Raw genomic sequence first — 265,661 nt, 5'->3', positions numbered from 1 at the left:
GCTGGAGAGATGGCTCAGTGGTTAAGAGCATTGCCTGCTCTTCCAGAGTTTAATTCCCACCAACCACATGGTGGCTCACAACCATCTGTAATGGCATCTGATGCCCTCTTCTGGTGTGTCAGAAGACAGTAGCAGTGTACTCATCTATACATAAAATAAATTAATAAATCTTAAAAAAAAAGAATAGGTTTTTAGGAGGGTGGGATTGGAGAAAAAAATTCTTCATCATACATTGACTAAATTAAACCAGTTGTATCACATATATTTTATCCTGTTAAATTAAAAAAATATAAGTAGCAACTGACCTTGTTCTAACCCATGAGGTACAAGTATCTGTCACTTTTAAGATGAAACTAACAACAATCGCATTTCAGTTAACTTCTCTGGACACTGAACTTCTCTGATGTTTCTTGAGATAAGATGGATATCTACACTTCCTCACCCCACACACATCTCAAACTAACCATCCACAAATTCAAAGCTGGGTTTTCTTTTCATCATCATACTAACTTGTTTACCAAGAGTCAGATCAGATCAAAGGGACTGAGAAAAAGTGTATGGTGGTGTGGGCCAGGAAAGACCTGTCTTATACCCAGCTATGCTGACTTCAAAGCCAAAGAAATTAAAACATAATCTCCTTTCCATCTCCTTTTATTATTTTCATATGCCTTTTGGGGGGATCTCTCTTAAAATATTTTCATTAGACTTTAGATTCAGAGGCGGTTTTGTAGGATCATAAATATTTTAGTGTTATGGCTAAAGTTAGAAATGACTTATGACAACTCCTCTTATTATAACAATAAAGATAAAATTCAGAATTATCAGATAACTCTTTTATCCAGGCCACAGAGATGGTTGGTTGTCACAGTACAAGGATTATTCAGGTGTTCTTTTCATCATAGAAAGCTTTCTACCTATCAATGTCAGAACTAAACATGATCTTCAAAACATCAACCACAAACACAAGTTTCAGCTAACGTCTTAAATACTTTTAAGCCCTATAGAATTTAAACCAACCTTATAAAGAAATTTCTACTGTGACTGCAGCTTTGTTTATAATGTGTTTAGCTAAGTGCATTCTCCCAAATCATAGCTAGTCAGTTCCAAAAAAAAAGATGTTGCTCCCAAGTAGTCTGGCTCAGAAATCCACATTCTCATCTATTCTGCTTATTAAGGCTTACATGTATTTTGGAAGTTATTAGACATTTTCGCACTTCTATTAAACATTGTTTTAATGAGCCAAAATATTAATTTGCTAAATGAATATACCGATATAGTTCTTTACTTTTTCAGGGTCTGAGGCTAACTCAAACTTTGGGGTATAAATGATGAAGAAACCAAGCTAGTGGAAGGAGACTACTCTCTTAAATAGGTCAGTTGTAAACCTATGATGAGGAAAGGCTGGGTCAGAAAAACTGGTTAGGTATAAGAATGAAATAAAATAGGAAAATAGTTATAAATCTGGATATGGATATTTCTAGGTTTGGGGACAATGGATAAGGTCGTAAGCTAATTCTTTTAGTAAGAGGTCCTAGCAACACATAAATGACTCAGACTACACTCTAACCAGCCTTCCCTTCTCCCCCCCCAAGATAAGGTTTCTAGATCAGTCTCATTATTATTGATCAACCAAACCAACCAATGGAATGTGTCCAATATACTTTCTTGTAAAGGTAACTTCCCTGCCCAGTTGGGCTTAATGAAAAACTGTTTGGACTTAAGGTGCTTGTCTTGTTGATATGAAGGAGCTATGCACTTCTGTGACCCATCCACAGTTAATTTACCTTTTAATGTGGTTAGGTATATTATTAAAAAGAACTAATGCTGCATGGGTGAACTGTACTTATTCAAAACCCTCATAATCAACAGTATATTGCAATGGAAAGAATTTTCAGAGCAAATTGGTAGATACAAAGAATATTCTGTATTCTATCTCCATAAACAGTGACAGTCTCTGACCCTCTGTCTTCTTAGTGTCTTGTCAACACTTTTGATTACAGTATGTACAGTGAATGCTATTTTTTGGTGACCTCAGCCTTCCTCTCAATGAACCATGTACCCAGAACGTATATTAAGTGATGTATGATAGTTGGAATAGAACACTTAGATGGGTGTATTGCTCAAGGGAGGACAATTCATAGTCCTAGTCTCATGATAAAAAGGGAAAGGGGCTTGTGTAATCCTGATATCTGGATGAATGTCTAGAACAGTACTCACTTTACCAGTGTGAAAAAACATTTTCATGTTGTTAATTAGTAATAATGTAATAATTGTCACAGATCTCTAGATTATAGATTTAACTGTTAACAAATCACCTGAAGGGATGCTATTAATTTATACTACATGTATTATATTTATCACAATTTATACTGACATATTTAACAATATAGCACAGATAATATAACCATAAGAAAAAAATACCAGCAAGTGCCCAGGGCACAGCAGTGGTTATGCTATGTAGCTTGAACTTCAGCAATCTCATTTTCTCCCTTCCTTATGTTCTCCAGTCTCACCTGATAAGACTCAGAGAAGATCCCTGGCTTGTTTTGCTCCATGCAAATGTATAAATACAAGATTGGAGGGCCAACAGATTTTTACTTGCAAATATAACCTACATGCACTACTGGAGTGCTTAGCTATAAGGTGTGATGTCTGGATATAAGATGAAGAGAAATGAAACAAGAGAAAGACATCTCAGGAAAATACCTTGCTTTTTGGAAAAGGGAAGCAAGGACTCCTAGATGGGGTATTTCCTCTTCTCCCATTTATGAACTCATTCTAAAAATGTACATTTATATTCTATGTTTTGTGCTTGGATATGTCAGAAGGACAAAATACAGTGTGTATTGTCAAAGATATTTTTTATTGGTTATTTCCTTTATTTACATTTCAAATGTTATACTCCTTCTAGGTTTCTGCTCCAACCTCCCTGCTTTCCATGCCCCTCCCCCTGCCTCCACAGGGGTGCACTCCTAACCACCCACCCACTCCCACTCCACCACCCAAGATCTTTTAAAGATAGGTTTATATAATAGATATATGTACATACAAATAACTGCACATACTGATTAGCTGCATGTTTCAGGCTCAATTAAGAGGAATAAAAATATGATCTGGAGAACATTCTAGAGAAGGAAAATGACATACAGTCAATAGGCTGAGTAATAGAACAAATATGAAGTCAAAAAGGGAGCCAAGGTTCTGTTCTGAAGGTTAGAGAAAGACACTGAGATTTAATTTTAAGCAGAGAACTAAAGTGCACTGATTTAATTTTTGGAGACATCTCTCCAAGGGCTGAGCAATGAATGGATGGGTGACTGCAGGGTGAATGAGCCACATGGGGGCTACAGAAGCTTTGAAAAAAAAACCTGTGCTATCTTGGAGTGGAGCAATAGAATTTAAGATAGCATAAAGGGATGCAATTTTGACAGTGTTTGAGGTAGATCTGAAAAGACTTTCTGGTGAATCCCATGTATGATGGAAGAGGAAAGAATAAAGGTGATTTTAGTAGCTTTTCTTTTTTTTCCCTTCTAAGCTTCTGCACAGGTATTGAATTGCCTAGATGGAAGCCAACAGAACACTGATTTACAGCCTTCAAAATTAATTTGTTTCCTCCTGGCCTTGAGATGCCCCAAATTTATGCCTCTTTCATCCTTACTAGCATGTTAAAAACACTTTAAGCTATGTCCAATACCAACTTCTTGCAACTATTCTGCTATATGCGGGTCATCACTCCAGAATGAATATCTTATTAGTGTTCAACAGTTATCATTTGTCTTCAGGACAACAGTGAAGGTCTTTATAGCTCATACCAGGCTCTACCTGGTCTGCTTCCTGTACCTCTCCCAGGCTTTCTCATCTCTCATTGTGTGGTCTCCCTTCTACAGCCTCACAATTAACTTAGGCCATGTGGCAAACCCTTGCCAGTTCTCAGAACAAACCATGCTGTCTTTACATCCCTTTCTTACATATCCAGGTTTCTCTGCTCTACAACCAACTGATCTTTCCAATATCCTGCCCCCTTTTTCAGTCTAATTTAAGAATGCAATTCCTGTGCATACTATTCTGAAGTATAGTTGTGACACATGATTGTACTGCACTATTTTTTTCCACATAGGATTTCTCCTATATACATGATATAATCCTTACAGATTTTTTTCTTTTTTTTTCTTTTTTTGCCTGTCTGTAGCCCATGTATTTTTCATAGTGACTGATACATGGTGAATGATAAACATTAATTGAATAATTAAATAAAAAGCTTCTTTTCTGTTTAGTGAACATTGAGCATCTGCATAGATGTAGTGATTGTATATAATATCCCTCAATATCTTCCATTTATTCTGACAATTCTTCTCCATTCACTAGTCATAGGATGTCTGTTCTATTCTAGTTTTAAATAGTGGGTTAAATTTCACAATCAAACTAGCCAGAGAACTAGTTGGAAACTCTGGATTCATGTTATTATATTTTAAGGTGAATGAGAAATAAGAAAATAATAAATAAAGAATCTGGGTGTAGAACATTCTCTAAAAATGTATACAGGTTGAGTTGATAGAGACTAGTATTAAATTGGAGAAGCATATGCCACTTAGAGGAGAGATGACATTTAAATTGACATTTACATGATGAAAGAAGAAAGGAAAAAAATCAATATTGGAGAAATTCAGGAAAGAGGGCTCCAGGCTGAAGGGCTAGCTACTTCAAAGTTTCTAAGTTGGGGATGCACACCATGGTGAATAAGGGGTAGAAACACAGTGGGACGAACAATCATGGGTCCCTGGAGTGATTGTGTAAATGTGGGTGGGTGTACATTGGAGGTCAGAACTAAGGAAAACAGTGTAAAAGGTAGAAGTCTAGAGTTCAGATTTCAGGACAATAGAATGAAATTGGAGAAATGTAATATGGTTAGTGGCTACAAGTTTTAAAAGGGCACTTAGGCTGCCACAAGGAGCCTGAATTAATAGAAAATAAGTAGCAACAGCAAAGCCAAGAGTGTGAATGTGTTACAATGTCTTCCAAAAGCAGAGAGGTGGGAGTCTTTCACACTGAGATTGGGGAGTCTGAGGGAAGCTTTATATACAGTAGTAATCATCCTACCGAGAAGACAAATACAGAGCTCTTACCTGATCACCCTACTAGCAAAGACAAATACAAAACTCTTGTCTGATCATTATCCTGGACCCAGGTCACCAGTATGAAATATTTTTTTTTCTTTTCTTTCACAGTTGCAGAAGTATATCAACTTTTCTGGAACCCAGAAGACTCAGGAAATAGCTTTTTCTGAGTAGTCCACAATAAGAAAGAAAACTCACACTTTAGGCTGTTGACATACGAAATCTATGAGCAGTATTCATATGATTATTCTCATCAAAGTCACTCCATTTTCCTGTTCTCACCACCGTTTATTCCTCCTCCTCCTTCTTCTTCACCCCTCCTGCTCCCCCCCCCCGTCTTCTTCCTCCTCCTACGGGTGAACTAGAACATTTCTGTGCAGTCCCAAAGCCTTATGAATATCAAAGACTCTTCATCCATCTTGGGGTTATGTTAAAGAAATAATGTATGTGCTAACGTGAAACACAGTAAGTCCAGAAGATGAAGATATGATCCAAAGCAATATTTAGAACTGACTATAACTATACCCCAGTTTAATTATTTAGCTTTGTTATGATCCTTGGAGGAGCACAGCTCTGTTACCTGAATTTGGGGGCTATCTTTTGGCATCCCCACATGTTGCCTGGCTTTAGCTACTTCCTTTTTAGACCCTGTCTCCACAGAAGGGCCCTTAATGCCACCATTCTTTAATATTTCTCCAGTAGATCTTTCTCTTCAACTCTATACTCCACCCCAACTATCATCTTTCCAATTAAAAAGAGTCAGGGTAAATTTAAAAACTTTTCTCTATTATACAGTTCTGCCATTTTATACAATGTGCTTAAACACAAACAACTTTTTTAAATGAGAAAATAATTGTGAACTTTTCTTAAATTAACAGAAATTCAACCACATTAACTTATCAGATTACTTCAGTTTTTCTTTTAAAGCCAAGCTTCTTTATAGTTACAGGGTAGTGAGTGTTTGCTATGAGACCACTTTATAGAGCTAATTGCAAACACTGTCAAACATCTTTCACCAGGTGAATGAACAGATTTCACTTAAATTATTTTTAAAGTTCATTTTAGAAGATAAAGGGGTATAAGGATATGTGTAGGTGATATTCTTAAAGGGGAGTGAAAAGCTGTTTTCATGAAAGGCTAAGTCTACATGTTATATTAAATATAGAATACACATATAAGCTAAAAAAAGCTTACATGTTTCAGGATTGCTCTTTTTTAAAAAAATAAAATAAAATATGTACTGTGATAATGTCTTTGAGAGAACTAACTTACACACAGACATCACTTCAGTTCAGCCACATGGCTCTATGAATCAGGGTTTAGAGAAGAGATTGGAAGACATATTGGGGTGTAGTCTAAGTGCATCTGTCTGATACCACTTTTAAAGAAATGAAAACCATTTTTCATTTTAGATAAGCTTAAAGCTGTTCCCTATAATCTCATGAGCCATACATAAGTCTGTACCTACAGAGGATGAAGGTAATGCTCTTTGAAAAAAAATTCCATTCATGTGCAAACATTTAAAGGTCTCTTATAATACACTGACTTATTTAAAAATATGAAGAGCAGAAAGAAGCTGATATTTTCTATCTTTCTATGTTTTATATTGAGATTGGCCCTCACTTAAATAATCTATAGCAAAATATTATAATAGATTTTATGATTTAATTACTTTCCAGAAATATGTTTAAAAACTAACAACATAACATAACATATTTTTGTCAGTGAGTCTCTAAATAAAAGGATTATAAGTTTATTCAGTAAAAATATTTTAGCTATCAAGTTTCTCTTACTGAACATTTAGCCCTTTCTAAATGATCATATTGATGAAATATACATGGCACAAAATTGTTGATTAAATAAAGGTCCTTAAAGCATAAAGCAAAAAGACATTAATTAGTTGCAAAGTAAGTACTTGGTAACTTTTTAACAAACATTTCAACAGTTTTATACAACAATGAAAATTTTTATTAAAAATAATTGTTAAGTTGTCATGATCTGTATAGTGAATGCCAATTGCATAAAACAAAGTAGAAATGGAACAGTTATGATGGAAAAGGTAAAAATTAAAACAGATTTCTTCTTTTTAAAGCATCATTTCTAAGCATTCCCAACAAATGAGGATAAAATAAGGTAGCGTTGTCAGCGCTTATTTCTGGGACCTTTAACTTGGCAGTCCTGGTTTGTCTCACTCTGCTTCTGCTGTGTGCCTGAGCAGTTAGTCTTTCCCCTCACAGCTTCTCTTATATCTGCCATGCGTTCCCACGGGGTAAGCTTCTCTCCTCTGGGTTTACAAATGTTACCTATTTTCTTATTGAGGAATTAAAAGCCCAAGGCAATTATTGAGGTCCTTTGCCTCAGCATGGGGCTTGGGTTTGGTTGAGAGAAAACAAATTCCTTTTCTTTATGAGCAAAAGAATTTTAAAAAGCCCCATGTCGACTTCTGTCAATGTACAGAAAGGCTATTCTTGAAGGTTGACACCCAGACAGAAGCAGAGCTCTTTGGGGTGAAAGCTTTTCTATTCAGCCAAGGGGAAGGCAGTGCTTTCAGAAGAGATGTGAGTGACAGAGAAGCTGCCTGTTGAAGAGATGGGATGGGTCAGGGAAATGTCAGCCATGCTGACAGCACAGGACATCACTTCTATTTCTTCTGTATAGTAGGCATTCTCGCATGTCACGTTCTCTCTCTCTCTCTCTCTCTCTCTCTCTCTCTCTCTCTCTCTCTCTCTCCCTCTTCCTGTGTTCCTCTTTCTTTATTCCTCCCTTTCTTTCTAATCACACCATGAAACCATCAAAATTTCCAAAATATGTCATTCTGGCTCTATGTATGTTTAGTGGCCCCATCTTAGGAAGCTTATTGTGTATAAATGCTTGATTTTTAATATTTATTTCTGTTTTTTGATAATCAAAAAAATCATAGGATAGGTCCCAGTGTGGTGAGACATGCTTGCAATTACCTCAGGGGACGTAGAGGTGAAAGGATCATGTGATCAAAGTCAACTTTGAGTGTGTAAGGAGTTCAAAGTATGTCTGAGCTACGTGAGACAGATGCTCAGTGAGAACAAGTCCTGTTCTATTTCACCTTTCTCCCTATAGGGAGATTCATAAGTCCCCCACTGAGCCCTCCTTGTTACTTAGATTCTCTTGGTCTGTGAATTGTAGCATAACTATTTTTTACTTTGCAGCTTATGTCCACTTATAAGTGAGTAGGAGGCCTGTCCTTTTTTGAAGGGAAATGGAGAAGAGGGGAGTAAAATGGGGAAACTGGGAGTAATAATTAAATCCTCAATTAAGATCTTCAAATAATATGAAAAGGTAAAATCTCAGTTCTCCATTACCTTTCCTCGTCATCATTAGTGACTCTCATGTGATAATATTTGAGACTTAGAAAGAAAACAGTGAGGCAATAAATACTGAGATACTTTTCTTACTCTGTGGGATGTAGCAGGCATTTCCTTCCTTACAATATTGTATTGTCTTATTTTTATGCTGCTTGCCTATGATAAGCCAACTTACAAACAATAAGAGTTAATGAGATAAATAATATTAGAGGTATTTTAATATGTAAGAAGCTGAAAATGGTTAAAAGCACAACAATTTTATAATAGCATCTCTTAAGTTACATATAACAAAAATGTCAAAAGAAATTTATACTTTCTGGGAGGAAAAACAAAGGAAATGGTTAAACATAGTAAAATTGTGAGAAAATACAAAATAGGGAAGGTGCTAGAGACAGAGCTCAGTTGCTAAGAGCCAGTATTGCTCTTCCAGAGGACCCAAAATCCATTTCTATCTCCAGGATGCTTATGACTGCCTGTAACCCTACCTACAGGGGATCTGACACTCTCTTCTGGCCTCTGTTCATACTCCAGTCATGTGTGCATACCCTCACAAAGAGCACACACATATCACACACACACAATAATAATAATAATAATTTAAATACAAAATATAAAAATATGAGAGAAATGGTGAACTTTAACACATCTACTGCAGTTTTTAATATTACAAATTTACTGAGTATTATCAAAGAAAAGACTAGATGAATTAGTTTGTTCTGCAGTTAAGGAATAACCACCAATAATTATAATGATTATCATTTATTTAATCTTGCATCACCAAGTATCATTTTTTATATTTTCTTGAAAGCTTAGAAAAACTCTGCATGGTAGGTATTCCTTCAATATCACTTCAGGTACTATATTCTCATAAATAACATAGCTAAATTAACTCCAAACTCTATTTAGTAAACCTCTGAGTATTGTGTAGCCATTTCATCCTCAATGAAACATCCTTTCATGGAGGGAGGAAAGCTCACAAATCTTAGGAAGCTCACAAAACTAAATAGGATGAAACTCACAAGAAAGTCCAAGATGTACAAGGTCAATTGTTGGAAGTGGGAGAAGACTCTTAGAGTGTCCTACAAGTTGTGTAGGTAATTCTGAGAATGCAGCTCACATATGCTGCTGTCAGCTTTTTGGTGATGCAGTTGCTTGTGAGCAACCATTGCTTCAGTTCATAACCCCAATGAGGTAGACATGGATGCAGTGTCTTTGACCTACTGTCAATAATCTTTTTAACATTGCTCACATCGCTTCAAAAAAAAAAAGACACAAAAAAATCTTTCAAGAAGTGGATGATTTTCATTAGCCTACATCAACCACTTAGAAAAATTAATCAGACAATGAAAATGGCCAAAGGTGACTACCTATCATAGTAAATGGCACAATAGAAAGTACTGAAGAAAGACTTTTGAAAAGCTAGAGGACAACTGTTATTTATAGGTGCTTTCAATTATCTGGAGAATCTAGACATCACAATTTTTAAGGAAGTCATTCAGTTCTAGAGTAATGTTTAAAAAGTATCTTGCCCATGAACTATATGAGCATTTTGTGCACCAACTGCCCTCAATGCGCCCCTAAAAAGTATTAACTGGCTTAATTACTACAATAGGAACTGACCATGTACTCAACACCATAAATGGGCAGTGAATGGTTTCTAGGAATCTGGAGAGAAATATTAAACTTTTTTCATGTAGTACCAAATTCAGACATAAGACTTGATAACAGCCAGAATAGTGTGATTTTTGGTGTGGTGTAAAATACACAAAGGCATGGATTATTTCACAGACTCTTACCTGCATTTCTTCAGGGGCCATAGATTTCATTATACCATTGATAAAACCCAATTACTAGCTGTCTCCTGTATGCCATTTTCATCAAACTCACTGAGACATGCCCTGTGCACTCTACCTTTTCATATTATCAGCTGACATTTCCATCCCAGTGCTTGAAATGCCTATAATTGTGTTCTGACACATAAAAGCAAATGCAGCAGGCTTTCATTTCTACAACTCTGGATTCACAGAACTTTAAAAATTAGCTCAACACTAGGCAAGAGCTCTTTCTGCTCCTCAGTAAAATGAACGGGCACCTTTCATTCATCTAAAACGAATAAGAACAAGCATTCTCAATCTGTGGGTCATGACTTCTTTGGTGGTCGAATGCCCCTTTCACAGGGGTCACATATAAGATATCCTTCATATTAGATATTTACATTATGATTAATAACAGAAAATTATAGTTATGAAATAGCAATGAAATAATTTTATGGTTGGGTCACCCATGAAGAAATGTATTAAAGAGGCATAGCATTGGAAAGTTGAGAACCACTGGTATAATGGGAAGAAAGCAGAGATTCAAGGTCTCATTGGCTTGGTTGCTTCAATTCTCCTAAACTTCAATTCTCTTTTTATATAATGTAAAAAGTATTTATCAGACTAACATATAAAGTAATGGATTTAACCATGTTATTTTAAAACATTATTGTCATTATAGGTTGTTCTAACTTCACACCTACATTGTTGGCCCCCAGGTTACTTTCCTTATTTAAGAGAAATGACATCATTCTCCTGTCTTCTTCCCCGCATTTAAGATCTCTCCCTCCAATCTCCCAATCTACTTTTTAATTTCATGACACATAGATCATTCTATGTAAGTGTACATGTATATATTTATATGGAGAAATAAGAATATATAACTATATATATGCCTATTATACACATAAAAGCAAATAATGACATTTGTTCTTCTGTATCTAGTTTATTTTACTGACTATCTTAGTCAGGGTTTCTATTCCTGCACAAACATCATCATGACCAAGAAGCAAGTTGGGGAGGAAAGGGTTTATTCAGCTTACAATTCCATACTGCTGTTTATCACCAAGGAAGTCAGGACTGGAACTCAAACAGGTCAAGAAGCAGGAGCTGATGCAGAGGCCATGGAAGAATGTTCTTTACTGGCTTGCTTCCCCTGGCTTGCTCAGCCTGCTCTCTTATAGAACCCAAGACTACCAGCCCAGAGATGGTCCCACCCACAAGGAGCCTTTCCCTCTTGATCACTAATTGAGAAAATGCCTTACAGTTGGATCTCATGGAGGTATTTCCTCAACTGAAGCTCCTTTCTCTGTGATAACTCCAGCTGTGTCAAGTTAACACACAACTAAGCAGTACAGTTGACTCCTTATCAACTTGACACACAAACACATCACTAGTATGCCTCAACCCTTACATTCTTATTTATCCCCAAGGTGTAAATAACTTTAAATGCCCCGTCCCACAGTCTTTCAGTCTTTACATGTTCTTAAAATTTCAATCTCTTTAAAATATCCATCTCTTAAAATCCAAAGTCTTTTTAAAATTAAAAGTCTCTTAACTGTGGGCTCCACTAAAATAGTTTCTTCCTTCAAGAGGGAACATATCAGGGCACAGTCACAATCAAAAGCAAAAATCAATCTCCAACCATCCAATGTCTGGGATCCAACACATGATCTTCTGGGCTCCTCCAAGGGCTTGGGTGACTTCTCCAGCCATGCCCTTTGTAGCACATGCATCATCCTCTAGGCTCCAGATGCCTGTACTCCACTGCTGCTGCTCTTAGTAGTCATCTCATGCTACTAACATCTCCAAAACACTGCATGACCCCTTCAGTCCTGGGCCGTCAATTGCAACTGAGGCTGCACCTTCACCAATGGCCTTCCATGGCCTCTCACAGTGCAGAGCCTCAGCTGCTCTGTGTGACTCCTTCATGCCTTCAAAACCAGTACCACCTGGGTGACTCTTACACATTACCAAGTCCAGCCACAGCACAAGGTACAACGTTGGCTATCTCTGGAACACAACCTCTGTGCTCTCAAAAAAACACTTCCCAGAAAATGTCAAAACAATGATGCTGGTCTCTTCTTTTTTTTTTTTTTTTTTTTTTTTTTTTTTTGGTTTTTTGAGACAAGGTTTCTCTGTGTAGCCCTGGCTGTCTTGGCACTCACTTTGTAGACCAGGCTGGCCTCAAACTCAGAAATCCGCCTGCCTCTGCCTCCCGAGTGCTAGGATTAAAGGCATGCGCCACCACGCCCAGCTTAATTTCCTTTTTCTTTTGGTCTCTTCTTAATCACTGCTAATTTCTTAGCTCCAGCTAACCAGCATCAATAGTCCCAATAATGCAAAAGTTTCACTTTAGTAGTTCTGGTATCTTGTTAATCACAGCTGATTCTTCAGCCCCAGCTAACCAGAACCACAGAATCTTAATATTCAAAATAGCAGTGGCCCTGAAAAGAGTCTTTAATTTTCCCTCTGAAATTTCCCAAGCCAGACCTCCATCTTCAGCACTGTTCTCGATATCATCTTCCAAGCTCCTACACAACATCTGACAGAACTCTTAGCAACAAATGGATCTTAAAGCCCAAAGTTCCAAAGTCCTTCCATATTTCTCCCCAAAATATGGTCAGGTTGTCACAGGAATACCAGACTTTGCTGGTACCAATTTGTCTTAGTCAGGATTTCTATTCCTGCACAAACATCATGACCAAGAAGCAAGTTGGGGAGGATAGGGTTTATTCAGCTTACAATTCCATACTGTTATTTATCACCAAGGAAGTCAGGACTGGAACTCAAACAGGTCAAGAAGCAGGAGCTGATGCAGAGGCCATGGAGGGATGTTCCTTACTGGCTTGCTTCCCCTGGCTTGCTCAGCCTGCCCTCTTATAGAACCCAGGACTATCAGCCCAGAGATGGTTCTACCCACAAGGGGCCTTTCCCCCTTGATCACTAATTGAGAAAATGCCTTACAGTTAGATCTCATGGAGGCATTTCCTCAACTGAAGCTCCTTTCTCTGTGATAACTCCAGCTGTGTCAACTTGACACAAAACCAGCCAGTATACTGACTATAATGATTTTCAATTTTTATTAGATATTTTCTGTATATACATTGCAAATTTTATCCCCCTTCCTCATTTCCCCTCTGAAATCCCCCCTACTGCATCACCCCCTGCTCTTGCTCACTAAGCCACGCACTTGTGCTTCCCTGTCCTGGCATTTCCATACATAGGGGCTTGAAGCCTTCACAAGAACAAGGGCGTCTCCTCTCATTGCTGTCCCACAAGGCCATCCTATGCTACATATGTGGCTGGTCACATGGGTCCCTCCATGTGTACCCTTTGGTTTGTGGTTTAGTCCCTGGGAACTCCGGGGTACTGGTTGGCTGATATTGTTCTTCCTATGGGGCTGCAAACCCCTTTAGCTCCCATGTCCTTTCTCAAGCTCCTCCATGGTGAAGCATGTGCTCAGTCCAATGGATGGGTGTGAGCATCACTTCTGTAAGGCACTGGCACTGGAAGAGCCTCTCAGGAGAGAGCTGTACCAGGCTCCTGTCAGTAAGCACTTAATTGGCATCCACAAAAGTGTCTGGGTTTCTAACTGTGTATGGGATGGAACAGTCACTGGATGGCCTTTCCTTCAGTTTTGGCACAAACTTGGTCTCTGTATTTCCCCCAATGGATATTCTGTTTCCCCTTCTAAGAAGGACTGAAGTATCCACACTGTGGTCTTCCTTCTTCTTGAGCTTCATATGGTCTGTGAATTGTATCTTGGGTATTCTGAACTTCTAGGCTAATAGCCACTTATCAGTGAGTGCATAGCATGTGTGTTCTTTTGTGATTGGATTACCTCACTCAGGATGATATTTTCTAGTTCAATCCATTTGCCTAAGAACTTCATGAATTCATCATTTTTAATAGCTCAGTAGTACTTCATTGTGTAAATGTACAATTTCTGTATCCATTCCTCTGTTGATGGACATCTGGGTTCTTTCCAGGTTCTGGCTATTATAAATAAGGCTGCTATGAACATAGTGGTGGATGTGTCCTTATTACATGTTGGAGCATCTTCTGGCTATATTCCCAGCAGTGGTATAGCTGGGTCCACAGGTAGTACTATGTCCAATTTTCTGAGGAACCACCAGACTGATTTCCAGAGTGGTTGTACAAGCTTGCAATCCCACCAACAATGAAGGAGTGTTCCTCTCTCTCCACATCCTTGCCAGCATCTGCTGTCACCTGAGTTTTTGATCTTAGCCATTCTGACTGATGTGAGGTGGAATCTCAATGTTTTGATTTGCCTTTCTCTGGTGACTAAGAATGTTGAACATTTCTTTAGTTGCTTCTCAGCCATTTCATATTCCTCTGTTGAGAATTCTTTGTTTCGCTCTCTACCTCATTTTTAATAGGGTTATTTGATTCGCTGGAGTCTAACTTCTTGAGTTCTTTGTATATATTGGATATTAGCACTCTACAGGATATAGGACTGGTAAAGATCTTTTCCCCATTTGTTTGTTGTGCTTCATCTACTGACAGTGTCCTTTGTCTTACAGAAGCTTTGCAATTTTATGAGGTCCCATTTGTCATTTTTTGATCTTAGATCATAAGCTGTTCAGGAATTTTTCCCCTGTGCCCGTGTGTTCGAGGCTTTTCTCCACTTTCTTTTCTATTAGTTCAGTGTATCTGGTTTTACGTGAAAATCCGTGATCCATTTGGACTTTAACTTTGTACTAGGAGATAAGAATGGATCGTTTTCCATTCTTCTACATGCTGCCTGCCAGTGGAACTAGCACCATTTGTTGAAAATGCTGTCTTTTTTCCACTGGATGGTTTTAGCTCCTTTGTCAAAGATCAAGTGACCATAGGTGTGTGGGTTCATTTCTGGATCTTTAATTCTACTCCATTCATCTCCCTACCTGTCACTGTACCAATACCATGAAGTTTTTATTAAAATTTCTCTGTAATACAGTTTGAGATTAGGGATTGTGAATCCCCTAGAAGTTCTCTTATTGTTGAGAATACTTTTCACTATCCTGTAGTTTGTTTGTTTGTTTTTTTTTTTTTTTGTTATTCCAGATGAATTTGGAAATTGCTCTTTCTAACTCTGTGAAGAATTGATTTGGAATTTTGATGGGGATTGCATTGAATCTGTAGATTACTTTCAGCAGGGTGATCATTTTTACTCTGTTAATCCTACCAATCCATGAGCATGGGAGATCTTTCCATCTTCTGAGATCTTCGATTTCTTTCTTCAGAGACTTGAAGTTCTTGTCATACAGATCTTTCACTTGCTTAGTTCGAGTCACACTAAGGTATTTTATATTACTTGTGACTACTATGACAGGTATTGTTTCCCTAATTTCTTTCTCAACCTGTTTATCCTTTGGGTAGAGGAAAGAAAGCCACTGATTTGTTTGAGTTAATTTTATATCCAGCCACTTTGTTGAAGTTGTTTATCAGATTTAGGAGTTCTCTGGTGGAATTTTGGGGTCACTTAAGAATACTATCATGTCATCTGCAAATACTGATATTTTGACTTCTTCCTTTTCAATTTGACCTCCTTTTCTTGTCTAATTGCTCTGACTAGAACTTCAAGTATTATATTGAACAGGAAGGGAGAGAGTGGATAGCCTTGTCTAGTCCCTGATTTTAGTGGGATTGCTTCAAGTTTGTCTCCATTTAGTTTGATGTTGGCTACTGGTTTGCTGTAGATTGCTTTTATCATGATTATGTATGGGTCTTGAGTTCCTGGTCTTTCCAAGGCTTTTACCATGAACGGGTGTTTGATTTTGTCAAATGCTTTCTCAGCATCTAATGAGATGATCATGTAGTTTTTGTCTCTGAGTTTGTTTATATAGTGGATTACATTGATGTTCCATATATTAAGCCATTCCTGCACCCCTAGGATGAAGCCTACTTGATCATGATGGATGATTGTTTTGATGTGTTCTTGAATTCAGTTTGTGAGAATTTTATTGAGTGTTTTTGCATCGATATTCATAAGGGAAATTGGTCTGAAGTTCTCTTTCTCTGTTGGATCTTTATGTGGTTTAGGTATAAGAGTAATTGTGACTTTATAGAATGAGTTAGGTAGTGTTTCTTCTGTTTCTATTTTATGGAATAGTTTGAAGAGTATTGGTATTATATTTTCTTTGAAGGTCTGATAGAACTCTGTTCTAAACCCATCTGGTCCTGGGCTCTTTTTGGTTGGGAGACTATTAATGACTCCTTCTATTTTTTTAGGGGATATGGGACTGTTTAGATCATTAATCTAATCCTGATTTAACTTTGGTACCTGGTATCTGTCTAGAAAATTGTCCATTTCATCCAGGTTTTCCAGTTTTGTTGAGTATAGGCTTTTGTAGTAGGATCTGATGATTTTTTTGGATTTCCTCAGTTTCTGTTGTTATGTCTCTCTTTTCATTTCTGATTTTGTTGATTTGGACACTGTCTCTGTGCCCTCCAGTTAGTCTGGCTAAGGGTTTACTTATTTTGTTGATTTTCTCAAAGAACCAGCTCATGGTTTGATTGATTATTTGTATAGATCTTCTTGTTTCTACTTGGTTGATTTCAGCCATGAGTTTGATAATTTCCTGCCTTCTACTCCTCTTGGGTCTATTTGCTTCTTTTTGTTCTAGAGCTTTCAGTTGTACTTTCAAGCTGCTAGTATATGCTCTCTCCAGTTTTTTATTGGAGGCACTCAGAGCTATGAGTTTTCCTCTTAGGACTGCTTTCATTGTGTCCCATGAGTTTGGGTATGTTATAGCTTCATTTTCATTAAACTCTAAAAAGTCTTTAATTTCTTTCTTTATTTCTTCCTTGACCATGTTATCATTGAGTAGTGTGTTGTTCAACTTTCATGTGTATGTGGGCTTTCTATTATTTATACTGGTATTGAAGATCAGCCATGATGATCTGATAGTATGCATGGGATTATTTCAATATTTCTGTATCTGTTGAGGCCTGTTTTGTAACCGAGTATATGGTCAATTTTGGAGAAGGTACCGTGAGATGCTGAAAAGGAGGTATATCCTTTTGTTTTAGGTTAAAAAGTTGTATAGATATCTGTAAAATCCTTTTGTTTTATAACTTCTGTTAGTTTCATTGTGTCTCTGTTTAGTTTCTGTTTCCATGATCTGTCCATTCATTTGAGTAGGGTGTTGAAGTCTCACACTATTAATTTGTGAGGTGCAGTGTGTGCTATGAGCCTTAGCACAGTTTCTTTTATGAATGTGGTGCCCTTGCATTTGGAGCATAGATGTTCAGAATTGAGAGTTCATCCTGGTAGATTTTACATTTGATGTACATGAAGTGTCCCTGCTTATCTTTTTTGATAACTAGGTTGAAAGTCCATATAATTCGATATTAGAATGGCTACTCCTGCTTGTTTCTTGACACCATTTGCTTGGAAATTTGTTTTCCAGCCTTTTACTCTGAGGTATCGTCTATCTTTGTCACTGAGGTGGGTTTCCTGTGTGTAGCAAAACGTTGGGTCCTGTTTACATATCATATCATATGCAAGATTATTTGTAGTTTCTAGAGAAATCTATTTACTTATTTCCATAGTATTTGTATAGGTTATTTTCCTCAAGGATTTTATCTCATTATCTTTCTTTAGTCTGTTATTTGATTGTGTGATTCAAATTTTTATCTTGTTCAATTTTCAGTAACATGTAATATATAACAAATAATTCTATAACATATAAAGTTGTTCTAAATATTAATACATTAATTCTCTATCTGATATGCAATTTCCTTCAAACTAAATCCTTCCCTACTGGAAGGATGAGAGAGGTTCCTGAGGCTTAGGAAGTAAAGAAATCTCAGAAGTCCCAGAATGTGAAACCAGCAAGATTTACAAGGCACATCCCCAAAATTATAGAAACAATCAACCATGGCTGGAGAGAGGCAAATCTCTGAGTAGTCTCACTTCCTGAAAAAGACTGACTTATGGAGCTGCCACTTAGTTGTTTAGGAAGCTCTATGAGGTTTTGCTGTTTTTTCCATGGTGAGGCAGTCTTTGAGGCTTAACACTTATTTAATTAAGCTCCACCCATAGTAAGTTACTGCTATGAGCTCTTCAGTTCACTTAGTTTTTCTTTGGGCTGTTGTTAGCTTCCCATATGAGGTAAGTGGATGCCCCTTCACTTCTCCATTTAAAAAAATTTCTCCAGGAATATATTCAGTTGACAAAGAATCTGTCTTCCTTTGCATGTTCTTTAGTAATTGTTTTGCTTACTGTGTTTTTCAATTTCATACAACCCAATTTGTCAAAGTCAGGGATGGTTTATTCTGCTATCAGAGTTCTTTGCAGAAAGTCCTTGCCTATTAATAAATATCAGTGTTTTACTTGTGTTTTTTTCTCTAGTAATTTCAGTTAAGATCTTTGATCAGTGCTGAAGTGATCTTTGCACAGGGTAAGCAGCATGAGTCTAGTTTTATTCTGCTATATATGGAAATGCAGTTTTCTCAGAAGCATTTCTTGAAGAGGTTGTCTTGTATCCATGGTATGCTTTGAATATCTTTGCAAAAAAAAAAAAAGGTATCTGTCACTATGAATTAGTTTTTCTGGGTCCTCTTTAACATCCCATTGCTTTACTGTATGCATCATGCCATTTTTGTTACTAAACCTGTTTGAGATCATGTATGGTGATGCCTCCAGCCATTGGGCTTTCTACTTCAGATCACTTTAAATTATAGTTCTATAAACAATTGATATTTTGATGGGATTTTTTTGATAAAAATGTCATGGCTTTCAGCTACATGACCATTTTCACAACATCAATTCTGCCAATCAATGGTCATGGGGCAGGTTTTCACAGTAGAGGTTCTTTACCTCCTTCATAAAGTTTTTTTTCCCCCCTTAGGTATTGTTTTTTAAAGTACTGTTAATGGGAATTTTCCAAGATTTCTTTCTCAGTAAGTTCATCTCCATAAGTTCATTTTGGTGTTTAAAATCGTAGTTGTATGTTCTATGCTGATTTTATGTATGGTTACTGTTATATAATAAAAGTGTTTACCAGTTCTAAGAAGTTATATTGTGCGTCAGTTGGGATTTGATATTTTCCTTTCCTACTTGTATCCCTTTTAGTGCTCATTCTTGTCTTATTACACTAATTATAATCGAAAGGATGCTGAATAAGAGTGAAGTTATCCTTATTTCTTTCCAGAGTTTAGAAAAAATGCTCTGTTTTTTCCCACTTAATATGTTATTATAGGTTTATTAAGTACATTTATATTCTTATATATGTTGATATATACTGATATATATCCTTATTCATGTATATTCTTTCTTATATTTTGGTATTTTCCTTTTAATCGGTAATTATTTTCAGGGCTTTTACTATAAAGGAATGTTGAGCTTTGTTACATGCCTTTTCTGAAATGATTTGAAATGACCATGTGACTTCTCTCAAGACTATTTATGTGCTGTTCTGCTACTAATTTTTAAACTTTGGACAAACCTTGCATCCTTGGGATAACACTCCTTGGTCCTACTGCACTATCTCTTCACTGTGTTCTTGCACTTTCTCTGCAAGAATTGCGGCATCTGTGTTCCTAGGAGCAACTGGTCCATGAATTTATTTTGCTGTTGTGTCCCTATCTAGTCATGATATCTGAGTACTGGTTTGTTGTGTTTTTGCACTTTCAATTTTATAGACCAGCACATGGAGCACTGGTGATAACTCTACTTGAAATTCTGTAGAATTCAGGCAAGGGTTTATTTAGTCCTGAGATTTTCATTTTATGCTATTGATTGCTAAGGGCCTGTTCAAGTTGTCTTTTATGCTTGATTTATCTGATGTTTGGAATAATGGTCTGCAGAGGCTCATATACTTGAATACTTGGAGGAACTATTTTGAAAGAATTAGCAGGGGTAGCTTCATTGGAAGAGATACAACACTGGATGCAGGCTTTGAGGTTTCAAAAGCCTGTGCCATGTCTAGTTAGCTCCTTCTGACTCCAACTTGCAGATCAAAATGGAAGCTCTAAGCTCTTGCTTCAGCATCATACCTGTCTGCCTGCTGCCATGCTCCCTGTCAGGAAGTTCATGATTTCTAACTCTCTGGAACCATGATTCACAGATTAAAGTCTTCATTTTATACATTGTCTTAGTCACTATCTTAGCATAGCAATAGAAAACTAACTGTGGATTTAATTTTTCTCATAGACCTCTGAGAAGTTACACATTTCTTTTAGATTTTCCAGTTTGGTTTTTTTTTTTTTTTGAATATACATTTTAAAGAATTTTCTAATGACTTCTTGGATTTCATTGGAAATTGTTGTAAACTCCTTTCAGTTTTAATTGTATTGGTTTGATTCATCTCTCATTTCTTTGGTTGTTTTGGGCTTGTTATCACTTCTGCTTACTTGTTTGCAAATAGCAAGCTGTTTGATTTTATATATTGATTTTTTAGTTGCTATTTCATTAATTTTTGTACTGATCTTTTTTTTTTCAGCCTACAGCTTTTGGATTTGGATTGTCCTTCTTTTATGAGACCTGGCGGTTCACCATTATGGTTCTCTAATGCAAGCACAGAGCTATAAACTTTGCTCTGAGACGTGCCTTAGGTCTATTCTCAGTTTCCTCCCTAGTTTTCTGAATCACCCATTTATCACAGAATATATCATGCAGTCTCCATGCATTTCTGTGGTTTCCCAGGTCCTTTGTCTATAAAGCTTAGATTTACTACACTATGACCTGAAAATTTTCAATAAATTATTGATATATATTGGTATATGGAAATATTTCATTGGTAACCCAGAATATGGTCTTTTCAGACCAGTTTCTAGGGCCTGCTCAGAAAACGATATAGTCTGTATGTTTTGGAAGGGATACTTTATGGACATATGTAAGTACAGTTGTTCTATGGTATAGTTTAGCTATAATGTATAATTGCTGATTTTCCTTTGAAGAATTTGAAGTTAAAATCATTTGTTATCATCATATCAGTATCTATCTAAATTTTTATGCCCATTAATTCTTGTTTTATGACATTTTGGTGCACATATATTTACCAATATAATATCTTCTTGATGAATTATTTACTTTATTAGAACAAATTATTATTCTGTAGTAGCCTTTGTCACTATTATCTATTTTGACCAATTTTGATTTGATGTCCACCGTTTCAGATATCAGAAGTGCTGCACCACCTTGTTTTCCTCAAAACTAGCGTAAAATGTGCTGGGAAGTTGAATTGTTTGTTTGCAGTTGAGAGAGAGAAAGAGAGAGAGAGAGAGAGAGAGAGAGAGAGAGAGAGAGAAATTATGAAGTTGGATAAGTAGGAAGTGAAAAGAAAAGGAGAAGGAGTTAGGGGAGAGGAAGAATATGATCAAAATATATTGAAGGAAAATTCTCAATAAAAATAAACTAACACTTAGAAGAAGAGTGTGGAAATAGTAAATGAACATGATAAGGCAAGATGGCAGAGATGGGGACATAGAGGATAAGTGATATCAAATATAGGAAAGGAAAAAGAAAAGGCATAGAGGAGGTCATTGTTATAGAGAAGATAAGAGAAAGTGGTTATAATTTTTTTTAAAAGAAAGAAATTATGTTAGTAGGAATCTTTTTAGTTGTGTATAGGTTACCTGGAGAGCCATAGCTTAGATGCTCTACATTCTCACATCAAAATCCGGGGCAAAATGTTTGCACTGAACATATAGGGACTTTTTCTTATCATTTTCCTAGAATTATACTGAAGTGGAAATTTCCGGGTATGATAGGTAATGATGCAGACTTATTTGGTATTTTACTAATACAGACTCTCATGCTGTTTTGCTGAGGCAAGACCCATGGGAGGACATGTGATGTTTGGAGAGTGTATAAATAGGACACAAGGGGCAGTGATGGGGTGCTTGCACTGTTAGTTTTGAAACATTACTTTGGTCCCATGTCTTTGCTGATCTTAGCATCATTGAGAGTCATGGTATAGAACTTTCTCTAGACATCCCTGGATGGTCCTGGTTGCTCCCCTGACATCTCTGGATGGTCCTGGTTGCTCCCCTGACTTGTGTTGATTCGGCAGAGACCTGGTGGTTTCTGCTAGATCATTCCACCGCTAGTGATTCGTGTTTTGTATTCAGACACTACTGAACTGTACTGCTGGAATTCTGACCACAGAGATTGGAATTGCCCCAAAGAACTACCTCTAAACAGGTTCACATCCCCTTGTCCTATTTATCATCTTTTCTTCTGTATATATGGAGGATGGGCTAGAAGGGGAGTTGAAGTGTTTGAAAACCCTTAGTAAAAGCAGGTTTTCAAAAAAAAAATCTAAGCCTATATAATACTGTACTACAACTGGGTACGTAGCATCCACATTGAGTAAGGTAATTTAAATGATTTCAAAACAATTTAAAATATAAAGGAATATGTTTATAGGGTATTGTATATAAGGGAATTGAGTACTCTAGGATTTTGGTATCTACAAAGTATTAAAACTTGTAATCAATAGATTCTAAAGAACTATTACAGCAAATGAAACAACAGGCACAGGTAATCTCCATGACACTAAATGAGCTATGGTAAAAGCCCACAGGAGAGGACATGGTATAAAATTTACCAAGTAACTAAGCCATTCCTGTAATATTGAAGATGGGACACTACATTTCAGGCCTTTTCTTACTTGTGTATCCTCTATATATTAAAATCAATTACATTTTTATAGGAATTCTACATTGCATATTTCTTGGTGAAAAACAAAATAAAATCCTTCAGGTCTTTTCAAGGTTAGAATAAGTAGAGGAGGGAGGGGAGGAGGAAAAGGAGGAAGAGGAGGAGGAGGAGGAAATTATTGTTTTAGGTTTTATATTTAATCTAGTTCTAACTCATTTCTAATTTCAATATCATCACTTCATCGGGGAAAAGTTCCTTTTGGAAGTCATGAATGAATGTTCAAGGTACTATATTTTACATCAAAGGATGATATCCATGAAAGATTGCATAATATCTTCTTATAAAAAAAGGCTCTCCTTGCTTAGAAATCATTGGAACAGAATATCTTGCTACCTAGATTTTGATTGTCTGCACTTTCTCTGCATTTTATTTAATGCACAACTTTATTTCTATAGAACCAAGCTTCGGAGAAGTCTCTACCAACTTAACTCTGAAAGCCATGTGACATCCTGTGTCTGGGTCCCCTTGCATTGCAGTTTTTTCTAGGACTGCTTTGGCCTTCACCTGCTGTTTTGGCATCATGTCTTAAGTGAATGCTCCTTTTCAGATGGTTCCAGACTGAACTGTCCCCTGAATGGTTACTGTACACTATCTCAACCCATGGTGAATAGTGCAATCTATAATGTGGTGTGAACAAATACATTTTTATATTATTATCAATATAATTACAGTGAGCCAGGAAAATTATATTGGGCAATATTCATCTGTCTCCTTAAGGCCATAATCAACATTATAAGAAATTGTTTGAGTTTAATTTTAATGATATGCTCTATTCTCTGTAAATAAATATATCTTTCTCTGTTCTCTAAATAAGACCAGAAAAAGTATGCATTTTTTTTACATTGGCTGACAGGATATAGCCAAATTTATTGCAAAACCAATGTAATCCTTAACATTCTACCTTGACTATGTATTTCTTCTCCACATTTCATTGTTCTTTGTTCTATAAGTGTATTGCCTATGATTGTCATCTACTTCACGAGAATTTATTTTATATGAAGTAGAATTTTTCCCATGTGACAAAATCTCTCATTAGCTTTCTCAAAGCTCATTGAGATAAAGGAAGAGATATTATATGCTTCTGGTCTGCACCTCTGCTGGAGCAGATCTGCATGTCTGCTCCTCTCCCCACCCCACAGTGTGCAGGACTCCTAGGAGATCTGCTATAACCATAGACACAGATGAGAACCCCCCTCAGAATAACCATCTAGGCTGGGACCCCCACAGAGTCTAGTGTACATGGGAACCGCCCAGCCCCACGCACAAACCCACCTCCCTTCAGGTTTGTATCTTCCACAGGGCACATCGGCCTGTCTGCCCCTCTCCCCAACCCACAGCCTACAGGTCTCTCAGGAGATGTACTAAAATCAGGGACACAGAGGAGACCCCTGCCCAAATAAACACCCTAGCTGGGACCCAAATGGAACCCAGTGGAAACAGGACCACTCCCCTCTGTGCTACCTTCATATTTCTTCATGTCTGCACCTCCACAGAGGTCTAATTGGCATGCCTGCTCCTCCCCCCCCCCAAATTCCACAGCCTGCCTGTCTCACAGGAGATCTTCTGTAAGCAGGGACACAAGAGTCCTAGACTAACCAGGGACACAGACTACCTCTTCTAACCAGGGACACAGACTACCTCTTCTAACCAGGGACACAGGAGTCTTCCCCTCTCCCAACCACAACAGCACTGCCTGCCTCCCAGGTCTGCTTTAAGCCAGGTCACAGAGTTCTACTTGCCTCCAAGGAGGCAGGCTCCAGACAGAGAACTCAAGCCAGTAAACACCAGAGAAAACCAGATGGTGAGAAGCAAACACAAAAACATAATAAACAGAACCTAATGCAAGTCAGCACCATCAGAACTCAGTTCTCCCATCACAGGAAGCCCTGGATACCCTAACATACCTGAAAAGTATGATATTGACCTAAAAAAATCCCATTTTATGAAGATAATAGATGTCTTTAAGGAGGATATAAATAACTCACTAAAGCTCAAAATATACTGTGACCCCCACATAATAATAGTACAAAACTTCAACACTCCACTTTCATTAATGGATAGGTCATTAAAACAGAAACTAAACAGAGACACAGTGAAACTGACAGAAGTTATGAACCAAACAAATTTAACATATATATACAGAACATTTCACCCTGAAACAAAAGAATGTACTTTTTTCTCAGCACTTCATGGTACTTTCTCCAAAACTGACCATATAAGCAGTCACAAAACAAAATTCAACAAATGCAAGAAGATTGAAATAACCCCATACATCCTTTCAGATCACAATGGACCAAGGCTAGACTTTAATAACAACAAAAACAACAGAAAGCCCACATACTTATGGAAGGTGAACAACTTTCTACTCAATGATAGCTTGGTCAGCTTGGGAATAAATAAAGGAAAAGAATTAAAGACTTTTTAGAATTCAATCAATATGAAGACACAGCATACCCAAACAGATGGGACACAATGAAAGCAGTGTAAGAGGAAAATTCATAGTACTACGTGCCCCCATAAATAAATTAGAGAAATCCTATACTACCAACTTAATAGAACTCCTGAAAGCTCTAGAACAAAAAGAATCAAACACACATAAGAGGAGTAAATGGTAGAAAATAATCAAATTCATGGTAGAAATCAGCCAATTGGAAACAAGGAGAATTATAAAAGAATCAATAAAACCAAGAACTGGTTCTTTGAGAAAATCAACAAGATAAATAAACCTGTTGCCAGACTAACCAGGGGGCATAGAGACAGTATCACAATTAACAAAATCAGAAATGAAAAGGGAGACAAAACAACATAAACTAAAGAAATTCAAAATATCAGATCCTACTACAAATGCCTATACTAAACAAAACTGGAAAATATAGATTACAATGAATGAAATAGAAGAAATCATTAAAAACATCCCAACCAAAAAATTCAGGGCCAGATATTTTTAGTGCAGAATTTTATCAAACTGTCAAAGAAGACCTAAGACCAATACTCCTCAACCTATTCCATAAGCTAGAAACAGAAGGAACACTACCTAATTCATACTATAAAGTCATAGTTATTCTGATACATAAACTACACAAAGACCCAAAAAGGAGAGAACTTCAAAACAATGTCATTTATGAACATCAATGCAAAAATACTCAATAAAAATCCTGCAAACTGAATCCAAGAACACTTCAAAATGATCATTCACCACGATCAATTAGGCTTTATCCCAGGGTTGCAGGGATGGTTCAATATAAAAAAAAATCTATCAACATAATCCACTACATAAATAAACTCAAAGTCTAAGAGATATCAAGAATTCAGGGCATAATAAAAACCATATACAGCAAACCAACAGCCAATATTAAATTAAATGGATAAAAACATGAAGCAATCCTACCAAAATTAGGGACAAGATAAGGATGCCCATTCTCTCCCTATCTATTCAATATAGAGTATTGAATATTGAAATTCTAGCTAATGCAATAAGACAACAAAAAGAGATCAAGGCAAAACAAATTGTAATGGAAAGAGTCAAAATATCACTACTTGCAGAAGATATGATAGTATATCTAAGGGGCCCCAAAAATTCTACCAGAGAACTTCTATATCTGATAAACCACTTCAGTGAATCAACTAACTCAAACAAATCAGTAGCCTTCCTTTATACAGAGGATAAATGGGCTGAGGAAGAAAACAGGGAAATAACACCCTTCATAATAATCACAAATAATATAAAATATTTCACTGTAACTCTAACCAAGCAAATTAAATATCTGTATGACAAGAACTTCAAGTCTCTGAAGAAAGAAATCGAGGGAGACCTCAAAAGATGGAAAGATCTCCCATGCTCATGGATTGGTAGGATTAACATAGTAAAAATGGCTATCCTGCCAAAAGAAATCTACAGATTCAATGAAATCCCCATCAAAATTCCATCACAATTCTTCATGGACATGGAAAGAGCAATTTTCAACTTCATATGGAAAACCAAAAAACCCTGGATAGCCAAAACCATTCTCAACAATAAAAGAACTTCTGGGGGAATCAACATGCCTGACCTCAAGCTGTACTACAGAGCAATGGTGTTAAAAAATCACACGGTATTGATACAGAGACAGATTGGATGATTAATGGAATAGAATTGAAGACCCAGAAATAAACCTACATATCTATGGACACTTGATCTTTGACAAAGAATCCAAAACCATACAGTGGATAAAAGAAAGTATAAATGGTGCTGTTCTCACTGGAGGTCTATATGTAGAAGAATGCAAATTGTCCATATTTATGTCCTTATACAAAGCTCAAGGGTAAGTGGATCAAGGACATCCACATTAAATCAGATACACTTAATATAATAGAAGAGAAACTGAGAAATAGCCTTCTGAACACATGTTACTTTATTGTGCCAGCACTTACTGTTACTTTATTGTGCCAGCACTTACTTGCAAAGTAGGTTTTCTCTGCCATCTTTGTAGGCAAATCTACCCCATGGAACACAGGTTTACAACCTTACTGGGCTTCCCTACTGTAAATGCCAAATACTATGCTTTCTAATTATGAAATTGTCACTGTGTGGCCAGAAGAACTACCAAAACCAAGTGATGAAAGAAGTCAGGTTTTTATAATTATTGGAACCACAAAGGTGATATCAGATAGCACAGAAATTTGGCTAGGCCCTGCCTTGTATTCACATAGGGTGGGGACTATATCATCTTTCCATGGTGTACAGAACCAAGAGTTATCCTGGAATTAGCCAGGAAGGAGAGTGAGGTGACAGTCCAAAAGTGTACTGCTACAGAGAATCTGTCTGAGTGTATGTGCTAGCTGGAATTTTCCAACTCCAAGATGAATTATTGCCATTATGTACTGGGGCAATGAAATTCCCTGACAGAAGTCTTACTGGGAATGGTTTGCACAAAGGGACAGAACTAAGCCACCCTGGCAGCTGGCATCAGCATTGTGTTTCCTCTTGAACACTAGTACTTTGGCCCTTCCACAGCATCCTCCCACTCAGTCAGCTGCCACTACCCAAGGGAAAGAGGCTGGCCTCATCTGTTCACATCACCAGACTCTGAGCTCCTGCTGCCTGAGAAAGGAAGGAGTGTTGCTCCTGTGTTGTTTGTCTTTCTTGTTTTGGCTGACCACAGCATAACAGGACCAACGTAATCAGTATCTATTCTTTGTCAAAGGGAAGATATCTACCCAGGATGGAACTTTATCCAAGTTTTTGGGTGTGGAAAAGTTTCAAAAAATGCACTTTGGAATTATTAAAAGGGCACCAGAGTTGTATAAACCTTTTTTTGCAAAAGTTAAATGGTAAAAGACATCACAGAAAATTGTCCATCTCTCTTCTCCAAACCAGATAAAATCCATTCTAATTACACTTCATGAGCAACTCATCAAGATATACTACCACATTGAGGAGTATCACAGTCCTGAGCACAGCTGCAGCAGAGGCAGACAGGACCTACACACCTTTAAACTAAACTTTCATATTTGTGAGTAGCACATTACTTGCAGACTAGACTTTCCTCAAGACCTTTTTGGGCCACTTAAATTCTCTTGCTCTTGAAAAGAATCTCAATCAGGAGGAAAAACCCTCTTAAAAGCTTTCCAAAGACACCACCCAAGATGCTTTCAGTATGATATTTCAATTCCTGACTAGGTCTCTTTATCATTTCTAAAGCAAGAAATCATGTAATTGCATTTCTTACATGACCCCAGCAAAGCCACAAATTGGGGCTATAGTTCAGGAAAGTAATTTTCTGCGTTATTCTCAGGTGCCATTTTAAAATCCTATCATCAGATACAGCTTTGTGGTGTGTGTGTGTGTGTGTGTGTGTGTGTGTGTGTGTGTGTGTGACTGTGTTGTTTATGAAGGTCAAAAGTCAAATTTGGATGTCGTTTTTCAGCCATTGCCCACTTTATTTTTATCCACACAGTCAGAAGGTTAGCCGGATTAGCCAGCAAGGCATGTGTCTCTACATTACCTATTACCACACATTGGCCTTTTATATGGTTTTCCTTAGTCCCAGACTCATCTTTAGGTGATATGCACATACACTAGTTGAGGGTGTTCTTAGTTGGATATGGTTACAAGTACACTTGTAATCTCATCATCACGTTGAAGGCTGGGATGAGAGAATGACTCCGAGTGTGAGAAGCTACAGAAACTATGTTTCAGGGATGCCTCTCCAAAGTGATGCTCTCGGGAAGTATTTCAGACCTCACATAAACACTGCTCTCTCGGGTAGTATTTGCAGCATATGAGTTTCTTTGGGTCTTCTTTGATTCCTTTAGATGGTACTTATGCTGAGACAAACACCGAAAAGCATCCACTAAAAAGTAAACTTCAGAAGCCTTTCTACTACTTAGCCATAGGCAGTCTGTGTGCTGCACACACTCCTACAGGGTCACCCTCTTCCTCAGCTTCTTCCAGTCAAAAGTGATAATTTGTAACGGGAAATGATCAACTTAGATACAGTTACAACCAAGCAATAGAACATGGTAATGCTGGAAACCAATGTGAATGTGAAAATAAATGGAGTTAGACAAGAAACAGCCAACTGTTAGACAAGGATAACAGCCATGTCTGTGTCCCAGAGACTCTGATTTACATCCTGAAGAACTCAGCGAAGGTGAATTTACAGATGAAGGATTGACTTCCCAGAGTGATGGCAGTAAACACTGCATTGAAGGAGCTCTCAGAGCAATTTTATGACACTAGAAGAGCAAAGAGTAGCACAAAAGATGATCCACGCTCAGAGATTAGAGTGCCCTGTGGAGGCATTGAAAGATGCTTGCTTCATATATTAAAGCACACGGTGAGAAGGGCAGCATACGTCAGACTATTCTAATACACTTCTTAGAAAAAAAATTACAGGTTCTAAATATTCATAATATTTCAACTTACAGAATACTGAATAAATATATGCACATAGACATATAGGTGTATGTGTATATATATATGTATATGGATGTATATGATGTATGTGTATAGGTGTATATGTATATAGGTATACTATACAGGTGTATTGTGAATATATACATATGTGTATATGTGTATAAATGTATATAGGTATATGTGATACATACATGTGTAAGTATATAGGTGTATATATGTATATGTCTCTCTCTATCTCTTTCTATCTCTCTGTCTCTTTCTGTCTCTCTGTCTCTGTCTCTTTCTGTCTCTCTGTCTCTGTCTCTGTCTCTCTGTCTGTCTCTGTCTGTCTCTGTCTGTTTGTCTGTCTGTCTCTCTCTCTCTCTCTCTCTCTCTCTCTCTATATATATATATATATATATATATATATATATATATATGAAATTAAATTACCTAGACAGCAGAGGTTAACAAACAGAAATCCCAGTGCTAGAAGCCCAGTACTGGAGTTGACCAGTAAGGTAACAGACCCACAAACATTACAGGATATTACCAATGCTCTTTGTTATCCTCCAGAAATTGATGGTAAGACTCTATGTATTGAAGATACTACACATTGAATATAGAACACTGAGGCTGGTACTGACTACTTTTCATAATGCTGTAAGTTGGAGAAAAGTCATTATCTCATGAAAGACCACTTCATAAGATGAAACCCATACCTGGCCACAGTTGTCAGGGGAAAACACCTGAGATTAACAGGCCCTAGGCCCTAGGCCCTAGGCCCTAGGAGAGAATATACTACTGTTAATCCATTAAATAATTACAATATCAAACTGACTCTCAATGACTTTTTATAGCCACAGATTAGTGCATCTCTCAATCCTCATTAGAGAAGCTCCGTTTTGCAGTAGATAGTCATTAACAGAGATTCAACAACTCATCCAAGTGCAGAGAATAAGAGACTGTACAATCCTCATCCCTAAATGAGACATTTATATCACATGATCTCCTTCAAGGAGGTCATGATGGAAAGGGGGAACAAAGCAAACAAGAGAGGAGTAGATCTGTGAGGAGATGGGGGAAGATTATCATAATGCATTGAATGAACTTTTTAAGGAACCAAAAATATTTTTAAAAAGAGAATATAATGATTTTCTTACTATGTATTGTGATGACTTTTTAAGTTTCCACTGTCATTGTTATTGTCCTGTAGTAGTGCACAAAGTAAAGACAGGTTGTATCATTTTATGATTTTATTTATAGTTCCTTCTTGATTAAAGTAGGGATGGCTTATATGAGAAATACAGCACCCTCCTTTGCTCTACTCTTGCCCCAAACCTAAAGCTTTTAATTTAGCTCATATCTGATCAATTCCTTATGAAACCTGGGTCTCATGAGTTTATTTCACAACTGCACTGTCTTAGGATTTCTATCACTGCAACAAAACATCATGACCAAAAAGCAAGTTGGGTAGGAAAAGGTTTATTTGGCTTAAACATCTATATTGATGTTCTGAAGTGAAAGAAGTAATAACAGGAACTCAAACAAAGGAAAATTCTGGAGGCAGAAGTTAATGCAAAAGCTATGGATAGGTGCTGCTCACTGGCTTGCTCCCAATGACTTGTTCAGCCTGCTTTCTTATAGAAGCCAGGATCATCTACCCAGGTATGGCACCACCCACAATGCTCCAAGCCCTCCCCATTGATCACTAATTGAGAAAATGCTGGACCTTATGGAGTCTTTTTCTCAACTGAGGTTGCTTTCTCTCTGTTGACTATATCTGGGATGAACTATAATCCAGAATTGGAAGGTTCACCTGTGATCCTAATTTGGAAGCTGAGAGATACAAGTTTCTGACCTGGGTCTTGTCATGGAGACCTTGAGGCATAGTGGCTATGAATTCCAGAAGATTAAGACAGGGAGATCTCTGGATTCAAGGTCATCTAGGCTTAAGGGTGTGGTGGCACACAGCTTTAATCTGGGCCACACCTTCTGATGGAGACCTACATAAGGACATTGGAAGTAGGAAGATTTACTCTCTCTCTTCTTTGCCTGCTTGCCTTGTGGGACTGAGAAACTGCTAGATCCTTGGACTTCCATTCACAGCTGTTGTTGACCATTGTTGGGAGTTGGACTACAGACTGTAAGTCATCAACAAATTCCATTACTATAAAGATACTACCTATACATTCTGTGACTCTACAGAACTCTGACTAATACAGTGGCCTAGAGACTGTACTTAAAATATTTTGGCTAAGACTGTGGCTGTTTTTTTGCCCTCTGGAAAATTTTGCTCAGTTTAAAGTGATGAATTTGGATTAATTGCATTGACAAAGGAAATCTCAAAACCGCCTAGTCCAGACTCTGTCATGTGGTTATTAGTGTTCACTCTAATGAAGATTTATAAATGAAAAGGAACAAGCTCAGCAAGTAAAACTACAAAGCATACAGATGAGGAGAAAAGGGGTACCAGAAAGTGGAATGAAGATACATCCTATATTCAAGGAGATAAACAAACTAAAAGAAGAGCCCTATGTTAAATGGAATAAAGGGAGTGATGACTTCAGAGCAAGACCCTGCCCAGCTAAGCTTCCAAGGAGTTAAGGAAAAGCTTAGAACCAGGTATGGTGATGATTCTTTAAGCCCAGCACTCAGAAGGCATAGTCTGGGGTACCTAAATTCAAAAGCAGCCTGTTCTACAGGACAGTTAAGCTTAGGCAGTGAAGGAAAACATTGGAAACAGAAAACTAATGAAGATGTACTTGAATAAGGGGACACTGTTCCAGTTCCAGCAAGCAGTAGAACTTGGCATCTTTGACCATGTGATTCTGGCTTTAGAGTCAAGGATAGAAGAAGGGAGTTATGGAATCTCCCTTTGTGACTAACAAAAGTCACTGAAGCATGTGTTGCAGGTGTCTTTGTATGGAGGCCCAGGAAGGCCAGTGGATGAAGCTCTTAAGGTGAAGCCTGGATCATATTAGAAACCTGAAAATGTTGGAGATGACAGAGCCTTGGGATACCTCCCGAGGAAGGTTGAAAACAGAGTGGAACCAGCCCAAAGAAAAAGACGTATGCTGCAGTCAACAGAGCTGAAAAGAGTTGGAGAGCTGAAGAACACTTTGACATTACACATAGAGATGCAGAGTTTGGAGTTTTGCCAGCTGGTTTTAAGTCTTGCTTTGGTCCAGGACTTCTTCACTATGCTTACTTTCCTACCTTGTTAGAAGTATGTGATCTGATTTTTGCTTTTGATTTTTCAGGAGATTACAGTTTATGAGATGGCATGAATCTCTGTAGAGACTTTGAACTTTTGACTTTTAAGCAGTGCTGAGACTGAAATAGACTCTGGAGGCCTTTGAAGTTGAACTGAAAGCATGTTTTGCATTATATTTTGGCTACAAGTCTATGGGAATCACGGAGTGGAATGTGGTGGTTTGAATAGGAATGCTCCTCATAGACTCATGAGTTTGAATTCTTGGTCACAGGGAGTAGCACTCTTAGGAGGTGTGGCTTTGGTGGAGTAGGTGAGGTCTTGTTGGAGGAATTGTTTCACTGTGGAAGTAGGCTTTGAGGCCTCATATGCTCAACTGACACCTGGTATAGTACAGTCTCATTCTGCTGCCTCTGTATCAAGATGTAGAATTCTCTGTTCCATACATCATATCTGCCTGCATGCTGCCATGCATCATGATGAAAATAGACTGAACTTCTGAAACTGTACGCCAGCACTAATTACATGGTTTCCTTTATAAGAGTTTCTGTGACCATGGCGTGGCCTCACAGTGATCAAAACCTTAACTAAAACTTGATCTTTACACTCACCAACTCACTTTCCACACACACACACAAAGACAGAGAGAGAGAGAGAGAGAGAGAGAGAGAGAGAGAGAGAGAGAGAGAGAGAGAGAAATACACACATACATACACAGAGCGATACATACAAATTCACACACACACATACACACACACACACACACACACACACACACACACACTGGTATAGGGAGGTAGACATCAAATCATTTTCCAAAGGGAATAAGATAAAAGCTATATACAAGCAAATGAACAGCATGTTCTGAGAAAGTTTAGACTACTGAAAAATGTTAGCAACATTACTTTTTCAGTCAGCCATTTGATACCTAACTAAAAGCGGAGCTAAAATTTACTTTGAACAGAACTCACATTAAAAGTGTCTTCAGAAATTATTAAACATATTACTTGTGTTATACTTCAGTTTCAGTATTGATCACATCAGGGTGCTGCCAATAATGGAACAAAGGTGCAAAATCTAATTGATAAAAATGAATAGTACCTTGTTGAAAATTTGTAATGTAATTAGTCTTTCTGGAGCGTTTGTGGGCAGGCAGTGTCTAAAGTCTAGTTATGTATGTGTAGCAAGAAGTATTTCAAGAGTAGTAAGCTTATCTTTAGCGAATGGGCACAGACATTCCACTATTATGGAGGTTGGGCCATCCCTGTCCTGTTCATCCTACCATGTACACAGTGGGAATATTATAGAAAGTATATTCTAACTAAAGTTTGTTTTCCTGAACTTCTCAGTGAAAACCCTTCTAATTTATCACTTTAGATCTTAGAAATTACTAAAGTTGACAACAAAGGTATTTTGTGGAGGCTTATGAATGAAGGAAGTAACACTTGAAAGTTTAAAGCCAATCAGCTTTGAAAATATCCCAGAGATGATGTGTATCATAAATACTTAATGAGCTTTCAAATAAATGTAAAAGTTAGACTCAATGATATGATATAAAATATTAAGTTCTTTATGTTTTGTGATGATATTTATTCAACTTGGCATAATAATGGATCATTATAAGTCTCCTCTGAGTCAATTTTGTTCATAGATCCCCAAACATTATTATAATATCCATGTATATACGTGAAAAATGCCTTTGGCACTATATTTCATTTCTTTAGAAATGCAATGATTTGGGAGAGGGAGTGCCTAGCCTGAGCATCGGCAGCAGACATTCTGGTTCCAGGACCCCACCTAGTGTATTCTGCACAGAGGTTAGGGATCCCACCGACCCGAGAACGCTTTGCCTGAGCATGGGCAGCAGACATCTTTGTTCCGGGACCCCGCTGGGTGTATTCTGCACAGGCCCCTGACATCCGACCACCTTCCGGCCAGTGGAAAGGGGTCTGAGTGGAGAGGGAGCGCTTTGCCTGAGCATCAGCAACAGACATCTTGGTTCCAGGTCCCTGCCGAATGTATTGTGCACAGAGGTTAGGGATCCAACTGGCCGGAGAAAGCTTTGCCTGAGCATCGCCAGCAGACATCTTTGTTCCGGGACCTTGCCGGGTGTATTCTGCACAAGCCCCAGACTTCCAGCCACCTTCCTGCCGGAGGAAAGGGGTCTGAGCGGAGAGGGAGCGACTAGCCTGAGCATCAGCAGCAGACATCCTGGTTCCGGGACCCCACCAAGTGTATTCTGCACAGGTGAGAATACGGAATACAGAAGCTAAAAGCTTCTGGAATGGGGGGAGCCACAGAGCTTCTGGCAGCCCCCTTTTCGGGCCCCAGACAGCTGGCCACTTTTCTGGCCAGAGGTTAGGGATCCGACCTGCCCAGGAACGCTTTGCCTGAGCATCAGCAGCAGACATCTTGGTTCCGGGACCCCGCCAAGTGTATTCTGCACAGGCCCCAGACATCTGGCCACCTAACAGCGGAGAGGGAGCACTTTGCCTGAGCATCAGCAACAGACATCTTGGTTCCAGGACCCCGCCCAGTGTATTCTGCACAGCCACAGAGATTACCAGATGGCAAAAGGCAAACGCAAGAATCCTACTAACAGAAATCAAGACCACTCACCATCATCAGAACATAGCACTCCCACCCCACCTAGTCCTGGGCACCCCAACACAACCGAAAAGCTAGACCCGGATTTAAAAGCATATCTCATGATGATGGTAGAGGACATGAAGAAGGACTTTAATAACTCACTTAAAAAAATACAGGAGAACATTGCTAAAGAGTTACAAGTCCTTAAAGAAAAACAGGAAAACACAACCAAACAGGTAGAAGTCCTCAAAGAAAAACAGGAAAACACATCCAAACAGGTGATGGAAATGAACAAAACTATACTAGACCTAAAAAGGGAAGTAGACACAATAAAGAAAACACAAAGTAAGGCAACGCTGGAGATAGAAACCCTAGGAAAGAAATCTGGAACCGAAACCCTAGGAAAGAAATCTGGAACCATAGAAGCGAGCATCAGCAACAGAATACAAGAGATGGAAGAGAGAATCTCAGGTGCAGAAGATTCCATAGAGAACTTCGGCACAACAATCAAAGAAAATACAAAATGCAAAAGGATCCTAACTCAAAACATCCAGGAAAACCAGGACAAAATGAGAAGACCAAACCTACTGATAATAGGAGTTGATGAGACAGAAGATTTTCAACTTAAAGGGCCAGCAAATATCTTCAACAAAATTTTAGAAGAAAACTTCCCAAACCTAAAGAAAGAGATGCCCATGATCATACAAGAAGCCTACAGAACTCCAAATAGACTGGACCAGAAAAGAAATTCCTCCCGAAACATAATAATCAGAACAACAAATGCAGTAAATAAAGATAGAATATTAAAAGCAGCAAGGGAGAAAGGACAAGTAACATATAAAGGCAGGCCTATCAGAATTACACCAGACTTCACCAGAGACTATGAAAGCCAGAAGAGCCTGGACAGATGTTCTACAGACACTAAGAGAACACAAATGCCAGCCCAGGCTACTATACCCAGCCAAACTCTCAATTACCATAGATGGAGAAACCAAAGTATTCCACCACAAAACCAAATTCACACATTATCTTTCCACAAATCCAGCCCTTCAAAGGATAATAACAGAAAAAAACCAATACAAGGAAGGAAATCACGCCCTAGAAAAAGCAAGAAAGTAATCCCTCAACAAACCAAAAAGAAGACAGCCACAAGAACAGAATGCCAACTCTAACAACAAAAATAAAAGGAAGCAACAATTACTTTTCTTTAACATCTCTTAATATCAATGGACTCAATTCCCCAATAAAAAGACATAGACTAACAGACTGGCTACACAAACAGGACCCAACATTCTGCTGCTTACAGGAAACCCATCTCAGGGAAAAAGACAGACACTACCTCAGAGTAAAAGGCTGGAAAAAAATTTTCCAAGCAAATGGCCTGAAGAAACAAGCTGGGGTAACCATTCTAATATCGAATAAAATCGACTTCCAACCCAAAGTTATCAAAAAAGACAAGGAGGGACACTTCATACTCATCAAAAGTAAATTCCTCCAAGAGGAACTCTCAATTCTGAATATCTATGCTCCAAATGCAAGGGCAGCCACATTCATTAAAGACACTTTAGTAAAGCTCAAAGCACACATTGCACCTCACACAATAATAGTGGGAGACTTCAACACACCACTTTCATCAATGGACAGATCGTGGAAACAGAAAATAAACAGGGACACAGTGAAACTAAAAGAAGTTATGAGACAAATGGACTTAACAGATATCTACAGAACATTTTATCCTAAAACAAAAGGATATACCTTCTTCTCAGCACCTCACGGGACCTTCTCCAAAACAGACCATATAATTGGTCACAAAACATGCCTCAACAGATACAAAAATATTGAAATTATCCCATGCATCCTATCAGACCACCATGGACTAAGAATGATCTTCCATAACAACATAAATAATGGAAAGCCAACATTCGCATGGAAACTGAACAACACTCTTCTCAATGATACCTTGGTCAAGGAAGGAATAAAGAAAGAAATTAAAGACTTTTTAGAGTTTAATGAAAATGAAGCCACAACATACCCAAACCTATGGGACACAATGAAAGCATTTCTAAGAGGGAAACTCAGAGCTCTGAGTGCCTACAAAAAGAAACTGGAAAAAGCACACACTAGCAGCTTGACAACACATCTAAAAGCTCTAGAAAAAAAAGAAGAAAATTCACCCAAGAGGAGTAGACGGCAGGAAATAATCAAACTCATGGGTGAAATCAACCAAGTGGAAACAAGAAGAACTATTCAAAGAATTAACCAAAGGCGGAGTTGGTTCTTTGAGAAAATCAACAAGATAGATAAAACCTTAGCTAGACTCACTAGAGGGCACAGGGACAACATCCTAATTAACAAAATCAGAAATGAAAAGGGAGACATAACAACAGTTCCTGAAGAAATACAAAACACCATCAGATCCTTCTACAAAAGGCTATACTCAACAAAACTGGAAAACCTGGACGAAATGGACAAATTTCTAGAGAGATACCAGGTACCAAAGTTAAATCAGGATCAAGTTAACCATCTAAACAGTCCCATATCCCCTAAAGAAATAGAAGCAGTCATTAATAGTCTCCCAGTCAAAAAAAGCCCAGGACCAGATGGGTTTACTGCAGAGTTTTACCAGACCTTCAAAGAAGATCTAATTCCAGTTCTGCACAAACTATTCCACAAAATTGAAGTAAAAGGAACTCTACCCAACTCATTCTATGAAGCCACAATTACTCTGATACCGAAACCACAGAAAGATCCAACAAAGATAGAAAACTTCAGACCAATAACCCTTATGAATATAGATAGAAAAATCCTCAATAAAATTCTTGCTAACGGAATCCAAGAACACATTAAAGCAATCATCCATCCTGACCAAGTAGGTTTTATTCCAGGGATGCAGGGATGGTTTAATATACGGAAATCCATCAACATAATCCAGTATATAAACAAACTCAAAGACAAAAAACACATGATCATCTCGTTAGATGCGGAAAAAGCATTCGACAAGATCCAACACCCATTCATGATAAAAGTCTTGGAAAGATCAGGAATCCAAGGCCCATACCTAACCATGATAAAAGCAATCTACAACAAACCAGTAGCCAACAACAAAGTAAATGGTGAGAAGCTTGAAGCAATCCCTCTAAAATCAGGGACTAGACAAGGCTGTCCACTTTCTCCATACCTATTCAACATTGTACTTGAAGTCCTAGCCAGAGCAATTCGACAACAAAAGGAGATCAAGGGGATACAAATTGGAAAAGATGAAGTCAAAATATCACTTTTTGCAGATGATATGATAGTATATATAAGTGACCCTAAACATTCCACCAGAGAACTCCTAAACCTGATAAACAGCTTAGGTGAAGTAGCTGGATATAAAATTAACTCAAACAAGTCAATGGCATTTCTCTACACAAAGAATAAACAGGCTGAGAAAGAAATTAGGGAAACAACACCCTTCTCAATAGTCACAAATAATATAAAATATCTTGGCGTGACTCTAATTAAGGAAGTGAAAGATCTGTATGATAAGAACTTCAAGTCTCTGAAGAAAGAAATTAAAGAAGATCTCAGAAGATGGAAAGATCTCCCATGCTCATGGATTGGTAGGATCAACATTGTAATGATGGCTATCTTGCCAAAAGCAATCTACAGATTCAATGCAATCCCCATCAAAATTTCAACTCAATTCTTCAACGAATTAGAAAGAGCAATCTGCAAATTCATCTGGAATAACAAAAAACCTAGGATAGCAAAAAAATCTTCTCAAGGATAAAAGAACCTCTGGTGGAATCACCATGCCTGACCTAAACCTTTACTACAGAGCAATTGTGATAAAAACTGGGTACTGTTACAGTGACAGACAAGTAGACCAATGGAATAGAATTGAAGACCCAGAAATGAACCCACACACCTATGGTCACTTGATCTTTGACAAGGGAGATAAAACCATCCAGTAGAAGAAAGACAGCATTTTCAACAAATGGTGCTGGCACAACTGGTTGTCATCATGTAGAAGAATGCGAATTGATCCATTCCTATCTCCTTGTACTAAGGTCAAATCTAATTGGATCAAGGAACTTCACATAAAACCAGAGACACTGAAACTTATAGAGGAGAAAGTGGGGAAAAGCCTTGAAGATATGGGCACAGGGGACAAATTCCTGAACAGAACAGCAATGGCTTGCATGGTAAGATCAAGAATTGATAAATGGGACCTCATGAAACTGCAAAGCTTCTGCAAGGCAAAAGACACCATCAATAAGACAAAAAGACCACCAACAGATTGGGAAAGGATCTTTACCTATCCTAAATCAGATAGGGGACTAATATCCAATATATATAAAGAAGTTAAGAAGGTGGACTCCAGAAAATCAAATAACCCCATTAAAAAATGGGGCTCAGAACTGAACAAAGAATTCTCACCTGAGGAATACCGAATGGCTGAGAAGCACCTGGAAAAATGTTCAACATCCTTAATCATTAGGGAAATGCAAATCAAAACAACCCTGAGATTCCATCTCACACCAGTCAGAATGGCTAAGATCAAAAATTCAGGTGACAGCAGATGCTGGCGAGGATGTGGAGAAAGAGGAACACTCCTCCATTGTTGGTGGGATTGCAAGCTTGTACAACCACTCTGGAAATCAGTCTGGAGTTTCCTTAGAAAATTGGACATAGAACTACCAGAGGATCCAGCAATACCTCTCCTGGGCATATATCCAGAAGTTGTTCCAACGGTAAGAAGGACACATGCTCCACTATGTTCATAGCAGCCTTATTTATAATAGCCAGAAGCTGGATAGAACCCAGATGCCCCTCAATAGAGGAATGGGTACAGAAAATGTGGTATATTTACACAATGGAGTACTACTTGGCTATTAAAAAGAATGAATTTATGAAATTCTTAGGCAAATGGATGGACCTGGAGGGCATCATCCTGAGTGAGGTAACACTATCACAAAGGAACTCACACAATATGTACTCACTGATAAGTGGATATTAGCCTAAAACTTAGGATACCCAAGATATATAATACAATCTGCTAAACACATGAAACTCAAGAAGAATGAAGACCAAAGTGGGGTCACTGTACCCCTTCTTAGAATTGGGAACAAAACATCCATGGAAGGAGTTACAGAAACAAAGATTGGAGCCATGACGAAAGGATGGACCATCTAGAGACTGCCATACCCAGGGATCCATCCCATAATTTGCTTCCAAAAGCTGACACCATTGCATACACTAGAACGATTTTCTTGAAAGGACCCTGATATACCTGTCTCTTGTGAGACTATCCCGGGGCCTAGCAAACACAGAAGTGGATGCTCACAGTCAGCTAGTGGATGGATCACAGGGCTCCCAATGGAGGAGCTGGAGAAAGTACCCAAGGAGCTAAAGGGACCTGCAACCCTATAGGTGGTACAACATTATGAACTAACCAGTACCCCGGAGCTCTTGACTCTAGCTGCATATGTATCAAAAGATGGCCTAGTCAGTCATCACTGGAAAGAGAGGCCCATTGGACACACAAACTTTATATGCCCCAGTACAGGGGAACGCCAGGGCCAAAAAAAAAAAAAAAAATGGGAATGGGTGGGTAGGGAAATGGGGGAGAGGGGGGAGTGTATGGGGGACTTTTGGGATAGCATTGGAAATGTAATTGAGGAAAATACGTAATAAAATATATTAAAAAAAAAAAGAAAAAAAAAAAAGAAATGCAATGATTTCCCTACCTAATAGCTGACAGTATTCTTGCTGCTCCATATAATCTGAATGAAATAGTGTCTTCAAAACACAGGAGGGCTGACAAACATGGATCACAGAGACTGTGTGAGCATGAACAGATCTAAGGCAGATGAATTCCCAGAACCAAGAAAATAAAGTGGACATGAGCTCCCATCCCAAACCAAGAAGCTATCTCCAGTTGACAACTGCTTATGAAAGAAAATTTAGCTTTTACCATTGGAATCTGACTGGGTATATAACTGCACTTGAGGGTAAGACCGTGTGTGATGGTAGAAGGCCACTAAAATATGTTATTTTGGGATATTTTCTATCTCTTATTTCTTTGGGGGGTCATTTTTTTAAAAAGTCGTTGCTTGTGTATTAGGATTTCTGATTCTGGGTTTTGATGGGTTTTACTTTTATGTATACATGTTTATCTTTCTGTGTGTGTGTTTCTTGTGCCTTTTCTGTTTTGTTTTTTGATTTTTTTTTGTTCTTTCACAAAATTGCTTGTTTGTTTTGTAAAGAGAGAGAAAAGAGTGCTGTTGGGTGAATAGGAAGGTGGTCTGGATCTTCAAGGAGATGGATTAGTGAAATGGAGGTCAAGTTGTGATGAGAATTGATTGTGTGAGAAAAAAATACTTTCAATATAAAGGAAAAACATCTAGCAAAAGAAGCAGACACACACACACACACACACACACACAGAGAGAGAGAGAGAGAGAGAGAGAGAGAGAGAGAGAGAGAATCTCAAAGCCATTTCTTTGACATGCCTTATGAATATCATAAAATGAAATGCAAACAAGCCCTTCCTAGCATCTTAACTATTATGTATATCTTTAGATCAAGGAAATACCCAAGCATTTACTGGGGTTTCCCCCCCCCAACTTGAGATCCCCCACTTCTGAAGCCACAAGTCTAAATGAGACAGAATAGTTTGCCGTTTTTACTATGTATGGAATGTTGGTTCCAGTTATCTTGGAGACCTAACCTTCTTTCATTGTTTGAAGGATTTAAATAGGTTCCTCAGTGTCTACTTTTGCCTGGTGAATTTGTTCAGAAACGACTGAGTAATTTAACTGACACTTCGATTTTAACAGCTAAGGCTTTATGAGCCCCACTATGTCTTCGCTTTTTAACTGAGTAATTTGATAGTCATTAACGTTTTTGCTTTATTTCAAGGAACAGTTAACACCTGTGTAGTTACCATTAAGTTACAGAATCAATCAAGAGTTTGCAGAAATCCTAAATAAAAGCAAAGTTTCCAATGAAAAGCAAACCCACCAAGGAAACCAAATTCTGGTTATCATTTAGAGCCCCATACCCTCAAAATTAAGCTCAATGAGTAAAGCTTCAAATTTCACCATTAGTTGAAGACATAAATATGAAGCCAGGAGACTGTAAGCTGTGGCTGCCTACTGAGATATCAGTGAGGAAACACAGCTGCCTTCCTGTTTGGAAAGCTGTTTCTTTACCCCCCACCCCCCACCCCCCACCCCCACCCCCACCCCCGCTCCTCCTCCTCTCTCTCTCTCTCTCAAGTTGAAAATCTTTCTTGTTGATTACCATCAACAGTTCAACTTCTAGGAGTCCTAGGAGTCCATTTCTGCAGTCCACCATCTCCTCTCCTTTTCAGGGGATCCTGGAATTTGAAGTCAGCACAAACACTGGTGAAGGCATGAAGCTCATTTCCAGGTGGCCTTCATTTCTGGACGTAGGGTCAAGTCATTCAGGAGCGTTCTTCCTGCCTTTGAGTTCAGGTGGCCAACCTTAAAGGGCAGGTTTGGCTTCTCAGAAGGACTCTGACTCTCCTCAGCTTTCAGTCACCCCCATGGAACTCTTTCCTCAGGGATCTGCAGAACTTGATGACAGGAATGTAAATGTCTTTGTAGTGATAGAGCTATCTGTGTAAAAGCTGGATCACCTTGTGTTCTCTGCTTCCCAGAGCAAAACCTGCTTTTGTTGCTTGTAATATCAAGTAAACATACCCTGAAGCTGGTATACTATGTGGTTTAGCTGAGATCAAATTGTAAGTTTTGTTTCCCTTTTACTTTCTCCTTCAGGATTTAAAACATCTTTCCTCTAATTCACAATTCAATTGACTTAGATTTAGAAGACAATTGTCTAGCATAAGATATGTTCCAAGAAATGTTTAAATTTGTATGTTCTGACACCCCTCACTAAAGCAGAAGTTCCATAAGGGCAGAGACTATTATTCACTAATGTATAGTCAAGTAGCTAAGTTGATTTTGATGCAAAAGAATATATATGGTTGATCAGATATATCTAATAAAATTATATATATGTATATATATCATATATATTAAAAAGTAGGAAAAGAAATGTTTTAAAATAAAACATATCAAGACTAATTTTTGCCAGCTTTTGTAAAGCTTATGTTTCTTCTCCTGAGATTAGTTGAAACAGAAGAAAGTACACAATGAATAATGTTTTCAAAAGTTAATAATCAACACTCATTATGTTGCAGTCTCCCCAAGGGATCCAGTCGCTATTGCTTTTTTCCTTCTATTCTCTACATTCACAAAATACATTCATAAACTAACTTTCCTTTTTTTTTTGCCTTTTTCTCTCCATTTTTCCTCCTTCTCCATTTAACCTATAGGCATAATGTTATTCTGCCCTGTGTAAAGATTATCTTTAAATTATTCAAATGCTGAATTCTGTGTCCTTTTATCTGGTTGCAATTATTCTGAGAATCTCCTGGCTCAATGTTTAACATTCTAATTATTCCCTGATTGGTCAATAGAGCTATCTGGATGATCAGCCAATGTCAGGGGCAGAGGGGAAGAGGAAGAAAATAGGGCTGGACTTTTTCCTAGCCAGGGGAGGAGGGAGTCAGAGAGAGCAAGAGGTGATTCTCCACCCAGAGTCCACAAGGCTTCATGAGAAAACCCCTGGATCACCAAGAGTCAGATGAATACCAAAAATGCAAGTATCACTGGAATTTTGGTTGGCAGGTAGCCAGAGTAGCTTAAAGGTTTAAAATAGAGTAATATTGCTCAGTTGTTGTCCTCTTAAAGCTTGATAAATGAATATAATAGGCCAGTCTATTATTTGGGAGCTAGCTAGGTAAGAGGAAAACTGTACACAAATCATTTAAATTAACACTAACACTAACCCTGCTCCCTGACCTTTACTCAGAAGTTACTTTTCTTTTTCACATATATACTTTCAAATTTTCAGACTACAATAGTGTCTGTTTGTCTACTTATTTGTATTCTCACAAGTCTTGATATAGTAGCTTTGCATCTATTTATATTTTTATTAAGACATGCTCATCTTTCTTTTTATATTCAAGAAACTTTGGCTGTCCTTGAATAGTCACCTTATTATATGAACCATTTAGAATAATTCTTACTTATACCAAAAGAAATCCATTGAAATGCTGAGTAGAATTACATTAAATTATGCAATACTTTTGGAATGACTGATGTTTTGTGGCAACAAACCCTACCTTGATGCTTACATTTAATTTGAAGTCAATTACATTTGTTGTTGTTGTTGTTTTGGGGATGTTTTTTGGAATTTTTTTATTGGGTATTTTCTTTATTTAAATTTCAAATGTTATCCCCTTTCCCAGTTTTCCCTCTGGAAACCCCCTATCCCATCCCCATTCCCTCAGCTTGTATGAGGGTATTCTCCCACCCACTCACCCACTCCCACCTCCCACCCTGGCATTCCCTACATTGGGGAATTGAGCCTTCATAGGAATAACAGCCTCTCCTCCCATTGATGCCTGGCAAGGTCATCCTCTGCTACATATGCAGCTGGAGGCATGGGTCCCTCCATGTGTACTCTTTGGTTGGTGATTTAGTCCCTGGAAGCTCTGGAGATTGAAGGGGAGTCTGGTTGATATTGTTCTTCCTATGGGGTTACAAACCTTTCTCTAACTCCTCCATAAGAGTGTGCTATAGGTGTCTCCTGAGAGGCTCTACCAGAGCCTGACAAATACAGAGGTAGATGCTCTCAGCCAACTATTGGACTGAACACAGGGTTCTCAGGTACGTTTTTAATACTGCATATTTTCCACATATCTTTATATGTTTGTTTTATGGTTTGTTTCTCTTTGGATCAGAATAAATATAAATGTGCAAGCATGCCTTTTCACTCCCAAATAACATGTAATAATTGAAGTGTATGAAAATTACATCAAACACTTTTGTGCTTTCACAAGACTCTAAGTACACTGCCACAATCCAAATTACTCAAAAATTGATTCAAGTAGTTAGGAGAAGTTATGTAGTAAGAATGAAGTTTAACTCAATAGGTAAAAAGCTTTTTTGTTTTTAGATTCTGCTGGAATTTACAAAAGCTATTAATTTGTATTTTTATCCATTCATTTGAGAAATTATATTACTCAGTATATAAGCTCTTAATTAAGTCTTAGAGGTTACAGTTATAATTATGTTATCAGTAAATAATTTTTATTCTTTTCAAATATATACGCTTACTAATTTTAATATTTTTGAGAATTTTATACCTGAGAACTATATTATAGTATTTTCCTTTCTCATCCAGCTGTTCCTGCATCCACCTTGCTCTTTCTCAAATTTATGACCTCTTCTTAAATTTTATGTGTGTGTGTGTGTGTATACATATACATGTAGACATATACACATACACAACATACTGAGTCCATTTAGTGTTACTTGTATGTACCTATGTCTAAGGCTGACCTCTGGAGATCAGATAACCCATCAGGGACATTGGAGTACACTCATTCTCCCTCTCTGAGCAGACAGTAATTGCCTGTACCTCTTCTGAGGGTTATACCTTGTGAAGTTTCCTTCATCCACGTTATTTTTGTACTATTACACTAGCTAGAAATTCTCCAAAATTAGTATAACAGTTGTCATAAGCATATATTTCTATATTAGCATTACCATTTAGTGGTTTTGAAAGTACTTTTCTTTTCTGAAGCCTAAAATATTTATTGTTTATATTATTTTTATTTATATCACATATTATATTATTATAAATGCTTACATAATCAATCTTATCATAGTTAGGCAATTTCTACCTCTTATTATTTTGTAAAGATTTATTTGGAACTTTGTCAGTGCTTCTCATCTTACAATATAATTAAATAATTTTAATATATACATTTCTATGAAATACATTTTGAATGGCTTACTTGAACTATGTTTACTTTTCTAAGATTGCTTACTCATAGGTTATTATTCTTTATAGTAATCCATGGCTATATTAGAATATTCATTTCATATATATTATGACCCCCCACATTTTATTTTCAAAATTTCCATGAATATTTAGAAATTAAAGCAAACTTTCTTAGACTTAGGGAGTATTAGCTCCATGATGTTTTGGTATTAAAGTTACAATGTTTTCATCAATAGATTACAAAAATGTTGATTCTTTTCTCTATCCCATGGATAATTTAAATAATGCACTCATTGTAGTTAGGGTTTCTATTGTTAAGAAAAGATACCATGAACATTGTAACTCTTAAAATGGCAAACATTTTATTAAGGCTGGCTTACAGTTTCAGGGACTCCATCCATTACCATCATGGTGGAAAGCATGGCAGACGTGGTGCTGGAAGAGCTGAGAGTTCTACATCTTGATCTGAAGGCAGCTAGAAAGAGACTCTTTTGCAGGCAACTAGGAGGAGGCTATCCTGTGCAGTAGACAGAGCTTGAGCATAAAGACCTCCAAGTCCATCACCCACAGTGATATACTTCCTCTAACAAAGCCATACTTACTCACTCTTAGTACCACTTCCTATGGACCAAGCATATTTAAACCACCACAGGCTGGATTATAGTTCAGAGATTTAGTCCATTGTTTTCATGATGGGAAGCATGGCAGCATGCAAGCAGACATGGTGCTGTAGAGATAACTGAGAGTTCTACATCTGTATCAGCAGGCAGCAGGAAGGGAGAGAGAGAGGAGATACTGAGGCTGGTTTGTCTGTTTGAAGCCTCAAAGCCTAACTCCACAGTGACATACTTCTTCTGACAAGGCCATATCTCCTTATAGTGCCACTCTCTATGAGACCAATGGAAGCCATTTTTATTCAACCATCATCATGAACTTGAATTTACCTATATAGTCATTGCAGTCAAATGTTTTGACAGCTTTGGACTCTAATTACCTTCCAAATATCTCCTATGCATACTATTGTCTGCTGTTTAAAGCTGATAGTTCAAAGCTTAACGTCTGTGGCATTAAATAAAGATCTCCTAAGGTTTCCTTAGAAAACACTGAAAGCATAAAAGAGAGAAAAGTTCAAAGATCCACAAGAAAACCTTCTGAGAGTTGCTCAGCTAGCTAACACTCCGAGAACCTTCCTCAGCAGGTGCAGGTGAGGAGCCATCAGAAGCAGCAGGGCAAAGAAGGCGGCAAATGAGTAGACAAAAGAGAACTTTTATTGTGTTACCTTCTAGGAAAATACAGAAAGAGTGGAGATAGTAACCCCCACCACCCATTTTTTGAAGTTTTGGCTTTGGTTATGACTCAATTAGACTTCATTTAAAAATAACACTAAGAATTAAAGCCAGCCTTTCCTTTGCAGAGTAGTATTTTCAAAACAACTCACACAGGGGTTAGGCCTTAAATATATCCTTCCCAATTTTCAAAAAGCAGCTCCTCTTTGGCTTTATCCTCCTTCATCCTTTGTTGGATGTTTTTGTGGAAGGGTATCTCTAGGGACTGAATTCATGCTTTACCATTAAACTATACCCCAGCCCCTCTTGATGGCTTTTTAATGTGATTGATAATGTTACTCATGTCCCACATCACTGGGTTTATAATCTAATCTGTGCTTTGGTAGCTGAAACATCTTCCCCACTCTCCTTCCAGGCATGAGTTTTTCTCCATCGCCTCTTCTTGTTATTTTGAGTCACCAAAATCCCACCCCCCCAGAGAGCCAACTAGCTCAGCAGTGGCCTCTTGCTAAAATGTTCCAATCATTTCTTATGCAGTCTTCAGACATTGCCCTATCATCATCAACATAAAAATTAAATCTACTGTTGTTTCTGAAAATGAAGCACATTGAGTGTGCTGTACCGCCAGCAGATGAGAGAGAGAGAGAGAGCCGTAACAAGATGAGAAGGACATTATCATCAAGCTCAAAAATAAATTAAGTCGCAACAAAGATTGTCAGGAACAGGGCTTGTATGTGTACATGGTGTTCTCCTTTGTCAGCCCAGCGCAGGGGAACGGGCGACTGGTTCCTAAGCAAAGGCCTCTGCGTCCTCAGCCATGAAGCATGAAGCTGACTGCTCTTGATGGTAAGTTCTTTGGTTAGACGATTTACATTCTTCTTTTTTTTTATTACATATTTTCCTCAATTACATTTCCAATGCTATCCCAAAAGTCCCCCACACCCTACCCCCACTTCCCTACCCACCCATTCCCATTGTTTTTTTTTTTTTTTTTTGGCCCTGGCGTTCCTTTGTACTGGGGCATATAAAGTTTGCATGTCCAATGGGCCTGCCTCTCTTTCCAGTGATGGCCAACTAGGCCATCTTTTGATACATATGCAGCTAGAGTCAAGAGCTCCGGGGTACTTGTTAGTTCATAATGTTGTTGCACCTACAGGGTTGCAGGTCTCTTTAGCTCCTTGGATACTTTCTCTAGCTTCTCCATTGGGGGCCCTGTGATCCATCCAATAGCTGACTGTGAGCATCCACTTATGTGTTTGCTAGACCCCAGCCTAGTCTCACAAGAGACAGATATATCAGGGTCCTTGCAGCAAACGCTTGCTAAAGTGGATATTAGCCCAGAAACATAGTATAGCTAGATCTAAGATACAATTTGCAAAACACATGAAACTGAAGAAGAACGAAGACCAAAGTGTGGACACTTTGCCCCTTCTTAGAATTGGAAACAATCACCCATGGAAGGATTACAGAGACAAAGCTTGGAGCGGAGACAAAAGAATGGACCATCTAGAGACTGCCATATCCAGGGATCCATCCCATAATTAGATGATTTACATTCTAAACTGACACAACTACACCTATTCCTTTTGGTAGGATGTGAGCAATTATATTTCAGGCTTCAATTGTAATACAATAAAGACCAATAATGAAAGTTTAACATCTTATCTTTCTTTCCTAAAAGAAGAGAGTTAGTAGTAGTCCTTATAGAGATGCCACATATTTTCCAGAAAGCAAACAAACAGAACACACTGGGAAGATTTTTTGTAAAGTGGTAATTTTCATGAAGGCAGTAAAATTATGCTATTTAGTTGTAAATGTAGTTACTGGGATCATTTTGCCTTCTCACATTTAAAAAAACAAACGTTTCTTGCACTCGGTATATATGCCAGAGAGACTTACATTTGAAAATAATCAATATGGTTCTCACAAACCCTAGCCTATCTTGCACTTGATACCATGTGACTCAATTTGATAAATGGGTTAAGAGCTCATTTAAGCTTAATTGGCTAAAGATTAAAATATACACTCCACCCATCTCTTTCTATAATGATACAACCTCAGGTATTATAGGATCAGAACTGCAAGACTGAAGTCTCTGTTTCCCTTAAGGGAAGTGAGTCCTCTGATTACACCATAGTAAAGCATTGTCAGACCAACTACTAGATTTGGGCTTCATAGATTAGAGTTGATGGCAAGTTGTGTTCACAAATCTAAATAATACAATGCATAATCCAAGACATCTGCACAGAAAACAACCTCTTCCTTCCCCCAGCAGATACATTGGAATGGAGGGGGTGTGCTAAACAGCAACAAACCTCCCATAACCCACTCCAATGAGTGGCTCTCCAAGAGAAACACTTGCTCATGTCTACATACCTAAGGATATTCATAGCAACTCTATACAAAAATACTTACTTGGAATAGTGCTTTTTAATGGGAGATCTGATGACTAAGAGGTTTATATACACACACACACACACACACACACACACACACACACACACACACATATATATGATGAACTAGCAAAATGTCCTTAAAAAATTACTTCTAAACTATTCTGTGTAGCACAATAAAGTTCTTCATAAATTTAAACAAGCATGTGTACATTTATGTTAATATACAAAGATATGTACAAAAGATAGAAAAAATTAAATGAGTTAATGATAATCCTGTGTTTCAGAATGATATTGAGGCTGACTTAAAGGAGGCTGGGGTGGGATAAATGGTATATAGGTAAATTTTGGTCTTTACTCTTTTTCTTAATTAATTAATTAACTAATTAATTAATTACAGTACATTTGGATGTCAGCTTCCTCTCCATCCTTTCCTCCCAGTCTCTCCATCTCACTTCACTCCCCCCATCCTTCCCTCCTCCTCTTCTCAGAAAAGCAGAGGCCTCCCATGAATATCAATATCTCTGAGCAAACCAAGTTGCATTAAGACTAGGCACGTCTTCTATTGAGGCTGAACAAGGCACCCCAGTTAGGGAAAATGGGAGGCAATGTATCAGAGTTAGCCCCTGCTCCTGATTTAGAAGTCCCACATGAAGACCCAACAGTTACATATGTGCAGTGGGCCTAGGTCCAGCCCATGCATTCTCTCTGGTTGGCAGTTCAGTCTCTACAAGTGCTTATGAGCTCAGGTTAGTCGATTTTCTTGTTGTGTCCTTGACCCATCTGGCTCCTTAAATCCTTCCTCCTCATCTTCCCAGTCTTTCCTTTTAAGAACTTAGCTTTTACTTTAGTTTCTGGGTTTATGAATGAGTTATTACTTTTAGGTAATGAATGGATAGATAGATAGATAGATAGATAGATAGATAGATAGATAGATAAGTAGATAGGTAGATAACATACATACATAATACATACATTCATGCATAACATACATATGTACATTCATATATACATACATAGACAGATAAATGAATAGATAACAAAACAAAACATGTGTGAACTGAATACTGAATGGAATTAATTCAGTTCTGGACCTGAAGTTTAATGGAAAATATCATAGTGATCCTAAACAGATCTTAAAACAATAAGAACAATGGAGCAAAACACTAAACATTGTCATTTTCTTTGTAACTACTCGGCTATACTTGTGTACATAGCCACTACCTAGAGCCATTAGTAGCTTTTAAGGCAACACCAAGGAATAAAAAAGATGAGTAGCAAATGATGATAGTTCAAGAATAACTAGATACCACCACAATACAAGGAAAAATATGTGCTAATTAAGGTCAAAGACTTTCATTGGAGGGATAGCCTTCTGGGGCTATATGGAGGACTCCCTTTATTGGCAGGGCTTCTCCTTCTCTGACCTTGTGTGGGGAAATCAAAAAACCCCACACCTCTATCTGCAGAATGTCAGGTACCTGAAGTTAAGATAACAGGTTCAAGTCCCTTCCAGTCCACACCAGCACCGGGGTTCCTTGCCCAAGGAGTCTCCAGATACCCGCAAGGTCCCGCACAGGACCCTCCATGGGATCTTAAGAACTCTGGTGAGTGGAACACAGCATCTGCTCCAATCCAATCACGAGGGACCTGAGACTGCATTAATTAGGGAAGCAGAAAACCCAAATGCAAGGGCAGCCACATTCATTAAAGACACTTTAGTAAAGCTCAAAGCACACATTGCACCTCACACAATAATAGTGAGAGACTTCAACACACCACTTTCATCAATGGACAGATCATGGAAACAGAAACTAAACAGGGACACAGTGAAACTAACAGAAGTGATGAAACAAATGGACTTAACTGATATCTACAGAACATTTTATTCTAAAACGAAAGGATATAACTTTTTCTCAGCACCTCACGGACCTTCTCCAAAATTGACCATATAATTGGTCACAAAACAGGTGTCAACAGATACAAAAATATTGAAATTGTCCCATGCATCCTATCAGACCACCACAGATTAAGGCTGATCTTCAATAACAACATAAATAATGGAAAGCCAACATTCACGTGGAAACAGAACAACACTATTCTCAATGATACCTTGGTCAAGGAAGGAATAAAGAAAAAAATTAAAGACTTTTTAGAGTTTAATGAAAATGAAGCCACAAAATACCCAAACCTATGGGACACAATGAAAGCATTTCTAAGAGGGAAACTCATAGCTCTGAGTGCCTCCAAAAAGAAACTAGAGAGAGTACACACTAGCAGCTTGACAACACACCTAAAGGCTCTACGAAAAAAAGGAAGAAAATTCACCTAAGAGGAGTAGATGGCAGGAAATAATAAAACTCAGGGGCGAAATCAACCAAGTGGAAACAAGAATAACTATTCAAAGAATCAACCAAACAATGAGCTGATTCTTTGAGAAAATCAACAAGAGAGATAAACCCTTAGCTAGACTCACTAGAGGGCACAGGAACAGCATCCTAATTAACAAAATCAGTAATGAAAAGGGAGACATACCAACAGATCCTGAAGAAATCCAAAACACCAACAGATCCTTCTACGAAAGGCTATACTCAACAAAACTGGAAAACCTGGACGAAATGGACAAATTTCTAGACAGATACCAGGTACCAAAGTTAAATCAGGATCAAGTTAATGATCTAAACATTCCCATATCCCCTAAAAAAAATAGAAGCAGTCATTAATAATCTCCCAGCCAAAAAAAAGCCCAGGACCAGATGGGTTTAATGCAGAGTTTTATCAGACCTTCAAAGAAGATCTATTTCCAGTTCACTATTCCACAAAATAGAAGTAGAAGGTACTCTATCCAATTCATTGTATGAAGCCAAAATTACTCTGATACCTAAACCACAGAAAGATCCAACAAAGATAGAGTACTTCAGACCAATTTCCCTGATGAATATCGATGCAAAAATACTCAATAAAATTCTCACTACCGAATCCAAGAACACATCAAAACAACTATCCATCCTGACCAAGTAGGTTTTATTCCAGGGATGCAGAGATGGTTTAATATATGGAAATCCATCAACATAATCCATTATATAATCAAGCTCAAACACAAAAACCACATGATCATCTCCTTAGATTCCGAAAAAGCATTCGACAAGATCCAACACCCATTCATGATAAAAGTTTTGGAAAGATCAGGAATTCAAGGCCCATACCTAAACATGATAAAAGGAATCTACAGCAAACCAGTAGCCAACATCAAAGTAAATGGTGAGAAGCTGGAAGCAATCCCACTAAAATCAGGGACTAGACAAGGCTGCCCACTTTCTTCCTACTTATTCAACATAGTATTTGAAGTCCTAGCCAGAGCAATTCGGCAACAAAAGGAGATCAAGGGGATACAAATTGGAAAAGATGAAGTCAAAATATCACTTTTTGCAGATGATATGATAGTATATATAAGTGACCCTAAAATTCTACCAGAGAACTCCTAAACCTGATAAACAGCTTAGGTGAAGTAGCTGGATATAAAATTAACTCAAACAAGTCAATGGCATTTCTCTATACAAAGAATAAACAGGCTGAGAAAGAAATTAGGGAAACAACACCTTTCTCAATAGTCACAAACAATATAAAATATCTTGGTGTGACTCTCACTAAGGAGGTAAAAGATCTGTTTGATAAGAACTTCAAGTCTCTGAAGAAAGAAATTAAAGAAGATCTCAAAAGATGGAAAGATCTCCCATGCTCATGGATTGGCAGGATCAACATTTTAAAAATGGCTATCTGGCCAAAAGCAATCTACAGATTCAATGCAATCCCCATCAAAATTCCAACTCAATTCATCAATGAATTAGAAAGAACAATCTGCAAATTCATATGGAATAACAAAAAATCTAGGATAGCAAAAACTCTTCTCAATGATAAAAGAACCTCTGGTGGAATCACCATGCCTGACCTAAAGCTTTACTACAGAGCAATTGTGGTAAAAACTGCATGGTACTGGTATAGCAACAGACAAGTAGACCAATGGAATAGAATTGAAGACCCAGAGATGAACCCACACACCTATGGTCATTTGATCTTTGACAAGGGAGCTAAAACCATCCAGTGGAAGAAAGACAGCATTTTCAACAAATGGTGCTGGCACAACTGGTGGTTATCATATAGAAGAATGTGAATCGATCCATTCCTATCTCCTTGTATTAAGATCAAATCTAAGTGGATCAAGGAACTTCACATAAAACCAGAGACCCTGAAACTTATAGAGGAGAAAGTGGGGAAAAGCCTTGAAGATATGGGCACAGGGGAAAAATTCCTGAATAGAACAGCAATGGCTTGTGCTGTAAGATCGAGAATTGATAAATGGGACCTCATAAAGTTGTAATGCTTTTGCAAGGCAAAAGACACCGTCAATAAGACAAAAAGACCACCAACAGATTGGGAAAGGATCTTTACCTATCCTAAATCAGATAGGGGACTAATATCCAATATATATAAAGAACTCAAGAAGGTGGACTCCAGAAAATCAAATAACCCCATTAAAAATGGAGCTCAGAGCTGAACAAAGAATTCTCACCTGAGGAATACTGAATGGCTGAGAAACACATGAAAAAAATATTCAGCATCCTTAATCATCAGAGAAATGCATATCAAAACAACCCTGAGATTCCACCTCACACCAGTCAGAATGGCTAAGATAAAAAATTCAGGTGACAGTAGATACTGGCGAGGATGTGGAGAAAGAGGAACACTCCTCCATTGTTGGTGGGATTGCAAGCTTGTACAACCACTCTGGAAATCAGTCTGGTGGTTCCTCAGAAAATTGGACACAGTACTACTGGATGATCCTGCATTACCTCTTCTGGGCATATATCCAGAAGATGTTTCAACTGGTAGGAAGGACATATGCTCCACTATGTTCATAGCAGCCTTATTTATACTAGCCAGACGCTGGAAAGAACCCAGATGCTCCTCAACAGAGGAATGGATACACAAAATGTGGTACATTTACACAATGGAGTACTACTCAGCTATTAAAAGGAATGAATTTATGAATTTCCTAGGCAAATGTTTGGACCTGGAGGGCATCATCCTGAGTGAGGTAACACAATCACAAAAGAACTCAAATGATATGTACTCACTGATAATTGGATATTAGCCCAGAAACTTAGTATACCCGAGATATAAGATACAATTTGCAAAACACATGAAACTGAAGAAGAATGAAGACCAAAGTGTGGACACTTTGCCCCTTCTTAGAATTGGAAACAATCACCCATGGAAGGAGTTACAGAGACAAAGTTTGGAGCTGAGACAAAAGGATGGACTATCTATAGACTGCCATATCCAGGGATCCATCCCATAATCAGCTTCCAAACGATGACACCATTGTATACACTAGCAAGAGATTTCTGAAAGGACCCTGATATAGCTGTCTCTTGTGAGACTAGGCCGGGGCCTAGCAAACACATTAGTGGATGCTCACAGTCAGCTATTGGATGGATCACAGGGCCCCCAATGTAGGAGCTAGAGAAAGTATCCAAGGAGCTAAAGAGATCTGCAACCCTGTAGGTGCAACAACATTATGAACTAACCAGTATCCCAGAGCTCTTGACTCTAGCTGCATATATATCAAAAGATGGCCTAGTTGGCCATCACTGGAAAGAGAGGCAGGCCCATTGGACATGCAAACTTTATATGCCCCAGTACAGGGGAATGCCAGGGCAAAAAAATGGGAATGGGTGGGTAGCGGAGTGGGGAGGGGGTATGGGGGGCTTTTGGGATAGCATTGGAAAAGTAATTGAGGAAAATACGTAATAAAAAATATTTTTAAAAAAGATATATATGAATATATCTCTAAAGTAGGCTGTGCTGATTTAAGTATGCTTGGCTTATAAGAATTGACACTATTAGTAGGTGTGTCATTAATGGAGAAGGTGTGGCCTTGCTAAAGGAAGTGTGTCACTGTGTAGGTAGCATTTGAAGTCCTATGCTCATGCTCTTCTCAGTTGGGACAGCTTCCCCTGTCTGCCTGCAGAAGAGAATCTTCTTAGGATCAAGATATATAACTCTCAGCTCCTTCTCAGCACCATGCCTGCCTGGGTGCTGGCGTGTTTCCTGCCATGATAATAATGGACTGAACCTCTGAAACTATAAGCTAGCTCCAGTTAAATGTTATCATTTATAAATTTTTTTTGGTCAGCTTTTATGGAGTCTCATCATAGCAAATAAACTCTTGTCTGGGGCAAACAGTCTGATTCTCTTGTCTGTGGAACAAGATGTAGAACTATGGACTCTTCCAGCACCATGTCCACCTTTATACTGCCATACTTTAAGTCATGATAATAATGGATTAAACCTCTGACCTTCTAAATCAACCCCACTTAAATGTTGTCCTTTATAAGAATTGCCTTGGTCATGGCATCTCTTCATAGCAACAAAATCCTAGCAGAGGCAGAAGCCAATTGAATAACCGTCTGTATCTCAGGCTCATTATCTCAGAATTTCTAATGAACATAACCTAACATAAATGCTTTTGTTTCTTGCATCCTAATTATTTTACATGGTATGCATATATATCAGAAACTCAAATTTAAAATAAATGGTGTATTTTTCTAAAAAAAAAAAAAAAGATAACAGGTTCAACTTCCTTTCTCCCAATAATAACTCATTCAGCTAACACAAGAAATTTCTTAAATGCTTCCACATGCTAATGAGGCATTTTAGTACCCTAAAACTTCAGCCAATGACCTTCCCTTCCTGAATATTCTCACTCCCTTCCCCCAAGAGGTATATATGCCCTGAATAAAGTGTATGTGCCCACATCCACCCCAATAAATCAGTATGAACAAGCAAGGATCATCTCAGATCTTTCATTAAAGATCGCCATTGAAAAGGCTGTCCTCTTAAAGACCCATGCCTAAGATTCCCCAAGAACACTTTCTCCAGCCCCTCCAGTACTTGGCCCTCATTCCCAATCAGACCAGATCTGGACCTGCTAGTCCAAGGCTAGTCTTCCCTTTCAGCCTGGCATGCAGATTCCCTGAGGGAAAAGGTGGGCTTCAGACTGTTCCTGAATACACCCACAGCACCTAGGTAGCCAGAGAGGATACTGGCAATCATAGCATTCGTCCCAGTCCCTGATGTTTCCCCTCAGATCCAAAATGTGGCCACTTCTGACTCCCCCAGTGAGAAACAGTGGCTGTGGATTCTCCTTTTCAGCCTTTGCTCTGCCTCTTCCCTGCCCATGTGCTGGAGGTGTCTGGACACCCAGAAAGAATAAAGTAAGACAGAAGAAAACCAGACCTACACACTTACAAGGATTCACTTATATGTACCATTATAACTCTCATGCAATCAGGGGCTAGAACTGACTCAAAACAACTCAATTTTAGGCAACCTCTCTTGCATCCTGTTCCTCAAGTCATCACTCCTCTGCATACTTTAGTAACTAGTTTTCTGAGTGGGTGGGGCATCTTCAGCAAACTATGCAGCCTGTTTGTATTCACTTCTTTCATGGTTCTTAGGAGTATTAGAAAAAAAAAAGAAGAAAAAGAATGCTGGGTCTGAAATATATCACTTTTCCAGAACATGTTAACTGAATTACAATCTTAGTAGATAAGAAGGAGTAAGAAGTTGCTCTGATGCACATTCATTGATGCTGACCCTTCACAGTATAAACTTAAATCTTTAAGAAGTGAACAGTTCAGACTGTGGTGAGACATGTTTATAATCCCAGTGCTTGAGAGGCTAAATCAGTGAAGCTATGAGCTTGAGGTCAACCCAGGCCTCACAGGTCAACACAGAGCTTCCAGAAAAAACAAGAATCACAAGAATAAAATGTTCTCCTTTGCTTTCTTTCTATTGCTGTGATACAAACCACATACAAAAGCAACCTGGGGAAGGAAGGGTTTATTTCACCTTATAGTTTTCCATTAATTATCTAGGGAAGACAGGTCAAGAACTCAAGACAGAACCATAAAGTAGAAGCATGGAAGAACGCTGTTTACTGGCTTGCTGCCCTTGACTTGTCCAGTCTGCTCATCTGTATAACCCAGGACAACATGTTCAGGGTACGTACCACCCACAGTGGGCTGGGCCCTCCCACATCAATCATTAATCAAGAAAATGCCCCAGAGACATGACCTCATTTGAATTTGATGAAGGCAGTTTCTCAATTGAGGTTCCTTCTTCCCAGAGGACTCCAGTTTGTGAAAAGTTGTGTCTAGTTTGTGTCAAACTACACAGTACAGCCTCACTTCCATTCTTCCCATAAATATGACCTCCTAGAAATGTAGAAAAATGTGTGTGCATATTAATTGAGATACAATAAATATACATATATATAAATATAGATACACACATATACACAAATATATAGTTTACAATGGAGACTAAACATATAGATTAACAATGGGCATGACTTCTATGAAATAATCAAGGCTCATTTATATAATATTTTGGGTTTTCAGAGTAATTATTTTGTTCTATTTGTCATTTATAATGAAGACAATAATGTTTTTCTTCAGTTATCTGGCTAGAGTTCCATTAAAACATTTACTAAAATTAGGGAATTTTTAAACCATGGAAGCTTAATTGCATTAATTATCCTTTTCACCCTCAACTGTTTTATAGTGAAACTAAATAATGGATGCAATAATGAAGCAAAGGACATGTTGGATTTGCATATTTTATAAACATGCTCAGGACAGCAACTATGCTACTTTGCTTGGAGCGGTCGTTAGGTTAATCATACGTTTATGAAAGGGAGAACCCAATTTCCAGGGGTCAGGTGAGGGCTAAGTGGGGTGACTTTGAAACCAGGTTCTGGGTATGCTCCTCTGCTTTTATGTGATGGATGAGAAAACAAAGGTTTTGAAAGAATATTCCTGTGGACAGAAAAGAGACCTATGAAGTTGTTAGAGCAGCCCCTGGAATAAGGGCAATAGCTTAGACCGCTGAGTGCCCATAGAGATAATTGAAAAAAGTCTTTTCTAAGAGTCAGCTAATGAAATGAAAATGGACTTTTTAAACAGAGTGAAAAATACCATTTCCCTTGACCATACTGAGCTTCCTAACCCAATCCCGGGAAGGGGACTTCTCACCAGGCAGGCAGTCCTGCACGCCATCCCTCGGGAGTGCAGAAACAGACTGTGTTTCGTCCTCACCTCCTTCCAAACCTTCACTCTCACAGCTACACACACGCACCAAATCCATAAGACCTTGACAATTTTCAGGGTAGAAACAGCACGGTGCACTCTTGGAACCTTATTCCTGCAGACAGTGTGAGAAATCCACAAGCAATATGTACCCCGATGTATTAGCATGCTTCATTTCAGTATAACGTGTGAAATAGATAGAAAAGTCCTAGAGATTAATTTAAAAATGACTTCTGATCAGAGCAGAACATACGATATAAAATTCTAAAGATTTGGAAGTTAAATAGAAGCCATGAGCACTTGTCTCTCAATCCAGTCTGTGGCACTGGGAGGACTTTCTAGTACTTATGAGTACAAAGAGCAGGCCAAGGTCAGCCTTCCCTCTTGATTGGAAATGCCGGTGTTTCATTTTTCAATGAGAAGAAAGAGAAGGACTGTGATCTAGGTAAAGGCTTGTCTCCTAAGAGAGTCAAGAGAAATTAAACACTGGACGATGATAACCCAGAGTAGGATTCAGAACAAACTTCCCAGGATTGTTTTCCATTCTCTGGAAAGTACAAGAGACATGGTCTCTGTGGGGGAAAAACAGTTGACTGCCATAGATAATGTCAAACAGTGAAGCAAGAAAAATAGGTTTCCCCAAATGAAAACTTCTAGCCAAGTTACAATTCATACTGTGGTCTGCTGCAAAGAAACTTATTTTGTTGAAGTCAGTGAGCCATGCGGAACTCTCAAGAGATTGTAACAGAATAGGGAAGAATGTGATAAAAATCAAAATAAACGCCAGCAAATGATAAAATTATCCATTATTATTATATTATATTTATTATTATTATTATCATTATTATTATTGTATCTAGTAAAGAAACAACTAAAAGTAAATAACACTTCTGAGAATTGGCAATAGGTTCTACCTGTCTGGGAGGGGCTTGTGCCCAAAGCCCTAGGGTACCCACATGTTGAGGAGATAGATAAGGATGGGCTTCCTCTTATGGGGTCAGGCATAACCAAGGTGCCAGATATTCAATGGAAAAGAACCGTGGCATTTCTAAGCCAGTTGTCACATGCACTGTGCAGTTTTCTCGACAAGTTTTCCACAGTTTGTGAGGAGAACCTGGCATACCTTTCTCTTTGTGTTCAAGAACTTAAAACACACTCTCAATATTTTAGACTCTCAATGTGAAGCTGTCATCTACCCCAGGCCTAGAGGAGGTCACAGTTGAAGTGTTTCCTTTAAATGTCACTGCTGTCACAAATGGATCATCATTCTGAAACCACTTCAGATCAACCACATCACAACAGTACACAAGACTCTCCACCACAGGAAAATGAGGCATCATCAGAAAGTATCTTGAATGTAGTCAAGGATTCAAGATCTACCAGGTATCCCAAGATGGTCCCAATGACAGCAATCAAAGACAAAATGATATCAGGGCTGGGTCCCAGAGCTCCCTGAGAAGCCTGAGAAACTCCAGTGCCTAACAATGAAGGTGAAAAAAAAAGCCAGATAAAGTTCAGAAATTTTCAGTGACCAAGTTGGACTGTGATGAGAATTAGATACATGTGTGGGAGGATGTTTTTACATTCTGTGAGAGAGACTTCACTCGAATTCTTAGAATAAAATCATAAAATAGCCACATAACTACTGGAAGCTTCCTCTGTTAAAAAAAGTCATTTTTAACATCCCAAAACATTGGTAATAAACATTTTGTTCTTCAAAATCATCTTGCTTTATGGTGCACACCGTTAATCAACCATAGAAGTATTTCCTGATGAGGTTTTATGAAGACTTTGAATCTTTCGGCACACAGTGTTCTAAGCCATCATTATAAATTGATCTGAATTGGTCTTCATGATTAAACAATCTAACATTGGAAGGCTAAATAAGAATTTTTGAACATAAGTAGATTGTTCATCAGGCACTCTTTAAAGGTTTAAAGAGTGAGTCCATCGGAAGAGGTCAATCAAGGCAATTTGGGAAACTTTTGGCTAATTCAGATTTATTGTGAAGTATTAATGATGCCAATATAGAATTACCATTCAGAATATGTCTTCTAAACCATGAAGTCTCAAGACAGACTGTAGGACATGTGGAAATACTGGGTAGCTATATGCAAAATCTCAGAGATTATTGTAGGAGACAAGTAACTTTAGTTTAATCAACTTAAGGTTAGTTTTAGAATTCAAAAATAGAATCAACTTGTATAATCATCCCTATTTATTCAGCAAGTTATTATAATATATTTAGTTGTAAATTACTATTACAAACTTTACAAAGATAAATGATCCAACTATGGACCATGAATATACAACATGATCTATGTGTGGACCATGCATATTCAAGACTTCTATTTCCACTTCAGAAAAGAACTAAGTCTCTACTCAAGGAGCCCTAAACTTTTCAAAGCCAGTCCTGCATGACATACTCTGCCCCGACTTAAAATACTAAAAAGAGTCGTCAAACCACAGCTCTTTGGGTTCCCCCAAAGTAGGGTATTATGATACCAAAATGACTATAATCTTGTATAATTATTTGTCATTAGAATATAGTATAAATTATAGGCATTTAACTACTAAAACAGTACATTAGATATATTTTTATGAATGACATGGAAATGTACATATTATGGGGATGCCTTATGTTTTCAATGCACTTAATGTTTAAATCAGAATAAACATTTCTATCTTATAAGGCATTTAGCATGTATTTGAGTTAAAACTGATTCATATATTTCCTCCTAGCTCTTATAAAATATATAATTGATATTTATAGTCACCCTACAATGGATAAGACACCAGAGCCAATGTCTCTTATCCAACAGCACTTAGTATTCACTAATGAAGGTTTAAGCTTCTCTCTCTTTCTCTTTCTTCTTCTGGATTCCCAGCTTCTGGAAACTGCTACTTTTTTCTTAACCTCTGTATAGAAAATCAACTGTTATACATTTCACATGCACGAGTTCACGCTGCTTTTGTCTTCATAGGACTGGCTATTGTACCTTCACATGAGACTTACAGTTCCATCAACCTTGTCATCGATGGCAGGATGCCATAATTCTGAATGACTGAAGAGTATCCCATTATGCACGAGTGCTACATTTTATTTATCCATTTATCAGTTCATGGATAACTAGGATTAGGAAAATTCTATTTCGTGGCCATTGAGAATAGTGTTGCAATACATAGAGGCATACAGGCATAATCTTCTTTATATATGCAATCCAGTTCTAGGAATGCTGATAGGTGTAGTACCTCTAGTCTTCGTTTTTCAAAAATCTCTATACTGCTTTACATTGTGGCTATAAAAACTGAAATCCTACTAATTGGATAAAGGCTCTCCTTTCCTTTTACCCTTGTCTGCACTAATTAGCATAAAAACATTCTAACTAGAGTGAGAGGATGATACATGGTCACTTTGCTTTGCATTTTCTGATGATAAGTGATGCCTCCCACCCCCCCAATCATGTTCCTTTGGTAAGTTTTGACTTTCCCCATTGCTGGATGAATATATATAATATATATAATATATATATATATATATATATATATATATATAACCTAATCAGACATATAACTTTAAAAATATTTTAATAGAATTTAATACTTTCAACTCAATACATTTCAATTATTTTTGCCAAGTCAAATTTTCTAATTTTTTAACCCTGTCTACATTTAATAATCTACTAGAAAAACAAAGCATTTCCGGGGAATATATGTGTAGAAGAAGAAATGTTTAAGGCATCTAACACTGCCTGTCTCTGGAGGAATTGCTTGTCCTAATTACACAAAAATTCAGCCAACCAGCTCACCCTAATTTTTTTTTTCTTAATTGGCTGTCACAGTTTTTAAACTGTGGCTGGAAAACTTAATTTACATTGACTTAGAAAAATTTTAGAAGTAAAAGCCTACAAGCTATGTTCACAGTGGTCACCAACAACATAACTTATAACCGTACCATGTCCCTGAGAAGGAACACTCCAGGGCCTATCAATGGGACTATCTCAGGTCACATTACTCCTGACCCTGTCACTAGGACTATCTAGAAATGATGAATCCTGCTTTAGCTTCAAAGTTACCATTTATAATTCCATTTCCTAAACAAGTACATTTAAAAGGTACAACTAAAAAAAAAATGAAATCTCAAAGTTGGGTGGACAGTAGTGGGAGTCTAGAGAGGGTAGTTATGAGAGGAGTTCAGTGGGTGAATTGTGTTCAAAGTACATTTTTAAATTCACAAAGAATTAAATATTGTTTAAGGAAGACACAATTCATTAGATGGAACTCTGGCAGTCTTGTAGAAGAGTTGGGGGAAGGATTGAAAGACCCAGAGGGGATAGGGACTCCACAAGAAGACCAACAGAGTCAACTATCTGAGCCCTTGGGGGCTCCCAGGGACTGAACCACCAACTAAAGAGCACATGTGGGCTGGACCTAGCCCCTCTCCCCCAACATATGTAGCAGATGTATAGCTTGGTCTTCCAACAATAACTGGAGGGGGGTTGTTGCGGGAGAGGGCTGTTTCTGACTCTGTTGCCTACCTGTGGATCCTGTTCCCCTAATAGGGGCTGTCTTGTCTGGCCTCAGTGAGAGAGGATATATCTAGTCCCTTGTGACTTGAGGTGCCAGGATAGGTTGGTAGCCAGTGGTACCTCCCATTTTTACAGAAGAAGAGGATAGGGGAGAAGCTGTGTGAGAGAGGGACTGTGAGTGTGAGGAGGGTTCTGTGATCAGAATGTAAAGAGGATAAATTAATTAATGAAAAAAAGACAGGCACAATTCTTTGTGTAAATGTGAGTGATAATGCCATCTCTTGACTATAAGTCAAACTCTCAATTCAATTGTGTATTTCAGCCCTGTTTATACTTTTAAGTCTACCTGCTGTGTCAGGCTAGTGCACATGACTATGTGCTTAGCACTCAATCCAAACCTAATGAAAGAATTTCTTAGGGGTTTTCTAACTTGAAGGTTTCCCCAGGCTCAAGTCTGTTCCCACAGTGCAATCCTCTCCCGGAGGTTTCCTACCTGGCTCTAAAATGTGTGGCCATTTCATTCAGTCTCAGTTTCTACTATCAGTTTCAAAGAACCTATTTGTTTCCCCCTTTCTCATTAATGCAATAATTTAGAGTTTTTATATAGCCAAATATACATAAAACATGAATGTAGCTTTGCTTATAAAATAAATACATATGTATATGTACACATATGCATTCACATATAAACACATATCGGGCCCAGTTGCTATTATTTCTTTATCTCCTAAACAACTGAAAGACAAACCTAAGAAGATGTTCTTCATGATGTTAAAATGTGGAGTTGAACATGAAACTCAAGAAGAACGAAGACCAAAGTGTGGCCACTTTGCCCCTTCTTAGAATTGGGAACAAAACACCCATGGAAGGAGTTACAGAAACAAAGCTTGGAGCTGAGACGAAAGAATGGACCATCTAGAGACTACCGCACCTGGGAATCCATCCCATAATCAGCCTCCAAACGCAGACACAATTGCATACGCCAGCAAGATTTTGCTGAAAGGACCCTGATATAGCTGTCTCTTGTGAGGCTATGCTATTGCCTGGCACACACAGAAGTGGATGTTCACAGTCCCCTATTGGATGGAACACAGTGCCTCCAATGGAGGAGCTAGAGAAAGTACCCAAGGAGTTAAAGGGGTCTGCAACCCTATTGGTGGAACAACAATATGAACTAAGCGGTACCCCCAGAGCTTGTGTCTCTAGCTGCATATGTATCAGAAGATGGCCTAGTAGGCCATCATTGGGAAGAGAGGCCCCTTGGTTTTGCCAACTTTATATGCCCCAGTACAGGGGAACACCAGGGCCAAGAAGTGGGAGTGGGGGGGGGATATGGGGGACTTTTGGGATAGCATTGGAAATGTAAAATAAGAAAATACCTAATTAAAAAAAAACATGGAGTTGAGCTTCAAACTCTTTGCATTAGAAACACAAGAGCACATATAATAGTTAATATAAAGAGAAAACCAAGAATCCTTTAGGGAAGAATCCATGGCTATATAGTGGTGATACAATGGCAATGGCTCCATTTGGATAACATATTTAGTTGAGAGCACTGTGATGGCTCATCTTGGCTGTCAACTTGAATACACATGGAATCAAGGCAAACCCAAGCAGCTTGGAACACTTGTAAAAAAGTCTCCTGGTTGGAGCATTTGAGGTGAAGAGACCCATTCAAAAACAGGGCAGTAGCTACAGGGCAGCCCATATAAAAGGACTTTGAAGAAGAAAACTGTTTTATGCCTTCTTGCCTGACTCTTGCTTGCAAGTTCATCTATCCTGATATTTAGGCATTCCATCACTGGTATTAGAACCTACCTCTTCAGGATTCCAACATGGACTGAAGACCAGCTAAGACATCCAGCCTCTTGGACTAAAGAACTCTTAAATTATTGACCTTTCTGTTCAAAGCAACCATTGTTGAATGAGCAGGACCACACAGCCTGTAACTCTTTCCAATAAGTCTCTTTTAAATACATACCCTCAAATCTGTTCCTCTAAGGAATCCTAACGGATACAAGTACATAAATAGAAACAAAAGAGGAAACATAAAGAGCTTGCAAAGGTTGTATGGGGTGCCAAAAGAGGGAAAATGTAATCAATTTCCAGAAATGGAAATTTTAGAATTAATCAGTATCTCATGCAAGTATTGTCAACAGAAACTCTGAAAAAGTATAAATTCTTTTCATTTTAGAACAAACACAAATTTAATCTATATTAGTTAGTTAATCAATATGACCTTAAAATTAAGAAAATCACATTCTTTTTTAACTAATTTCTTTTACTTTTACATTGAAAACATTCATTCTGTTGCTTTTATAACATCTGAGACCCTACATAATATGCCACATTACAATTTATTGACATTTATTATCTTGAAAATAAAAAAATACTTATAAAGAGAAAATATAAGTGACAGATGTTATTGGGTTAAAAAGAAAGCAACAGAATAAAGGTTAATTGACAAGAACCCAGAAAGCATTTTTCAAAATATGATTGGCAGCATTTTGCATTTTTTGAACTCTTAACAAAATAATGATGTAAAAGTTAAGAATTTTAAGTAGTCACGCTTCAAGCAAGGGGTTAAATGAGAAAATCTCATTTCCATATTAGAAATGGTGCAATACTAATGAACTTGTTGATGCTTCAATTTCATGCATCATTCTGCTATTTAGTCTGTGTTCTCATTAAAAAATGTCAACTATTTCCAATTATTGATAGTTCCTGCACTTTTCCTATAAGCAAAATGCATCACAATTTATTTCATAAGATTATAAAGATAAAGGAATTGCATTTTAAGCTGACTGCTTTCTAAATTTGTTTAGTTAAGGACATTTTTTTTAAAATTTGAAATGAAGTCACTAAACTTAGCTTCATTTTATTAACTTGACAAATATAATATTCAATATTTTCTCTTGTATTCCACATGTTAATAAATTTTGCATATATTTATTTTGCTTATGCTATCTGAAATAACTTTGAAAGTAATTGAGACATTTATCATTTTACAGAGGCTTATAGTAAGATGAGGACTTACGTTTGCTTATTTTTAATTGAAACAGAACTTGATTTAATAAGTCAAAAGAGTCTCTCTTACAACTAGTCCTTTCTAATGGTTAGAGAAATGGATTAGATCTTCAGATCACGTACCTGTTGAAGAGGGCCCACATTCAGTTCCTAGTACCCACATCAGGAAGCCAGCAACCTCCTGCAACTTTAGCTTCAGGGACACCCAACACTTGTGGTCTTCATGGGCACCTACACTCATAGGTATATAAATACTCACATAAATCTTTGATAAATAAATCTTCTAAAAAGACTATATTTCTCATACTACAACAACACAATATGAATCTGAACCCCCGAATCCTTAAATCCACTGTTTTAGTTAAATTAAAATGTTTGTCTTTCGGTTTGCTTGTTTTTATTTTCACTTCTGTCCTAAGTTATAAGCCCCCATGAGAATACCAACACTTGTGACTTTATCATTAGTAGTAGCAGCAGCAGCAGTTGGTACCCCCATATGTTTACTGAATAAATGAATCACCAAAAATTTTACCTCCAAAGCCCTAAGATTTATATGGATATATCTATACCTAGTGTCTTAGTTAGGTTTTGTTTTTTGTTTTATTTGTTTGTTTGTTTTTGTATTTATTTATTTATTTATTTATTTATTTATTTATTTATTTATTGCTGTGAAGAGACATCAAGACCAAGGCAACACTTATAAAGGCAAATATTTAATTGGGTTGTTTCAGAGGTTTAATCCATTATCCTCATGGTGGGAAGTACGGCAGCTTGTAGACAGACATGCTGCTGGAGGAGGAGATAAGAGTTCAATCCAAAGGCAGCCAGGAGGAGTCTGAATACATTTCATCCTGGGCATAGCTTGAGCATTTAAGACTTCAAAGCCCCATTTTCATAGTGGCACACTTACTCTAACAATAACGCCTTGACTGCTTTAAGTACTACAATCCTCCTCCAACAAGGCAACACCTCCTAATAGGCCCCTACCTATGGCCAAGCTTTCAAACGCATGAGTCTATGGGGCCATGCCTATTTACACCACCACACCTGGCTAGTCTATGTCTCAAGCTTATGCCATAATCTTACACATTTTGATTGCTTATTGTCCATTAAAGGCAGAGAAAATAGTATATAGAAATTAATTTAAGAACATTGTTACTTTTTCTAAGAGTGAAAAAAATATCACATGTTTTTATGTTTTTGTTTTTATACAAATCCCTATCCCTCCTCAAGTCTACTACTAAAAGAATTAATAGTACTTATAATTATTTGATTAGATAAAAATAGCTGTCAAGTGAAAGGCATAGTTATAGGTGTATACTCAGGAGGACAGACAGAATCAAGACTGAATATAGGCTCACTTCACCCCACAAGGAGTTTGTCATTTTTTGAGAAGACACATGCATGATACTATTATGTTGGAGGTCAGCATAACCCAAATGAATGAGTGTCATAGTATAGGCTATTGTAGATATGTGGATAAAGGAGACAAACCCTCCTGAGGACAAGGCAATAGCCGAACACTTCATCCGTAAAAAGGAACTGAAACTAAAAGTTTGCAGAGAACATTGTTAGCAGAGGGAATAGTAGAATATGACTGGCCCATGGGAAATGGCATTATTAGGAGGTGAGAACGTGTTGGAATGGGTGTAACTTTATTAGAGGAAATGTGTCACTGTGTAGGTAGCTCCTCCTTTGGATGCAGATGTAGAACTCTTAATTCCTACAACACCATGTCTGCCTATATGCTGCCACACTTCCTGCAATGATGATAATGGAATGAACCTCTGAAACTGGAAGCCAGCCTCAATTAAATGTTATCCTCTTTAAGAGTTGCCTTGGTCATGGTGTCTCTTCACAGTAATGAAACCCTAAGACAGAAGACATTCACGTTCATTACTCATACGTTCACTTAATTAATAACTGTTGATTATTTTAAGAATTACACATCAAGCAAGCTGGGTAAGATTTCTGCATAGAAATATTTGCATTACAAAGCTGAACAGTGGTACAATAACAGAAGAGAATAAGTGGTTAACAAGTTTTTTCAGATTAAAATTTGTAATAGAATCTAAACAGTGTTTTGGGTTTACAGATCAGAAAACCAAATAAGTTAAAGAGGAAAAAAAAATCCAGCAATGTCATAAGAAATTGATGCTTGCGTAGAATTTATATATCAATCTTCTTACATAATGGTGGTTGTTTAAAACCTAATTATTAACAACAGAAATCACGATGAAATAGGTATAATTTGAATAAAAATCAGCTACTATTCAGAATTATGACATTTAAAGGAAGGATGATTTAGATTTCTTCCAGACATCAAAGGATTCACATGATTCATGCTTAAGAATTACCTTGCTAACTTAAATGCATAATGTGATTACACTGAGGGAAAAAACAATTATATACATGTTGTGAAGATAAGGAGTGGCTATTTTTAACAGCAGCCTTTAGAAAACACAAATTGGTCAATTTTGCTGCCAGTATTGATCAATGTCAAAACTGCTCATGATATTTAATCCAGAGGGTTTTTTTTTTTAATAAACCAGAGATCCTAGAAGAACCATATATATATCTGATTTGTAAGTGTTCCTGTTTGAAAGAATTACATGGATGGAAATGGAGAGGAGCCTGAGGAAAAGAAGGTACAGCAACAGGCCCAAAGAGGGATCCAGCTCAAGGGGAGGTCCCAAGGCCTGACACTATTACTGAGGCTATGGAGTGCTCACAAAAAAGGACCTAGCATGATTACACTCTGGAAGACCCAACAAGCAACTGAGAGAGTCAGAGGCAGATAGTTGCACCCAACCAATGGACAGAAGCAGCTGACCCCTGTTGTTGAATTAGGGAAAGACTGAAAGAAGCTGAGGAGGAAGGCAACTCTGTAGGAGGACCAGCAGTCTCAATTAATATGGACCCCTGAGATCTCTCAAACACTGGACCACCAAACAGGCAGGATACACCAGCTGTTATGAGGCCACCAACACATACAGCAGAGGACTGCTGGGTCTGTGTTCATTCAGAGATGATGCACCCAACCCTCAAGAGACTGGAGGCCCCATGGATTTTAGAAGTCAGGTGGTGTGTGTGTGGGGTGGGAACATCCACGTGGAGACACGGGGGTGGGGTGGGGAGGAGGTATGGGATGTGGAGCAGTAGGAGGGTAGACGGGGGGTAATAAAATATGAAGTGTAAAATAAAGAAATTAACTAATTTTAAAAAGAACCATATATATCAATGTTTTTAAAGAACATTTTATCTCTCATTTCCTTTATGTTAAGACATCTATTTTTAATTAATTTGTTCTCTTCTATATTACATCCCAGCCACAGTTTTCCCCTCTCTCATCTCCTCCCACCCCCCTTCTACCTTTCTCTTCCAATACACTCCTCCTTTCTCTTCAGAAAAGAGTGACCTTCCAGTGATATAAACCAAACGTGATATAGCAAGTTGCAATAAGACTAGGTAACTCCCCACATATACAGGCAACCCAGTAGGAGGAAAAGAATCCTGAAAGCAGGGAAAAGCATCAGAAACAACCCCTGATCCTTCTTTTAGGAATTGGACAAAAACACTAAGCTACACAACTATAATGTATATACAGAGGGCCTAGGTTAGACCCATGCGTACTCCCTGATTATTGGTTCAATCTCAGTCCCTATGAGTCCAGTTTTGTTGACTCAGTAGACTCTCTTGTGGTGTCCTTGACTCCTCTAGCTTCTACAATTCTTTTGCCTCTCCTTCAAGGAGATTCCCTGAGCTATGCCTAATGTTTGGCTCTGGATCTCTGCATCTCTTTCCATCAGTTGCTATATGAAGCCATTCTGATGACAACTGGGTTAGGCACTATCATGTAAGTCACTCTGGGTCTGATTTATCTCATTCAAGATGTTTTTTTTTCTAGTTCCATCCATTTTCCTGAAAATTCCATGATGTCACTATATTTAAAAGCTGAGTAATATTCCATTCTGTAAATGTATCACAATTTTTACATCCATTTTTCTGTGGAAGGGCATATAGGTTGTTTCTAATTTCTCATTATTATGAATAAAGCTGCTATGAACATAGCTGAGTATGTGTCTTTGGTAAGATGGAGCATCATTTGGGTATATGTCCAGAAGTAGGATTTGAGGTATATAAATTCTCAATCTTCTGAGAAATTTCCATATTGATTTCCAAAATTTGGGCTCCTACCAGCAATGGAGAAGTGTTCCCCTTGCTCTACATCCTTGCCACCATGAGCTGTGGCTAGTGTTTTTGAGCTTAGCAATTCTGATAGGTCACCTCAAAGTCATTTTGATTTGCACTTCCCTGATAGCTAAGGATGTTTGACATTTCTTCATGTGTTTCTCAGACATTTGGGATTCCGCTGTTTGCACATGTTTAGATCTGTACCCTTAAAATTGGATCATTTGATTTGTTGATGTCTAGTTCCCTGTGTTTTTTTATGTAATTTGGAAATTAGCCTTCTGTCAGATATAGAGATGATGAAAATCTTTCCCTACTCTGTAGACTACTGTTTTGTCTCATTTGTGCTGTTCATAATAGCCACAATTAATATATAATGTATTGGGATAATTCTAACCAACCAATGAAAATTAAAAGTATAACAAGAACTTCAAGATTTTACAGAAATTGAAGAAGATATCAGAAAATACAAAGATATCCAATACTCATGGATTGGTAGAATTGACATAGTAAAAATGGCCATCTTACCAAAAGAAATATATAGATTCAATGTAAGCCCCATCAAAATGCCAGCACAATTCTTTACAGACCTTGAAAGAACAATACTCAGCTTCATATGGAAAAACAAAAATCCAGGATAGCTAAAACAATCCTATACAATAAAGACTATTAGGGGTATCATCATCTCTGATTTCAATCTGTACTACAGAGCTATGGTAATAAAAACCACATGGTATTGGGATGAATAACAGACCGGTTGATTAGTGCCATCAACTTGAAGACCCAGACATACATCCACACACCTATAGACACCTAGGTTTTATATATGTATATATGGAAGCCAATAATATTCAATGGTAAAAAGAAAGCATCTGCAACAAATTGTGCTGTTCTAACTGTATTTTGTCATGTAGAAGAATACAAAAATATCCATACCTATCATCCCCCACAAAACTCAAATACAAATACATCAAAGACCTCAACATAAAAATAGATACACTGAACCTGATAGAAGAGAAAGTAGGGACTAGGCATTAACACATTGGCACAGGAGAAAACTTCCTGAACAGAACACCAACAGTGTAGGCACTAAGAGCAACAATTAATAAATGGGACCTCATGAAACCAAAAAGCTTCTGCAAGGCTCAACATCTATTCTAAGGCAAACATATTTGTATGTTCATCCACTGGATAAAACAACAAAGAGTCCCTCCTCTTCCTAAGTGCTTCTGATGTTAATGCACTGTTGCATCTAGTGATATCTTCATGTGCTTTAGCTCCAGGCTGTCGCTTTTTTAAAAGAGTGAATAAGTGTATGTTTTGACAGCTAACTTGTCACTGGTCCCTGTCCCTCTTTAATTATGTTTTCATTTCTTTGTTTTGCCAAAGCATGGTCTTAAAAACTTATTTTACAACTTCTGTAGACAATTGTATTTCTGAATTGCACATATTTATTAATGTCTTATTTTAACCATTGCTTAAATGTTTGTTTTGTTGTTCGTAATAATTTTCATTCAAATGCAGAACTCATTTTGTTCCATTTAATATCTTTCTTTGCTGTCTTACCAAACCTGATTCTTCTTGATCCATTCATTTAAAGAAAGTGTTTCAGATTTTTTTCTTCACAGTTGATCTTCTCAAAGTTTCCCTTTTTTGTTTTGATCCATCAGCTAAGTATTTTTAAAGATCTATTTGGTTTTTATTTTATGTGAATGACTGCATGTATACTTGTGTACAATACATTGGTATATAGTGTACCAATGAAGGGCAGAAGAACGCACTGAATTCCCATGGAAATGGAGTTACAGACAGTTGTGAGTCTCCGTCTGTGTGTTGGGAACCAAACCTAGGTTCTTTGCAAGAACAGCAAGTACTCTTAACCACTGGAGCTATCTGTACAGGCACATATTTGCTAACTATTAACAAATATTTACTTGTGCCTAACATTGTCTTACTGGCAGGCAATAGAGCAGTCAAGAGTGTCCTTTCAACAAATGTATCAATTTTATAGCCAGTGTTGCATTTCATAATATATGTAATTTCTGTGATAATTTCTCTAGCCATCTTTTCTTTTCAATATGGTTGGAATGTGTAAATGACAAATATACAGCACATTCTCAAACCATCTTCTGTGAAACATAAATTTCTAGTTGCTTTTAATGGCTTCTGTTCTCCAAACTTGAGAGCCATGGCTTGCTACTTATCAACTGTGTCTAATCTGCCATTAAACTAAGTAATGATATCTTCAAATTTCTGCCATCACATTTTAATTACAAAGATACCATTTATCTTCCCCAAATGGCTTGCTTTTTTTTTTTGTAGCTACTACATTCCCTCTGCAATATCAATTCTTTTCTTTAGCATATCTTTAATTTTTTAAATACAGAAATTTCACATATGGGGTCTGTTTGTTGAATTTGATTACACATTCTCATTCCTCACCCCTCAGCAGGGATGTGGAATTTGTGTGTTCCCGAGTTGCTAGGCATTTTTGTATCCTTGAATTGTTTTGCTGTTTAATTGCTGTTGTTTATTTTTTGGGGGTTGGGCTAGGCTCCTTGCATACACCACAGTGCATGTGTAGCAATCAGAGAACAAATTTTTGGAGCAGATCTGCAAAAATTCTAATCTGTGCATTCCAGGGCTTGAACTCAGGAGACCATTCCTCACCTGCCAAGGGACCTCTTCCAGCCTCAGTCAGACCTTAGTATTTGACCTTGACAGTAAGTATTTCTAGGGAGAAAAGTGGAGACTAATGGGTCCTTATGCTCAGAAAAAAGCAGGTTTCTGCTCTTCACCCAAATGCTCCAGAAGCTTTACCCACTTCCTGCTTCACCAGGAGGTTTCACTGTGGGGTTTGGGAACCATTTTGCACATACACAGTGCTGGTCTCTTGCTGTTTTGCTCCGTGTATTTCCTATAGTACCATTCCACACGAAACAAGCCCACCCCCTTGCCTCATATGTTTCTTTTCATCATGAGTTATTTTGTTAGTACAATAAGATATAACATTTTAATAATATTTAAGCTAACTAAAGAGATTTATTAAAAGCACATGGATGTGTGCAGTCAATCGTCTTTATCCAACTACTTTCTTTTTATTCACTTTCAAACTAATTTAGTGGCAGTTTTATTTAAAAATAGTTACTGTAACTTAGAATATTGGATTCCAGCTATAAATCTTGAACATACCCTTCAAGAAATACTGTTACTGAAGGCTGGTAGAACAGTGGGCTTGGTTTTCTGTTTGTTTTACCTAAGCTGCTTGCAATGCTATCATGATTTAGCTTCACACCTACTCTTCCATTGTCATTTTCAGTCGGGACTCTGAAACCCAGTTTGTTTGTTTGTTTGTTTGTTTGTTTGTTTGTTTTAAGATATGTTCTTTATTTACATTTCAAATGCTATCCCAAAGGTTCGCTGTAAGCCCCCCCTCCCCCCCCGCCCTGCTCCCCTACCCATCCACTCATCCACTCCCACTTCTTGGCCCCAGCTTTCCCCTGTACTGGGGCATATAAAGTTTGCAAGACCTAGTTCTTTTCCAGCTGAAACACTAGGCTCTGCCAGCAGGGGCTCCTGAGAGGGATATGAGGCTAGTGGCGAGAGAAGGGTTCTGTTTTGCTTCCTGCTCTTAGCATTTCTAGCTTGTGCTTCAGCAGAATGGCTGCTGGCTGTTCCAATGGTGCACATGATTTCGTTTGGACTTCTAGACTTCCCAAACCATCACGATTGTGCCCTCTAATGGACCCCAGATAAGATCTCTGGTTCTTCCTTACCAAAGGAGTGCTGCAAGACCATGTGGTGTCTCTGTGTCCTTGCAGGGGCTTTAATGACTCTGCAACAGCCAGTTCTCAGAGGTTTAAATCCTGCATTTCTAAGCACCCCATCTATGTCACAAGCTAATTAAAGAAGGTTGATCTGTCTCTTTTGAACCCAAAGTTTTACAGCTGATTAATGTTTTTTGTATCATCTTTTTCAAGTTTCCAGTTCTCAACTGTTTTAATAAACTTCCTCCTGCTAAGACATTTGCTGTGGTTTCTACTCGTAAAAGGGCACTGAATAATATGCATTTCTGTCTATAATAGCTATCTTTTGAGTGGCCATTGGTATCCTGCCAAAATGATACCACTAATTTTACTGCCTGTGAATATTATAATGTTATTTATATATTTTACTGAAATGTTTAAAAATGTGATAAAAGAAAAATAAGTGTAAGCCTCCCATTTGCCTTCTGCTTTGTCAAAGTCGTGCAAGGTAGCTCAATAACTACTCGATGATCACTTGGTTAGGGAAGAACGAACGAACGAACGAACGAACGAACGAACGAAAGAAAGAAAGAAAGAAAGAAAGAAAGAAAGAAAGAAAGAAAGAGAGAAATTAAAGACTTTCTAGAATTCAATGAAAATGAAGGCACAACATACCCATACTTATGGGACACAATGAAAGCAGTACTAAGAGGAAATTCATAGCACTAAGTGCATTCATAAAGAAGTTGGAGAGATCCCATACTGGCAACTGAACAGCATACTTGAAATCTCCAGAACAAAAAGAAGCAAACACACCTGAGAGGAGCAGATAGCAGGAAGTAGTCAGACTCAGAGAAGAAATCAATCAATTAGAAACAAAGAGAATCATACAAACAATCAACAAAACCAAGAGCTAGTTCCTTGAGAAAATCAAGGTAGACAAACCGTTAGCTAAATTAACTAAAAGGAATAAAGTCTCCAAAGTAACAAAATCAGAAATGAAAAGTGAGACAAAACAACAGAAACTGAGGAAATTCAAATAATCATTAGGTCTTTCTTCAAAAGTCTATAATCCACAAAACTGGAAAATCTAATCAGAATGGATGAATTTCTAGACAGATACCACATATCAAAGTTAAGCCAAGATCAAGTAAATTACCTAAACTGTCCCATAACACCTGAGGAAATAGAAGTAGTCATTAAAAGTCTCCCAACCAAAAAAAAAAATAATAATAATAATAAAGTCCAGGGCCAAATGATTTTAGTGTAGAATTCTATCAGACTTTCAAAGAAGACCCAATACCAATATTCCTCAAACTATTCCTCAAAATAGAAGCAGAATGAATACTACCTAATTCATTCTATGAGGCCTCAGCCATCCTGATACCTAAACCACACAAAGACTCAGCAAAGAAAGAGAACTTCAGACCAATTTCACTTATGAACATCAACCTGTCTTTGACAAAGTAAATAATATATTTCTGTCAGGAGCCATCTAGAAGAGGCTAAAGGCTAGCAGGTGATCTTCTAGAGATGGTTCACTGTGGAACTGCAACAAATGAGTCCTTGGTGTCTAGGCCCAGGGGACAATGTCTCAGTCTTGATTCTTGCCATTGATATGCCTTTTCTGTTATTATTAAATCAATATAACAATTCCTAAGCATTTGCTCACCCTATTAAACAGATTTTCTGCAGATCATTGGAGATGTACTCTCTTGTAGTGATGCTATGTAGACAAATAGACGATTTCTTAATTCTTAATGATGATTCTATAAGAATTCCTAAATTTATACTAGTAATTATTGAGACTTTATAATAAGGGCTGTAAATACAGCTCTCTGTAATAAGAAAACTGCAACTAGAATTCCGCTGGTCTTTTGCTGTCATGAGTTAATTGTACTGATAGTAAGCAGGCATTGATACAAATTAACAATTTAGGAATATACTCCTATAGTCTGTAAAACAGCTAAAGGCCATAAACTAGGAATGAATGATTTATTGAACTGTCCAAGGACAAAAGATAAAATATTGACTCAATTTATCTATACAAAACTTCAATGTTAACTTATACATAAGAATTGTAATTTAGATTCCCAATGAACCTGTGGAGCTAGTGACAGATAATGAATGTCTAGTTAGACAACTAACGTTATTGGAAGCACATGTAAACATCTCTGTTGTATTTCTCATCCAGTTTCTGATTTAAGTCTATCTTTGAACTTGCATAAACTCTCCAAAAATAAGATATTTGGAATACCATGTGATCATGAATCCTGAGATAAGTATAAGAAGTAATGAGAACAAAGAATAGAACACACATACACACATACACACACACACACACTCACAGATTTTTTTCTTAGAGATAAGTTTTCCCCTTTCTTCTTCTCTTAGAAATAAAGATTAGAATCTCTTTTTAAAGTGTTTTGTTACTTCCAGAGAGTGATTTTTTTCTAGCTGACAAGGGGTTAAATAAACACCCAGCCTTAGGGCCAGGGGCATTGTGGAGAAAAGAACCAAAGGCCTCTCTTAATCCCTACCTTGTCTTGTTTTACAGTAGTGTTAATTCCTCTGAGCCATTGGGTTCTGGGCTCAGAGTAACTTAGAGACAAGACTGGTAAAATATAGAAAGCAATATTTACTCTCACAAAATAAAGATTAGCCCCCATACCAATGCTCTTCCCCTCAACTGCCTTCAAGAGGGAACCATCGGTGTCTGGGGCAGGTCTCCCACATATATCCATGAGATTTTCCCCACAAACCTTGTTTTGGTAGCATCAAAAGGTTGGCATGCTCACTAAAGTCTTCAGAAGTTCCTGTCCAAGGAACTAATTAGTCACAGGATAGCTACAGAACAGCTGATTTCAAACAATCAATGCTACTAACTAAAGTGGAATCATGTATTTAAGCTAAATCAAATTGAATTATACTCAATTATACTCATTTAAAAATACAGAGCAAAAGAGAACAAATGAAATGATAGGATACTTTTGGGGCTTATGTTTAACTTTTGCAGGAAATTGAAGAGTGATACTAATGGTCTACGGCCATCAAGGTGAGGGTCATGGAAGCAGAAAGCAGCTCTGTGTTGTTTATGAGAACTACCACCTATCCTGCTGCCCTCAGTAACTGAATGCTTAAATCTAAGTATGTTCTCTCTATGACAACTTGCTTTCACTAAGTGACCACAACCACTAGCTTTAATTGAAGGGGTTCCAGATGGACTCATAATACAAAGAACTTTGGGTTTTTTCATTGTGGATTTTTCAGGAACTACCAGATTAAAAAAAATTTTTTTTGAAGACCCAAAGTCTGGCTTTTACCCCGGTATCTCATTCAGAACTAACAGTTACCGTGTAACTGTAACTCCAGATCTTGGCAAAACTAACTCCATGATGGATGTGCCATTCAGGCTGTAAAACTTAGCACATAGGCAGCACCACCAGCCAAACTAAAACAAAAGTTTAATCCATCACAGTCCACAGAGTTCTGGGAAAGTCTCTAAACATACTAACTTTGCTTTTTAGCTTCAGTAGGTCTGATTCTAGCTAAGTGTTCTTGTCAACTGGTGTACAGCAACCCAGAATATGATCTGTGTTTAAATACTCATCCTGAGCAAGGTTCAGGGCAACACTGGGATCCTGAGCACCCAGTGTATCACCCAGTGCATTAGCTGGCCAATAAAGACTTTCTATGAGTTTAGACCCATGTCTGACCCGTCTTTTCTGGTGGATACCCCACATCAACAGGAAGAGTAAGAAGCTGCTTCTCCTCAAGAAAATCATACAACTACCACCTGATGAAACTTAAGCATTACTGCCCAATGCAATAGAATCTTTATATGGACCAATATCATAAAAGAACCACTCTGCCAAAACAAGGATCTTACCACCCTTTGGCTTGGTCAAAGAAATCAAAGAAATCTTGCAAACTGCTTTGTGTTTTGCCTTGTTTGTACTTTCACTGTAGAGTTAAATGATCATCTCGTAACCACATGATGAAAATTATATGTGGGAGAAGCTAGTCAACGTCTCAAATACAATATACAAATATTCATGTGACCTCTGCTTTGACCTCAGTGAGTCTCAGATCATCACAGCAGATTCACGTGAAAAAACTGAGGCTGAAGAAATACATAGATCACAAGCTGTTTCAACACAGAATTGGGTTGAGACATAACATGTTTCCCAGCATTTAATCCTATCAAAAATGCTCTCTTTCACTAGAAACCACTCTTAATATTTAAACATGAGCACATCTATTCAGTCAAGAAATATTTTTAAGTATTAATTGGTGTGTGTGTGTGTGTGTGTGTGTGTGTGTGTGTGTGTGTGTGTGTGTGAGAAAGAGAGAGAGAGACTTGGAGACTTGAGAAGAACAAGCTGTTATTCACTGGGAAAAGATATATCAAGCTAGTAGGCTGAAAACAGTTGCGATCACATAGAAGGAGAGTCCAGCTAGCAGGCAATTCAGTCAATTAAACTTTAACACAGTTTGCTTAAAATACCCACATTATAATTAGATGCAAACACTCACCACTACTGCTTATAGCCCGCTCCATTCCTTGGGCTCCCTTGGCCTCTTGCTGGATCCCATCCTTTTGTAATTCTCTCTACAAGAGTCTGTAAGAGATAGAATCTGTTAGCATTTCTCCAATCTTTGTGAATTTTACTTTAATTCTTAAATGATTTACTTTTGTGCAGAGACACAAGTTGAGTTTTTATTTTCCAGAATTTCCTAACATACCTTCTAGTAGGCATCTTACTAGTGTAGAAACACTATAGCCCACTTCATTGACATATACTAGGGAATATTTAGAATGAATCCCAGTTAAATTATCTAATTTTAACCTAGAGCCACTCTACACACAATTGTGAATTCTTGTCTTGTACAAGGAGATGTGCCTAAGCATGGAACCGGGAGCTCAAAGTCAGGCCACTGCATTCAGCCTACTCTTGGAATTAAAAGAGAGTTATCAGAGGGCATTACTCATAGCTTTCAGTTTCATATGAAAGTGCTAAACAGGGCAGGGAAGACACTACCATGTGTTCTTCATTCATTTTTTTCTTATTTCTTTTATTTACCATCTGGATCACTGTCTGATTCAAATAAACCAAGCATCCTTGGTTGTCAGCAATTTCGAACCCCTATACTAACCTCCACTATCTTCAATAATATTTCAACTCAAATGTCAATACACATGCAATCTTCTTTTGAGGACTATAGATGAAAAAAATCAGTGCTGTTGTCTATGTGCCTCAAAAAAAATTTAAAGTCTCAACTTTGAAAATTACTTTACACAAAGTCTATTTGGTGAGAACAATTAAAAAATATATACTGATTGAGGAAAGTTTTTCACTAAATTGAACATTTTGAAAACCATAAAAGAATCTCTTTTGGGTTCATCAGACTAAATATAACATTTTAATAAAATAGGTGAGCTTATGTTAGGTTTGGGGCTGGTATTAAAAAAAAAAGTCTGCATTTTATTCCCAGGGTAGTTTGGATAACAGATCATTAATTTAAGAAAATGCTTCAAATTCTAGGTGATAGAGACCTAGAAATTACATGTTTCCTAATCCTATTCTGAGTATCAAGAATTCTTGATTGAAGAATGCAGGAACGTTCAAGGACAAATTCGCACATCTACTTTCTAACAGAACACTGGGAAAACTGCTTCTGAGAATATTTACAAAGCTAGCCTCCAAATGATGTGAAGGCCACAGGTGACCTTCAGTTGACTATGAGGAAAAAAAATCAATTCTTGCCATCTTGTCTGTTTACAGAGGCAAGGGTTCTGGAAGCAATAGATGCAGAAATGCACGGTGAAAATGTTAATTAGAAGAATATTCAGTGTGCCGGGAGGCCTGACTGGTAACAGGGTCTTGGGTTCTAAGTTGATTTCATAATGAGACTAGACTGATTTGCCATCCCTGGAGGGAAGCACGCTCCCCTGCCTTAGTCAAGTATTTACTCAGAACCACGCTGAAAGGTCTACTACCGAGCATAGGAATTGTTTCACAGGGGAAAAAAATGTAACTCCACGTTTCCCATTATTTATTTAGTAATTAGTTTCTTTCTCCCAAATGAGTATAATGTTCATTTTTCACTTCAAAAATCACCCTTTAGGAATTTTGGTCTCACTCATGGTGGTACTGAGGGTAAAAGATCTACAGCTCCTGTCTTGGGTCTTGGTTCCTTGTGTCTTGTCCTCTGATCGTGGTTCCAAATGAGTAACACGTACTATATTATTCACTTGGAACCAAATACACAGTCTGTTTCTTTTTTCCCAAAACCATGCATCTGTAACAGCAAAGCTTGCGGCCTTTGCTGAATTTCTCTTTTTGATTAACACGGAGGCTAACTTTTAAAATTTTTCCTCTCAAAGAAGTCTTTATTATTCTTAGTTGACTAAGAGATTAGAGGATTGAAAAATGCTGAGGTTGGAGTGTCACCATATCAAAGGTATAGATATTGAATCTGGTGCCATTAACCTGGTCCTCATTATTTCAGCTTCTTAAAGCCTCATTCCTGCATGTGGTGGAGCCAGAAAGAATGGAAGGCCCAGGAGTAAGCATCCTCCCACTCCTCTCAGATCACCACCCCAACCTGTGCACATGTCCCTTACCTCCACCAACTTCCTCTTTTCTGTCATCAGCTTCCTGTACCAATCTCACTTGAAATGCCTAAATGTCTGGGAAGGGCTTACCTAATGCCACAGACATAAAATCTTTCCATATGATTTAGCCTCATTACCAGGCTATCATTATCTGTTTGTTTGTTTTAAAAATTAACATTACTATCTTAAGCAGGGTTGCTCACAAGGCAAACACATCTATTTTTATAATAAAATTTTAGGGGGACATAGCCACATTTATTTTTCATACTGGGTGTCTGTGGCTGTACTCATGCTACAGTGGCTGATTTGAATCATTGCAACATTATATGGCATGCAAAGTTTAAAACATTTAGTAATTATCCCTACTAGGACATATCAATGATCCCAACTCTAGGTGCTTGCTTTTTTTTTTTTTTTCATTGTCTATGCAACCTTTCAACTGTTCTGCTTTCTTGTCTGTAAATTGAGGATGCTCTTGTAAGGGCGATGGGAAGAAATGCACAAGAAGCACTTGGCATTGAGTCTGTGCAAACACTCAATAGACACTGATGTCAGAGCCCCATGTCTCGTTTGACACTTGGCATTAACTCTAAGAAAGCAGTTTATGACAAAGGACAAGAAAATGTGGAGGCTAAGTTATTACTGGGATTCTAATGGGTTTCTCTGCTCTGGTTTTCTTCTTCCCATATGGGAATGATGGGGGAAAAAAAAGTTAAGAAGCTTACAAATGAAGACCAATGGCAAGAAGAAAGAATGGAAAGCAATAGGTTCAGAATCAGAAGAGGAGGCTTCCCAATTGCTAGGGGTATAAAGAAATAAAATCCTCTCTGTTAGTACCAGGACACTCCAAGCCCAGGCCTAACAATGTAACCCTTGACCTGCGTTGCTTGGCCAAAGACCCTCAATCCCACAACCCACTTGGCTCACTTCCCACCCTCACTTGTGTGATGTCATTTTCTGTATAAATTAGGAGAACACCCCTCCTCTTTCCCTTTTCTTCTCTGCCCTTCTACCTGCCTCACTGCCCCTTTGCTTCTGCACAATAAACCTCTCTTAGGTGGAACCACTTTGGCCTGTTTTTCTGTTTGGTTTATCATTCATATATATATATATATATATATATATATATATATATATATATATATATATCACATCACTCTCTATTTTAATATTTTAAAATGCATAAAATTTTAAAACAGAATCCCCTCAACTAAATGTGAGGTTAAATAAAAATGTTTAGGGAATGAAAATTCTTAATTGCAAAAAAAACAAAAAAAACCTCCAAATCCTAAGATTTCAGCCTCCCTTGGCATGTGCTGAATAAGGAAACTGGAAGTAAACCACGAACCAAGAGAACATTACGGTATCTGGAGGGATTCTGAGATGTGCGTTTGAGAGGGGGAGTCTTCACTCTTTAGGGATTCCCTTATTAGTGCAAGAACCAATGGGATAAATTTAACCAAATGTAAAGACAACTTTTATGAGCCTCAGTAAAAAATATGATGAATGATGGAAAAAGTCCATATATTTCAGGATATTTTCAAAAGGGGCCTAGAACCAATGCTTTTGCAAAGAGATGCACAGTTGAACAAAAAGCCAATTGGGAAAACTGTGAAGTGGATAGAGGAGGGAGCCCAATTAGCAATGACCCCAGAACAGGCCAGTGTTAAACAGGAACTCTGTATTGAGTGGAAAAGAAGGTTAAGAAAGATAAAGCTGACAGAGGTCTCAGATTGACCTAGGCAAGTGTAGACACAAGAGAGCAGAAAGACTGGAAATGATGTTGAGAATGTTGTGTTTGTCGCACAGCTCCAGACAGACCACACCAGGCCAAACAGTTCCACGTGAGGTTTATTATAGGAGAGAAGGACGAAGATGGTGGCAAAGGAGTAGGGGGGAGGGAGGGGGGAAGGAAGGGAGGGAGAGAGAGAGAGAGAGAGAGAGAGAGAGAGAGAGAGAGAGAGAGAGAGAGAGAGAGAGAGAGAGAGAGAGAGAATGTACTTTCTCTTGAGAGCGAAAAGCCAGTAGAGAATGCAGGATGCCATCCAGGTACTCAGGGATCAGGAGAGGCATTCAAAATCAGGCATTTGCTGAGAGTTGGAACTGAACACGTGAGAGCATATAGGAGAGTATTTCCTTTGTGGAAGTTTAAGTCTGGCTTCTAACAGAAAAGATAATGATGGCTGAACATCCCTCTTAAAAGATGATTTCATTGATCAAAGGAGGCTCTGAATTGGGTTTTATTGTTTGTCTCAGTATATTTTTATCTAAAATTCAACACAGTAGGGATCCCTACCATCCCACCTTTCCACCTCCTGGCTCCCATTCCCAGCTTGTAACAGTCTAAGAGCACATCAAGCCCTTCAGATGCACAGCCAAAGCTAAAATGTCACTGCTCTAGAATATGGGTGGTCTGGTCTATACAGTTCAGAGCTTTAAAGCACACATGGCCTTTAATACCATCTCAGTTTATTGGAGAAAGAATGGGAGATGCTGGCACCAGCAATGATGGGTAGTTGCAATAAAAGGATATTAATGAACAGTAGTAGCTTCTTTTCATTCTGTGAAGTAAAGGCACAAATCATCACTGGGAATAAATGGAAGGAGATTTAAGTAAAAGATCCAGAGCCTGGACTGACTAGCATGATGTTCCAAGCTGGGTTAGATACTGAAGATACTTCTAAGTGAATCAGCTTAGAAGTCTCACATGAAGCCAGAAGCCTGGAAACTACTGTAGCAGCGCTGATTTGTGTGTAGTGTATTTTTGGCTTTATCATAGTATAAAAAGAAATGTACAGATCTTATCTAGGAAATTGTGGATTTACTTCGTTTTGAGTGTTAATTCCCCAAGTCTATGGTATGATATTGTTAACACCCACCTGCAGAAATCCAATCAGTAGCATAAAAGACCTAGAACCTAGACATTCGTTAGGCCTACTAGTTTCCAGTAGCGATATGGAGTTCTTATATCTACTTCCTACAGGGCTGATTCTTCTGGGCTTTGCATAAATTTAAGTCACTTTTGATTGAAATGGGTTTTTTAGTTCCTAGACTGAATTTGCTATCGTTTGAGTCTCTGTGATAAACAACTCCATTCTGTTTCCATGTACCTTTTATCCCATAAAGGGCCAGGGCTGTAGAAAATTTAGCAGATTGGATATAATGGAGAGATGAAGATCATTTAAAAAAAAAGCATCTAACATTTTCTTTGTAAAAACTGCCCTCAAGGGGTACACGCAGACAGATTTAATGTGCTTGAAAGTCATTCTGGGACAAACGGAGGGTGTTAGGATGTTTCTGATTCTCTGTCTTTCAAGGACATGAAAAACTTATAATGATTTTAGAACAGAGAGTGGAGGACGATGCCCACAAGCAAGACCTGTGATGAAAATAATTAGGAAGCTGCCAGCAAGCAACTCTCCACTGAGAATATAGAGGCTTCCCTGTGATGATCATATAAGATAATAGGTTGGGAAAGAAAGTTAGCCGATAATACACAACAGAAGAAAACATACAGGCCATGAGCTGAATAGTGGAGCTGCCTCAGTGGCTAAGTGTTTTCTGCTCTTTTCTCCACAAATGAGGAGGCAGGGTTCCAGGGGTCAGGTAAGATCCTGTCTGAGGCACTAGATACTTTTTTATTTTATTTGTGAGATTATACTATAATTACAACACTCTCCCTCCCCTTTCCTCCCTCTAAATCATTGCTGTACCCTTCCTAGCTCTCTTTCCATTTCACAGCCTCCTCATTATCCGTCGGTTCTGTATAGAGCACAGTTATCAGGAAGGGACTTCCCAGTCCAGGCTTCACTCTAAGATAGAGCAGAAACATCAGTGACAAGGAGGGTTAGACACCATGCTTAGAATGTTCCCATTTGGGAATGAATCCAGTTAAACTTCCAGCAAGTTTTCATTTAGTACAAATAAATAATAAAAATAGGAAGTTTAAAAAAAAAGGACTATATTCCAAGAAGAATAAAGCAAGAAGCCATGCTGCTAACGTTCTCAAAGTGTTATCAAGTCGTAGGGAAGTCAGACTTGATTGGAACCATGAAGAAGTTACTGGAAATAGCTATGTTGTGCATCTCAACACCTCAAATATTTCACTTTCATAAGTGTAACAAGTAATGAGTTTACTTCATACCCTCTACAATCTGATTATAATAGGATGCAGATGTTTTCAGAAAGGAATCACTGAGATAATTTTTAAGGACTACCAGCATTAGTATTTATGATTTCTAATGTGTCACTGGGAGTGTATAGGGCATGGATATTTTAAATAGAGTATAAAGGGTTGGAAAAAATGATGCTGTTGCCTAACAAGAGACTGGGTTATGCTTAAGTGAAATTCAATATCTATTTACCCCATTTAAATTTAACTAATCCCCATTTGCATATTTTGGGATTTCCCTCTCTGAAAGAACTCTCTGCTGGTGATGTGCTTGCTCAATAGCGTTTCATTTCCATTTACTCCCATCCTCCTTTTTTTCATTCCACCTATGGTGACCAAATAACAAATAAATAAATAATAAATAAGTTCAGACTTCTCTATAGGTTATTTAAGACTATAATAAATAGGCAATTAGATCACCACCTAATGTACTGGCAGCAGCACTGGAATACTACAAAAACATACAAGAAGAAGTAAACTTGATGTAACATATAAATGACTGCAGCTATTAATCAGTTTACTTATTAGTAATTTGGGGTCACTGCAATCTGTTGTCAGACAGTGTAGCAAATCTAAAATCTCAGTGTCGTTCTAAAGCACATGATTTAAATTTATTTGCAAATTAAATTTATTTGCATTGGATACATTTTTAAAATGTTCAAAGTCGGAATACTGAGCTTAAGTGTATCTCCAGGTGTCACACAACTACCAGAATTAGTTATTTTAATTAAACAAAAATAGACCATAGTTGACCAATACAAAGGCATGAGTAGCTGAATTGAAGTAACAGTTACTAAAAAAAAATCCTCCCAATTTTTTTTTCTTAATTTGTTCTTCTATCCTGGTATCTTTCAGCTCACAGAGCGGATGCTATGTCCTTAGTTCTCCTCATTAACCAAACAGTGAGAATGTTGTTTGTGAACTGAGTCTTTGATGTTAGATTGGCTTCATATGACCTCTTCTCCTACTGAGTTTTAGAAATCATATTAAGAAGGACATGGTACATTATATTGTGGTAATGAATTGACCCCAAATCTCAGTGGATTAATGCAACAAATATGTTTTCCTCACTGTGTCTAAAATTAGCCATCCTGTGGCTTGGCTTCACAAAGCCATGAGGTTTCTGTGGTTTGTAGCCTAATGTAGCAGTATCACTCAAAACAAAATCACTACAGGATACACTATGAACATATCAGGAATATAGGCTGAAAGCCTTTCCCTGACTCTTGTGCTTCAGTGTGTTTGATGAGGAAATCCAGGAGAACAGGAAGAGGGAAAGGCAGGTAAAGGAGTAAGCACATCTTCATGTCAGGGTAGGGAGTAGAAGCTGAGAAAATCCTTAGATGTCCAGGCAGAAGATGTGTCTGAGCTTGGAAAAACCACTTAGCTTTTTCAGGGTCACCATCTGCAATCTAAATACTGTATGTGAGTTTATGTAGAGAAGCACTTTGGGACCCTTGAGTCTTAGACTGTCACAGAAGGGAGGCCGGCTTTAACTGGTGAGCTTCACCACATCGCATGAATTATGTTATATTGGGAACAAAAGGGATCTAATATTAAAACAGATTTAGATATCAAATGCAAAAACAAAAAACTAAAGTCCAAAACAAAGCATCACCACCACCAACCTTCCAGCCTTTCCTATTTCTCTACTCACTGCCCTGAAGCACCCAGCACCCATAAAATAGCCTTAAAGGCAAGAAAGTATGCCGTGATCTTCTATCCTGTAGAAGTGAAATTCTGCTAAAAAAATTATGATTCCAAACTTGAGAGCCAATAAGAGTCCTTGAAAATAACCATGAAAGGCAAATAATGTCTTTTTTTTATTGGATACATGACATCAGATATTTAATTTTAGGGCTAGACATAAATTACTGTAATGGTTGTAGACTCGAGATCCTCCTGTTTTTGAGGTTGAGGCTGCATATCATAAGAAACCAAAACCAAAAAGATGAGCGTATAGAAGTCCCAGGAAGAAGGAAGGGGTGTTCATTTTTCTCTTGGTTTGGTGTCTCCCCTAGCAACCATGCCTGCTGCTTTTGAACGAATATAGGGACAATGCTGTATTTTTTTTTATTTATTTATTTATTTTTAATATTTTTATTACATATTTTCCTCAATTACGTTTCCAATGCTATCCAAAAAGTCCCCCATAGCGCCCCCCCACTTCCCTATCCACCCATTCCCATTTTTTTGGCCCTGGCATTCCCCTATATTGGGGCATATAAAGTTTGCAAGTCCAATGGGCCTCTCTTTCCATTGATGGCTGACTAGGCCATCTTTCGATACATATGCAGCTAGAGACAAGAGCTCCGGGGTTCTAGTTAGTACATCATGTTGTTCCAACAATAGGGTTGCAGATCCCTTTAGCTCCTTGGGTACTTACTCTAGCTTCTCCATTGGGAGCCCTGTGATACATCCAATAGCTGACTGTGAACATCCACTCCTGTGTTTGCTAGGCCCCAGCATCGTCTCACAAGAGACAGCTATATTTGGGTCCTTTCAGCAAAATCTTGCTAGTGTATGCAATGGTGTCAGCGTTTAGAAGTTGATTATGGGATGGATCCCTGGGTACGGCAGTCTCTAAATGGTCCATCCTTTCATCACCGCTACGAACTTTGTCTCTGTAACTCCTTCCCTGGGTGTTTTGTTCCCAATTCTGAGAAGGTGCACAGTGTCCACACTTTGGTCTTCATTCTTCTTGAGTTTCATGCGTTTAGCAAATTGTATCTTAAATCTTGGGTATCCTAAGTTTTGGGCTAATATCCACTTATCAGTGAATACATATTGTGTGAGTTCTTTTGTGATTGTGTTACTTCACTCAAGATGATGCCCTCCAGGTCCATCCATTTGGCTAGGAATTTCATAAATTCATTCTTTTTAATAGCTGAGTAGTACTCCATTGTGTAAATGTACCATAATTTCTGTATCCATTCCTCTGTTGAGGGACATCTGGGTTCTTTCCAGCTTCTGGCTATTATAAATAGGGCTGCTATGAACATAGTGGAACATGTGTCCTTTTTACTGGTTGGGACATCTTCTGGATATATGCCCAGGAGAGGTATTGCTGGATCCTCCGGTAGTACTATGTCCAATTTTCTGAGGAACCGCCAGACTGATTTCCAGAGTGGTTGTACAAGCTTGCAATCCCACCAACAATGGAGGAGTGTTCCTCTTTCTCCACATCCTCGCCAGCAACTGCTGTCACCTGAATTTTTGATCTTAGCCATTCTGACTTGTGTGAGGTGGAATCTCAGGGTTGTTTTGATTTGCATTTCCCTGATGATTAAGGATGTTGAACATTTTTTCAGGTGTTTCTCTGCCATTCGGTATTCCTCAGGTGCAATGCTGTATTAAAACACATTGGAGAAGGAACTACCTAGAAAGCTGTTTTAATTTAGCTTATTAAATATATTTGAGAATCTCTCTCTGTCTTCAAGGCTTAATTAGCCTGGCCATTGACTGACTCTCATGGAAAATCCCTGTGTCTACTGAAATCAATTACATCATGCAAATGATTTTTCTCTATAACATGAATTATATGAGGATCATAAAGGTCATGGGTACTAGAGGGAAATATAATTGGTTAATTACAATAAAAAGTTATACACTTTATCTAATTTAGTAGTGATTCCTTAGCTATAGCCCTTTAAGATAAGAAGCAGAGACAAAAATTAAGCCACATACTTGGTCTTAGTACTTTGGAAATAACATACGTTACATGCACACCAAAGGGAGCGTTGGCAGAGGTAGGAAGATCAGAAGTTCAAAGCCATCCTAGGTTACATAAGACTGATTCTTTAAAATATCTAAAACTATGATTTATACCTTTAAAAACTAGGAAAAAATAAGCAAGCACAAGCAGAATAGAGGTGAAAATAGGACTAGAACAGTGGAGAATGAAATAAAGGACAACGATGTATCAATAAGAACTGGATATATCAGAACTTGGCTCTGTGAGAAAATCAACAAACTCAACAAATCTTTGGATACAATGACAAAATGAGAGGGGAGAGAAGATTCAAGATACTAAAGATCAGGATGAAAGCAGGGCATTGCTTCCCACTTTGCAGGAATTGAAAGAATTCTAAGGGAATGCTGTGAAAACTGTGCGTCATCAAAGAACATAGTAGTCCAAAATGGATAAATTGAGTGATAAGATTTCCAAATGTCCTCAAGAAAATTTGGAAAATATTAATAAGCCAATAATGAATACAAAGGCAGAGTTAATAATCTTGAAACTTCCTTCAATGAAAATGTAAGTCCAGTTGGTCCAATGATCAATTCCACCAAATGCTCAAAATCGAGTTCATGTCAATCCTTTGCAAATCTTTTAAATTATGGAAAATGGTAAGTTACTTACGGAGCCTTGGCCAAAATAGACCACATATTAGAACATAAAGCATCTCTACAGACACAGGAAAGTTGAAATAATTTCTTGTTCCTAATTGAGGCACCAGGAATAAAACTAGATATGAGCAATAATAGAATCCATAGAAAACACACAGATCATGGAGATTGAAGAATGAATACATTACAAAATAATGAAGGGAAGAGATTAAAATAAGATTAAAATTTCCTAAGTTGAATGAAGATAAAAAAGTAACATATTAAAATGTATAGATACAATGAAAATGGTCTTAAGAGAAAAGTTTATAGCTCCAAGGCTAAACATCAAAAAATCTGAGAGAACGCAATAGAGAAACTTCATAACCAACCCTAAAGCCTTGAAAGAAAAAGGACAAACAATACCCAAAAGCAGCAGGCAGGAAGCACTGAGCAAGATCAGGGTAGAAACTGATGAAATAGAAATTAAAACTAAATACCAACAATCACTGAAGTGAAGTTAGTTCTTTGAAAAGAATAAGATGGACACATTCTTATTCAAGTTAAAGAAAAGAAAGAGAAGACTCTAACTCACAAATGCACGAGAAAACATTACAAAGGAAATCAATGGAATCCAGAAGATCATAAGGACATACTTCTAAAGCCCTTATTCCAAAGACTGGGGAAATAATTCCATAATTAAGAGTAAGAACAGCAACAACCAAAACACCTGGTTCAATGTAGTACTGGAGTCTTAAGCAAAACAAACAGACAAGACAAAGAGACCAAGAAGATACAAGAAGAAAAGGAAGAAGTCAAATTACTCTCATTTGCAGATAGGATTCTATATCATGGGTTCTCAACATGTGGGTTGTGACCCCTTTGGAGCCAAATGACTCTTTTATAAGGGTTGCATATCAGATATCCTTCATGTCAGACATTATCTTACAATTTATAACAGTAGCAAAATTTCAGTTATGAAGTAGCAACAAAAAAACCTTATGGCTGAGGAACTGTATTGGAGCATTGGAGTATTAGGAAGTTGAGAACCTTAGAGCATTTGAACTGTATAAAAAATGTGAAGAATAAAATATTTAGATTAGTTGTCCTCGTACTTCTTAATGTTGTAATCCTTTAATACAGTTCCTTATGTTGGATTGATGCCCAATTATAAAATTGCTTTCATTGTTCAGCATGCTTTTTTATTGGTCTTAGGACCACCAGCCCAGAAATACCACTACTCACAATGGGCTAGGCCCTCCCACACCAATCACTAGTTAAGAACACACCCTATAGCCCAATCTTATCGAGTCATTTCTTCAATTGAGGTTCCTTCTTTTCAGATGACTCTAGCTTGAATGAAATTAACATAGAACTATCCAGCATACTATTCCTGGATATATACTCAAAGGACTCTTTATCATAACATGGAGATATTTGTTTATCAATGTTCACTGCTGATGTATTCACACTAGCCAATAAATGGAAAGAGCCTAGATGTCAATCAATTGAAGTATGGATAAGTGAAAATGTGATTCATTTATACAATAGAATATTATTCAGTTGTAAAGAGAATTAATGAAATTTGCAAGTAAATGAATGGAGCTGAAAATAATCATTCTGAGTGAGATAACCCAGGCACAGAAAGGCAAAGGCAAATTGTTTTCTTCTATAATTGGATGCTAGCTCTGACCTTTTTTGATATATGTGTTTATATTGGGGTACCATAGAAACCAGGACACTAGTGAGTCATTTGGCAGGGAACTTTACAGAAGGAAGATAGAACAAAGGGGTTATGAAAAAGATAAAGGGACCAGAAGGGCTAAGTGAGGTAGGACAAGACTGCCACTAACACGTGGAAAAACCTCAGGGAAACCTATTACTGTTGAAGCTTCTGAAGATGGATAGAGGAGGATCTGATCAAAACACATTTGATAAATGTATGGAGTTCTCAAACAATACAAATTTATGGAACAGAACACTTATCAAGACATTGTATGGAGTTATATATCTTTACAGTCCCATGGAACTCAAACACTACAAGATAGAAATTGTCCAATGTTCTTGGTTATATACAAAATTAGATGGTAAGATCCTATTCTTGAAGTCACCACAGAACCATCACAGAACACAGAAAAATACCAAGGTGATAGTCATCTGGAAGCGTCATCCTTACTGACTAGCTTTTGATAGTGCTAGAAGTTGCTAGGCTTAGTACCTGGGAAATAAAAATTAAGTAACGTGGTTACCCATCTGTGAATCCTGTGAATGACAAAATGTGCTCACCGGTGCTATAATAATATGAATGTTAATGTAACCACCTACTTTTAAATTAGATTTAAATTCTGTTTAATAAGGTAGAGACTTGGCATGTCTTTCACCATTAATAGAGCTAAGAACCCATGGATGACTGCAGGTAATAGGACCCAGAAGAGAACATACTACCATTATATCGCTAAATACACATAGTATTAAACTGTCCCAGGTTTTATTCATATATCTGTGGTGTAATACATTTCTCAGGCCTTATCAGAGAAAGTTCTTTGTGTAGTAGAAAGTTATTAATGCAGAGACCCACAACTGATCAACTTGCAGATTACAAGAGGCTAGGGAGTGCTCGGCTCTAAACAGTACATCTATATCACAACTCTGACTCCCTAGAGTTGCGTTCATTGCAGAAGAGGAGAAAGGAAGATTCTAAGAGCCAGAGTTAGTGAATGACTACAGCAAAATAATGATGTCAGCATACAACAGGGTGGTTGTACATGTGAACTAACCATGACTGTGAATGCATGCACAACACTCAGAAATGATCAAGGCAGACAAAATATGCCAGGGTGGATAGGAAGGGGAACCCTGAAGTGCCATCTTTAGCTGAGGAACTATTGGAAATTGATGGCTACTGGGTAAAAGATAGTCAGTTTTCATCAGGCACCTGTGAAGCCATCTATGCTCCTGCAGAAAAACCCACGACCATGTACCTCATGGCAGTACTAAGTGGTCTCAGAAGTCTTTTAACAACAACAACAGCAACAAGCATACGAAACGGAAAAGAAATGAATGATGGGAGGTGATAGGTAATGAATTGGATTGTGTGTGTGAATTTTATCAAAACATATCATATCAACGTATAAAATTCTCAAACACAAAAACATTATGGGGATAAGATATCCGTCAAGAAATCGTATGATTCTATGTACATAAAAATGAGACATGATGAACAACTAAAACGGTAAAACAGCATACAAATATGGTTGTAAGAACCTTATTTAAAATACTAACAACGTGACTCTAGCCACTTATAAAAATAATAGCCCATAATGCCAGGTAGGAAGTCAACCAAGGCAAACCACTATATTAATAGTCTCTGAGACAAAACTTCATATGGTTATCATTAATAGAGACACACACGAAATCTGACAGTCCTGAGACCTGCATTCATAATAAAGCTTTCAATAAACTTGGATTGGAAGCAAATTTAACCATATTTTAAAAACATCTCCAAGCATACTAAAAAGCTGTAGCAAACCCTATTATGTAATGATAAAAAAAAAAAGAATGCAACTTTCCTCCTAAAATGGAAACAAGATAATAACTGCTCACATGATTCCTGTTCATTAGCCCTAGAGATTCTAGTTCTTGTTATCAGGCAAAAAATGAAATAAAATAAAATAAAATAAATAATAAAAAGGCATGTCATATCAAAAAAGGGAAAAGTAAAACCATAACTCTTCACAGATGCTATAATTCTGCACAGAGAAAATCCTGAGCTCTCCAAAAATACTACTTAAACAGAAGTTCAGAAATGCTCTATACTAAAACAAATATACAAAATACGAACGATATGAAAATGATGGAAATTCCATCTACACTAATACAAAACAATGACAGTGTATATATTTAACAAAAGAAATTCCAGACATGCCCCCATAAAACTACAAAGCCCTGGAGGTTAGGGAGATGGCTAAGAGGTTTAAAACAGATTGTTGCTCTTACAGGGGATAAGGGTTTGATTCCCAGCACATACATGGTGGCTCAGTTCCAGGGGATATGATGCAATCTTCTGACATCTGCCAAAACCAGACATGCACACGGAACAGATTTATACATCCAGGCTAAACATTCATGCACATGAAATGAAATAAATCTGAAAGGAGGGTATAAAACTTTGGTAAAAGGAAGTGAAGACGATCTGAATGAATAGAGATTTTATACACGTGGATCAGAAAATGAAATACTGTTACATTAGCTATGATCTTCAAATTGACTTATAAGATTAATCCTATTAAAATTCTAGTTCTTTTCATAAATGAATCATAAAATTTGTATGTCAATACAGAAATTCAAGGAATCTAGAACATTCTTCAGAAAGAAGATCCAGTATGGAAAAATCATATTCGCCCCCTCCCCTCAAAAAGAAAGTCTGTGCATATACCAGGAGTAACTAGAACAACTTGGCATACAGATTTATAGCTCAACGAAATATAATTTATTATCAAATATAAGCCATTTGTGATTTCATGTATATCAAGTACGGTTTGCACTAGGATGCCAATGCAGCTGAATGAAGATCAAAACGCCTTGGTTGTGATGCTAAGATAATCCGAGAGCCATGTACAAAAGAATTAAAATAAAATGGACAATAGTTCAGTCGCTTCACATAAAATTATTTTAAAACATGTCAAGTGAAATGTAAGAGGTAAAATTCTTAAACTCTTGGAATAAAAAGTGGGGGTTGAACCTGTGTCACCATAGCTAGATAATGGATTCATAGACAGTCAACCAGAACATGTGACAGAACCACGGGAATAGGTAAGCTAGCCTTAGCCTTTACACATCAACAGAGGAAATCCTTTGTGTTGCAAATTGTAACATGAAAAGGAAAAGCTAATACACTGAGAAAAATCTCTTCAAAAGAACATCTAATAAAGAACTTGTGTTCAGAAAATATAAAAACCACTTATAGTTCACTAATGAAAATGCAAATAATCCTATAAAAAGAGACAGGTTATTTAGACATTTCTCCAAAAATAACATACAGTAATAACCATTAAGTGTTTGAAAAGATATTAAACATCATTAGTCAACAGAGAACTGTAAATCAGACATGCAGACTTTACTACATAACTTTTAAGACAATGTTAAGGGCTGGTTTAAAAAAAAATGTTGGATTATCATACCTTGCTGGTGGCAAGGTAAATAGATGTAGCTACTTTGTAAATCACTTGGCCTTCCTCAGATGGTAAGGCTCAGACATTCTTTGAGAGAACATGCTCCTTCACAAAAGTTAACATGAATCCCTCTAACATGAGCTAAAAAAAAAAAAAAAAAAAAAAAGGAAAGATTCCAAATGCCTTTCAACAAATGCATGCATGCATAGGTGAAGGGTGGCCATTTCACACAATGCAGCAGAATTTGGTCACAAGAAGGGATAAAGTGCAGATACATACTGTAATATAAGCAAAGGTTCCAAGTATTTTCAGGGAAAAGAATTAGATCCCTAGCATAAAGTCTATTCTAACAATACAAACTATCCAGAAGATAATTGTATAGAAACACCAAGTAAATTAATGCTTACTGACAAAAGAACTGAAGAGAGAAATGAGAAAGAGATTGACTTTTAAAAAATAAATAATAATAACTTAAAACAGCTAGGTTTCTCCTCTTCAGTGGGGGCGAATTGAAAATTAGATTGTAATGATGGTCCTAAAACACAATGGACTTGTTAAAATTTAATTATATATTCTAACTTTAAGGCTATGTAAGTATTTTATTTCAATAGAGCTGAAAAAAAATTTAAGGCAGTGGATATACACACATGCTGCACTCATCTTTAAAATCATGTCTTATCTCATTTCTGTGTCTCTAGAACTTCCATTATAAGATGGGACAGATTTACAACACAAACGCCAGTGGGTGAAGAAGGAATTGGGTTTGCAACATTCATGGACTGATGCAGCTGATGGAATAAGCAATTTTCTTTTACAAAAGATAAAAACAAACATAAAAATCAATGAGGACACCACATATTTTCACAGCACACTTATGGCCACTATTTCCTTATTATTATGAGATCTCATCATACTATATATACTCTGTGTGTGTGTGTATGATTATTACATATTACTTGTGCAAATCCGTGGCTTTCCCGGTGACACTTGAGATAATGGGTATTTCAAATGTGTTGTTAATATCTATCCTCCCCACCACCCTCTTTTGCCTTCCTCAGATACTTCTCCCTCATCTCTTTGATTTATATATATGTGTGTATATGATGTATATGTGTGTGCATATGTATATAATCAAGCATCTGTGTATATGCATGCATGTTATGTATTTATGTATGTATGTATGTATGTATGTATGTATGTATGTATGTATAAAATCACACAAGACCAAGGAAAGAAGTCTGAACAGTACTAACGAAAAAATCCCCTTGGTACTCTAGACTCGAAATGTGGTTCCTGATATGTGGATTCTGAGTGTGGGAACAGGTGAGCTGAGAGCCCAGGATTGAGAGGAAACAGTCACGTGCATGGAATGTCCATCTCCATATCTAAGGCACTCTTCAAAACTTGTTTCTCTCCTAAAAGACAATTTATGTCAATTCAATCCAGAACATAATTCTTTCTCCAGGGAATATGAGCCCAGACACTGGGCTGAGACAAGCATAAAATATTGGGAAAATATGGTTATAGATATGGAAGAAGCATATGTGAAGCTGGATGAAGGAAGAATGATCCAAATTATGATTGCTAAATGAAAGCGAGATCACCCCGGTAAGGGTAAGAAGCCTTATTCAGAAAAACCTTCTCTTAAAGGTATAAAGTAAAAGTTTTAAATTCGATTACAAAGAAAAGAGGACATAAAAGTCGAAAAGGGATGATGAAGCAAGAAGGGAGACTCAGGGAAAACAGAAAGAGGTTGGAAGGCAATACAGGCTAATGAAGAGAGCAGACCCCTCATTATATATTATATCAACACCATATAATATATCCATTCCCTAAAGTGTTACAGTAAAATCTATGGGTTTGCACAACTAATATGCACTAATAATTATTATGAATATAAATTTGAAGTAAGCAAACATTTTATAAATCATACTGTTATTTGCTCCATTCTGTTCTGGTTTTATTTTTGTAGCATCTACACAGGGAAAACTCTATCTTCGTGGGCTATCAGTTAATGGAAAATCAGTTGTCAATGAGAAGAGCTGGACAGAAAAGGAGACTCTCTGATAGATGAGATTGGCCCAAGAGAAAGAAAGGTAGGAGCCAAGGTCAGTTACCATACATGGCAGTGGCTTTTTAGAGGATTTTGGTTGCTCAGGTAAAGAAATTATTAATGACATGTATCCACCATAAGAAAGATGTGAGATGATTTAGTTTATTTAAATTTTAATATAATGTTAAAAATATTGAACTCAATTACTTACATGAAGATTATTGAAGATTATTCCCAGGCTAACACAATATACATGGATGCTGTAAGAACCCATTCCTCTCAGGAACTTCTGAACCTAAACATTTTGCAGGGAGAGATCTCAAAAATCATTAGGTCTTATATTTGTACTTCTTATATTTCTAATGACTCTGGAACATCTGTGACCTAGCTGTGCTACAAGAGCTTGCCTGAAGAGATAGAAGATAAATAATATTTCCATTGCCAGTTGAAGCTTCCCCAAATAGGGGAATATCAACAACAAAAAGCCAATGCATTCTTTCAATACTGGACACTGAGTAATATTAATGACTTAGAAGCATGGGTGGGTATATTCAGTGTCTAAATAGTAGAATTTATCCTATAGCACTACAACTTGTTCTTTGGGAGAATAAAACAAGAGATGGTTTATAATGTGGTGTTGAAGCATTTGTAGGCAGCCAACAAATTTAATCCAAGTGATGTGTGTAGGACCTCAAGAATGCAGACATGGAATATGACTACAATTTATTAATGCAAAATAAAATAGAATTTCTGAAACATGGAGTGTGAGCAAATACATTTAGAGGGAAGCAAGGCACACTACCTCATGGCTATCATCCCCATACCTGGAGGCCAAGGCAAGGGGAAAAATTGTGAATAGGCTAGCTCAGATAAAAAATGAGATTCTGTCTCAAAAACACAAAAATGGGAAATAGGTAAATCAAATGATCAATCAGTCAATTAATAAGAAATGACTGGATAGTAGACAACACCCTCAAAGTGCACATTTAGGCTCTGCAGACAGAAATACTTTCATTTATTTGACTAGTATCTCTTCAAGAGTCTTGCCAATAGGTCACAAATGTCCTGTGTGACCCATTCTCCATAGTCTGGTCTTTGGAGATAAGAGTCCAGAATGCTAAAGGTTAGTTTCTGAGCTGTACAGAATGACTCAAAGGATACTTCTCATGACCTGTGTTGATAGCCTTTCCAGGGAAACACACAGAGTCCATGCCTTACACTCTTAAATCCACAGAGCTCAATGACCAAAGTGATTTCCTAAATTCAGAAAGTCTTAATATCCCATTGCCTAGTTCCTGACCCCAACATACACTCCTGATTACATAGTTTGTAGAGTTGGATTTCCTTATAGATCTACAGCCAACATCTTCCCTGTGTTCTGACTACATAACATGCTCAGAAATGAAATCAGACTACCCCAAGTCCCTTCGTTATTTTATTTGTAGATACTCAGAACTACAGTGACAGCAGCATTTTTATTATTGATCAAGAAAACTTCTTTGCATGCATCTCATAAATAGTGCCAAGCAGACATCTTACTTGTAAGTGACTCTTGTCAAACACTAGAGTTAGATGTGGCCATCAGAGTGAAGTTAATGTGTCATTAATTCTCCGTGTCTACACTCTTCTTTTAATGGCAGACATTTTGAGGCATAAATATGGTAGGAAATGAGTGGAAGAACAGATGCCAGTGAATAGTGGACTGCTGTTATGTAGAGGTTGAGCTTCCCCAATAGCAGTTTCTCAATTCTTCTTGTCTCTCCAACCTTTACTTAAGTTTCCATGGGTATGGAACTTTAGAACCTACCGATCACTGAAAATCAAGTCTAGTTTATTAATAACTCCTATAAGGTAGTGGTTAATGACACTTAATGAGTATCTGCAGTGTGCTAGATCATCTGCTGAATTATTTTAATCACTGGTTTGGATAGTCTCCTACTCAAAGTGTCAAGAAAGTTTACCATTGACCTATAGGGAATAATTCAGCTCCTCTCTGTAATCTCCAAAAGAACCATACTCTTGTTCTTTGTTTTATAATCTCATCAGTAGTCCAATCATCTACTAATGACAATAACATTAATTCTACCAGCACAGAAGGAGCCATGAAGAGTCGTGGCATCCATGTCAGATTCCTTTAATCACTGTGCATCAAAGTCACTCTAAGCACATAACTGTTCCATTCTGTCCTTGGCCCACTTTTTTTTTCTCTAAATTGCTATTAAATGCTTTGAAAAAAATAAGTTACTAAAGATAGTAACATCTTTACAAATCCACGCACATACAACCCAGAAGTAATAAATATTAACATTTGAAAAAAGACACTGAGAGCATGGTGAGGACTCTGTATTGAAGATTCACAGTACAGAGGATTCTTTGCTGACAGAATAGATTAGATGTTATTTTTATCAAGTCAATGTTTATCCTCTCAAATTTTTGTACAAAAAGTATAATACGTTTTATTTTTACAAATGTAAGTGAGTGATGATACACCATATTTGACTCTAATATTTGGTTTATTTCACTGGACTTGACTTTCACACTGTCACATTATTATAAACATAACCAAACATATCATAGTTTGGTTGCTATTGGCATGTTGAGGTTGTTTTTAATTTGGGTTATTACATATGAAATAGAAATGAATGAAGCTGCATGAGTCATGACCCATCCCTTGTGGTATGTTGGTCTAAATGGCTGTTGCCTTAGGATGTGACCAAGTTTTGAGACAGTAGTGTCCATAGGCAAAACACTTTGTCAGGATGGTTCCTCTGTGATTCCCAGAGTGAGGCAGAATTCTACAGTGCCTGTTCACAAGGTGGTAGCAATTCACACAGTATCTGGGCCTACCCTTATCTCAATAAGCTTCAGGAACCAAGTGCTCTTCTGAGCATGTAGAACTTCTGGGTTTGGACATATTTGGGCTTGGACCACTCTAGTGCAAAATCAGTGACTACACCAAAGAGTAGGTAGACTCAGAGAACACCCAAACTTAGGGCACCATCTAGTGCTAAAAGAGTGGAAGTGACTATGTACTCCAAGAAAATAGGTAGCTAAGAATTTCAGCAAAGTATAGCCCAGACAAAGGTAGACAACAAAGACAGATAGAAATTTATCCCTTTATTGCAGAGGCAGTGTCTGAGAATAAGTGTCAAGAGGCATGTTTAAGACAATGCACTGCAAGCAGTCGACGTAGTATACTACCATAAGGAAAACTCCAGGAGATTTAAAACATCTGTTTTAAGGAAACGTAAAAGGCTTCAAACAAAGACAGTGCATGACTCTGTGCTTTTACAAAATACGTCCAAAGGAGATGGAAACAATTCTAAAATCAAACAGGAATCCCTGAGCTGTAAGGTACACTACATCACACCAAGGAAAACAGTTATAGCAGGAGAACTCTAACAGGAGAAAGAACTAAGGGGTGAGAAGATGAGAAGGTGAGCTTATCGACAATGCACACCCAGAGAAGACAAATGGAGGGAGCTTATGGAAACGTGGGACGGCACTGAAAGAGTAAAACTTTAGGATACTGAAATCTGAGAGGTCCACAGAAGGGATACCTTTTAGTTTTCAGTTTTAATTACTATGGCAAATTCTTTAGAACATCAACTTCTGAACAGGGTTTACTGTGGGTTTATAGTTTTGGAGGGTCCAGTCTATGGTTGGTTGGGTCCATAGATTTCAAGCTGGTAATTCAGCAGTATTTTATATAACAGAATGTGAGGCAGAATGAATCTTCAGACTTGTTGGCCAGGAATAACTCTGAAGAAAACCTCCTGAATGGTTTTATACTGTAGATATGTCAGTTATATCTTTTTGTAAGGACAAAGCCCAAGGAACTGCATTTGGATGTTAAGAGAAAAGCTGTCTCCTGAGAGACTAGGCTAGGGTCTAGCAAACACATAAATGGATGCTCACAGTCAGCTATTGGATGGATCACAGGGCCCCCAATGGAGGAGCTAGAGAAAGTATCCAAGGAGCTAAAGAGATCTGCAACCCTGTAAGTGCAACAACATTATGAACTAACCAGTACCCCAGAGCTCTTGACTCTAGCTGCATATGTATCAAAAGATGGCCTAGTAGGCCATCACTGGAAAGAGAGGCCCATTGGACACGAAAACTTTATATGCCCCAGTACAGGGGAACGCCAGGGCCAAAAAGTGGGAATGGGTGGGGAGGGGAGGGGAGGGTATCGGGGACTTTTGGGATAGCATTGGAAATGTAATTGAGGAAAATACGTAATAAAAATATTTAAAAAAAGAAAAAAAAGAGAAAACAATACAGAATGATACAAAATGGGCAGTCAAAAATTTACAACTTTTTTTAAGTCACAAGGAGTAAAAGTTTAGAGGTTATTTGACCAACTAATATCCCTTTTTATCTTTATAGTCATGTTTAGCTACTGCACTTTCAAAACAGCTTGTTAAAAACTAAGATATTTGTAAAGATCTTGTGGTAACCATGAAGGCAGAATCTATAATAGCTAGATGAAAACAATAAGCAAGGCATCAAAACATTCTATTGGTGTAACCCCTTAACTAAAAAGATAGACTCTAAAACAGGGAGAGAAAACATGTTATAATATAACGAGAAGTCAAGTTACAATATGTCTACAGTAAGACAATTCCTATCCATAGTTATCTTAATTATTAACCCATCCTTTTCAACAGCAAAGCTGACTGAATGGATTACACAAAATATGATCCAACTATATATTACTTACAGGAGACTTACTTCATGTCTAAGAATGCATATATGCTGAAAGAGAAGAGATGAAATAAGACATTGCATGCAAATATAGGAAAAAGGAGGACTAGAGTAATGGTCTGAATGAGATTGGCGTATATTTGCATGTCTAGTTCCCAGTTGCTGATGTGTTGGGAAAGATTAGGAGTAGATATGGTATTGTTGGAGGAGGTGTCTGCCTACCATAATAATCATGGACTTAACCCCAACTAAATGCTTTCTTTTCTAAAAGCCACTTTGGCCATGGTGTCTCTTCACAGCAATAGAACAGTAACCAAGATGAGTGGCCATGCTTATATGAGATAATATAAATTTTAAATAGTAAATAGGGACAAAGGTCATTACACAGGGAAGGGGGTCATTTTTCAAGAGAATATGGCCATTTATCATGCATATACCATATAGTGAAGCAAACTTACTTCAATAGAAGGATCGTAAAAGAACTATATGACAAACTGTCTTCATTTTAAGCTTTTAAATGTTCTGTTTTAAATGTTTAAATGTTTTAAATTTGTGGGTAGTATTGCTGCTGAAATGATTATGTCTGTGGAAGTAGAAATAAAACAAGAGATGCTTTAGTAAATAAAAGGTAAGATTTTTGTGTCTCAGATTTACACATATCCCAAAGCAGACACAGTCTGTTACTAAGGTAACAGGATTTATGTTACCTTATTTATGAAAGTAGCCTGGGCTGATTAACTTCTGTGATTGCTATTCCTAGTTGTCAACTTGATGACATCTGGAAAGAACTATAACCAAGGAATGGAGGGCACCACTGTGATCCAGATCATGAAGTTGGACGACAAGTTACTGACCTGGATCTTGACATGGAGATCTTGGCGCATAGTGGTCATGAAAATCTTAGGTCCAGGCAAGGTAGTACATGTATTTAATACCAAGAGACTGAGGCAGGCAAATCTCTGAGTTCAAGATCAGCCTGGGACAAAACAAGTTTTAAATCCAGGTGTGGTGGTACACACCTTCAATATGAGCCACACCTTCTGCTGGAAGCCTACATAAGGACATTGGAAGAAGGAAGATACACTCTGCCTCAACTGTTTACACCTACTTGCCAACACTTCTGTAGGAGCCTACCTCTATAGAAGACTAGCTTAAATGACTAACCTCATGGAACTAAGCAAGTACTAGACTCTTGGACTTCCCAATCACAGCTGCCTATTGTTTAGTTAGTTGGGCTACAGATTGTAAGTCATTACAATACATCCCCTTAATATATATAGAGAGACATTCCATAAGTTCTGTGACTCTAGAGAACCTTAAGAAACCTTTGGATTGCCTAAGGACTATGGGCAGGTATGGAGACTCTTTCAGTCTCTATTTTCTAAATGGACATAGTAATACATACTTAAAAGCACCAAGGGGAAGGAGGAGTGAGACACATTCATCAAACCATGTAGCAAAGTTATAAAATAGATGAAAGATAGCCTTTCTTTCCAGGTGCCAAGTAAAAGAGCCCTTGGAATGTTACTGTCTATACTACACAGGTGTTAGTTAATTGACTGAAGAGGTTGTGTGTCACTTTTCTTATTAGCTAACCAAAGACCATGACTGCTATATTTGACATTCACCAGGGGAAAACAAGCTCTCAAATTGTGATTAATCCTAGGATAAAGACGCATGCATGAAAAGTAACAGAAGTCTCTCTCTGTCTCTCTCTGTCTCTCTCTGTCTCTCTCTCTCTCTCTCTCTCTCCCTCCATCCCTTCCTCCCCCCCCCTCTCTCTCTCACACACACACACTGCAGACTAGAGAATGACTCAGTGGTTAAGAGATCTTAACTCTTCCAAGGCCCTGAGTTTGGTGTTCATCATTCACAGGCACCTCACATACACATAATTAATCATAAATATTTAAAAATGCCTCAAATGACAGCTTGCATAGAGGCATTCCAATAACTAAAGTGAGTTTACAAATAGATTCTGTAACTCCAGTTAAGCTTTGAAGCAGCTGTAGTTTCAGCCAATAGCTTAGCTAAAGCCTTGAGAGAGAATTCAATCCCAAATCACATAGCTAAACCCATGCCAATTGCTGACCCTCAACAGCAGTGAATTAATAAGTTCATCTTGTTATCAACTGCTGAGTTTTGTGCCAATTTGTTACATAGCAGTGAGTGTCTAATGCAGTTAATAAAATCCATATTCCATTATATTCTTGTATGAATACTTACTACATGAAAAATATTGTGTATTACATGATCATTTGCTTCTATGATACAACACAGAATATCAATAGTATTATCATTATTGTCTAGCATTTGATTGATTGTATTGAATAATTAAAGGACATTGAGTACCCAAATTTTCAGGGAAAAATGTGTTCCTTTGTGAATGATTTAGAGAAGTTCTACAATTTGGCAAAAGAGAATGAAGATAAAGAGCTAAGAATATTTTCTTTAAAAGGAATATCCCGAGACTGCCTCACCCGGGGATCCATCCCATATATAACCACCAAACCCAGACACTATTGCATATGCCAGCAAAATTTTGATGACAGGATCCTGATATAGCTTCCTCTTGTGAGACTATGCCCATCCCTGGCAAATACATAAGTAGAATCTCATAGTCATCTATTGGATGGGACACAGGACCCCTAATGAAGAAGCTAGAGAAATTATGCAAGGAGCTCAAGGGGTCTGCAACCTTATAGGAGGAACAACAATATCAACTAACCAGTACCCTCCAGAGCTTGTGTCTCTAGTTGAATATGTAGCAGAATTTGGCCTGGTAGGCCATCAATGGGAGGAGAGGCCCTTGGTCTTACCAAGATCTTATGCCCCAGTGCAGGGGAATGCCAGGGCCAGGAAGCAGGAGTGGGTGGGTTTGGGATCAGGATGGGCAGAGGGTATAGAGGACTTTGGGAATAGCATTTGAAATGTAAATGAAGAAAATATCTAATAAAAATAAAAATAAAAACAGACGCTACAGAAAGTAGAGTTAACCATGAAAAAAATAAAAAAAATTAAAAATTAAAAAAAAAAAGAATAGGGACCCCCAGAAGTTGAAGAGGCTTTAACTGTGGAATGAATATCAATTACTATCCAAGACTTAAGACATTTCTCTCAAGGTACAGATTCATATCTTGTACAGATGAAAATAATTTACTCAGTAATAAAACAACTCATCAAAGTTATTATTTATTGTCTTCATGAAACACTATCTAGTTCTGGATCAACTATTCCTTTACTAAGTTGCCAATGAACACCTAGCTTATAAAGGATTTTTGGATGGATAGAACATCTTGCTGCTTTCCCCATTTATTAACCGCAATACACAATCTTTGACATGTATTCATTTTATATTTGCAGGCAGAAGTGTCATAACTAAAGACTTCTAGCTATAAATGTATACTCCTTAGTGATGAATCATTAAAGCAGTTCCTTCTTGTACCTGGAATGGAGGCACACACCTGTAATAGGAGGAATAGAGCAAGACAAGTGTGAATTTGTGGTCAGCATGGGAGGTGAGGAGACATCCTATGTCATAAACCAAGCTAAAGCAAAGAAACCATACTTGATTCTGCACTGCTGTCACATTGTTACCTTAAGCCTTATGGAAATTAGGCAAATGCCCTTCTGCTAAGCTACATCTCCAGCCCTGGTTTCTAAATTAAACCAAGAATGTAATAGAATTGAGGAATTCCACTTCACCTTGTAAATCTTTTAAAAATTAGATATTCAGTCTTACAAAGGGAAAGTCTTGAGGACAGGAGAATATAGCTTTAATGCACATAATTTCCATTTTCTTCTTATTTATTTATTTATTTATTTATTTATTTATTTATTTATTTACCTAACTTATCTATCTATCTATTTGTTTGTTTGTTTAACTTGTAGGTTAGCATACAAGCTAAGGGGTTTTTATTATGCCATCTTCTTACATATGTATCATTATTCTTTTTTCCATTTGTCCCCACCTGGCCAACTGCTCTCAGTTGTACCCTTCTTCTCTGCCAACTGGATTTTCACTTTGCCCTGACTTTTCTTTTCTTGCTACATGTATCCTATTCTCCCCTCTCAAATCTAATCTCCTGCTATCCTTAAGATCTTTTCCTCTTTGCTCATGACCTCTTTTCTAGTACTATCTCTAGCTCTATCTCTGTCTCTCTCTGTCTCTCTGTCTCTGTCTCTCTTTCTCACTCACGTATACACATACACACACACAAACACACACAGAGATACATATATACATATATGTGTATGTAATATATATACATACAAACAAAAATAAATAAATCTGGGTTCCTTACATGTGAAAACATCAGTGCTTATAACGTTCTTTGACATGAGTGAATGGAAGAAAAATTCTAAATGAACAAGCAATAAAAGGTAAAGTAGAGGGGTTGAGGATTGAGCTCAGTGGTAGAGCACTTGCCTAGCAAGTGCAAGGACCTGGGTTCAGTCCTCAGCTCTTGGACAAAAAAAAAAAAAGTAAATTAGAAAAATACTAGAATCTGAACTTGTGATTGAGCTTTCCCACAGTGCTTATCAACCAGCCAGTTCCCTCCAGAGGTCATCTAGTTGACACAACCAGAGGATAGTGTGAATGGCATCTTATGGTTAGAGCTCACAAATGACATGAAAATCCTTCACTGTCAAGGACAGCCCTCTAAACAAGACCTGCACGGGAACTCAGAATGTCAGTTGTGCGCAGTGAGAAAAAAAAAACTGCTCGCCTACGGCAGTAAGGGAAAAGATCACAGGAATTATCAGACTGAGACAAGGAGAAGACAATTACATGTGAAAATTCTCCCCAATAAAAAATACATATATTGAAGTACTATATTAGCCTAAGAAATAACAGTAAAGCAATTACCTTAGAAACTTCCTCTGCTTTCGGGCCATGTAACTTGTGATTCATTTCGGAATTGATAGAGGACATTAAGGATATCAAGCTTTCATTCGTCAAAATAAGTTGGAAGAAATGGCAAATTACTTAGCAATTCAACTAAAGAGAAATTGCTGCATTTTATGGGCTGTTGTTAGCTTGCAAAAGATATGAAATATTTCCTAGATTTAATTTCATTTTTTGGTCATTTATTACCTGACTATTGATGCAAAATACCTCTTTCCTGCTGCAGAATATGTGTCCTTGAATATCTCTATGTATTATGAATCCCTTTAGCAATTACATTTGAATTTCAGAAATTGTTTTATCTACAGGTCTGCAACTATTTATTTTAGTGCCCTCTTTTAGAAACAATTCCTCCTAGCCTTTATTTATGTTATACCAACAAAGTTCCTACCCTTGAAGAGATAGAGACACACACCCCCATTCAAACTTTCAATTGTGACATCTTCAATTTGAACATCCAGTGAGCCTGAATACATTTAAAGACTTATGTGCACATAATTTTAAGGAGAAAAGAAAAGGTCACTATATACAGAAAAATACAACTTATAGAGAGTAAAACGGTGAAAGCAGCTATTAGAGGGAAGAGACCTTGAACTTTTACAAATAAACTTTTCACTGCATTTACATGGCAGATTATTGGAGGGGCCTTATGAGCTAGAAGAATTCTGGATGTAGAAATTCCTCATAATTCTAGACTAAAGAAATAACTATCATTAATACTACATTAATGATACTATCATTAATTATTCTGGCCGTAGAAAGCCTATATGTGAAACCACAGATTCCTTCAGAGCATTTGCAAGGGAGCATAATATACAAGAAAAAAGGAGGAAGGGATCAGCAGCTAAATGGTATTAGATGTAAACAGTGAAAGCTATGGCACAGAGAACCAAGGCTTAAATGATTTCCCGAAGTGAGGATTCAGCAAGGCTCTCAAAGCTCTTGGGCAGCTTTGAGTTCACAAACACTATGGGCTCAAATGGTAAGTTTCCACTCCCTGCTTTGATTTGGGCTGAGAATTCAATTTGTTTAATTAGAGTCTAGCAGCTGCCAGGGCATTCACATTCATCCTAAGAATAGGTTATTAATACTGCATTTCAATCTACAACCCAAGGAAGCAGGCCTTTTGGAATTAATCAGAAGTTACATTTTATGAAATACTGGTCCATTGTTATACAAACAAACCCCCATGTACAGGCATTCCAGGCAGAGATTTTTCACTACTCCTGAGCACACACGTCATTGGCAACTGTATCTGGCATCTTTAAAATATATACCAGAGTACATGTGACACAGAGGCCTTCTTCCACTCTTCTGGAAAAGGACATCTTCCATTTTCGATGAAGGTCAATTTAGAAATTGACCTTTCAGACTGCCAATTTAGAAGTGACCAATTTACAGGTTCTGTGATATACTCTAAGTTATAACTAAGTCTAAACTCTACAGGAGTGGCAAGGTTGTTTGTGTCACTGTTTAAGCAAATATCAAATTTATTGCAAATGGCATTTCTTCAGAAGTGTTTTCTGTGCTATCTAAACAGAGTGCACAATTTGCGAAAAATGAAGAATAATTTAATAAAAATATAGTATGACATTTTGAGCATTCATCAGTCCACAAGGTGACTTTTCAATATTAGAAAGCAATGAAAATAAAAAAGGTTGAAAAACATTATTCTGGGGAATAGAATATTTTTCATGGAATTTTTTTAAGTCTGAAACATGACATGCTATAATTCCAGATTCTAATAAGTACAAAATCTAAAGAGCTTCATATAAAATATGATATATATATATACACATATATATGTCATATATATATCATAAACATAGGTGTATGTGTGTTTAATTTTCTGTTCTATTTGAAAATCATAGATGCATTCGAACACAACCTCTTAAAGAGATTCACAGGAAGAAAAATTGAATACAATCTAATGGCAACCAATAGAAAACTATTTAAGTAGATAATGCTGAAAGCTGGAATGGTAATGTAATTACCTATATAAACAAGTGAAGTAATGTTGCTTATTTTATCACGGAGAAGCCTTACTGTGTACTGAAATGAAATAAGTAAGGAAAGAATAGTATCTGTCTATGTAGTACCTTATACATGCTCTTACATGTATCTGAACATATGTATAAGCCTTCCATCCACCTCTTCTAAGATGAAAGTTTCCATGCTACAGCTTGACATTACAAACACTAGGTTATTCTGTGAATAAGATCTTGTAAATATCTCTGTGGATCTACAAGAGGAACAAAGAAGTAGAAGCCTATTATTCCTTTTGCATAAAAATCAATATACCATATGGACTTTGATAAGTTGCTTATTGGTTTCTGAAGGAATTTAGAAATAAAATCTGGAGTTCACCTTCTTGAGTTGTTTATCTATATTGGATATTAGTCCCTTATCTGATTTAAGATAGGTAAAGATCCTTTCCCAATCTGTTGGTAGTCTTTTTGTCTTATTGATGGTGTCTTTTGCCTTGCAGAAGCATTGCAGTTTCATGAGGTCCAACTTGTCAATTCTCGATCTTACAGCACAAGCCATTGCTGTTCTATTCAAGAATTTTTCCCCTGTGCCCATATCTTCAAGGCTTTTCCCCACTTTATCCTCTATAAGTTTCAGTGTCTCTGGTTTTATGTGAAGTTCCTTGATCCACTTAGATTTGACCTTAGTACAAGGAGATAGGAATCCAGAAAATCAAATAACCCCATTAAAAATGGGGCTCAGAACTGAACAAAGAATTCTCATCTGAGGAATACCGAATGGCAGAGAAGCACCTGAAAAAATGTTCAACATCCTTAATCATCAGGGAAATGCAAATCAAAACAACCCTGAGATTCTACCTCACACCAGTCAGAATGGCTAAGATCAAAAATTCAGGTGACAGCAGATGCTGGCGAGGATGTGGAGAAAGAGGAACACTCCACCATTGTTGGTGGGATTGCAAGCTTGTACAACCACTCTGGAAATCAGTCTGGCGGTTCCTCAGAAAATTGGACATAGTACTACCGGAGGATCCAGCAATAACTCTCCTGGGCATATATCCAGAAGATGTCCCAACCGGTAAGAAGGACACATGCTCCACTATGTTCATAGCAGCCTTATTTATAATAGCCAGAAGCTAGAAAGAACCCAGATACCCCTCAACAGAGGAATGGATACAGAAAATATGGTACATTTACACAATGGAGTACTACTCAGCTATTAAAAAGAATGAATTTATGAAATTCCTAGCCAAATGGATGGACCTGGAGGGCATCATCTTGAGTGAGGTAACACAATCACAAAGGAACTCACACAATATGTATTCACTGATAAGTGGATATTAGCCCAAAACTTAGGATACCCAAGATATAAGATACAATTTGCTAAACACATGAAACTCAAGAAGAATGAAGACCAAAGTGTGGACACTGTGCCCCTTCTTAGAATTGGGAACAAAACACCCATGGAAGGAGTTACAGAGACAAAGTTTGGAACTGTGATGAAAGGATGGACCATCTAGAGACTGCCATGTCCAGGGATCCACCCCATAATCAGCTTCCAAATGCTGACACCATTGCATACACTATCACGATTTTGTTGAAAGGACCCAGATATAGCTCTCTCTTGTGAAACTATGCTGGGGCCAAACAAACACAGAAGTGGATGCTCACTGTCAGCTATTGGATGGATCACAGGGCTCCCAATGGAGAAGCTAGAGAAAGTACCCAAGGAGCTAAAGGGATCTGCAACCCTATAGTTGGAACAACATGATGAACTAACCAGTACCCCGGAGCTCTTGTCTCTAGCTGCATATGTATCAAAAGATGGCCTAGTCGGCCATCACTGGAAAGAGAGGCCCATTGGACTTGCAAACTTTATATGCCCCAATACAGGGGAATGCCAGGGCCAAAAGAATGGGTATGGGTGGGTAGGGAAGTGGGGGGGGGTATGGGGGACTTTTGGGATAGCATTGGAAATGTAATTGAGAAAAATACGTAATAAAAAAATAAATAATAAAAAAAAGGAAATAAAATCTGTTGGTGAGGGATGACAGACTGGGACAGAAGGTGATGCAAGCTGAATAGGTAACATCAGAAGTGTTGGAATGCCTAAAATAACAACCATAGCTAGAGAAAAGGGTTAAAATATTATGTACTTTATATGATGCCTCCAGCTGCAAGGCCAGGCAACACGTGGCAGTGTCCTAATCCCTGAAAGAAGGCCCTAAGAGTCTATTGCATGGAACTAAAAAAGTCATGCCTGGGACACAGTAGAAACCCCAAGATGTTGCCGAGGTCTGTGACATCCTTCAAGGACTAGTGCATTTGGGGAATGAAACTGGCTAGAGAGAGATATATGCTGCAGCTTAAAAGCTGGAGGGGCAGAGGTATTTAAGCTCTTTAAATACTAAAGCCTGAAAGTAGACACGAAACTACAGGATTTGGTGTTTGCTGTGCTGCATTTTCACCTTGCTTTGGTCCAGTCTTTTTCCCTATGCCAATGCATCACCTTTTGGAATAGGGTTAAAATGCACTGTAACCATAGTATGTTGGAGGTATGCCATTTGGTTTTGTTTTGTTCTTCAGGGGCTATGGATAAGAGATTATCTTTAGTCGCAGAAGAAACTTTGAAACTTTGAACAGTGTTGAGACTCTTAAATCTATGTTGAATTTTGAAGTTGACTAAATGCATTTGCATCATGAGATGGCCATGAGCCAGGGGTAGAATGTAGTCACTCAGCTTCATAAGGAGGTATGACATATAGGCATGTTCAGGTAGGGCAAGTTTACTCTACAAAGTTGGAAAAGATGAGTAAGGTTTACACACCAGTTATTGTCTCATGGGAAGAAACTCTACTCAGTTTGTTCCAAGCAAGTGGCAGTATAACATACTAGGTAGGACAAAATAATTATCTTTCTATTGACAATGGCAAGAAGGGATGCATACAACTGATCAGAAATATTTAAGTTATCCACGTAGCTGATGATTAATAAGAAGGAGGCCTACACTATAGCCCCGTTTCACACTAATCAAAACTACAATCTCTCATCTAAAATTGATCAGTTCTTACCCTCTGTGGCATATTAATATATCAAAGGAATATCCACAATCTGAGATCGTATTAACTTCTATTTCGTGTCACCTGATCCCCGGAGAGAAAAAAGGAAAACATCTATTCTCGTATTCAGTGACTTTTTCTATGCTAGAGAGGTGAACTTGAAACTGACTGATTAGATTCTAAGACTCCTTGGACCACACTGTAAGCAAGAGATAACGAAGAGTGTATCAAAGTGGGGTATATGGAATAGCATCTGATAGTCATCCTATCTATGACTAAGGTTTAGAGGGAAATAGGGACCAAATGTAATTCCCTGAGGATGTTTAATCATTTCTCCCACTTGCTTCTATGTAATCCATTGTAATCAGGAAGTCTTTCCCTGTAAGGGAAATTCACTATTCGCTTACATATCCCTTTACTCTCTCCTACTCAGTCTCACATCCTTCCTTGCTGATTTAGGGTTTTGTAGGAAAGAAAGTTCCCACCCTTACACTGAAGATAGTTTCATTCCAATCTAAGACCTAAGCGCTAATGAATTCCCTTTTCAATGTTAATGTAGGAGGTGTTTCTGTTTGCTTTGTGTGTGTATCTTAGTTACTTTTCTATTGCTGTGAAGAGACAGCACGAACAAGGCAATTTAGAGAAGAAAGCATTAGTTGGTGATTGTCTACAGTTTCAGAGGTTGAGTCCATGATCAACATAGAAATGAACATAGTGACAGGCCAGCATACATGGCACTGAGCAGTAACTAAGAGCTTACATCCAACCCACAATTGTGTGTAGCAGCAAAAGAAACTGGGCCCCATGTGGACTTTTGAAACCCCAACACAGATCTCCTCCAACAAGCCATGTCTCCTAATTTGTCACAAAACAGTCCAACTAGAGACAAAGAAAATACAAAGGACTACAGGAGCCATCCTCATTTGAACCACCACAGTACAGGGAGTGTGAGTGAGTGAGTGAGTGAGTGAGTGAGTGAGTGAGTGAGTGAGTGAGTGAGTGATTCTGTCTGTCGATCTTTCTGTGTCTGTGTATCTGCATATACCTATTCTCTTTGTGTCTCTCTCACTCTCTCTGTACATGTGAGTATGTATTAATGTCTGTCTATCTGTGTCTATGTGTCTGGATGTGTCTGTTTCTCTCTCTCTCTCTCTCTCTCTCTCTCTCTCTCTCTCTCTCTCTCTCTCTCTCTCTCTCTCTCATGTGTGTGTTTATAAATCTTCCTAGAGACAAAGAAGAGATAATTTTAACATAGAAAGCTAAAATTCTTCAGTATATTGACCATTAAACTACCAAATTAGGAAAAATTGGCAGGAAATTTTCAAGTATGGGTAAAAGATAACTAGTTCTTACTGTGACTGCTGGTAGTCCTCTGCTTGTCTGCCTTATAAACCTTCAAGTTCAAGTTAACTAGAAGTTAGACAGGTTGCAGCTGGTAGGGTATGTGGGAAAATCTTTCTAGGAAGAAACAGCAAAACAGCAAGTTTCTTTGTTAACAACTTTACCACACTATTCATAGGAGAAAGCTTCTGGAAAGCTCTTACAAAGCCATTTAACTGCAGGCAGGTGTGATCTGAAGCCTCAGACAGAAGCTGTCTTTGGGGTTTCCTTGTCATTGAAGGATGCAGTGAGAAGATGTGGGCCCAGCCACCTCAGTCTGTGTCTACTTTTCCTACTTGCTTGGAGGTATCTCCTAAGTTATCCAGGCAATGCTCTCTTTTCTGACATTCTCAAAGAGGAAACTAATCTGTAAATACACCTTGATTCGAGGTTTAAGGAAAGTCTGAATCTCTTGCTCTGGACCATTACCACCAGACCACCAAGTCCTAAGATAAAATGGCAAAGATAAGTCTAGGCTATTTATGGTCATGACAAAAATAAATGGTTATAATCCAGTTAGAGCATCCATTAGTTTTTCTCTAATGGTCCAGATACTTAATTTCTGGATCACCCTGGTCTAGTGATGCACACTAAAAACCCTATTTTCTGAGAGAGGGTTATTTTGACTCGACTTATATATCTAAATATTGCAAGTATGACTTATTATTATGTTGCACATCATTGTGGAGAAATGCCTATGTATCTTGTATACTTTTATATATATTCTTGTATGATATAGAACAACTCATTGAAAATTTACTCAGTATGTGAATCAGGTTCAGTGTATACATTTATTGAAAATGCACTCCCTACCTTGAGTGATGTAAATGTCTTCAACTGGCCTTAATGTTCTGTCATGAGTGATGGGAAGAATACTGAGTTGGGCATTGCTGGCGCACGCCTTTAATCCCAGCACTAAGGAGGCAGAGGCAGGCAGATTTCTGAGTTCCAGGACAGCCAGGGCTACACAGAGAAACCCTGTCTTGAAAAACCAAAAAAAAAGAAAAAAGAATATTGAATAAGAAGCAGGCATTTACCATGAAAGCTTAGTAAACAGCTAACAGTAAGATTGTGCTGCATCATATAATCATTTCATTAACAAAATAATTGCAATATTTATCTATGCTAAATGCTTATTAACATATGTCATGGGGGGTCTTCACCTTTAACCCTTACATAGATTGTCTCTTAGCTATGTTACATTTTATGTGTGAGAGAACACACATCCTGCCTCCAATATTACTGAAAAGATCAGAATAACCAGATAAAGCAAAAGGAAATGAAATCCCTAATGCCTACATATAATGGAATCCAAACAAAATGGACACACAAGTCTTCCCAAACACAAAATGTAACTTCTGTCACATAGAAGAAAAGAACAAAGAGAACTATAACCTGGGACACCTCAGCATTGCCTTTAAAGAAACCCTGTGACAATCCAAAGTAGAAATATCACATTGAATATAAGTCAAGGGAGTAGAGATGAGTAGCTTAGAAATATCTTATTTAACAAGCAATCACATTTAGCACCGTTAGGGATCTAAAAACATGCTTGAAAGTAGAGTTATGTATGTAGATTTATATATTCTACTTGGAAGACAGTAATATTTCTCTTGAAAAATAATAAACTGATATTTCTAGCATTTCTTGAAACACAGGCACTTGCTGTATGGCATAAAAGTTAGACTTCTGAGACTTTAGCATGAATAACAAAATCAGCCCAGATCTCAAGTTTTTAACCCATTGATTGTCCTCTAGAGCCACCCACACAAAACTGCATATATCTCTGTCTTATGCAGAGCACTGCAGTAGCTTCAGAGTTGAAATACTTAAGAGGAGCATTTTATTTCAAAAGCCAAATGCAAAATTTTTATGGCAACCAAAAGCTCTTATGCAATAACACCAGTGGACTGGGGGTTTCCCATTGCTTTTTTTCTCAGTCTGCAGAGGACCCTACCACTATCTCAAGTCTCAAAGCTAAGAGGTCTGACTCATTCAAGATCCCAGGAGCAAACAGATGGCACAGACTGTTAAGATGAACAGGTCTTTAAAGATTTAGCTAAAAAAAAAAAGCTGTCCACAACAAAGCAGGCAGGCTATGAGAGTCCTTCATGTGTTAGTATGACTTCAGACTGGAGCAAAGGAGGAGCATTCTCTATTCTTACTGTAATGGGAGAAAGTAATGAGTGTAACGTAAGACAGGAATGTGTACTGAGCCCTCGTGATGGAAATAAGTGATTTCCTGAAAGACACAATCAGAGCCACTAACTTCCAAAGGAGAGAAATAAATAATGAATAGTAATAACTAAGTCATATGATCTCTTCATTTTTACTGATAATGTTCTGAGGATTGTTCGGAAATTTTATACATGGGATTTTTTTATTTTTGCCCATCTTACATGTAGTGAGAATTTTGGTTTCTTAAAAAGCACAGTTACATTATTTGTGTATGTTTTTATTTTAATCTCAGGTATGAGGTAAGAGGCTGCTTCACAATGGGTGATTATGATTTGCCTCATACACTAGCAGGAGTGTGTTTTTGCGTACTCTGGAGAGTGTTTAAATGTGAGAGCTCTGAGAGACCCGGTAGTGGATGCTGCTTGTCTCTGTTGTTGCTGGTTTTCTGCTGCTGCCTTTGCTATGGCTGGATTGCTGAATATTCTGATGATGAAGATTGGACTTGCCCATAAGAACCTGATGCCCCTAATCAGCAAGTAGTCTAAAGAGATCTATGCTCCCTTTCCCTCTAACCTGTCTTTCCTACCTAGTGTTGGAGGATTGGAAGGGATTAGGGTGGCATAAATGAAGAGTAGAAGATATAAAAATCAAAAAAAGAGCTAAACAAGAACAGTGACACTTAAAAGTAGGGACAAAGCTGCCTTTGTTTCTTCCTTTCAAAGATGCTAATATAGCTAGCAGTTTTAGATGATAGGATTTGCCTGAGCAATGCCCATGTATATTGGCATTTAACATTACATTGAGGTTTTCTAAGGCAAAGTGTCTTCTAGTATAGCTATCAGTGGGAAATCTTCACAGTGTTCCATGAACATCTGAACTTGAGACCAGACCCAAGAAATTCTCATATTATTCTAGCCATCCCTTTCACTGGGATACAATTTTTCTTGTCTCTAAATACAGGTCCTACACTTTCTATAGCATACTTGATACTGCAGTGAGTTGACTCATTTGCTCATAAGAAAGGTAAATTCTTTGGATCTTCATAGTTCTTTACAGGATTCCCTACTGGCAATACATAATTTGAAGATAAAGAACAGGAAATCTAATGATTAGCCCATAGAGGTTACCTCCAAGTGAGAACAGGGATGCTAGAGTGATGTTCATCTAAAAGGGATAATAGTAATTTACATACCTTATCAGAATGCCACATGCTCCACTATGTTGATAGCAGCCTTATTTATAATAAACAGAAGCTGGAAAGAACCCAGATGCCCCTCAACAGAGGAATGGATACAGAAAATGTGGAACATTTACACAATGGAGTACTACTCAGCTATTAAAAAGAATGAATTTATGAAATTCCTAGGCAGATAGATGGACCTGGAGGGCATCATCCTGAGTGAGGTAACCCAGTCTCAAAGGAACTCTCACAATATGTACTCACTGATAAGTGGATATTAGCCCAGAAACTTAGGATACCCAAGATATAAGATACAATTTGCTAAACACATTAAACTCAGGAGAACGAAGACCAAAGTGTGGACACTTTGCCCCTTCTTAGAATAGGGAACAAAACACCCATGGAAGGGGTTACAGAGACAAAATTTGGAAGTGTGACGAAAGGATGGACCATCTAGTGATTGCCATATCCAGAGATCCATCCCATGATCAGCTTCCAAACGCTGGCACCATTGCATACACTAGCAAGATTTTGCTGAAAGGATCCAGATATAGCTGTCTCTTGTGAGACTATGCCAGGGCCTAGCAAACACAGAAGTGGATGATCACAGTCAGCTATTGAATGGATCACAGGGCCCCCAATGGAGGAGCTATAGAAAGCACCCAAGGGACTAAAGGGAACTGCAACCCTATAGGTGGAACAACAATATGAACTAACCAGTACCCCAGAGCTCTTGTCTCTAGCTGCATATGTATCAAAAGATGGCCTAATAGGCCATCACTTGAAAGAGAGGCCCATTGGAGTTGCAAACTTTATGTGCCCCAGTACAGGGGAAAGCCAGGACCAAAAAGGGGGAGTGGGTGGGTAGGGAAGTGGGGGGGGGGGCGTTGGGGGATTTTGGTATAGCATTGGAAATGTAAATGAGCTAAATACCTAATAAAAAATGGAAAAAAATGACTATAAAAAAAAAGAAATGAAAGGGTTGGGAGAACTTGGAGCCTAGGGGGAAGGAAGTGTTGGAACGATAGAAATGCAGTACTTATGTATGAAATTCTAAAAAAACAAAAAAACAAAAAAAAACCCTTAAAATTTAAAGTGCCCATTCAAATATGCAAATAGTACAACTCAACATAATATTATATTTAATGATTATTTCTTAGGTGTTTATGAATTTTTCAAAAGGATGAAAAAATGACTAAACAAACACATTACCATATCACAAACTTATATAGACATGTCTTTTAAATGCACATGACATTGAGATGACATTTTTCCAGGTCCTAAAATATAACTTAAAAATGAATGGCATTTTTTCCTACAGCAGTTTGAATTTAAACTAATGTAGAAGAACCACAATGTTACCTAGAACCATGAGTGAGATATTCATGCCTATTCTAAAGTTTTATTCCAGTGTTTCCCAAACTTCCCAATGCTATAACCCTTTGATATAGTTCCTCATGTTGTGATGACCCCCAACGATAAAATTACTTCATTGGAACTTCATAACTGTAATTTTGCTGGTGTTATGAATTATAATATAAATTTGTGATATGTTGGATATTTGATATATGTCCAACCAAAGGGGCTGCAACCCACAGGTTAATAATCACTAGTTTATTCTGAGGCATCACATTAGAGCTTTAACTTCTCTGCTCCAATACCTTTTCAATATTTAGCAAAAAGTACATAAACTGAAATTATTATATCCATAAGTCAAGACAATATAATATCTTAAAACATTAAGAACAGAAACAGATTAATTTCCTATTTTTTAAATAAATGAATTTAAAATGCACACTGCATGAAAAACTAGTACTTCCTAGTTTAACTGAGAAAGAGAGCAGAAAGAATACTCCCTATAGTTCCATCCCAAGGAGTTATAGCACAAGTAAATCTCTCCAATTATAGTTCAAACACCTTGAGAGTGCACTGATGGTGTATGTTTCAGAATTCCAGCTCTGAGCTGGTGCCAGTGGTGGCTAAGTCTAGGGAAAACTTCCTACTATTGGAGTACTGAAAATATTTCCTTAAGCCTTTACTTAGAGGACAGCCTGTCCACTTATCAGCAATTGCTCGATTTGAGTGAGCTGCTTATTGCATTTTCTTCTCTTTGACATCTGTCTTCCTCTGTTATAACTGAAAAAGTTGGAGAAAGGTTAGCAAACACTCTGACTTTCTCAGCTCTTCTGATGATGGTGCCCTGTTCTCACAGGCAGATGAAGGGGTGTGGAGGGAACAAGGTAGAGCTGAAAACACATTAGATGAAAGTGACAGAGTGTGTGGACCCACAGACTGTTTCTGCCCTGCTGCCATTTAATCTCTGTTTAACTCAATTTCTAGAGAAAAAATTTAAAAGCCCAAGAATGATAAGATTAACTCCAAGGTCATTTGGAGCTCTGTGTTTCCTACCAGCAGTAAGACAGAGCCAAATAAATTGTCCTTTTTTTCACTCTACCAAAGTCTACCTCACTTTAAACTTTCTCATCGATTTATTGTATTAAAATGTAATGATTATAAACTTAAGGCCCAGAATACAAAGTTTTCACTGACATGTTCTTCATTTTGTTTGTGTTCTTGGAGGGTTCCATGGTCTACCTGACCTAGAGCATACAATTGCCTGACCTTGGTGTTGTATCATTTGAACTGTGTGTCACAGGGTAGGGTGGATGGGTCTTATAGCACTCAATTTGTAATGGTTGTACACAGGGTCCCTGTCTAGTGGGACGAAGACTTTAGATAAGGTGGCAAGGGGCAGTTCAGGGGATGAGGGATATGACAAGGGCACTTTGTCTTCCTGTTGCTGTTTAAGTCTCTAATGTTCTCTGAGTAAAGAGGACATTTATCCTTTTTAACACAACATTCATTTTGCCTGCTTTTCTCCAATGACAAAAGAATGGAAATAAAATTTTACTAGCTTATGAGATACTGAATATTCATATATAATAATAATAAGAATGAATTTCCATTATTTCCAAATAACAATTTTCATTATTTCCAAATAATTTTCAGATTCATTTTATGAGGAATAAAATAATTTAAGCATGAAGAAAACCAAAACAAATTCTAATTTGAAATGCTCCCCAGTCACCGTTGATGTATAAAGTATTAATTACTCACATAAATGGTTGTTTTCCTGGCTTCTTTTATATTTAAGTACAAACTTTTACTGAAATTTAGAAAGTATGTTGCTCAGTACATTTATACAGGTGACACCTAACTACATTAAGCAAATGATTCCCTGAAACTTGGACTGTTGGGACTGGATTACAAAACATCTCTGAGCTGAGTGCTCGGGTGCAGCCATAGACTCAGGCTGTGGAAGGCAATACAACTGCACCTGGGCTTTGGTAAGTCCCAGAGGAGACTTACCTGCACTGCGTGAAGATGCTTTGCTCCTTCAATAAGTCTCATACTGTATGCAGGTATGCCTCAACCTGTTTTTCATATCAAGACTTTTAGTCTCAGAATCCCCTTACAATTTTGAAAATCATTGATGGTAGCATGAAACCTTTTGTTTTATAAACTATATTTATTGTGTATCAAGTAGGATCCTGAAACTCAAATCTTTAAATATGCACTTATTAATTTAGGGTAGAAACATATCTTATATAAAGACAAGTTCCAAACTTGTATGAGAAATAATTGCTCTGGGGCTTGGGGTAGAGCTCTGTGGTAAAGGACCTGCCAAACCTGGATAAAGCTCTGGGTTTAAATTATTCTATTGTAGGAGGAGGCACGCGCACGTGTGTGTGTGTGTGTGTGTGTGTGTGTGTGTGTGTGTGGTGGTGGTGGCTCCTGCAAGTTCTCCTCTGATCTGAATACACACACACACACACACACACACACACACACACACTGTGGTGCACATTTGTATGCACACATGTGTACATGAGCACACAAATGCAGTATAATTTTTTTTTTAAAAAATGAAGTAACTTTGTTTCTGCTTTCAATCTGTTGAAATATTTTGCTTTGAGGTATATTTTTGAAATCACCCAGGTACTATATTTGAAAAAGCAAGATTATGTAATTATCTTTTAATTTAATTGTGAATATCCCATAAGAATACCTGTAGGAAATGATATAAAACAAATTTACAGAGCATAGTCACATTACAAAAGCAATGAGTAATCTTACAAGCCTCTGGTCTCTGAAAAGTACCATAAATGAATATTAATGAATCTACAAGTGTGCCAACAAAACATGCTTGCTGCTATGAAAGGCAAGAACAGGGTTAGATACCCTCTGTTTAGTCATCTATTATACATGATAGAAACACAGCATTTACTATACCATCAGAACAATGCCTGCCTAACCTCTGTAGTAACAACTACTGTGTATTTCATGAGAAGCAGCATGTGAATTACAGGCACTTTTTTCTTGTGATGTATGTATTTGTTTGCATGATATAGAGTTGTTGCTCTGATTTACATTTTGACCTCTTTAATCAGTTTTTATTTTGAAATTAAAATCCCCAAATCACTTTTAGTTCTCCTCTTTTTAAAATAAATTAGATCATTTATTTATTTTTTTAATTAAAAAAATTTAATTGATTCTTTTTGAGTTTCTCATCAGGCACCCCAGTTCCACTCATCATCCCATCCTATCCACACTTCCCACTTGTAAAATGATTCTCATCAAAGATGCACAACCATCTACCTTGAGATTCTATATGTTCCAAGCAATGACAAATTAGCCCAATACTTAAGCCAGACATATAAATCATACCAAGACATGCTTAATCTCTCAGAAAATATATTGTTTATTTTCTTTTTTCTCAGAATTTATGTCAGATATATTGTTGGTTATGACAAAGATCATATAAACAACTCCTCTAACAAATCGACATTCATCAAGGAATATCCAAAAAATTTGCAGTTTCTAAACAATTTTCCATTTTCACCTTTGCCTTCAGATCATTTATATAAGTCCCCTCCCTTCCCTAGAGATGCCCAAGCTCCAGGGCCAGAGAATATATTCTACTACATATTCAGAAAATATGAATGTCTGCTTTTCTTGAAGTTTCTCACTCATATTTAGGAGAACCACTATTCTAAAAGAAGGCTAATGAAATGAACATATCAAGCTGATAATAATATGATTGACTCGTTATGGAAGAAGGAGAAAAAAGATGAGGAGGAGAAACACAAGGAGGATAAGGAAGAAATACAAGAACAAGAGGGGGAAGGAGGAGGAGTCTTCAGAAGAAGAAGAAGAAGAAGAAGAAGAAGAAGAAGAAGAAGAAGAAGAAGAAGAAGAAGAAGAAGAAGAGGAGGAGGAGGAGGAGGAGGAGGAGAAGGAGGAGGAGGAGGAACAGGAGGAGGAGGAGAGGGGAGGGGGAGGAGGAGGAAGAGGAGGGGAAGAGGAGGGGGAAGAGGAGGAGGAGGAAGACAAGGAGGAGGAGGAGGGGGAGGGGGAGGAAGAGTAAGAGGAAGAAGAGGAGGAGGAGGAAAAGGAGGAGGAGGAGGAGGATCACTACTTCTAACCTCAGAATTTTGATTGCTACACCTTGGTTATTTAATCCATGATCAACAGCCAATAAAAAAAAATGAATATATAAGATCTCAAAATCTCAGTTAGACCTTTTCCTGACATTGGATAAACTATTCAGGGGAATTGTCAAGTGCAGAATCTTATGACTCATCCATAAAGTCAAAACTATTGAATCACTCCAGGAATCAGGCACTATGCTGAGTGCTGGAGATGTGACAGGAAAAAAAATGCTCATGTACATATATAGAATCACATCTTAATATAAAAGAACAAATATTAAGTGAAGTAGACTTGTGTCCTGCCTCCCTAGAACCCAGATCTTAATTATATTTTGGCATAAAGGAGTCTAACTCATATAGCTGTCAAGGTCACTCATGCTCTTGAAAAATATCAGAGAACTAATTGTTTCATTAATTAGGGCATTGACCCAATCCTTTGTCAAGTTTTCTGATGTCCTTCTTAAGGTGAATAAAAAGTTTTCTGAGAAGTATCTCAATAAAGATGCTTATTATAGGGAACAAACAGGCTCAATGAGGCTCACAGTAAGGAAACCCAACTCATGGTTACAGTCTCTGGTCACATTGTTTCTCTACTTTAATGTTTTAAACCAATGATATGCAATTTTATGGGATAAATTGTACTAAAGTCTTGGTATAGAATTTGTGAATTCATAAGCAGCACACCCTCTTCCCATTCTAACTTCACAGAGTAAACACCATATAAGCCTTGAGGGTTGATGTTTTTTATTGTTTTAGGTTTTTTTGGTTTTGGGTTTTTTTTTTTTTTTTTGGTCATTAATCGCCACAGCCCCAGATTCTGTTCATCATATAGCAGTTCATTTGTAGGAGGCAGCGCTAAATGGGGACAAGAATAAATTATTTCAATAAAAAGTGAGAACCAGGCACCCTTTGATCCCTTTGTCAACCAACTTGCTTCTACATTACTTTCCCCATTTATTGCCTTAAATACTGATAAATTAGCCCCATAGATCAAATATTTTTCTTAACTCTGCGATTAGTGACCAAGGTTTAAAGGCTTTTGTTTCCCTATTAGTCTAGATCCTGTAGTTTTATTTTATTTCTGTCTTCTGTGTTAGATGGTTTGTTGAGTGTGTGTTAATCATGACCTTTCCACTCACATCTAAAAACAAAATTTAATGGCTACTTGACAAGGGCTTTATACAGGGGAATATTGCTACATTTGTATCAGAAAAGCCTCGATACTGATATCTGTACATATTTCCTACTAGGTTTGCCAGAAATATCAAGAAATAATTTCTCAACACTTGCGTTTTGGGAGTCCAGTGAAAAAGACTACTGTAGGGTAGAATGGTTAGCTATTCAGCTATGCCTTTATGGAACATTTGTATCTGGTTCTTTCCTTGTATGTCCCCAGTTCAGTTCATCAACTGCATAAAATGCATTATTATCTAGAGAAAAGCACATGTAGTTTATGTCTGGGTTAGGTTAGGGGTAGTGTTGGATGGGAGAACAAAACTGCTACTGAGAGAGGCTTTCAGCCAGTTTTCTTGCTTCTAGTTCTGCCTTCTATTTCATTGCCTGAGACAGCTGTGACTACCAATTCATGAGCATCCTTAAGCTATTCTACACAAATAAGGCAATTTCGTGTGTTTTTTCCATAATGAACTTGATATCTAGCTCTCTTGGGTGCACAATGTCTTCTTATTTCTAAAGTGTATATTGCTGCCTCAGTCTCCATCTCTTGACCCCCCCAAACCCATTCAGTACACATTCATTAAAGAATTGTTTCATAAAAGTACTTTAGAAGATAACATGGTACTAGAGACACAAAGAGATGTTCTGTCATTTAAATGCTCAGGTCCATGCTTATTCTATTATTATAAGGCAAGATAATAAAGTACATAGATATGTATAAGGATAATAAAATAGTATTCTAGCTTTTCACATTTCTTTGTTCTTTGCTCTAGCACTCTAGAAAGAGTACCGTGGAGAATAGGACAGTTATAGCTGAAATACAAAGGAAAAGTATTGCAAAAAAAAAAAAAAAAAAAACTCTTTAGGATAAAGTATATGTAAGTCAAGTTTTCAATTGTAAAAAGGGAATTTTTTTAAATTAAAAAGGTTCCTTCCATAGGAAGCCTCACCACTCAGGTGATGCTGTCTTTCACTGTACAACTTTTTATTTCCATGAGTCCCATTTTGACTGCTGCACTATTGGGCTATGTTCAGGAAGTCCGTTTCTGTGCCTGTGATTTCAAGAGTAGTCCTTAATTTTACCTCTGTCAGTTTCAGGGTTTCAGATCGTATGTTGAGAACTTATATTCACTGGGAGTTGAGTTTTGAGCAGGGTGAGGACTAAGCATGCAGTGTCACTTCTACATGTAGCTTTCTCATTTAACCAGAACCATTTGTTGAATATGTTATCTTTTCTCTAAGTGTATGTTGTAGGACTTTTTGTCAAAAGTCAGATGGCCGTAGGAGTTTGGGTTTATGTATGGTGTTAATATACCATTCCCTTGACCAATGACTTTGTTTTTAGGCCAGTACCATGCTGTTTGCATTATTATGACTTTGTAGTATAGCTTGAAATCAGAGGTGGTAATACCTCCAGCAGTAATTTTTTTTTTTTATTGTTCAGGGTTATTTTGGATAGCCTGAATCTCGTGTGCTTTCTCATGTTAATGTTATTAGTTTTTAATTTCTGTGAAGAATTTCACTGGAATTTTGATAGGCCATGTGATAATTTGTAGATTGTTCTTAGTAGATTGCTCTTTAAATATTCATCCTGTCAATCCATGAACTTGGGAGGTCTTTCCATGTTCTGTTGTCTTTTCCAGTTTCTATTTTTAATGTCAAAAGTTCTGATTGTATAAGCCTGTCACATCCTTGCTTAGATTAATTCCATGATATCTAATAAACCATGTTTCAGTAGATGGCCACATAGCCAATAGTATGTGCATGGTGGATGTGATAGAGAGGTGGAGACAGGGAGGGGGAGAAAAGTGTGTAGGGTGTAGCTATGGGGATCAGGGAGGAGTGAAGGGAGAAGTCTGTTCATGACCCAACTATACTGGATGAGTTTCTCAAAGAACTAATAAAAGTTTAAATAAATAAAAACAATACTTTTCTAATATCAAAGACCAAAGGTAAGAGAATAGAGCATATGGTTGTCTTGTAAACTGTGGATTTTAAACTCCAAGGCTAGTGTAATTCTCCTGAAAAAAGAAAAGAACTCTGGCTGAACCCATAGAGTCTCTCAATAGTACGGGAGGTAGGACTAGTAAAAGAATTTCTCATGATAAACTCAACGATAAGGATCCAGGCTGCAAATACTCTTCCCCATAGAAACCTTTGGTGTGTTCCCAAGTGTTGGATCCAGCAAGCAGAGCATACATTCAAGTGGTTGAGTTAGACAAACCAGAGAGTGGTTGGAAGATAGGAAGAGTCAGAGGACTCGGAAGTGAGATTGTGTCTTCTAAATATGTCAGGGAAGCTACAACCAGAAAATCTCTTCAACATGGCTGCTTAAACTAGACCCAAGCAATGATAATACTAGTTGGCATACTTATGCAGATGGGGATGTTCTGACAACTGACCCGGCCCCAGATGAAGAGTTGCTAGCAAATAATGACTGCTAAGAGATGGAGAGTGTGTCTTCCCCCGGGATGAACACCCTAACTGGTTATCCAATATCAGTGCTAATAATATATATACAAACAACCCTATGTTTTTGTATGGGTGTAACAATAATAATTAAAGAAAAAAGAGGTTATAAGTTAGAGGGGAATATGCAAGGGACTGGATGGAGGATAAAAAGGGGAAAATGATGTAATGTTCTTAATTAAAATTATCCTTCTAATACTTCCTGGAAACTGTAAAGATTTTTCCATTTACTTTTGGATTTTATTATTTTCTCTTTGCAATACTATTACATTTCAAACTATTAAGGATTCAGCCTCTAAGTGCATACATGTGGAAAAGTACGCATATAGGTAAGACACTAAGGCAGAAAATGTGCTTGCTGAGGAGAGTCAAAGCAGCAGCAGGAGAAGGAAACAGGGCAAAGGAAGAGACCAGGGCTCGTATGAGCAAAAAATAATAATACATATCAATAATAATCTCATAATGAAATCTACTATGTTGTATTCTTTTTTTGTTTTTGTTTTTGTTTTTTTTGTTTTTTCGAGACAGGGTTTCTCTGTGTAGCCTTGGCTGTCCTGGAACTCACTTTGTAGACCAGGCTGGCCTCGAACTCAGAAATCCGCCTGCCTCTGCCTCCCGAGTGCTGGGATTAAAGGCGTGCGCCACCACGCCCGGCTATGTTGTATTCTTATTGAAAAAATTGAAATAATGATCTCTCTTGAAATTATAGATTTTAATAATTCTATGTCTAGTAGTGGAGGATGAATAAACAGTGTGCCCCATCTCCTTTCTACACTTTTCTATCTTCTGTTTTGGAACCTCCCCATGTATAGACCACATCATGGGCCTTCAGTTTGGATGGTAGTTTGTATTTTGTATTTCAGTTGGGTCTGACTCAGAATGCCACAGGGTAAGTTAGAAGAAAACAAGAGTCATTTAGGGTATTCATTTCCTTGTTCCTTGTTATGTTCCCAAATCAAAGATCATTTTATCTTTTTACCTCTGGCTCCTACAGTGGCTTCCTCATTACTTTAGAGCTAAATATATTGGTACATATATTGTTGTTAAATCAATATATTGAACCAATATCTTTACAAATCATCCTTTGTTTACTTTCATTTGAATGTACTGTTTTCCATAAAGACCCTGAGGAATATAGGTTACATATTAGAATAAAAGCTACTTTGTATTAACTAAAAGATACAGTTTTGGGATGGCAAGACAGATGATGAAATAAAGGCAGATGCCACCAAGTCAGAGTACCTGAGTAGAGTCCTGGAATGCACCTGATGGAAGGAGAGGAAGGCCATCTTCAAGTTGTGCTCTGGCAGCTACGCATGTGCTGACATGCATACACACACACACATACACACACACATACATGCACACACACACACACACACACACACACACATGCACACACACAGGCATACCACCACAGCCACCACCACCATACACAGAGACTTAATAAATGAATGTATTTGAAAATACAGTTTTGCTCTACATATAAAAGGAAATAAAGTATTAATTGGAGTTTAGAGAAATATAAAATGAATAATTAAATATGTAAAATCTCAAATAACATTCTCCTTTACTGGACCTATAATAGTAATGTTTATTTTATCTACTTCTCCTATTTTAAGTATCAATAAATACCATAGGTAGATAGTGCAGATTAAGTCAGTGTTAACGATGGTAATAAGGAAATAGGCAGACACTCAACATGACAGAGAGATCTCACTTAGGATGAGGCTCAAAGAGAGCACAAACACAGCAACCACTGTCATGGGTTGAACTCTGAAATGAGTTGAGATTCTAACCTCAGAACTTTAGAAAGTGACTTTATTTGGATAAGATATTTACAGGGGAAATCAATGGGCATGGATCTTCATTGGACATAACTGATACATTATAAAAATGAGACATTCAAACCAGGCTAGGTGGTACAAGCCTGTTTCCTAACCACTAGGGATACTGAGACAGGAAGATCGCAGGTTCAAGGCCTGCCTGGTACAGGGTGAGTGAGTTCAATGATATTCTAACCTACTAAGTGAGGCCTGTCTCAAAGTCATCATCACCATCATCAACATTATAACAACAATAAATTATATTTATAAAATAATAATTATATAATTTATTATTATTATTATTATTAATGAGGACCAGAGATATGGCCCAGTATTAAGGCACTTACTTAGCATGTGTGAAACCCTAGGTTAAATATCCAATACCAAGGAAAGAGAAAAGAAAAGAAAAAAAACCTGAAACATATATACAGGATACTCACAGGACTAACATTGTGAAATGATACAAGACGAAATCCACATTCAGATGGAGCACCAAAGGCTACTAAAAATCCACCTGGATCACCTACTCCTCCACAAAATCTGTATGTTGAAGTAACACAGCACCTAATATGGCAATACCTGGAGATAAGGCTTTTAAAAGTAATAATTAAATGAAAAGAGGATGCTAAAACAGTCTTTAACCCAACATATTTGCTCTTCTTAAGAGGAAAATTTGACAGATACATTCAGAGGAAGGACAACATTACAAGTCAGAGACAAAATGGCTACCTACAAAGTTAGGAAGCAGCCTCAGATGAAAGCCTTTGCCTCAGGACTTCTAGTCTCCATGGTTTTCTGACATACGTTTTTGCTTTGTATGGCAAATTGTTATGGAAACTCTAGAGAGGTAATCTGCAGTCTTCAGAGAGCCTGTCTCTGCTTGCACCTTGACCTTGGACTTGTAGTCTCTAGACTCAGGAGAGATTAAATGTCTATTGTTTTGCCATTTAGTTGGTAGTATTCTCTTATAGGCCAAGGCCTGGGAAGCCAATACAATCCCTTTTTGGTTTTCTGTAATATGAGTCTTTAAGCAAGAGTCCTGAACTATAATTCATTAAGTCACAAAACTGTATCTCAATTATTCATTCCATACATCAAATGGGTAGTTTAAATCTGTTTAAACACTCCCAAGTTGCTATTTTTAGTCTAACTCATTGATGGATGTGGTCACAAATTTCAGCATGTATTTTGCAGCAACACTTTCTACAGTTACTTTACTTGCCAGTCTTGTTCTCCTCATAGTAACCATTAGAATATATTTTAAGTACACCACTTAAAAGGATTCAAAAAGGTTAACAAGCCTAAGGGCCCAAGTGGGGATGCCTCAATCCTACTTGGGAGGGAGAAGAAAGCAATCATAGGAGTGGGGAGGGGTAGAGGCACCTGGGTGGGAATGGGGACAGAGAGGAGAAGGGGGGGACACAAACCAGTATTGGGTGGGGAAAAGAGACTCAAGCCCTGAGGCCAGCAGGAAGAATGGAAACAGACAACTTCGGGAGGTAGGAGGTGGGGGCACCTTCTAGAATGTACCAGAGACCTGGGAAGTGAAAGACTTTCAGAACTCAAAGGGAGAGGGACCTGAGATAAAAATGCCCTACAGTGGGGAAAGGGAACTTGTAGAGCCCGTCTCCAGCAGAAAGACAGGGCATCAAGTGGAGGAATGGGGTTGCCATCCCACAATCAATAACTCTGACCCATAATTGTTCCTGTCTGAAAGAACTACAGGGACAAAAATGGAGAAGAGCCTGAGGAAAAGGAGGTCCAGTGACAGGCCCAAAGTAGGATCCAGCTCAAGGAAAGGCTCCAAGGCCTGACACTATTACTGAGGCTATGTAGTGCTCACAAAAAGGGGCCTCTCATGACTGCCCTCTGAAAGATCCAACAAGCAGCTGAAAGAGCCAGAGGCAGATATTTACACCCAACCAATGGACAGAAGCTGCTGACCCGTGGTTGAATTAAGGAAAAGCTGGAAGAAGCTGAGGAGGACGGAGACCCAGAAGGAGACCAGCAGTCTCAATTAATCTGGACCCCTGAGATCCCTCAGACACTAGGCCACCAAACAGGCAGCATACACCAGCTAATATGAGGCCCCAACACATATACAGCAGAGGACTACCAGGTCTGTGTTCAGTCAGAGAAGATGCACCTAACCCTCGAGAGATGGGAGACCCAGGGAGTGAGGAGGTCTGGTGGGGTAAGGAGTTATGGGTGGAGGGGTGGAGACATCCTCATGGAAAGAGGGTGAGGAGGTATGGGATGTGAAACAGTCAGAGGGTGGACTGGGGAGGGGGGATAAAATGTGGAGTGTAAAAAATAAAATTGAAAAAAAGTTACCAATACAAACCAGAACCTTCTACTTTAACATCAGCTGAACAAGACTGTCTTGTTCTCTGAAGAAAAAGGATAGCTTCATTCAGCAAGACTTTACAAGAAATGTCTACAACCTGGCTTTTGTTTGTCAGCCTCAAAAGTCTATCTTTAGTGAAAGTACAGAAAGCTAACTTTTTGTACCAAATCTCTAAATGTAATATATTCTAGTATCATTATATTACTATAGCATATACAAATTAGAGAAAAATTCTAGGAACTCAATATTCTCACTCATCCAATGTCTTATTTTTTCATTTAACAGGTTTTTCTTTCCTGAAATCCCAGTGTGTCCTGGAGATACAAGCATGCTCAAAACAGAATCATCTTCAGTCTCCCAAGCTGGTGAGGCAGAAAAGAAAATTAGACAGATAAGTATTTTAAATAATAAAATGGTCAATTAAAAAAATACTAAATCAGGGAAGAAAAATATAAATGTCTATGTTGGAAGTATTTGCCAATTTTATATAAAGTAGTTAAGAAAGAAAGGCCAAATTAAGCTGCTGAGTTCAGTAAAGCAAAGAAAAGGACCAGGAGAGGCAGACTGTTTCTCGGAGATCATGAGAAGACCCAGGGGAGAGCCGGGATGCATGATGCAGACAGAGCTGTAGGGTTAATGGAAGTAACAGTTTCTGCTGTGATTATCTTGCTCTCCAAACCCATGCACAATGTCCTTTATATGTAACACCCACAGTAAACCTCAGAGGACAGATCATGATTTTTGAGACCTTATTATACTTATAATAACAATTTTCAAAAGTGCACACATTGCCTGCAGCAAATTTCAGCTCTGTAAATGCCCGGGTCCTTTGTCCTGTGCCTTGTTGGAGGAAAGTAATCTGTATTCAGAAGGTATTGTTGACATGGGCTAGGAACTTGCTCCAGGAACAATCAGAGGTCCTTTTTCTTTTATTTCAATGTTCAGAAACTTTTTGAAATTCCCTTGAATATTTTGATCACTGATCATATTGCATTCAAGTGTCTGTTTCTTCAGGCATCCTGTCTGAGCAAAGTGGTTGGATTAGATAAGAGGTGTACCCCTAAAAGGGGTCTTATGAGCAAGAACAACAGTGAGGCATTTGTGATGAACCAGTTCTTGACAACACTTTTCTGTGCAAGAAACCGGAGAAGGGAAACATCAAGAGGAACCAGGAATCCCTGTATGGATATCTCTGATTAGTGAACAACAACAACAACAACAAAATAACATGTCAAAAGGAGGTGGTGCACATCAAGTCCCCAGGGGTACACAGCTGCTTTGAGAAATAACATGGGACCAAAGACTAGGAGAAATACTGCCAAGTGGTGTAAGTCTGTAAATATATCTAGATGATCTGAATCATAAGCTGAGAACTAAGGCTGAAGACATGATAGACCTTTTAGTCTGATTGGTCAAAAAGCATTAATGGGGTCTGGTGAAATGGGTTATTGCTTAATGCTTGCTATGTGAGCCTGAGGAGGAGTAAAGTTCAGATTCTCAGCACCCACATAAATGCCAGGTGTAGTTCTAGTCTTGGAAGGCAGAGTCAGGATACCTACAGCAAGCTGGTTATCAAGACTTGCTGGGTCAATGATCTCTGGGTTTGATTGAGAGATCCTGTCTCAGTGACACTCATTCACATGCCAATGCACCCACATGTGGATGTATATCCACACAATGCCTGCACACACACATCCACATCCACACATGCATGTCATGAAAACGGGGCAGGGGTGGGGGGTACTAAAACATGAGCCTTATCCAGTATCTTAACTCAGAGAAGAGATTATACTGAAGATGTGCTGCTGTTTGCTTCGAGTAAATGCAAACTCCCAAGCACAGATGGAAAAAACTCAATAGCAGCAAATGTGATTTCAAACTCTGTCAACAATCATTCGGAAAATTACAGTGAATTAAGTATACAACAGATCTACAGACAAAGAAAATATTCCATCAACAAGAGAGGTGCCTCCTCGCCAGCCTTTGTTGTATACCATCTACAATCCTAGCTTCTTGGAATACTAGCAGTTCAAGTTCAAAGACTACTAAAAGATACAAAATAACTTCAAAGCAATCCTGGGCAATTTAGCAAGAGATATTATGTCAAAATAAAAGATAAAACCAGGCTAGAGATGTACTCACCAGTACAGGACTTGCCTGTCCCATGAGCAGCCCTGGCTCTATCTCCAGTGCCCTCCCCCAAAGAAAAGATGCTTGGGTCACACACACACACACACACACACACACACACACACACACACACACACACATATATCCTGTCAAGTTATTTCTGCTCTTCTTATAACTTGCCACTTGCATTTTCCTCTGACACAAATGATCTGCTTCTAGAGAGGACTGATTTGTCTTCCCCTCAAAGGCTTTACTCCTTGCAGAAAATGTGGTAACCCTGTGTCTGCAATCTCACAAAGATTGGGGGTTTCCATTTTCTACTTTAAAACTAGACTCCTCCAATGCTCTTAGCTGCGCACTTGTTGTGAATAACTTTTCATCTCTGGGGTACATTCTCTTGGTGTTTCTTCAGGTTAGCAGGCTTCTTTTCCACAGTTCCCTCCTCGCACTCTCTCTCTTTTTTAAAAAGACTTATTTATTTTATGTGTATGAGTACACTGTTGCTGTCTTTAGACACACCAGAAGAGGGTATCAGATCCCATTACAGATGGTTGTGAGCTACCATGTGGTTACTGGGAATTGAACTCAGGACCTCTGGAAGAGCAGTTGGTGCTCTTAACTGCTAAGCCATCTCTCCAGTCACCCCTCCTCTTTTTATAGCTCCTTCCCCATCTCACTTTTTTTTTCTACTAACGAATAGGATATTTCATATTCTTGTTTCTATTTTTGCATTGATTATGTATGTGGTGCATATATGTCTGGGTGTGTATTGCTATGGTGCATGTGTGTACTGTGGTGTGTGTGCTTGTGTGTGTATGTGTGTGTGCGTGCTCGTAAAAGCATAGGATGACATCAGTTATCTTCTTCTGTTATTTGTTATCTCATTTATATCAAAGCAAAATCCCTCACATGAAACCAGAGCTCACCAATTTAGCTGGGTTGGCTTACCTTACGGATTCCCTGTATCTGCCTCCTGCTCTTTCTGGAAATACAGATAGCCACCAGGACCACCAAGCATTTTAGGTAGAACACCAGTCCTCATGCTTAAGTGACAAATGTTTTATTGAGAGAGACATCTCCAGCACTTAGTCCGCTTTCTGTTGCGGTTGCTGCTGCTACTGTTGTTGTTGAGGATAATAAGTTCCAGGCTTAGGCTTAAGCAGCAATGAGAGCATCCTACTTCTTGAGTATCACTAGGAATGAGAGGCTCATGGCAATAATTTTGGAGGATCTTCACTGAGAGCAGCAAATTTATCTTTAAAATGTTTATACAAAATTTGTGGGCTTGTGTAAGACATAATTTTTTATAAATGGATAGATTAATGTGAAGACAAGGAATAGATCATGGTTTATTTTTCAATCAGTGTGTAAAAATTCTTTCTCCTGCCAGATTTAGAAGATATCAATTCATGTTCATTATTGTCATATGCATCATGCCTGAATATTTCATATTGCTTCCTTGAGCAAAAGGCATCAGTGTTATTATTACTCACAGCGCCATAAGCCTGTTAGAACCCACTCATGTTTATAGGCATTTTTTTTTCGCCTCTTCTGTTCTCCACGTCCACTTGCTGAATGTTGGTTACACCATTGCCTCTGGACCTAATTAAATTACTCTCTTCCAATGACTTATATTCAAGTCATTGTACTTATATCCAAGTCATTTATTCAAGTACATGCTTCATGCCCACAAATGGATATTTTACCCATACAATACGTAAAAATGAAATGGAAATTTATTTTACACTCATGTCAAAATGTACTATTAAGAATTATACGATATAAAATTAAAAACTACATCTTCCAACTCTACATTTCCTTCGAAACTCTTTAAAACATAATCCTGGCATTCCTGCAATGTGATTTTTCAGGCTTGACATACACCCATGCCTTCTACATACCACTGACATTGAGGAGAATAAAAGGAATATTCCTGTAATGGTGAGAAATGTCCCACTGTTTACTAGAGCATTTTAAGAGCAAAATTGGAAAGCATAGTAGCATCCCATCAACCGAAGTTAAGAAAGATGTCAGCCGGAATGGCCCACTAGATCTTCAGCAAAGGAAAGATTTAAAGATTTAGCACAGACACTCACAGGAATGGTCCAGCATTTGGCAATGAGCTGGTAGAGAGAATGTAGCCACAGACTGGTGCAAACATCAGGCATTCATGGGGACAAAAACTTCCAGCATGCTTCAAAACCCCAGCTTTTGAAGACTGGGGGTGACTCTGAAGTCACAGACTAAAGAGTAAGAATAAGTTCATTGGTCCATGCCTATGGCTCACGATTAAGAGTCAATAATAGAACTGTTCAGCATAATCATGTGAAAACCATTGTTGTACCCTGATCTTTCATACAGTCAACAAAAGAAATATTGCCTGTGCTAGATGCAGTCATCAGCTTTCAAGAAGTATTTTCTGCTCTTTCTGGAAGGAGGACTCAGTGGCTTGAGATATGGTACTCCTGGACGTTCTCACTGGCAAAAATGTCACCATTCCTCAGAATATTTTTTCAGCCTATCACATAGAATACCAGATACTCAGGATGGAAGAGAGTGGGCTTGGAACACACACACACACACACACAAACACACACACACACACACACACACACACACACACACACACACACACACACACACACTAGCTTATCCTCAAGACATCTTGGCAAGGTGGCTTTATCAACCACTAAGGATTCTAGCCATTGCAGGTAGATTTACAAATGTTTAAGAAAGGCACAAGTTCAGGGCCTGGGTCAGGGGCCAGGGGTCTGACTTGCTTGGGTCTTAGGGCAATTCTGCTCCCCAGACATAGCAGCTTCTACTGTTAATATGCCACAGCAAGACCATGCAACACACACACACGCACGCATATAAAATAGATTATCCATTTACATAATGGAATTAAATGTCAGTATTTCTTGACATGCCACAAATGATAAGGTATTCCATTATCTGTGCAAATATGAAAAATAATTATTTATTCTACTTCCTAATTATAGATGATAGTGAAGTAAGAAAAGTATTAAGAATCTGGTCTCTCTCTCTCTCTCTCTTTTTTTTCCCCTCCCCACCCCCCATCACCAACTGATCTGGTCTCTCCCTCTCTCACATACATATACTCTCCCATCACCAACTGATACTGAGCAGGGTCTGAAAGGATTATGTGGTCTCCTTCTCTGCAGCAGCTTCAATGGCCTTGATCTTAGCACAGCACAAGCCATTGCTTAGCACCGGTCCCCAACCAAAACGTTCTCAACAAATGAGGCAAAGTTCATAGCGTGCCTGGCTCCGAAAGTTCTCTCAGCTTATGTCCACACTCCGTGGAACAATAATGCAGCAGGGTTATTGCCTTGTGAACATAACAAATGAGGCCTCTACACCAACAGAAACCTGAAATGAGCCTCCCAGCCCTGACCCCACTGATGAAGCAAACACACAGGCAGTTGTAATCACTCCACTGTAATCCTATTAATCACAGCGGTCCTAGACTAAAGCTGGAGACAGCCAAGACTGCAGCAGGAGCACTGAATAACTTACCTTCCTCCACCACTGTCAGAAGGCGGAAATGATTCATCATATTAAAACCTGGAACTCATTTTGCAGATGAAAAAATGAACTGAGGTTTAATTTAATGAAAGATCAGAAAACAGGTACATTTACACAATGTTTAGTTAGGTATTTGTGGTTTTAAAAAAATCAAGTGCTTTCTGACGAAATGATAAGGATTGCAACATTTTCCCAAAGTTCGTTTGACCTTTGCTGTTGTAGTTTTTTTGCATGCTCTTTGTTGCAGAGGTAAACATTTTGGGGTGCGTACTTTCTTTTGCTCTTGGTGGTGATCTATCATCCAATGTTGGGCAAGTGATGGCAAGCATCACAAAGATCCTCAAAATTGGTACCAGATACCAAGAGGTTGTAAGTCCACTTTGGTCTTCCTCAGTCAGTACAGCCAATAGTTAGAGAAGGGCTCCCAACCTGTGTGCTGCAACTCTTTCGGAGGTCAAATAACTTTGAAAAGAGGCCACATATCAGATATTCTGAATATCATATATTTACACTGTGATTCATAACAGTAGCCAAATTTCAGTTATGAAATAGCAACAAAGTAATTTTATTGCTGGTGGTCACCATATATGAAGATCTGTTTTAGTGGATCATAGCATTAAGAAGGTTAAGAACCATTAACTTAGAGCATTTATGATAAGGTGATTATACTAGGAATGAGGACTTTTGGATTTAGTCTACTTCCAAAGGCCAGAACAAGATGGGGGACCTAATGGCAGCTTCTTAGAATACAGGAATTTGAATGGAGTCTTGTGGAACAGGGAGCGTAAACCCATACAGAGAGGAAAATTATGCCTGGGAAAGAGTTAGAATGCTTACAGCATACAGGCAAGAACTTCAGGAGACATGGACAGGGCCTGAGAGATGAGATATGCCACTTTGTATTATGTGGCATGAAGAATAATAGCTATTAAAAACAGTATTGTCCAGGCTTAGTAAGGATAGAAAACCAGGACTGGCTATTATGACAAATCAATGAATTGCTTTCACCAAAACTGGAAACTAACTCTGATCAACCTTAGGACCAGCCATTGTGGATTTCAGTACTACATACTGAACATTTGATGCGCTATGTTTAGGCATCTGTGCCTTTAGAGGCTTTGCTAGCTTGTCATGACTATGCCATAAATTAGTGTTGCTACCTTCATCTTCTTTACGAAGAACCAGAGTCACTGGGATCAGAGCTGGAACTGTCAGTCACCGAGGCCAACAGTATCAACCCATCTGCCATCTACACAAACTTATCTCCAGAATACAGCTTCCTTCAAATAATCCTGTATGGGATAAGAGGATATTGTCTGTAGCCTAGAGAACACAGCTCTGTTTTTGTTTGACAGATCATAGGTACACAGTAGGTATACCTGTGTGGTGGTTAATTTTGTACATCAACTTGACTAGGTAATTTTACTCTTTGACTTTATTGGATTCCTAGATTGAAAGCGATTTTGGTTCTGTGCTATAACGAACGTTGTTTCCAGATAAGGTGATCATGGGAATTGGTAGAGGACTTATTAGACTTCACAATGGCCCATCCCAGCTTGCATGCATCTCTTTCAAGCCCCTTTTAAGGGCTTCATTAGAAGATAGGAGAAAAAGAAATATGCCTTCTAATCATAACCAGTGCCTGATCCAGGATAATTCATCTCATTTTCTACAACTTTAGTGCTAGGATTTACCACCTGCCACCAAGCGTCTGATTATGAGATTGTCAGACTCATACTGCACATGCTGTTGGCTTTCTTAGGGGGCGCACATGGGCCTGCACACTCCATTTGTCCTTCCAGAAGCATATTTATGAAATAAATGATGCATACTGTATCAGAAATATTGTAGATTAATAAAATGTGTTTGTGCGTGTGTGTGTGTGCATGTGTGTGTGTGTGTAAGTATGACTGTTACTAGGAATATATTGAAATGACATTAGTACTTTAGGGAGTCAGTGAGGAATAAATTCTAAGTGAGCAACATAGCATGGTGGCTCTTAAAATTTGTCTCCCTTTTCACCAACAAAGGAGGCACTATAGCAATAACCTCTTTACAGTTTTGCAGTCCTTTAGCTATCCAATGGACAAGCTAATGGTCCAGGTCAGCTCTACACGACACAAAACCTTCTGCTACAGCCAGGGACTTCTCTGCTATAAGGATGTATTTGTCTAGCATTCTCTCTAACCTTTGCAGTTTGCAAGTTGTGTGGCTCTGGGCAAGCCAACTAGCTTCCTATGGCTTCTCTCTTTCAGCACTCAGAGAGATCATCAGTACCTACCTAGAGAGTCAAGTCAGATCAAGTACCTCAAACTTGAGGCACAAAGCTTTGCACATCAAAGGGGCTTAAAGATGACTAATTACTCTAGTACCCTGTTCTGTATTAGGATGTCCGGTTATTTCTGCCAAAATTCTCACCATTCTAATGACTCCCACTCCTTCAAAATAGGAAAAATCTTATTTCAGTCAGTCCCTTGGTCTATCTCTTTGTCTTATGCTGAGGTCCATACATAGACCATATAACACAGGCTAAAGTACATCACTGTTGTCTAGACATTCTGTAGGTAGCCTGTTTGTCACTGCCCATATGCCTTCTGGCTTGGTGAAAAAAAAAAGTCTGAGAGTCTCACATTGACTAATCACAAGTGGCCCCTCCTACACATCCTTGTGAGTAACTATGCTGTGACATCCATTGTACTTGCTGAAATCAGCAGTGGTTAGGTGAGAAGACAGTGACACTACAGGACTCCTCCTCTGTCTCACCTAGTGCACGTACAAAAAAGACCAGACTAGGAAATGTCCTGATAATGCCAAAGTCTGCAACTCTCTTGCTATTTCTCAGCAAATGTTGACAATGAGCTTAGTCACATCCTGATCTCATGGTCTGGCTTAATTGGAAGAGTTAAGCCTGAAATTAAATTCCTTTCCTGGCTCCATATTCTTCTGCTTTCTACTCCAATTGTTTTGATGGCTGACTGCCATTCTTGGCCTTCACCAAGTGTAAAAGCCAAACCACCTTTATAAAGAGCCTCGGCCTCCTTTCCTGTGTGGCTTCTCATACTTACAGGAGCATATGGCAATTTTAAGATAAATGAAAATGGATAAGTAACTGTCCAATTAAGTAAAAGAAGATGTACCCTCATCATTAAAACCCCAGGAATAACTGATTCTTGATACCATACAGAAATACTAATGTTCTTTAAAAAATCTTCTATAGTTTGCTAAAAAACAAAAAGATGGATGAAGAATATGTACATTTTTATAAAGTGAGAAAACATGGGAGGGAACACTACAGGTTTGAAAAATGGACATTTTTCTTAAGTTTAAAAGAGCCTCAAAAACACATTGATAATTTGTGATATTTTCATGAAGAAATGGATACTGATAAACGACTCACTAAAGCCCTTGCTATAACATGGCATCTCAGTAACTTCCTTTAAAAATACAGTTATTCAATGTGTGCGTGTGCTTGTGTTTGTGCTGTGTATGTGTGTGTGTGTGTGTGTGTGAATACCTGTGTATGTGTTTATATGTTGTGTTGTGTTGTATATGTGTATGTGTATATGTATGTGTGTTGTATATGTGTATGTGTGAGTATGTGTGTATGTGTATATGTATGTGTGGGTTGTGCGTGTATGTGTGTGTGTGTGTGAGTATGTGTGAATTTGTGTGTGTGTTGTATGTATATGTGTATGGTATGTACATGCACTAGATGTCAGAGGACAACTCATGGGAGTTCCCTTCTTCCACCAAGTGGGTCTCAGAGATTGAAATCAAGTCACTGGTATTGGTATCATCTTTTATAAAGGGAACACACTATACCCATGATTAAGAACAATTTTCACAAGGCCACGTCAGCAGTGTCACAGGCTCAGAAACCTTCATAGAACCTTTGAGTAGCCAATGCAGAGCAGAGGGTGCTATCTGTTACCATTATAATATGTGAAACCCTAACTATGGTCAGGGAAACAATAAGAAAATTTTGTGGGCATCAAATCACTGATATTTAACCATACACTTAAAAGCAATCGAATAAGGAAAAAGATTGTTTACAAAATTTGAATAAGGTTCATGCTTTGTAGAACTTTGTTGCCCACATCTTGCTTCTCAGGAGTGTGTTTGAATAAATTTAACTGTATAAAATAATTACTAGGTTAACTGTAAGCATTCACCTCTGTATTTGTCAGCCTCTGGCAGAGCCTCTCTGGAGACAGCTATATAAGGCTTCTGTCAGCATGCCATTCTTGCCATCCACAGTGTGTTTGGGTTTGGTGGCTACAAATGGGATGGATCCACAGATAGGGCAGTCTTTGGATGGTTTATGAGCTCCTTGCGGACGTAGGAGCACAAGACTAGGCCATGTGTTCACCACCAGGAAAGTTTGCATGGACAGTGATTGATTATAAACTGCCAACACTGATGTGCTAGCCAAAGACAGGTGGGTTATTAATATATAATCCACTTATAACTTCCACAGTAACCTGCAAAATTATCTCATTTTACTCATAGCCCATGACAGGAGTCATATTTTGATTCCTTTATTTTCTCAGCTTTACTTCTAGAATGCTTAATAGTCCCTGGCACAAACTAGGTAGTAGGTAAGGATCTGATAAATTAACAAATAAATTCCTCTACTGTATTCCAGGATAAAGAGAAAGGATCAACCTCAATTTAACTTTCCATTCGCAGAGTCATCCTTCTGCATACCTACATCTAAATACCTAATAGAAAACAAGAACTAAAATACACACAGAAGTTCGGGGAGAGAAACAGTGATTGAGGGAAGCCTGGAATTACGTTCCCTCTGGTGGTACTACACAGAATTGGAGTATTCCATTCTGGCAAAAGAGATTATTTTGAGCTGAGAGAACAGGTGAAGATACAGGAATGGAGCCATCTCAAAACTTACTTTATCTGACAAAAAAGCAGAGACCCTTAAGAAATGACAACAACTTCGTTGGCTTTCCTCACCCCAGAGTGTTTTATGATCACCAGAAGCAGGAAGCTGGCACTAAGAGAGACCCCCCCCCAAGGAAACATTACTAGGGCAATTCTATTAGTCTCCCCCATATATTTCCTCCTCACAACTTATCTCTTTACAAGCTTTCAAGCCTTTCTTCTGTCTTCTTACACCCCATCTCCTTGACCCCTCATCCTTTGCTCTATTCAAATGGGATAGAACTCGCCAACCTTATCACCTGGTGAGCTTCACTTTGTTTCTGGTAAAGTCCCTGTTTCTTGAGAAACAAACCATCACAGAACATTCTTTCATGCTGTATTGGCTTCTACGCTGTCTTAGCTGATTTTGTAAGTAGGGCCTTCGCCAATAAACTTTCCATGTACTTCCATACCTAGAAAAGGAGTTTCCCTCCCTATCCTAGCTCAGATACTTTCCCCCCCTCCACCATTAACTGTATTTATACAAACTTATGTGGCAGTTTTAACTTGGATATAGGAGACTCACACCTGACTTCATTAATGACCTCATCCATGTGAATAATTACAATATTAAAGACTCTAGACAGCTTTCAATCATCCAGAATAAGCAAACACCGCCATAAAACAAAGTACGAGTTATTCTGACTAGACATGAGAAACTGTGAAACAGAGGAGATTCTGAAAAAAATCCTACATCCAAAATGAAAACACATCCCGTCTTAGAGATTTTTTTTTTAACTGAAGAAAATAAAACTTTTTAAAAGGCTTTTAAAACCTTCTAAGCAGACTCTTTAATGGTTTCTGAGGCTCTGGTGTGCTCTCTGAACTGTGACTCACTATCTGTCCTTAAGTGCATTCCCTTGTCAGTATTTGAAGTCAAAACATGAAGCAGTTCAGACACTGGCTACTTGATTAAATTAATTTCTGCTGTCCACGTTTCATATATATATATATAAAGTATCCAGTGGGAGGAATTGTTTTTCTCTGAACAGAGATGACAGAAGTAGCTCCCATTACGAAGTCCAAAATAACATATTGTTAAGGAATACATCTTTCTTCCATGTACAAAATGGATGCTACTTATCTTTTCAGAAATTATTTTAATTTATTTTGGAGAATAAAGCAAAATATACAATCATAATATACAATTGATATTTCCTGATCCCCACCCACCTATTTGCATTTTCTACTTCTTAATAGCTCTGTAATGTTAAAAAATTCTTTAAAATGCACAGCCTTTTGAGATTACAATTTTTACTTAAATTATATACTTACGGGACTATTCCCAAACAAAGTATAGTTTAGGGTCCATCAGCATAAACGATGGGTGAAAAAAATCAAGTTTGACCAACATGTTTTGCTACACATTGTTTGGTTGTTCCAGGATTATGCAAGGCAAATGTGGTCTAGCACCTGCACTCCCAGCACTCCTACAGTGGTAACAGAGGTGGAGACAGGAGCATCATCTGGAAGTAAGTGGGCGTGCCAGGCTGGGAAGAATCCACTCCTGAAAGTTGTCCTGTGGTCTACAAGCCCTGGGAGATGATTCATCCTACATAGCCCCTGTGGATCCATATCTGTGTTCCTAACACCCATATGAAAGCCAGTCCACATCTCTAATTCCAGTGTTGTGGAGACAGATACAGGCAGACTCTGGAGTTCATTACAGTCTAGTTGTTCAGAAAACCTGAGGTTTAGTGGAAGACTTTGTCTCAAGACAGAGTGGAGAGCAATCAATTAAGGTGCCTGAACTTGCTCTCTGGCCTCTAATTTTACACACACACACACACACACACACACACACACACACACACATATATATATATATATATATATATATATATATATATATATATATATATACACAAGTACATACACACATGTATATGATACATGTAGGTATATACACACACACACACACACACACCATAGAAATTTGGTATTATTAGGAAAAGAAGCTGGAATTTGTTTATACTGCTATCCAGCTGGTTTTGATATTAGACAAAATTTGAAAACCACTGCAACTGCTCCTTCATCCCTCACTCAGGATGATATTTTCTAGTTCCATCCACTTGTCTAAGAATGTCATGAACTCATTGTTTTTAATAGCTGAGTAAAGTAGTACTCCATTGTGTAAATGTACCATATTTTCTGTATCCATTCCTCTGTTGAGGGACACCTGGGTCCTTTCCAGCTTCTGGCTATTATAAATAAGGCTGCTATGAACATAGTGGAGCATGTGTCCGTATTACATGTTGGAGCATCTTCTGGGTATATGCCCAGGAGTGGAATAGCTGAGTTCTCAGCTAGTAATATGTCCAATTTTCTGAGGAACTACCAAATTGATTTCCAGAGTACCAGCTTGCAGTCCCACCAGCAATGGAGGAGTGTTTCTCTTTCTCCACATCCTCTCCAGCATCTGCTGTCGCTTGAGTTTTTGATCTTAGCCATTCTGACTGGTGTGAGGTGGAATCTCAGGGTTGTTTTGATTTGCATTTCCTAATGATTAAGGATGTTGAACACTTTTAGGTGCCTCTCAGACATTCGGTATTCCTCAGTTTAGAGTTCTTTGTTTAGCTCTGTACCCCATTTTTAAATAGGGTTGGCAGAAACCAAATTTTGTGTTTGTGTATGAATACTTACTGCCAAAACTTTCAACTTTCAAAAATATGATTCTCCCACAGGAAAATGTGAAGTAATGGGTTAGCAATAATAAATATTGGAAAACCATAAAAATTTAGAGAAATAAAAATATCTCTACATAACTATAACAAGAATTATTAACACAGGTAAAAATGATGAAATCTCTTTCAGTCAACTTGGTTAAAAGAAATAAGTATATGTTGCCTATAAAAATGGCTGCAGATTGAGGACTTACTACAGTACATTAGACACTCATGAACTTCACTCAGAGCTAACATTAATTTTTGAAAATTTCATGAACCTAATTTAAAAAGGTAATATGATAATTCATTACCAAAAAAATCATGCTGGCTCTTTGACAGCAAAATAATGTGAAATGTATTAGATTGCAAAACTAAACTATAAGCTAATTTGATTACACACATGAAATATTACACAAACATTGTTATAAATGAAAACATAACAATTCCAGTTTGGACTGTGTAGATTAATTCATTTCATAAGAAAGTCTGGAATATGCTTTTAATTTCAAAATACTTACAACTTTTCAAAACATCTGAAGTCTATGAATTTTTCACAATTTGAAGATTTGTATTTTCTATGTCAACGGATTGATTATTTTACTAATTCAGTTTTGGTTGTCTTACCGATGAGTTGCATTGATGTTAAATGAATAATGTTCACAGCCAATGAGACTGCCGGGGAGATCCTATAAGACTCGAGCATGCTTTCCTGCCTTAGCTTTTGATTGTGTAGACACTGTCATATATAAATTTAAAAGCCTCCTGTAATAATCGTTTATATATGTGTGTGTATATTTTTTTCCAATACAATACTTCCACCTCATGAACCCCAGGATAAGTTGAAAATACAGAATTGAGAAATGCTTTTTATTCCTCCAATGCAGTGAACATCATAATGTGGCATCATGGTGCACTGTGAAGGCTTGGCAGTTCTCTCATCACTGAGTGGCTACCCAGCCTATAAAGGATTCCTCTGCACAGCTTCAACAGTATCATTGAGAATATCATTAACCAGAGGAAGAAGTAAATATTCAAAACTCAATGCACAGTTTCTTCATACCATCACAAAGTCAAAAACTCTTAAGTGTCATATGTTGGAGACTGTGTTGTAGTTATATGTACGTTGGGATGTTAACAGCTCAATAATCAAAGCATACCCCACAGGACAAGGCAACAAAGGCTCAATGGGCATGAAAAGACAACACCCACACATGTACTGCCATTTGAAGGGTGATGATCTCTGTTCTAAGGTGTTCTAAGGTTCTAAGGTGAGGAATTCTTTGAGACGTCCAGGCACTATTGACAGAAATCTCCAGGACACACAAGTGATGTATTAGCTGCTGTAATTTAACGTGATCACTATTGACTCAGAAGACAAGACAGAGTATATGACAATGGGCAAATCCTTTAGCCTTCCTGGCTCCTAGCATGCCGTGTCGATTTTTTTTTGTATTAGAATAGGCTTGTTTCCTCTCCTGAGAACACTGTCCTCTGACTAAACCCTTACATTCTGCAGTGGGCCTTTCTCCTCTTCATGGCTTTCCTCTTTTTGTTGTAATAGACTGTGTTTTGACTAAGATCTGAGATCTGAATGTTATAAATGACATTCTTAAGAAACTGTCCCATTTCCCCTTTTCTGAGACAGATGCCTTTGAGTGGACTCACAGATGTTATTTGTATTACTGCAGTGCAGAGGCATATACATATACACATACCCATAACTATATATGTATAACATTGTTTCATTCTGCACTTATGTTGCTGTTTATTAAATATCTGATTATTTACTACTGTTATTATTTATCCTGGGTTAGTGGAGTCCATTTATGCACCTTTTAACATCTCAATACCATTATAAAATATTTCTTAATTTTTGATATAATAAATTACTTTAATGTTAACTAATGTATCTGTCATTTAACCCAGAATTTGGTATTTACACTAGCCCTGATATCTCCCTATAAAGAACCAAGGTCTGATATTTAGTTCCCCATTGTCATTTGGGACTCATTACTTCTAGATCCTTTATATTCCTTGGACAAAGAACATACACATATCTGTAGTTATGAATATATATATATATATATACATACATACATATATTCCATCATTTGAAGGATGATGACCTCTGTTCTAAGGTGAAGAATTGTTTGAGGCCTTCCTGCACTATTGAAATCTCTATGATACACAACTGATGAATTGGCTTCTGTAATATACATTTACATAAATGTATGTGTGTATTATTCATAGTGGTACATTCAAAGAGACGGTATTTTCTATTTATATTCACACTTTATTTCTTGTCCTTCTTGCTGAGAATACTGAATTCCTAGGACAATATATTTACTTCTCTAATAAATCTATGAATATGCAAAGATACAGCTACAGTGTCTGACCTCCAACAAGATACTTGAACTAATATCTCTTCAGAATTCTTTTTGTTTTTAGATGGTATTTTACTTGTAGAATAAAATCAGAGAACTATATATGAAATCATTTGATTATTTTTCTCCTTTGTAGTTAGATCATAAATTTTATATATATTTAGGGTCACTTGACTTTAGGAGAGGACCCATACTTTAAAAAAAAAATTTTTTTGAGAATGTCATAGACAAGTTCTACATCTACATCACCCCTACGCCTTAATCTCCTGATATAACTCACACAGTGTCCTCTCTACTCTCAAATTTATGTCTTAATTATTGTTTATTTTTATATCTACACATTGGCATACATGTTTATATAACATTCTGAGTCCATTTTGCTTGAAAGTACGCATGTCCAGTGGATAAACCATGTGGGATCTCATCCCAGGAAGAGCCTAATTTCTCCTCACTTAGCATCCATTGACCAACTGCAGCTCTTCCTTCAGGTGTAGGGTCATGTGGAAATTCCCCTGTTCACCTTGGCATGCCAAAGGTTATCATTATGCTGATCATCCTTAAGCAACTGTATTGTTGAGAATTCCTGGGAGCATTTCCCCTGTCATGGCTAGAAGATACTATCTAACAGAATTGGCATCTACCCCCTTCAGTGATTTTTTTTCCTAAGCATTGGGAACAGGAGCTTTATTTGTGATCTATCAGTTGGAATTGGGCACCTGGAAGTCACTTATTTACATTTGACAAGTTGTAGCTTTCAGTAATAGTTTCCTTCTGTTGTCAAAATAGAAGCTTCTTCCATAAGGGGTGGGAAGTATACTTAATTTGTGGGTATAAGAATAAGCACTTAGAATACTATTAAAAAATATATTGATTTTGGAAAATGGCAGTAGTGGGTTCTTTTCTCTGGTCTATGATCTCTGAAGCCATTGGTAATTGGATAGATTCATAGTGTTAAGTATGAATTTCCTCCTTTTGAGAAAGCCGTAAGTCCACTTAGACAGCTATCGGTTAGTGCCAAGATGAAAATATAACTAATATAACATGGGAGATATCTTGCTGATCTATTCATTTTCGTGCTTCATAGGCTTTTCAGATAAGTGATTTTGATTTGCATTGCCCTGATGGCTAAGGATGTTGAACATTTCTTTAAGTATTTCTAACCCATTGTGTTTTGTCTATTGAGAAATCTGTTTCGATATGTATCCCATTCTTAAATTAGTGTCTTAGTCCGTGTTCTACTGTGAAGAGACATCATGACCATGGCAATTCATATAAAGAAAATATTTAATGAGGCTTGTTTACAGTTTTCAGAGGTTTAGTTCATTATCATCATGGTGGGGAGTATGATGACAGGACACAGGCAGTCATGGTGCTGGAGAAGTAATTGAGAATACTTCATCTGGATCCACTGGGACTGGCTTGGGCAACCGAAACCTCAAAGCCCACCCGAAAGACAAACTTCCTCCAACATGGGGGGTCTACCTACTCCAGCAAGGTCGAACCTGCTAATCTCTCTTAATTAGAGCCACTCCCTAATGATCAAACATTCAAAGCCGTGAGCCTATGAGGGCCACTCTTATCAAACCCCACAATTTGGGTTATTTGGATTTTTGATATTAAGTTTCTTGAGTTCTTTATATATTTTTTAGATATTAGTCCTCTATTGGATATGGAGTTGGTAAAAATCTTTTCCATAGAGACACTTGCTTGACACCATGTTCATCAAGACTTTATTCCTAATAGCAAGAAATTGGAAAGAATCAGATGTCTCTCAACAGAAGATTAGATAAAGAAAATGTGGTACATTTACACAATGGGATATTATTCAGCTCATTCATATATATATATATATATATATATATATATATATATATATATATGTGTGTGTGTGTGTGTGTGTGCCATGAAATTTTCAAGCAAATGGATAGAACTAGAAGAAATAATACTGAATGAGGTAACCCAGATCCAGAGACAAAAACACGGTATGTATTTACTTATATGTAGACACTAACGATTAACTAACCAAGCTATAACCCATAGACCCAAAGAGGTTAGGCATAGAGGAAGGAGTTTGAGGGAACACATGGATCTCTCTGGAAGTGGTAAATACAATAGATTTTATGCCTGAACTAGAGCCAGAGGTTAGGGGAAGGATAATGTCTTAGTTTGGGTTTTAGGGCTATGAAGAGACACCATGACCAAGGCATTTCTTATAAAGGACATCATTTAATCGGGGCTGCCTTTCAGTTTCAGAGGTTTAGTCCATAATCATCATGATGGGAAGTATGGTAGCATGCAGGCAGATATGGCACTGTAGGAGTCAAGCGTTCTACATCCGGATCTGAGAGGAGCCAGAAGACTCGCTTCTGCAGGTAGCCAGAAGAGGATTCCTTTCTGTGTTCAGCAAAGCTTGCACACAAGGATTACTCAAAGCCCACCTACGTAGTGACTCACTTCTTCCAACAAGGCCACACCTCCTAATAGTGCCACTTCCCATGGGTCAAGCATACTGAAACACATGAATCTACAAGGGCCAAACCTATTCCAGCCATCACAGACAAAAACAGTAGGATCAGGTGGAAAGGGAAAGGGGAGATGAGACTGTGGAAGGGAAGGAGGGGAGAAACAGCTGGAACCGATGGGTATTTGAGGGTGGTATGGACTCCTAGTGCAGTGTAAGGTTCCTATAATACATGAAGGTAATCATAATGAAGTCTCCAGATAAGGAGAGAGATGGAACCCCCAACTAGCCATCTCTTGTCACCAAACAAAGCTTCCAATACCACTACTGAGTTTTATCCAATTAAGTTATATTGTATGAGAAGAGAATGTATGTTTAATAAAAGGAGTAAAAATATAGGAAAAATAAACAAGTTGTTATACTATTGGGATGGGTATACTTGTCTAGTTTTACATAAGGAAATAAATCTTGACTGAATATCTGGTGATATTTGAAAGCATCAGGTCCTTTCATATTGATCTATTTGGGACCATCAACACTGGCAGGGTGGGTCTGAAGGTGAGAAAGGAAGTACTCCATTGGATATTCAGACCTACACATGCTGTGCCATTTACGCACAGATCTGGCCAGTCATCTTATTACACAGAATCTCCTGTGAAAATTTTATAATTCCACTTGGCTGCCAAAGCTGCCTCAGGATTCAAAGTACTAAGGTCAAAACTCCATGCCTCTGTTTTAAATCCAAGTCACCTTTTTCCTTTGAGGCTTATCAGGACACGTGATAATGGCATACTGTGTGTAAAGCGGTTAGCACAACACTTGGCAGATCTTCGTGTAATCCTGGAAGTGGAGCTTAATGGCATCAGCACAGTGCCCGGACCCTTACACGTGGTCAGCAAAATCACAGCTATGATTACTGACATCCTCTGCTTCCTCTGTCTTCCTGAGATCCACGGAGATTTTGTGTCTAAGCCTACCTGGTACACAGGAGATAAAACTGGAGGATGTACCTATGCAGTTAGAGAAAGGAATGCACTTAATTTTCTGTATTCCATATTCCCGATAGGGCTGGGGATGACGTCACAAATATCAGGTGTAAAGTGGAAAGGAAAATCAAAAAGCCACAGCAAAGAGCAACTGGCATAAGGAGGAGCCCTTGATGGAGAAGACATTTTAAAAGTATAGAAAGATAAGGATCCTTGTAATGAGGGATGGAATTAGAAACAACAGACAGTTCCCCGCTGTGTGGTCATCTAGAAGCAATCAATACAGAGGCCCCTCGGTCTCAAGGAAAATGGATTGCATTAGGATGTCTCTGACTCATAGAGCAGAGTGAGGAAATGGGCAGTCGATTGTAGAAAGATTTCAGTCTCATAACTGTCAGAACGGATTTTTATAAACAGCCTTTGTTGCACGAGGTGTTTCTCCAAAATTGACTTACAGAGCAGCCCGTCCCCTGGAACAGCCAAATTGGAAGGCGCTACTGTGCTTAACCTTTGAGGAATCACATTATGTGTTCTTTGTCTTTTCTCACTGTTCACAAAGTCTGGAAGTAATTTTCCTCCCTCAGTTCTAAGCAATTTCTGTGCATTTGGTCTCATGGGATGTCAGGGAAATGTAGGGGCCTATATGCCAGCCAGCACATATTTTAAAAATGGAGACTACTTCCTTCTACCACCTCCACAGATATGTTTGTAATCATCTAAGATAAGATGGTCAGCATGGGTTCATCCCAATTAATATTATATTTAGAGTGATATTTAAGATGACTCGTCTGTTAGACATCTTTCTATACACCATCTGCTATAAGTCAGAGTCCTACAGCATGGAAATCTGGCATTAAAGAGGAAGTGCAGATAAAGATAAAGGCTTACAGAAGAGCCCTGGAACCACACAGCTATGTATCTGCCAGGACACAGACAAAGGATGCTACATAGTCAAATCAGAAAACTCTCCCCAGTGAAAAATAACTAGATCATACCCCCACATTCAAAGCAAAATACACCCTAAGTAAACACAGAGACACAGACATTTATTCTTGAGTGGTGGAGCAAGCACAGTGGTTAGCTGAAATAAGACCTGGATTTAGCCTCACATACTATGAAGAGATAGAAATTGCTTACTTAACCCTGCAGAACCTCAGGTGCTTCCTTGCTAGATGTAGAGGAAATATCTGTAATGTGGAACATCCTTGGGGTTACAAGAGACAAAAAAGATGTCTTCAATTTGTTTAAGGGAAGAGAAATTTATTAGCCATGAGACGTGGTTCAAATATGGCTGGAACCAGGTCTTCAATCCCTTGAGGGAATTCTTGTTTCTATTTAATCCATATTCAGCTCACTATATTAACCTCATTCTCACCTACTGTAGACAACTTGGACATTCTAAGTAGTTCCAAATTTATACCTATCTAGTATTAAGACCCTAGAGGCAAAGGGAGATTTTCTCAACATTAATTTTAGGAAAGTACCCCCCAGAGCCCTAGAAGAGCCCAATATAGAATCATAAATTTCTCACCTAGCCACTATGAAACAAGAGGTGAGAGTTGTTATTTTAACTGACCATCAGAGGACAATGGACAGGGGCAGCAGTCTACCATGATGACCAGCCCTCCTGTGACTACATGATGAGGATAGAGATTCCTCTAAATGCCATCTCTAGGGTGGGGTCTGGTGTCTAGATGAAAGCAGAGAGAACTGTAGGTCTGAAGAGTGTCTTCTTTAAGGCAGTGATATAAGGATTTAAATAGTAGAGGGGAAATATTTAGCATGCCAGAAAACTTTCCAAATGTCCCTTGCTTGATTTATCTATCATATGCCTATATTTTTAAAAGCATGAATATTGGGCTAGAGAGATGTCTCAGCAGTTAAGAGCCCTTGCTACTCAAGCTCAGTTCCCAGCACCCACTCAGGCAGTTCACAGTTGCCTCTAATTCTAGCTCCAGGAAATGGCCAGTTGCCTCTGGCCTCCCTCCCGGCACCTACCTACATTCACATGCACATACCCCCACCCTGTATGCACACTTATGTTCTTAAAATCAAAACAAATATTTAAAGAGATAAAGATACACTGAGTACAATATAAAGAGAAATTATATTATGAGACAAGTTTTGTGTGCATGTGAGTACGTGTGCATGTGTGTATGCATGTATGTCTATGCTTGTGCGTGTGCATGTGTGTGAATGTGCATGCATGCATGTATGAGTGTGTGCATGTGTTTGATCACACGTGCATGCATGCATGTGTGTGTGCGTGTGTGTTTAATTTTCTCTGCATCTGACTATGACAAAAGCTTCCAGTTTTCAATCTACTTTGAGATGTCAGCTCTAAAATGTCATGATACTTGTTCAAGTTTGACTAAGAAAACAGTTCCTTCAAAGGGAAGGTCAGAAAACACTATGATAAATTCCAGACTTCTCCACAATAGAAATTTAATAAAAGAAGGCATAAATATGCAGTAATGATTATAGATGAAGAATTTCTTATAAAACCCATAAACCTGGAAGATGTTATCCAGCCCACCAATTTGAGATAATTACTCATATCTATTCTCTACAGAGGAAAAAATGTCTTCTCCTAGGTTATAAACATGCGGAGGCATTTCATGGATATTTTAGCTTGTTTTTTTTCTCATATTAAGTATACCATAGGAGCTACCTTTAAAGAATCAAAATATCATATTTTAACCTTATCTTTACAATATTTGATCACTGTTGAACTTTGCTTGGAGATTTTATCTGAACTTTTTTTTTTCTTGAGACACAACCAGACTTATGAAGACAAAAGTATAAACCATCCTTTAAATGAATGAATGTGTAGAGAAGTATTTTAAGCAAAGTAACATATTAATGTCACTAAGTTGCACTTACATTGCATAATAAGGAGGTCAGAAAATCCTAGAAGATCTGAGATGATTGCTCTCCTACAGGATTGTGGTTTAATCTACAGTATATTCTGATAAATGAAAATTTTAAAAAAACCCACAGGAATATTATTGCCTTGGCTTCCTGCCTGGAAAAAAATTCTGACACAATTTCAAAAGGGGAAATAGAGGAAGAGAATAAATAACTTGTCTAAGACAAGCAAACACTTGAATCTCATAAGCACCCACTTTTGAAACTGGAAATATGGAATTCGAAGAAAAGTGTTCCACACATCTACATAGGCGTCCCCCCGAGGTTCTATTCTATCACATATGTGCAAATGTGACAATACAGGGGACAACAAATGTTGGAGAGGATATGGAAAAAGAGGAACACTCCTCCATTGCTGGTGGGATTGCAAACTGGTACAACCACTCTGGATATCAATCTGGAGGTTCCTCAGAAAATTGGAAATATATCTTCTACATGAAGACTCAGCTATGCCACTCTTGAGAATATACCAAAAAAGATGCTCCACCATGCCAAAGGGGCAAGTGTTCCACTATATTCATAGTGACCTTATTTATGATAGCCAGAAGTTGGAAACAACCTAGATGTCCCACGAAAGAAAAATGGATACAGAAAATGTGGTTCATTTACACAATGGAATACTACTCAGATATTAAGAATGAGGACATCCTGAGTTTTGCAAGCAAATGGATGGAACTAGAAAATATCATCCTGAGTGAGGTAACTCAGACCCAAAAGGACATGCATGGTATGTACTCACTAATAAATGGATATTAGCCAAGATCAAAAAGTACAGAATACCCAAGATATAATCCACAGAACTCAAAAAGTTCAATAAGCTGAAGTGCCCAAGTGAGGATGCCTCAGTATCACTTGGAAGAGAGAAGAAGCAATCACAAGTGGGGAGGAAGGGGAGGACCTGAGAGGAAAAGTGGGTGGGAAGGGGGAGTGGGGGGAAGAGGAGGGAGCCTGATCTGATATTGGATGAGGGAAAAAGACTGAAGCCCTGAGGTCCCCAGCAGAAAGAATGGAACCTAAGGAGATAGGAGGTTGGGGGCACCGTCCATAAAGCACCAGTGACCTGAAAGATGAGAGACTCTCAGGAGTCAAAGGGAGGGACCTTAGATGAAATGTTCAACAGTAGGGAGAGGGAACTTATAGAGTCCACCTCCAGCAGCAAGACAAGACAGCAAGTGAGGGATGGAGTTGCAATCCCACAGTTACATCTCTGACCCATAATTGTTCCTTTTTGAAAGAATTGCAGGGATGGAAGTGGAGGGGAGCCTAAGGAAAAGAAGGTCCAACGACAGGCTTAAAGTGGGATCTAGATCAAAGGGAGGTCCTAAGCCCTGATACTATTACTAAGGCTATGGCGTGATCACAAAAAGGGACCTAGCATGACTGCCCTTCGAAAGACCCAACAAGCAGCTGAAAGAATCAGATGCAGATTCTTGCACCCAAGCAATGGACAGATGCAGCTGACCCCTGTTGTTGAGTTAGGGAAGGCTGAAAGAAGCAGGGGAGAAGGGCGACCCTGTAGGAGGACCAGCAGTCTCAATTAATCTGGACCCCTCCCCCAAGATCTCTCAAACATGGGACCACAAACCAGGCAGCATACACCAGCTGATATGATGCCCCAACACACATACAGTAGAGGACTTCTGGGTCTGTGTTCATTCAGAGATGATGCACCTATCCCTCAAGAGACTGGAGGCCCCAGGGAGTTTAGAGGTCAGGTGGGGTGGGGGATGGAGACATCCTCATGGAGACAGGATCATGGGGAGGAGTTATGGGATGTGGGACAGTCTCAGGGTGGACGGGAGAGGGGGAGGATAGAATATGGAGTGTAAAAACATAAAATAATTAATAAAAAAAGAAAAGAAAAAAATTCAGCAAAATTCAGACAATTATCAACCTGATATTATAGTGGCTTTGCTTTCATATCTGGTACTTAACCACAATCCCAAAATATATGTGAAAAATTCCAGAAGAAACAACTCCTGTAAGTGCATAATGTTAGTGAAATTTAAATTGCATGTTGAAAAAAAAAGTTGAAATTGGCACACCCTACTCCATTCCCTGAAGGACACCAATTCTCTGCCAGTCCCAGAGTAGCCATGGTGCCCACATTTCTGCCCTGGGATCATTCAGTAACTAGCTGCCCTTGTTATCAGACTCTCCATCATGGTAGTACATTGCCTGTGCTTGATTTTATTTAATAGTGGTCTCCAAGTACAGAAATAAAAAGACTGGCAATTCCGAATGCTGAATAACAGCCACCAACTGCTTCCTCCAAGTGAAATGATGGAAGAGCTCAGACTAATAAGGAAAAGAAACCATATTGTTCTGAAGACATAAATATAATTTAAGGTAAGAACAAATTCAGTCAGAAAATTGTGATGCTGGAAAAGAGTCTGGGTCCATTTTATTATTAGACTTCAAATTGCCAATGTAACCAGCAAGCATAAGTCCTTAGTTAAATATGTGGGTGGGAGCATGAACAGAAAACACAGTCTAGTGAGCAGAAGCACACTATGCCAAACAGCAGCAGTAAGCCTATACAAAGGCTTCAACTAGCAAGAGATCCTTGAAATAAATGACACCAAGCTATTCACCCCAACTGAGGGCTGAATAAACACAGTAAGAAATAAGTTTGGATTAAAAAGTTGTGGAATTTAGGCAGAGTGTGCTACTGAATAAGCTATAACCACATCTCCACATATCTGAAAACCCTGATTAGGCAGGAGAATAATATCCAATGCTAGTCAGAGCAGTGGGTTTCAACCTTCCTAATGCTGAGACCCTTTAACAAAGTTAAAGGTCATGCTGACCCCAATGCATAACTTTATTTTCATTGCTACTCATAACCCTAGTTTTTATACTGTTATGAATCATATGTAAATATCTGATATGCAGGATAGCTGATATGTAACCTCAAAAAGGCCCCTTCCCACAGATTGAGAACCGCACTCTTAGAGTGAGATCAACTGGACTATTGGGAGAGAGGCACAATAAAACCTACACTCATAAACATCCAAGTCGGCACCAGGGAAGTAAATTGGAAGGACAGTTTAACTCAGGGACTATGGGAACTGGACAGGGCATATGATAAAGGATACATAGAATACAGAAGAAAGAAGCAAACAACTCCCCAAGATAGGAATAAATAGCACTAAGAATAAATGCATTAATAAAAACACAAGTAAAAATAAATTTAAATAAAATGATAGCTTCAACCTATGACAGACAGCAAGCAAAGGCAGTCCTATCAACAAATACCCCTGAACAATAAATAGCACATCCACATGCCAAAAACAAAGGCAGATGTTTTATATTTCATAAAAAAATTAATTGAAAGTTGAGCATAGTAAGCCTAAACATGAGAAAGAAATATCAAATTTGTAAAACAGTTGAAAAACTACACAATTTTAGGTTTTGTAACTTTCCAGATAAATAAGGAAAACGATCTTTAGCAGATAAAATTATAAAGTAGCCAATCATTAAATTGAAATTGTTTTTTTGCTATAAATGATAGCATTAAGAGAAGAAAAGGGCAAAACACATGCTGAAAGAAAACATTGGCAAAATACTCATAAGGCAAAGGGCTTGCATCCAAAACACACAACTCTTAAAATTCAAATGTAAACAACACCATTTTCAATGGGGAAAAGATGTGAAACTTCGTCTAAGAAGTATACAGATGACACATAAATGCATAAAATATCATACATCATTTGGAAATTGGATACTAATGTAAGAAAAAGGGCCAGCAAGATGGCTAAGAGGGTAAAAACACTTGCCTTTATGACTAGTGACCAGAATTCAATTTCTGGGCCCCTAGTAATGGAAGAAGACCACCAACTCACCAAAATTGTAATGTGACCACCACTTGAATTCCTGAGTTGTACGCACACACACACACACACACACAAATACATGGTAACAACCATTAAAATAGTAAGATGTCACTTCATACATGTGAAATGACACGCTTGTTGCAGAATATTTGATCATACTGTAACCTCCAGATTGTGTTATTTACTGAAAAACAAAACAAAACTGTTTCTAGTTGTGGTGTGGTTCTGAGCACACACCTTTAATCCCTCTGGATGGAATACAAAATAATGCCCTTAGTACTAAACCTCCGATCTCAAATGATGAAGGTAAAGTTAGTTTGTAGAATGAAGCAGCCATGTTTGAAAGTGACATCTAATTGAGGTACTGATAAAGTGACTCACCAGAGAGATTTGACAGAATCACTTCTGCCCAACCCTCATGAGAAGAGAGAGGAAAGGGAAGCTACTTAAGGGGCAGTAAAGAATAAAGGAGAAAGACAGTTTTACCAGGACACTTATAGATAGACAGGTTGCAGAAAGAGAACAATCTAGACATGGATGTAGTTTTTTGAGGAGACAGAAGATTAGAACATATTTCCAAACTTAGTGTGAGGCCACACAGAGCAATTCAGGAGAGGCCGAGAGAGAAGCCAGATTGAATCAGTTAGAGTGGAGAGGAGTTTTGAGCTAAAACAGCTGAGTTGACCAATCCGTCAGAGTTCAGCGAGTACTAGAAAGGGTGAGCTTATTCGGCTGTAAGTCTCACAGACAGAAAACCTTCTAGACCTAAATAAGATAGTACAGAGCCTAGAAACTTCCAGTACTAAGCCTAGGTTAGCAGGCAGAAGCAGTAAGCCCCCCAAGATGACAGTTACTACAGGAGAATAAAAGACACATTTACTTCTACCTACTTTGGGAGATAGTTTAGAAGGTTTTTGTTTGGTTCTACAACGCTGGTAATTGAAATTTAGTGAATGCAGGGACCCTTCTCCACTACTGAATTAGATGCCCACCCCACTCCTTCTTTTTAACCTTTTATTTTGAAATTGGTTTCACTGGGTGTCCAGGGATGCCCTCAATTCACTGTGTAAACCAGGTAGGTCCTGAACCTAAGATCTTCCTGCTTCAGCCTCCGTGGAAGCTGGGATTCTAGGCCTGTACCACCAGGCCCAACTTGGTAGATTTTTCCCCAAAGATGAACATCATCTTCCTAGATGCCCAGCTCTCCTGCTCTGAGATATATTTGCTGAACTCATTTGAAACTAGATTTCCTCACAAAATCTTTTACACGAATATGTAGAGCCGTGTTTATCTTATTTCCCCAAATAAGGAGCAACCAAGATACTCTTCACAGGCAAACAGAGAAGACTGAGACTGTGGTAGATTCAAACGATGGAATACCATTCAGCAATAAAAAGGAATGTGTTCTCAAGCCATAAAATCACAAAGAATTTTTACAACTGTGCTGCAAGGGCTCTATGCTGACTCTAGCTTTCAGAGAGTAGAAGTACAATGACAGTGAACCCTTAAGCAGCTCTAGAGCTGTGGAGTGGGAAGAGAAGCTTAACAATCTTCTTTGACAAGATGGTTCTGGCTGTTTGGGGTTCCATGAGTCTGTAATAACTTTAGAATGTGGGTTTTTTTTCTATTTCTCCAAAACTGATGATGGGAACTATAACCAACCTGTGATTTTTGTTCATGAGATCGGTACCTTGTTGTTCTTCTAACTCATGAGCGCGAGATGTATTCCCATGTCGCCCTACAGAGTTGCAAATCAACCACTTACCAACTCCTCTTCCTGCTTAGGAAGCCCCTGTAATTCTAGTTGGTCTTAACGGTGGTCTGTTTGAATTTGTTATCCCTGATGTCTGGGATGCAACTGACTTTTTTGTGTTGACAGAAACTCATGTGTTCGAATGCGCTCTGTGTGTTGAATCTTGAAGGTTTTCTCTGTGCAAGATGATTTTTGTCTGTGAAAGAATTTATTTTTGTTTCAATCTTTCCAATTGAGGTACTCACCCACCCCCCACTTTTTTCTTGACTATTCTGTCTAGAACTTAAAGCAGCAAAATTGTGCTTCCTGCCTTCTTAGAGGAGATATCTTCAGTCTTTGACACTGAGCATGATGTGTAGTTGAATGCTTTTATTTAATTAAAATACTAAATCCTTTCATCTCTCCCTCTCCTCCTTCCCACTCCTCCCAGGTCTAATTCTCCCTCTCTGTGTACTTGTCCTTCCCTGTCTGTCCTTCGGTTGGGGGTGGGGGCCCAGTGAAGTTTTCCCCATCTACGTTGAGGTGTCAACTGCTGTTTTAAATTATTCAGATCTTGTTTACACAGCCATGTTGTTGAGATTTCCTGGGAGTAGCTTCCCTGGCCTACCTAGAAGGTACAATCTCACAGTAGACTCCTTCATCCTTGATCTTATAATCTGTCCACCCTCTCTTCCCAGAGATGCCCCCTGAACTTTGGGGGTAGGAGTTGTGTTTGTAGGTGTATTCTTTAAGCCTGGGCACTACACAGTCCATTGTTCTCTGCATTTCAACAAATTGTGGCATTCTCTAATGGTCTCCTGATGCTGTAGAAAGAAGGAAGGTTCTTTGAGGAAGGATGAAAGCTACACTTATCTGTGGGTATGAAGATAAGTATTTAGAATTTTTATTTATTATACTTGTTCAGGAAAGTGGTAATATGTAGGTCTTCCTCTAAGGCCTGTGAACTCACTAGCCATTGTTAGTTGGCTAGGTTTAAAACGTCAGGCACAATTTTCCTCTTGTAAAACAGCCCCAGATCTAATCCAATTAAACAGCTGTTGGTTACTCTCAAAATATAAATGCTGCTATTGTACTTTAGGGATATCTTGCCATTCTGATCATTGATGTGAGTATTGGCATTCTATAACTAGGTATGGCTATTTGATTATCTTCCTCCCTTAAAGCTTGGATATCATCTTCCAATACTATGAAAGCTAGTCCTCAGGGAAGATTTTTGGTCAGTTACCACTCAAACACTCTGAATAATATTTCCAAAGTGAGTGTTATCTTCAGAAATGGGGGCTTACTTTAATCATCTTGGAGGAAACCAATAGTAATAATAATAGACTATGTTGTTTGGGGGAATCATCCCATGTCGAAAAATTCAAAGGAGATTTCTCATGTTTGGTACTTGTTTTCTTATTAGATATGTCTCTCAAGGGAAGTATTATCACCGTGTATGTGTATGTGTGTGTGTGTGTGGGGGGGTGTATTATGTAATTTGGGGCAGATATAGAGTGATTCCTTAGGACATTTTCAAGCATCATTAGTGTTTTTCATTTCTGTCCTCCCTCTCCTTCTGTATTGTCCCCTTCCTCTCCTTACTTAAATCCCCCTCTTCATTTTCCCCTTTCCTTCCTCATATCATATGGATCCTGCTTTTATAGTTCTAAGACTTGAACCTGGGGCCTTGTGCATGGTAGGTAAGTGTTTGACTACACAGATACATCCCCAGGTTTTAATGTTTTTCTCATGAAAAAGTTCTGAACTTTGCCAAATCTTTTGCAATTGAGATAGAAGTAATAAAATAATGTATGTAAATAAACTTCTCAAAAGATATAAAATGGAAAAAATCATTGAAAGTCTCAAAATTTACACAGAGAAATGGATATTCTAAATAGCATGATATCTTTTTTTTTTTTAAATCAAATATAACTGTTTCCCAAGCTACAAAAGCTCATTGGTAAATTCTTTTTTTTTAATTTATTTTTTATTAGGCATTTTCCTCATTTACATTTTCAATGCTATCCCAAAAGTCCCCCATCCCCACCCCCCCATCCCCTACCCACTCACTCCCCCTTTTTGGCCCTGGCTTTCCCCTGTACTGGGGCATATAAAGTTTGCAAGTCCAATGGGCCTCTCTTTGCAGTGATGGCCGACTAGGCCATCTTTTGATACATATGCAGCTAGAGACAAGAGCTCCGGGGTACTGGTTAGTTCATATTGTTGTTCCACCTATAGGGTTGCAGTTCCCTTTAGCTCCTTGGGTAATTTCTCTAGCTCCTCCATTGGGGGCCGTGTGATCCATCCAATAGCTGACTGTGATCATCCACTTCTGTGTTTGCTAGGCCCTGGCACAGTCTCACAAGAGACAGCTATATCTGGGTCCTTTCACCAAAATCTTGCTAGTGTATGCAATGGTGTCAGCGTTTGGAAGCTGATTATGGGATGGATCCCTGCATATGGCAATCACTAGATGGTCCATCCTTTCGTCACAGCTCCAAATTTTGTCTCTGTAACTACTTCCATGGGTGTTTTGTTCCGTTTTTCTAAGAAGGGGCAAAGTGTCCACACTTTGGTCTTCGTTCTTCTTGAATTTCATGCGTTTAGCAAATTGTATCTTATATCTTGGGTATCCTAAGTTTCTGGGCTAATATCCACTTATTAGTGAGTACATATTGTGCGAGTTCCTTTGTGATTTGTTACCTCACTCAGGATGATGCCCTCCAGGTCCAACCATTTGCCTAGTAATTTCATAAATTCATTTTTTTAATAGCTGAGTAGTACTCCATTGTGTAAATGTACCACATTTTCTGTATCCATTCCTCTGTTGAGGGGCATCTGGGTTCTTTCCAGCTTCTGGCTATTATAAATAAGGCTGCTATGAACATAGTGGAGCATGTGTCCTTCTTAGCTGTTGGGACATCTTCTGGATATATGCCCAGGAGAGGAATTGCCGGATCCTCCGGTAGTACTATGTCCAATTTTCTGAGGAACTGCCAGACTGATTTCCAGAGTGGTTGTACAAGCTTGCAATCCCACCAACAATGGAGGAGTGTTCCTCTTTCTATACATCCTCGCCAGCATCTGCTGTCACCTGAATTTTTGATCTTAGCCATTCTGACTGGAGTGAAGTGGAATCTCAGGGTTGTTTTGATTTGCATTTCCCTGATGATTAAGGATGTTGAATATTTTTTCAGGTGCTTCTCAGCCATTCGGTATTCCTCAGGTGAGAATTCTTTGTTCAGCTCTGAGCCCCATTTTTTAATGGGGTTATTTGATTTTCTGGAGTCCACCTTCTTGAGTTCTTTATATATATTGGATATTAGTCCCCTATCCGATTTGGGATAGGTAAAGATCCTTTCCCAATCTGTTGGTGGCCTTTTTGTCTTATTGACGGTGTCTTTTGCTTTGCAGAAGCTTTGCAATTTTATGAGATCCATTTATCGATTCTCGATCTTACAGCACAAGCCATTGCTGTTCTATTCAGGAATTTTTCCCCTGTACCCATATCTTCGAGGTTTTTCCCTACTTTCTCCTCTATAAGTTTCAGTGTCTCTGGTTTTATGTGGAGTTCCTTAATCCACTTAGATTTAACCTTAGTACAAGGAGATAGAAATGGATCAATTCGCATTTTTCTACATGATAACTGCCAGTTGTGCCAGCACTATTTGTTGAAAATGCTGTCTTTTTTCCACTGGATGGTTTTAGCTCCCTTGTCATTGGTAAATTCTATCAAACATATGCTGTATGCCTTTCATGATACCTGGCTTTTTTTATGTAGTCATGGTTCCATGAACAGCAAAATCAGAACATGAATGTGCACTGTTACTGGACAATTAAATGCATGGCATGAAGACGTTTCTCTGTGTGTTCACTTTAGATCTCATGCTTTCAGGGCTCTGTTCCACACACATGTGGTAGAATAATTTTATCTGGATTCAGGCACTCAAGATATAAGTGCCAGGAAAGACAAGCATGTAGACAATGTTTTCCCTGGGACTGCAGGAGACATGGTCCTGGCAGCTGAGATATTGCTTTTTCCTTCTGCCAAACAACAGGTGGGATAGAGGACTACACTGTAATTCATCTTATAGCTTCCATTCACAAAACAGGTAAATTATAAGTTGTGAAACTTGAGAGGAAGATGATGACAGCTAGAAGTGTTGGGGTATGTCACAGAAGATGGAAAATGGACACTCATAACCTAAGTTCATAAGATTTTTCAGTTATGCATTAATGTCCTCTTTCTCTTCACTCTCATCTCATTTATTACTTTTCCTCATAGATCTTATTGCTATGAAAATAAATACTTAAGAACTGCTTCAGTAGATTCCTTTTAAGAATCTCTCATAGAAATATTTGACAAATATTATCTGTTGTATGTCAAAACTTAAACAAAAGGAAGTGTACATATGTCTTCATGGAGTCTAAGGTTTCTTAGTGTGTTCATGAAGAGATACTTTTCCTGACTAACCTGGATATTTCTCACTATTGTTTATATCTACTAATTTGGATAGCTGAGTCTTAGAGAATACATAAATAGCAAGAGTTCACTATCAGCAAGAAGATCAGGCATTTGGGCCTGTGCCCGCTGCACTCTCAATGCCATGCAATTGTTACTCTGCTAAGTTACTGCAACAAGAAATGGCTTACCATATCCTAATGATTTTTGAGGTCTCACTAGCTGAATTCATTTATATTTTATCATGATTGACAAGACTGTATACTGTATTAGACAAAACATCTAGCCTAGTTTATTTTTGCACACATATTTTTGGACTCAAAGCTTTTATTAGAATACATTTAAATTTCTACTAGAATTTCTGAATTTGGGGGGCTGCTGAAAATCTTAAACGTCTTTCTCCCAATTTACAGATTGGAAATGAGTTGGTTTTTAATACAAAGTTTCACCTTGACTTTACTCGGGAAGTTGACTGAGTGGTTGTCTCTGCAGATGATTTTGCACTGGCTGTTTGAGGAATTTGCTATTGTTATTGTTGGTTGGTTAGTTGGTTGGTTGGTTTTGTTGGTTGGTTGGTTAGCTGGGTTGTTTGATGCTGGGCATTCTGGAGACAGTAGGCATACTTGGTTTAAAGGAGACAGGTCTTAGCATCACAAGAACTTCCACCTGAATGTTTTAGGTCATGTCACAAAGATAAAAGCCATGCTTTAAATGGCATGCCCTTTATTCTGCTAAGTCCAACAGATACCCCTGTCTGCATAGGATGTCAGCAGTTTCTGTATACATGAATCATGTAGAGATTCTGGATTGGAAATTGTGATGCTCCAGAAATGTGGCCTAGGTCTGCATTTCCTGTCTCACTTTCTTTCTGTGAGTCCCTCCTTTATCCATGCTTGCTCTGGCCACAATAAGAAATATACACATACAACACTCTGCAGCCTCCCTGGCTTCAAGCACTCTTCTGGATTTCCCTTCTAAGAGACTTTGAGAAGCCTGCAAATTGCCTTTGTCCTATGGGAAGATATTTATCCTTTAATCCCGTCTCAATGAATATCTCTTGCATTTCCAATCCTCTACCCACCATGTGCCTTTACAGGAGTTCAAACATCAGAAGGATCCCTGATGCTGCCCAGTCTTCCAGGATTCTAGACACCTTGCTCCATGACAATAGGCCAGGCACTGAACACGCACTGAAATCACAACTTACTGAACACAGACAGGAAATGAACCCTCCTCCCTCCCCAAGCAAAGCCCCACTAGATACTGTGTCAACAGGACAGGAAAGAGCAGCACCCATTCTCTATTTACCATCGAGGTCATCACTCTGTGAGCCCTGTGTGCTCTGTGTTCTAATGTGTCTTAAAGCACTGATGTAATTCTCAATTTTGGTTCCCTAATTTAAGGTAACACCCTCGAGGTATTTTCATTACTTTTTAAATCCCTCTTAATCATTTTTTAATACCCATCAGAAGCTTGAAATTGAAATGTTCTAACTCAACTGCCCTGATTTTCCTGTACTGCCCTTGCGTGGTGAATCTTTTCCTCAAATCTTCATTGTAACTGAACTGGTCATTTTCCTCAAATGCCATTCTTATAAATCAATAACATGGATTTATTAAATCAATAGCATGGATTCTAAAATAAGCTCAAAGAGTAGAAGTCAAGAGCACTTTCATATTTAATATTAAAGAAAACTATTTAACATGTAAGACAAATCAATTCATCTGACTCAAAACAAAAGACTCCCCTAATGTCTGTTTCACCTGTACAAAATGGACACATCTACAGGAAAGGACCCCACCTTCACTACTATGTGATCTCTGCCTTGGCCAGGCAGCCCTGGAGTTGGGAGCAGAGCTGTTCCTCACTGACCACACACCTTTCCTTCTGCCTCAGAACAACTCTTTCCTGCCTTGGCGCTATATGAACATCCTTCATAACACTGTTCTGTTCAATCCTCTGGCAGTCCAGGTGAGTTGTCCCCATTTCTCTCTGATTCCTGAGAATTGTGAAGAAAAAAAAAAAAGCCCCTTAAGGTATCATTTCAATAGCAGAAAAGAGAGTATACTCAAAAGCCCATCTATCTCCTGATGGAAGTAGCCAAAAGCAGAGAGAAGAGCTGACGCAGCTCAAGATCCAGGAAGGTGTCCTTCACCTTCAGGTTCTGTGTGTCAGGAGCTCCATATCCTGTTTGTCCTGCTAACCTTACAGCCACTCCACAGATCCACAACATAAGGTTCTATGTAGTAACAGTGGCTGACTGCACCAGGTCTATTTCTGCTACACCGAGCCATCACTCAACATGTGAGAGGGGCTCTGTGGTCCAGCACAATGCTCTATCGCACAGCATCTGAGCTCATGCAGAAGTCCCAGATACTAATTCTGATTGCAAATGTGGGCCTGATTGAAGAAGAGAATGTCCAAGTCTCCAAATTTTACCAAACAGGAAGTGGTGAAGATATATACTCTTCATGTCCTGAGTACATCTCATATGAGAGATGATGAAGTAGGTTAACAATACAAATCATACAATCTGACAAAAAATTCAGATTTGTCCTTGCCAGTGAGATCTTATGTCTATTCCCAGGTTCAATTTTCTAAGAAAATGACTTGTTACTATATAAATATATTCATATAAAATTATTTATGTGCTTTATAAACAATATTTATAGTAAAATTTTATTGTGCACTGAAATTTGAATTTTCAGATCAAGAGGGATTGGAAATTTTTAAGCAAATTATTAGCCTCATTCAACATTTAGGACAAATTTCAAAATTATACGCAGATACAGAAACTTAAGAAATTTGTCAAAGATGGTTTGCTTCCACGTCTTTTATAATATCCCTTCCCTGCTAGAATTGTGTTTCCCATCCCAGTTGCTGTTAGTTGTGCCTCAGGGTAGTCACTCACTGACAGCTTTAAGAAATTTCCAAGCAATGAAAATGTTAAGCAATGACAGATTTAAGAGATTCATGTTCAATACAAAGCAGCTGGCTTTGCACATATCTGTTTATTGCTGATTCTTTTCACAAGTGCTAGGAAATGAGATGAGCTTAGATGTCCATCAATAGAAGAATGGATAATGGAAGTGGGATACGTACACAATGGAATATTATTCAGCTCTAATGAGAAACAAAATTATGAAACTTTTAAGGAAATTGATGGACTGGAAAACACTGCATTGAGCAAGCTAACCCAGGCTGAGAAAATCAGACCTAGTGCTTTCCCTTTTTTATGTAGATCTTAGCCTCTAGTTCCTAAATATGAGCATCCAGGTGGGAGCAGACATGTGTAAAAGCCAGGAAACTAGAAAAGAACCTTAGTGATTGAGAGAGGAAGAGAACAGAACTAGAAGGGAAGAAAACTGGGTCTAAGAAAACACAGTAGAGAAAAGGAGAAGAATGGAATATATGGAAAGGGGGTAGGGAGAGAATCAGACAAAATGGAATATGTAGAAAAATCTCACATGAAAACTTATGCTATAATATAATGTAAAAATAAAAAATAAAAATAAAAAGCTGTAAAATAATGTTGAAAATTCAATCAGGACTTTACTGATATATTTATATACATATGCATTTTAGACCAAGAAATGTGCATATACTACACATATATATGTATATATAAAAAGAATTAAAATGGAGTTACTCTCCATATACAATGGGACAACTGTATTCCTATTACATCACCAACGGCTAACAAATTTTAAAAAGCCAGAGCCAGGAATGGTGTTTGGAGTTGTCAGCTAGGGAAATCTCATAGACCCACAAACTTTCTAGGCTATTGTCAATGCTATTTGTTCAGCTTCAGAACTTAAGAGTAGGACCCTACTGCTGAGGATATTACATAGGTGAATTACAGAACATGATGACATTTAACTGATTTGTACCCATGAGCTTCACCCCTACAGGCTAGAATGGTGCTAGCCTGTAGGATGCTGAAGAATAGAAGCAACCATCAGTCTTTCCTGGCAGTAAACCCTAAGAGCTCCAATGACTGGCTTGGCAAGACATACTCATTCATGTGATAAGGGCAGTATCATGGAAGTAGTCAACCACTTTCTGATTGAATTTAAGTCCTGTTCCATAGGTATAGTTATTCCATACCTGCTACCATGGTTAGTCCAAAACCATATGGATAGACAGATCATATGCCCTCTGAAGAACCTACTTCTATTACTATATTACATGTACATAGCATTAAACTAACTCCTAATGGATCAAAAGACCTTCCATTTGCAATAGATGGTGATTGACAAAGAGAGCCAAAATTTGTCACAGTACAGAGAATAAGGTATTACAGAATGCTCAACCATAAATGGACCAAATACACTTATGGCCCCCTCTCAAGTCTCAGAAATCATTGCAGAAGAGGTGGCAGAAAGAGTGTAAAAGTCAGAGGCTGTGGATGACTACAGGGAAACTTTATCTTCTGGACACACAGCAGGATGGCTGCACAGATAAAGTCACGGTAGTGGAGTTGGCATGCACAATGTACGTGCCCATGCCAGATCAAACTCTGGCATGGGAAACAAAATTGGGCACCAAGTCCCACGCCTAGCCAAAGAGCCACTGGCAATATTAGCCGGTAAGAGAGAGTCAATCTTTTCTAAAAGTATAGTCATGGGTAAGACAACCAATCTCTGGTGGAAGGCCACATATGAGCAGCATAAGTTTGTTTTATTTTTTTAAGACAAAAATATGAGTGGGTAGAACAGAGAGAGGATCTGGGAAGAGGTTGGGGAGAAGGGTAAAATGATAAAGACACATTGTATAAAATTCTCAGGGCTTAAGAGACAGCCCAATGGTTAAAAGCACTGACTGCTCTTCCAGAGATTATGGGTTCAATTCCCAGCAACCAAATGGTGGCTCACAACCATCTTTAAAGGGATCTGATACCCTCTGAAGACAGCTACATTATACCCATATACATAGAATAAATAAAAATGGGTACAAAATACTAAAAAAGTCTCGTGAAATGTTTTTCTTAACTTATCAGATACTTTATGTTTTAGTGTTGTTGTTTTGCATAGTTAAAAACTTTGAAATCTATTTCATTGGCCATGTGATAAAGTTATTAACAAGATGAGGAAATCGTAGAAGAGAATTTAGATTTGAGAAATACATACATTTCTCTCATCTCTAATCTCTATTGTATCTTCTACTTTTCTTTCAGACTTGGCCATGTTTTGTTGCCCACATGGCCGCAAGTAATGCTCCCACTTCAGTATTGAGTAGCTAAGACTTAGACATGTCCACTGTACCTGACTTGGGTCCTTTAAGCCATTACTCAGTTAACAGAAAACACTTACACATTGCCTGGACCCCAGGCCAATTTTCCCACAGACCTACCACTGTGAGCTATCACAAGGACAGAAAGTAAGAAGACAAGGATGAAGGGCCCTGCCTTTTGTCATCTCTTGACTTAGCAGGATGCATATCGTAAATTTTATAAGAAATACAGTTGAAGAATTTCAATGTGTTTTCAAAGGTAAAGTAATGTTGCATATTTAAACAACCTCCTTTGGGTCTCATTTAATTTTCAGGGACTGTCTCCTCTGAGAAGACTTTAAAGTGACTGGCTTTCTTCTTTCCATCATTACGCTGTCACCATGGTTTTTTTTTAATGTTGAGTATCCTCAGGCTCTTCTGAGAATGTTAATTTTTCTGGACATCTGAACAACTTCAGAGTTAATTTTCTCTTACACAGAACCATCCTGTCAAGTTAGCTAATTCTTCAAAGGAAGCATGCCCCATCATCAGGGTCAGGAAAGTACAAGAGTAGAAAACATGGGCAGTGCCAGTGTCCCTAAAACTATCACTTGTATGTCCAGAAACTGGTCCTCAACACATCTGAAGGCAGCAAGGCCAGCATTGGGCAGAGACCCATCCATCCTTCTGAGTGTTCTCCCTGGCATCTTGTTTGCTGTTCCAACTGCAAAAGTGAAGGGATGATGTTTTTTTGTTTATTTTAAACCATTTTTATTTATTCTGTGAGAATTCATACATGTGTACTATGTATTTCAATCATAATCACTCCTCATACCCCTGCAACTCCTTCAAGATCCTTCGAAACCTCTCCCAACCTCATGCCTTCCTTTTTTGCTTTCAAAACCTTCTGAGTCTAATTTGTGCTATCCATGTACATGAGAGTGTGGAGCTGTTCACTGGAGCATGGTAAACCTCACTGAATCTCTGTTCTTCAAAAAAAGAAAAGAAAAAAGAAAAAACAAACCAAAAAAAAAAGTTTTCCCTCATCCAGCAGCAATTAACTGTCAGTAGCTCCTCACCCCATCCTAGAATGCTGACAAGATTAATCTTGACCAGTAAGCATACCTGCTGTGATTTTGTGAGGGCAGTGGTTCCATAATGTCCAAAAGAGACTATTTTTTCATACCTCTGGCTCATATAATCTTTTCCCTCCTGTTCTGTGATGTTCCTTGATGCTTAGAGGTGAGTTCTATAATAGATGTCTCAATTATGGCTAAGCATCCCACACACATTGTTCTCTGCAGTTTGACCAGTTGAGTTTCTCTGTATTAACTATCACCACTGCATAACAACTTTTCAAGGGCTGAGCGCTACACTCATCTTTGGGCACAGAGATAAGAATTTAGAAGGCAGTTTGATCCTATGTCCATTTAGCAAAATAAGAAAAGTTGGTTCACCACTAAGGTCTATGAAGTCCTCAATCATAGATTTATTGCACTGGGCATGATGCATTTTGTGGAATCAGCCTTAAATCTGAGCAGAAAGCAGCTGGTTACACCTGTGGTATTCATCCACTATTGAACCCATAGTCATAACTTGCTTGGTTACTCATGACTATAGATCATAGGCTTCACAGTTTGTCAAGACTGTTCATATCCGATCCCCACAAGCCTGCATAGCACCTATCAATATTATGAAAGCTAACAAGCAGGAAATAAACTTCTAGATCAATACCAATTTGATTTCTCTAAATCCTACCTGTAGAAGGTAGAAAGGGGGCATTAGGGATGAGCAGAAAATTTTAAACACACAATAGTAGAACATGGGTCATATGAAGGTGGAAAGGGAAATAATGGGGGTGGGTAGTAAGCAGAGAGGGGATAGGAGGGTAAGAAAACATAGATAGAAAGGAGAAAATCAATACTAAGTATGTGTGAAAAGTGAAATGCTATATGAAAAGCTACTACTTTATAAACTTTCATACGCATGTATGTGTGTATAAAACACACATATATAATATGTAAAACATATATTACATGTATATATTATATTTATACATAAAGCACACAGATAAATTGATAGATAGATAGATAGATAGATAGATAGATAGATAGATAGATAGATAGATAAAGTGAACTTATTCTACTAGGGGGACAATATTGTCTCCAGAAGCCATAAATTGCCAAATTAAAAAACTCAGTGTCCAATGCAGGATACCTTCCTCAGAATTGCTGGTTGGGTGTCTCAGAGCCCCCTCAAACAATTCAGGCTATTGGCACTGCTCTTGGATGCCTGCCAGAACTTGGTAGTAAGACCTTTTTGAATGTTTGTTGTTTCTAATAACAATTTGTAGAATCAGTAATCGTGTGGAACATTTATTTTAGTTACTTTTCTATCTCTTTTCTTGAACAACATTCTGAAAAACATTTAGAATTCATGAGCTTTCTCTAATGATGAAACTTTAAATAACATGATGAGAGGGGTACTGTGGTCATATTCAAGGTAATCAACACACGTGCTCAGAGCCCTGAATATTTTCCCTCCTTCGGTTAATCAGATTAACACTTCTTCCTTATATCTTCATCAATAACAATGATGCTCTATTAAAATTTATTTTTAAAAAATGTATCCAAAAAGTTCTAAATTTGTCAAAAAATCATGTTTACAATTATATTATACATTAAGATTATATATTAATATATGTGACATTCCATTTAATTTACTTCAGTAATTACTGAATGACAACTATTTGTCAAATGCTGTGCTAGGTATTAGGAATGTAAAGAAGGGGATTACTTTGAACCAACTCTCAAAGGGTCATGGGGAAATATATAACTAGAAAATAATATTAAACATAGTGCTGAAATAGCCTGGTGTTCAGTAGAGAAGACTCTATGAGGAGAAGGATCGAGCAAGGGTCCTATATGCAGCATCATTTAGGTCTGTGGACTATGAGTGATACATTTCTCAATGCACACTGAACTGGGTTCTGAAAACATTACTACCATGGTTATAATAGCAATCACACTAACAGGAAGCCATCAGTGAATCGGAACAATAAGAGTGAAATCCAGAACAAGTGCTTAGAGAATGAATATACTGATAGAATAGTCACTCCAGGAGTTACTTAATGATAAAGAAATTTGAAATGTGAATTATGGAAATCCAATCAAACAGAGTAAAGACAATCCATGAGTTCATTGTGGGTCTAATGTTTTGTGTCTTGCACTATGCTTCTGGCCTCAACTGATGGGACTATTATAGTGAGACCAAAGATGGTAACTTTGGCTCAGAGATTGGAGACATTATTGCATCAGCCTTGGGTTAAACAGGCAAATATAATAGATTGAATCAATCCCTACAAATTTTAATAGAAAGTACCTTATCTATGAGTGACCAGAAAAAAAAGCCCAGTATTAATAAACAATATTCACTGTAAACTGTGGGTTAAATAGCAGGCAATGAGGCAAGTCCTGATTTTATACCTTAGTTCCAGGATATAGAGAAATCAAGCCAAATCTTAACTGGAAGTTCCTTTCCTGTTACCAGTGTATATGGTGTTATATAAGTTGCCAGGTACATAGTGCTGTACGAGGTGAAATGGGCTGCTGGAGCAGAAGAGTCACATTCCTGCACAGATGTCAATCCAACCTGCAAGGAGGACATGCTCACTAGTGAAAGTGTGTGCCAGCACAAGAGAAAAGACTGGACCATCAATTGAGGCCATCCACCAAGGCAGCTGTATAAAATATCACCTATACAGGTTTTAAATTGAATATGATGACTATGGGAAAAACAGAGAGATTGACTCAAAGTGCTGTATAAAAAGTGTGTGGAAAACCTGCAGACCCTGTGTAGCCTTACATTTTCTGATAAATACAAACCTATATTTTACAAGGTCAAAATTGAGCTTCTGCCCAACATGATTAATTAAAATGGAAGAAATCTTTAATATTAGAAATTTATTAAATAGTTGACTTCTGTGGATTATTGACCACTGAGATGAAGTACAGCTACTGTAGAAAATTTAATTTGTCAGGATATTTGATGGTATAATTTCTCACTTACAAAACTAAATTTGTAGTATGTTTCAATAATAGGAAGTTAAAAGTACCTTACCAATCAATTAATCATTAAACAAGACCTCTGCAACTTTGTTATAATATTTACTTATTGAAATATACCTATAGTCTTTTTTTGTTTGTTTGTTGTTTTTGTTTTTTTATTACTTTTATTTTTCTTTTACAATCCAGTCATTTCCCCCTTCCAGAGCTGCCCTCCCAGAATTCTTCCTCCCCTCCTGTCTCCAAGAGGATGCCCCACCCCCACCAAGCCTCCCCACTCTCTGGGGTTGCCATTCTACAGTCAAAAATTCTGATCCAGAATTATTCCTGTCTAAAAGAACTGCCGGGACAAAACTTGAGAAGAGACTGAGGGAAAGATGGTCCAGTGAGTGGCCCAACATGGAATCCATCTCAAGGGGAGGTTCCAAACCCTGACACTATATTCTATTTTTAAGAGTTTCTTTTTGTTAAAATACATTGTGACAAAGCTTTGTTCTATTTTTATTACAAATCACAGGTCAATGTGAGCTCTCTGGGAGCTCACTTGCCAGCATGCTCAAGGATTGCCTTCCATCACTAGTATCCTCTTCTCAAACAGTTATAAAGCACAATGTCTCCTTTCATGTAATTGATTTTGATGTCAATTTATCACAAGTTAAAACAACTTGAGTACAGAACCTCTCCTGAAGAAGTGCCCTGATTGCCTTGATTGATGTGGAAAAACCCACACAGATTGCAGCAAGTCCAGATTACAAAGGGCAAGGCAGGAGAAGATTATGTCTACCTTTTGCTAGTTGGTCTTCCCTATTGTCAATGGGCTGATTTACACTGTTGCTGTTGTTGCTGCTGCTGTTGTTGATCAAGATGACGATGATGATGTTGACGACAATGATGATGATGATGGTGGTGGTGGTGATGAAGATTATTATAATGATTCCTACACTGATGTCAGATTCATCATTTGTGAGCTTTCATCCTAGACAAAGGGACCAGGGGCTCTCTGACAAACTTTCAGTATTCTGATACCTGATTAGGACTAATAAATTGCTCTGCCATGAGCACCTGGGATCTCAACTCTCAAGTGTGAATCTGCTATTGTTAATGTTTTAAAGCCAACTTAATGAATGATGTGTGTGTGTGTGTGTGTGTGTGTGTGTGTTTTCATCCCATTGGTCCTGGGTAGGCTTAGATTTTGTAAAATCTACTTTTAATAAGGGTTCTTAAACACTTCTTATCCCCCTTCTAGTTCATTGCCCAAAGGTAGCAGAAAAAGATGGTTCATAGGACGAAGGAATGTGGACCTGTTTAGAAGGTTTTTGAACTGATTCCAATCTCCATTTGTCAGGATACCAGTAGTACAGTGCAGTAGTGTTAGAAGACCAAGCATGAATTGTTGGAGACCATACCATAAGAAAGTAGGCCTTTCACAGTTTCCCACCCTAATAAGCCAAATGGTCTTGTGTTAAGGAGGTGGTCACCCCCTCCTCCTTATTCCCTTCCTGGCACCTGAGGCCATTAAAAGCTGAATTATAGTCTCCTCTTCCTTATCTCTTCCTGACTCCCAAGACTTCTAAGGACATGGGTTATGTGCTGAGCCCAGCCTGACACCCAGGACTGTTAAGGAGGGATACACATTCTGGAGATAAGACTCAGAGTGCCTCCTGCCTGCAGTCTGAATTCAGCCTTCACATCCCCAGATGCCCACTTCTTTGTTCTTTGTTAATTCCCCCTCAACCCCTCCCTATTCCCCTTGCTGTGTGCTTAAAACCTGGTGTTTCAGCCTAATAAACTGAGACCTTGACAACTCTTTGCTTGGTCTCACTCGTCTTTCTCACCATTTCTCTTCAGGTTTGCTGTCCCCCTCACACCCATGAATAACTGGGTCCTGCTGGACAGGGCAATGAATCAGCAGCAGTGGTACAATCCAGCAGAAACAGCCATGCCTCCACCAAATCAGCATGAGTAAGCATAAGCAGGAGTGACCAGAATCAGCAGGGTTGCCAGGAGAAGTTTTCTGCTGTGCCTCTGTCAACGAAGTGAAGATCAGTGAAGACATGAGTCCAAGGAAGTGTTGCAAGACTGGTTGTACAAGTGCCCTATCACTGTCCATTGAGGCCTTTTTATACTCTCTGAAAATATCACATGTCCTCTCACGGGTCTTGCCTCAACAAACATCACATGAGTCTGCCTTAGCAAGACATGATGTGAGTCTACATCACATGACAACTAGAAACTTCCACTTCAGTTCTGTTTCTCTAGAGAACTCTAATACATGATGCTTCCACACTTGAAAAAAAGTCACAGAAAACAAACATGATCAATAATCTGTGGTCATCAGGCTATAGAAACTGTAAATGAAGACGTTTAGAATACCTATCAACACTGGAAGAGATTTCCAAACCAACATATGTACAGATGGAATCATCGAAGCATATGAGGCAAGTGAGAAGGCGACTCACCTAAATGATCAAGTTTCCTGAGGTACTAAATCCTAAGATCATGAAATACATAAAATTCTAGAAGGAAATTACAGAAACTTTCCCAGAAAAAAATGATTATGACTTCAGAGATGATACAAACAAGCTATGGATCTAATCCGTGATGTTCAGAATAGTGTCAGGATCATAGAGGAAACAATTTTAAAGCAATTGATAAAATCAGCAATATGAATGAAAAAGTAACTCAGAGGGAAAACAAACAATGAAATTAACATTTTGAAAAAATAAAACAGATGCTGAAAATAAAAAAAGAAGTGAATCAATTTTTAAAACATAATGGAAAATAACATCAAGCAGAGAAAAGAATACCAGGGATAAAGGATAACGAAGAAGAGAAGCTATTTTCAAAGGTCAGAAAAAGAAAGAACTGGGGATGGCTCCTTCAGCAAGCCTTGGAAACATGAGGGGCGTTAATCTTCAGAACCCAAGAGGGATGCACAGCACCTGGAAGCTTCGCTCTTGGGACACACAGACAAGTGAATGCCTAGGCTTACTTGACAGCCTGTCTAGCCAAAATGGTGAGCCAACAAGAGGCCCTGCATTAAAAGAGGTGGTTGGCATTCCTGAAGAGGACACCTGAGCTCGCCCTCCAGCCTCTATATGTATGTGCTCATGTACACACACATACCCCTACACTTTGTATATGTGCAAAAATATAAGAGGAAAATGAACATGACCACACATACAAGAACTCTAGAAAATATTTCCAAATCTAGATACAGAAACAGAAAAACACAAAATCTATGTAGAATCCCAAGTAGACATAGCCAGAGAATAACCTCTCCAAAAGATTACAACCTGATCAAAACAGAAACAACAACAAAAATACCTTAAAGACTGAAAAAAGAAATGCTAGCACACACATAAAGGCAAACACACGAAAATAATATCAGATCTCTCCTCAGCAACTCTCAGAGTCAGGAAATGTACTTCAACCCCTTAAATTAGGTTAATTGAGAGGAAAAGTAGGGAATTTTAAAGATAAGCATGAACTATGGCAATTCATGGCCACCAAGGCAGAGTTGTAGAAGTCATTCAAAGGAATGAATATACAGAGGACGAAGAAAGATGCTCTCAAATACAGCAACATAAAGATGAAACTCATGAGAATGAGTGAATAAAGGATGCAATCCATTATGCCCCACGGTAAACCAGCAATCCTTGAAAAGTGACACAGGGGAATCCTCAAAGAAGCATCAATAGTACACTAAATGGGAACAAACCGGGAAGTGTTTTCTCGAAGCTCAAGAAGGAAGTAAGCATCCTCACACTCTTCACTTTCAATATAGTGCCTGGAGTCTCGGCTACAGCAGTAAGACAAGAGAAAGGAATAGCCCTCCTGGTGCTGCTTGTGTGCTCCCTCAGTGCGGACCGGTGTCTCTTTTGTGAAGCGGCAGCTGAGGAGACTCCGTTGCTCGCCATGGCCGAGGAGAATCCCAAGGAAGGAGTCAAGACTGAGAACAACGATCATATTAATTTGAAGGTGGAGGGACAGGATGGTTCTGTGGTGTAGTTTAAGATTAAGAGGCATACACCACTTAGTAAACTAATGAAAGCCTATTGTGAACGGCAGGGTTTGTCAATGAGGCAGATCAGATTCCGGTTTGATGGGCAACCTATCAAAGAAACAGACACACCTGCACAGCTGGAAATGGAGGATGAAGATAGGACTGATGTGTTCCAGCAGCAGACTGGAGGTGTCTACTAAAAAGGGAGCCTGCTACTTTACTCCAGAATTTTGTTATAGTCCAAGAATACATTCTCAATTAGAAAGCCACAATTTGGTCCCGCCACATCCTGACTACTACAGTATAGTTTTCTCTCTTCTTTCATTTCCCTGTCCCCATTTCTTTATTGTACATAAAGTAACTGGTGTATGTGCACACGCATAGTGCTCTGGTTTTTTTTCTTTTCCTTTTTTTAAACTAAATGGGCAATGTTCTGTTCTGGCTGACATCAGATGGAGATGGTCTGGGGGAAATACTAGGCTTGTGAAAATACCCCCTTCTCCATTAGTGGCATGCTCATTCAGCTCTTATTTTATATTCCAGTAAGTTATTTTGCTCTCATTGTTTTAACAAAAGAACCCAACAACACCAAATCCTTGCATACCTTGTTCGATTGGAGAATTTTAATGTTTTTCATTTATCATTGTAAAACCAAGAACAATTTTATAACTTTTTTGTATGTAGCTGTTACATGTAGGGCAATCTGTCTTTAAGTAGGGATAAATTACTCTTGAACAAAATGATCCTAGATAGTTTTCCCTTCAAGCCAAGCATCTTGTTGTTTAAATAAACGTCTTGTTTAAAATGAGAGAGAGAGAGAGAGAGAGAGAGAGAGAAAGGAATAAAACAGATTCCAGCTAGGAATGAGGAAGTCGGAAGATCCTTACTTGCTAATGGTATATTTTAAGCTTAAAAGGCCATAAAGACTAACAGAAAACTCATATCTCATTTTAGCAAAATGCCAGTGTCCAAAATCAACATGCAAAAATCAGCAGTCCTTCTACGTATTAATAACAGCCTTACTAAGAAAGAAATCAAAAAAGTAAAAATAAAAACCCGTCCCATTTACAATGACATTTTTTAATGAAAGAAAAAAGAGGAAAGAAACTAGGAAACTAGGAAATATAAAACTAAGCAAGGAGGCAAATGACTTCTACAGAAAAATTGAAAATACCAAAGAACATAACTAAAGAACACAATAGAAAATGTTAAGACGTCCTATGATTATGCATTGGTAGAATTAGCATTAATTTACTTGCTCTGTTAAAGCAATCTGCAGAGTCAATGCAATTTACATGTAAATTCCAATGAGTTTCTGCACAGAACTCTACAAAGAATCTATACCAAAAGGCATACACATGCAGAAAAGTCACCAAAGATCCAAAGAAATCCCAAGGAGAAATAGCAATGCTGGAAGCCTCACAATACCTAATCACAAATTCTGCAGAACCACAGAGACATAGCAACATGGTACAGGAACAAAAGCAGACCCAGAATTGAATGGAATGGGAGACCTAGAAATAAAATCACAAGGCCACAGACACTTAAGCTGTGACTATATTATCAGAAACACACATTAGTGAAATGTATGAAGAGCTGGTGCTGGCAAAACTAGCTGCCCACATATAACGGATGGACAATGGCTATCTCTGAAGCTGAACAACGATCAATTAAAAAATCAATGAAATACTTTAATAGAACATCTAGAACTTAGAAACTTCTAGAGAAAACATGCAAAACACTTTAAAATGTCATTATAGGCAAAGACATTTGAAAAGACTTCTGATAGCACAGGAAAAACCATAATAATGGAAAAATGGGATTATATAAAAATAAAAAGAGTCTTCACTGCAGAGGGACAAGTGGGAGCGGAGTGAAGAGACAGCCTAGAGAGTGGAGACAAATATTCAACAAATCCCCACATGGGATTCATAAGTAGAATCTACAAAGAATTCCAAAAATTAAACACCAAAGATTTGTTTTTTTTAAAGTCATCTCTCAAAGAAAGAAATACAAATTATTGATAGATATTTGAATAAGTGTTCAATATCTTAGACATAAGGGAAATGCTTGAGATTCCATCTCACCTGGGGCAGAATCTATCATCAAGAGGAGTTGGGAGGGTGAATATAATCAAAATACAGTGTATGAAACTCTCTAAAAGTTAATAAAATATTTTTTAAAAAATTAAATAAAATCACAACAAATCCTGACAAAGCCATGGGGGGGGGGGGACATTTTTCCATACCAAATAAGAATGTGACATTGTGAGGCTGCCACTGCAGACACTAATATAGTGATTTGTCAAATATCAAATACCAAGAACAGAGCTCTCATTGGGTCTGTCTCAAGCCTGGGTGTACACCTGAAGGATTCAAATCAGTACACTACAGAGATACCTGCACATCCACACTGATCCCCACATTATTCACCATAGCCAAGGTATGGAACCAGCCTAGAGGTCATCAGATGAATCGGTAAAGGCAACATGGTCCATATGGAAAGTGAAATTTTATTCATGTGTAAAGTTGAATAAATTATGAAAATTTCAGTAAAGTGAACAGAACTATAAATCATGTTAAGTGACATAATCCAGACTCAAAAAACAAATACTGTGAGGTTTCTATACTATGTGGAATCTAGATTTAAGTGTGTGTATGTGTGTAAGGCATGAAAGTATAAAATGAACTTGAATGTATTTCACACCTGAAAGTATAAAATGGATGGAAGAGGTCTAATGGGAGGGACAACAGAAGAAGGCACTGGGATGTATTTGGAATGGAAGCAGCAAGAGGGACTATTTGAGAAAAGAGACTGGAAACAGAGGGTAAGGAGGCAGGAGTAGACAATTACAAATGACCTCTAATGATACATATGCATGACAATGTCAGTGAGACCCTTCACTTTGTATCTGTAAAAAAAAAATTAAGTTCCACCCATGTTATAGATAGACCTCTGATTAGATGGGTGGGAATGGGTGGATATACACACGGTAACAAAACCATATCTTCATGAATACAGATGACTTTGTTTAATTCCTTATACATTCAACACACACGTTTCCATTCCTTCAAAATAGTCCCGATACATTTGTTTCTACGAATCAAAAGTTTATGCTTAAAGTGAATCTGAAGATGTCCTAAACTGAAAACTATGATAAAAATCAAAATGCAGAATGTTGAAGAATATGAAAAGAACCCTTGCCACTTGTATACTATAAGAGTAAAGGTCATGTCGACAGCAGTTTAATCAGCTCAAACAACTCCCATGCTACAGAGGCACAACCAGGATGAGCCCTGATACCTACATTTCATCAGGCTCCAAGGAGATTTTTATGAAAATAGAGGCCTAAGCATCACACATTCTGAGGTTATACATAAACCGATGTTGCTCTGTCTGTAGAAAGCCCAGTTGTGGAGCCTGTGGCAGATTCTACTGTACACCATGAAACTATTTACTTTCATTTTAATCTATTTTCATTAGTCAGATTTCTTCTGATTGGAGCTCTTTGTATTTTGCCTTGGGTAGAAAGTGTATTGCTCAGCACTGATGTTTGGGGTTGTTTATATGTTCTCTTTGTAAAATAATAAATTGACATTCATCTTATACATCAGTGTCTTTGTGTTAAGATTATCTTTATTATTAAGATTAATATTATTATTTTTAAGATTGTAAGATTGTCTATCATTAATGATATTATCTCCCGGAACATTTTCAGAGGCCTGTGAGTTCTGAATGCTGATCTCTTAGTTAGAAGTCTGTGTCTGCTTTTCCCACCTCTCATGACAGCATGAATGCACTTATTGTCATCTTGTCACTATTTCTCCCCTTTAAACAGAATTAACATCTTGTCTTTCTCTTAAGAATTCACTCTCAAATTCCTCTGAAATCTGAACATGGCCATTGACTCTGAAGCTAACCTCTTAAACTCAGAACGAGGGTTTGGGTTAAAATTAAATATTGCCTCTCAGCCATTCAGTATTCCTTAGTTGAGAATTCTTTGTTTAGCTCTGTACCCCATTTTTAATGGGGTTATTTGAATGGCTGAGAAGCACCTGAAAAAATGTTCAACATCCTTAATCATCAGGGAAAACAACCCTGAGATTCCACCTCACACCAGTCAGAATGGCTAAGATCAAAACTTCAAGTGACAGCAGATGGTGGCAAGGATGTGGAGAAAGAGGAACACTCCTCCATTGCTGGTGGGATTACAAACTGGTATAACCACTCTGGAAATCAGTCTGGCAGTTCCTCAGAAAATTGGACATAGTACTACCGGAGGATCCCACAATACCTTTCCTGGGCATATACCCAGAAGATGTTCCAACTGTTAATAAGGACACATGTTCCACTATGTTTATAGCAGCCTTATTTATAATAGCCAGAAGCTGGAAAGAACCCAGATGTCCCTCAACAGAGGAATGGGTACAGAAAATGTGGTAGATTTACACAACGGAGTACTACTCAGCTATTAAAAACAATGAATTTATGAAATTCTTAGGCAAATGGATGGATCTGAAGGATATCATCCTGTAGTGGCTATTCCTGGTTGTCAACTTGACTATATTTGGAATGAACTACAATCCAGAATTTGAAGGCTCACCAGTGACCCTTATCTGGAGGCTTAGAGATCCTTATCTGGATCTTGGTATGGAGATCTTGAGCCATAGTGGCTATGGATTCCAGAAGATTAAATCTCCGAGTTTAAGGAGATTTAATCTGGGCTACACCTTTCATCTGGAATTAAAGGTGTGGTGGAACACACCTTTAATCTGGGCTACACCTTCTGCTGGAGACAATATAAGGACATTGGAAGAAGGGAGTCTAGCTCTTGCTCCTTCGCCTGCTTGTTGTGTGAGACTGAGTAACTGCTAGATCCTTGGACTTCCATTCACAGCTGCGACTGAACCATTGTTGGGAATTGGGCTGCCAACTGTAAGTCATCAATAAATTCTTTTACTATATAGAGACTATACATAAGTTCTGTGACTCTAGAGAACCCTGACTAATACACATCCTTAGTGAGGTAACCCAATCACAAAAGAAGTCACTTGATATGCACTCACTGATAAGTGGATATTAGCTCCAAAACTTAGAATACCCAAGATACAATTTGCAAAACACATGAAAATCAAGAAGGAAGCTTTCTTCCTTAGAGTGGGGAACAAAATACCCATGGAAGGAATTACAGAGACAATCGTTGAAGCTGAGACAGAAGGAAGGACCATCCAGAGACTGCCCCACCCAGGGACCCATCCCATAATCAGCCACCAAACGCAGACACTATTGCATATGCCAGCAAGATTTTGCTGACAGGACCCTGATATAGGTGTCTCTTGTGAGGCTATGCAGTGCCTGGCAAATGCAGAAGTGGATGCTCACAGTAATCTATTGGATGGAACACAAGGCTCCCAATAGAGGAACTAGAGAAAGTATCCAAGGAGCTGAAGGGGTCTGCAACCCTATAGGAGGAACTAACCAGTACCCCCAGAGCTCATGTCTCTAGCTGCATATGTAGCAGAAGATGGCCTAGTCGGCCATCATTGGGAGGAGAGACCCTTGGTCTTGCAAAGATTTTATGCCCCAGTACAGGGGAATGCCAGGGCCAGGAAGTGGGAGTGGGTGGGTTGGGGGAGCAGGGCGGGGGAGGGGTGGATAGGGGACTTTTGGAATAGCATTTGAAATGTAAATGAAGAAAATATCTAATAAAAAATTGTTTAAAAAAATAACGAACATTGCTGAAAGCTTAGCTCTGCTGGTCTTTGTCATGGGACCACTGGCCCAAACACAGCTGAGAACTAACTCATTATGAGCAAATGATCTGAACTAAAGAGGGACAGAGCGTAATTTGGAGGCATTAATTAAATGCTGATGCTCCTACCTGTGGCCTTTGTACTGAACTAACTAGCCATCTCTTTTTTTTTGAGTCAGATGAATTTGGGTATCTTCCCTTGACAAAGGAAAAGTCTGACATAAAACAACATATTTACACTTCTGTATAGAGAGCATGCCTTCCACCAAAAACGTAATAGCCAGGTTTAAAGATCTACCATTTGGTCTGGTGGGAATCCATACTCACAAAGAATATGGATTTGGACTTGGTGATCATTATATGTGAGTCTAACTCTCATGAAAGATTGATAAGCTGAACCCAATCACTGTCCCCTTGAAACAGTGACTGCACAACCTTAGAGCTTGGCTGCTGGGTTTCCTGTGGGAAAGAAAGAAGGACTTGAAGCACTTTGCAAACCATCCTATCTTTTTGTGAATTTTAATTGCTTTCCATGTTTGCATTTAAGAATGTCACTATGGAAGTAAACTGAGTGGGAAATTGATGCCACAGAAAACTGACAGGTTGGTATCACTGCCATCAATACCCTTAGTCCTTCATAGGGAAATCCATCTGAGCCACAGGAAAGGCAACAGCTTGACCATATACACTGTCACTGCAGAAGTCCTCTTCACCTACTTTAAAAGTTAGGACTACCTTCATTTACCTATATAAATGACAAAATTTAAAGGGGAAAAAAGTGTTTCTGAAAAACTAGTATGATTGAATGTTCCAAAAAAAGGCACTGAAGTTTCCTGTATGTTAAGTAGATTTTTAACTGTTTTCTATCATAACTTCTACTGTCAGGTTGGGGTTTTGTTAACAAATGTGATAACAACAGAAAGTCACTGAAATTTAAGAAGCAGTCAGCTCTGTGAGATAACTAGACATGGCATAGTGTTCACACTACAAGTCATTTTTCCCCACTGCAAAAGGAAAGGAAAAGCCTGCCTGAGGGAAAGCTAATGATTGTGTAATCATACAGGACAGATGCTCAGGAGGAAGCACATATTGGTGTCCAGCACCATCCCGCACAAGGAGACAGTAAAAGAAGAATGCCTGGAGCAGAAGATGAAAGCAGAGATGTTGGAACTGGTCCTGCAAATGCCTAGAGAGAATGCTGTCTGGTGAGCTAGCAGAAAAGGAAAGGCCAGTCATGAGTCACATTGCATTCATGTTGAGATTCATCCTTGAGCATACAGACAAAGAAATGCTGGGAACCTATACTAATGTGTTCTCCCAATCGACGAATGTGTTTGGTAAGCATCCCTCAGGATTCCCCAGCAAAACCCAAAAATACTTGAGTGAAGAAGACAGAAGCCATCGTTCATTTTCTTGTTTTCCTCAGTGTCCTCCTTTCCATCTGTCCTAGTGGGTACTTCATTTCCTCACAGATGCCCATCTACTCTTGGACTTCTCTCATGATGCCCAGATTCCTGTGGAGCCACTGAGAAGGCAGAGGTGGACAGATTTCACTTTCTTGGGGTCAAAGTTCATCAAGAAGTGATTAATAACACCTTGAGTATAATCTTATGCCAACAGTTCTCAACCTGCTTAATGCTGTGACTGTATAACACAGTTCCTCATGTTGTGGTGACTCCAACCATAAAATAAATTCTTTTCTACTTTGTAACTATAATTTTGCTACTTCTATAGATCGTGATATAAATATCTGATATTCAGGATATCTGATATTCTACCTCAAAGAATTCATAACCCACAGGTTGAGAACCACTGCCTTATGCTCTGCTCTCTAGAGAGAAGACATTGTTGATGGACATCTTTGCTTACTTACATTAATAATTATACTAAAAATGATAATATATAATCTTATCTTTCTAAGATGTAAGCCCCATGGAGCCCTGTTTTCCTTTTTCCTTTAAAGTAAAGATGACAAACAAAACCTTCTTCCTTTTGATGTGGCCATTCAAAACAGTCGTGGTATTGTAATTGCCAACAGAGTCAAGGAATGCACTTGCCCTTTGACCACACACTGTTCTGAAACAAATCTCCTAAATCTGAATGAAGTAAGGCAGTGACTGGGGTTCAGGGAGTATGTATGACTCCTGGAGCTCTGGAAGTCTGTCTCCTGGAGCTGCTCACTGTGCCAAAGGCTCTGATAGCAACTGATTAATACAGTTGGCCTGCTGTGGTTCCATGTAAGGCTGGCTCTTCACAAGGCAAGCTTGAGCCCCACAGCACTAAGAACTTAGCACCAGCAGACTGAATTTCCAGTGTCACCTAACTCCTTTGTGCTGTTGAAATAAAGTCACAGCCACGATGTGATTAAAAACGACAAAGATATGAACTGTAGCTCACCAGCAAGAGGCAAAAAGTTGTCTTGCAGACACCAGTGGCTGCTGTTTTCAAAGACTATTTGCCACAAAGGTTTCTAAATTTATCTACAAAATTCTGAACCTCTGGTGTTGGCTTGCAAGCATTTCTCTCTACAGCAAGCCCCCAAGGTCATTCCAATACGTGGACATGTTTGTAAACCTTTATCTCCCATAACTTCCAGGGACAAGATTTAGAGAAGACAAGGGCTGTCCACAGCAACACCTCTGCTACACGCTTCATCTGTCACTTTATTGTGACAGTGGTATAGTTTAAAGCACTCTGGGTCTATAAAGTTTTAGGCTAAATACACACACTCAAGGACCACAAAGGTCCTGTTTCATAAGGGCTTGTTTCGTAAGTCTCATGGGGATGCTGAGGTTTCAGTCTATCAGAAACCAGGGGATTCTAGGAATATAAGAATTTCAGTGCTGAATCCAGGATAGTGAGGGTCATACCACGACAGGGCGGCTTCACCTTCTGCTGGACTGGCCCATGTGCTGCCGAGTCTGCATTCTGAGATGCAGCTCATCATCACTACAAGTATCTCCTTAAGTGTCATCTAAGCCAGAGCTGTAAAACTGTGTCCATGGACTCAGCATCAGTATCAGCTCAAAGCTTTGTAAGAATGGAAATACGAGGTTTTCCCCTGGACACTAGACCAGAACCACCAAGAAGAATGCTCTGGAATACGGTTTCCAGAAGCCTGACTTTAAGCACTCCCACCTTGCTTTCCTTTCCCTGTCTTCCCAATCCTTCGCAGGTCAAAATCAGGTTTCTGTTTGGCAACAGAGATACAGACCAGGTGATAGAAAGAGCCCATCAGTGCTAATTTTGGCCAGAGACATTTTGAAAAAGAGCAGTGGGCAGCTCAGACACATATATGCTGATCATTATTTTGGCCTTCACTTTTGTCAATCATTTACCTCAGAGGCTGGAGGGAAAGTTTTAGGTCCACAGGAAAAACTGGAGTATGGATAAAGGAAGAGCCAAGTGCAGATATCTTCAGGGAGGAAAGCTGATAGTCCAGAATACCTCAAAACTGTCAATATTCAAAGCATAGAATCAGCCCTTATGAATGGCTTAGTTCTCATGATGAATTAACAGGAAAAGCCACCAAAAGCTCAATGATTTAAAAATTATGCTTCGTTGGACCAGCATGGTGTCTTCGTTAGGGTTTCACTGCTGTGAAAAGAGACCATGACCAAGACAACTCTTCTAAAGGCAAACATTTAACTGGGGCTGTCTTATACTTTTAGATGTTGAGTCCATGATCATTATAGTGGGAAGTGAGGGAGGTAGACTTGATGTTGGAGGAGCCAAGAGTTTTACATCTTGATCTGAAGGCAGCCAAGAGGAGACATTCTGCAGGCAGACGGGAGGAAACTGATTCTACCCTGAGAGGAGCCTGAGCTTAGAAGGAGACCTCAAAGCCCATTCCCACAGGGACAATCTGCCTCTAGTAAGGCCACACCTACTCCATCAAAGTCACAAATTCTAATAATTTTACACCCCATGGGTCAAGCATTCAAACATAGGGATCTATGTGGTCCAACCTATTTAAACCACTTTGGGAAAAGTTACTTCAGAGCAATAAAGAGTTCCATAAAGTAAATGAATGACTTATTATTTTAGCTGTCTTAAAATCAAAACATTTGTTGTGAAAGTCAAAATAATTTTTCAAACTATTTTAAATGACAAAAGCAAGCTAACATTTAAAGAATTCACCTGTTTATTATTGGATGTCTATTAATAAATTTATGTGAGCCTAATCTATACATAAAATAAAATACTAAAACAAAATGATTCTTGATGTATAGTACACTGTATTTCCCCGTTTAACCAACATCTAACTATGTAACCCAGGATAGCCTTAAATTTGAGATACTCCTACAGGAGTCTCCTGGATGCTGGGATTACACTATTGTGCTTATTTGTTTTTGTCAACTTATTGCAAACTAGAGGTATGAAAGAGGAGAGAACACATATTGATAAGTGACCTCCATCAGATTAGCCTGTGGGCATGTTTATGGGGCATTGTCTTGATTGGTGACTAACGTGCCAGGGCCCAACTTACTTCAGCTATGCCATACCTAGGCAGGTGGGCCTGGGTTGTACAAGAAAACAGGCTGAGCAAGCCATGGAGAGCAAGATAGAAGCACCATTCATCTGTGCTCTCTGCTTTAGTTCCTACCTCCATGTTCCTTCCTCAAGTTCCTACCCTGCCTTCCCATATGATGGACGATGACTTTTTCTGTCATGATATTTTGTCTAAGCAGCAACTGAAAGCAAAGGAGGCCATGCGCAGTTAAGACATTTTACTCATTACAACTGGTCCCTTTGCTTAATGAACAAACAATTTAATATGGTTTATTTGCCAGTCAACTAGCCTATAACTGAATCTTCGCAGGGTGAAGAAAATGGAAATGAAAATCCCCTTCTCAAAGCCCACCTCTGATAAACTATGGGTCTTTTCACAAACCTCTCCTCAAAAAAAAATTAAAATTAAATAAAATGAAAATGCCAGTTAACCAGGTCTGTCTCTCCTTAACAGAATGCAGTTAAACTGACTATAGTTGACTCCCCAGCTAGCCTGCTGCAGCCTGCTCAAGCCTCAGCTGCACTGTAGGCCTGGTATGAGGTAATGAGGTAATTCAACCTTGTCCCCTCCATCTGCCCTTCCATACACATAGAATCCTAAGGCAGCGAGCACACTTACTATGCTATCTACCATGTAGCTGAAAAGCTAACAATACATCTGAGACACACAGCTCATTTTCCTATGTTACAGAGTCATGATAAGTCTGAGATTCACTTTCATTGGCTACATTTGAAAATACTAAAGAAATTGCATGTCTTATGTACATAACGAGCAGGCAAATTTAATCAGCAATATAATCTACAGGAGAAGACATAAATGTTTCATAGATAACCAACTAAAGAATGTACAAATAATCCATTTAAAAAGAAGACGTGGGTTCTATCCTTCTCTCTACCTGGATGGACAAGCTTTATCAAATTGAGTGATATTAGTGTCTACTGATGTGACACACACTAAAAACCATCATGCCTTCATCTAGGTTTGACCTCTAACCAGGAGGAAGGTGGTACTACACGTCCTTCTAGAACAAATATGTTATCAGTGTGAAGTACATGGGCACAAAGGTCCAAAGAGGGGAAACTCAACATAGCCACAACAGTAACAAGCCACAGAAGGATCTAAACTAAACCCTGTCCCACAAGTATTGCAGTCTAGACAGCCTTTAACAAAAACATTGTGAAAAAGTCGCTGGAAAGACAGACCATGGCAGTACCCTGCAAGAAATACCTTTGCTCAGTTAAGTAAAATTTCATTCATAAAACATGAAGAGCAGCCTACGTATCAGAAAGTTATAAATATGAATGAGGTTATTGAAAGTGAACATGATTTGCACACTGTAAACTCACTTGTAAATACAAGGGACCATCATGATGACCTTGTGCCCATCAGTCTTTCCTGCAGGTGAGATGCTTGTATCATGGAGTCAGGGACTTGCCACACAGTGACTCCTTGAATGGTTTGTTGCAGTTCTCTATTCGACCCTCTACTGGACTTCAAATACCTTCAACAGAGGGACTGGGTCGTGGTCATCACTCTGTCTTTGCATATACAAATATCTAATTCCTGCTTCTGTAATGTTGAATGAATACATTCTGAATCCTCTCTGCTTCTCAGACTCCCAGCTGACAGTGGACTACCATGTGGCATAGTGTATAAAACTGAACAGCAAACACCCATGTACTCATGAATGCTCCCCATCTGCCAAGTCTGGCTACTACCCCACTCCTAGAGATCTGGCTGCATGAGAAAAGAGCTCGAGTTCTCAGAAGAAACATTCCTTGAAGTTGGTCATCAAAAGAGGCATTGACAAACAAATGCCTTGAAAAGTGGCTCATATCTGAGCATCATGGTGTTCTTCTGATCTGCTGGGTACCACAATCTAACATCCACATCATCATAGTTAAAATCAGATCTGTACTACACTGGAAGCTTTGCTATTTTCCACACTTTATGTGACCCACTCAGGCTAGATGTGGAACCAGACTAGAATTGCTGACTGACTGCCATCTGCATTCTTGAGCAAGAAAGCACTTTTTGCCCTCAGCTCTGTGCAGAAAGAAGAATACATGGGCCTGTCTCATCAGTGCTAGCAACATGACCTCAACCTAACTCACTGTCTTCTGCCCACCTCTCCTCCCTCATTTCATTCTTTCACCATTTTGCCCACATTTCATATGCTAAGCATTGTGGTAGGCGGCAGTGAATAAAGGGCCTGACATTCATTTAAGTGAAAAAGTGAGGGAAAATTGCAATGAGACAAGTTTTACTAGGGATTGGATGTCACCAAGTTGATGGGATGTGGCAGCGTGAAAGGGTATATGGGCCAGAGCTTAGCTGAACAGGCAGCCACTCCGTCGTCGTCCTAGCACGGAGAGGGTACCTATAAGGCATTGCAAACTCATTTTGCAATCAAGTCCTTCATAGCAGGCATGCCAGAGTGGGCCTGAGATAACTCCTGTGAGAAGGCCTCAGCATCCATTTTCTAAAGATGTCACAAAAGACAACACACAGCTTAAGCTACTGTGGCCATTCAAGTGGCTGTCCCTCGGATGGTTGCCTGGCGTCTATCACAGATGCCTGCAGTACAGTGACCTTTAAAGGAAGCCCTGAGGCTCAAATAGTACTAAGCATATTGGATCCATTGATCAGCCATGTCTCTCTCAGCCCTGTCTTTTCCTAATGATTATATTTTCCTTCATCCAGGGGCTTTGCTGTGTTCTGAACTGCGGCCTTGTTTCTGCCTCAGTACGCACGTCTTCTTACTCAACACTCAGAACTCCTGGTTACTCTACCTCTTCACAATGTGGTCCCTGTGAATTCTGACTGATTTGAATGCCTCTGGGCACTCCTGGGCTAAGCCCAGGATCTGCACTTTACATCCTGCTAATGAGCTGCCTCCACCATTGGGCTTGCTTCTGCCTATACACTATCTGGCCTCAGCCTTCCGTCAAGAGCAAGGCAGGAACTTGGAACATTTCCCCCACCCTAACACCACTGCTTATTAAGCCTTTTTTGTCAGCCAAATGTTTGTTCATAAACTGTTCTCCTGTTTACTTTGCTAGAGGAAAAAGAAAAGAAAGTAGAATTTCTCTGTGTAAAGGACTTCATGTACACACTGACAACTGTGACCTACCATAAGGCAGCATGACTTTGGATTCCCACAGTTATGTCCCTTGTCCTAAATTGTTCCTGGTCTTTTTATGATGCCCAACACTCTATCTGACGTTTGCATTCCCATTTTTTAAGCTAATATGCGTGAAATATGGTTCCCCTTCTGAATACAAAACATCTCTGCTCCTTTGTAAATACAGTCAATATGCTTGCAGTTAAACAACACAAGGAAGAAGAAGAAAAAAAAGAAACTCCAGGAATTTTCTCTGATTATTTTCTTGCCTTCTTCAACCCAAATATCTAGTCATACGAACTCTAAGATCTGAGAAGTATATTTATTTCTCTTCAAGTCTATTTTTACTTTCCTGAGTCACCATGAGGTTACCTGGGGCCAAAGAGCCCTCTGCAATTTGAAAGATGTACTCATCCATCCTTGCCCAGCACCTAGACACTTGCTGGCAGGAGATGAGCTAGATTTCAGGGACTTGACCCTTCCTCCAGCTGAGTACCTTGGGTAGCAAATAAGCTGCAGAAACTCAGAATCCTGCTGCCATTTTCTCTCTTCCACTACTGCAGGAGCCTTCCCTCCACTACTGCAGGGGCCTCCCACTAGTCTCCATCATTGCCCATTCTTTGCAGGGAACCCAAAATGGTCCCCTACAATCTTCAACTGTCTCACTTCACAGTTCACGCTCCGTCTGTTATTCACCCTATGCTATGTAGCCTTGCATGATTTGGCCCTAGTTCATTCCTTTGATCTATGAGCCTCTTCTTGCTCTGCCTGCCTTCCTCTTCCATAGAAATGCCCAGCTCCTCTGCACTAACTGGAGCACTAACTGGAGCTTGGCTTGTCTGCCTCCAGTGTCTTCTTTCTCCAGCCCTGAGTGTACACAGAGTTGATCTCAGTGCCTGGTTCATCTCATACTTTCATTATTTTCTCTGCATGGCCTGATGTACTTTGTTAATGGCATCTTACTTTTAGTACTGTAATAAGTCCACCTGCCCCTCATGCCAAAACTTGGCTCTGAACAACTCACTTGTATGTAACCAACCATACTGTTCACTTGTTTCTCCCATCTAAGGGAGCCATCATTTCATGGTCACATTCCTCCTGGTTTCCTGTGTCATTCTGTCTTTGTATAGCCTTAAATAGTTAGGCTTTTAATCTTAGTTGTTTTTAATGTAATTTTAAAACTCGTGCTATATGGGGTCTTCACACTCAACATTTCACTTAAGATTATCACATCATTAATAATAATATTGCATCGTTAATAATAGGAAGACCGACAGAGTCAACTAACCTAGACACTTGGGGTTCTTAGTGACTGAATCACCAACCAACAAGTATACATGGGCTGGACCTAGGCATTCCTGCATGTATGTAGCAGATGTACAGCTTGGTCTTCATGTGGGTTCTGAACAACTGGAGTGGGGGCTATCCCAAAAGCTGTTGCATGTATATTCTAACTGGGCTGCCTTGTCTGGCCTCTCTGGGAGAGGCTGTGCCTAATCCTGCAGATAACTGATGTACCTGGGTGGAGGGATACCCAGGGGTCTTCACCCACTCAGAGGATAAGGAGGAAGGGTTATGGAAGGGGGTGACTGGGAGCGGGCAATGCAAAGTGAATAAAAATTGAAAATAAACCAATAATGTTGTTGTTGCAAGTCATTTTGTTTACCTTTTAAAATGTTTGTGTACATATATGTGTGTCTGTGTTCATGTATATGGGAAGTGGGGTGCATATATATGAACATAGAGGTCAGAGATTGACCTCAAGTGTATCCCTCAATCTCTCTCCACCTTTCTTCCTGAGCCAAATTCTTTTCAGCAGTCAATTCAGCTTGCTGGGTTGGACAGCAAACTCCTAGACATCTCACCCCTGCTTCCCCAGCACTAGGATTACAGGTGTGCATGGTTATGCCTGGTGTTTTTACACAGGAGCTAGATTCACACTCAGGTCCTCGTGCTTTCAAAGTAGCTACTTTAACCCAGAGCCAACTCCCCAGCACCCTATTTGGTTTGGATGGCTGTATGGTATTCTCCCATGTGCTACCCTGGGCAACTCTACCCACGCCCTAGCAACAGGTACTGAGGCTCCTTCCATGTTTTTGTTTACTGGAAACCAGACTCTAATGTATGTCTGTATGCACGTCTCCAACTGAAAATATGCGCATTTGCTCACCAGTTGGATCACAGATGCTGCAAAGAATCTACAGAGAATGAAACCCACTGGCTTCCAAAGTTGTATCTCCCTGCAGTGAGATATGAAAATTCTGTGGAGCCACACATTCTCTTCAGTGTTTTAATATTTTTGATCTGGGGAACTTCTGTGTGGTCTTCACTTTTGCTTGTTAGAGGTAATTATGATCAGTTTTTACATTTATCGATTTGCATTCTAAATTCTTCAAGGCCTCTCTTACTATTCTCTATGTAGGGATAACTTTTAGTTTGCTTTTCTTGTTGCTCAAGTTATTTTTGCTTTCCCAGAAAGGGTCTTATGTATCCCAGACTGGCTTGATCATGAATTTATGGACCTCATGCCTTTATCTCTCAAGTGACTTAATGGGACTTAAAGGGTGAAACCTTGGCCTTTGTGTGTTCTATGGAAACACTCTGCCATCTGGGGTGCACCTCAGCCCATACAATAGAGCTATTTTTTGGTGCATTGCCCTATTCTATTTTCTTTATGTATCTGTTATTACCTGGGGCCCTCTAGCTTGTCCACTGATTATCATCTATCTCCCTCAAATAGGATATGAAAATCTTGGCTGCCTCGTTCATTCATCTACCTCTGGTGGCTAAGAACTACATTTAGCACATCACTGGCAAGTGAAATACGGGAGGGACAGAGTCACGTGATATATTAAGAATGTATAAGAAGAGGTTTGTTCTAGAACTAGATATACTGGGTTTCAATCCCGCTTCTTCGACATTTACTCTGATCATGATCAAATGACTTAACACATCTATTCCTGAGTTGCTTCAACTGTAAAAAGAAGTGCTTTATGTGATATTCTGGGAGCTTTAACACACATAAAGTTCTTAGAATATTGCAAGTATAGCCAGTGCTTGATAAATGCAGTTATTGTGAAGAAAGGATTCGAATTGCCATTACCTTATCTTAGCTTGAAGACTCAAGCTAGCATGGGTCTCAAGAGTACCTACCTACTGCCTCTTTTTTTTGCATCTACTTAGTCTTGCAGGTTCTGGTTCTCATAGCCAAGCAAAGGAGATAGATAAGCACAGGGATGCAATTTATAATCAAGAAAATCATCCTGTCACTCGGATGCTGAGGAAGCCTAGAGGAGTAGGTGTCCAGGTTTACAATGACAATCCACCCCCCTTACTCCCAACATTGCATCACACCCAAAATCACCACGACAAGCTTCCCTCCCTCTTTTTATTCTGGCTCATATTTTCAAAGAGGAGACAGCTAAGTTAGAAAGACAATTGATGAGGGCACGCAAGACAAGGAAAGAGAGGAGCAGAGAAATAAAGCAAGGGAGAAGAGTGGAAAGGCAAGAGGAGGGGGTACTTCAGGTCGGCCATGAAAGTGATGTAAACAGTAAGATGCTGAAACTGGAGTCAGAGGAAATCCCGCTCATACCCATACAGGGGAATACTTTCACACAGAAATCGGGAGGCTACATAAAAGCGGTTAGGAAAAGACTGTGGATGACCAGAGGCCTAGGTCAGTCAGGGGAGGCAAACCTTTGGAGGCTGGCCCCATTAAAACTGTAGTCCCCAGTCAATGTCATCTCAGTTGAGGGCTTACCTCAGTCTGTAACCAGGAATCCCGCTCCATTTGAAGCATCCCTTGCCTCAAAGTGGTAAGCTTGGCCTTGGTTAAACACGCCAGGGGGCCCAGCCCCAGTGCATTTCCACTGAGATTCCCAGCCGATTCCTCGGGAGGAACTGTTTCCATTTGAGATGGACCAGGGATCCTGGCCAGGACCAGCTGCTTCTCAGAGCCAAATTCCGTGACAGCTGGTGGACAGAGCCAAGGGGCTGCAAAGAGCCCCTGGAGGTGGGCAGCGAGCCCGGGGCGCGGCTGGGACCAGCCAGGCCCCGGCTGCCCACTGGTGAAGGTGCAAGTCCACACCTTTGGGGACAGCCTTCTGCTTGTCCCCGCTCCAGTACGACAGTGCTGAAACTGCAGGGCTCCCCAAGATGCCCCGCCACCACTGGGGGACTTCCTCCTTCCCGCGTCCTTGGCAGGGTGGAGAGCACTGGTGGGCGGGCGGGGGGACCCCCGACTGATCAGGGTTGTCACTGACCTTGAGGCTACCGAGGGGTGTACGTGCGCCAAAAATAAACGCGGGTGCGCGCACTAACACGGAGACGCGCGCACACACACACACACACACACACACACACACACACAGAGGCATGCATGCACGTACAGCCACTGCTTGGCACTTCCCTCCCAGAAAAAGCAATTGTTCATAAATAGCCTAAAGTACAGGGGAGGGAACCCTGTGCTAGAAACATCTTGCCCAAGACCAAATTTGGGGATGATTTTGACTTTAAGGCTTGGATTGAAGCGTCTCAACATAAATAAATGAATAAATAAACAAAAGGACCCAGGACAAATTTCATGCTCTCTGCGAGTGGGGGGAATGGAGAAATTAGGACCTAATTGCAGATGTGTTCACCGTGGGTTAACGTGAGAAAGCAAACAATGATGCTGAGCTTTTCCTCCTCCTGGTCCGCAGCGAGCGCAGCGCCATAGGGGTTAACGCTGCGCAGCCTGCCGGCAGGCTTTCCCAGGCAGGGAGCGTGCGCCCGCTCTGGGGAGAGCCCGGGATCACCCGCCCGCAGAGCTCCTGGGGCGCTTCCCGCCCCGTGCTATTTATAGATCAGCTTCCAGCTGCTGCAGGGAGCTCACCCGCTAGGGCGTGTGGAGTTTGAGAGCCTTCCAGCAGCAAGGAATTTTCATAAATTCTCTGAATGGCAATGATGTCTCTTGATTGTCGCTGTTCAGTGTGGCTACCATGTATATTTCAGGTTAGAATTATTCTCTCTTTGAGAATTTGCATTTGCAGCAACTTATGAATGCAGCAAGGTAACTTGTTACTGTGAAGTGTGGAATCCCCCTTTGTTATTGGCCTCACAGTCATGCACAATAAAAGGTATGCAGAGCGCTGAAAAATATCATCTCCACTGTCTTCTGACTGCTTGCTAGCTGAGGGCTGCAGACTCTTCTACTTGCACTGTGAGCCTCGCCAGGTGGTGCCTGAGGCAAACCAAAACACCAGCAGGCCCAATTCTGGTGTCTCTTGTGAATTCTCAGCCCCAGTAGACCAGGAAGGTAGAGAGAGAGGGTCCCCACACTTCTGCCCGATTTCTTATGATCGGTCAGCATAAACTAGAGCAGACTGCTAGTCTACAAGATTCTAAACTGGCCCTTTATTCCCAAGCTCCTTCCTTGGATGATTTGCTTCCTGAAAATACATAGTATCTTTGATATGGAAAGGCCTTGTTACCTCCTGGAAGCTGCAGAAGTTTAGGAAATGGCTTGTGCCCTCCCAGAAAGAGTCTGAAGCACTGGGGGGAAAAAGAGGAGGCTGAAAACCCTTCAAAGAAGCAGCAGTCTAGCAGTTAAAGGGTGAGGAATACTAAGTCTTTGACCTTTGATCCCCCTTCCTGGTCCTCTTCCTTCCTGTCTGTAGATTTTTCTTTCAGAGCTTATGTCGATGTATATAGCAAAAGTTTATTATTTATTTAACTGCATTTAACCATAATGAGCCTATACAGCAGGTACATTAATTAAACCTCATTAAATTACGGGCTAGGTATAAGTCCCTTTGGATTCAGTTCCCTGTCACAGTATCTTCACCCTGTATGTCTTGCCACACCCTGGTGAAGGGAGGTTCAGAGGACCCTGTTTCTGTGTCAGGGCTGCCAGCTGGGTTCTGGGATGCATCAGGGAGATGCTAGAGAAATTCTCTGCTGCTCCTCTTCATCCTGGATGCTTAGCCAGAGGTGCCTATTTGCTTTACCACCTGTGCTTCAGTTCTCCTTTGTCATATGTGAATAACAGTAACAATTGACACTCCAAAGGAGTTCTTAGGAGATTAAATGTGGGCATCTGTAGGCACTGCTTGGACCACAGACTGAAAGCTCAACGAATGTGAAATAGTATGGCCAGCCAAATATGAGTTAGAGTTGATGTGGATGAATTTGTGCAAAGGACCTTCTCAATAAAATCTGTTTTGCCTATGCGAATCCAAGCTATAAATTAGCTTTTTCACTACACTTAAGCAGGTTCCCCAAAGGCATCTATCTATGAGCAAAAATATTGCCCCTGGGCATTATCCTGCATTCTTTCCTTCCATGGGGGGGGGGCAGGGAACCCAGCTCCCCCAAAGGCCTTTAAAGTGTTCGGCTAAACCACACACTACACTGATGCCATTTAGAGAGTCTCCCACTTGCAGTGGCCCAAGGCTATCCTGAGGAAAACACTTTGAGGTATGGACACTTCTTTAATCCTGAGGCCACTCTGTGAAGTTTTCTGAGACATATACTGGAGAAAATTTTCTATTTAATGGAAAACACAAAGTTCAGTGTAAGTTCTTATGGTCTCTTACTTCTAAAATCTTAAACAGGGGAGAGCAGGAACAAGCTCCTCCTTTCTTCACTTCCCGAGAAGAGAACTCCTGATTTTTAGACTGTAGCCAGGCAGAGATGGACAGTTAGGCTCTCAGGATTGATACAACAAAGTGTCCTGTGGAGAATTCCAAGAAGCCTCCCTCTATATACCTGCCTGTGAAGACTTTGTACAGCACCAATGAAGTGTTTTCGTAATCACAGCAATTCTTATATGCAAATGAAGGTTTGAGTTTGCAGTACCAGTCACAGCCTTGCCTCTAATGGCAGTCACAGAGGGTCACCAGGGAACATGCTCCCCTCTGGCCTAGGTAGAAATGCTTTCCTGTCCTTCTAGGGTTCACTGAGGCTTATAATAGCAAAACTTCTGGTACAAATGGACTGAAACAGCCATGGCTAAGACGCTGCTTCCCAGAGCCAAGACAGCTTTGTTGGTAAGACACCCACTGAATGTTCAAAGTTGTTGTGGAGGTGGGCGGGGAAGAGATATTAAAAAAAGTGTTGTCATCCTGCACTATACCTGTGGTCTCACCTATGGAGATTGTCTTGCTGCAGGTTTGGCTCACATTTCCAGCCATCCACCTCCTGTGGTCAGCAGTCCCAAATCCCAGTAACCCAGTACAATCAAAACTCTAGAGGCTTTTTTAATTTATAAGTCAGATTTACATCAGTAAATTCAAAACCTGATCTGGTTATTGCTGAGAGAAAAGGACTAAAGCCTTGAGGGCCAGCAGAAAGAATGGAAACAGGCAACCCCAGGAAATAAGAGGTGTGGGGGAGGGACTCTCCAGAATGCACCAGAGACCTGGGAGGTAAGAGACTTTCAGGAATCACCTTAGATGAAATGCCCAAGAGTAGGGAGAGGGAACTTATAGAACCCACCTCCAGCAGGAAGACAGGACATCAAGTGAGGGATGAGGTTGCCATTCCACAGTCACATCTCTGACCCATAATTGTTCCTGTCTGAAAGAATTACAGGGATGGAAATGGAGAGGAGCCTGAGGAAAAGAAGGTCCAGTGACAGGCCCAAAGTGGGATCCAGCTCAATGGGAGGTCCCAAGGCCTGATACTATTACTGAGGCTATGGAAAACTCACAAAAAGGGACCTAGCATGACTGCCCTCCAAAAAACCCAACAACCACCTGAAAGAGTCAGATGCAGATTTTTGCACCCAACCAATGGACAGAAGCTGCTGACCCCTGTGGTTGAATTAGGGAAGGCTGAAAGAAGCTGAGGAGAAGAGCGATCCTGTAGGAGGACCAGCAGTCCTAATTAATCTCAACCCTCGAGATCTCTCAAACACTGGACCACCAAACAGACAGCAAACACCAGCTGATATGAAGCCCCCAACTCACATACAGTAGAGGACTTCCGGGTCTGTGTTCATTCAGAGATGATGCACTTAATCCTCAAGAGAATGGAAGTCTCAGAGAGTTTAGAGGTCAGGTGGGGTGGAGGGTGGGAGCATCCACGTGGAGATGGGGTGTGGTGGAGAGGAGGTATGGGATGTGGAGCAGAAAAAGGAAAAAAAAAAATCCTTAAGGAACTTAGCATTGTGAAGGCATCACAATGATCACAATGAAGCATCAGTGATTTTAACATAATTTGAGTCTTATTTATTGTTGTTGTTTTGTTTTGTTTGGAGAGGGTATCAGCATGGAGCCTGCAACTTTGTAGACTAGCTTCAAAATCAGAATAACAGTAGTTCACACTTGCCCAGTGTCCCAGGGAAAGGTGGGAGTGCTTATCTTTCTCAGTAGAAGTAATCTAGCCATCACCTTATACTAAAAAAGTCAAGAATAGAGTTAGGTGCTGCGGCCTGTGGACCCCCTTACACACCAGCTATCTCTGACTAGTAGCTGTAAGCAGTGGCCAATCTGTGGTAGCACCTACCATCTTCAGCTTTTCCAGCTCCTGGGCAAGGTTCTATGAGGGAAGGTAGTAGCTTCTTCAGGCTATCAACATTACCAAAGATGAAGGCTTATAGCTAACTAAGGCCTAATGTAGTCTGCTTGGTTCTAACCAACGTGTCCTTACTTGCATTTATGTCAAATCTATATGAATCACAGTTGAATCTGAACTAATAAAGAATATGTGCTAATGGGTTTGTATTGGTGATCTGTCCCATGTGGTCCTGTGGGCTGGGTAGACAAGTGTGATGTCTCTAGTGTAGACTGTTGTAAAGAGTGAGCATAAATCGAAGCTGCTTCTACAACTAGAATTTCTTCCACACAACATCAATTCTTCTCTTCGGGTGGCTCATGTGATTTGAATCATTTAGGGTAATCTTCTTTACTAACAGTCAACTGCTTCTAGACATAATTACATTTGCAAGATGCATTCACCCCAACATCCATAGTAATCTTTGGTTAAATTGACTAGATAGTGAAACCAAAGGCACTCTGACTCATACCATTCACTATGACTGTCTTTGTTAGCTTTCTGGTGCTGTGATAAAGTGGCCGGATGAAATCAACTTAAGGAGAAAAGGACAGGTTTGTTTTAGCTCAAAGTATAGGCTGCCCTAGCAGGAGGAGCTTGAGGAAACTGGTCACATTGCTTCTGAAGTCAGGAAGCAGATAGCAATGAGGGCTAGAGTTCAACCTACTTTATGTTTTATATACATTTCAGGATCTAAGCCCAGGGAATGGCAACACCCACAGTAGATGGTGCTTCCCTCCTCAATAAACATAACGAAATAATTCCTCCACCAACTCACAGGAATGCCCAGCAGTTGGCTTATCCTGCTTCTCAAGTGATTCTAGATCTCACTAGGTTGGTGGTTAAAATTATTCATCACACACCCCATCTTTCCTTCTTGACTACCTGCCATGATGTTTGGGGGCCTAGCAACACTCAGGATTCTAAGACAGTGGTTTAACTAGGTTCCACAATTATAGAAAGTCAAAACCCTAAGATAAATTACTTAATCAATTACTTCCCTCTAGTGCATCTGCTTTTCCAACCCTCAGCAACAAATACAGTGTACATAATTCCTTCTTTCTCACCTTTCTTCCTTACTACATAGAACAAAGTATGATCACTAAAGAAACCAATTTGAATGTGAGGATGTAAGCTTTTCAACCAGAGCAAAATGACTCTGGACTAAGAGAATGGGATACAGTTCTTCCACTGAAGCCTAGACACTCAAACTGTCACCAACAGTTGACAGGAGGCTCTTTCTCAAACTAGATAGAAACCATGGGCAGATAAAGGGGGTACTTCACTTGACATTAATATCCCTAGTTCTAGAAGCTCATATACTGGGCCTTCAAATCCTGAGTCTTATGGCTCTAAGTCTTAAGCACTAGAAGATTATAATTACAAGCTTTTTCAAAGTTGGAGGCTTACGGCTCTATGTCCACTTGCAGCCCTGAGCTTATGGTGTCAGTGGGCAGCATTTATACCTCTTGAGCGTGGGAGTCTGGCCTTTTAGCTCATTCAAACTCTTACAGCAACTAGGGCTCATAGGCTCCTTCCCTCATCTCATTATAACTCAACTCCTGTAGTCTGACGTCTCTGCCCATCTCTTGTCTTCTGAGCCCCCTACTGTCCTTTGTTGTCTTGGCTTCTGAAAGAATCTGTACTCCATCACTCTTTGGAGATGTGGAGCCACCTGTTAGTGTTATAACTCAGGGTCCTGGACATCAAGACCTTTAGGTCTATGACTCTGAAACTCAGCAGCCACTTCCTCACTGTGACTGCCACTGAGGTGAAATGCTGAAGATAATGTTACCACTTCATGCACCCAGTTCATTTGCTCTGGTCATGATAAAGATGGGAAGCAGGCAACAGGCACTTGGGAAAAGTCTATTCTGAATCCTAATGTGGCATGTTACAGAGTCAGTAGATAGGAAAGAAGCCCCATCTGCTTGCAAGGAATCCATAGGACTTATATAGCTAGAAAGAATCATGAAAAACTTTGAAATTGATTGTATGTACTTGTGTGTATGTTTGTGTGTGTGTGTGTAGACACATATGCACATAAATATGCGCTCTTGACTGTCTGTGAAGGTCATAGTACAACTTGGGAAAGTCCATTTTCTTTTTCATTCATGTAGGTTCTGGGATAGAACTCGGTTCTTCTTCAGCTTGGTGCCAGTTTCTTTACCTGCTAAGTCATCTTGCCAGCCTTCATGACACATTTATTCTCTAACTGTAATTTTACAAAAAAAAAAAAAGAAAGAAAGAAAATCATATTTACAATTTCAACCAAATTTATAAGCCTTCTATAAAAATGAATCATAGTCTTAATGGAAGCAACCCTGACAGGCAGACAGGTGAGGAAAGAGGCCACAGATAAACAACGTGAAAATTTATGGCCAAGCTCACTGTGCAAGGCCTGTCCTGGATATGTCTGAGCTTAAATGAAGTTGTGGACCCCCCTCTTCTCTGTTTAAGTTGATTAATCCAGGATAATGGGAGAGTGCCTGTCCTATACCCATGCCCTCCCAGTGGTTAGGGTTGTTTGGATTTCGGATTCCAAATCCACTCCCTTAATGTAGTGAGTCTGGCTCTGTGTGGGCTTGCCTGTGTGCTTCTTCATTTTTTGTGTGTGGTTTTCTTTTTTTTTTTTATTAGATATTTTCTTTACTTACATTTCAAATGTTATCACCTTTCCTGGTCTCCCTCCAAAAATGCCCTCCCCTGTTCCCCTCCCCCTACTCCTGCTCACCAACCTACCCACTCCTATTTCCTGACCCTGGCATTCCCATACACAGGGGAATAGAACCTTCACATGATCAAGAGCCTCTTCTCCTATTGATGACGGAATAGGCATCTGTTGCATGTGTAGCTGGAGCCATAAGTCCCACCATGCATACTCTTTGGTTGGTGGCTTAATCACTGGGAGCTGTAGGGGTACTGGATAGTTCATATTGTTGTTCCTCCTATGGAGCTGTAAACTCCTACAACTCCTTTGGTCCTTTCTCTAGCTCCTTGATTGCAAACACTGTGCTCAGTCCAATGGATGGTTGGGAACATGCACTTCAGTATTTGTTAGGCACTAGAAGAGCCTCTCAGGGGACAGCCATATCAGGCTCCTGCCAGCAACTACTAGTTGGCATCCAAAATAGAATCTGGGTTTGGTGATTGTATATGGGATGGATGTCCAGGTGGGGCAGTCTCTGGCTGGTCATTCCTTCACTCTCTGCTCCACATTTTGTCTCTGTAATTCATTCCATGGGTATTTGGTTCCCCCATCTAGGAAGGATCAAAGTATCCACACTTTGGTCTTCCTTCTTCTTGAGTTTCATGTGGTTTGTGAATTGTATTTTGGGTATTCCAAGCTTCTGGGCTAATATACACTTATCAGTGAGAGCATATCATGTGTGTTCTTTTGTGATTGGGTTATCTCACTCAGGATGATATCCTCCAGATCCATCCACTTGCCTATGAATTTCATAAATTCATTATTTTCTACAGCTGAGTAGTACTCCATTGTATAATTGTACCATGTATTTATTTTTTTATCCATTCCTCTGTTGAGGGACATCTGGGTTCTTTCCAGTCTCTGTCTATCATAAATAAGGCTGCAATGAACATAGTGGAACATGTGTCCTTATTACTTGTTGGAGGATCTTCTGGGTATATGCCAAGGAGTGATATTGCTGGGTCCTCTGGTAGTACTATGCCTAATCTTCTGAGAAAATGAAAAACTGATTTCCAGAGTGGTTGTACCAGCTTGCAATCCCACCAGCAATGGAGGAGTGTTCCTCTTTCTCCAAATTCTCACCAGCATCTGCTGTCACTTGAATTTTTGATCCGAGCAACTCTTACTGGTGTGAGGTGGAATCTCAGGGTTGTTTTGATTTGTATTTCCCTGCTGACTAAGGATGTTGAATATTTTTTCAGTTGTTTCTTGGTGATTCATTCATTATTCCTCAGTTGATAATTCTTTATTTAACTCTGTACCCCATTTTTAATAGGGTTATTTGGTTTTCTGGAATCCATCTTCTTGAGTTCTTTGTATATACTGGATATTAGCCCTCTATTGGATGTAGGATTGGAAAATATCTTTACCCAATCTGTTTGTGGCTTTTTGTCTTATTGACAGTGTCTTTTGCCTTACAGAAGCTTTGCAATTTTATGGGGTCCCATTTGTTGACTCTTGATCTTACAGCACAAGCCATTGGTGTTCTCTTCTGGAATTTTCCCCCTGTGCCTATATCTTCCATACTCTTCCTCACTTTCTCCATTATAAGTATCAGTGTCTCTGGTTTTATGTGGAGTTCCTTGATCCACTTAGACTTGAGCTTTGTACAAGGAGATAAGAATGGATTAACTCGGATTAACAATATGAACTAACCAGTACCCCCAAGAACTGTGTCTCTAGTTGCATATGTAGCAGAGGATGGCCTAGGGGGCCATCAATGGGAGGAGAGGCCCTTGATCTTGCGAAGATCATATGCCCCAGTATGGGGGAATGCCAGGGCGAGGATATGGGAGTGGGTAGGTTGGGGAGCAGGATGGGGGGAGGGTATAGGGGACTTTCAGGATAGCATTTGAAATGTAAATGAAGAAAATATCTAATAAAAATATCCACAAAAAAAAAAGAAAGAAGGGATCAATTCAAATTCTTCTACATGATAGCCACCACTTAAGCAAGCACCATTTGTTGAAAATGCTGTCTTTTTTACACTGGATGGTTTTAGCTCCTTTCTCAAAAATCAGGTGACCATAGGTGTGTGAGTTCATTTCTAGATCTTCAATTCTATTCCATTGATCTACCTCTCTGTCACTGTACCAATACCATGCAGTTTTTTATCACAATTGCTCTATACAGCTTGAGGTCAGAAATGGTGATTCCACCAAAAGTTCTTTTATTGTTGAGAATAGTTTTTGCTATCCTAGGTTTTTTGTTATTCCAGATGAATTTGCAAATTGGTCTCTTTAACTCTGTGAAGAAGTGAGTTAGAATTTTAATAGGGATTGCATTGAATCTGTAGATTGCTTTCAGCAAGATAGCCATTTTTACTATATTAATCCTGCCAATCCATGAGCATGGGAGATCTTTCCATCTTCTGAGATCTTCTTCAATTTCTTTCTTCAGAGACTTGAAGTTTTTGTCATATAGAACTTTTACTTGCTTAGTTAGAGTCACACCAAGGTATTTTATATTATTTGTGACTATTGTGAAAGGTGTTCTTTCCCTAATTTCTTTGGCCACTGATTTGAGTTAATTTTATATCCAACTATTTGGCTGAAGTAGTTTATCAGGTTTAGGAGATCTTGAGTGCAATTTTTGGGGTCACTTAAGTATACTATCATATCATCTGCAAATAGTGATATATTGACTTCTTCCTTTCCAATTTGTATCCCCTTGATCTCCTTTTGTTATCTTATCGATCTGGAAAGGAATTCAACTACTATATTAAATAGGTAGGGAGAGAGAGGGCAGCATTGTCTAGTCCCTGATTTTAGTGGATTGCTTTAGGTTTCTCCCCATTTAGTTTGATGTTGGCTACTGGTTTGCTATATATTGCTTTTATTATGTTTGGATATGGGCCTTGAAATCCTGATCTTTCCAAGACTTTTATCATGAATGGGTATTGGGTTTTGTTGAATGCTTTCTCTGCATCTAATGAGATGATCATATGGTTTTTTAATTTGAGTTTGTTTATATAGTGGATTATGTTGATGGATTTCCGTATATTGAACCATCCCTGCTTCCCTGGGATGAAGCCTACTTGATCATGATGGATGATCATTTTGATGTGTTCTTGGATTCAGTTTGTGAAAATTTTATTGAGTATTTTTGCATCAATATTCATAAAGGAAATTGGTCTGAAGTTCTCTTTCTTTGTTGGATTTTTGTGTGGTTTAGGTATCAGAGTTATTGTGGTTTCATAGAATGAATTGGGTACAGTACTTTCTGTTTGTATTTTGTGGAATAGTTTAAGGAGTATTGGTATTAGGTCTTATTTGAAGGTCTGATAGAACTCTGCACTAAACCATCTAGTCCTGGGCTTTTTTTGGCTGGGAGACTATTAATGATTGTTTCTATTTCTTTAGGGGATATGGAACTGTTTAGATCATTAATCTGATCCTGATTTAACTTTGGTAGCTGGTATCTGTCTAAAAATTTGTCCATTTCATCCAGGTTTTCCAGTTTTGTTGAGTGTAGGCTTTGTAGCAGGATCTGATGTTTTTCTGGATTTCCTCAGTTTCTGTTATTATGTCTCCCTTTTCATTTCTGATTTTGTTAATTAGGATAGTGTCTCTGTACCCTCTAGTGAGTCTAGCTAAGGGTTTATCTAACTTGTTGATTTTCTCAAAGAACCAGATCCTAGTTTGGTTGATTCTTTGTATAGTTCTTTTTCTTTCCACTTGGTTGATTTCAGCCCTGAGTTTGGTTATTTCCTGCCATCTACTCCTCTTGGGTGAATTTGCTTCCTTTTGCTCTAGAGCTGTCAGGTGTGCTGTCAGACTGCTAGTATATGATCTCTCCAGTTTTTTTTTTTTGGGGGGGGAGGCACTCAAAGCTATGAGTTTTCCCTCTTAGGATTGCTTTCACTGTGTCCCATAAGTTTGGTGATGTAATAGCTTCACTTTCATTAAACTCTAAAAAGTCTTTAATTTCTTTCTTTATTTCTTCCTTGAACAAGTTATTATTGAATAGAGTGTTGTTCAGCTTCCACGTGTATGTGGGCTTTCTATTATTTATATTGTTATTGAAAATCAGCCTTAGTCCTTGATGATCTGATAAGATGCATGGGATTATTTCAATATTCTTGTATCTGTTGAGGCCAGTTTTGTGACCGATTATTTGGTCAATTTTGGAGAAGGTGCCATGAGGTGGTGAGAAGAAGGTATATCCTTTTGTTTTATTGATAAATGTTCTATAGATATCTGTTGAATCCATTTGTTTCATACCTTCTGTTAGTTTCACTGTGTCTCTGTTTAGTTTCTGTTTCCATGATCTGTCCATTGATGAGAGTGGGGTGTTGAAGTCTCCCACTATTATTGTGTGCAGTGCAATATGTTCTTTGAGCTTTAGTAAGGTTTCTTTTATGAATGTGGATATCCTTGCATTTGGAGCACAGATGTTCAGAAATGAGAGTTCATTTTGGTGGATTTTACCTTTGATGAGTATGAAGTGTCTTTCCTTATCTTTTTTGATAACTTTATGCTGAAAGTCAATTTTATTTGATATTAGAATGGCTACTCCAGCTTGTTTCTTGGGACCATTTGCATGGAAAATTGTTTTCCAGCCTTTTACTCTGAGGTAGTGTTAGTCTTTGTCACTGAAGTGGGTTTCCTATATGCAGCAAAATGTTCGGTCCTGTTTACATAACCAGTCTGTTAGTCTATGTCTTTTTATTGGGGAATTGAGTCCATTGCTTTTAAGAGATATTAAGGAAAAGTAATTGTTGCTTCCTGTTATTTTTGTTGTTAGAATTTGAATTCTGTTCATGTGGCTATCTTCTTTTATGTTTGTTGAAAGATTACTTTCTTGGTTTTTCTAGGGTGTAGTTTCCCTCCTTGTGTTGGAATTTTCCTTTAATTATCCTTTTATGGGCTGGCTTTATGGATCCTGTGATCCTGAGATTCTGGATATGTCAGAGTTCCTGGGAGTCAAGTTGCCTCTGATACTCTAAGATCTTGGTGTGACCAATTCCTGGGATTCTGGGATCCCGGGATCCTGGGATCCTGGGATCCTGGAATCCTGGAATCCTGGAATCCTGGAATCCTGGAATCCTGGAATCCTGGAATCCTGGAATCCTGGAATCCTGGAATCCTGGAATCCTGGAATCCTGGAATCCTAAGATCCTAAGCATGTTAGCGAACCCAGGAGTGAAGACTCCTTTCATCTGGGGGCAATGGAATTGTCTGCCAAGATTGTGTCCAAGGTAGAGCAGTGCCGACCAAAAGGCCTTTTTTTTTTAATGCTTCTCTCATATATTACATTTGATGGCATATGCCCCAATTTGGACCTGCCATTGGTTGGCCACAACTACAAGTTCTATGCCACCATTATTCCAGTGCATCTTGTAGGCACAACAAATAGTAGGTTGAAGATTTGGGGGCTGAGGTAGTGTTCCAGTCTCACTACTGGAAGCTGCTTTGTTATAGAAGATGGACTGTTCAGGTTCCTTAGCCCTTATTATTTGGAATCTTCACTAGGGTCATGCTCACAGTTTCCACTGTACTAGATTTCTATAACACCTTTCATATGCCCACCCCAGATCCAGTCATCTCTCCCTGTACTCTCTCTCTCTCCTGGTTCCACACACCTCCCACTACCTGATCCCTCCTGTTCCCATCCCCACCCACTTCCAGCCCACCCACAAAATCTATTCTATTTCCCATTACCAGTGATAACTGATCTATGTTGCCTTTAATTCCATAATTGGTGAAAAAGATGACAATCAAGACTCCTAGATGGTAACTTTAGCATGGCCTCTTTTCTGTCAATCACAAAGGAGTATTTCTCGCTTTGTTTCTAAGCTTAATTGTATTATTATGTGTGCAAGTATTTTACCTGCATGTATGTCTATGTACTATATGTATATGTGGTAACAACAGAGGCCAGAAGAATGCATTGTATCCCTTAGAATTGGAGTTACAAATAGTTGACAGTCATCATATGGGTACAGGGAAGAATAGCCAGTGCTCCTAACTGCTGAGCCTTGGGAAGATAATCATTCTACACCTGACATAATTGAGGGGCTGGTGCTACTCAGTTATGAACAGCCAATAGCTGAGTCCCTTGTAACATCTGTAGGGAAAGTCATGTGGAGGTCATTAAGACTTATCACGGCTAAAGTAAAAATTTTCTGATAGTGGTCCAAAATAAAGCAGTAAAGGCTGGAGGAAGGATACTGAAGATCAAGTTGTATTTAAGAAGCCAGCAGCTAAGGTTACCATGTTCTCTGCAGCTGAAGTGTAGTGTCCTCAAGGGACCCATGAAGTGTTCAAAGCAGCCTGTAACTACAATCAAAGTCCAGCCTGCTGATTGCCAAGAAAGGGACTGGATGTTCCACTCACAACTCCCTACAAAAGGCAGCCAGACATGCAGGAAGGGACTGTCGGCTTCTATAGTAATCCTTCATAGATAGGGCCAGTTGAATGGCTCTCAACAATTGTGTTCATTCATAGGAGCAGTAAAAACTTCTTACAACAGAGACATTAACAGTAACTTAACATTCTTAGCAGTGCTTACTTGTTAGCCAAATACCCATAGAGAGATACCAATCGTTAATTCCAAAGACAAGTTTGAGGTGTGGCACAGGGAGAAGTCATTATTCTCTAAGTGTTATGATAGCTTAGAAATCTTTGCCTTAAAAATAATAAAGGGTTTAGCCTTAAGATATCTATACTGAAAAATGAATTTTGAATCATTGAGTATTTAAGACCTAAAATCAGACTTTGATCACCCAAATACTTACGTGCAGGAAGTGGCTAAATAATGTACACAGTCTTCAGTCATAGCATGTATCTCAATGACCATCAGATACGATCATATGCCTAATACTGAAGCACCCCTAGAGGACACAGCTAGGGTCCAGAAGGCAATAGATATCTTCCTGGGAATTTTCCAGGACCCAAGTAAAAAGTCCTCACTCTCAGTGTATCTACCAGTGGACATCAGGAATCATATGTGTTTGTAACTCATCTATGCACTTCATTTTCCCCAACATAATCAGAACTATACACCACATTCATATAGTATGAGGTAAGGTCTGTCCATGTTGAATGTCCATGTTAAAATGAAACCTCTGTCCATGAAATAGAGGTTTCATTTGAAAGATTTAAAGATCTGAGTGAATATGTAGCATATTTTCTTTATTTATCAACCCACATACTCTGGTTGATTCCATATCCTGGTCACTTTGTATAGAGACATGGTGAAGACACCCATTATGTACACTGATTTCACTTTCTTTGCATGTAGACTTATGGAGTAAATGGCTTTTACTCCATAGTTCTTTGGACTAGCATGTCTGAATCAGATTATCACCACATAGGATCACTCAGAAAGTCAATATTTTATACTATTCAGATAGTCCATGCATCTATCTTAATGCTATTACTGAGTGAGAATTTAGAATTGGGAAGGGTGAATATATAAGATGGTGCAAAGAATAAACTGGATATTTGGTGATCAGGTTAGTAGGCAAGAGCATTGACACCTCTTATTTTTTTTTCCATTTTTTATTAGGTATTTAGCTCATTCACATTTCCAATCCTATACCAAAAGTCCCCCATACCCACCCCCCCACACTCCCCTATCCACCCACTCCCCCTTTTTGGCCCTGGCGTTCCCCTGTACTGAGGCATATAAAGTTTTCAAGTCCAATGGGCCTCTCTTTCAAGTTGGCCTATTAGGCCATCTTTTGATACATATGCAGCTAGAGACAAGAGCTCCGGGGTACTGGTTAGTTCATATTGTTAGTTCATACTGTTCCACCTATAGGGTTGCAGTTCCCTTAAGTTCCTTGGGTGCTTTCTCTAGCTCCTCCATTGGGGGCCCTGTGATCCATTCAATAGCTGACTGTGAGCATCCACTTCTGTGTTTGCTAGGCCCTGGCATAGTCTCACAAGAGACAGCTATGTCTGGGTCCTTTCAGCAAAATCTTGCTAGTGTATGCAATGGTGTCAGCGTTTGGAAGCTGATCATTGGATGGATCTCTGGATATGGCAATCACTAGATGGTCCATCCTTTCGTCACACTTCCAAATTTTGTCTCTGTAACTCCTTCCATGGGTGTTTTGTTCCCTATAACACATTTCTACAGACCTAGAGTGTTACACTGTTACACTTTACCTTCAGTTGAAATCAAGAAGTCTGAGTAGAGACAGCACATGCTACTTTGTCACAGACACATTTAGTTTGAAGGAAAGATTTCTAGATCTCTCCACCTCTACTGGTTTGAACCCAAAGTAAACTAATGCTAGTTAGAGGCAGTCTTTATTCCCCTCAAGTTGTTGGTGAGGAGTGTCCAAGAGATTCTCAAAACAATATTGGCTCTTGCCACAGTCCCAGAACATGAAAGTAACTATGATTGGTCACTAACAACAGCATAAATAATTCACAAACTTTTAAACAGTAAATTAAAAGAAACAGTTTAAAATAATAAATTTTACTTTCCATTTGTGTTCAAAATTCAAAATTGGCTGGCAAAGTATCACCATTTTATGAAATTATTTCAACTGGGGTTGGTTTGCTTAGTACTCCCCTCAATGGAGGTCAAATGAGTCCTCTGTTTTCTGCATTGTAGATCAGTTAGCACAGTCTAGACTTTTATGTAAATGAAATCATACAGTGAGCTTCATTTGGAAGGGTTGTCTTTCTGTGCAATCAGAGTAATTATTATCATCTTTTACACTTTCTTTTACATTGTTTTTACACTGTTACATACATCAATACTTTCCTAATTCCTGCTACTCAGTACAATTCCATGAAATGAAAATGATATGGGCTGTTTACCTATTTATTTTTATGTTGGTGAATATTTCAGTTGTTTTCAGATTTTTAGCTATTGCAGCAAAACTTGTATAAATATTCATGTTCATGTTTTTGAATGCACACATGACTTCAGTTTTCTTTGTAAGTACTCAGAGTGGCAACACTTAAGTCTAGATGCATGTGTGGTTGCATAAGAAACTGGCCATTGGTTTTCCAAAGTGATTTTATCATTTTACATTTCCATGAGACATGTGTGGATATTTTGGCTGCTTCCCATCCTCACTGTCACGTGGAATCCTCAGTCTAAAATGTTAACCCATAGCTATGTAGTGGCATGTTGTCATCATTCCAATGTGCATCTACCTAATAAGTACTGAGGTGAGGAACACAACAAAAGTTAGTCACTTTTGTTAGTCACTTATGTACTTTGGAGAAATGACTACTCAAATGTTTTGCTGTTCTGTTGTGTTCTTATGTCATTAACTGTGGCTTTCAAGAGTTATTTATGCACCCCAAGCAAGTCCTTTTTTCAGAACAGTAAACACTTCCTTCTAGTCTGGTTTATCTTCACTCCAGCTCCATTAAGTTAAATTGATTTTTGAACAATATGAATATACAATGTATAGCATGACATTTTTAATATGCAGTGCAATAATTAAATTAAGCTAATTGATGTATCTAACACCTTACACACTTTGTTTTTTTTGTGGTGAGAACATTTAAGATTTCGTCCTTATCAGTTTTCAGGTTTATAGTATCAATTACCACAGTCCCATGCTGTTCTATGGATCTCTAGACCTTACCTGACTTTTCTTTCTTTTTTTATTGGTTATTTTGCTTATTTACATTTCAAATGTTGTCCCCTTCCTGGCTTCCTTTTCGCAACCCCACACATTTGATCCCCCCTCCCCTTTGCCTCTATGAGGGTGCTCCCCACCCACCCTACCTATTCCTGCCTCACCACTCTAGCATCCCCTTATACTGGGGCACTGAGCCTCCACAGGATGAAAGACCTCCCCTGCCACTGATGCCAGATATAGCAAATCTTTGCTACACATAGCTGGAACCATGGATCCCTCCATGTGTACTCTTTGGTTGGTGGTTTAGTCCCTGGGAGCTCTGGGAGGTCCATTTAGTTGATATTGGTATTCTTCCCTATGGGGTTTCAAACTCCTTCAGCTCCTTCGGTCCTTCCCCTAACTCTTCCATTGGGGTCTCTGTATTCAGTCCAATGGTTGGCTATGGGTATCTGCATCAATCATTTCCTTAACTACCCTAACCCCATCACCACTCCTGAAAACCAGGGCTCTATTCTCTGCTTCTCTGAGGAGTTCTGCTTTGCTCAGCTTGTACATGCAGATGGATTTACAAAGTACTTTATCTTTCTTAGCACATCTGGAAGTTTGTCAACATTGTTGTAAGTGACCACAGATCATCAGTGTGAAGACCTTCATTCTGAGTGGATATGTAAATAGGGTCTTTTCCTTACTCATCAATCCATACACTTTAGCTGATTTCACATCCTGGACATGTTGAACATTACTACAGTGAAAACACCTCTTCTGTATGCTAATTTCACTTTTTGGTATAAATTTAGGAATAGGAATATTGTATAATACAGAAACTCTCTTTAATATTTCAAGGAATTGTTATACTGTTTTCAATAATGGTTAAATTCAGGAATAGGAATATTGTATAATACAGAAACTCTCTTTAATATTTCAAGGAATTGTTATACTGTTTTCAATAATGATTGCACCAATTCATATTACCCACAAGCATGTTACAAGAGTTTCCATTTGATCATATCTTATCCAACTCCTACTTTTCAATTTTCATTGTAAGAGGTAATTTAGTTTGATGAAACCCTAGTTATCTATCTTTGCTTTTGTTGCCTGTGTTTTACAGCAATAACCTTTAGTATTTGGACTGTAGGTTATGGGCACTCTCTTCTTTAAAGCTTTTCAATTGTTTATGAATCATCCACATTTCATGGGGACATAATCATTTTCTAATACACCATGATAACACTTTTTTGAAATGCTATGTGTATTAGTCAGGGTTTTTTAAAGGAGCAGAACTAAAAGAATGAACATATAGGAGATTTATCAGATTGGCTTACAAGACATGTTTTGAGTTCAACCATGCATATCTACCATTGGAGAAACTGAAAAATCTATTAGTTGTTCAGTTCACGATGCTGGACATCTCAGGGGTCTCTGTAGGGAGCTGAAAACATTGAGGTTTCCTGGAGAATTTCTGGTCTTCAGTCTTCATTGGAATCCCAAAGAAATTTCTAGTAACAGTAAAGAAACCCTTCAAAACCAGGATAGATGAACTTGACAGTAAGAATGGGGGCAAGCCGGCAAAGAACAATGTTTCCTTCTTCCCTGTCCTTTTATGTGGGCTGCTGAAAGAATATATGGACTAAATTTAGGGCGGGTGTTTCTGCTTTGAATAACCTGAAGAAGAACCCCCCACCTCCACAGGAGTGTCAGGAGCTTGGGTTATAGTTGATTCCAGATATAGTTGAGTTGACTAAGATTAGCTGTCATAGCTAGCTACAGATTTAATTTTTCTTAAAGGACATGGGGTGATTTGAAGTTCTTGTCTGAGTTGGGGTTGGAGCTTTTTTCTGTACTTTAAGTTTTCTCATTAAACTTATTAATCTGACAGCAAAGAATGGAAAAGAAGTCTGTAATAAAAACCAAGGGCCTTTTTGTTATTAAATAATTAAATATGTTTATGGATACAGGCTTTCTCAGTTTCTAGCTCTTAATGAATGGATGCACAATATTAATTCTTAAGGAAATTAGCTGATTTACTCCTATCCATAAAAACACACAAGCAATAATCCGTCATCTCTTCTCCTCTTTCCTCTCTTACTCCCCACACCAGGTATATGCCATTCACGGATCCATTTCATCTGATAATCCATCCACCAGCTTTCTAGTCCCCTATGAAATAATGAGACTTGAATATAGGGCTCCAAATAAACAATGAAGAAAATATCAAGCCAGTTCAGGACTCTCAAGGAGAATAAACTAGTACTCAACCAAAACTTAGAATGACATTTCCAGCAATAATAGACAATTAGTCAAAAGAGCAATACCCAGATCAATGGGTCAAATGCTTGCTATAAAAACACAGGAACCCGAGTTGAGATGCCCAGGCTTCATATAAGTCACTTAAGCCCATTTCTGAGAAGGTAAAGATTATCCTGTCCAGAAAATCTAATCAATTGGTGAATACCAAGCTCAGGGGTAGACTCTGGTTCAAAAACATAGATTTGGCACTGGTCTCCCAGATAAACACACTAAACACACATGATATTACACACCCTCATATGCATGCATACACATACAGGAGCATATTCACATACATCACTCATTCTCTCTCTCTCTCTCTCTCTCTCTCTCTCTCTCTCTCTCTCTCTCTCTCCCCTCTCTCTCTCTCTCTCTCACACACACACACACACACACACACACACACACACAGAGAGAGAGAGAGAGAGAGAGAGAGAGAGAGAGAGACAGAGACAGAGACAGAGAGAGAGAGACAGAGAGAAAGAAAAAGACAGAAAGACAGAGAAAGAGACTGCACAAAAGAGTTATTGTTGGGTGGAGAAATTCAAAGAACTTCAGAAAACAAACAAACAAACACAAACCCCAAAACAACAATGAAATCCGAGCAACATCTCTCTTAGTGATCCCTGCTGAGAACACTATTGTACACACCCTGTAAGTCACCAGGGCACCATGTCTTCCCCAAAAATGACTGTATAGTTACCTCAAACTCATAATAATTGCACCTTACTGAGAAGAAAATTAATCAGGTATAAACTATCTGCCATTAAGTGCTACCAGACCCATCTCTTCCAGTCAGCGTTCATTATGTATTCATGAACCAGGTTGACTATCTTTCATTCTTTATTGTGTTCAGAGAAGGAATAAAACCCCACATAAAACCATTTTCCTGGCTGAATAGGTGAAATAATTTAAAAGCCAATATGTGAGGCTGGCAGCTTGTCTAACAACCAGGAGGCTCTCTTTAAGCCAATAATGAAGGTAGCTCACTCATTATTATATAATTTATCCACCCATGCCTTAACACCAGGTGAATGTTTATATTTATAGGAAAAGAATACTGAGACCATCTTGCCATTCTAAAAGTCACCTTTCATTAAGTGGTCATACTTTCATCAAGAAAAGTGAGTACACCTTAGTCCTGTGGGATGACAGCTTTTAAACTCACATGACATCCAATCTGTCTTTACATTGGTGATTAAAGCTGCAAAGGAATGAAACTGTTCAATGGGATCAAGAATATCCTCAAAGGTAAGAAAGCATGTGTGGCTATGACTTCCCATACATTCAAAGACCTTGAATCTGCTGTCTGTACCTGGTTGAGGGACAATTTATAGAGGTGAGAAGAGAGAGAGGTTTCTATAATACTAAATATAATCAGGGAGACTCCAAAATGTTTTCAGCCATATCAGATCTCACCACTAATCATTTCACTGTCACCACCCACAGGTACTGACTCCCCACCCAGATTTCATGCGACTGTCATAAGCCACATAATACTTTCTCTCTTGGGGGGTATTTCCTTATTTTTCTTTATTTTGGTATAGTATGAAATTTCTCACTACCAGATTGTTTTGATCAAAAAACAGTGTAATGAAAAATAGTGTAATACGTCTTGTTTCTTTTTTTTTTTTTAACCCAGGTACCAATTAAGAAATTAATGGCTCCAAATTAGTATAATTTGAAGGAGGTTCCTAAATATAGATTATTTTCAAGAGAAGAATAAGGTATGAAAGTTAAAAAAAAACATGAAATATATAAAGTATTTCTGGGTTACCAGAACTCACAAGATGTCAGTCATTCAGAATAACTACTAAGAGAAATAACCAAGAGAGCTGGTGTCAGCTAACTGCAAGAGCAACAGCCTATATTGTTTTGGATCCATAGACAATAACTCATAAGATTCTTGTCTTAAAGAATCTTATTAGTTATTCTCTTGTGATAAAACACTCTGACTGAAAGCATCTTGAAGAGAAAAGGGTTTACTTGGCGTATTCTTTATTTTGTTCACATCTCTGTTTATCACAGAAAGAAGTCAGGACAATAACTCAAGCAGAACAGGAACTTGGAGGCAGGAGCTGCTGCAGATGCTATGGCCTGGTGCTGCTTACTGGCTTGTTCCTCATGGCTTGCTCAGCTTGGGTTCTTATAGACCACAGGCTACCAGCCCAGAGATAGCCCCACCTACAATGGGCAGGGCCTTGCTCCATCGATCACTAATTAAGAAAATGCCCCACTAGCTTGCCTACAGCCCAATCTTATGGAGGTATTTTCTTGAGTTTCCTTTTTCTTAGATGACTGTAGCTGTGTCAAGTTGACATAAAACTATCCAGCATAACCCTGCTGCTAGAAGACATCAAATACTTCTGTTACAAGACACAGAGAAATCGAGCTGGAACTGAGCTCTAGGCTTCTTCCCTGCTTACTAGCAGTCATTGTTCTAGGAGGTGCTCTACAGGATGCTTGGAGAGAAAACCCATCAATAGTCTTACCCAGAGGTGAAGCTTGGGTGCTAAAAAAACCAAACCTGCTAGACTAGTGCTGCTCTCAACCTGAGTCAGAGAAGCACTGTTGTCCTGTGGCCTATGACTACTGCAGGTATATGTAACCAATGGTAGTGCTGAAATGAAATGACTGTTGAAACTTCAACCCAAATAGGACATGATCTACATAAGCACTCAAAGGCCCAGGGGATGTCACAGAAGAGGAATGAAAGCCTACAAGTTATGGGGGATGGGGAAGAGTGCTGGGGAACACTGTTTTCTGAATAATATATGACCAATGCATTCATGAACTCACAGTATGCATGGTTATCTGTATAAATCTTGCTCACATATAAACTCATATCAAGCAAAGTTATGAAAAAGGAGGTGACTACTTGGGAAGAATAAAGAGATTAGTAAGAATAGGAGGAAGAATGGAGTAAATGATGAACATTATCAAAATATATTGTGTATATATGTGAAATTGTCAAAATTAAAATTAAAAATTAAAAAAGAAAGAGAGAACTAACCACCCAGACCCTCTCTCTCTCCTTCATGGCCAAACAAATGAAAACATGAAATTTTGTCTCACTTTTCCTCCAGACTTCAGCTGGAATTCCATTAATCCCAGATGTTAAGGTGACTTGTATATGTAATCACCCTGCTATAGAGAAATATGTGCAGTGATGGAGAAACCACTGAAATGGTCAACAGCAGGCACACAGCAAAAGCTGGCCACTGGATGAAACAGTGCAATAGATGAGGAGTTTGTGTCCTAACACAAAGCACACATACTTCCTTCAGTTTATCTATTTGTGGAAAGTAGTGATAATTTGGTGGTGTCAAACCACTTCTTCCTGGGAAGCTAGGACATCCAGTATCAGGAGCTATGGGCACCGTGTTCAAAAAAAGGCAAGTGAAATGCTAGGGATAATAATGAGGAGAGCTGTTGTGATGTTCCACTTTGCTTTTTGAATTTATCTATTCTGTCCATGAAGACATCACATGGTAGCTGGTTTTTTTTATAGCAAAAGTATCACTCTGTGGGTCAGACACCACCCCAGCCCTTCTGGGGCATGAAGAATATAGTAGGTTAGCCTGATTCATCTTGTATTCTAATGTCAATACTGGTCCCTCAAGATCTGTTTGCTCCAAAGATGAAAGAGTCCTCACATAGACCCAAGAGATGCTATGTGACCTTGGCCCCCATTATTTCTGGTTGGTGAATAAAGATGCAACAGTCAATAGCTGGGCAGAAGAGACATAGGCATGTTTTCTGTTCTTAGGTGGAGAACCCAAGAGAAAGAAGAAGGTGAATGGAGGAGAAGCCACCATGAGTTAGGTGAGTCACAAAAAATGTGGCCCCAAGGGCTGGCCAATTAGAATTGAGAACAGCCCAGATGAAATATAGTAAGTGATAACTCTGGGTCATCAATAGGAAAGTAGATTCTAATAGCGTAGAGGGTAGACATCTGCCAGCTCTTGTGCTATTTAAGGCTTATTGTAAATAATAAAAGCTGTCTGTCTTTATCCAGGGACTGAATGATCAAGACAAGGTAGAAACCCCAGATTGGGATTAAAGATTTCTACAACACATAAATGAGTTTTCTTCAGGCACCCTAGCACTATATTAACTCAGCCTGGACAGTACGACCACAAATCTCATGAGGCTGAACCGACTGTTTCCATTTTTCATGTAGAGTATTCCCTGGTCAGTGCAATATTAAGTGGTTTGAATGCCTGTGCCCCATGAAAATTCATGTTGAAATCAAATACCCCATCTATCAGGGGGGCCTTTGGAAAGTCATTGGGTCATGAGAGGTCTGCTTTGAGATAGTATGAAAGAGGCTTCACATAGCACTCCCGGCCTCTTCCTTTTATGATACCATCTATTCAAGGTTCTGTCTACTCAAGGTAATATGTTAGAAGCTTTGACTAGCTAACAGTCTTACTGGTACCTTAACTTGGACGCTTTAGCCTCTTCAACTGTAAGAAATAAATTATCGTTGCACTAAATTTTTCAGTCTCAAGTATTTTGTTACAGCATCCCAGACAGACTAAGATAGAATTTGGCGATGAGTAAAGAGCGAATTCTATTTATCCCCACAAGGGAGTGCTATTGGAAACATTGTAGGCAATCATGTGTATTTCTTACTTATCAGGACAGTAACATTAACTGTGCACTATGGGAGTAGTAAAATCTAATTAACTGGTGACTAGGTACTGTCTTGGTTCTCTGTAATGCTACAATACCCAACCCAGTATCAACCTCTGCTTTTTAGGTCATGCATTTGCAATTATAATAGCCAGGACAGCCTAGATAAAGAGATAGTCACTAAGTAAATGAGAGAGGGAGGAGAGGTAAAAGGAGAGAGGGGAAGGGAGGAAAAGAGAAAGACAGGTGGTTCAGTTCAGAAGGTAATGATACTTACTGCTAAGCTGAATACCCGAGTTAGCACCATGTGACCCACATGTTGTACTGAGAGAACAAATTCACCTTAGCTGTTCTCTGACCTCCACATTTACACTGTGACACACACTTTGTATGTGTGTATGTCATGAGAACACACATACACACACACACACACACACACACACACTATATATATAAATAAATAAATAGAAATTTTAAGAAAAGTCTATGTTGTTGAGCCTATACATAGCCTCCACTCCAACTGCTATAGCCACTTCCTTTCCTGATACCTTAAGTTCTAGAACAGTGGGGTAAAGGGACTGGATCAAGGAATAAGTTCCTTTATTTTCGTGCAGTGTTGTTAGTAAGCACCCTTCCCATTCAGATGTCCCTTGGCACACATTTATAGGGGACATAGATGTCTTCATGCTCTGTGCCCATTCTGAGAGAACTCTCCACATCACTTGGCCCATCATTCTCTTGTTCTTTCCTACCCTGAGCCCAGAGGAATGTGTCAGCCTCTCCCTATGAGTCTGTGTGTCCGTGCAGGCTGGGAATATAGATTATCATCTCTCTTTGAAGGAACAATTAGATGCAACATCCTGTGTTCTGCCTTCTCCAAGATGGTCCCTTCATCCCCGCCAACCCTCTGCAGCATACCCTGTGAGATCATGGAGCCCATGGGATTGGAAATGCATGTTCTAGAAACTTTGTTGTAAGCTCTTATCTGAAACAAAAATGAACTCAGCAGGTTGTAGTTACATATTTGTCCATACATATGCATGCATGTATGATTACCTAGGTAACAATAAAAATCAAAGAAAATAAACCATCCCTTTGAGAGTGTGGGGCATGAGAAGAATTGAAGCGAGTGTACCTAGGAGCGAATAGAGGGCAATAAGGGAAGAGAGACAGTGATAGAGTTTTATTTTAGTTAAAGATGTATATTCCCTTAAAAGGAATTTAAAAAGCATATTCTTACCTAAGCCCAAATTAACTCTAGGTTATTATTTGTAATATCATTAAATCTCTCTCTCTCTCTCTCCCTCTCCCCCCCTCTCTCTCTCCCTGCAAACAGCTTTACTGATTCCCAGTCTGCCCACTCCAATAAACTAGAGGCAAAAACTGAAATGGATGACAAAGCTACCCACTTCTGTGTCTTGTCACTAAGATTCTGACAAAGTCTGTTTCCTTAAAACAATATATTCACTTCTCAATAGCATATTTTATAGTTTGCTTCTGTAATTTGCCTTAGGCATGAGAAAATTGAGTTCGCATCTGTTTCACCCCTTTGAAATTATATATGTTCCCTGCTATAAATAACCAGCATTTTGTTGCCATCAATAGGAACCTACCAGGGGCTGAGCCTGAATGGTCACCTGCAAAGAGGGATGTCAGAGTGATTTCTGCCAGGTGAGACATGAGCTAGGTGACCCAGCTTGTCCAGATGGCAAGACATAAAAGCCCACATCCATCATGTCAATGTACCCCTGCTCTTTTATCTTCGTGTCATGGGCCAAACAGCAGGACCCAAACCAGCAGCTCTGAGTGGTTAAGGTAACAAAAGACAAGGAACCTAGTTACAATGCAGTAATAATTGGAACTAGAAAGAATGGGATTAAGACTAAGGGTTGCTTTGCCTATCAGCATATTTTTAGAAAGGGAAGAAAGAGCAAGAGTGACACTTGGTGGCCATTATAAGACAACACAAAGCACTAAGCTACAGGGAATACTCTCCACATCAACTTAGTTCTGGAGTTTTGAGAAGCAGAGGAGAAGTACATTGCTCATTTAAAAAGTAAAATATAAGTAAGTAAGTAAATAAATAAATATTAAAAAACAAGGCCTATGTTTGCAGCAATAGACCCATAGTGAGTTCCTCAGAAAGAGTTTTAATAGGCCTTTATGCAGGCTACTACTGGGTAATTAGTAAAAACTTCTGAGGCTAAGTTTCAAGTATGCAATTATTTGAGGGTCATTACTAACACTAATATAAATCCATATTTAAGCACTATGTGTCAGAAGGGCTTTCTCAAATCTCCAGATTTCCTCACACTCCGACACATCACCAACAACTTCAAAGGGCTTTTAATTAGATTGTCTTCTTTGATTGACATTTCCCATGTAATACATCAAAATTGAGCATATTTTCTTTAAAAAATCATTAACTCAGTATAGTGGTTTGAGAAAGAATGAACCCCAAAGGCTCATATATTCGAATGTTTGGTTCCCAGTTGGTGAACTATTTAGGAAGGACTAAGAGGTTTGGCCTTGTTGGAGGAGGTCTGTCACTGGGAGGTCGTCTTTGAAGTTTTAAAAGCCAACATTGGTGTTCTCTCTCTCTCTCTCTCTCTCTCTCTCTCTCTCTCTCTCTCTCTCTCTCTCTCTCTCTCTCTCTCTCTCCCTCCCTCCCTCCCTCCCTCTGTTCCTCCCTCCCTCTCCCTCTGCCCTTTCCCTCCCCCTCCCCTCCCCCTCTTCCTCCCTCGCCCCTGTGTGTAGCCCTCACCTAAAACTTCAATGTCATAATTGCCACCTGCCGTCATGGTCCTTGCCATGGTGATCATGTACTAACCCTTTGAAACTGTGAGCAAGCCTCCAGTTAAATGCTTGCTTTTATAAACTGGTCTCTTCAAAGTAATAGAAGAGTAAGGCAGAAATTGGTACTATCTAGTGCTGAATCGTTGTGACAGGCTTGACTATGCTCTTTGTTGGTGAAATGGGGGCTTTGGGACTTTGGATTGGGAAAGTAGCTGAATAATTTAAATAGGCTTGAATAGGCCATCATAAGTAAGAACTTGAAAAGCAATAATGCTGAAAGCAATGTGGACTTTAGAGGCCCAGATCAAAATGTTTTCAAGGAAAAGAATATTATCAATTGTCCTAGAGACCATTCTTGTGACCTTTTGACAAGAAAAAAAATGTGGCTGCATTTCACCCTTGTTCTAAGCATCTGTCTGAAGCTAAATGAAAGAACATTGGACTAACATCCTTGGCAGAAGACATTTCAAGATAATCTAGTATTGACTGTGTCATATGATTATTAGTGACCATTCTTACACAGATCCTTAATAAAAAGAAATAAGCAGGGCAGAAAGAAATATATAATGCCCAATTTGAGGAGCAGAAGAGCACCAGGGAATTTAAAAATGGAGCCAAGCCCTGTTTTCTAAATGAGAGGTTTAAAGAAAGGCCTGATGGTAAGTGAAATAAAGGGAGTGGTGTTCTCAGGGAAAGCCTCCATCCAAATAATACTGAAATCTGTAAAAGAAAAGATCTAAGGGTTTCCTCTGTACATATATCTTATGTCAGACTTAACAGAAGACATCTGGGTACTCAAGGTTGCTTTGCCACTGTCTGTTTTAACATGCTACTTTGATATAAGTAGGTCAGAGAAACCTCACCTCCCACACATGCAATTGCAAACTGAAGTCACATTCTAATTACTTCTTCAAACATCTATAAATATGTATACTTGATAATTCACAGATACAGTATTAAAATTCAACAAGTGATAGTTTTTGAAAGGATATCCGTGTATCTGAACTCATATCACTGACCATTTTGTTCATTGATCATCATCACAAGTATGACCCTACCTGTGAAAGCAGGTGTTCTACACTGTTCGAATGGAAGTATGCTGTCTTGACAGAAATTGATAAGTTTCTTCACAACATAAGCTACATCATTCAGAACATACGTAGCCTGCCTTCTTTTTATTTTTAATAAGTTCTTCATTTCTTGAGATTATATTATCACTTCATTTTACACTTCCTTTTCCTCTCTTCAAATCCTCTCATGTATATTCCCTTGCTCTCTTTCCAATTCATATCCTCTTTTTATTAATTATTGTCACATGCATGCATATATACATATATTATATATACTATACAGGTACATATATACACACACATAAATATCATATGCATGCACATACTCATAAATGTATACTACACACACACACACACATATATTTCAAAATACATCCTGGTCAGTATGTGTAATGTTACTTGTATGTATATGCATATACTTTTAGGCCGGAACATTTGATATTGGATAAGTAGCTGGTGTACTCATCACTGGGGAAGACTATTTCTCTCACTCTGCATTCCTTAGTTGTCTATAGTTCTTTGTCTAGGGTTCAGGACTTAGGAGCCTTATCCCACACACATTAGCATGCCTATCAATGACACCTTTGTTCAGATAATGTTTAGGTAGTCATGTTTGTGAATTATAACTATTAGAAGTTAAGGAAATGTAACTGTGTGCCTGTAAAAAAGGGAGGTATGTGTGGTCTTTCACAAAAGTGAGATATTATTGTGGCACAGACCAACAGGCATGAGGACACATGCCCGAACTTGAGTCATAGACATACCAATAATATATTGTAAAACAGGAATAAGCTATGTTATCACTCTGAGTTTCAATTCCTTATTTCTTGTGTGCTTGTGGACTGGCACATGAGGTTTTGCACTGGTCTATGAGCATAGCTACATATAAATATCAGCATCTTCAGTTTGTACATTCTTTACCTCAAATCTTTTCTGGTTGCAATCTCCCGTTCTGGCTTGTGTTCTTATACAGAAAATGTTTGTTTCAGAGAGGTGTCAGTCAGACACAACTTATGATGCTATTGTCTGTGAGTGTGATGTTAACAAATCAGCAATAACTAAGTATAACATAGGAAATATAATTGATCAAATGTTGTTAAACAATTTTCTAAGCAAATTTATTTAAGCAATAGTAAATAAGATATCTTTAAATAATGTTTATCTTAGATATGTGTAAAAAATAAAGGTTATGCCTTAATCAGTTGATCAAAATAACCTAACTCTGGATTTTTCTTCAAGCAGTGGTGTTGTCTAACATAGTGTTCACAGTGATTTTATGAGGTATTGTTACTGAAAATAACAAACACTAGTAATTTACTGTATGTCACATATATATTTTATGAAGTAGAGGGAGTCTGGAATGAATGTATATGGTTTGACAAGTGCATGACCATGGAAAATATTATTGTCTCTGCCCCATGGGAGTGTTAAAACCTTCCATGAGTAAGGCTCAGAGGGATAGTCAAGCTTCTTCTGGTCCAAGTGGAAATGTCTACGCACAGAAATTGTCCACCATAGCTTTCTCTTTTTGGGTGTTAACAGCCTGAAGACTGCTCTCTTATACAAAGTACTTCTACCAAGATTACCTAACCTGGCCTCTTTGTTCAGCTATATGCAATAACCCCACCTCTCTGTTTAATTGAATATGAAAAGCATACTGAACTTCCAGGATGTCGTTGCTTTCTGTCAGAGAACCCAGGTCTTCTAGTTCTGGTTTTCTGTGTCCGTGTGTCAGTGCATTTGTCTTTTCTTCATTCTCTCAACATCCCATTTAGAGTAGGCAGCTCTGGGGCTGTGCAGTGACATACAGTGTATATAATATACAGCGATATTGCTGTGTATGCATATAATATTTGTGTATTATATACATAGACATCAATGTGTATGCTTTCACACAATATGTGAATGTGTTCATTTGTTTTGTTTTTAGATTTTAATTTTGTTGGGAGAGTAGGAGGGTGCGTGTGTGCCTCATGTGTGTATGGTGGTCAGATGCCAACCCTCATGAGTCAGTTCACTCTTCCTACCATGTAGGTTTCAGGAATTGAATTCATGCCATCAGGTTTGCAGAGAAGGCACTTTTACCCCTAGGCCACCTCACTAGACTACCATACCCATTCATTCAAGCCTCCCCTTACTTCCTACAGTTGTATATGTTTAGAACTATATGTGTCAAACATAATCACTGGTCTTTGCTGTTTTCAGTAACTAGTATGTGAATTTGAATAGGTTGAGCACTCTGACACAACAATCCCTATGAAACATTTAGGGCGCTAACATGATGTCACAAGTGGAAAATTCCACTCCTGACCTCAAGGGGTAAGTTCTAGCCAAGACATGGGCATGCTAAAAATGTTATTTAAATTACCTTCAGGTCTGAGAGATGGTTCAGGGGAAAAGGCACTTTCCACGGGAGTCTGACAACTTGAGTATGACATTTAGAATCTGTGTAAGAAAGCTGGGTCTGGTTGCATGCTTCTATGCTCCCAACATTCCTGAAGCAAAGAGAGAAGCAGAGAGAGGGTAGACCAGAAGCTTGAGTCATTTAGCCTGAAGCACACAGCACAAACACAAAACTACAGAGAGACCCTATCTCGTAAACAACATAGGAGAGAAATCAGCATCCCCAGAAGTTGTCTTTTGGCTTCCATATGTGTGATGTGAATTGCCAGTCCCCTCTTCTCCCAACCAATAAATTTTTATTTATTTTTATTGTTATTTTTTATTTATATTTATTATTAATAAACTACCTACAGACTGTATTTAAGGGGCTAAGGAAATGGAACTAATTTCGTATTCAGACTTGGGTCCCGTTACAATACCTCTCCTTTATGGATATGAAAATATTGCAAAATGTAGACAATAATTCTAAAATCAGGGGAAAAGGATTTCTTTCCCATTTCCTAGCACCTTTCACATCAGATTTTTGCTCACTGAATAAGAAGTCAATCTATTTTTCACTAGGCAGGAATATGATAAATATCTTATCCAAAAGACATTAAACAAAGGGATAAATCACCAACTCTTTCAATCACGATAATTTATTTGATTTATGAAGGGAGATATTTTTAACAAAAGTATATTTTATTATAAATTGTATTGTCTGTTTTGATTATTGTATATTAATAATGATGACAATTCAAATATTTTCAAGTTTTATAGCCTTACATGAAAAGTCTTTTTTAAAATTTTGTAGATTATATATACATATATATACACATATTTGAGGGAATATATAAGGTGATTAATAAAAAATATTAAATTGAAGTTGCATTATATTAAATTCTGTATACAAATGGAAACATAATTTCAAGGAGGAATAGATGTTGTAAAATGTCTAATTATTAAGATTTTATTTATTTACATTTTGAAGAATGTTGAGCCTCAAACAATAGATTCTGAAAAACATATGTTCTATTTGGTCCACTAAAATACTGTTTTTAAGTTCAGTATGTACAATACCAAGGAGATGGAAATTAGGACTATGTACCGCTCTTTCACAGGGCCTACGTTGAATTCTTTTTTATTTATTTATTTATTTATTTTTAATTAGGCATTTTCTTCATTTACACTTCAAATGTTATCCCAAAAGTCCCCCAAACCCTCCCCCTCCCCCACTCCCTAACCCACCTACTCCACTTCTTGGCCCTGGCATTCCCTCATACTGAGGGAATATAAAGTTTGCAAGACCAAGGGGCATCTCTTCCCAATGATGTCCAACTAGGTCATCTTCTGATACATATGCAGCTGGAGACACGAGCTCCAGGGGAACTGATTAGTTCATATTATTGTTCCACCTATAGGGTTGCCGACCCCTTTAGCTCCTTGGGTACTTTCTCTAGCTCCTCCATTGGGGGGCCCTGTGTTCCATCCAATAGCTGACTGTGAACATCCACTTCTGTGTTTGCCAGGCCCCAACATAGCCTCACAAGAAACACCTATATCAGGGTCCTTTCAGCAAAATTTTGCTTGTATATGCAATGGTGTCAGTGTTTGGAGGCTGATTATGGGATGGATCCCTGGGTGTGACAGTCTCTAGATGGTCCATCCTTTCATCTCAACTCCAAACTTTGTCTCTGTAACTCCTTCCATGGGTGTTTTGTTCCCAATTCTAAGAAGGGGCAAAGTGACCAGACCACACTTTGGTTTTCATTCTTCTTGAGTTTCATGTGTTTTGCAAATTGTATCTTGTATCTTGGATATTCTAAGTTTCTGAGCTAATATCCACTTATCAGTGAGTACATATCATGTGAATTCTTTTGTGATTGGGTTACCTCACTCAGGATGATGCCCTCCAGGTCCATCCATTTGCCTAAGAATTTCATAAATTCATTCTTTTTATTAGATGAGTAGTACTCCATTGTGTAAATGTACCATATTTTCTGTATCCATTCCTCAGTTGAGGGACATCTGGGTTCTTTCCAGCTTCTGGCTATTGTAAATAGGCTGCATGAAAATAGTGGAGCATGTGTCCTTCATACCGGTTGGGACATCTTCTGGATATATGCCCAGGAGAGGTATTGCGGGATCTTCCATTAGTATTATGTGCAATTTTGTGAGGAACCGCCAGACTGATTTCCAGAGTGGTTGTACAAGCTTGCAATCCCACCAGCAATGGAGGAGTGTTCCTATTTCTCCACATCCTTGCCAGCATCTGCTGTCATCTGAAGTTTTGATCTTAGCCATTCTGACTGGTATGAGGTGGAATCTCAGTGTTGTTTTGATTTGCATCTCCCTGATGATTAAGGATGCTGAATATTTTTTCAGGTGCTTCTCAGTCATTCGGTATTCCTCAGGTGAGAATTCTTTGTATAGCTCTGAGCCCCATTTTTAATGGGGTTATTTGATTTTCTGGAGTCCACCTTCTTGAGTTCTTTATATATATTGGATATTAGTCCCCTGTCTGATTTAGGATTGGTAAAGATCCTTTTCCAATTTGTTGGTGGCCTTTTTGTCTTATTGACAGTGTTTTTTTGCCTTACAAAAGCTTTGTAATTTTATGAGGTCCCATTTGTCGATTCTCAATCTTACAGCACAAGCCATTGCTGTTCTATTCAGGAATTTTTACCCTGTGCCCATATCTTCGAGGTTTTTCCCCACTTTCTCCTCTATAAGTTTCACTGTCTCTGATTTTATATGGAGTTCCTTAATCCACTTAGATTTGACCTTACTACAAGGAGATAGGAATGGTTCAATTAGAATTAGTCTACATAATAAGCACCAGTTGTGCCAGCACCATTTGGTGAAAATGCTGCCTTTTTTCCACTGGATGGTTTTAGCTCCCTTGTCAAAGATCAAGTGACCATAGGTGTGGGTTCATTTCTGGGACTTCATTTCTATTCCATTGGTCTACTTGTCTGTGACTATACAAGTACCATGCAGTTTTTATCACAATTGCTCTGTAATACAGCTTTAGGTCAGGCAAGCTGATTCCACCAGAGGTTCTTTTATCCTTGAGAAGAGTTTTTGCTATCCTAGGTTTTTTGTTATTTCAGATGAATTTGCAAATTGCCCTTTCTAATTCATTGAAAAATTGAGTTGGAATTTTGACGGGGATTGCATTGAATCTGTAGATTGCTTTTGGCAAGATAGCCATTTTTACTATATTGATCCTGCCGATCCATGAGCATGGGAGATCTTTCCATCTCCTGAGATCTTCTTTGATTTCTTTCTTCAGAGACTTGAAGTTCTTATACAGATCTTTCACTTCCTTAGTTAGAGTCACACCAAGGTATATTATATTATATGTGACTATTATGAAGGGAGTTGTTTCCCTAATTTCTTTCTCAGCCTGTTTATCCTTTGTGTAGAGAAAGGCCATTGACTTGTTTGAGTTAATTATATATCCAGCTACTTCACTGAAGCTGTTTATCAGGATTAAGAGTACTCTGGTGGAATTTTTAGGGTCACTTATATATACTATCATATTATCTGCAAAAAGTGATATTTTGAGTTCTTCCATTCCAGTTTATATCCCTTTAATCTCCTTTTGTTGTGGAATTGCTCTGGCAAAGACTTCAAGTACAATGTTGAATAGGTAGGGAGAAAGTGGGCAACCTTGTCTAGTCCCTGATTTAGTGGGATGGCTTCCAGCTTCTCACCATTTACATTGATGATGGCTACTGGTTTGCTGTAGATTGCTTTTATCATGTTTGGGTATGGGCCTCAAATTCCTGATCTTTCCAAGACTTTCATCATGAATGGGTGTTGGATTTTGTCAAATGCTTTCTCTGAATCTCAACAGGTGATCATGCAGTTTTTATCTTTGAGTTTGATTACATAGTGGATAATGTTGATGGATTTCCATATATTAAACCATCCCTGCATCCCTGAAATGAAACCTACTTAGTGAGGATCGATGATTGTTTTGATATGTTCTTGGATTTGCTTAGTGAGAATTTTATTGACTATTTTTGCATTGATATTCATAATGGAAATTGGTTTGCTCTATCTTTGTTCGGTCTTTCTGTGGTTTAGGTATCAGAGTAATTGTGGCTTCATAGAAAGAATTGGGTAGAGTACCTTCTGCTTATATTTTGTGGAATAGTTTGTGAAGAACTGAAATTAGATCTTCATTGAAGATCTGATAGAACTCTGCACTAAACCCATCTGGTCCTGGGCTTTTTTTGGTTGGAAGATTATTAATGACTGCTTCTATTTTTTTAGGGGATATGGGACTGTTTTGATCATTAATCTGATCCTGATTTAACTTTGTTACCTGGTATCTGTCTAGAAACTTGTCCATTTCATTCAGGTTCTCCAGTGTTGTTGAGTATAGCCTTTTGTAGAAGGATCTCATAGTGTTTTGGATTTCTTCAGGATCTGTTGTTATGTCTGCCTTTTCATTTCTGATTTTGTTAATTAGGATGCTGTCCCTGTGCCCTCTAGTGAGTCTAGCTAAGGGTTTATCTCTCTTGTTGATTTTCTCAAAAAAACCAACTCCTTGTTTGGTTGATTCTTTGAATAGTTCTTCTTGTTTCCACTTGGTTGATTTTGCCTGAGTTTGATTATTTCTTGCATTCTACTCCTCTTGGGTGAATTGGCTTCTTTTGTTCTAGAGCTTTTAGGTGTGTTTTCAAGCTGCTAGTGTGTGCTCTCTCTAGTTTCTTTTTGGAGGCACTCAGAGCTATGAGTTTTCCTCTTAGAAATGCTTTCATTGTGTCCCATACGTTTGGGTATGTTGTGGCTTCATTTTCATTAAACTCTAAAAAGTCTTTAATTTCTTTCTTTATTCCTTCCTTGACCAAGGTATCATTGAGAAGAGTGTTGTTCAGTTTCCACGTGAATGTTGGCTTTCTATTATTTACCTTGTTATTGAAGATCAGCCTTTGTCCATGGTGATCTGATAGGTAGCATGGGACAATTGCTATATTTTTGTATCTGTTGAGGCCTTTTTTTGTAACCTAGTATATGTTCAATTTTGGAGAAGGTACCATGAGGTGCTGAGAAGAAGGTATAGCCTTTTGTTTTAGGATAAAATGTTCTGTAGATATCTGTTAAGCCCATTTGTTTCTTCACTTCTGTTAGTTTCACTGTGTCCCTGTTTATTTTCTGTTTCCACGATCTGTCCATTGATGAAAGTGGTTTGTTGAAGTCTCCCACTATTATTGTGTGAGGTGCAATGTGTGCTTTGAGCTTCAATAAAGTTTCTTTAATGAATGTGGCTGCCCTTGCATTTGGAGCATAGATATTCAGAATTGAGAGTTCCTCTTGGAAGATTTTACCTTTGATGTGTATGAAGTGTCCCTCCTTGTCTTTTTTTGATAACTTTGGGTTGGAAGTCGATTTTATTCGATATTAGAATGGCTACTCCAGCTTGTTTCTTCATACCATTTGCTTGGGAAATTGTTTTCCAGCCTTTCATGCTGAGGTAGTGTCTGTCTTTTTTCCTGAGATGGGTTTCCTGTAAGCAGCAAAATGTTGGGTCCTTTTTGTGTAGCCAGTCTGTTTAGTGTATATCTTTTTATTGGGGATTCAGTCCATTGATATTAAGAGATATTAAGGAAAAGTCATTGTTGCTTCCTATTATTTTTGTTGTTAGAGTTGGCATTCTGTTCTTATGGCTGCCTTCTTTTAAGTTTGTTGAAGGATTACTTTCTTGCTTTCTCTAGGGTGTGGTTTCCGTCCTTGTATTTTTTTTTTCTGTTATTATTCTTTGAAGGGCTTGATTCATGGAAAGATAATGTGTGAATTTGGGTTTGTCGTGGAATACTTTGGTTTCTACATCTATGGTAATTGAGAGTTTGGCTGGGTACAGTAGCCTGGGCTGGCATTTGTGTTCTCCTAGTGTCTGTATTACATCTGTCCAGGATCTTCTGGCTTTCTTAGTCTCTGGTGAAAAATCTGGTGTAATTCTGATAGACCTGCCTTTATATGTTACTTGACCTTTTTCCCTTACTGCTTTTAATATTCTATCTTTTTTAGAGCATTTGTTGTTCTGATTATAATATGTAAGGAGGAATTTCTTTTCTGGTCCAGTCTATTTGGAGTTCTGTAAGCTTCTTGTATGTTCATGTGCATCTCTTTCTTTAGGTTTGGGAAGTTTTCTTCTATAATTTTGTTGAAGATATTTGCTGGCCCTTTAAGTTGAAAGCCTTCATTCTCATTTACTCCTATTATCCTTAGGTTTGGTCTTTTCATTGTGTCCTGGATTTCTTGAATGTTTTGAGTTAGGATTTTTTTTTTCATTTTGCATTTTCTTTGATTGTTGTGCAGATGTTCTCTATGGAATCTTCTGCACCTGAGATTCTCTCTTCCATCTCTTGTATTCTGTTGCTAATGCTCACATCTATGTTTCCAGATTTCTTTCCTAGGGTTTCTATCTCCAGAGTTGCCTCACTTTGGGTTTTCTTTATAGTGTCTACTTCCCTTTTTTGGTCTTGTATGGTTTTGTTCAATTCCATCACCTGTTTGGTTGTGTTTTCCTGTTTTTCTTTAAGGACTTGTACCTCTTTAGCAGTGTTCTCCTGTATTTTTTTAAGTGAGTTATTAAAGTCCTTCTTGATGTCCTCTACCATCATCATGAGATACACTTTTAACTCAGGGTCTAGCTTTTCGGGTGTGTTGGGGTATCCAGGACTGGCTGAGGTGGGAGTGCTGGGTTCTGATGATGGTGAGTAGTTTGGTTTCTGTTAGTAAGATTCTTACATTTGCCTTTAGCCCCCTGGCAATCTCTGGAGTTAGTTGTTATAGTTGTCTCTGGTTAGAGCATGTTCCTCCCTTGATTCTGTTAGCGTCTGTCTTAGTCAGGGTTTCTATTCCTGCACAAACATCAGGACCAAGAAGCAAGTTGGGGAGGAAAGGGTTTATTCAGCTTACACTTCCATGCTGCCGTTCATCACCAAAGGAAGTCAGGACTGGAACTCAGACAGGTCAGGGAGCAGGAGCTGATACAGAGGCCATGGAGGGATGTTCTTTACTGGCTTGCCTCCCCTGGCTTACTCAGCCTACTCTCTTATAGAACCAAGACTACCAGCCCAGGGATGGCCCCACCCACAAGAGGGGCCTTTCCCCCTTGATCACTAATTGAGAAAATGCCTTACAGTTGGATCTCATGGAGGCATTTCCTCAACTGAAGCTCCTTTCTCTGTGATAACTCCAGCTGTGTCAAGTTGACACAAAAATAGCCAGTACAATTGACCCCTTGTCAACTTGACACACAAACACATCACTAGTAAGCCTCAACCCTTACATTCTTATTCATCCCCAAGATCTAAATAACTTTAAAAGTCCCACAGTCTTTACATATTCTTAAAATTTCAATCTCTTTAAAATATCCATCTCTTTTAAAATCCAAAGTCTTTTTACAATTAAAAGTCTCTTAACTCTGGGCTCCACTAAAACAGTTTCTTCCTTCAAGAGGGAAAATATCAGGGCACAGTCACAATCAAAGCAAAAATCAATCTCCAACTGTCCAATGTCTGGGATCCAACTCACGATCTTCTGGGCTCCTCCAAGGGCTTGGGTCACTTCTCCAGCCATGCCCTTTGTAGCACACACGTCGTCCTCTGGGCTCCAGATGCCTGTACTCCACTGCTGCTGCTGCTCTTGGTGGTCATCTCGTGGTACTGGCATCTCCAAAACACTGCTTGACCCCTTCATGCCTTCAAAACCAGTACCACCTTGGTGACCCTTACACATTACCAAGTCCCACCGCAGAAGGAGTACAACCTTGCCTATCTCTGGAACACAGCCTCTTTGTGCTTTCAGAAAACACTTCTCAGAAGATGTCACCTCAACGATGCTGGTCTCTTCTTAATCACCACTAATTTCTTAGCTCCAGCTAACCAGCATCAATAGTCCCAGTAATGCAAAGTTTTTGCTTTAGTAGTTCTGGTATCTTGTTAATCACAGTTGATTCTTCAGCCCCAGCTAACCAGAACTACAAAATCTTCACAATAAAGTAACAATGGCCCTGAAAAGAGTCTTTAATTTTCCCTCTGAAATTTCACAAACCAGGCCTCCATCTTCTGCACTGTTCTCAACATTATCTTCCAAGCTCCTACACAACATCTGACAGAGCTCTTAACAACAAATGGATCTTCAAGCCCAAAGTTCCAAAGTCCTTCCACAGTCCTCCCCAAAACATGGTCAGGTTGTCACAGGAATACCCCACTCCTGGTACCAATTTGTCTTAGTCAGGGTTTCTATTCCTGCACAAACATCAGGACCAAGAAGCAAGTTGGGGAGGAAAGGGTTTATTCAGCTTACACTTCCATGCTGCCGTTCATCACCAAAGGAAGTCAGGACTGGAACTCAGACAGGTCAGGGAGCAGGAGCTGATACAGAGGCCATGGAGGGATGTTCTTTACTGGCTTGCCTCCCCTGGCTTACTCAGCCTACTCTCTTATAGAACCAAGACTACCAGCCCAGGGATGGCCCCACCCACAAGAGGGGCCTTTCCCCCTTGATCACTAATTGAGAAAATGCCTTACAGTTGGATCTCATGGAGGCATTTCCTCAACTGAAGCTCCTTTCTCTGTGATAACTCCAGCTGTGTCAAGTTGACACGAAAATAGCCAGTACAGCATCTATCAACAGATCTGGGGACACTCGCCAGCTACCCACAACACCCGCCACAGGATCTTAAGACTTCTGGTGAGTGGAACACAGCTTCTGCTCCAATCCAATTGCACGCGGGACCTGAGACTGCATTAGTTAGGGAAGCAGAATACCGGCCTGAGTAGGGCCACAGGCCTCTTCCGGCCAGACCAGCACCCGGGTAGCTAGAGCGCAGGGTCGGCTGACACCCGCCAGCTACCCACGACCCGCGCCACAGGATTTTGAGACTGCTGGTGAGTGGAACACAGTTTCTGCTCCAGTCCAATCACACGGGACCTGAGACTGCTTTGGTTGGGGAGGCAGAAATCCGGCCTGAGTAGGGCCACAAGCCTCTTCCGGTCAGAAAAGCACCGGGGTAGCTAGGGTGCAGGGTCGGCTGACACTCGCCAGCTACCCACAACACCCACCACAGGATCTTAAGAGTTCTGGTGAGTGGAACACAGCTTCTGCTCCAATCCAATTGCGCGCGGGACCTGAGACTGCATTAGTTAGGGAAGCAGAATACCGGCCTGAGTAGGGCCACAGGCCTCTTCCGGCCAGACCAGCACCCGGATAGCTAGAGCACAGGGTCGGCTGACACCCGCCAGCTACCCACGACCCGCGCCACAGGATTTTGAGACTGCTGGTGAGTGGAACACAGTTTCTGCTCCAGTCCAATCACACGGGACCTGAGACTGCTTTGGTTGGGGAGGCAGAAATCCGGCCTGAGTAGGGCCACAAGCCTCTTCCGGTCAGAAAAGCACCGGGGTAGCTAGGGTGCAGGGTCAGCTGACACTCGCCAGCTACCCACAACACCCACCACAGGATCTTAAGAGTTCTGGTGAGTGGAACACAGCTTCTGCTCCAATCCAATTGCACGCGGGACCTGAGACTGCATTAGTTAGGGAAGCAGAAAACCGGCCTGAGTAGGACCACAGGCCTCTTCTGGGCGGACCAGCACCCTAGTAGCTAGAGCGCAGGGTCGGCTGACACCCGCCAGATACCCACGACCCCCGCCACAGGATTTTGAGACTGCTGGTGAGTGGAACACAGCTTCTGCTCCAATCTTTAAACAGTGACAATGACAACAACTAAACCCAGAGATTACCAGATGGTGAAAGGTAAACGTAATAATCTTACTAACAGAAACTAAGACCACTCACCATCATCAGAACCCAGCACTCCCACTTCGCCCAGTCCAGGGCACCACAACACACCGGAAAAGCTAGACACGGATCTAAAAGCATATCGCATGATGATGGTAGAGGACGTCAAAAAGGACTTTAATAACACACTTAAAGAAATACAAAGGAACACTGGTAAAAAGGTAGAAGACAGTAAAGAGGAAACACAAAAATCCCTTAAAGAATTGCAGGAGAACACTGCTAAAGAGTTACAAATCCTTAAAGAAAAACAGGATAACATAATCAAACAGGTAGAAGTCCTTAAAGAAAAACAGGATAACACATCCAAACAGATGATGGAAATGAACAAAACCATACTAGACCTAAAAAGGGAAGTAGACACAATAAAGAAAACCCAAAATGAGGCAACACTGGAGATAGAAACCCTAGGAAAGAAATCTGGAACCATAGATACGAGCATCAGCAACAGAATAAAAGAGATGGAAGAGGGAATCTCAGGTGCAGAAGATTCCATAGAGAACATCGGCACAACAATCAAGGAAAATGTAAAACGCAAAAAGATCCTAACTCAAAACATCCAAGAAATACAGGACACAATGAGAAGACCAAACATACGGATAATAGGAGTGGATGAGAATGAAGATTTTCATCTCAAAGGACCAGCAAACATCTTCAACAAAATTATAGAAGAAAACTTCCCTAATCTAAAGAAAGAGATGCCCATGAACATACAAGAAGCCTACAGAACTCCAAATAGACTGGACCAGAAAAGAAATACCTCCCGATACATAATAATCAGAACATAATGCTCTAAATAAAGATAGAATACTAAAAGCAGTAAGAGAAAAAGGCCAAGTAACATATAAAGGCAAGCCTATCAGAATTACACCAGATTTTTCACCAGAGACTATGAAAGCCAGAAGATCCTGGACGGATGTTATACAGACACTAAAAGAACACAAACTCCAGCCCAGGCTACTATACCCCGCCAAACTCTCAATTAACATAGATGGAGAAACCAAAGTATTCCACGACAAAACCAAATTCACACATTATCTCTCCACGAATCCAGCCCTTCAAAGGATAATAACAGAAAAAAACCAATACAAGGACAGGAACCACGCCCTAGAAACAACAAGAAGGTAATCCCTCAACAAACCTAAAAGAAGACAGCCACAAGAACAGAATGCCAACTTTAACAACAAAAATAACAGGAAACAACATTTACTTTTCCTTGATATCTCTTAATATCAATGGACTCAACTCCCCGATAAAAAGACATAGACTAACAAACTGGCTACACAAACAAGACCCAATATTTTGCTGCTTACAGGAAACTCATCTCAGAGAAAAAGATAGACACTACCTCAGAATGAAAGGCTGGAAAACAATTTCCCAAGCAAATGGTATGAAGAAACAAGCTGGAGTAGCCATTCTAATATCTGATAAGATTGACTTCCAACCCAAAGTCATTAAAAAAGACAGGGAGGGACACTTCATACTCATCAAAGGTAAAATCCTCCAAGAGGAACTATCAATCCTGAATATCTATGCTCCAAATACAAAGGCAGCCACATTCATTAAAGAAACTTTAGTAAATCTCAAAGCACACATTGCACCTCATACAATAATAGTGGGAGACTTCAACACACCACTTTCACCAATGGACAGATCATGGAAAAAGAAACTAAACAGGGACACAGTGAAACTAACAGAAATTATGAATCAAATGGATCTGGCAGATATCTACAGAACATTCTATCCTAAAACAAAAGGATATACCTTCTTCTCAGCACCTCATGGTACCTTCTCCAAAATTGACCACATAATTGGTCACAAAACAGGCCTCAACAGATACAAAAATATTGAAATTGTCCCATGCATCCTATCAGATCACCATGGACTAAGGTTGATCTTCAATAACAAAATAAATAATAGAAAGCCAACCTTCACGTGGAAACTGAACAACACTCTTCTCAATGATACCTTGGTCAAGGAAGGAATAAAGAAAGAAACTAAGGACTTTTTAGAGTTCAATGAAAATGAAGCCACAACATACCCAAACTTATGGGACGCAATGAAAGCATTTCTAAGAGGAAAACTCATAGCTCTGAGTGCCTCCAAAAGGAAACTAGAGAGAGCACACATTAGCAGCTTGACAACATACCTAAAAGCACTAGAACAAAAGGAAGCAAATTCACCCAAGAGGAGTAGACGGCAGGAAATAATCAAACTCAGGGGCAAAATCAACCAAGTGGAAACAAGAAAAACTATTCAAAGAATCAACCAATCAAGGAGCTGGTTCTTTGAGAAAATCAACAAGATAGATAAACCCTTAGCCAGACGCACTAGAGGGCACAGGGAAAGCATCCTAATTAACAAAATCAGAAATGAAAAGGAGACATAACAACAGATCCTGAAGACATCCAAAACACCATCAGATCCTTCTACCAAAGGCTATACTCAACAAAACTGGAGAACCTGGATGAAATGGAGAAGTTCCTAGACAGATACCAGGTACCAAAGTTGAATCAAGATCAGGTTAATGATCTAAACAGCCCTATATCCCCCAAAGAAATAGAAGCAGTCATTAATAGTCTCCCAACTAAAAAAAAGCCCAGGACCAGATGGGTTTAGTGCAGAGTTCTATCAGACCTTCAAAGAAGATCTAATCCCAGTTCTTCACAAACTATTCCACAAAATAGAAACAGAAGGTACTCTACCCAACTCATTCTATGAAGCCACAATTACTCTGATACCTAAACCACAAAAAGACCCAACAAAGATAGAAAACTTCAGACCAATATCCCTTATGAATATTGATGCAAAAATCCTCAATAAAGTTCTCGCTAACCGAATCCAAGAACACATCAAAACAATCATCCATCCTGACCAAGTAGGTTTCATCCCAGGGATGCAGGGATGGTTCAATATACGGTAATCCATCAACGTAATCCAGTATATAAACAAACTCAAAGACAAAAACCACATGGTCATCTCGTTAGATGCGGAAAAAGCATTTGACAAGATCCAACACCCATTCATGATAAAAGTCTTGGAAAGATCAGGAATTCAAGGCCCATACCTAAACATGATAAAAGCAATCTACAGCAAACCAGTAGCCAACATCAAAGTAAATGGAGAGAAGCTTGAAGCAATCCCTCTAAAATCAGGGACTAGACAAGGCTGTCCACTTTCTCCATACCTATTCAACATTGTACTTGAAGTCCTAGCCAGAGCAATTCGACAACAAAAGGAGATCAAAGGGATACAAATTGGAAAAGATGAAGTCAAAATATCACTTTTTGCAGATGATATGATAGTATATATAAGTGACCCTAAAAATTCCACCAGAGAACTCCTAAGCCTGATAAACAGCTTCGGTGAAGTAGCTGGATATAAAATTAACTCAAACAAATCAATGGCCTTTCTCTACACAAAGAATAAACAGGCTGAGAAAGAAATTAGGGAAACAACACCCTTCTCAATAGTCACAAATAATATAAAATATCTTGGCGTGACTCTAACTAAGGAAGTGAAAGATCTGTATAATAAAAACTTCAAGTCTCTGAAGAAAGAAATTATAGAAGATCTCAGAAGATGGAAAGATCTCCCATGCTCATGGATTGGCAGGATCAACATTGTAAAAATGGCTATCTTGCCAAAAGCAATCTACAGATTCAATGCAATCCCCATCAAAATTCCTAATCAATTCTTCAACGAATTAGAAAGTGCAATCTGCAAATTCATCTGGAATAACAAAAAACCTAGGATAGCAAAAACTCTTCTCAAGGATAAAAGAACCTCTGGTGGAATCACCATGCCGGACCTAAAGCTCTACTACAGAGCAATTGTGATAAAAACTGCATGGTACTGGTATAGTGACAGACAAATAGACCAATGGAATAGAATTGAAGACCCAGAAATGAACCCACATACCTACGGTCACTTGATCTTCGACAAGGGAGCTAAAAACATCCAGTGGAAGAAAGACAGCATTCTCAACAAATTGTGCTGGCACAACTGGTTGTTAACATGTAGAAGAATGCGAATCGATCCATTCCTATCTCCTTGTACTAAGGTCAAGTCTAAGTGGATCAAGGAACTTCACATAAAACCAGAGACACTGAAACTTATAGAGGAGAAAGTGGGGAAAAGTCTTGAAGATATGGGCACAGGGGAAAAATTCTTGAATAGAACAGTAATGGCTTGTGCTGTAAGATCGAGAATTGACAAGTGGGACCTCATGAAACTGCAAAGCTTCTGCAAGGCTAAAGACACCATCAATAAGACAAAAAAACCACCAACAGATTGGGAAAGGATCTTCACCTATCCTAAATCAGATAAGGGACTAATATCCAATATATATATAAAGAACTCAAGAAGGTGGACTCCAGAAAGTCAAATAACCCCATTAAAAAATGGGGCTCAGAACTGAACAAAGAATTCTCACCTGAGGAATACCAAATGGCAGAGAAGCACCTGAAAAAATGTTCAACATCCTTAATCATCAGGGAAATGCAAATCAAAACAACCCTGAGATTCCACCTCACACCAGTCAGAATGGCTAAGATCAAAAATTCAGGTGACAGCAGATGCTGGCAAGGATGTGGAGAAAGAGGAACACTCCTCCATTGTTGGTGGGATTGCAAGCTTGTACAACCACTCTGGAAATCAGTCTGGCGGTTCCTCAGAAAATTGGACATAGTACTACCGGAGAATCCAGCAATACCTCTCCTGGGCATGTATCTAGAAGATGTCCAAACAGGTAAGAAGGACACATGCTCCACTATGTTCATAGCAGCCCTATTTATAATAGCCAGAAGCTGGAAAGAACCCAGATGTCCCTCAACAGAGGAATGGATACAGAAATTATGGTATATTTACACAATGGAGTACTACTCAGCTATTAAAAAGAATGAATTTATGAAATTCCTAGCCAAATGGATGGACCTGGAGGGAATCATCTTGAGTGAAGTAACACAATCACAAAAGAACTCACACAATATGTATTCACTGATAAGTGGATATTAGCCCAAAACTTAGGATACCTAAGATATAAGATACAATTTGCTAAACGCATGAAACTCAAGAAGAATGAAGACCAAAGCGTGGACACTGTGCCCCTTCTTAGAATTGGGAACAAAACACCCAGGGAAGGAGTTACAGAGACAAAGTTCGTAGCTGTAATGAAAGGATGGACCATTTAGAGACTGCCGTATCCAGGGATCCATCCCATAATCAGCTTCTAAACGCTGACACCATTGCATACACTAGCAAGATTTTGCTGAAAGGACCCAAATATAACTGTCTCTTGTGAAACGATGCCGGGGCCTAGCAAACACAGGAGTGGATGTTCACAGTCAGCTATTGGATGTATCACAGGGCTCCCAATGGAGAAGCTAGAAAAAAAAACCAAGGAGCTAAAGGGATCTACAACCCTATTGTTGGAACAACATGATGTACTAACCAGAACCCCAGAGCTCTTGTCTCTAGCTGCATATGTATCGAAAGATGGCCTAGTCGGCCATCACTGGAAAGAGAGGCCCATTGGACTTGCAAACTTTATATGCCCCAATATATGGGAATGCCAGGGCCAAAAGAATGGGAATGCGTGGGTAGGGAAGTGGGGGGCGCTATGGGGGACTTTTGGGATAGCATTGGAAATGTAACTGAGGAAAATATGTAATAAAAATTTTAAAAAGTTTAAAAAAAGAAAATATACAGTGTTATCCTCTGGGCTAGTTATCGAATTTACAAAATGAAGGGATAAGGTTTGACTCAGGAAAACAGATCTATAATAAATCTTGATCACATTAAAAAAAAAAACAGATCTGGGAGACTATCTCTCTCCAGAGTTTCAGTGGTCAGAGCTCTCTCTGCAGGCAAGCTCTCCTCTTGCAGGGAAGGTGGACAGTTATCTGGCATTGGGACCTGCCTCCTGGCAGAAGATGAAGGCCTCAAACAGGGCCTGTCCCAGAAGCTGTGTAGCCTCTGTAGTTGGCATTCTCACCTACACAGACTAGTCTCTGAGGGATCTGGGAACCAAGATGGCTACCCCAGGTGCTCCTGCAAAGGCTTCCCAGTTGGGGCAGACACCTCTCCTCTGGCAAGGAAGGTGCCCAGATGTCTGAAAACCCGAAACGGGGTCTGCCCCAGAAGCTGCGTGGCCTCTGCCTGTCCCAGAAGCTGTTAGCTTCTGTAGTCCACACTCTCACCTGCACAAACTAGTCTCTGAGGGTTACGGGAACCAAGGTGGCCCTACATTGAATTCTTATCACCGACTTTAGGCAGTTCATATCTGCCAATGAATCTTGGTGCCTCTGGCTCCTCAGGCACTAACTAGTATTCACATGTGCATACACATACCACACATAGACCCAAACACATACTTATAAAAACAATAAAAAACAAAATATTTGCAATATAGGGAATTATATTGCATTTATTTAAGCTCATTATAAACTACATGTCAAAAAATACTCCTCTGAGTTTAAAAATCTGACTATGAGTTTAAAAAATCTTTGGAGGGCTCATAGGCATAAAATCTTGAGTACTAAATTCTTCTCTTGTCTTTTCTGTCTACCTAGTAGCTTTATAAAATTATGGATTTGCTTGAATGAATGCTATAGGCATAAATATATTTATAGGGGGTTAGAAGTTGTAGATTCCACTTAACAAGCACTATAACTGGAAAGGTTCCAGTGGCTCACAAAGAGAACCCTTGAGTCCATTATTTCAAGCAGAGTATGGCCCAAGAACCCCAAAACAGAATGAAGATATATAAACGCTCACACAGAAAATAGGAATTTTTAAAAAGCCTGTTTTAGACTTGAAACACAAGACTTGTAACCCTTTAGGCTCTAATTTCTGAATGACAAGTCTCTCTCCTTTAGTCATTAGTAGTCTTTAGGGAGGTAGATAATTCCAGGTAAAAGTAACCAGAAAAAAAATCTAAGTTTAAAGCATTTTAACTAAAAGATTCATTTTCAATATCAGTCTCAGAGGAAGGCAATACTTGATTCCAACAAGACATATAAATCTTGTGTCTAATTTGTTAAGCTTTGCTTTAAGCTTCTTTGAAATCTACAGAACGGCAGTGTTTGAGGCAGTACAACGTGGAGTTCATATAAAGGATGTCACATCCATAAGATACCTTGTGCCAGAGGTAAAATATTGTTGGTAACAAGTCCCAGCCCTGCCCTTAGGATATTTAGGTTGTATATAGGCTTAGGGAATGTTGAGGCAAAACAATAGACTCATGTTATCTTAGAAGTAGAAGGGGGTGGGGGGCGGCATTGAATCTCTGGGTATAAAGTATGAGCCATCTAAAAAAGTCAGGGTAGGGATTAATTAATGTAATTAAAATAATATATTACTGACAAACTAAATAACATGAATTTGGTTAATTTTTACCAGTCAGCCCAGCAAGAGCCAAGAACTGCCTTGGTTTTGCTCACATTATTGTATACAGGGTGACAAAGGTCAGTGTGTAGTCTTCCAGGTGACATAGTTTCACAGTTGTGTCTTTCAAAAACACAGGGCATTATTTGGATCTACCCCAGTGGGCTATGTCTAAACAAGGCATGACTTAACAGTATACTTATAATAAGGAATTTGCTTTTGAGATCCCTTATAGAATAATAACTATTTTGTATATTTAGTATGGCAGCAGCAAATGAAGTCAGGCATGACATGAAACAGGAGATGAGCTATCCAGAGATAAGCATGCTCTTATGGAGGGGTTCTTACTAATATTGGAAGACTCCAGTCATATGGAAATAGATACTCGGTCTCTAGTCAAAGTAATATCTATCAGTTATGAGGCACTTGTTTCACATTTGGAATCATGTTAAATATTTACCCTATATGGTTATAAGAAATATGATAAGAGAGATCAAGTGACCTTGGAAGACTCAGAAATCTGATTACAGAGCCAGGATTCAAACAGATTCTAGAAGAATCCTTACCAATGAGGCTTGGTGATATGGTATGAATATATATATATATATATATATATATATATATATATATTTCCTATGACCTATCAGAATGGCTCACACATGAATGCAGTAACACTGGAAAGACATGCAATGACCTGGGTTGAGCCCTCTGGTGGTTTGAATAGGAATGGCCCCATTGACTCATGTGCTTCAATGCTTGGCCCATAGAGTGTGGCCTTATTAGGAGGTGTGGCCTTATTAGAGTAGGTGTGGTCTTGTTGGAGGAAATGGGTCATAATAGGGGTGGGCTTTGAGGTCTTCTACATTCAAGATGTACTCAGTGTGTACACAGTAGCCTTCTGCTGCCTTTGGATCACGATGTAGAGCTCTCAGCTTCTTCTCCAGCACCATGTCTGCTTGGAGGCTGCTATGCTTCATGCCATGATGATAATGGACTAAACCCCTGACAATGTAAGCCAGCCCCAATTAAATGTCTTCCTTTATAAGAGTTGCCTTGGCCATGATGTCTCTTCACAGCAATAAAACCTTTACTAAGACAAGCCTTGTTTCATTCTGTGTGAGACTTTATCCTTTTACCATGTTGTAGCCAGGGAAGATGCCATATGACTATACACTTGATAGAAGCAGATGGAAAACCATATGTTCAAGGCCAGCCTGGGCTAACTAATAAGTTCTAGAACAGTCTGGGTTATAGAATAGAACCCTATTTCAAAACAATAGGAACAAATATTCTATAAATCCTTTTACCACACAGCAAAATATCCAGCATCCATGTTTTAACAAGCTTCCAAATGTTATGCTTAGTTCTCCACTGAAAGTATATACACAACAAATGAGCCATGTTTCAAGTCTGTCTGTAATTTCACACCAGCCCAGTTTGACCAGAAATATTTAAACTATTTGGCTACCACCTTTAAAAAATAACTTTAGGAGCAAAATCCAGAATAACAACAAACATTTTCTGCTGAAGAAATGTAGATGATAGTTCAGATTTTAGTTCTGTTTGCAAAATCAATTACTTTTCAAAGAAAGCCACAGATAATATGCTTAACATGTGTTTGATTTCTGGAAGCTTTAGAACATAGTATTATATTTTGTATTACTTTGTGTGAGACATTTTCATACAGAAGAAATAAATAAAATTTAGCTTTCCCAAAGTACATGTTAGTTTTACATTGCTCACAGTTATGCCCCACAGCTCAGAATTGATGATATAAAGTTGCTCAAATGTTTTCTCAACATCACAGGACAGCAAAGTCTATAGAAAGCATCAGGTTAGCATCTAAGGCTATTCAAGCACAGATGGAACAAGTTTTTAGATAAGGAAAGCCTGACTGGCAAAGGACTACATTACAAAAACCAAAACCAAAACCAAAACCAAAACCAAAACCAAAAACAAAAACAAAAACAAAAACAAACAAACAAAAAACCAAAAAACACCACATTCTGTATTCCAAAGTTAATAGCAGTCACAAATCCTTAAAAAAAACAAAAAAACAAAAAACAAAAAAACAAAAGAACAAAACAAAACAACAAAAACAAAAGTCTTCTAGCAAGCTAGACTGAGCCAAAACTAAACAAAGATTTTAGATATACCTCTATGCCATTTTCTTACATAATTCTTACATAATTTTCTTGTTGCCATGATAAAATACACTGACAAAAGCAACTTAAAGGGGAAAGGGTGGATTTCAGTTAGCAGTTCTGGGTTTCATGGAGGAGAAGTCATGGCAACTGGAACCCAGGTCAGCTTTTGAGACTGTATTCCCTGTCAAGACACAGAAAGTAAGGAATGCCCATGATTTGCACATTTTCTCTCGAAAACTAAAACAGAGCCATTTAAAGCACACAAACACACACATTTTATAAATTTACATTTATCCTTTGTTCTCAATTTTTGATTAAAGCCAGCAATATTGACACATCTATGATGTGTGCTTTCTGTGATATTCACCCTGGGAAAGTAGCCCAATGTTTATCGTCTCACCCTCATGACTTCAAACTCTCTATGGTCTAAAGTATTGCAACTTCCCACCTGTGTGGTCATGGGACAGCCACAGGTGCTCTCCTGAGAAGCCTGAGCACATACTGCCAGCAGTTGCTACCAGAATTATGAGAAATAATGCAGAGGGTCTACCCAACACCAGAACTAGTACACAGAAAGTCCTTAATACCAATATATTACTAGTACAGAGAGGAAGCTGGTACATCAATTTATAGATAAAAAAGTAGTCATTGAAATTACAAATTCCTGGTTGCTTATCTTTGAAAAGTTTCCCAATATTTTCTGACCTCAGTTTTCAATCTTTAAGTTGGAATTGAAAAAAGTTAACAGATAACATCCAAGGCTTAATATTACAACAGTCATATCATAGGAACCCAAGATGGATCTCTTTCCTATTAAGAAAATGATGCTTGGGGTTGAAGAAATGGCTCAAACCTTAAGAGTGTTTACTGTGCTCTCAGAGGACTGAGTTTCATTCCCAGAAAGCCAGAAAGCAAGCATGTCGCTTCACTCACAATCACCTATATATCCAACTCCAGGGGATTTGATGCCCTCTTGTGAACTCTGTAGACACCTGAAATCACATGCACATAAACACTACACACACACACACACACACACACTTAAAAATAAAACAAATGTTTAAATAAAAAACAAAAGACAATAAAAAGTGAAAGAATTTGTACTGCCCACCTCTGCAAGGTTTGTGTTCACATTCTCTTAAAGGAACACAGCAACAGAAGAGAAGCAGTCATTGGAATAAGGTAACAGAATGAGGGAGGCTAGAGAAGTAAAGGTAACCTATAAGCAAGAATGAGGATATATAGCTGAGAGTTCAACTCCATGCTTTAGGTTAGTGGGAAGCAGCTTAGCAACAACGGGCTGAGTCAGCTTCCCAAAGACAAACGCTAATAGACCAGCCTACAAATTGAAGAGAGAACCAAACTGTTTCTTTGAATGGAATTGAGTTTCTTTTTAAACTCTGTATTAAGAGCCATCCAATTCTATGAAAGAAAGGCACACAGTTGTTATTTCTTTATTTAGGGTAATGATTCTAGGACCTACCACAGATTCTCTTTACACAGATGCTTAAGTTTCTAAAGTGAAACAGTGCAGTACTTTCTTGCAATCTACACATGTCATTCTCTATACTTTATATCATCTCTAAATTACTTGTAATGTCTAATACGATGTAAACACTATATCAGGAATTGTTAACAGAATGTTTTAGGGATAAAGATTAGGAAAAAACTTTATGTGTTCATTATAGATGCAAAATTTGTTTCTGAGTATTTTCCATTGGGAGTTAGATTCAGTCATGTTTAATCAGCAGATATAAAAGACTAACTGTATTTGTCTTACTTGGCTTTTCAAATATCTCTCCATAAGGAAAGGTCCAGAGCGGAAGGAGGGATAGTGAATAACTACTCAGTAATGGTGGTCTCATCTCTGGGAATTCAAAACAACAATAAAACTTCTCTTTTTCTTATCACTAATGAAAAGCTAGAAACAGATGAAACACACTGGGTTTTGGTATCTTAAGAGTTTTATCCTTTGATGTTTCATCTTTGTTTTTTTGTTTTTTTTTTTTTTAAGAAGTAAAGGATATATTTTGTGTGAGTAGATTTTTCTCCCTTATGCCCCAGTATAGGGGAATCGAGGGCGGGAAGGTAGGAGTGGGTGGGTGGGTGGAGGAACACCCTTATAGAAGCAGGGCGTGGGGAGGATATGATAGGGTGTTTCCAGGAGAGAGGGATACTGGGAAAGGGGATGACATATGAAATGTAAACAAAGAAAAAAAAAGATTTTCCTGGTTCTACTGATCTGGTATTGGGTGAGGGAAAAGGACTGAAGTCCTGAGGGCCAGCAGAAAGAATGGAAACAGGCAACCTCAGGAAATAGGAGGTTGGGTGGACACCCCAGAATGCACTAGAAACCTGGAAGATGAGAAACTCTCAGGGCTAAAGGGAGGGACCTTAGATGAAATACCCAACAGTAGGGAGAGGGAACTTAATAGAACCCACCTCCAGCAGGAAGACAGGGCATCAAGTGAGGGGTGGGGTTGCCATTCCACAGTCACATCTCTGACCCATAATTGTTCCTGTCTTAAAGAATTACAGGGATGGAAATGGAGAGGAACCTGAAGAAAAGAAAGTCCAGTGACAGGCCCAAAGTGGGATCCAGCTCAAGGATAGGTCCCAAGACCTGACACTATCACTGAGGCTATAGAGCACTCACAAAAAGGGATCTAGTATGACTGCACTCTGGAAGACCTAACAAGCAGCTGAAAGAGTCAGATGCAGGTAATTGCACCCAACCATGGACAGAAGCAGCTAACACCTGTTGCTGAATTAGGGAAGGCTGAAGGAAACTGAGAAGGGTGATCCTGTAGGAGGACCAGCAATCTCAATTAATCTGGACCCCCAAGATCTCTCAAACACTGAACCACCAAACAGCATACACCAGCTGATATGAGGCCCCCAACATACATACAGTAGAGGATTTCCCAGTCTGTGTTCATTTAGAGATGATGCACCTAACTGTCAAGAGACTGGAGGCCTCAGAGAGTTTAGAGGTCAGGTGGGGTGTGGGGTGGGAGCATCCACATGGAGACAAGGTGGTGTGGGGAGGAAGTGTGGGATGTTGAGCAGTCACAGGGCAGGGAAAGGAATATGGAGTGTAAAAAATAAATTAAAAATAACATAAATTTAAAAAATAAACAAAGTAATTTCCCATGTGGTATGTTGAGGTGACTGTTAAGTTGACTGCTGAAGAATTACTATTTCATTCTATAATGGAATTTCTTTGGTATGGGCTTTCTCTAGACATAAAGAATAAAGACTTTATACAATAAGCTATGTTATAGCTTAACAAGATTGTCACCGAGAATCAATCCAAAACAGTTTGCACTCTTAGACAACCGGTCAAGCAGTTAATGACTGAGAAAATTCCTCAGCTAATTTGCCAGTTGAGAACTCAGTAGTTATGGCCTTTCCGTAATTATCCCCAGGATCCTACTCATCACACTGTCACTGAACTGTCCATAAATAGCTGGTGCGCAGGAATTTCCTCTCTGTTCTTTTCTGAGTACCTGCTCCTTGAAACAAAAATCCTGCTAGTGCCCATTTATATTCCATTGACAGAGCGGACAGTAAAAAAAAAAAAAAAAAAAAACAGAAAAGGGCCAGCATTTGACAGCCTGCTTGCATCCCTCAGAAAGTTCTAATACCACGAGAAAGGGCACATTGCTGCCATCCCAGCAGATCCATAGGGAAGAAAGAAGGCAATGGGAAAACTGGTTTAAGTGACTCACTTCAATCTTCTCCCAAAGTTCAAAGCTCCATAGAGTCAAAGCACAATTTAATTATTAAAACAGTTCTTAGATGGTACAATGCAGACCATTAAATATCCCCCTCCCCAAGTAAAGTTAGTCTAGAGAATAGTAAAGACCCTTTGCATGCATGGTCTTCTAAGGGTGTCATGCCAACAACTACAAAGAAGTCTACTGTGCTAGATGTAGCATAGGCTAGTGCCCAGTAGATGAACCTTGTGGTCTGAACTAACACCTATACGTGTGTGGACTAGCCTCAAATCTATTTCCTGGGTTTAGGGAAAATATATATAAGGGGAGTGGGTAAAAAGACAATTAATTAGAGGGAAGGAGAGAGGCAATTTGATTGATATGAAGTCAATTCTGTGCTCACAACATGAAAACAGAACATGCCTGAAACCAACAACGTTCTAAATCATGTCTAACTGTGGATGCTGACAGTTGAATACTCTCTCCAAGTCATTTTCCTTAATATGTAAGTTTTCTGGGATGCAATCTGAACAATCCCACCAGATAGTAAATGTTAACTTCCTAGCACTTTGGAGATATAGATAGCATCTAGAGCAACATCCTCATCTAAAATCTGAAGAACCAGAATGAGAGCATTAGGAAGACTTCCTTGAGGTTCACACTGAATTAGAGGCAGAGGTGAAGCTTGAAGCTGGCTCTTAATTTCTTACAAAATGATATTCTGAGCATTAGTCAGGAGACAGTGAACTATTTTGTTCCTAAGACCAAAATCCATTTATTCTGACCATAATGCTACCCCAGAGTTTTTCTAAAGATGAGTCCGTAAAACCAAATGAGGAAATGTTTGTCTTTGAAGCATGTTATTCTCCTTACTGTTCACACATTTCTTGTAGAATTGCATCATAAAGACCTGTGCTGTGGTTTCAATTATTTGTGGATTCTCATGCTAACTTTCTATCTAAGTATTGGCAACAGGCGCTGGACAAAAAAGAGCAGGATGCAAGGAATGTTCTTCCAGTACAGCGCCTGTGTACACAAATGTGTGTGTGTGTGTGTGTGTGTGTGTGTGTGTGTGTGTGTGTGTGTGTGTAAGCATGTGGAAATGCAAGACACTTTGTTGAAAGCAAACAGATACAGAAGTACCGAGGGCATTCTCTGTCTTATGTTTTTCTGGATCAATAGCAGTATTTGTAAAAAGATTAATACAAAGACATATAATTTATTTTTAACTTTAATAGCTTTCCTTTATTTTTTGTAAAGCTATGTAAATTAACATATGAGACACCTTAAACTAGCTTACTTTAGAAAGGAACCATAAAGTAAAAAGGTGGGCTAAAGAGATGGTTTGGTGGTTCAAAGTGGATGCTGGTCTTGCAGAGAACCAGGGCTGTTTATACCACTCAGCTCCTGCATTGAATGGCCCTAAACCCTGTCATAGCCTGTAACTACAGTTCCAGGTAATCTAACTCCATCTTCAGACCTCCCTGAGAAAACCCACATGTGGGTGTACACACACACACACACACACACACTCACACACAAAAGAATCTTTAATAAATGAAGTAAGAAGGAAGTAAAATGTAAAAGGGAAGACGCAGAAGAAATAAGCTGTGGACCACACGTTGTCCTAACGAGTGGATTCTGTCTGCAGGGTTATAATATTTAAACCCCCTACCATTGTTTGTCACTTTTCTTGTTTAGTTTTTCATCCATTTTACTGCAAAAACATTTGAATTGCAAATAGTTTAACTACTGAACTACTTCAAACAGTTTTTAATGTTTTATTAAAACCATTTAAAAGTTTTATCTTCTCCTTTCAAGTCTCCAGATTTTCAAAATAGAAAAGCCCCCTTTTTTCTTTCTATCTTTTTGTTGTTGTTGTTCTTGGGGATATATTTTCTCACAAGTCAAGAGGACTGTCTGTTATGGTGATGAAAAGTCTTTTTTTTCTAACGCCAATGCTAACGCATTGATCACGCTTCTAATTCCTGAGCACAGAGTGAATTAATCCTGCTCTTGGGATTGTTGATGTGACAGATTGGAAGAAAATATAAAAGCAGCCTCCAGAGAATTTGTGCCTTGCTGAAGCACTGACTAATGACCATTTGCCAGCTTCAGAATCAACCACTCTTTGGCAAATTAATAGAATCACGAGTTACTCCAATGCTATGTTCTCCAGATTTCAAGAACTACTTCCTATCCATCACACAATGCATTTTTAAACAGTAACATTTGAGAAATTTTTATGCTTATTTTTTAAGCACAAAGATTGAACATTGAGTTCTGGGAAGGATGGTAAATAGAGCTATGTCTCTGTAGCCTGGTTAAGAAGAAGAGTCAAGACAAGAAAGCACACACTGTTCTAAGGAAAAAAAAGAAGGCTTTGCAAATTCACAAAGGCAGTGAAAGAGCAGGTAACATGTGCTGGGGGAAAGGCGTTACATTGGATAAAAACCAAGTCAAAAGCAGTTCCAGACACTTGTCTTCTTGGGGAGGCAAGAAAATCAAATCCTCATCCTCGGGGTAAGGCAAGCCACGCTGGAGACAAGTGCCTGGCAGCCTGCACAGAAAACAAGAGAGAAACACTGGGAGGAGTGAGGAATTGTGACTTTTCCAAAAGATCATTAACTGCCGAATTTAAGATGCTAAAACAAGAAAAATACCAGATAATTTTTTTTTAAATTGGCTAGTAACAATGGTTAACAAAACAAAGAAGATACAAACAAGTAGATAAATTCAACCCAGAACATATAGAAGTAAATAACAGCTTAGAAAAAGTCAGCAAAATGGATTTTAAAAAATCAACAATAGGTATGAAAAAAAGTAAAAATAGCTGGGTTTTGAAGGAAAAATAGAAATGTTCAAAATTAAAATTTTAATCAATAAAAACACCTATGGAAAACATTACAAATGGCTCCACTAGAGGAAAGAGTATTAAGAACATGGGGAAAGGTCAAGGAAATACTGTGTACTTAATGATCCATACAAAATAATCAAGCACCATAACAGAGCAAGAGATGCAAACAAGGGACCAAATCTGATCATCCATGGGGTGATACATTGAGTGGATTAAGCTCCTGTTGACTTCATCTTTGCAAGCAACTGGTATTATCCTTCAGTATGTTTGGGTACTGATATTATATTGAATGTTCGATTGACTGTTCATTGTTGTTTTAAGCAATATGATATTTCCACCTCCTAACCACAATATCATTGCTGAAATAGGTCTGGCCTTGATAAACACATACATTTAATATACAATTACTTGTTTTGTTAGCCAAGCAGTGATGGCCAGTTTTAAAGCAGATGGCGCCTTATAATATATACACCCAATAAATGTGTCTTTAGGGGACTAGCAAGCAAGACGATGTGCATTTCATCTTTTTAATGAAGTTTTCATTTTTGAAGTATGTTTGTCTATAACAAAGATGATTATTACTATTAGTGAAGCAAATGGAGTTTTCTTTGCACCACATAATTAGCAATCTAGAGGAAGGTGGTTGCTGTCATTGATTTAAAAGCTCAGAGTTTGTTAGAGACTAAAAATCTTGTATATGTATTATGTTATTCATCTAATAGGTGGAAGACTATTGCTCTTGCAAACAAAAAGTAAAGCCCATTTTCAATACAAGAAGTAGGTGGTGACATTATAAGGGCTGGTTTCAGAAAGGGCTGATTCTACAATGTTTTCATTGCTTTAACTAAGCTATGTGTCCCCTGCACAGGTATAGGAGACTAGAAAAGTCAGCTTGCTGGTTAGATTTTTTATCAAACAGACACAAGCTAGAGCCTTATAGGAAAAGGGAACTTTAATTAAGAGAATATCTCCATTAGATTAGATTATAGGCCAGCAACCCTATGGGGCATATTCTTGATCAATTATTGATGTAGGAGGCCTAGTCAACTATAACCAGGGTCATGCTTGTGGTCCTGGGTGTCTAAGAAAATGGACTGAGAAAGACATGAGAGCAAGCTAGTAAGCATCACTGCCCCCATGGTCTCTGCATCAGTCCTGCCTGTAGGCTCCTGCCTTGAGTTTTTGTCTGACTTCTCTCTCCATGAGGGACAATAAACTGTAAGATGAAGTAAGCCCTTTCCTCTCCAGCTTGCTTTTGGTCATGATGTCTTATCACAGCAATAGAAAGCAAATTAAAATAGTCAGAATTTATACTAAATTACCTCTTAGGTTTTTTGTTACTACAGGAAACAATGCCTGAGAAAATATCCCTAAAGAAGAACAGATTGATTTTGGTCTACAGTTTGACAAATTCCATCCATGTTCTCTTGACTCCATTATTTGGGTCCATCATAAAGCAGAACACCCCAGCAGGATGTGACAAACAAAGATGCTTACATCATGACATCAAAGAAACAGAAAGGGGATGGAAAGTGCCCCCAGGACAAAATATTCCTGCAAGATTACAAAGTCAGTAGTTTACTCCCTCCAACTTGGCCCTACTTCCTATAGACTATTTAGCCATGAGGCCATTAGAACATTATCCCACTTTAGACTCAATTATGTCCCAATGTCCTACCTCTAAAAATGATTATGAAAAACTATAATGTAAAAGCAAAATTCTAAGCCTTTAGGCCCAGGCTTGAGAATGTGACCTCTGTGACTCAATGCTCCAAGGTATGCTAATCATAAAACAGATAGCGACATTCTTCGACCCACCTGATTCCTGGGTTCAAGGAGTGTTCATTCAAAGAAAGTCACCCTGACCCACCCTGACCATTGCTGGAACCCACTATGCAAATGTATTATTGTTAGGGGCTCTTAGAAACTGTCTTGAGAAATAACCTGCACAATTACCAGGTATTCCTTGTGACTCTTGTGACTTTGCACTTCCTTGTGACTCTTAACTGGTATTTTTTGGATTTTCCAACAATGCCCTCCCCACCTCCTTGAGTTGTGGTTTCTTCCTTTAAATACCCCCTTACCCAGCTATTTGGGGCATCACGGTCCTCTACCCTTGCGTGGTGTATGACTGTGGGCCCGAGAGTGATCTTGAAATAAAAAGTCCTCTTGCAGTTTGCAGTAAGACCAGTTCTTGTGAGTGATTTGGGGGGGGGGAGGGGTCGTTACAGTTTGTTCTATCATCCAATATCACAGAAAACACGAAACAGACATAAAAAACAAACACACACTGACAAATGCCCGAAAACAGACACAAAAAACAAACACACACTGACAAATGCCAGAAAAAAGACACAAAAATCAAACACACATTGACAAATGCCTGTCTTCTAACGGACAAACAAAACCAACTCAGAAATGCAAAAAATTCGGGGAAGTGTGTAAGTCTTCCAATCTAGGAAGACTCCCGACTCTTCACTTATCACCCCAGACAGACTCCTGGAGTCCTTCCTGCATCACTCTGGGGTGTCTCCCAGAGCGAGCAGCAGCTGGTGATTTCAGCACTTCAGTGCCTCATCCCGAGGCACAGGTCTCCATTTCTCATGAAAGGTAGCAGCTGCAAATTTCAGCACTGAACCTCGCCGGCTCACAGAAATATTTTTAGACAAAAAATATTTCACCTCCAAGTGGGTCTTCGGAGAAGTGGGTGGTCGCATAAATCCCAGACAAGCCCCCAAATGAAAGACTCTGAGAGGAGCCCCTCGCTCAAGCCTCAGGACAATAGCGGACCCCCAAGAACTCACGAGAGACCAAGCTTGATGCACACCACATGAGGCTTTATTCGGGGAAAGCCAGAGCTCTGGGGATGACTCATATCCCATGCAGGGGTAGAGGAGTCGACCACGAGGGGAAAGGAGTCCCAGTTTTTATAGACCCTCAGGGGGGAAAGTAGAAGAGGGGAGTAGGGGATTTCCAGCTATTCTCAAGAAATGGGTATGGGAGGGGTACAAGGAAAGAGTCTGGTGCAGGTGTAACAGCTCCATATTGGCCTGGCTGTGGTTGCTGGGAAGATTTTCCAACTCTTTCCCAGCAACCAATATCACAAACACCTGGCAATGGGCTTCATCAGTAGGTACACACATGGGTTCAAGAAACGGTCAAAACATTGGCAGACACACGGGTTCAAAGAATGGCCAGAGCATTGTGCATCTCTATTTTTCTAAATCAGTGAAGCTAGTTCTGCTAACAATGAAATCTATCTTGCCAATTTCAGGGCTTCTGTGACCTTTGATATTCTGTTAGGATCTTTCAATGTCACAGAAGCTAAAAATGAGTGTCCTGGAAACAAACAAACAACGATATGAGTTCTAGTGTGTCCTTCTAAAGATTATAAATTTGTTTGGTTATTTAATTAGCCAATTAGACTAATCTCAAGTCTAAACTATGGTTGCTGTCATTTTCTGTTTGTAATAGTCACCAACTGAAGTTTCAGTTTAGTTCATTTAGTTGAAAGTAAATAGATCATCGAGTTTCCCAATCAACCTGGTGAATTAGTCTGCATTCATCTGTGCATCTAGAGTTGGGCAAAGCAAAAGGTGAGCAGCAGATAGAAGAAACTTGGTAAAAGCTCTTTAACGTTTTTATTGTATTTTCTAAAATGTGCTACAAAAGTGCCGTCCTATCTCTAAGCTAAGCCACAAAATATTAGTAGAACACAAACAAGTCCATGTAAGCAATTTCAAATTTAATATTCTTTTGTTCTCATTTAGCAACATATAGAGTTCCATTCCCTAATAACTCTTTGCCATAAACTCTACAAGGCTGGCTTTCTTTCTTTCTTTCTTTCTTTCTTTCTTTCTTTCTTTCTTTCTTTCTTTCTTTCTTCCTTCCTTCCTTCCTTCCTTCCTTCCTTCCTTCCTTCCTTTCTTTCTTTCTTTCTTTCTTTCTTTCTTTCTTTCTTTCATCTTTTATTTATTTATTTATTTACTTATTTATACTCCAGATTTTATTCCCCTCCTGATCCACCTCGACTATTCTACATCCCATACCTTCTTCCTGACCCCCACTGTCTCCTGAGGATGTCCACACCACCCAACACCCACCCAACCAGACCTCTAAGCTCCCTGGGGCCTCTAGTCTCTTGAGGGTTAGGTGCATCTTCTTTGACTGAACCCAGACCTGCCACACCCACTCCAGTGGTAATTGCGTGACAGGCCCAAAAGTTTGAATGAAGTTCTGAGGCAAAAAGTTTCACGGAAATTTAGTCTTCTGGAGCCTTGGCATCCCGTAGCATGAATGCTCCAAACCTGTCCTTGCATTAGTCAGTGAATGGATCTGTGTGCTTTCTTTTAGTATTGTTTTATTATAGGTGCTTCCAATAAATGATTTTACAAATACCTTAATCAGGTTGAACTTTACTTCCTGGCCTTCACCAAGGTACTAGGCAATCCTGGAGCTGGCCCTGGGCCTGGAATTTCGTAAGAATGTTACTCATTCAGAAGAAATGCCCCAGTGTTGACAGTTAGTAACCAGGCATCTCAGTTTGCCAGATAGGAGCTAGTATTCTCAGGGCTAGTTCAAAATAGTAAACTTAGAATTCTCATTACAGACATGAATAACAAACAGCCTACATTACATAATAGTCGAAAGAAGGAAGGTTGTGGTCTAAGAAGGAACTAGAGTAAATACTTAGAACAATAGCTGAGCCACTCCTATACACAAGAATTTACAATGGCCTAAGGGGAAGATAGATTATACAATAGACTAGAATTGGAACTATGGCAAGGGCATGAAGCCCTTGCCCCTGGCTTCTAAGAATAAACTGACAATAGGTGGGGCTACTTTTGATCCCAGTTGTTAACATTGATTTTTATCCCACTTGGTTCCTGTTAGCTTATGTATGCATTCCTCTGTTTTGTGTAAAAGTCATTTTGCATGGGGTAAATTCAGTGTACCTTGGATGACCTTACTATAAGTCTGATGCTCACTTTGAGAAATTACATTCAGATACAGCACTCTCTCTGTGTCAGTGTCTTTTTGTCACCCTGCTGACTCCTTGCCTAGCTGAATACTGAGACCCTGATTCCCCTCCGATTGAGGGGCAGACTGAGGCCAGTCCATGGCACAAACCCAGCAATCCTCTGCTGTTGGGGGCCTCATATCAGCTTATGTATGCTGACTGGTTGGTGATCCAGTGCTTGAGAGATCTCAGGGGTCCAGGTTAATTAAGACTGCTGGTACTCCTACAGGGTTGCCCTCTTCCTCAGCTTCTTCCAGTTCTTCCCTAACTCAACCACAGGGGTCAGCTGCTTCTGTCCATTGGTTGGGTGCAAATATCTGCATTTGACATTTTCAGCTGCATATTGGGACTTTCAGAAGGCAGTCATAATATGTCCTCTTTTTTGCAAGCACTCCATAGCCTTAGTAATAGTGCCTTGGGACCTCCCCTTGAGCTGGATCCCACTTTGGGCCTGTCGCTGGATCTTCTTTACCTCAGGCTTCTCTCCATTTCCATTCTTGCAGTTCTTTAAGACAGGAACAATTATGGGTCAGAGATGTGACTGTGGGATGGCCCCTCTCCATCATTTGAGGCCCTGTCTTTCTGATGGAGGTGGGCTCTATAAGTCCCCTCTTCCTATTGTAGGGCATTTCAGGACAATAGCGGACCCCCAAGAACTCACGAGAGACCAAGCTTGATGCATACCACATGAGGCTTTATTCGGGGAAAGCCAGAGCTCTGGGGATGACTCATATCCCATGCAGGAGAAAGGAAAAGGAAAAAAGGTTGTAAGAAAAATAAACTAATTATAGATCTAATTTATTAAATGTACTTAGGACATATTTGAGTAGGCAATTCTCAGTATTTTCTCCTGGTTTTTGGTGTTTGGTTTTTAGAAATACATTTAGTAATAGAATTGTAGACTTTTCTGTTTTCTTATAAATCACTAGGAAATTCCATTCTATAAATAGAATCTCAAAAGATTCATATCACCTCCACATTACTACCCCAAAATTCATTTATCTTTTGAATTGAATTTAATATAATCAAGCAATTGTCCTTCACTTTTCCTTTTTTTTTTTTTCTTCCTTACTAAGATTACAACCAGTCATTCCCCCAATTCTACCACTTTATATTCCTGCTGGACCATTTTCTGACAACAAAGCCACTGCAGCCAAAGAGAGATAAGTATTCATACTTCCACATCTGAAGCATTAGGAATGCTTGTCGATAAATTAAGTGTTTTTATCTTTGAAAGCATCCATGTCCCCAAACACCCATAATATAACTTATAAATGAGAAATCCTTGTTCAGTTCTAGCTCCCATACATTACACGTCAAAGTTAAAGTAAGCAATTGCAAATTACAGAGATAGGGTAAAGATATTCTGTCACTTTGGTGCATGGAGTGTGGAGAGTGTGAAAGAAAAACAGCTCATATATCAATGGGCGCTGTGGTTGTATGGTTATTGAGCTTGCCTAAGCAGGAGTCCCCATGTGATTACTCACTTCTGAAGGTCGAGACTTATTACATAAAGTATCCATCAAAGCCAAGATGATAAAGGATAAGCAGCTGCTGTGTGATTAATAAGTATAAGAGCACAAAACAAAGGAGATTAAGGAAGCCGATGGGTGTTATTGATAGAGTAAACCCCAACTCAAAAGAAGCCAGAAAACCATTAAGCTGTTAAAAATACTGATGGGCCCCAGGTGAAGCCCTGACAGGAACTTGCATAATTAGAAGACTTCCTTGGAGTAGAGTGAATAGTACTTTTGTGAACTAAGAGGAAAAAAAAAAAAGGCAATCTTATAATCAAAGGATTGGAACTGATTATACAAAGAAAATCTGATTTCTGCTAAAAATTTTTATGGAAACTGTTATAGATTGAGTATAAAAGAAAATGAATAAAAGATACAAATCAAAAAATTACAGCATCCTTCTTCCTACTGGCTGGTTCTGCCCCTGTAAACTAACCATGTGTGTCTTTGCCCAACTCTTTCTTAAAGTAGACAGATCTAACAACAACAACAACAAATACAGAGTATTTGGACCAGTATATAGAACCAGTAAGTCTTGAGTTCTATATAATGAACAGTTGTTTAACTTATCTTAATTATACGTGTATGAATGTCTTACCTGCCATGTGCATGCCTGGTAACCAAAGAAACCAGAATTGGGCATCTAAGCCCCTGGGCCTGGAGTCACAGACATTTTTGAGCTGCCTTGTTGATACAAGGACTTGAACCTAGGTCCTCTTGGCTACTAACTACTACCTAGGTTCTTAACTATTGAAGGATCTCTCTAGCTCCTAATCAATAGGTTTCTCATAGGCCCAAGATGAACCTGTTAAATATGATGGCATTTTGAATGCTCCACGTGGGCTCATATTTGTGAATGCTTGCTCATCAGGGAGTGGCACTGTTTGCAAAAATTAGGAAGTGTGGCCTCCTTGGAGGAAGTATGTCACTGGGGGTAAGCTTTGAGGTTTCAAAAGCACATACTAGGCCCAGTGTCTCTTTTCCTTCTGCCTGCTGATGTAGATGTATAACTCTCAGCTACCATCTCTGTCTGCATAATGCTGTGTTCCCCACCATGAGAATAATGGGCTAAACCTCTGAAACTGTAAGCCTGATGCAATTAAATGTTTTAAATGATGATGGTAGAGGACATCAAGAAGGACTTTAATAACTCACTTAAAGAAATACAGGAGAACACTTCTAAAGAGTTAAAAATCCTTAAGGAAAAACAGGAAAACACAACCAAACAGGTAGAAGTCCTTAAAGAAAAATAGGAAAGCATATCCAAACAGGTGATGGAAATGAACAAAACCATACTAGACCTAAAAAGGGAAGTAGACACAATAAAGAAAACCCAAAGTGAGGCAACGCTGGAGATAGAAACCCTAGGAAAGAAATCTGGAACCATAGATGCGAGCATCAGCAACAGAATACAAGAGATGGAAGAGAGAATTTCAGGTGCAGAAGATTCCATAGAGAACATCGGCACAAATGATGCTGGCACTACTGGTTGTTATCATGTTGAAGAATGTGAATCAATCCATTCCTATCTCCTTGTACTAAGGTCAAATCTAAGTGGATCAAGAAACTTCACATAAAACCAGAGACACTGAAACTTATAGAGGAGAAAGTGGGGAAAAGCCTTGAAGATATGGGCACAGGGGAAAAATTACTGAATAGAACAGCAATGGCTTGTGCTGTAAGATTGAGGATTGACAAATGGGACCTCATGAAACTGAAAAGCTTCTGCAAGGCAAAAGACACCATCAATAAGACAAAAAGGCCACCAACAGATTGGGAAAGGAACTTTACCTATCCTAAATCAGATAGGGGACTAATATCCAATATATATAAAGAACTCAAGAGGGTGGACTCCAGAAAATCAAATAACCCCATTAAAAATGGGGCTCAGAACTAAACAAAGAATTCTCACCTGAGGAATACGGAATGGCTGAGAAACACCTGAAAAAATGTTCAACATCCTTAATCATCAGAGAAATGCAAATCAAAACAACCCTGAGATTCTACCTCACACCAGTCAGAATGGCTAAGATCAAAAATTCAGGTGACAGCAGATGCTGGCGAGGATGTGGAGAAAGAGGAACACTCCTCCATTGTTGGTGGGATTGCAAGCTTGTACAACCACTCTGGAAATCAGTCTGGCGGTTCCTTAGAAAATTGGACATAGTACTACAGGAGGATCCCGCAATACCTCTCCTGGGCATATACCCAGATGTCCCAACCGGTAAGAAGGACACATGCTCCACTATGTTCATAGCAGCCTTATTTATGACAGCCAGAAGCTAGAAAGAACCCAGATGTCTCTCAACAGAGGAATGGATACAAAAAATATGGTACATTTACACAATGGAGTACTATTCAGCTATTAAAAAGAATGAATTTATGAAATTCCTAGGCAAATGGTTGGACCTGGAGGGCATCATCCTGAGTGAGGTAACACAATCACAAAAGAACTCAAATGATATGCACTCACTAATAAGTGGATATTAGCCCAGAAATTTACTATACCCAAGATATAAGAGACAGTTTGTAAAACACATGAAACTGAAGAAGAACGAAGACCAAAGTGTGGACACTTTGCCCCTTCTTAGAATTGGAAACAATCACCCATGGAAGGAGTTACAGAGATAAAGTATGGAGCTGAGACAAAAGGATGGACCATCTAGAGACTGCCATATCCAGAGATCCATCCCATAATTAGCTTCCAAACGATGACACCATTGCATACACTAGGAAGTGTTTGCTGAAAGGACCCTGATATAGGTGTCTCTTGTGAGTCTAGGCCGGGGCCTAGCAAACACAGAAGTGGATGCTCACAGTCAGCTATTGGATGGATCACAGGGTCCCCAATGTAGGAGCTAGAGAAAGTATCCAAGGAGCTAAAGAGATCTGCAATCCTGTAGGTGCAACAACATTATGAACTAACCAGTACCCCGGAGCTCTTCACTCTAGCTGCATATGTATGGCCTAGTTGGCCATCACTGGAAAGAGAGGCCCATAGGACTTGCAAACTTTATATGCCCCAGTACAGGGGAACACCAGGGCCGCCAAAGAGTGGGACTGGGTGGGTAGGGAAGTGGGGGGGGAGGGTATGGGGGACTTTCGGGATAGCATTGGAAATGTAATTGAGAAAAATACGTAATAAAATAATAATAATAATAAAAGGAATAAAAAAGAAAAGAAATGGTATGTTTAATTTACAGTTCAATGTAACATACTAATTTGAGTGCGGGAAGCTTTCTAAGATAAAGAATAGGCATGCGACTATTCTAAGCTAGGTGATAATTTTCAATTCCTAGTTTACTTACCTTGCAACTTGTACTATGAAGAAAATGATCACACACACACACACACACACACACACACACACACACACACACACACCTAATCCTAATTCAAAGACCAAAAGGGTATTAACACAAATCATGACTCTTACTTTAAGATAATAAGAGATAATTTATTCTAACTCAAATATTAGAAACTATGGCTCCTAGAAAATAGATTCAGGTTGCTCCAAATAGCATCTCAAATGTAAAAATGGTTCTTCAACTCTGACAATTCCAAACCAGAGCTTTTGTGTTAAAGGAAGAGGTAGTATATTCTGGAACCAAATGTGAACATCCACAGCCTGAGAATACAGATTTAGGTTACCCCAATGTCTAAGTATCCATAGCCTGAGAATACAGATTTAGGTTACTCCAAAATATCTTTCAACATGGTAATAGTTTGGTAAAGTTTTTATGGTAATAGAATAACAACAACAAAACAAACAAAACAAAACAAAAAGATGCTTTACCAATACAGTGAATAGAAACATTACCAAGGTTGTTACAATTCAGTACAAAACCCTCAGATGCTAGCTGATGATTCTCAGACTTTCAGTTCAGAGAAACTGGGTTTTATTAATACACACCAAGAGGTTTTAATCTGTTAAACTCAGATGTTAAGTCTGACAGAGTTGGCCAAGCAATTGCCATTTAGGGGGCAGAAGATTACCCAAGACAATTTGTAAGTTGGTTCTGGACTTATTCCACCCACCCTCTCCACATCACTAAAGTTCTTATCAATTAATCAGTCTTTGCATACACCGCTTCTTTCCAGGAATTTTCCTTCATCATTCTCTCATATGTTCCAAAAATTTATTTCATTTACTTAAAGAGGAATCAATTTCATTTTTTTTAATTTTTAATATTTTTATTACCAATTTTCCTCAATTACATTTCCAATGCTATCCCAAAAGTCCCCCATAGCGCCCCCCACTTCCCTACCCACGCATTCCCATTCTTTTGGCCCTGGCATTCCCATATATTGGGGCATATAAAGTTTGCAAGTCCAATGGGCCTCTCTTTCCAGTGATGGCCGACTAGGCCATCTTTCAATACATATGCAGCTAGAGACAAGAGCTCCGGGGTACTGGTTAGTACATCATGTTGTTCCAACAATAGGGTTGCAGATCCCTTTAACTCCTTGGGTACTTTCTCTAGCTTCTCCATTGGGAGCCCTGTGATACATCCAATAGCTGACTGTGAGCATCCACTCCTGTGTTTGCTAGGCCCCGGCATCATCTCACAAGAGACAGCTATATTTGGGTCCTTTCAGCAAAATCTTGCTAGTGTATGCAATGGTGTCAGCGTTTAGAAGCTGATTATGGGATGGATCCCTGGATACGGCAGTCTCTAAATGGTCCATCCTTTCATCACAGCTACGAACTTTGTCTCTGTAACTCCTTCCCTGGGTGTTTTGTTCCCAATTCTAAGAAGGGGTACAGTGTCCACACTTTGGTCTTCATTCTTCTTGAGTTTCATGCGTTTAGCAAATTGTATCTTATATCTTGGGTATCCTAAGTTTTGGGCTAATATCCACTTATCAGTGAATACATATTGTATGAGTTCTTTTGTGATTGTGTTACCTCACTCAAGATGATGCCCTCCAGGTCCATCCATTTGGCTAGGAATTTCATAAATTCATTCTTTTTAATAGCTGAGTAGTACTCCATTGTGTAAATGTACCATAATTTCTGTATCCATTCCTCTGTTGAGGGACATCTGGGTTCTTTCCAGCTTCTGGCTATTATAAATAGGGCTGCTATGAACATAGTGGAGCATGTGTTCTTATTACCAGTTGGGACATCTTCTGGATATATGCCCAGGAGAGGTATTGCGGGATCCTCCAGTAGTACTATGTCCAATTTTCTGAGGAACCGCCAGACTGATTTCCAGAGTGGTTGTACAAGCTTGCAATCCCACCTACAATGGAGGAGTGTTCCTCTTTCTCCACATCCTCGCCAGCATCTGCTGTCACCTGAATTTTTGATCTTAGCCATTCTGACTGGTGTGAGGTAGAATCTCAGGGTTGTTTTGATTTGCATTTCCCTGATGATTAAGGATGTTGAACATTTTTTCAGGTGCTTCTCTGCCATTCGGTATTCCTCAGGTGAGAATTCTTTGTTCAGTTCTGAGCCCCATTTTTAATGGGGTTATTTGACTTTCTGGAGTCCACCTTCTTGAGTTCTTTATATATATTGGATATTAGTCCCTTATCTGATTTAGGATAGGTGAAGATCCTTTCCCAATATGTTGGTGGTTTTTTTGTCTTATTGATGGTGTCTTTAGCCTTGCAGAAGCTTTGCAGTTTCATGAGGTCCCACTTGTCAATTCTCGATCTTACAGCACAAGCCATTGCTGTTCTATTCAAGAATTTTTCCCTTGTGCCCATATCTTCAAGGCTTTTCCCCACTTTGTCCTCTATAAGTTTCAGTGTCTCTGGTTTTATGTGAAGTTCCTTGATCCACTTAGGCTTGACCTTAGTACAAGGAGATAGGAATGGATTGATTCGCATTCTTCTACATGTTAACAACCAGTTGTACCAGCACCATTTGTTGAAAATGGTGTCTTTCTTCCACTGGATGTTTTTAGCTTCCTTGTCGAAGATCAAGTGACCGTAGGTGTGTGGGTTCATTTCTGGGTCTTCAATTCTATTCCATTGGTCTATTTGTCTGTCACTATAACAGTACCATGCAGTTTTTATCACAATTGCTCTGTAGTAAAGCTTTAGGTCCGGCATGGTGATTCCACCAGAGGTTCTTTTATCCTTGAGAAGAGTTTTTGCTATCCTAGGTTTTTTGTTATTCCAGATGAATTTGCAGATTGCACTTTCTAATTCGTTGAAGAACTGAGATGGAATTTTGATGGGGATTGCATTGAATCTGTAGATTGCTTTTGGCAAGATAGCCATTTTTACAATGTTGATCCTGTCAATCCACGAGCATGGGAGATCTTTCCATCTTCTGAGATCTTCTATAATTTCTTTCTTCAGAGACTTGAAGTTTTTATTATACAGATCTTTCACTTCCTTAGTTAGAGTCACGCCAAGATATTTTATATTATTTGTGACTATTGAGAAGGGTGTTGTTTCCCTAATTTCTTTCTCAGCCTGTTTATTCTTTGTGTAGAGAAAGGCCATTGATTTGTTTGAGTTAATTTTATATCCAGCTACTTCACCAAAGCTGTTTATCAGGCTTAGGAGTTCTCTGGTGGAATTTTTAGGGTCACTTATATATACTATCATATCATCTGCAAAGAGTGATATTTTGACTTCATCTTTTCCAATTTGTATCCCTTTGATCTCCTTTTGTTGTCGAATTGCTCTGGCTAGGACTTCAAGTACAATGTTGAGTAGGTATGGAGGAAGTGGACAGCCTTGTCTAGTCCCTGATTTTAGAGGGATTGCTTCAAGCTTCTCACCATTTACTTTGATGTTGGCTACTGGTTTGCTGTAGATTGCTTTTATCATGTTTAGGTATGGGCCTTGAATTCCTGATCTTTCCAAGACTTTTATCAAGAATGGGTGTTGGATCTTGTCAAATGCTTTTTCCGCATCTAACGAGATGACCATGTGGTTTTTGTCTTTGTGTTTGTTTATATACTGGATTACGTTGATGGATTTCTGTATATTGAACCATCCCTGCATCCCTGGGATGAAACCTACTTGGTCAGGATGAATGATTGTTTTGATGTGTTCTTGGATTCGGTTAGCGAGAACTTTATTGAGGATTTTTGCATCAATATTCATAAGGGATATTGGTCTGAAGTTTTCTATCTTTGTTGGGTCTTTTTGTGGTTTAGGTATTAGAGTAATTGTGGCTTCATAGAATGAGTTGGGTAGAGTACCTTCTGTTTCTATTTTGTGGAATAGTTTGTGAAGAACTGGGATTAGATCTTCTTTGAAGGTCTGATAGAACTCTGCACTAAACCCATCTGGTCCTGGGCTTTTTTTCGTTGGGAGACTATTAATGACTGCTTCTATTTCTTTGGGGGATATAGGGCTGTTTAGATTGTTAACCTGATCTTGATTCAACTTTGGTACCTGGTATCTGTCTAGGAACTTCTCCATTTCATCCAGGTTCTTCAGTTTTGTTGAGTATAGCCTTTGGTAGAAGGATCTGATAGTGTTTTGGATGTCTTAAGGATCTGTTGTTATGTCTCCTTTTTCATTTCTGATTTTGTTAATTAGGATGCTTTCCCTGTGCCCTCTAGTGAGTCTGGCTAAGGGTTTATCTATCTTGTTGATTTTCTCAAAGAACCAGCTCCTTGATTGGTTGATTCTTTGAATAGTTTTTCTTGTTTCCACTTGGTTGATTTCACCCCTGAGTTTGATTATTTCCTGCCGTCTACTCCTCTTGGGTGAATTTGCTTCCTTTTGTTCTAGTGCTTTTAGGTGTGTTGTCAAGCTGCTAATGTGTGCTCTCTCTAGTTTCCTTTTGGAGGCACTCAGAGCGATGAGTTTTCCTCTTAGAAATGCTTTCATTGCGTCCCATAAGTTTGGGTATGTTGTGGCTTCATTTTCATTGAACTCTAAAAAGTCCTTAATTTCTTTCTTTATTCCTTCCTTGACCAAGGTATCATTGAGAAGAGTGTTGTTCAGTTTCCACGTGAAGGTTGGCTTTCTATTATTTATTTTGTTATTGAAGATCAGCCTTAGTCCATGGTGATCTGATAGGTTGCATGGGACAATTTCAATATTTTTGTATCTGTTGAGGCCTGTTTTGTGACCAATTATGTGGTCAATTTTGGAGAAGGTACCATGAGGTGCTGAGAAGAAGGTATATCCTTTTGTTTTAGGATAGAATGTTCTGTAGATATCTGCCAGATCCATTTGATTCATAATTTCTGTTAGTTTCACTGTGTCCCTGTTTAGTTTCTCTTTCCATGATCTGTCCATTGGTGAAAGTGGTGTGTTGAAGTCTCCCACTATTATTGTATGAGGTGCAATGTGTCCTTTGAGATTTACTAAAGTTTCTTTAATGAATGTGGCTGCCTTTGTATTTGGAGCATAGATATTCAGGATTGATAGTTCCTCTTGGAGGATTTTACCTTTGATGAGTATGAAGTGTCCCTCCCTGTCTTTTTTAATGACTTTGGGATGGAAGTCAATCTTATCAGATATTAGAATGGCTACTCCAGCTTGTTTCCTCATACCATTTGCTTGGAAAATTGTTTTCCAGCCTTTCATTCTGAGGTAGTGTCTATCTTTTTCTCTGAGATGAGTTTCCTGTAAGCAGCAAAATTTTTGGTCTTGTTTGTATAGCCAATTTGTTAGTCTATGTCTTTTTATCGGGTAGTTGAGTCCATTGATATTAAGAGATATTAAGGAAAAGTAATTGTTGTTTCCTGTTATTTTTGTTGTTAAAGTTGGCATTCTGTTCTTGTGGCTGTCTTCTTTTAGGTTTGTTGAGGGATTACCTTCTTGTTGTTTCTAGGGCGTGGTTCCTGTCCTTGTATTGGATTTTTTCTGTTATTATCCTTTGAAGGGCTGGATTCGTGGAGAGATAATGTGTGAATTTGGTTTTGTCGTGGAATACTATGGTTTCTCCATCTATGTTAATTGAGAGTTTGGCTGGGTATAGTAGCCTGGGCTGGAATTTGTGTTCTTTTAGTGTCTGTATAACATCTGTCCAGGATCTTCTGGCTTTCATAGCCTCTGGTGAAAAATCTGGTGTAATTCTGATAGGCTTGCCTTTATATGTTACTTGGCCTTTTTCTCTTACTGCTTTTAGTATTCTATCTTTATTTAGAGCATTTGTTGTTCTGATTATTATGTGTCAGGAGGTATTTCTTTTCTGGTCCAGTCTATTTGGAGTTCTGTAGGCTTCTTGTATGTTCTTGGGCATCTCTTTCTTTAGATTTGGGAAGTTTTCTTCTATAATTTTGTTGAAGATGTTTGCTGGTCCTTTGAGTTGAAAATCTTCATTCTCATCCACTCCTATTATCCGTAGGTTTGGTCTTCTCATTGTGTCCTGTATTTCTTGGATGTTTTGAGTTAGGATCTTTTTGCGTTTTACATTTTCCTTGATTGTTGTGCCGATGTTCTCTATGGAATCTTCTGCACCTGAGATTCCCTCTTCCATCTCTTGTATTCTGTTGCTGATGCTCGTATCTATGGTTCCAGATTTCTTTCCTAGGGTTTCTATCTCCAGTGTTGCCTCATTTTGGGTTTTCTTTATTGTGTCTACTTCCCTTTTTAGGCCTAGTATGGTTTTGTTCATTTCCATCATCTGTTTGGATGTGTTTTCCTGTTTTTCTTTAAGGACTTCTACCTGTTTGATTATGTTATCCTGTTTTTCTTCAAGGATTTGTAACTCTTTAGCAGTGTTCTCCTGCAATTCTTTAAAAGATTTTTGTGCTTCCTCTTTAATGTCTTCTACCTGTTTACCAGTGTTCCTTTGTATTTCTTTAAGTGTGTTATTAAAGTCCTTCTTGAAGTCCTCTACCATCATCATGAGATATGCTTTTAGATCCGTGTCTAGCTTTTTCGGTGTGTTGGGGTGCCCTGGACTGGGCGAAGTGGGAGTGCAGGGTTCTGATGATGGTGAGTGGTCTTGGTTTCTGTTAGTAAGATTATTACATTTACCTTTCGCCATCTGGTAATCTCTGGGTTTAGTTGTTGTCGTTGTCACTGTTTAAAGATTGGAGCAGAAGCTGTGTTCCACTCACCAGAAGTCTCAAAATCCTGTGGTGGGGGTCGTGGGTAGCTGGCGGGTGTCAGCCGACCCTGTGCTCTAGCTACCCCAGTGCTGGTCCGGCCAGAAGAGGCCTGTGGCCCTACTCAGGCCGGTTTTCTGCTTCCCTAACTAATGCAGTCTCAGGTCCCGCGTGCAATTGGATTGGAGTAGAAGCTGTGTTCCACTCACCAGAGGTCTTAAGATCCTGTGGCGGGTGTTTTGGGTAGCTGGTGAGTGTCAGCCGACCCTGCGCCCTAGCTACCCCGGTGCTTTTCTCGAGGAATCAATTTTTAATGTTTACATCCAAGCAAATATGAGTGACATATAATAATTTTATACATCGTACATATAATATATATATATATATCATACATAAATAATATATTCTATTATACAAATATATTATAAAAGTGTATATGGTATATATTTAATATAAAATAAGATATTACAAAATATATAATTAATATAATATATAAATTATATAAACATGTAAATTATATATATATAATGTGTGTGTGTGTGTGTGTGTGTGTGTTTGTGTGTGTGTGATGACAAAAGCTAGTGTTGTAAAAGCTCTTAAGTTTGCTGTTAAAGCATAAAC

At 38.8% G+C, this 265,661-nt stretch overlaps 1 long non-coding RNA gene and 2 pseudogenes across 1 annotated transcript; 2 read left to right on the top strand and 1 right to left on the bottom strand.

The window, feature by feature from the left end:
- The first annotated feature begins 57,330 nt into the window (after positions 1-57,330).
- Positions 57,331-60,781, top strand: LOC110284530 (WASH complex subunit 3 pseudogene; annotated as a pseudogene).
- A 6,281-nt stretch (positions 60,782-67,062) lies between these two features.
- LOC147000284 (uncharacterized) lies at positions 67,063-192,803 on the bottom strand. The gene is made up of 3 exons (XR_015046121.1): positions 192,378-192,803; positions 79,355-79,440; positions 67,063-67,112 (listed from the first exon to the last, which is right to left on the bottom strand). It is a non-coding gene; the product is annotated as an uncharacterized LOC147000284 (long non-coding RNA).
- On the top strand, positions 175,138-175,637 carry LOC110284515 (small ubiquitin-related modifier 2 pseudogene; annotated as a pseudogene).
- Positions 192,804-265,661: the final 72,858 nt, after the last annotated feature.

This window comes from Mus caroli, unplaced genomic scaffold, assembly GCF_978045245.1.
Source record: "Mus caroli unplaced genomic scaffold, Mus_caroli_1 scaffold_19, whole genome shotgun sequence".
Taxonomy (NCBI): domain Eukaryota; kingdom Metazoa; phylum Chordata; class Mammalia; order Rodentia; family Muridae; genus Mus; species Mus caroli.
Note: the sequence above shows the minus strand (reverse complement) of the source record. Positions and strands in the feature narration are given on the sequence as shown.